This window comes from Hirundo rustica, chromosome 6, assembly GCF_015227805.2.
Source record: "Hirundo rustica isolate bHirRus1 chromosome 6, bHirRus1.pri.v3, whole genome shotgun sequence".
NCBI lineage: Eukaryota > Metazoa > Chordata > Aves > Passeriformes > Hirundinidae > Hirundo > Hirundo rustica.
Genome location: NC_053455.1, coordinates 37916441 through 38180614, shown reverse-complemented (window position 1 = coordinate 38180614; position 264174 = coordinate 37916441). Strand labels below are relative to the sequence as shown.

At 41.2% G+C, this 264174-nt stretch overlaps 4 protein-coding genes across 11 annotated transcripts in view; 2 read left to right on the top strand and 2 right to left on the bottom strand.

Moving 5' to 3' along the window:
• The first annotated feature begins 26615 nt into the window (after window positions 1–26615).
• Window positions 26616–42459, top strand: LOC120754712 (carbohydrate sulfotransferase 9-like). Of its 7 annotated transcripts, none has more exons than XM_040068617.2 (6): window positions 26616–26685; window positions 31093–31137; window positions 36346–36409; window positions 38468–38578; window positions 40809–40956; window positions 41391–42459. In XM_040068617.2, the coding sequence occupies exons 5-6, from the start codon at window positions 40863–40865 to the stop codon at window positions 42239–42241; spliced, it is 945 nt and encodes a 314-aa protein (XP_039924551.1). In that variant the 5' UTR covers window positions 26616–26685; window positions 31093–31137; window positions 36346–36409; window positions 38468–38578; window positions 40809–40862; the 3' UTR covers window positions 42242–42459. The 7 variants fall into 7 exon arrangements, with proteins under 7 accessions (XP_039924551.1, XP_039924554.1, XP_039924550.1 ...); XM_040068616.1 differs by lacking the exon at window positions 36346–36409 and adding an exon at window positions 30338–30438 and having other exon boundaries at window positions 26628–26685; XM_040068619.1 differs by lacking the exon at window positions 36346–36409 and having other exon boundaries at window positions 26629–26685.
• A 16501-nt stretch (window positions 42460–58960) lies between these two features.
• Window positions 58961–96118, top strand: ITPKA (inositol-trisphosphate 3-kinase A). Of its 2 annotated transcripts, XM_040068188.2 has the most exons (8): window positions 58961–59464; window positions 59831–59881; window positions 82939–83035; window positions 85165–85378; window positions 86961–87165; window positions 92160–92261; window positions 93334–93405; window positions 94277–96118. In XM_040068188.2, exons 1-8 carry the CDS (start codon window positions 58961–58963, stop codon window positions 94478–94480), a joined length of 1449 nt encoding a protein of 482 aa, XP_039924122.1. In that variant the 3' UTR covers window positions 94481–96118. The 2 variants fall into 2 exon arrangements, with proteins under 2 accessions (XP_039924122.1, XP_039924123.1); XM_040068189.2 differs by lacking the exon at window positions 59831–59881.
• A 9851-nt stretch (window positions 96119–105969) lies between these two features.
• Window positions 105970–200141, bottom strand: LTK (leukocyte receptor tyrosine kinase). The gene is made up of 29 exons (XM_040068605.1): window positions 200034–200141; window positions 160132–160245; window positions 155991–156146; window positions 155127–155349; window positions 148078–148217; window positions 146218–146355; window positions 145145–145297; window positions 144007–144107; window positions 142245–142411; window positions 137095–137189; window positions 132198–132299; window positions 129908–130085; window positions 129227–129377; window positions 126936–127067; window positions 126266–126422; window positions 124995–125177; window positions 124356–124454; window positions 123695–123847; window positions 122853–122963; window positions 122017–122203; window positions 121251–121341; window positions 119961–120025; window positions 117861–117990; window positions 116498–116595; window positions 114051–114143; window positions 113345–113446; window positions 111287–111421; window positions 110854–110944; window positions 105970–110234 (listed from the first exon to the last, which is right to left on the bottom strand). The coding sequence occupies exons 1-29, from the start codon at window positions 200074–200076 to the stop codon at window positions 109461–109463; spliced, it is 4362 nt and encodes a 1453-aa protein (XP_039924539.1). The 5' UTR covers window positions 200077–200141; the 3' UTR covers window positions 105970–109460.
• A 62683-nt stretch (window positions 200142–262824) lies between these two features.
• Window positions 262825–264174, bottom strand: part of RPAP1 (RNA polymerase II associated protein 1) — a 30635-nt gene continuing 29285 nt past the window's right edge. The window contains 1 exon segment of the mRNA XM_058421055.1: window positions 262825–262951. Coding sequence (XP_058277038.1) covers window positions 262825–262951 — 127 coding nt within the window.

Genomic DNA, 264174 nt, shown 5'->3' with positions numbered 1-264174 from the left:
AGTAAAAATTTTGTATTTCCTCAGTCTTCCTGAGGCAGTTTTTTTTTGTTATTAAATCTCTGTCAGCTTGTCCTGCAGAAAATACAAGGGTGGATAGGGTAATAAATTACACTGCAGATGAGCAATTTTCTGAACTTGTTAAAGACCACATTAGGCAAGATTCATAAATGCAGCTTAATGCTAAGTGAGCATTGGAATGGAAGCAAAGAATTATTTTCTGGCATGAGTATGATGACCAGAAGGCATCAAGTCTTTGGGGAGATTGAATTTATGATTCAGTGGGTTGAAGGAAGGGGCAGTAGAGTAGAACATTAGAGGCTGGGAGTGATCTGCCTTTGTAAAAGGCATAAACAAGACCACAATGCCTTGTTTCACTATGCCTGCTTCAGGAAAGAAATTCAAAATATCTTTACTTTAGGGCAGAAAGGGGGATATTTCAACAGCTGTAAAATGTGCCCCTAAATCAAACAGATAACATTTTATCTGAAACTCAAGATAATTTGGACTTTGGTCTTTATTGAAAGACTTCTTGAATAATTTGTTGGCTCTCCTTCAAGACTACAGACAAATGTGCAATTGTCAGATACTCTACCTGGCACGCAAGAATATTTGCCTTGAGTGCAACAGTGTAAATGGTGTCTACTTTATCCCTTTGTAATTGTTCCTGGTGATCTATCTGCCAACAGGTAACTTGCTTCTATTACTTCTCAAAATGAAATTGCTGTGTAAAATCTCAACTCCTGAAAGTAGCCACGTGGCAATCAGGTTTTAGGCCATTTGCTGGAAGCAGTATTGGAGGAGTTCAAGATGTGTGGAAGCAATTTGAATACAGGTGGCTTGGCAGCTGTTGTGTGGCTGTTTTCAGATAGGGCAGTTCTAGGGAAGCCGTTGCTGCCCAACTGACTCTTTGTACTGATTAACATATGGCAATCAGAGCAAAATTATTGCTCACATCCCACATGTGCTTTAAAAGGTTACTATGACAAATTACAGCTTCTCCCAAGAATGGTGCTGATGCGATGTTTTTTTCTGGCTGCAGTTAGCACAAGCACACACTCAAGTCAGTTTAATGTAGTCCTCTTTGGGGGAAAAAACTGATCTGTGACTAGAAAAAGCAGATCATATACAGCATATATAGTTTAAAGAAAAAACCCCGAACTTTTGTTTCATTTTGCCCTTTGCTCTTTCTTTGCCCTTGAAGACTTTCCAGTTGTGAAAAACTGAGAGTAGCTATTTTTCCTGTAATGAAGTTCTCCCCCTGGAAATATTATAATGGACTATGGAGGCAAACTAGTTTTCCGTTATTGAAGTTAACTTACACGTTTGAATAAATGCTGTCTTCATCTGAGAAAGACTAGATGAATTTCAAACACAAAGCAATTACTTTCAATTTTGAATCAGGTTCAGCTAATTATTAAATTGATATTTGATTTTTATTTCCATTGAAAACTTCTGCAATATTTTCTCAAATAATCGAAGATAGGAAGTTGAAGTTAGTGAGGTGAAACACAAGCTGAGTACCATTTTAGCATTTTGTAAAATCCTCTTCTAGCTCTAGTCCTGGTAAAGGATTTTCTATGAAGAGTTCTGCAGTTTAGCTTAGCAACCAAAGTCTGGAAGTGGGAATGAACTATTGTAACAGCATGGGTTATATGATCTTTAACAAAAACCTTTGCTTTAGGCTAACATTTCTTTACTGCTTAACAATGAGAAGTTTTTAATTTTAGAGCATTAATATTACAGAATGTACTCTTGAGTTTCCTGTCGCTGTGTTGCTTGTTTCAGCTAGCACAATCTGTTCACAGCAACTAGTGCTCTTCCAGATAAGAGTACAGAGGGGAAAAATGTGTTTACAAATTGTATCTTGAAATACTTGAATGCCCAGAAGCCTGAAGACATACAACCCCAAATATTATATTATGGTCTATTCAGACAGTGTTACAATGAAAAGGAAGACTGTGGGAGGCAGTGGGAACTGGATAGAATACTCATGAGGAGTATTTTCACTCATGGGTGACCCAAATTGCAAAGTCACAGGGCAAGACCGTTTCTGTGGCAATTATTTTGTATTATTTACTAAAAGTGAAGGCAAAGCTTGTTGTGGAGTGCCACATGCTAAAGGTTTGACTTCTGGGCAGAGACAGCCTGGGTAGTTCCTCAGGTCCTGCTCTCTTCAAAAGGTGATGCATAAAGAGATCCACTGTAATTACCATAATGTTACTCATCGCTCATGACAAATTTGTTGATGCCTGGTTAATAGTAATAACCATTAGTTGTTATTATAAAATTAGAAAGCATTTAAATTTTGAAGGATAATTGCCTCTGTTTTTCTCTGTTCCTGCTCATGAACTTCCACCTTGAATAAATTCTTCATTTTATCACACCTTGTGTATTTATATGGTGTATTAGATCTGTTTGCTGCAGTCCCTTTTCAAAGGGAATAATGATGCTAACTTACCCTTGGAGGTAGAAACTAAGTTGCATTCATTCCTGTAAGTTTTTAGGATAACCCATTTGCTGGGCTGTCTTAACATAAATATATCTCAGCTAACACTGTTCTTCAAAGTCCCTGGGTATTTTTGGCCTGGCTTCTTGGGGATGGAAGCAGATGGGAGCAGAACAACAGATGTTTTTTCAGATGTTAATCTAGGGCTGAACTGAAGTGGGAGTTTGACAAAAATAAAACAAATGTGATCTGAACCCCAGCCTCGAGGGGAGGGCTGGCAGAGTGGGCTGTCACAGAGCGAGTGGTCCAGGCTGCATGAAAGTATTTCTGACTCTTGGCCTCTCAGCATGGCCTTTCTCAAACATCAAAGATGTGATGGTGGAGGTGCAGTGCCTGGGAAGCAAAGAGAATGAAAGGCAGTGCCTCAAAGGCTGGCCCATTCAAACCTGAGAACTGTGCTTTTGAAGCAGGGCCTGGCTCCGTTTGTGGTCTCTTGGCTTGTCTTTCCAGTCCCCTGAGCTCATGGGAGCAGGGAGGTATGGTGGCTCCTGAGCATGCTGAACAACTGCCACAGCTCAGCAGCATCTCCTAAGCACTCTTCTCCTAACGCACTGGCTTTTTGCAACAAGCTTGTAATAACACAGCTGTACCTGATTTGCTTGTGGAAAAAATATGTCTGTAGTTTACTATTGCTTTTGCTTTCTTTATAAAACAATATACATATTTATGCATACTTCTATTCTTAACTTATTACTGAGACTGAAAATTAATCAACATATGGAAAAAACAACATGGTATTGTAGAAAGTCATTCAGTACTAACAAGAACTGATTTGTCAAGTTCAGGGAGGCAAAGCACCATGGCAGGGAACTATGGTAACAATCTTGGCAGGCACTTGTGTGGGCACATTCAGAAATTATACTTTTTGCAAGTGACAGTATTTGACCAATTTCCTTTTAATGGGTCAGGAGCCAGGTTATTGTTACAATTCTAGGTGCTTTTTTAGCTTTAGCATTGAACAAGCACAGCAATAGGCGAACTCCTGAGGGGTTTCTCTTGGTGTGGGAGAATTAAGACTGTAGTCTTTGGATGTGAATAAAATTGTTTGGGTTTTGTGCCTGTTTGTGGAAGGAGCTAGTGGCTCACTGGCTGAACAGGCTGAGATGGTGCTCCAGCTTACACCTGTCAAAATGTTTACATGCTGTTTGTAGTCTCATTTATCCCAGACTTTATCTTCAGACATGAACAAAGCAAAGAGAAAATGCAACTTGTTCAAAAAGTGGTACTTGCATTATAAAGAAAAAAGAGGAGTACTTACTTGTCATGATAGAATACTTAAGGTGAAATGTCTTATTCCAGACAATAGCAGACCATGAGGCTACAGAGCTAATTTGCATCAGATGTGAACACTGCATTCAGTTTGCAAGAATTAAACAAACACTCCTGAAGCTGGTAATCAGGCTGGAGAGACAAGGGAAAAACAAGCAGAATATTTTCTAGTCTCTTTGTGGTCTTGAAATTGGTTTGGGATTAATTTCAAACAGCAGAAACAGAATCACAGAATATGCTGAGTTGGAAGGGACCCAGGAGAATCATTGAATCTGACTCCTGGCCCTGCACTGGACCATACCTGGATCTCTGAAAAAGTAAAGGCATCCTGCACGGGACAGATGTACAACTATAATAAGTTTTCCTTCCTTACTTACTTTTCTGACCAGGCTGTAGAAGATTGATTTCTCATTCTTCTGTCAGGACACTGAAAGTTTCACAATAAAATTGTGTGGTGAAGGAGAAGTATAGTAGGTTTTCTGACAGATTCCCAACAGAACCGTCTTATAAATACTGCAAACCTGTCCAGTGGAGAAACAAAGATGTGCTGGGTGGGGAAGGGCTCCCACAAGAAGACAGTTAGACTGTCAGAAGCTTTGCCAGGGAGTGCTCTATTGCTTCTTTAGAGGGAGAAGCAACATTCCTCTTCTAGGCTAGGAAGGGCTTCCATCAGAGCTGCCAGGCTGAGACTGATCAAATATCCCTTTAAGCCATTATCCTGTCTCAGACAACAGCCAGTGTGGGATGATTACGGCACGAACATAAGAAATAACCCACAAAGAAACTGTTCTTTGAGAACTTCTTAACATCCACAGTTCAGAGACATCCTGAGCCAGAGGTGGTTTCAAAATTGTTACACTTGCTTGGTAACCGTCAGCAGACCTAGCCTCTTTCTGTTTGTCCACAATCTCTCTTGGAAGCAAGAGAAGACTAAAGTGGCAGAAAACATGACATTTTTTTACAGCCAATAGAAGCTAAGAAACATGGAGAGTAGCCTCTGAGATTCACTGGTCAAGAGATCCCTGGAGGAGGAACAAGGGTCAAGGAGAAACTATGATGGTTTTGATAGACCCAAAATTTGCAGAGGAGTTGTGTACTGTGGGTGTGATTGTAGACTTTAAAAGTAGCTGCCTTGTTGCTAAAGATCTTGGGATTTTTTCTTATTTCAAGAAATGAATAGGTGAAGAGGAGCTAAAAGAAAGTGTGGTGCTCGAGGAAACAGTATTGTGGTGAGCAGGTGTCAGTGACATTTTTCAAAGCCTCCGCTGTTCATTTGGATCCAGACAACAAAGTGCAACCGGAGCAGTGTTAGGAGCAGAGTTCCTGCCCAGCCATCACGCTTTTTAGCTGGCTAGCTTGCTTGCTCCTTGCTGAGGTGTAAGCAGAACCAATACAAGAGTTTTGCTGGTGTGGAGCAAAAAGCATCATTCCTCTGGCAGGTACCTGTATTCACAGTCTCCTCTGCTGTAAGGATTCAGCTGTCTGAGCTCTGCTGCCCTGAGAAAAGACTGGGAGAAATTGCTATAGTGTCTGTCACATGCTGTCTACACGACTTTGCCATCTTTCTTAATTTGGTGGTCAGAGCACTCTGCTTGGGACTTGTCCTAAGGTCTTCTTTGGTTGACAATATATAACCCACTCTCTCTTTCTCTTTATATCCCATTTCTGGGATATACTTTTCTAATTACATCAGACATTGGCTGTATGACTTCATTTTTAAGGCTCTCTGCTATTTATCCCCACCCTACTAACTCTCTTTCATTGTTAATGAGGAACAGACTCCTGTCTGTGATCTCTATGGCTGACTTAAATATCTTTCAGACAAGTTCCTCCATGCTTCTTTACTATGCTGCCGCTCCAGTTTTGAGGCACGTTATATAAATACTCTCAAAGGTATCAATTAATCCTTCTGTTTTCTCTACAGAGCCCCAGTTCCCCAGCCTGGCACCCCCAGCCACACTACCTTCCTTTTGTGTACGCTTCTCAGCCTGTCAGGCTCAGACTTCTCTTCCCTGGGCAGTGCACCACAGCCATCCAGCAGGAGAGAGCAGCACAGATTATTTTTTTTTTTCCCCATTGTGTTTTTAAGCTCACATTTAGTGGCAGGTGCCAATGCAGCACCAGCTCCTGCAGTCTTATTTTGGGCTGCAAGTCACTGACAGAATTTTCCAACAGGCGGTTAAAAGGGAAATCACGTTCCAGGCTGAGGCCAGGCTACAGACTCACTGCCATTTGGATTTTCATCCTGCCAGTTGGCAAAGCACTGCTGCTGAGCTGCCACTTCTGTTTGTTAATACCTGGTGCAGCTTTCCTTTCCTTGGCTTTAGTTTTCTGTTTTAAGGTGAGGTCAGAAGAAAAGATTTTGCTAGGTGAATTTTGTGAATTTGCCAGGTGAACATTGCTCAAAAGCAGAAGAGAAGGTGTAATGGTTTTCATTCAATAAAACCGGGCAGAAACACCAATTAATGTAGGGGTTTTCGTGTTAATATTTTTGTGGGAGGGAGAGATTAGGAGAAAAATAAACAAAGCAGGCTTAAGCTTAAAAATGAACAAAAATAGTTTTATTAACATATATTAAAAGACTGAGAAAAGAAAAAAAAAAGTTGAGAAACAAGAAAACTTAAACTAGAACAGAATGATACCTTAAAACACGCTTCTTTCTTCTTACAAACTATTAACTTTCTTATTGAACAACATAGAAAGACACAACTTAGAATTTTCAGCCAGTTTCACCACTTAGACATAACTACTCATTACTCTAAGAGAAGAGTCCTTCTAAGACCTTTTTATGAAGACGTTTGCTACAAGACAAAATAGTCCAGTGCTCTCATTGTTACACATTCTGCTGCCGCCCGGAGTTTTCACAGACTGTGATGTTCTATCTGCAGAGCTTCTCAGTGTATCTGGGGTATGATTTATGAATACTTCTTATCTAAAATTATCTTTGTCTCAAAAGGCTGAGACCTCCTTTTGACCCAGGAGCGGGGGTTTCAAAGTTCCCAAATAAATCTCTATTACATCAGTCATTAATTTTGATTAGAATAGCATTCTACCCAAATAATACTAAGATGCTGCAAAGAATAGTTTATTTCTTCATAATTTACCTTAGAAAAGTCCGGTTAAAAATGTCCACTTCTTCAATGCTATTCCAATATTATTAGTTCTTTCACTTCTCATCTAACTGACTTCATGCAGTGTCTGTTCCATGTACCTTCTGGTTTTTTTTTCTTTCTTCTTTCTCTCGAGGAAGCATTGTGCTTTAAAAGTTCTGTGTTGCTAAGAAAGGGTTAAATTTGCCCGGGCTTGCAAAGGCCACATGCACTGCCTGGCTGCAGGGCTGAAGAAAAAATGCAAGGCCGTGCTGATGAAGGAAGCTGGTAAAGGTCCTTTTTTCCACCCCTCGGTCTCATCTGAGGCGGTCCAGCTCGGAGTTGTTATGGAGCTGCAGGCTTGCTTTCTCCCGGCCAGCGGTGATTAAGCTGGGCCATGTTTTGTCCCCTTGTGCCGTGGTCTGAGCACACGGCCCCGCAATGCCGAGCTGCAGCTGCCCCTCTGCCCTGCCCGCCAGCAAGGGAAAGGGGCTCAGCCGGCCCCGGCTCTCTCTGGGCCGGCAGCGGCCCCCAGACCCCCGGCCAGGCCCGGCCCGGCCGCCCAAAAGGGCAGCAAGGCCCGACCCGAGGCCGCCTGCCGCCTCCGACGTTACCTCATGGCTGATCCTAAAGTGAGAGAGTGGGCGGTCAGCAGCAGATCAGTTTTAAATGTTCCTTCCAAAGTCGCACTGACACTTCTCATTGGTCAACTTAGCTGTCAATATCCCAGCCTGCTTTCTGACAGGTCCTTGTCTCCTGCCCCCCTCAACCCGCACTATGGTCAGGGCAGGGAAAAACATTTTACATTTCTCTATATCTAGAAAACAAAATTGTGCCAACCCATGACAGAAGGTAACACAGCAAATAAAGCACAGACGTGCTTTAAGGAACAGATATGGGAGGAAAAGCAGAAAAATTAATCCTCTATGAAAAACTATGGTGAGTAAAGCAGAGAAGAAATTTTTTCAAACTTATCAATATTTTCTGATCCTTTAGAACCTATGGAGCCACCATCACAACTATATGTAAAGGGCTGAAAGCTGAAAGAAAGCAGTTTTGTCATCTCAAGAGTATGACTGTTTGCTAGAAGCTTATGTTCCCCTTCTGTGATCACCATAACATTCACTACGACATTAGAGGGCCTTGGGACAAGATGCCAAACGGGCCTTAGGCATGTGGAGTTTAAGGGGCACATTTCAAAGGAGAGAATATGGAATTATTGTTATCCATGACTGACAACTTACAGCAGGTAAGTTCTGTGCAAATGCAGCAGGGTAAGAAAATCACAGAATCACTTAGTTTGGAAAAGATCTCTAAGACAGAGTGCAACTCTTAACCCAGCACTGACATGGTGTGCCACATCCCTAAATGCCATATCCACATGTTTTTTGACTGCTTCCAGAGATGGTGATTTCACCACTTCCCTTGGTATCCTGTTCCAATGCTGACCACCCTCTCAGTGAAGAAAGTTCTGCTACTAGCCTGATCTCCCTTGGCACAACTTGAGGTCATTTCCACTCTTCTATCACTTTTACCTCCTTTCAGGACATTGTAGAGTGATAAGGTCACTCCTGATCCTCCTTTGCTCTAGGCTAAACACTCTCCACTTCCTCAGCCACTTCTCATAGGACCTACTCTCTAAACCCTTCCCCAGCTCTGTTGCCCTTCTCCGGATTGCATCCCCACATCTCGATATCCTTCTTGTAGCGAGAGGCCCCAAACTGGACACAGCCCTTGAGGTGTGGCCTCACCAGTGCTGAGTACAAGGAGACAATCCCTGTCCTGACCCTCCTGGCCGCACTATTGCTGATACAGGCTGGGATGCCACTGGCCTTGGCCACCTGGACACTGCTGGATCATGCTCAGCTGTTTTTCAGCCAGCACCCCCAGGCCCTTTTCTGGGCAGCTTTCCAGCCATTCCTTGCCCAGCCTGTAGTGTTGCACGGGATTGTTGTGACCCTCAGGCAGGACCTGACACTTCACCTTGTTGAACCTCGTGCAATTGGCCATAGCCCCTGATCCAGCCTGTCCAGATCCCTCTGCAGCACCTTCCTGCCCTCAATGAATCAACATTCCCACACAACTTAGTACGGCCTGCAAAGTGACTGGGAGGGCACATGATCACCTCATTCAGGTCATTGATAAAGATATTAAACAGGGCTGGCCTCCCCAAATGTTCACAAGTGAAATTTTTCAGTTTTACTATTCTTTTAATGTGTTTGAAAAGGAAACTAAACTATAAGTCTTAATGCTACTTAAGTGTGCCAGATAAAAAATTTCTATCCATACACTGGGTTTTCAGAATATTTATTTTCTAATCTACCATAAAGGTAGTAATTGTATTACATTTCACATATTTTCTCCTCCTTTTCTTCAAACCTAAGATTTTTGTAAGGATATTTGAAAAATTTTTTTTTTTTTTTTTTTTTTTGTTCTCAGGTATCTTTTAAGTAATCTTGTCCTCTCCCCTTATCACACATTTTCCCACTTCAAAACTATATGCAGCACACATTCTCTTTTCTTCTTAGGAGTAAATAAATACAGAGATGAAAAGGTTGAAATGTTCTCTTTTTTCCCCCCAAATCTCAGGATGTTTTTAAAGGGAATACAAGAAAATATAATCCCTAGATCTTCTAATGAGGAACCGATAGTGTAAACCAGGTGACTTCGTTTTTTAAATACCACTTCAATATGTAATGAACACACAGGTCAATTTCAAAGATAGTGATCTCTTGTCTGCTAGTGACAATCCAGTTTTGAAGCAAACAAATATTTCCAGTGTTGCTAACATTTTACCAGTACCACCCAACCCACAGAGGAACTCTTGTAAAAAGTGTGAGATCAATATCACAGAAAGGGCGCAATGACTTGATCCTTTTACTCTGTTCAACGCTTAAGAATTTTTACTGAGGTATTTACATCTGACTCAACAAAGCAAATGTCACGTAAATGTATTTTAGGTGACTCCAGTGTATGAGTTGTTTGCTCTCACTAAAAGTATTCATTCCAGTATTTCCTTGTATTAATAATAGGACTTGAATGACAATGTCTGTCTCAAAACATTGGTTCTTTGGTGTCTGTGCCCACTTCCAGCATTCCGAATAGGCATCTTTGTGTGGGCAGAGGACATTGTCTAGTACAGTAACTGTTGCATTCTGTGGCCTTGGAAGACAGTGCTGTCCATTCAAACTCCAGGTGCTATTTTTCATTATGAGAGAGTTAAGTCATCATGAAATGGTTGTGATTAGAGCTCAGAGATGGCTCTTGTAATGAAGAATGAGTTAATTGCCGATTGTATCTCCAGAGTTCATAGACTGGCGGTTTGAAAGGACTTATACCAACAGAATTTGTAATTGACCTATTTTTGACTGTTTTATTAAGCCAAAGCCAAGACTCCTTTTGGATTTGCCAGACAACACTTGTCTTCAGTCTTTGTATGATCACAAAATCATAGAATGGTTGAGGCTAGAAGAAATGTTCAACCCCCATGCCCGAGCAATGTCACTTGTTGCCCCAAGACCACATTCAGGTGGCTTTTTAATATATAATTTTTTGATATGGAGATTCTACAACCTCTCTTTGACAACCTCTTCCAGTGCTCAGTAAAACATTTCATGATGTTTTCTCCTGATTTCCTACACAGGACTATGGAGCACACGCTAGGCTTTCAGTTGGCTCATTATCCATCCCCAGGCACAGTTCCATGCACACAAGCTGTTCCGTCCCAAAGGGCAACTCCTTCTCCTTGTCTTCTAAGCCTGTCCTTCCTAAGAACTTGCATCCCTCTGTTGGAGCACTCCAGCCATGACAGCCATTTCACCATGTCTCTGTGATCTCAAAAAGATCATGGCCTGTGATGGCAGGCAGATCCCTAGCTCCTCATGGTTGTTTCCAATGCTGCATGCATGCATAGGCACTCCCAGGGGTCATATTGGTGTCCAGCTGGGTTTTCTCATCACAGTGCCCTGTAGCCACTCCTTGCTTCCATACAATTTCTTGTAAGCAATTAAGATGACTTTGTTTAACTCTGTCTTGCTGATTTTGTGTTCCTCCTCATACCCATTATCCTGGGTCCTTTGCTTGTAATGGTGTCTGTCATGTCCTCACAGGACTGCTGGTAACTCTCTTCTTTCTCCATCATAATACACATAACTTTCTGTTCCATCTAGATTAGTTCTGCAGAATTGCTTGTGCCTCCTGGAAAAATACGAACAAAACCAAGTCGGGCTTATTTTAAGAGTATGATAGGGACAGATAATTCCAATCTATCCTCAAATATTTATGCTCACTGGAGTTGCTGTTTCTTTTCATGCTCTACAGAAAAAACGTCACAATGTGTGCACTGGAGCTGAGTAAAGGTAGCTAGGAGGAATTGTCTTTTATCTTTGACAGAAACAAATGTTATAAAAATCTCTTCCAAAAACCTGAACACACAATAAGCTTTCAGAGAACAGAAATGGCTCACTATGTTCACATGTTTATTCGTCTTTCTCAGTAACTTCAAAGGTCATACAGTTCTCAAGTGATCAAACAATGGGTATACCACAATTGCTGTTTCATCATATCATTCCCTCTCTCTTTCCAAGCCTGAACATGCTTTCGCCTTTACTTCATGGCCTAAATGAAGACATTAAGTGCATTAGTGTTAGGACTGAATAGTTCTGATACACAGAATGGGACTTTCACAGAAAACTGAGGAATGAAGAAAACTATGACTGTCCTCCACAGAAACTCATGCTTTTGGATTAAAAAAAGTCAATTGTCCAGGCTCATGATAGTAGAATTAAACCAGTGCATTTGGTGCAGAATGAAGGAAAGCTATACTACAGGAAAGATTAAAATTTCACTCGAAAGAAGCTGAAATCTCATCATTATAATGCTCCAACAACCTTATTTGTTAATTTTTTGATCTGCAATACCTTAGCCTTTGTTTACTCTGGACAAACATGATGCTGGTGAGCAGTGTTCATCTTGCAACCCTGCAGAGGAAAGTGCTTTGTCTATTCAGGGTGGACATATGTGCTCACACATTTATTTCATCACCCTGCCACAATTGCACCACTACCAGGCCCTCCTGCCTGCCTTGCCAAGAGGAAACCTTGGGAAAAGAGGCACAGAGACACAGGACTGCCCAGATGGGGAAGCTGATGGTGTTTTAATAATGTCTCCTCCAGGTTCTAAGTCACCAGCTGACTTCATTCTAGCTACTGTGAAACAGTGCTCCTTGGAACCAGGAGCACCATCTTCATTAGCAGCCAAACACAGGGAGTTATGCCAGGAGCAGGGTAGAAAAAAGAGTATGCATATGCTTGTCAAGAAACTGCTTGTGTATATGAGAGGAGGAAACCAAACCCCCCGGTTGCCTGAAATGCTGCAGAAGTGTGGCAGGAAAATTGGGGGTGCACGTGCACGAGTCGTGTTTAACCCTGGGCGCCATGAGGAAGGGAAGTAAAGCAGCTGTTAAAAAAGGTTGCTGATCCAGAGGCTAGATATCTGTCAGAAAGAGAAGGTAAGTTAAGAAAAGTCATTTGGGTACCAAAGAACACAGGATTTCCAGAAAGAAATAAATAAAGTCCTTACAGTAAAAACTAGTAAGAAAAATGTTGGGGAAAGGCTATCTGGTCCAAGGCTATCTTGCATCAAGATGTCAATATCCATAACTGAGGAAAATATAATTAGAATTGCCCAATTTATACTTGGTAAACAACAATCAAATGCACCAGGAAGCAAAATAAAACCAATAAGGCTCCAAGTGTTGGAAGGCAAAAAGCCTTTTCTATTCTGGATGATATTAAATAAACACCTGAAATATCAACAATGCAAACAAGCATAGAAGAATGAAGGTAAAAAAATCCAAGGAGTCTGCGAAAGGCAGTCAGCACACACTGACAGGAAGCAGCACACAGGACTGCAAGGAAGCAACAGAGGCTGAAGTGTCTCCCAGCATTTCTAAAGTGACTGTACAACTGTCATAAGCAAAACTATTTCACAAAGCCCAAAAACAAGGACTGAAAATGCTTACCAAGAAAGTTAGTAAATGGATTTTATGAAGCACAAAATAAATATTTTGAAAACATTAAAAGAAGAGCTATGTCAAGAGACTGGAACATCTGCTTATAGTCTGAAATCTTAATACATTTTTATCAGGTAGTGAGGTATTAATGTACATTAAGAAAAAAAAGAGAAACTGTATTCTTGTTAAACATAACTCAGAATATATTGCACAGAAATAATTTCTCAGGCATAAATAATTTAGGTGTAAAGATAAAATCTTGGAAATAAATAGCTTACAATTGTTTTAGGAAAGAATTTATTCCATGCTTGCAAACGTTGTTTGGAGAATGTGTATGTTGGGTAGGCATATATTCACAGACAGGATGATCAATACAGAAATGTTTTAAAACATGTGAGCAGGAAATTGCTGTAATACAAGATGTAGCTGTACTGCCAAAAACCTACAACACACCTACAAATTCTTCTTTAGTGCTCCAGCAAAAATGTAGAGAGAAATTTGATAAACAAAACAGCAAAGAAATGTCCATCAAATTGCTTAATTCTGTAGTAATTATGGAAAACGAGGGCGCAAAAGTTTGCTTAGATGTAGCTCCGGGGACTAATGCAACAAAAAATGGCTAAATTTGTATACTGTTGGCCTCAAAGGAATGTAGATTTAGAAATATATCAAAGAATGGGAAATGTGAAAATAAAACAGAAATACTCAAGAAAAGTTTGCAAAGATAACTGCAGAAACTTTAGATCTGCAGTTGAAAAATGGTCTCTTGCTTGCACATGCTTGAAATTCCCTTCCAGTTTGCATCACTTTCTCAATTCACAGAAACAGTCCAATTCAAGTAGTAAATATCTAATGTAATTTTTAAAAAAGCTGTAAGTGATATCTGATATGTATGTGAAGCCATGCTAAATGTGATAATTGCTTAGAAATAGTGTCCAATGTGATTACCATAAATTCAAATGCTTTGCAAAAGGATAAAACAGTATCCATTTTCTATTGAGTGTAGAGTATCCACAATCCAATATTCCCATGAAAGAAAAAGTACAGACATTTTAAAACTAGAGAGTTAAGCCCAAACTCTTAATTGGCATAGCTAAAAATATTTGAAATCAGGTAGTTTACAATGAAAATTTGGGAACTGAACTTCCTGGCAATGTAATGGGCAATATTCAAAATGTGAATACTGTGATCTATTACTCACACAAGCAAAAAATAACCCTGAAAATGTTCTAGGAAACAAAAAGCAGATTGAGACAATGGCAAACAAGTTGGAAAGACTAAAGGCCTTTCTAAATTTTCATCAGGTAGGTGCAAAATTATTATTGAACAATATTAGCTATATAAAGGCAACAGTGAACATTTTAATTGTTGCCTAAAAAGGGGAAGAGGAAAAAAAGATGAGTTTTTAAGTTAAAATACAGAACAGGTTGTTAAAATTTGACATCTTTGAGGAACAGGAGTAAGCCAATCACTGTAGAGAGAAAATGCTAGGAGCCGTTTTGGAAATCATGAAATGACATTTGAAAACACCTTGTGTAATCCCTTTTCTTATGGAACAGAGGGTTGTAAAGATAATTGTTCCTTTCTGAAAGTGGCATGATCAGTCCAGATCAGCTGTTGATGTGTGGAAGTGCTATATGTACCAGATTTCTGTCAATACTTCATTCTGTCCTAAGCTCCATGTTTATCACCTACAGCCTTTTAACTCTGTTAAAAATATACCCTTCTTATAAGTTTTTGATTCAGAGCAGTTTTGGTGTGATAGATTAAAAAGTGTTTTATACAGAAAATAAATCAGGAAAACTAGAGTTTTAAATTGGTCTATATTAGTCTAGCTAGTGGATTAATTGTAACAGCTTGGTGCATGTGTTATTTCTGGCTTAGTTACTCACACTCGCCCATTTTTCAGCAGAACAGTGGGAGTGAGGCACTGAGCAAACAAGATGAGGAACAAAAAATAAAGATTTTAAACTTGAATTGCGAAGTGAACATTTCAGAGGGCTGAGGGTCTGTTACAAGCTGAATGTAAAGAAAATGCGCAGTTATGGCACAGCAGTTTGATTATTTCCATTCACTGTTTATCTTACTTTCTCCAGCAAATGAGATTAAAGCTCCAACAGCAGATATGGAATTTTGTGGGAAGGTTGCTTTTCAAAAATGATTAACTACAGGCACACAAGAGAACAAGGACTCATGGGCACTCCATGGGAAACCAGAGCCCTGTAAGCCTCATCCATGCAATTGTGGCTGCAGCGCTGCAAAGACAGGGGAAACTGGCACGGAGTGCATTGTGGAGACTGCTGCAGCCCCAGGGAGCTGGCGTTCACCAGGGCTTAGAGGGGATGAGCTGTTTGTCTGCAACACGAATGTGGAGACCTGGTGAGAATAGCCCAAGGAGATTTTTGAGCCATGGATTTAGGGAAGCTGTGGCACCCACAGGTGAACAAAATCCTCCTGATGACCAATCAGCTCAATCAAAGGAGTGAGTTTAAGGAAATCTGCTAAAAAGTGTTTTTCACAAAATGCAGCAAACAAATGAAAATAATGCAAAAAAAGGATTGCAAAAAAAAAAAAAAAAAAAAAAGGAGTACAAAAAGCATAAGTAGAAGAACCTTAGCACAGGTATTTTGTCAGGCTGTTGAGGAGCGCAGGCCCACAGCTCGCTGTAAGCACCAGTGTCAGCTTTAGGGCCCCCCAGACCAGCAGTGCCAGCTCTGGGTGTACCCCAGGCCCGGAGCTGCCTCAGCCGGAGCCTCCCCACAGCCACAGGCCCAGGGGCTCTCTGTAAGCCCAGCCCAGGGCCCTCGGCCTCTGCCTGCCCCGGCGGGTGCTGGTCTCCAGCTCAGCCGCGCCTGCGGAGCACCTCGGCCCTGGGCCTCCACCTGTGCTTGGGCCAATGCCCTGGCATGGCCTGTCCGCACGGCTGTGAGAGAGCTGAGCCCAGCCCTGCCCCAGGACCACGGGCCCGGTCCCGTCACTCAGACCCAGCTGTTGTCTCTGTCAGCAGGACAGGCCCTGCCACCCTGGGGATCCCCTTGCGCCCAGTCCTGCAGGAGCAGCCGCCGTCCTGGCTCTCCGTCTTGGATGCAGGAGCTTCTCCATGCACTCAGTCTTCATTCCAGGAATGCTGCCCTGAGGAAGGGTTGTGGCCTTAGTCTCTAGTCACTAGTGCAAAGCTGTGCTGTGACCAACATGCAGCAGGTGACTAGTGCATTTAATGTGACTGTTTCTATGCCAGCCAGGTCACACCTTTGCCTCGTGGTTCTATTTTGTGGCACTTGAACCCCCCAACTCCCTCATGCTCTCAGCTCTGTCTGTGGAAGGTAAAACCACAGAATCACAGAATATTCTAAGTTGAAGGGACCCACAAGGATCACTGAGTCCAACTCCTGGCCCTGAACAAGGTCATCCCCAAGAGTCACACCATACACTCAAGTGTGTTGTCCAAACAATACTCTTGAACTCTGTCAGGCTGGTGCTGTGACCACTTCCCTGGGAATCCTGTTCCAGTGCCCAATCACCCTCTAGGTGAAAAACCTTTTCTAATATCCAATTTAAACTTCCTGACACAACTTCAAGCCATTCCCTTGGAATTCCCTTAACCTGTCACTGGTCATCAGAGAAAAGATCAAAGTCTGTTCCTCCTCTTCCTCTCACAGGAAAGGTGCAGACTGCAATGAGATCTTCAGTCCTCTCTTCTCCAGGCTGAACAGACCAAGTGACCTCAGCCACTCCTCATACAGCTTCCCCTCATTGCCCTCCTTTGGATGCTAATAGTTTAATGTCTTTCTTATATTGTGGTACCCAAAGCTGCACACAGGACTGCAGGTGAGGCTGAACCAGTGCAGAGGAGAGCTCAAGCCTGTGCTGGTAGTGTGGCTGTCTCTTAACTCCTTCCCTTCCCTCAGCTCTCTTTTGGCCCAGCTTAGGTAAAAAGCCTTGACTGCTAAAATTAGTACATATACTGTATTTTAAAGATGTAGATTTTGTTCTCCTACTTATTTTTTAACTGATGGGTTACTGGTGGTTCCCAAGACACTACAGATAGATTGCTTTTCCTGAAATTCTTCTATTCCTTCTGTTAGCAAGAAATTTCTTGTTTTCTTCCTCAAAAAGTAGACAATATCCCCTAGATTAATCAGGGAAGCTTTAAATATAACCCTTTAGTGTCTGCAAAAAATTCTCAATCATTTGTCAGTCTTATACCAAAAGATCCAGCTCAGGTTATTTCTAGAAAACCATGATAAAATTACTGTCTGATAATAGTGATCAGCAAAATGAAGGTCCATTTGGAGTGTAACAACTGCTTTTCTGATTCACTCTCCTGAAAATACAGTGCCAAGTGCTACATGATCAGAAAAACAATAGTCACCATCCATTAGTCACTTCTTACCCATCTTTGTCCACCACTTCAAATGTTCTGTTTACAGAACAAAACCTTTTAAAATTATGTATCTGTTTTCTTTATTACACATAATATGGAATTTTTTGGAATAGCTAGACCAGGAGAAACTAAAAACCTGCACTTTCTGAACATGTATCACATTCAGAAGAGCAAGATGCCTGACATTCTCACTTTTTATCTCCAGGCAGATACCAGAGTTAAGAGTCATGTAGGAGGAAGGAAAACTGGCAGAAGATCTAGATATGAGGATTGCCTAGTTCTGTGAGTAAAGACAGAACTTGCATTCCTAAGTACAGGAGGACTCTGGTAACTTTCCACGGCTAATAGTAGGCACTTAAAGTGTTTTACTACTTTAGGATTTTCCCTGGAGTGTGAAGGTCCTATGTTTAGTGAAGTTTCTCCTCTCATTGTTTCTGTATTTTTCATCTGCCTTCCCAAATCAATATTCAGCCAAATCCCTGCAAAAAGTGTCTGAAATCTGAATCAGACTTCCTTAAATTTTTTCTGACTGGAAAATTTTTTAGTGTCTTAAAGAGGTAATCTTAAGGAGAGGGCTGGGACTAAAATCAGCAACATCTAGCCTGATTTACCTTTATAGTTACTTTTACAAAAATGTAAGCAAAAATAGGATACAGGAAGAAAGAATCAGCAGATCTTGAAGACAAGTCTCTCTAATGCTTTCTTGCAAGTTGTGGGCAAAAGCCCAGGCTATTCTGTTTTATTATGAGATACTCAATTATTGTGTTGGAAGATAACCTTAAAAAAAAATCACTAAAAAACCATTTCTTCTTCCCCAATTACCTGTTGCTTATGTATTGGACTACACAGTGCTTTCATACCTTTTCCAGTCTTCTGCAAAGACTGGGGTCTTTTGTGTGGCAGAGAAAAAAATACTACTTTTATGAAACATTTGCTCATTTGAAGAGGAAGTATTCTCTGCACTTCTTTGAAGGGATTCTTGCAGTCCCTTATCCCTAAAATATTCTGGATTCTAGGGAAGTTTTGAGATGATAGGCCAAAATATATTAGTCTGCATTTTCCTTAAGTTTGGTCTTCCCAGAGCCTTTCCATTCCTTCTCAGAAAGGGTACATTTTCAGTGCTGTTTAAGCGCTGCTTAGCATTATAAAATCATATCACTCTTGGCAGGAAGTAGTTAAGACAAATAACTTCATCCAAATTTCTTTCCAAGTTATCAAAAATCTGAGTAAATGTAAAAATCTGTAAATGTATAGTGGAATCTGAGAATAGGTTGCACAATGCCTATATTGTATGTCATTGTACTGAGATACCATCAGAAAGCCTGTGGTAAATTTACTCTTCCTACAAAGCAGAAGAAAGAAATCAAGACACACTCTATGAAAGCCAGTCAGCATAGCTGGCATTGCACAATGTAAATACAATTTTATTTAACCTGCCAGTTTGTTCTCAGCTGTAAAGCAAGAGGTTATGGAAAGGGTCTCCAGAGAGTTAGATGTGCAGATACTTTCCTGCCTCTGAAATAGACATAATGACCATGCTGATGCTAAGAAGATTGCACGGACCTTTCTCAGGAGGTGTCTCTGTCCTCTCATATGGGGACAGGTCAGGAGCCACGGCCTATACAACTGTTATCAGAGATGGTATGGTTGCACTACTTTCCTTGTGTATTAGGTTTATCAGAAAGACTTCATTTTGATCAGATTCTGACCAGTCTAGTTGAACCTGTTCTTGTTCACAGCATGATGCCTGGATCTGATGACTTTGAAAGATCCCTTCCAACCTAAACTATTTTATGATTCATTAGGCACGACTCCTTCCCGAACTTGTATGAATTTAGTGAGTATGCACTGATCCCTTCTCAATGGGACAGCTTACTCTGAGTGCTGGGGAAAACTTCCTCATAGCAGTTTCCAGACACTCTAGGTGACAGCCATAACTTTGACTTCACTCCCAAACCCACTATCCTATTTTCACAGCTAACATTCCTACTAGCAGGGAAACATCAGCTGTGGCTCTTCATGAGGCCTTAGCTCTTAATGTGGAGCAATTGTTTAGGTGAAAGCTTTACTGTGGAACAGAGAAAAAGACAGCTATTTTTTAGTGTTGCTTAACTTAATACACACTGTTGTTCATGTTACATTTGTGTTAAATGATTTACGTTGCTCCAGGATTTTGTCAAAGCGATCATAAACACACAGGTAATGGAAACTGTCATTCATTCTGCATTGCCAAAGATAAACAAAGAGATTATTTGCCTCAGCTGTCTTGAAACACCCTTATGTTGTATAGTAAGGACTAGAGCATAAAAGTGTGTGTGTTCAGAACAGTGTCCAAAAGCATTTTTCTCCTTACTGTGGCTACATCTCAGGGAAACATTCCTTGTGAGTGAACACTGACACAGTGCAAGCTGTAGTAGTACCCTCCTACAGGACCTTCTACCTTCTTGTGTTTCAGTTTTTCAAGTCTTGACAAGCCTGTGGGTCATATTGTTTGGTACTGGAGATTGTCGCACTTTGAGTGGAGGGTTGGACCAGGTGACTTTCAGAGGACCCTTCTGACATTTTTTTAATTAAGTAGTCTTTGACTTATTACCTGTCAGCATAAGGGCAACATTTGAGCAGAGAATGTGATATTCCAAATAAAGCATACAGACTATCATGAAACTTTGGTCTCTATTTAGGGGGAAAAAATGTGGATGGGGTTGAGGCAATGAGGAGACTAGTTTTTAAAGAAATGAACCAATTTTGGGGTAGATAAAGAATAGGGGTCTGAAGGCTAGGATCCAAGGACTGCTCACCTACACTATATCAGTACTCAATAAGTAAAATGAAGGAACAAAAGACTGCACTAACTACTGACAGCCCCATTCTTGATTAGTACACTTCTGTTACAGCTAGGGGAGCACTGTCAGAAGCTTTCTAGAATTATTATATTCACTGGTGCCAGCACTATTTTAATTATTGCAGTTGAGTCACAGATGATTGAATTTTAAGAATTGAACTGCATCCATACCTTTCTATGACAACTCTCCCTTTGCTCTGGTGGCTAGAAAATTTCAGAGTGGTCTGAGCTCTTAGAACAAGAGAAACCACATTATTCTGTTATATAACCTCACTGCAATAGGCTCAGAATTAAGCCTTCTGTGGAGTCTGAAGGCAATTACAGAATCTGTCCTTTTTTTTCCTTGGCATTCATAACCTGCTCACTCCAATTTTTCTGCCTAGCTGACAAATTCCTTTTCTTCACCTGTTGCATAATACACACCTGGAGGTATATCCACATCTGTAGAGGTACGTGGCAAGATAATCATCTTAGCATGCAAACAGGTGATCTTTGACAAAATCATGACCCTGACTTGACTGAGAAATGCTCCTAAAGCTGGGAAAAACTAAACCTTTCTTTTTCTGGGACCCTAATGTGTATGCTTTGGGCTTTTGGAAGCAGTCTTCTAGCCATTGTTTCCATCAAGGAAGAAAGTAATCGCTCTTGTCTGTCATGGCCACTGATATGCTCATTGTGTGGTACTCACCATCAAGCACGAAAAGGCAGCAGCCCCAGCATGTGTGTGGGGCTGTGTATAGACTGTCCACAACACAACAGTATTTTGCTCCCTGTTTTAGGTTACAGGGGCAGAACAAATCTTCTTTGTGAGAAAAGGTAATGATGGTGCTCCAGTTCTGCAGCTGCTGTACTGTGTGGCTGCACAGGCTGGGGCTGAGAACAGCATAAAACCCCTCTTTCTCCCTCATGAAAGTGAAAACCAGAGCTGACCCTCTCGTGCAGATGGCTGGGTCTCATTAACTCTGGTCTTTCAGGAGGGGAAGTATTGAGAACCAAGAAAACCACATCATGAGAGTGACAGAGAAGTAGGGAAGGGAGACATGCAGATCAGCCACAAAAGCCCAGCTGACAGAGAATCTGCAACCTACTTCACCTCTTGCTGGAGTTTAACAACATTATCACCAAATGTTTATTTCTAATATCCAACTGAAGTTTCTTGTTATAGCACACACACATCATTTCTCATTCCTTCCAAAGAAAAGAAATTACTTCCTTTTCTTTGCAAAGGTATCTTTTACTTGAAGACTGTTATGTTTCATATCAGTCTTCTCTTTTTTAAGCCTAAGAACTTCAGCTTTTGCATTTCTTCTTCGAGATCTTAAGGGAAGGAAGTAATTAAAGCAGGAAAATAAAACGGAATGTAAATTTTTCCGAAGGTAGATAGTTCTGTACTGATCTGATACCTCTGATAAAAGAAATTATCTAGTTAAGAGGAATACTATTGATTTAATTTTCTTCACCTCCAGAAGAACCAGTAATACATTACCAGTTTGGAAATCTTGCAGCTGAAAGAGTGCTTCTGATGAACACAGCAAAGACATACAGGATCTTCAGAACACAGACAAGAAATTGATGCATGGTGTGATCGAAATGAAGGATTGAAAGAGGATGTAGACAAGAGATGTAATGTCAGACTTCTGAATATAATGATTAAAGCAAGGTAAGACTGCAGTTATTAAGGTCTGAGAAGAGCATTGTGAAAAACTGGTGTGTGGAGGGTAACAGTCTAATTATGAGTTTTATTTTTCTGAGCCATATTAACTGGGACCATGGAGGTCTCTATATTCTATTTTTCTTTTTATGTTCTTGATTGAATATTGCTTTTTTCATGTGTAGCAAGTGTATGTTACTTTCCTTCCTTCCTCCCATCAGGAGTGAATATATTTCTCTTCCAAATTCAGATCACAGCATCAACAGTTTTGTTTTGAGGTCATGTGTGTGTGTGTGTGTGTGTGTGCGCGTGCACGTGTGTGTATATTTGGCTGCTTTGGTTTATTCAGGTTCTTTTCAAGATTTTTGAAGGAGTATGATCCTAAAATAATGAGACCAAACCTTATGACCTTTTGCATTGGTCATTTAAATAATTTAAAAATTTAAATAGCTTTGAGTTATGGAAAAGCCAGCTGGCATATCAACCATCCAATTATTAAGAGCTTATGCAGAGAATGCAGCCTGATTGCTATTCCTGCTATCTGCTTCCAGAGGTCTTGCTGGTCTTTTATTAGGAAACCCTGTCACTTCAGCTATTTGCCTCAACACTCAAATATATCAGTAACATATATGGGTATTATTGTAATTTTATTTTTACATGGAAAATCTTATCCCTAGATCAAGTGCTGAAGATCACCCTGTTTGACTGTGACCAAGATTTTTCCCGGCTATATGTTTGTTTGAGACACACCTGCACTTAGAAATTTATCTCCAGTAGATTTAAGTATGTATCACCCATTTTCATCAGTTTACTTGGGACAAATAATACAGTGGTTTGCATGTAACTGATATTATTATGTTTCTGAACAACCGTGTAAGTATGTTAATGTTTATCCACATATGGAGGTAAAGGATATACAGTTACTCCTACTTTAAACTTGTACAACTTCTTAGTGTTCTAAGAATTTATTTCTTATAATCTTTCCCAAATTTGGTTGTTCAGATTGAAAATGTTTGATTTTCACTTGTTACTTTTTTACAATTAAAACTAAGTTTATTTGATATTTTCAAACAAAAATCAAGTGTACTGTATTGCAGGTCACTGTGTTAGAAGATAAAGGATAAAAGAGTGTAATGACTAATGCCTGCTACAAGTCATCATATGACAAGAGAGCATGCATCCAGCTCTCTAGGTTCCAGTGTGTTATATTCTGGGAAAATACTGCATTTCAAATACTGAATGAAACTGAAACTTTTCCCTGTGATACTGATATATGCTTTTTCCTTCTTGTACTTCAGCTTTTGTACTTCTGTTTGTACTTTATGGATGATATTGAAGATTATCATTATGGATGATATGAAGATATCATAAAAATAACCAAAATAACTGAAATGTGTTTATGTAGAGTACATTTCAAAGTTACCATCTGCTCTTGATCTTCTTTTATTCCTGTCTGTGTTCTACTTCACAGAGCAAAATTTGATGGCAGAAGTTGGATCAATCTGTCTGGAGAAATGTTTAACAAGACTCCAAGTCTGGTGGTTGAGTTTTCACAAACTCAAGCTGGAAAAAAGGTGACAATTTTTATTAGGAAATACTCAAATGATGGTGAATTAAGGTAGAAGAACAGAGGATGGATTCCTTATAATTAAAAACATTTTAATGAGGGTTGGGTGCTTTTCGGAGAAGTGTGTTTTAGCCCAAACATATGTATCTCGTTTCAAGTGGTAATTTAATCAGATGCGAATTCTGCAAGAGACTAGCCTGGAAAATCAGATTGCCCCATTAGATCTAGGAATATTTTCCCCAAACCAAAGCTTTCAATAATTCTGCTAAGAAGCTCTCATAAATCTGAAATGTGAACCAGGAGGGTACAAATACTGTTCTGGCCATGGATCTTCATGATACTACATCTGAATTGGGTTGTTTTATATCTCTCTAAAAAGCCTCTTAAGTCAGTGAAAAGTTGGATTTTCCAAATTTGCAGAAGCTGTGGGACATTGTAACACAGAGCAACACAATTGAAAACAAGAGCACTTTTTCCCTTTGCTATACCTTCTTTTCCCACTATAGGTACAAAGAGAAGTAAATTTTAAAAAAAAAACTCCATCAGAGAGTTGTTTTAAAAGACTGAGGTAGAAGGATTCTCTTCAGTTTGCACCATATTTTTCTGTAAAAGATCAACATTTGCTTATTTCCCTCACATCTGCAACATGATCTTCTTATTCCTTTCCTGTACCACAAACAAGTTGCCCCATTCTTTTAATAAAAATATGAGAGTAAGGACATCCCCCTTATTTCTCTAATACCAAAGTCGCTCTTGCTGAAACGTTGGAAGCTTCTGCCTAGCCTCCCCAATAATGAGCACACTCTATCAAGGTTAGTTTGTTCAATCAGCAGTACTCCTTTGTAATTAAGGCCTCCTGGGTAGGGATTATGTTTCTGTTAGACAAACGAACAGGAAAAATTATATTCTGATTCTTCTCTAGGCATTGCACTCCTAAAAAGAGTCATAACTGAAAATTATTGTCTGTATATCATACTTCTGTCACAGTTGCTTTTGTTGGTAGTTTAACTTCCAAAGATAATGTATAACTGATGCACTTGTGATTTTATTTGATAAAGTGTTCGCCTCAAGCTACAGTACAAAGATCATCTGCAAATTAGTAAAACTTATAATCTTAGTAATTGTGATCGGATAATATAGTCAATATACTCCATGATTCACCAGAGGATTCATAAGTCAGTGTCAACAAACAAAACTGAGAGGCAAACTCCAGTGAGCTACTGTTGGTTTTCTTCCATTTTGTTTAAATGTACAGTAGGTAACACAATGCTATACCTGCAGAAAACATAAGATCAGCAAATTTAACAAGAAAGTCACTTGCGCTTTTGCAGTTTTTAATCCTAACCATACCACTCTTAGGCTTTACAGGAATTGAAGAAATCAGACTCATGCTGTGGACTTGGTTAGAATGTTGCTCCTCTCTTTGGATAGATGAGTATTAGTGATATATGTCTATATATAATGTGACATATATGTGTGATATTTGTCTTTAGGCAGTCACTGTGGTCTAGTGATGTGGTCTGATTTTCTTCCAAAATAGACACCAAACTCTATTGCAGACTGCAGAGTCTCACTTTTGAGGTACAAATGAGGGTGTGAAATGAACTAAAAGACAAGCCCGGGCAAAGCTGCTGATGCAGAACTGCAAGGCACTACTGTGACTCAAATTAAACTTTAAAATTTTATGAGCTCAAGGCTCAAAGTCCAGCTTACTTATTCTAATCTGCTTCCTGCCCATGACAGAGGTGCAGTCACGATGCACAACTTGCTGTGCATAGGATAAGCCCATCTTCTATTTGCATATGTGTTAGAGTTGAACAACTGTTTTCATAGAATCATAAAATTGTTTGGGTTGGAACAGACCTTAAAGATCATCTAGTTCCCATCACCCTGCTATGGGCAGGGACACCTTTCACTAGATCAGGTTGCTCAGAGCTGTGTCCAGCTTGGTCTTGAACACATCTGGGAACGGGGCATCCACGGTTTTCTGGGCGTCCTCTTCCAGTGTCTCACCAGCCTTATAATAAAAACAGCTTCCTTATATCTAGTCTAAATATACCCTCTTTCAGTTAAAAGACATTGCCCCTTGTCCTATCACTACAAGTCCTATTGAAAAGTTTGTCCTCATCTTTCTTATAAGCCCCCTTTAGAATACTGGAAGGTTGCAACTGAGTCTCTCCTGAGCCTTTCCTTCTCCCTGAATAATGCCAGCCCTCTCAACCTGTCTTCACAGGAGAGATGCTCCAGCCCTGTTCTGATCATGTTTGTGGCCCTCCTCTCGACTCAGTCCAATAGGTTCATGTCCTTTCTGTGTTGGGGTCTCCAGCACTGAATGCAGCACTGCAGGTGGAGTCTCACCAGAGCAGAGCAGAGGAGCAGAATCCCCTCCCTCGCCCCTCTGGCCACGCTGCTTTGGATGCAGCCCAGGATACAATTGGCTTTCTGGGCTGCAAACACACCTTGCTAGCTCATGCCCAGCTTCTCATCCACCAACATCTCCAAGTCCTCCTCATGGCTGTTATCAGTCATTCCATGCCCAGCCTGTCTTTGTACTTGGCATTGCCCCAAGCCAGGAGCAGAACCTTGAATTTGGCCTTAAAACTCCATGACATTTTCACAGCCCCACTTTTCAAGTCTGGCAAGTCCCTTTGGATGGCTGGGGCTCCAGGCATCCCCTCGAGAAGGGATATTTCATAGTATCATCAGTGAGCTGCGAGAGAGTTAAGGACAGATACTTTGAAAAGATTTCCAAATACATTCTATTCACGTATTTAATTCCTTTTTCTCCATTCTTCAATCCTTCTATTAGTGTCACTCTCAGGGTGAATCCAATGAATGCACTTTCATCTCTCTAAATACTTCACATATGTACTTTTGTCCATCCTTAGGTCACCAAACAGCTCTTGGCACCCAGACAGGCTAGAAGTGAAATGATTGCATACCATTCCAGGATAGGTAGGAATCAATGTATTTGACATCAGTGACTGAAATGTCTCAGACAGACTTCTGCGAACTTTGAGTCAGACATTTTTTGCAGTAGAAATTAAAAGGTTGCCTAGTGCAAGGACAGGGCATGGATGAAGGAAATTATTTAAAATCAAGGAAGTTTTAAAAATAAAGGTAAAGGTCACTCAGCCTAAATATTTTCTTCCGTTTTTTCAGAAGTCAAATATTGGTAAGGAAAAACTCAAACTTACTTGCTGAAGAGAGACCACAATGTGCCATGTTGTATGTATAGTAGTCAAGGATACACCTCCTTTTTATCTGAGCCAAGGCATTAAGTAATCAGAAAGCAGTAAACTCAGCCAGAGTTCCACAAAACTGTATCCAGCGGGAAGCTCCAGAGACAGAAAATGTTGTAGAGGTACTTATTTTCATCTATTCCTTTTAGAAGAGTAGGAAGATCATTTTTTTTTTCAATCTACTAGTTGTTTTGTTAGTAAATGAAAGCTTTTGTGTTTTGTGTTTGTGTTTTAAAAGATAACGAGTTCTGGTTTTAGATTTAGTGATGTCAAAGGCGATTGGCTTTTCAACTATCTCTTCACAGATACAGGTACAGAAATAATTTTGCAGTTAACACTTTCATATAGTTTGTTAGCTTTTTGTTATGTTACCTTAATTGTGGGGCTGTGGGGGGAGGGGGTGTGGGGGAGAGCACAGAATTTAAGCCAGTTATCCAGGATTAGTTCCTATTATCCAGGAAATAATATGTATAACTATCCATGTAAAGGAGATACACAAATCACAAAAAAACTGAATGCTTTTTAGAGAATAGATTTAAAGTAGTAGTTTAAAGAAGAAATGTGGATATTGATGTAGTCTGATTTGAACTTCATGGGTTATTACACTCTACATTTTCCAAATTTTTTTTCTGCCTGCCTTGAACAAAAACAGAACACAATCTTGTTTAACTTCTTCAGTTTCTTCACTGATATCTAAAAATCATGGCTTCAAAACCCTAGAAAAGCCTCTTAATGCAAGAGATTTTTCACCCTTTCAAATTTCTGAATCTTTTTAATCTATCAGTGTGATGTATGAACCTATTTTTTTACTAGTGCAAGGATTCTTATTCATGAAAACCTACAGAAAATACAAAAGGGCTCACGAGTTTCTTTTACTGTAATTTCATTTTTGAGATTAATTTTTGAGATTAGTTCTAGAATACTCTTTCCCTTTGGATTCTCACATGCCAAAACTTGAAGCTGCTTGGGAAATCTTTCCACAATAAAAATCCTAAACTTCTGAGCACTTCTACCTGTAGGATAAGTTCTACTGCATTATTTTAGAAGCAGTAAACTGAGTTTTTTTTTTTTTTCAGCTCTTGTAACATTTGCATGGGGGTTGTCAATTGACAATACAAATCAATTAATAGCTTCTTCTATTTCTTTTATTTCATACTCTGCTTTATTTAAAAAAAAAAATCGGCTTTTTGAAAAATACCAGTAGTTCTAAATTTGAAGCAAAGAAAACTGAAATTAAAGATCACCTTGTGGGTTTTTTCCCCTTTGGGCTTCATATACACTACAAGTGCTTCACCAGTTAGACATTCTAGTGAAGTATTGGCAGATTTTCTAAGTATGTAAATGTGTAACAGAGACAGGTTTTATACGTTTAGTCATGCCTGCATGGTCAAAACAAGAGACAGCTCTGGGTGTGGTACTGAATTGTGACTATGCAAAGCGCTTCTGCCATTTTCCTCGTTCCTGCAGAGCTTCCTCATTCTGCCCTCCTGTGATGAGTGAGCCCTGGTTAGTCACATTTGTACAGCCCATACTATGGTTACATAACATGATAGAAAGTCCTGTCTCTTACATAACTATTTGAAGGGTCATTAAAAGCCATATTTTATCTGTATTACTATATTCAGGCTGAAGTAGGATCTGAGGGGGAAGAAACAGCAGTGAAGAGTCAATAATTAAAAAAATTATGATCTTTCCAGAGAGTGTCATTGCAAGGCTTCATGCAGAACTGATTTTCCAAGGCTGCGTTAGTTATCTGAAATCCAGGTTAGTTATATGAAATCAGTCTGGGTTTTTATAATTTAGCATGAAAACTCCTTCATGAAAATAAATGTAATTTTGTAGAGAGGTAAGATGAGGCATCTAAATTATACAACAGGATGAACCACAGACTTAAAGAAAAGGAGACTGGAAAAGACCTCAATACTTCATCTTGTACATTCTGAAGCTCCAAAAGCGAATCAACAGTACCTCAGAAATGAAAAAGGATCTAGTTGTCTTTATTGTTAATAAGACTTTCTTAATATTTAGCATAACCTCCAGTGTCATAGTTTGAACCCATCACTTTACCCACTACAGATAAAAAAAAATATATAATCTCTCCTTACCTCTCTAGTGGTAACTTACATAGATGATAGTTTTTATGTGTTTAGTTGTCCTTCTGTTCTTTAAACTGAGTAACCCAAATTCTTTCAGTCTCTCTTTCTTGTGGCTTTTCTTTTTTTCCCAAGACAACTGACCATTTTCTTTGCTTTTCTCTGGATCCTTTCCAGTTGGTCTGCATTCTCTTGGAACAGTTTTGCTTGAACAGGACACGGTGCTACTGGTTGCTGTGCTATACAGAAATATAATAGGAGGTATTCCTTAATGTTAATAAAAACTAAAGAAGTTGATCTTTCTAATATGAAGTTTGCATTCTCCATACGATGAAACACTACTTATTTGTGAATAATCTGTGACTGACTAGTACTCCTCTTATCCCTTTTTTGCAGAATGGCTGCCACATTTTTATGAACCATTATTCCCCCTTAGAACCTGACACTTGTAAACACAAGTGCATTGCAATGTGTTTTCTCTTACAGATAATTTATCTTATTTGTCAAAAGCATTCTGATTTTAATGTATCATGCAGTGAGTTTACTGTTCACATTCACATGGGCTTATTGTTATCTGTGAGGTGGAAGGATTGTTTCTTTATCCAAATCATTAATGACCTGCACCATTGCTCAGCCCAGAATGGACCCAGGTAGAATCTTACTGATTATGTTTTTTGAGCCTGATAGTGAATGATCAAACACTAATCTTAGTCTGTGGTTTCGGTGTTGGGTTTTTCTGCTTGGTTTGTTTTCCTCGTTTGTTCCCTACGCCCAGGCAGTTTTTCATTCTTCCAGAAATAGTTCCCCTTAATATACTTTTGAAAATGTTATGAGTCAATGCTATAACGTAAATAGCATTATTAAAATTAAAAAATATTATGTGATATACTGCTTCTCTATTTTTAAGACTTCTTGCCATGTTACAGAAATTAATAGCCTGCATGACGAAAAATGTAGCTCAACTATCTCCAGCCTTTTATGAATAATCTATATTTTCATTTTTTTACTATTTTTCCAGAATTTATCTCTTCTTCATTTCTTGACTTTATAAAGATAAGTATTGTGTTCACCACTTCACACATTTCTCACACAACTTCTGAGAGTTTTCAGACAAAGCTAACAGATCTGACCTTGCTTCTCTCTGTTGCCAAGGTATCTTAAGATGCACTTCCTCAGGCTCAGGTGCCAGTATGTACTGCACTAATTTCACCTCTTTAGCAGCCTGTGAAGGAGCCATCTGTATCTGTGCAGGGGGGTAGGTTCCTACATCAGTCCAGGGCAACAACTAAAGAGGTCTCCTGGAGACATGCTGTAGTGATATACTTGAGGATAATGTGAACTGCAGTGTATTCACATTAATTTTGGTCCTGTTTTTTTCCTGTTCTAGACAGATTCTTTCTTATTGGGTTTAGTTATTACTCATGTAATTACAGTTCACCGTTTTACGAAGAATGATGGAACATGTACATCAGCCTTCCCCAAGTGAACTATCACTAGTTTGGTTCTTTTTTCCTTCCAGATTTGTTTTCTTGCTATCTCTTAATGTCCATTGCTTTTTGCAGTTAAATTTGTGCTTTATCCCTTATGACTTTGTTTCAGCATTTAGTGCTGCTCTTTCATACTTGTCCTTAGGAGTTTGACCTGGTTTCCACCTTCTGTACATTTCGTTCTTGTGTTTCAGGTCACTGAGGACCGTGCTGCTTAGCCAAGCAGCCAAGTTGATCTCAGACTACATTTCCTATCCTCCTACTGTCTAGGATTGTTTATGTTTGTACCCTAAAGGTAATTTCTTTAAGGAAGTGCCAACTCTACTGAATTCCTTCTGCTTTAGCCATATTTCCCGTGAGAACTTACCTTCCAGTTGCCAGAGTTTATGGGAGTCTTCTTGTATAGAGTTCATTAGGTTTGAATCGACCTTGCCTTTTGTTCTCCATCTAAAAAAAAATGCATATTATCACAAGACAATTACTCTCAACAAAATTACCTCTGCCCTCATATTCCTGGCCATCCCCTTTCTTGGTTGCTTAGCAGGCAGCCTCCTGGCAGGCTGCTCTTGAAGCACTTGGCAGGCTCTAACACCTGCTGTAGACCCTGCGTGGGGAGTGGTTAAATGCTGCTCCTTTTACCTAGAGACAGACACAGCACAGTGCTTTGTAATGTGCAACTGGAGATGCTCACCTAAACATCCTCAGGGAAACATTGGCAACTTTTAGCTGGGCATTTAATCAAAACAGACACAAATACTACATTTAGAGTGTTTCAAATGCTCTCCTATGAAAGCATCTTTGTGGATGCAGAAGCATCTTGCCCTGCCTTAGAGATCGGGTAAGGAGAACACAAAATCTTTCTCCTATTTCCTTTCTGTCCCTAGGCATAAAATTAAAATGACATGTCTCTCTGGACTGATCTTTCTTTGAATCTTTGTTGTTTGTTTAGCATCACTCAGAGGCATGGGAAATCTCCACTGAGGCTGTTTGATTGGTGAGTAAAATTGGATTGTTAGTGGCTTTTAATGTCACCAACCATGATTTTGTAAGTGCAGGGAAGTCTCTGGAAAGAGAGATTGGTTTTTTTCAGAGTTGGTTGGGGGTTTTATTTGTTTATATATTTAGCAGCTGACATCAAATATTTTAAGGCATAAACTGAGATGTTCAGCTTTTGAAATCACACTGTGATGAAATTTATATACAGAGGATTTTTTTGGCAGCCTATTATTCATTGCTATGGCTTTCCTCAGTTAAGAAGTTGATGTTACAGAGTGCCTGAAATGAAATTACAATGTCTTTCATTCACTTTCTCACTTTATTAAGGGTGGTATGCAGCTTGACTCTTCTAATTTCAATACTGTTTGCATCTACATAGGATTTTGTCAAATTTCGAGCATTTTAGCAGAAGTTTTTTAGGTTAGATACCTGCCTCAGGATCTTTTTTAAAATCCTTTGAGCAAAAATAGTTTATTGATTTTTACACAGGGAATCTGTGTTCTTTTTTCTTCTCTTAAATGATTCCAGCCACCTTTCCTCTAAGACATTCAGGTACATTGCAGATTTTGAAATAAGTATTTGAAAAATGAAGTTAAGAGGTTCCTCTTGTACATTCTCAGTGGAACCTCTTCTGCACAGGAGAGTAAACCATCCATTTTAAAGAACAAGGTGAGCAAGATTTCTAGGGAGAAATCGTTGAGGACTGCTGGCAAAATAGATTCAAGGGACAAAATCAGCAGGAAAATGTGCCTTGATGACTAGTGTGAAAATTGATGTGGGAGGGAAAGAAAAGGAAAATGTGTCAGTTTAGTTTGGGAGAAACTAAAATAACTATAGAAGCTGAAGTGTAGAGCCTGGAACTAGCTGAGAACAGAACAGAGAGTGAGAAGCAGTGGGGCTGCGTGGGAATCTTGGAAGTAGAAGGAGAAACAGTTCTGATGAGCTGGGCTCGGAAGTGTAGTTGTTGGAGGGGGGGCTGCGAGGCTGACTGAGGAGACAAAGGGAGGAGCCTGGCAGGGGGAGCCAGCAAAGAGCTGGCTTGTGCATGAGGAAGGCTGAACAGCAGGATCAGGGTGAGATCTGATGGGTGTTTGGGAAGCTGGAAAACAGGATTTGCTGGGCGAGCTGCTGGGGGACGATATGAGGAAGGCTTTTGGAGGTGAGAATTTGCTGGAGATTGGGTTAAAGTTTTGCTTGGGGAATAGAAGCAGAGACTGGGAAAGATGGGGTCACCCCTGGGATGGGGGCTAAGGGAAAAGCTCTGGTGTCCATGCAAGTATGTGTTGAGCAGGAGTGTTGGAATGCTGCTGGACAGTGGAATGCAAAGAGGTGGGGGTATCAGGAGAGGAAGGAAGACTCTGGGCAGGCCATGCTAATGGTGGGAGCAGGGGAAGCAGGGACAAGCTGTGCTATGGACCATTTTCCTTTAGTGCCAGGAATGGCATCCCACATGGCCAAGTCTCACTGTTTTGTTGCTGCCAGCAGGTAAGACTGGTGAGTTTGGGACTTGTCACATGTCACTTTGTTCATGCTGGGTTTATTCATAAGATAGCAATCTGCTGCCACTATTGGTTATTCCATTACAGTGAGTGTCAAGGGAGCTGATTCACCGCTGACAATGATTTTTATGCATGTTGTTATGATACTTCATTAATACATGTTTCAGTAGCTTTTCAACACACAGTTTTTAAAGAAACAAGATGCTCCACACAACTTGTTTGGTTCACAGGATGAACATGTTCTTGAGACATTCAAGGGCTGTCCAGTAGGATCCCCACTATCTATGGCAGGTGAAGGAAGGTGTGCAGTGAACCAGGCGGGAGTTTTTGGGAGGAGAGTTTGTGTTCTTTGTCTGCGATGATAAATTCCATGTGGTGTGGGGCAACCATCTTTTCAGAGACTCATTGACTGTCCATTCTCCATTTTCTGGATACTTGAGCAGGCTCTGGAAATCAGATTTGCAGATTTTTCAAGCATTTGTATCTGCAGCTGAATCCACAACACTATTTTGAACTTAGAGTTCAAATGCTCTGAAATGTCAAGTCTTTAGTTTCAAGACTATTCTGCCAAAAGCCAGCAGACACTTCATTTTATACTCTCTATGATTTAACCTATCTCTTTAGTCCTACTGTCTCCAAACTTCTTAATTTTTGATACTGCATGTGTCATAGTATGCTAGAAAACCATGTTTCATACAAACAGATTTTAAACATAACATTTCTGTTGAACAGCTTGCCCTGCAACACAGAGAGAGCAGAAGAGAGAGAAAGAATAGGCGTAGGTTCATGTAGGAAGAGAGAAAAAGGTATACACAGTTTGTCAGTAAATGTCAGGATATTTCAGGCAAAGAGGTTATTTCTGTAAAAGAGCAGACACCAAATCCCTGGTGTTAGGACTTGTACATGATTCCTGTAAAGGAGTCTTGAAAGGAGTATTAAAAAAAAAAAAAAAAAAAAAAAAAAAAAAAAAAAAAAAAAAAAAAAAAAAAAAAAAAAAAAAAAAAAAAAAAAAAGTGAGGGGGAATGAGAGTAGAGATACGATTTCAAATAAAATTTGTTTTGGATCCTGAAAATAAGGTTCAAAATGTAGACAAGAGTGACAGGAGAAGCTGGAGGAGATAGGAGCAAAAAGGAAAACCATTTAAGCAGAAATGCTTTGTATTCACTGGAGTGTAAAGAGGGAAAGACAGGTCATACCTGTCATCAATTATGGTTAAGGTATACTAGGGGTGGGGACACAAGGGTATAACAAGGTGAACAGCAAACAGGAGTTTGCCTGGGGGATGTATGCTAAGTAACCAGGATTTTTACAAAGTTTTGACTGTGATATTTGGTGTGCAATGGCAGGAATAAATGAATCAAACCTGCATGGGGAGTTGAAAAGCAGGACAGGACAAAGAGGATCTAGGTCTGAGACAAGGTTGGCAGACCTGAATAGTATGGAAAGCATTGCTATTACTGACGTTAACTGAGAAGAGAAACATGGGAGGGGACAGTAAGACATATGCAAAGGCAGAGAGTTAGTTACGCACATGACAAAGCAGATGGATTTTGTGATGCCCATCTCCTGTGAAACAAGCTGGGGAGGAGATCGTTCATTGCCACCCTGGCCAGGGTGCATTGTTTAAAACTGTTCTTGCGTACTTCCTTTTTTTCTCCTTTTTCCTTCTTTCCAAGTTTTGTGTCTTATCTAGATTCCCTAAAGGGAAGCAGTGAAGTTTGTTCTCCTGTGACTTTTTCTACAGTGATTTGAACAACAGTTGACAAGTGCATGGAATTTTGAACTAAGTGTCTAGATAAAAAGTCCCCACAGCCCATTATCAGATGCCAGGCACCAAAAGCAGTAACAGGGCACTGCCCAGTCCCCTGGGGCTGCCCCCTACTGCCCCCAGCCCGGGACCCCATGTCAGCCTCCTGAGGCCACCAGTCCCTGCCCCAGTGAGGCTGCAACAGAACTGGTCTCCAGCTTCCCAGGTTCCAGCCAAGCTGGGCCCACTCATGAGCTGGGTCTCCTCACTGAACCTATCTCTTCTTAGAAAATCAAAAATCTGTGGCCTTTCTGGCTGCAGTTCCAGGAAGGAAAAGAGATATAAGTTTGATCACATAGTAGAGGCTGGGTTCCAGTGCAAGAGTGACTCCAGTGCATGTAGTCTCATTCCTTTTTAAATATCTGTGGTAGTTTATTAGATAATTAGCATATTGCTTTCTATACTAATTTCTTTGCATTTGTTCTTCTTCACCTTCATGGAACTATACTTCATGTCTTTTTCAGATCAGTTCTCAACCTCCCTTTTCCACAACATTTTTAGAGCAGGCTACAGAACCTTTCTATTTCCCTTGGCCCCCAGCTCTGCCACTTTTCCTTGGGTTTCTGTCTCCTGCCTCTCTCTGGGAGTTTTCTGTCAGACTTGCTGCTGCCTTTCCCCATGTACTCTTTTTTTCTTTTCATTTTAGGTCCTTTTCATCCCCAAATTGGCTCTTCCTTTCATTTGCTCTTTTGTGGACTGGTTGGTAACAGTTTAGCACACTGGCATCGTAACTGGTCTTGGCATCCCTGAAAGGGAAGACTTCTAGGAGTGATTTTAGGTGAAAAATGTAATGGCTCTGTAGGTGCTGCATAAACTTCATCCAAAAGCAGGGGCAGCAGAGGAGAAAGCAGGAACTTTTTTTCTGTTATCATGGGTTGAAGGTAACAGGGGTTGATGGATCAGAAAGTAAAGCTGAGCTTTTAAAACTGCCTGAGAAATGGTAGATAATGAAAAACTTTGGAAGGTAAGATGAGGAGATGACATGGAATTAAGTAGAGAAGGAAAGGCTAAGAGGCAGGCATAAGAAGTGGTGTAATGAGATTAATAAGCAGATTAATGATGGCAACAAAGAAGGTATCACTACTGTTGCTGAGACCAGAAAAAGTCTGATGCAGTAATGGAGGGCTGAAGTGATGACAGAACAAGAGTTTTAGATTGTGCCTGTAATGGAAATTGTTGCTTTGCACCCACCTCAGTGCAGTGAAGTGTGTTGTTCTGTAGGACACCCTTGTCAGCCTTTTCCCCAGTAGCTCCCAGCCTAGCCCATACATTGTCTCCCCACTGAGCCTCTTCCCATTCCCACCTAACACCATTCAACCCTTGCTGCAAATGAGGTGATGTCAAATGCTGTCTCTTGTTGGCAAAATGACCCAGGTCAGACCCTTTTTCCAACCCTTGGCTGTCTGTAACTTGTGTGAGTTTCCTAAGCCATTACTGATTTTCCACTTCATGGACAGGCCAGACTGGCTGCTAAGGCTCCATTTTCTGGGGTCTTTCTCCCTCCTGTCCATCCATCGCAAACTGTACAGAAGCAAGGGTGCTGCAGATTTGGTCGAACAGGGCTCATGCTCTTGCAATTCACTCCAATAGAACAGCACATGCAGAACTGCATCCAGAGCTTGGTTTTCCTGTTCAGGCTGTTCTTGGGGGCTTTTTATCTGCCATCCCCTCCTCACCTTCTGTGTACCCATGCACATATCAGTATATATTTGCAGTTGTCCTTTTGAAGGGATTAACAGGGTTTAAGTACAGAATGAGGTTCAGCAACTGAGAATGTTATCTCTTTTCAGAGATTTTTCCCTACCGTCCACCGAGCTGCCATACTGGTGCTTTCTTTTACTTCTGGCTTCAAATGTATCAGGAACACAAATAACTATTGTTGTAATTTCATTCTTTTAGTCTGGAAAGTTCCACTTATCGAGTGGGTGCAGAGGATCCCCCCACATGCTCAGCTCTGCCCAAGGTTTGTCTGTGAAAACTAGCTTGAGACACACCTTTGTAAGTTTATTATCAGAGGACTTTAAATCATTATCAGCCTACTTAGTTATTTTACTTGGAGCAAATAATATGCCAGTGTAACTGATATTAATGCATTTTTGAACTATTTGTGTGTGTATATATGTACACACATGCGTGTACATGTTTTTCTGTGCTCGGGTAATAGGTGCCACACAAAAAGACTTAACATTATTCAGTATTTCCAGCTATAGTACTTCTTATTGCTTATGCAAGTATAAAAATATTTAAAGACTTTTTTGTTTGTGTGTTTATTTCTTTAAATTCTGAAAAATTTTTAATTACAATAGTTCAGAAGTTCCAGGAGAAGGATTAGGGAATACTCTATTATGAATCATTGTTCCAGCAGTTCAAGGACAGAACAGTGTACAAATGATACCTATGCAAGGCAATGCAACCTATTCCTTTGGTGCTTGTTCTAGAAATAAAACATGAACATTCTTCCTCCATGGCAGGAGGAAGAACTTCAGTCTGAGTGTGATGTCTTAGGTCGTGTACTCATGTGACTATCATTAAAATATCTTTGAGTATTTCCTAATTGAAAGAGTACTAAAGATTTTCTATCAGACCTTGTTTTGGTCAGGGGAAAGGAACTCATTATAAACCCAAAGCTGGTGGTTGGATAAGTGTGAGTATAAGTGGCTATCTGACATAGGGGAAGATCACAGAAAGTCTAGTATCACAAAACGTAAAGCAAGCATGAGACAAATGAACCAAGAAAATGCAATTTAACAGAAAAAAAATCCTATAAGTCCAGCATATGACAATTTTGTGACACCCCTGGAAAAGTACAATACAGAGATAGAGAGCTCTTCTGGGTCAAACAGTCCCTCCTACCATGCAGGGGATGTGCAAGTAGGTTGCCAGCAACCTCCATACCCAGCCTACCATGTAGAAAAGGGAGATGTTGAAAGTAATTAAAAGCAGACAAATGTCAGAAATTTCTTGAAGTAAACAGAAGGACAAGAAGAACTTTTTATGGTCAGCAAACATGACAACAAAGATATGAACAACACGATATAGTGCTTTTGGTTTTGTTACTTTCAGTGTGTTTATCATGAAGAAAAGAATTTTTAAAATGGAATTGTAGAGGACCATGGTAGAATTATCAGCAGTGCAAGGAGGGCTTGAATTCAGTAAATAATTTTAATTTTATGAGGGCTTCAGGACTTTTTGCCATTTTGCATGCACATGGTATGATTTGCATTGCTTTCTCCAGTAATCTATTCCCCATTTGTTACGCTATTAGCTTGAACAATTCTACTGGTTGTTATCATAGAGAAACTTTGGATTATGTTATAGGAAACAGATGTCACCAGACTGATTAATTCTTTTTGCTTAGCTTTGGTTGATTAAGGCAGTAGCATTGTGCATTTAGAACTGTACAAAGAATTTGACCTGACATGATAGCATGTTATGTCTAAGAAGCTAGAAAGACATCAAATCAGCTGGACACACACTGAAGATATTAAACACTAATTAACTGACAGGCCTCAACAAAATCTCATCACCTGATAGCAATCCGTCTGAAAGACTCCTGCAAGAAAGGATTCTACGAGAATAATTCTTGCTGCCTGGTTTACTCTTTAGCATTGACCATAAAAGAGTCATAAAATGATTTCTGATGTAACCTGTAGAATACAGTAAGACATGCAGAAATTGAAAATAACAAGCCATAGCTATGTATAGCTGATTTATAATGATGTGATCTGAAGAACAAGGGAAAACCAACCGTGCAGTGTAAGGCTGCTATCTGGAAATCACACTTAATTCAAGGTTGGATAAAAGCAAAGATGAGTATTAACTTGTTACATCCTAAATAGCAAACAAGTACATGGAAAAGCCATAATAAATATAAGGAAAAGTTCATCTAATTTACTGACACTGACACCTACTGACAAAGATGCTTTTCATTTTGGATTTTTGACCTCCCTTTTAATTTCCAGGTGCCTTGTCCCTCTTTGACAAAATGGCTCTCAGAATTTTCTTTCCTCCTCTTCCTCAGGTTTCCCTTAGGTGACTTTCATCACTGGAAACTTTGCATTACACAGAATTCCGTACTGGGGTCTCACATCTGAAAACACCTTCCAAAGAAGGCTTTGGACTTCACCTTAAGGTAGCTTCATGTCATGTTGACCTCATTTGTTGAGGGCAGTGATGACTCTTACTGCCAGTCTGCTCTGTGAAGTTTTCTAAGGAGTCCAGAAAGATTTCACCTGTCATCTTGGAGCTTGGTCTATCCCTCCTTATGGTCTGATTGTTCTCTGGAATTTAATTAAAGATTCTTTTGCTTCCACAATCATGCATAAGTCTTAGAAAAGGAGTGTTTAACTAGCTCCTAAACAGCTTCATTCTCCACAGGAAGGAAGCCCCTCTGTTTCCCTGTGGTGACTCATTGACATTTCCACATGAAATATGTCTTGTAGCAGGTCTTTTATTCTCTAGTGGTAGTGTAATTAGTAAATATGCATGATACAAGTATCTAAATAGGGTAAAATTCATCTAGTTTATTTTCTGATTCCTGAGACGTTTATGATAACACTACTTCTCTGAAGCGATAGCATTTAAAGTGAATGAAGCCCAGTAGCTTTCCCCTAAGTATACACTAACAAGGAGTCCTTGTGCAGGATTATTTAGAGTTATGTTCATTTTAATTGCTACACTGTGTGAAGTTGCATCGGCAAAGTGCTTCTGAAAAAGAATATAAAGGGAACACTCAATCTTGGCCCTCATGAGATTAATGAACAACCTGAGCGACTTTAGCTTTGGTCTTCTGATGCATTAGGACTCAAGGACAGTGAAGAAAAGGTTAAAGGCAGATCTTCCCATACCTTTCTTGTAGCCTTTACAACGATCTCATACAACCAAGAAAATGAAAAAGCATAGGCTAAATGCCATTGTGTCTAAAAATACTGCATTAATTTGAATGACTATTGTAACATTTTATTATAAATACAAGTAAAATGTTAGTACAGAGATAGTGAACAGTGTCCCTCCCCATTCCTCAGGTCAAACCTACACTAAGAGAGATTTAGTTGTCAGTAATGCTGCTAACTCTATAAGTCTGAAGATATTCTGGTAAAAGTGTGTGATATCAAAATCACATATCAGCCCTGAAAGGAGCAACCCTTGTGCTCAAGTGCAGTTTCAGCTATGTAACTGGTGCTGTTTCTACTGCTGTCTCAGAACACACCAGAAATAAGTTTCTACTATGGCAGTTGGAGTTTATGTATATCCACAAAATGGGTGGCACACTAACAACTCCCTAAGTGGTCCTATTGTATCTTATAAAAACAAAACAAAATAAAAAGAATTGAAACAGGAAAAAAAAAAAAAAAAAAAAAAGAGTTTACATCCTGAGGGAATCCAGGCAATGATGTGTTTATTGCCAGCAGGTTCAGGGTGAAAACCTGAGAAGTGGGAAGACAGTGCTGCTTGACTCCTTTGATTGCGCAGACTTTATGGAACAGAAAGAGAATGTCACGTTTGCCAATAGTTATTGTTTTGCAGTTAATTTTGCAACTTCCAATAAAAGCATACTGATGAAGAGTTCTCTGCTAAGGGAAACAGAGTAAGATTGCACAGAGAATTTAGATAAGTCTCTCTCCATGAAGTACAAGGAGACAAGAGAGATAATATGTTGTGTTGGGCTGCCTTCTATCCTTTTATCTGGGAACATGAAACAACTCCTCTTCTGTTGTTTCCTATACCACATCTATGCATTTCCTGTCTTACTGAACCATTTTGAGGCTCTTCTGCTGCAGCAGCGGTGGCAGCAAATATACATATCATGCAGTCTCTTTGGAGAGGGAAAATGGGAGAATTTAAGTTAGTAGTGTGGATTCTCTGCAGGAATACGGAAGAGTTTCTCTTGGAGTGATTTATTTGTCCAAAGTGGAAAGCTTCAGGGCAATAAATGGAAAGAAATTAATCTTGAATATGTCATGGTCTTTCTGGATATACCTGTTACAGGCTACAAAGATCTTTGTGTTCCCAGAGTCTAAAAGTTATAAAGAACCCACAATTTTGTAATCCTGAATGAAGTTAATGTTCCCCAGCAGCTTTAAAAGACAAGGGAGGAGTATTTGCTCATAAGAAGTTCATTGTTCTGAGGAAAGGAGGAATTTTGTAATACTTCTAAATGGACATATTATTTATCTATTTGGTTTATATATTATAAAAATATAATTGTGGTCTTTGTCATAAGAGAATTTTTACTTACTAGTAAAGCCTATTTTATAGGGCTTGAAAGGTCTTTCTGCTGTCCTAAATTCTGTAGGAGATTTACACGTTATCTTTGTTATATCATACAAAATCTAACCAGAATTATCTTTCCTTATTGACAGAAAGACAGATTTCCACTGTAGAGACCACGTCATTTTCCTTCCTGTGAGAATAACATGAACCAGAAGGTGTTAGCTTTCCTTGTCCCAAATTTTTTATTTGGGATATTTCTTTTTGGGTTTTTCTGTAACAGACAAAAAAACCTAACAGGTGAGTAAAGACATTACCAAAAAGATTTGATGTTTTATAGGAAGAGAGACACTTTTTCCAAATGTGTTAGAAAGTAACTATGGAGACCAAGATATCAACAATACTGTGAAAATATCCAAGGCCTTGTCACCGTGGTAGTTATCTCAGCAATATATGAGAGGAGAGAACTATAAAACCATGATATTGGAACATCAGACTTGCTTAGACAAATACTGCTAACATATTGAAAGTTTTCATTTCAATAAATGTTTCACTAGGTAGGGTAGTTTATTGCATATTTGCCATAGTCTAGTCTGGTTACAGTTAAAAAAAATTAGCATCTTCATTAGATTTTGTATGCAGGGTGATAGATCGAGTACTATGGTTGTCACAGATAAATAGATTTACACAAGCCTGTTTCACTGAAATGGTTTAAATTTCTTCCTTGGTTACAGGTGTTTTTCCTGATCCTACTAAAAATTGGCTGGCAATTCAAAATGATCGGAAAAACACACTGGCTTCTGTCTGCCTGAAGAATAACCTTAATAAACCAGGAAATGAATTGGATTCTCATGTTGCAAGCCAGCTCTTTGTGGAGCACAAGCATAAATTTATCTACTGTGAGGTGCCCAAGGTAGGCTGCTCCAACTGGAAAAGAACTATTTTTCTTCTTCAATCAGAACTGAATGCAAAAGCTGCTGAAATTGAACATGACCACATCCACCACACCTCACTGATCAAAAGGCTGGTGTCTTATCCTCCTGCCTCACAAAAGGAATTTCTAAGCAATTACACCAAAGTGATGTTCACCAGACATCCCTTGGAACGCCTGGTTTCAGCTTACAGAGACAAACTCCTGCACTCTGAACCATTCTACAGTACCACTATTGCTAATGAGATTAGAGCAATGTTCAGGAAAAATAAAAATTCTTCTGAAAAAGTGAGTTTCCAGGAGTTTGTCAACTTTGTTCTATCAAAACCACCAGAAATTCTTGACATTCACTGGAAACCAATGTTTCTGCTCTGTGATCCTTGCAACATTCACTATGATATTATGGGTAAGTATGAAACTCTTGGGTTGGACTCTGAGCATGTTCTGAAGATCATTGGTGCACCAGAGAGCATGCAATACCCCACCTTGAAGAGATATGGCTCAGAGAAACGAACTGATGGTGGTATCACCTTGGAGTACCTCAGACAATTGACCTCAGAACAAATTGAGAAGATTAAAAAATTGTATGAAATGGATTTTTTTTTGTTCAACTATACTATGAAATATGAGGATTATTCTTCCCTGAATGACTAATGCAGGTTAAACAAAGAACAGCTTCCTTGGTACAAAACAGGCGGAACTTGTCCTCACAGGTGCTTGATAGGCAGGTTGGTGACTGCTGCTGAGATAACCCTGGAGTTCGTAGATATGGTTAATCAATCTAGGCACTCTGATATAAAATCCCTGCCATGACCTCTTGTACCATGCAGACTGTTACCTATTAAAATTATTGTCTTCCTGTTGATCTTTAACAACTTATGTTTGTTTCATGAAAATTGTTCATAAATTATAGATTTTGGCCCATTGGTAAGAGATGTGGGAAAGATGAATTATGCTGTTTTTCACAATTAATATTTCAGAGCACTCTTTTTATGTATTTTTTTTTTAGTTAGAAAAAGATTCAAGGAGCAACAAGTAATCTGCTTGAGAGTTAAACCACTCTGTCTGCAAGAGCCTTGATAGTGAATACTGTAGGAAAGGAGCAAATAACTTCAGATGCTTGAAGCTGCATTATATAGCACCTGATGCCAGAATATCTTCCTCTCTAGCAGTGCTCCCGTCGCAGCTCATCAGTCTCATCATCCCTCAAGCAGCACAGCTGTCAGCAATTCAGACAAAGTTTCCATTATAGCTCTTAAAAATCTTCTGATCAGCACATCTGGTATTCATGGTGACTTTACAAACTCTTTCCATCACTTTTGTAAGCATTAGGGTCTGATTTTAGCAGAAGGTGTGGAAAATGCATTGGTTCTTTTTAAGAGAAGTAGTTAGAGGTACCTTCTTAACTGTACAACTAGGGTGGTGCATGATCTAAAATCTCTGTGGAAAAGTGACTCATATTTATTCTCCAAAAGCACTTAACACACAGTCAATGAGCAGGTCAGTCAGTGGGGACAATATTTGGGCTTTCCCACTTGTTCTGTTGGAATCCACAATCCCCTGGACTTACCTGAGCATGGTGCTTGGGAGGAGCTGGGCACCAACCTTAGATAATACATTTGTTCTACCTGTTGCTTTCTCACCTTACAGGAGAATGAGTGCAAATAAATTGTGGAGTTATGGTGAAGGAAACAATGAAATGTGGGAGACTATTGCTCCCTTCTTATATTCCTGGGTGATTTTGGTTTTAGATCACTGAGGGGTCTATAACTGCTATTATATTAAGCATGAGATTTGTCCTCTTTTAAAAAAACCTCTATTGTCTAGTCACATTCAAATATTAATTTGTGATGGCATTAATTGTAACAAGTTTTTGCAACTAATTGTGACTGTTAGCACCACCTCTAGGAGATGTCAGTCTCTCAGCAGCCAACTTGAAAATCTCCCAAATGCACTAAGTTCCTCTGAGCTAAATCTGCAAATATATAAAGGCTGGCAGGCTACTCTTGGACCCGAAGTTGGTTCTCAGCCTCTCATGGCACAGAGAAGGACAGATTCAAATTAAGTTAATCACAGAGTAGCCACCAATTTGTACAGCCCTTTCTTCCAGCAGCACGGCCTAGGGAGAGGGAAGAGGAGACTGGAAAATTGTCACAATGGAGTTTAAGATATGAGGGTTTGGAGGACGCCTCCCAGTGCAGGAAGTGGGTTGCAGGAATTATCTGCTCCAGTGGGAAGGTGCAGTGATATATGACATCAGCTGGAGAAAGTGATCAGGCCACAGTGACAGGAGAAGGTCCAGAAGGAAGTGCTCTCTATCCCCCTTGACAGCAGATTGTACACAAGCCAGGACTAGCATTCCATACATCTGTCAGGTCTTCCCTGGCTGACTATTTCATAAATGGGGCAGCTTTAGCACAAGGTGAGATACAAAGTGAGAAGACCAAGCAAAACAATTTGGGGGAAGAAAAAAAAAAAAGTTATGATTTTATGCAGAATGATTCATATTTCTGGATCTTACCCTTTCCACCACCATATTTGGTGTCCTCATAACCCTACCAGCCCCCAATAGTGGATTGTTCATGCTGCCCTGGCAACCCTGTAGTTCATGTAGGTTTTTCTTTTTCTTTACTTGTTAGTTTTCTTTAGTCAGAGGAAGCTGGAAATTACTCCCATCAATGTTAAGGCTATGCAGAAGGATGCAGTCACTCTCTTTTTCCTGAATCAGAGCTACATACATCTCCTACGTTCTTTGGCAGATCATGCAGCGGTACAGGGGAATAAGATTTGCTTCATAACTCACTTCTACATGAGCAGATCCCTCCAGAGCTATGTCTGAAACTGTAAGTATATCTAAAAATACATGAGTATGCTGGCACCCTCATCCAGCCTAGGAGAGCTCCGAAGAAATGGTACTGACAGAGTTTGATAGGTGTCGTTGCTATCAGCATGCAGTGTTAACGCCCCCCTCCAGTTTCTTGCTATTAGATGTGAGTGGCTTTCTATTCTTATTTCTTCTTTCACAGAGGTTCACATATTGTTCCTACAGTGGTGGCAGGAAATTGATGACTAAATCATTCATCACAAGCATTAGTCAGTAGCAGAAGGGTATCTATTAAAGCAGAAAAATCTCTGTAACTATTCACAGCAGACGTCGAGTTTTGCCATTTGCTTGTAGGGAACTGTAAATAGGATGTCACTTCAGATCACTGGCTGCTGTAATGCTGTTTAGCTGGTGTGGGCCTGAACAAAAAAAGGCTGCAGAGGACCTGTGTGGGCATGTGTACCCATATAACACCAGGTTTGGACACAGCATCATACAAGAATGGCATAAACTGTGGATTACCAACAGTAATGAGATGAGAATAATGGGGTGGAAAAGAGAATAACCTGTTGGAAAACAGGAAAAAATCATTCTCGATATTGTAATATTATGAAGGCTCTGGACATTGTCTTAACCAGCCCACAAGAACTGCAAGACACCTGTAAACTTTATGATGAAAATTAAAACAACTGTCTCTTCATAGCGTGGAAGAGAGGCTTCCTGTACTGTCTTCCCTACTAGTGCAAAGTCCAGAACAGGGCTCTAAGCTGAGCTGTGCTCCCTCCTGACTTTTGCCCAGAGAATTACCCTCAGTGGGGCTTCTTTCCTTTGAATGCTAACCCTTAGTGATGTGCTCTGGGAGGAAAATGGACTCTTGCTATTGGGAGCAAGGGTGGAGGCAGCGTGGCAAGGCTCAGGCCCTGGGGAGGATTTGAATGGGGAGGGAGTGCCATAATTCATCCCCTGATTTATTGTCATATGCCTGTGATATGATCATTGAAATGATAATTTGTGATTACCTTAATAAAATGTAGTGTGTTAACACATTAACCTATTTGCTTATCCTTCTCAATACCATCTGTTTAAAAAACAAACCCGCCTCAAAGTTGTTCTAGCAAGTCAAAACAAAGGCCACACCGTTAGACAACAATCAATACGAAGCTGCTTGCCTCTGCTTCGCTACATTAATATAAGCCTGCCTCACAGAAATTTTTAAGAATTGAAAGAATTAGCAAAACTGTGTTCCAGTTTGGAGAAAAAATGCAAAAAAGTGGAAAAAAGGAAGAGAAAGAAAAAATCTTGCAAAGTCAAGCTTGCAACTTTCGCACACATCTATCTATCAGTGTGAGAAAATAAGAGAATTTTCCCACTCTCATGGAAATCCTCATACACATTTTCAGGATAGGTATCCACAAACCTGACATCATACTTTCTTCATGGAATTATAACAGATCAAACAGATGATCAGTGTATGTCAGCAATGGAGACCATGTCACCAGCTGTTCTTTGAAGAAGATATTTCCTCTACTTTAAAAACAATTATTTCTGCCTGCAAGCAGTCCTAATTTTTCACACAGTTTTGAACATGGGTCGTAACAGGTGAAGTGTGATTGGTGGTTTCTTGCTCAGAGAACTCCAAAGGGAAGGAGAGCTGTGAACAGAATAAAGGGTGTGAGCCATGAAACTTCAAGTGTTGGCTGCTCCACAGAAGTGTCTCTAATGAGGAGAAGAGGAAACACCGCCTATGCAAGTCATTGCACATCAGACAAACTGCAGTGCTCGCTGCTCACAGCTACAAGGTGATTCCATTCCAGGTGTTTAGAGTGTTAATAAGCCAAAAGCTTTTAGCTTGATGATAATCTTTTTTTTTTTTTTTTTTTTGGCTTGTCTGCCATAGAAGTAGAAAAAGAAGCAGGAAAAGAAAAAGGCACCAAAACTCCATGATCCTGCCTTTGTCCTGACACGATTTCTCTCTGTCACGGCAGTTCTTACCTCCCTTCTTTCCAGAATTATAATTTAGGACATGCTTTAATATTAAAAACCCAAAAAAAGTTATTGAATTGGGTGACATACATAAATCAATATAAAGCAAATAAAATCAAAACAGGCAGAAAATTTACTTGATAGAAATGTCTGAAATTTCAGGAATTTCCTCTTGGAAGTTCTGAACAGGTATCAAATGTACACAGGGGGGCAGTTAGAATGCTGCTTCTAATAAGAACTCTTCTAATAGAAAAAGCTCAAGTGATTATGTATCTCAGTCAGTATACTGAGACTGAAATTCCAAATGAATCAGCAGAGCAAAAATGAGTGATTTGTAACAGGATCAGGTCTGTGAAAAGGAAATGGCTCCACATTGTTTCAGCACTACCCATGTACACCTCACCTTTTCTCACCACTACAGGAACACATCCTTTACATCTTCAGGACCCTGATTATGGCTTCTTTTGGAGATGTACCAAAGCTTAGCAAGATTAAAGGGTTTTCTCAAAAGTCCCATTCCACCCCGTAAAGCCACTGTTATAAAGATTATGCAGCATTTGTAGAGTCCCACCAAAGGGGCAACAATCCAGCCACAAGTGGGGCTCAGAGCTGGACTTAGCATGAGCACCCAAATCCAGGCAGACATACTCCAGCTTATATTTCTATTATGTAGCAGAACTAGGGGGAAAGCCTTTTATGTACACACCTATGACTAATATCCCGACTCTTACATTACTTGATTGCATTGTCCTCCATTTTGTTCCCAGATCCCTTCTTCAGTATCCACCTGAACTGCACATATGGACTCCTGCTGAGTTCCCACAGTTGGGGGCCTCCAAACAGGTGCTGCAGAGGCTGACTTACTCAGGCACAGGTTGTCGCCAGGTGAATGTTGCTGGATGTATTGCAACTATTTTCAGAAGTTTTTTTCTGTGGGAAAGTTCTTCAAGCACCAGCTCCACCAGTGAGATATTACCTACTACAAGCTGAGATGTAAATATAAAGTGAAGGATGTTTCGAAGGCATTCCCCCACTTAAAAATAAACTCATCTTCTATTCAGATAGGTTCAGTGGTTAAGGAAGAAAGCTCTTTTTGGGATTTATGTCAGGTCTCAGAGGCCTCTGTTAATCATACACCAAAAGAACCAGGAGACCTCTCTCATGAGGGGCCATCATTCTCTGCAGGGTAAATTTTTATTTAAGATTGGTCCTCAGGGATGCCTGCATGAAAAAAGAGCCTCTCAAGATTTTTAGCTTGTAATCAGCATTGAAAAGTAAAGTGATAAATTTAAGAGAGAATCCACCTGACACCTTGTTGTTGACACGAAAGAAAGACGAGAGACTCTAAATACTTCAGAAGGCAAAGGGCATAGAAAAAAGGCTTTATTGTCTAATTCTTACCTCCTTTTATAAGGTGTTCCGATACAGACTTAACATGATCGGAGAATAGGAACGACACCTCTCTAATCCCATTGGTGAAACTAGAGAAACAGCAAAACACCACCTGGAGAAAGATTGTTTTGGGAAAGGATAGTTGTTTGCCAAGATTGTTTCGAGAAGAAGCATTCTTGAGAAATTTTCCCTTAGGAAAAAGTTAGCAGCTGCTAGCAGGCTAAAATCTCTCAGACACAGAAATATCAGGCCCACACACCTGAACATTAAACAATTGATTTTAGGTCCATCCTACCTCAGAAAGACAGCACAGGTAAGAAACAAACACAGAGAAAAAGCAATCAAATTAATAAAGCAGACTATTATCCTGAAAATAGCTTCTGGCTAGGAACTTTAACTCAGGACCCTGCCCACCATGCCAGCTGCTGCCTGAAACTGGACAACAAAGCTCCTTGTCAAACAGCTTAGCCAGCCAATTTTTCAGGTTTTGCATGCTGGTAATGTTTAATTTCTGTTCATCTGTGCTGTTGTTCTTTGAATTCTCTACAGTTCCAGGTGGTTTCCAGCTCTCCTGGAGCATCCAAAGCTGGATGCAAAGCTGTGACTTTACAAATGCCAAAGTATGAACCCAAATATGTCACATATTAGTAACTTCCCATTTGTACTGTCAGTTCATTGTTAATTCAATGCCAGCCCTCGTAGGAACAAGTCACGTATTGTGATTGAAAAACTGAACCATGATACTCCAGGAAAAACATCCCAGGGCTTGAGACGTATATTCTCATCCAAGCTCTTGAACCTGGACTGTTCAAACTCTCCAGCCTCATGAGACCAGACTTTTGGACGTCTGGGTTTGTTTCTGTTTCGTTTTGTTTCTCTGTTGGCAGATAAGATCCTTGGAAAACATTGAAAGGCCCGAAATCTTTGGAGCGAGTAACCGGTTATCATCCGCGTCCATATGGGGCCATCTGGTGGCGAAAGGGGCTCGGCAAGGGACGCTGGCCCGGAGAGAGCTCCTTGATGGGTGGTGGTTTCAAATATACATATATATATATATATTTATATATATATTTTTTTTTTCCCCCTGAAGTCTTGTACGTCAAGACTCTCATGCCTGTTCTTTCTCTCCCTCTTCTTTTCTCCCCTTCTCCCTCTGCTTATCTTCCTCTTTCCCTGGAACAAGAATTCAGTTTCAACTTAGCCACTAGTGGCTTTCTTGTCCCAGGAGTTCTTTTACAGGTTCATCACAAGCTTTCCTATCTCACTTGCTCGGTGGTGAGGACTGACCAGCTGCTGACACTGGGAGTAACACTGTGCTGTTCTAGCAAGAGCTTCTTGCTTCTGTACTGCACTCAGCTTCTTCCATAGTGAAAGTCTGCCTTTGTAAAGGTAGGCTTATTTTACCTATCTAAAAGTAGGTTTCTCTTCTTTTGACAACCTGAAAAATGGGTGTGGTATATGGTTATATATGAATATGCAACCTGTCATTAGACATTTTCTGTGTAAAGTGCAACTCAGTACCTCTATTATTCATTTCAGCCTAAGTTCTGCTGAACATGATGAAAGCCGAAATAACATTGTTTTCCAGGAATCCACGTGCATGTGTTTCAAACTGAAAATGTTTTCATGACAATTACAGAAAACTGCCTATGAGAGGAATGCAATTCCTAGAATGAAAATGAAATTCAGCAAACAAAGTGCAGTGTCCCTGCATCATCTCAGCTCAGTTTTTCCATTCCTGAAGGTGCTTATGCTCTCAGAGGCAATTTCTCAAACTCTTTGGCAAGAAATTTAATAACATTATAAGAGAGATAGGATTCATTATTACTCCATTATTATTGATATACAGAAAAAAAAAACCCAAAACAAACAAATGACAACAACAAAAAAACCACCAAACCCCCAACCCCCCAAAAAAAACCCCACAAAAATATTAGTTAGTAAATATCATAACTAACTAATAGCCACACTTATGAGCTTTGTAAAACAAAACCCAAAAAACGTTTTTTTCAGGTTGATAACAACCCCATTAGGGAAGCAGAGGTCTTCTCCTTGCTTTTCAGAGAGGATGTGTGTTTTCCTTTGCTTCCTGTCTAGCCATCAGGCAGTTCGGCAAAATTGTACTAACCTGAGGCAATGATGCATTGAATGCATGAATAAAATGACTCTGACATTTTTTCTTCATATTGCTGTATTTTTTCCTTGATATTAAAGGCTATGTTAATATATTTTTGTGCCAGTGAAAGCGTGGAATATTTTTTCCCTGGTACTTTTGCAGGGGTACTTTATTTATCACTGTTGGGAAATTGTGCTACTAGTCCGATGGAAAAGACAAAACAGTGGAAAACACTTAGAGTTCAGGAGGTTGGAGGAATTCTTGGTCAGGCAAATGAGAAGAATTTGCTGAAAGATTGGCTACCCCTGACTCATAGTAGTGTAGTTCCTTACAAGGAAGAGTGGTTGGTTTATCTGTCTTGTTTTCGGTGTCTTTTTCTAGCAATCTGCTCTCTTGGAAAGAGAAACAGATGGAAACCCAATCTAATGATCTACAATCCCAGTTTAGTTACTGAAGAGAACTCTGTGTGCTCTTAGCAATGGTGGAAACAGCAGAGACAGACACCTCCTGGCCAACTCCCCCTGGTTTATATACTGGGTATGATGTTCTGTGGTATGGAGTATCCCTTTGGCCAGTTCAGGTCAGCTGTCCTGGCTGTGCTTCCCCTCTGCGCGGCTGCTCCTGCACCTCCTCAGTGGCAAAGCCTGGGAAACTGAGAAGGCTCTGGTTTAGGGTAAGTACGACTTAGTAATAGCCAAAACAACAGTGTGTTGTCAACCTTATTCTCATACTAAATCCGAAACTCTGCACTGGACCAGTTACTAGGAAAAAACCTAACTCCATCCCAGCCCAAACCAGGACACAGTTTAAGAACCTTATCAGACATTTTGTAAAGGCATTACTAGTGGCAGTAGTGTTGGGGATTTCAAAATTATGACAAAATATGTGTTCCCTGTTTTGAAGACGGAACTACAAACGTAACAACAGAGTACACACATTAGGTTCTGGGTTGTTTTTAAACTCCGCTCCGGTCCCGGCGGTGCGCAGCGGCGGCGTCCCGGGGCCCTGAGCTGTCCGCGGTGCTGAACGGGCCCGCACGGCGCCGCGCCTGGCGGCCAGGCTGGCGTCTGCCCCAGCCCGTACTCCATCTCTTCTGCTTTGGGGGAATTCCATGGGCCACTCTTTTCCCTGACACGTTTATGACCGACTGGAGGAAGCCAATATGGAGTGCACGCCTTTGCAACACTCTCTGCCTGAAAATTTTCCGACACTCGTAGTGAAAAACCCCTTGAAGACAGCGACAACACGGACACGCTTCTATTACTGCAAAATCCGTTCCTATGACTTCAAGTGAAGAAGGTATTTCTCACAGGCAAATAAACGTAAGGCATGAAATATTTTATTTTATGAAACAGCAATGTCAAAAACCCCAGAGAAAAAGTTTCCTGGGTATTTTTTTCTTTTTTTTTTTTTTTTTTTTTACTTTTTATTCTCTCTTGTATTACAGTTTTATTCTGTATTTGTGCTGATTCCAGAGATAAACAGTCAAGTCTTGTGAATAAAAATCTCTGCCAAGTTCTGTGCTATACTGTGGTCTAGTCCACAAATGTGTGTGCCAACAAATGCTGGGAATACAGAGGAAAAACTGATCTTTGAAGGAGACACATTGGCATTAAATTGGCATTAGGTCATGTCAAAGATCACCTGTATATCATGAAAAAACCCCCCCTACGAAACATTTGGAGTCATTTTGCACAAGCACAAACCAGACCCTTATATTAAAACAAAGCTGCTTGCTTGTTGCTTAGTAGTTACTCCTGCTTAGCTTTTTTTCTTAAATATAAACTCATGTGGCATCATTATTCTCACTAGGGTGTGTCTATGACTTTTCAGGATGTGTTTGATTCTTAATGCGGCACTGTCAAATGAACCTGCAAAGCAAACTGTGTGGATGAAGAAATATTAGTGTACAAAGTTCCCCTACCTCCAGCATCCAGGTAGTCAGTTGTTCAGTAAGTTTTAAGAGTTTTCCAGAGACTTCCCTCTTGCAAAGTGCAATAGAAGCCTGTGACTGTTGAGATATAAATTTTTGGTCACATTTGTGTAGTAACACGATTAAAAAGGCTATTTCAACGTAGCTACCCTGCCAGATTGTTGTAATGAATTATAATAGTGATGGTTTCTGTGGGAATGATTATATTTAGCTTTAATCTTCATTTAAATCTACTTATTTCAGACTTTCAGATTTTGTTGTTTCTTTTTTTTTTCACCACAATCAACTGAAGTTTTAACAATTGTATTGGGTTTGCATATATGGGGGCTGCAGCAGTGGCTTCTTTGAGAAGCTGCCAGAAGCTTTTCCTGTGTCTGACAGAGCCAACACCACCGAGCTCCAAGACAGATCTGCTGATGGCTGAGGCTGGGCCAGGCAGTGGTGGTAGAAGTGCTTCTGGGATAACACATTTGAGAAGGAAGAAAATGTTATTGTGCTAAAGTACATGCAGACACAGAAGGGAGGAGAATACATGAGAGAAACAACTGCACAGACACCAAGGCCAGCGCCGAAGGAGGGGCAGGAGGTGCTCCAGGAACTGAAGTTGGGATTCCCCTGCAGCCCATAGTGCAGACCGTGCTGGGGCAGCTGTGTCCCTGCAGTCCATGGAGGTCAAGGGGGGTGCAGAGATCCTCCTGCAGCCCTGGGGAACCCCAAGATGTAGCAGGTGGATGCCCAAAGGAGGCTGTGACCTGCTGGGAAGCCCAGGCTGAAGCAGGCTCCTGGCAGAACTTGTGGAGCCCATGCTGGAGCAGGTTTGCTGGTTGAACCTGTGACTCTGTGTCAGATCCAGGTTGGACGCTGCTCTTGAAGGACTGCAACTCATGGAAAGGGACCCACTCTGGAGCAGTTTGTGAAGAACTGTGGTCTGTGGGAAGGATTCATGCTGAAGAAGTTTGTGGAGGACTGTCTCCTATGGGTGAGACCTCACACTGGAGCAGGGGAAGGAGTCTTTCCCTTGAGGAGGAAACAGTGGCAGAAACCATGTGATGGACTGACCATAACCCCCATTCCTGTCTTCTTGTGTCTCTGAGGGGGAGAAGGTAGAGAATTGAGAATAAAACAAAACCCAGGAAGAAGGAAGGGGTGGGGAGAGGTGACTTTTAAGTTTTGTTTTACTTCTTATTGTCTTAGTCCAATATTGATTAATAATAAATTCAATTAATTTCTCCAAGTTGAGTCTGTTTTGCTGGTGATGGTAGTCAGTGAGTGATCTCTCCCTGGCCTTATCTCAGCCCATGAATTTTCATTCTTATTTTCTCTCCCCTGTCCTGTTGAGGAGGGGAGTGATAGAGCGCCTTTGGTGGGCACCAGGTATCCAGTCAGGGCCAAGCCACAACAATAGTTTATTCTTTTAAATGTCTCGGAAGTGGAATAGTCTTTTACTGAATATGTCTTTTAAAGATAGGGAAGAACCATGATTTATTCTTTAAGCACACCCACAGACTGCAGGATGAACAGGTGAAATTAAACAGGTGAAACTGTCTGTCTGTATTCACAATGAGACATATCCATCTCTTCTTTACAGCATTATAAACCAGGAGTAAGCCTGTTAAATTTGATGTGTCACCATAAATACAGGCAAATCTGTCCCAGTGTTCTGAGGGGTTACAAATGGCTCATCAAAAATAACAAATATAACAACTATGCTTACTTGAAGTGTAAAGCTAAGAAGAGGCTTCACTGGAGTAATTATGTTTAAATCAAACTTCATTTTGAAGTTCTCACAATCAGCTCACAGGGAACTAAGAGGAACATGTTTGCTAGGGAGTGTTACCTGCAATCAGCTCAAACACATGACATTTTTGTGTAGAATTTCTGCTGAAATGACAGCTGTGGAAGATAAATCCTTTATTTAAGGCAAAAACAGGGAAAACATAAGCAGAAGCCATGAGAGTATCTCAGATGCTCTTCCATGGAGCTACGGCAACTTTGAGGAGGGAGCACACAATTCACATGCCAAACCAACAACCTGCAGCCAGTGATGCTGCTACCTGGTTGTCCGTTTCAGCATATGCTTCTTGTCATGTAATACTATACCTGAGGCCCTTTCTCCTCCCCTGTTTTACTTTATTCCTTGAATATGTTGGCCCCTAGGCCAGCAGGAAGAATATGAGGGATAAAAGTAGTGAGAGGGAAGTGAGAAGAAAAGGCATTCTCTTCCTCTTTCATGATGGAGAACAGCAACTGCCTGCAGCATGAGGTGGTGCAGATGTAGGAGAAAAATTGGGTTTTTTCGCCCAGGTTTTTCCCTCTCTGTGGTGATCTTCACCTCCTGTGTAGTTTTTTCTTTCCAGAGTACTTCCCTACCCTTTCTCACAGAGTAACCCTATGCTCTATACCCCAGCACACCCTTTGTTAGCAGGGGCGCTGTGCACACTCCTTCCTCCCCTTTGGCTTTATCCTTTGTGTTCTTTCTCACTGTCATAGCTATCGTCTCATGATCTCAAACACTTGCACCCATTTTTCCAAGGGGGCAGTGGCATCCGAATGTGCCTGAGGCGTGTTGTCTCCCTCTCCCCAGTTTAAGTATGTGAGGTAGCTGAATAGTCGGAGGTATTTTGTGCAGGCGTGACTCGGATATGTAATTTTAATTCCAGCCACGAGGGGACCGTTACAGTTTACGGTCTCCTTGTAGGTTCGTCTGATCCATACACTTAGATCAGTTACAGTTTTGCTTCTCCTTAGGTAAAAAGACATACCCCGGCCCACCCCCCCTTTTTTTTTTCTTTTTCCTGTGGCTTTCATTTATTAAGTGTCCAGAGTTTATATCAAAAATATATAAATGTCTTGCATAGAGGGCTTTGGCAAACAGCCTACAAAAATTAATCCCCAAAATAAAGATCTCCTACTTATTGCAGCAATGGTTTTCACATCATACAACCCGTGTTTGGAGCCTCATTCTCCTCTTGCACGCAGCAGCTGTGTACTTGCATAACTTGATCTGGTTGTGTTTGTATGATCAAAAAAGTATGTGACTGTAACATGCACTAACTTGCTCACTTTGTCTAATGAGCAGCAAAGGCAGATCAACTAAAACATGCAGCCAGGGTCCCCAGCCCCTTTGGAGCTGATGATGAGCCACAGAGGCTGACTGCTGTCCCTGCTGCTGCTCCTCTGCTGGCTCCACCAGGCTGGCCACGCCATCACCTGCTCTGCTCCCACCTCCTTTGCACAGAGAAGCATCATCCCCTGTCACAGCTGCTCCTGACGCCACTCCTGAGAGGCAGGCAGCCCACCCACAGCTTCCCCCCTTGGCTTCCCAGGAAGAGATGTGCTCCTTATCTCAGCCAGAGAGGGGAAACTCTGCCTCAGGCATGAATGGCTGTGGGTCAGTTGGGATCTTCCCTTAGGCATGACCAGCACTTGGGCCATGTGCCTTTCTTCCAGTTCTGAAAAAAGGGCCTTTCTGGATAAAAACACACCCAACTCCTTTTTCTCCCCACCCATGTCCTAAAAGAGATACGGTAACTACTAATAAATGCTTGTGTTTGCTGCATCCAAGAGAGACTTGCAAATCACAGCTCTCAAGTACTTCTCGGGCATTCTGAGGTCATGCTCAGCATGGAATTGAAGAAGGTGGTGTTTCTCAGCTGTCACGCTCTAAGGTCTCTGAGAAATCTCATGTGGGCAGTGACAAATTATGTATGTACTACACAGGCCAAGCTAAACCCAAGGCTTCCCTCTAGATCATATTTAAACTGTTGTCTTCATGAAATCTTTCTAACCTATTTAGAAATGAACGTCGCATCTTTGCCTCTGTATCGTCAAGGCTTCGACACCCCATGGGAACACAAACTGAAAGGAAGTAGAAATAAGCACCATGTTAATGATAACAATGTTTAGAAAGGGATTTCATGGGAATGAAATAGACTTTTAATTTTGCCAATATAAATAAAGGCAGAAAGCTGTTTTTGTAGCAGGCGTGTGTGAAATGTGAAACCCTGGCAGGGTGCAGCAGTACCGACATGAGCCAGAACGACTGCGATAAGCAAAACGCTTCACCCCTGGAGGTGGGAACATGCTCTGGCAGTCACAGTAGCACAGAGCAAATTTGAAGCTCCCTGTTCCTGTCCCTAACTCCATGTCTGCAGTCAACTCATGTACTGTCTATCAGTTCACCCATCTGTACAACAGGGACATTTTTATCTGTATCTTATCAGAGCCAGCTCTTGGCAAGCATCACCAGTGGACGGAGGCAGCCCTGTCCTGTCAGGAGTGCAGGATTTCACAAGAGAAAAGTAGAAGTCACCAGCACTTTGTCAGGACACAGAGTACCATTCCATTTGTTAAAACAGCTGTACACTTACAAGGAAATGTGGTGGTACTGACTGAGGAATCTCTTTATTTTCCAGGCAACTTTGAAAGATTTTGAGTTAAATCTTATGCAAAGTTCAGAGACCAGAAGCTCTCTAGAGCAGATACGCTATAAACGAAGTCAATTAAACCCGTCTAACCTTATTCAAGCAATTAGCACTAATCAATATTATGACAGGTTTTTACATGTATTTATTAAAATGATAATGTATTACATGTTTTTGTTTCTATCTTTGTTAGTTGAAAGTAAAATCTTTTAAATTATATTTTATAGCTGAACTGAGTTGGTAGTCCCAGAACTGTTGCCAAGGTTAAGGTTTCCTAAATAAAGTTTCCTAATCATAGGCCACACATAATCTTGTAATTGCAGAATCAGCAGAGAGAGCAACGGCTGAAAGAGACTGTAAACTGAAATGTCCTTCCACAGGCAGCAGGGCTCTCCTGAAGGGTTCCTGTTTGCCCTGTGAAAGCTCACATGTAACCCCACTCCTGTGAATAAATATATTTTTCCAGCTTGCTTATCTGCAGACAGAAGCTGCCACAGTGACATAAAAGAGTTACATGGGTCCAGACTGTGTGTGTGTGTACAATCTTGAATACCCATTTAAAACTGCCCTCTGCATTTTCTGCTCTATCTACAAATTTATTACTGTGAATATTCTTATAAAACTATAAATTATAGAATCATGCTTTTTATTAAACTATTATGACTTTAGGTATATATTAGGTATAATCAATTTTTGTGTTTTGAGACTGCCTTTCTGCTATATGAAATTTGAAACTAACTGCAAAATTAATAATAAAAGCAGTGATTATCTTCTTTCAGAAAGAAGGTAAATCCATTACAGTCTACCATGTAGGAATACCCTCCTACAGGTGCTTCGGTGTTCTCCCTGCCTGTTGGAGAAAAGTGGCGCATTTTACAGTGCGCATTTTACTGTGCACATTTTACTGTGCACTTTACTGGTTGTGCTTTCACATAATTTGGCTGCAGCTGTCAGCCCTGCCTCCCCCATCACATACACCTTGGGAGAACTCCCACAACGGCCTCTACACAAAACTGAGTCCACGACAAGGTTTGGCCATTTAAGCTGAAAATCCAGGGTGCACAAATTCCTGTCTAGGGTCCACCCAGTTACAGAAATGTATCCAAAGATGACTGATTATTTATGAAGTTTCCCAGCTGCCTTTTTGTCTGCTCCTGAGCATTCACAAGCTGTGGGCCCTGTGAGAAGGACAGCAGCCACCTCAGGAGAATGCGAATTGTGTGGTGCCTTTTGGAACGGGCTTTTCCAAAGGTAACCTGCAAGATCAGGCTATAAAATAACCCCAACTGCAGCCAAATAACCTGACCGAACCACAAAACAGGTTAACAAATAATTTATAGCACCGCCGGAGAGAGGAGTTCCAGCCGTGGTCCGGGGCTGTGCGGAGCTCCACGGCTCCCTCAGCAAGGAGCTCCCAGCCCAAGCACCAGGCAAGAGAGAGCAGATGGTGAGAGACAGATGGGAGAGTACAAGGAAACAATGAGATAAATGAGCAAAAACTCAGCTGAAGACTTTAGCATTTGGTTCCAAAATTATTAATTTTAGTAATCGTTTCAGCTGATGTAACCCTACGGTAGAACGCCTTTCCCGTTCCAAAGGTCTTAATAGCTACAATTACAACACACGCCGCAGCCCAGCACGGGTTACATTTTAGGTAAAGAGTGGGAGTTCAGCAGGCGAGAAGTACCGAGACAGGGGGTGTCAAACGCCGAAATTCGTTCGTAAAGGGGTTGCTGGGGTATCGCAGCAACCGGCGGATTAAAGCAACCGGAGTGCTGCCCAGTGGGTAACGCGCTGACCGACGGGCAATTCGGCCTCCCCGGGAGGCGGGCGCTGCCCCAAGCCCCCGTCCCACGCCCGCCGGGGATGCTACAGCGAGGCGTGGGGACCCGCGGCGCGCCCGGGGGAGCTGTGCCCTCAGCTGCCGGCACCGCGAGCCACTCGCGCACCGCCACCCGGTCCCCGCGGGCTGGCGACAGCCCGGTCGCGCCCCCGCCCCGCGGGGCGCCCCGAGCCACCCCAGGATGCCGCGGTCCCGCCGCGGGGGCCGGGAGGTGCCCCCCGGTGCCAGCGCGCACCGAGGGGACGGTCAGGCACGCCGCGCCACGCGCAGCCCCGGGAGGGTGGAAATGCCCAGGGCGGGTCAAAGGCCGCCTCCCCCGCGTCCCGAGGCGGGGCAGGGCCGTGGGGCCGCGCCGCCCCTCCGGCCCGCGGGCGGCCGGGGCGCGCCGCGCTGCGCAGCCGCCGTGCCCGGGGAGCCGCGGCCCGGCGGGCGGCGGCGCGGAGGTAAGGCGGGCGCGGGGCGCGACACCCGGGCAGGCACCGGGACAGCCCCAGGCCGCTCCCCGGGGGCCGCAGCAGGGAAAGCGAAACCAAACGGGCGGCGGCGGGAAGGGGCGGGCAGGGGCTCCCGCGGCGCGGCTCCGCTCGACTCGACGCGATTCGACTCGCTCCTCCCCTCAGCGCCGAGGCGGAGCGGGGCGGTGGCGGCGGGCGGGCGGTCGGGCGGGCTCGGCGCGCCCCCATGGCCCTGGCGCCGGGTCAGCGGGCAGGGTAGCAGGCTCCGGCTGTCGCCGCGGGTGACTCAGAGCTGCCCGGGCAGGGCGGGCTGGAGATGCGCCTCTCCGCCGGGCTCCGGGCGGCCGCGGGAGACTGACTGAGCCACAAAGAAGTTTCCCCGGCGGCGGCGCGGCGCTCCCCCATGCGCGCCTCCGGCCGCCGGTCCTGGAGCGCTGCTCGGCAGGCGCCCGGCACCGAGCCCGCCATGGAGCCCCGCGCGGGGCTGCACAGCAGCCCGGAGCTCAGCCGGGCCAAGCGGCTGACCGTCGGGGAGCTCTGCTCCCTCTTCGAGGCGCGCTGCGCCGCCGTCGCCGCCGCCGCCGCCCGTCAGCTGCCCGACCGGCCGAAGAGGGGCTGCCGGCCCCCGAACGGGGTTCTGCCGCCCGTCATCCCCCGGCTCACCGTCACCGCCGAGGAGAGCGAGGAGGCGCAGGGCGGCCCCCAGGCGCGGTCGCCGCGGCCGGAGGGCGGCGGGCTGAGGACGGGCAGCTCGCTGCACCTGCAGTCCCGCAGGCTGTCCAACTCCTCGGTCTCCTCCACCGGCTCCTCGTCCCTCCTGGAGGACTCGGAGGACGACGTGCTGAGCGACACGGAGTGTAGGAGCCAGGGCATCGTGCACTTGGAGCACGGCGAGGACACCAGCCAGGTAGGGGCGCGGGGTGAGCGGTTCGCCCGGGACGCGCTGCCCCCTCCCCGGGCCAGCTTGGCCGGGCGGCCGGGCGCCTCCCGGGCTCCTCGGGGGCCGCCAGATGCTCCTCCCGCTTGGAGTGAGGTTTCCGTGACCCAGATCCACGCGAACTCCGGGAAACTCCTGTCCTGGGCCGGCAGCGGTGCGCGGGTTGCTGCGCCTGCTGGAAAAGCGCTTCTGCACGTGGGCTCCTCAAAAAGCCGGCCAGGTGTGCGCTGTTTCTTTCTGCTGTGCGTTTGTACTTTATGGCCCGAGAATATGGGGAGATGTTTTTTGATCATAAGTGGGTTGTTTTGTTGTTTTTTTTTTTTTTCTTTTTTCCAGTCTCCTGTGTCAGATGCTCAAAATAAAATTTTTCCAGGCATTTCCCAGCAGGTATTTTTTGTCTCTTTCAGTCCTGGAGTCTGTGGTTGTCAATTTTTGAGCTGCTTCTTGCTGTGAGCATGACAGGAGATGGGGAGGAGCTTGGAATGGATAGAATGCATGCTTTTGTCCGTTCTGGCAGCAACACATTTTTCTCAGTAAATCCCCTCTGTAATTTGGCAGCTTTCATCTGTGAAGTGCGCTTTTAAAGGCATGTAGTTAGTTGCTTTTTCATGATCTTTGATGTATATTTGCCTGGCTCCACATAGGCTTTTGTACCTGAAAAATGTAGCTTTAGTGAATTCCCCCTCCCACCTTCATTGACACCGCTGCTTAAATTGTTGTTCTACTGCCAGCTCATTGGTGCTGAATTGTTTTCGAGCAGAACATATGCTTTGATTAAAAAGGTGTAAGGAAGAAGTAATGCAACTTGTAGGTGATACCTCCAGCTGGACTTTTCTCATGGTAATTGTGGGTTTACTACTTTAGAGGACACAGAGTACAGGAACCAAAATGCTGTGCACAATATTGGTTTTGTTTGCATCAACTTGTGGCCTGATTTTGGAAGAGAAAAAAAAGGGTTTTGTACTTTGTCATTTTGAGTATCAAGAAACCTGTAATAATAATACTTAGTTTGTACTTTTTATTCTGAGATAGAATCTGGTTTGCCGGGGGGAAAATTACTGTTGTTTTGCTTTCTTTTCTAAAATACATGCTGTGTGATTTTTGTGAAAGTAGCACATAGCAGGAGAACAGAAATTAAAGATAATAAAGGGCCATAGGATCATTTGACTCAATATCCCTGCTGTGACGGTATGTGTGGTTAATGGGGAGCAAGAATTAAGTGATGACGCTTCAGCAGTAAGGGAACTCTGAGATGGCATCGTGGCAGCTGGTTAAACTGTCTGAGTATAGACTGAAGCAAAACTGATTCTTCAGATGAGAAGCTGTACTACCTCAACGGTTATGCTTCTGCATCTCTGTAGTCATTGGTACTGAATGCAGCATTGAGACCTAAAGGATTAGGAGTGTATCCTTCCCTGTAGTTTGACATGCATGTATCATGTGAGTGGTACTACTTTCTTTTAGGAAGTCTTTATAGTTGCCTTTTAATCAGAAGAAACTGAAATATTAAAAGAAGAAGATCTCTAACATGTATTTATAGACAGACTAAAAATATCCATATTATAAATGTTTCAGACTCTTGAGAGACTGTCCTGTTCATTTAGGTGTGTGGGAAAATGAGAACTTTGATAGTATTATCATAATTCAGGTTTTTTGAAACAGTTTTTGCAGTTTCCAAAGTTTAGTGCAGCTGCAGGACTGTTTAATGCCTCCTTGGTGAAGAAAGTATTCCCTTAACTCAAGTAAAATACTTGATGTTTTAAAAGGCTGAGTTCCATACCTGCAGTGTAGGGGAAGGTGGGGCAAACTGTGCACCAGGATTGCATTCTGGCTGATGTTCTTTATTTCCTTATCCCTTCTGTGACAGGTTGTCCAACCAGAGCAGGGACTGGTACCTAGGGCTCTAAACCAGCAGAACTTCATGGCACTACCTTATAAATTAGCAGGCTCACCTGCTCAGTGACTGCTTACACAGTTCATCCCTCCCTTCCTTGCTGCGTTACCCACCAGGAGCTCGAATCCCAGGAATCTGCTGTTTCTCCTGTGGTCAGGTGAACTGTTTGCTCACCAATACCTGGAGGCGTTCAGGGCAGTTCTTGTGCTGGATGTCTTCTGGTACTGGACAATGCTGTCCAGTCCTGTTTCTTCAGCAAAGCAGTGACTTCATACCATGCCAAAGTTGGAGTCTATGCTTTGAACCCCTGGGGCTTCAGCTTTACAGGATGTGTCCTTTCGACCTGTAAATCTTGAGACAGGATGAACGTTTGTTTTAGAATGGAAGGCTTTGGGTTGAAGGCAAGCACATGCAAGTAAAAATAACTACAAATTTTAGGATAACCTATGGAATAGTTTTATATTTTGAAGATTTTATTTAGAGGAATTTGGAACATTTTGTTTATATTTATTGTTTTCAGTGTATTTTAATAGGTGAAGGCTTGTTCTAAGAGTGTAACGCAAAGCATAGAGACTTTTCTGAAGGAAACTGAAACCAGAAGTGGGCCAAAGTTACTGTTAACTAATTCATGTGAAATTTTTACATTTTAAAATTTCTCCTGTATTGGGAAATTCCCTGATACTTTTCTCTGGAAATGTTAGAAGTTAATTTGAAGCCTGCCACCTTATGATTAAGCTCAGACCAGTGCTCAGAGAACTGCTGGGTTGTCAAGCCTACCAGGCTCCCCAGTGCCTACCAGGGACCTTGGAAACTTGCCCAGGTCTTCAACTGTGGGAGCAGAAGTTCTGATAATATTCCTGTTATCAGAGCTTCAAGGCTTCCATCTGGAGACCCAGGAGCCTGAGAAGAAGGCCCTCCCGGGCCTCCCTACTGTTGACTTGGAGATCAAGACCTAGCTGCGTCTGAAATATTGTGAGCCCTCAAGCTACCTGTGCAGGCCTGTATGTGAGATGTGAAGCTCAGGAGCCTCTGTGTCCAGGGCTTGCTGCCCTGGAGTTCTCAGGCCTTGAATCCCAGGATGATATGCCTGGGAGCGCTGTCTCTGACTGTATTCCTTGGAGGACAGTTCTCCTTGGTAGATCACTTGGAAGACAACTTTCCTAGAGGATGAGTGATTCAGTTAAGTATTTCACAGAGCATTTGGGGTTGGATGGATTGACACATCATGACGATGTTAAATTTTTGTTTCTTCTTGAGAACAGTACGTGGGCATGTCCCTGGAGTGTTAGGGCCCGTGTGGGGGCAGTGAACACCTTGGGGCCGATGGATGACGATGATGGTGCAGTCCCAACCTGGTTCCGCTGGGACAAAGTGCTGCTGGCATCTGGGCAGGCCCACCTTTGAGAGAAGCTCAGTGGGTGGTGTTCCAGTTTCTCTGCGTAAGTTATTCGTGCCATTTTGCAGTAATTAGCAGAGGCTTTGAGATTGGGCTGTCCTGGCTTTCCTGGAGGAAGACCCTTCTAACAGTGAAGGAATGGAAGTATGAGAGAAACCTCTTCTGCTGCTGTCCTGTTTGTTCAACTTGGGGTTCAGTGAAAGCCAGTTGTGCAAAGCTCTTCTAATGGAAACTGCATAATGCCATATTTGGAGCTTTGTAACTCTTGGCGGTTAACTTAAGAGAAGAAATATTGGTTATTTTTTAAATACCCTATGGCAAAAGCTAACATTCCTGCATTTAAATGGGAAGCATGCTTTTGTAGCCTTGCTTCATGCCATCTGGGAGGTGTATATACACAGCTGAATCTTGCAGTGAAAACACCAGTGGTGCCTTTATGGTAATGGAGAAGATACAAGAGTTATATATTTTTGTCTTCATTCTGTGAATGAGCAGTTTTAAGAAGTACGAAGTCTGGTTAGCACCTTCTTTGTTGGGACAGAAACTTTAAAGAGAGGTTTTCACAGAGAATAAACACCATGATAATGTACAGCAGCCTCTTGTCCTCTTTATAGGAGAATGTTATTTACTAGATAGAAACATGCCAAATAAATTTACTCATTTTCATAACTGTGACCTGTCATTCCAAATTCCAGGAACCGTAACCATGAGAACAGCTGACAGTTTGCTAGAGAAAAAGCTTCAGTTCTTGCCTGCAATGATACCAATCCAGATACTTTGGGGGATATTCATTAGTGAAGTGCATTTGGTTTGGTTTCACCGATATTCTTGATGTTATTTTTCATAACATCAAATACCTTAAAATGGACTAGTGTATAGAAAGGCACACACACTTAATAGCTAGCTAACTAAATAATTAATAAATACATAATGCAAGTTTCAACTACTTTGGCTCAGGGGTGGGTTACATAAGCTAATGCAGTAGAATAAAATTGTTATTTTTAAATGAAGAATAGGAATGATGGGATGACATAAGTAAGACTGTTAATGGGATTTTAGCCTACTCTCCAAAGGAAAGAAAGCTTGTGTAATCACTCTGTCAATTCAATTTGAACTGCTTTAGTAGGTTTCAGCCAAATTTGGCAGTGGCATAGACATCTCAAAGTTTCTTCAAGAGCTCTTTAAAGTTTCACAAAGGTCAGACTGGGTGAAAGAGAGGAAACCATAATAAGTGCATACTTTTTCTTCTCGGGGGGAGAAGGTGCCAGGGGAGATAACAGCTGTCTTCTGTTTCACTTGTTGACTGGCAAATTGGCATCTGCATACTGGCTAATCCATAGGTGCTTTCATGCTGAATCCAGCTGCAACAGGTAGTGTCTCCTCTCCTGAAGGTAATTTGGAAGAAGTAGGGAAGGGATCATACAGTGCTGTGGGATGGTGAGGTTAGGGAATGTGGAAGGCGCTAGTTGAGGCACAGGGCTGAAAGGGAGGAAGTTAGGAGGAGGTGTGGAAATATTAGGGAGGTTAGAGGGCTTTTGGAACAAGTTTATAGAGGACAGTGACAAGCTGTAGATAAGGGTGCTGATAATGGTGCAGGACAGTAGACAGCAGTAAAGGAGAAATTAAGCTTCTCTAGTGTTCTGCTCATGAAACAGTTGCTTTTAATGGAATACATTTCATGCTGCTAAAAATGTGCAGATTTATAATGACAGTCCCAAATATTAAAATCTTCCTGTTGTATACTAAACAAATTTGAGGTGAACAGCAGTAATGTTCCATATTACTTGGAACAAAACTCTGAGAGCCATCTCTCAGTTTGAGGATGAATTCTTCACCACTGTACATTGCAGTGTATATCAATGTATATCAAAACATCAGCAGGATCAGGTCTAATGGTGACTTTTTATTAGTAATGTGGATTCTTGTCTATAAGGAAATGACTTAGCTCCTCCCAAATTAGTTGAGAGGCAATTAAATGCCTTATCAGATAAGAGTTTCTAATCCTGGATATATCTGAAATGGTGACTTAGAGATGACAAGATTCTTCTCTTCTGAATCAATTTCACTCTGATAGTTTTCATTTTTCACATGTTAAAGGACAGGTTGTTTGGACATACAGTCTAAAGTTGAAAGAACTCTGTGATAACTTTTTCCCTGTGTACCTGCTGTGTTGGGTGTGTTGTAGGAGCTTCTCTGTATGTCCACTTTTATAGTTCAAACGTCCTTATAATGCTTGTTACAACTGGAAAGGTGGGAAAAAATAACAGCAGCTCCTCATCACTGAATGATACATATTTAAAGAGGTCGTACCTAAGTATATTCTTCTCAAGCTGCCATTGACTCAGCAGATTTATTTGTGAAAACCCACACCAGTCTTAAAAGGAATAAGGGTAGTGGCTGGACCAACAGTTTGGAAATTTTGCATGTCTGTATATTTTTGGGTTCTGACACAATTACCCTGTTATACTGGTTTGATTAGAGTGAATATTTTTTAGCTGGTTAATTTGATTACCACGTGTAATTAGTGTGGTAGTTAACATATTCAAAAATCACCTCCACTCACATCTAAGGTTTATTATAAGTGGAATGTGTTAAAGTGGATTGGTTTTATTAAATGCTCACAATGTGATGCAATTTAAGGTTGGAAGCTGAGAATGCATGTTGTATTTATGTGGTAAATATAAAAATCTGTTTTGTTTAGCAGTGGCTGAGAAAAACTAAGGATCATCATATGGCATTTTGTAGTGATTATCTATAAAATGTGGTGGCAGAAAAAGTAATGTTAACCTTACATATCTTGGAAGGAAAAGGTGATGTTATGTACAGGAGCAGTCGGGTCTGTCTCTCTTCTTCCCTCACAGTCAGGGTAGTTCATGCGGCGAAAGGGTGCTGAGGCAGAGAAAATTGGCTTGTCAGTCCATGTTAATTTGGATCTTGCATAGCATAGATTTAAATTGAATTTTTAAGTGCTCTTCTCTACCAAGAGAGCTTCATCTCAAAAGATCAAAAATTGGGTAAGGTGGCGTTGTCTGTCCAAAGCGTAGTGTACCTGGGGGAAAATACCATAAAAAAAAAAAGAGGGGAGTGGGAGGGGAGTTAGTCTCAATCAACTCCTGAACAAAAGCATAGGGAATGGGGAGAGTCTACCTGTTCATCCAGTGTCAGGCTAGCAAATACTTTGGTGGTTTTTTCCCAATGCTTAACTGATTAATTCCTGTCAGTAATGGAGAATGCTTTCTGGGGTAACACATAACCAGCAGCATTTGAGTGGATTTTTGTGCTGATGAATGCTGAGCTTCTCACAAGGGATGAAATCTTTTACATTCCAAAACATGGAGGTGTGAGACTGATGCTATAGAAACCTACCCTGAACCCATCAGGCCTGGCTATTGTTGCATGTTAGCAAATCTTCTATTCCTTGGCAAGCTTGGGAAGAAGTTAGCCAAAGACAAATCGACAGCTCATTTGAAGCAGTGATCATAGACTTGGCGTGATCCAGATTTAGAGCTTGGGACAGACTCTCCAAGCCAGTTGGTGACTATAGCAAGCGTGACACAGACACTGCTTTGTGGGAGCTTGGCATAAACCCAGAATCCAGGAGCACTCCATATTTACAGGCTGAAATATCCAAGTAAGGTGACGCAGTGATGCAAACACTTTAAACTGTTTACCTGAGCCCATTAATACCATGTTTATTTTACTCACGTTCAACTTCAGTCTGCTGTTCTTATTCAGCCTTCTGACCTCATCTGTACATGAGCCACATTCTAACAGAGGTGTGGTTACAAGTGATAAAGAATATGAAGAGAAATGTGTTATGTCTGGGTGTCACTGGTACTGAAATGTGTCTGATTCATCCAGAGGATTAACAGGAAGCTGGGATATTGTAGAACCGTATAAGTTAGTTAGTACGAATGGCACAGTTCACTTGAGATCTATCAGCAGAAACTGCTTCATACAGCTTCATACATATTTCATACAACTTTCATGTGGTAGGAATAATGTCGCTTGATAAATTACATTGAACATTGTGTAGAGAGAGAGGTGGTCTTTGTTTTCAGTGACAGCAGAAAATCATCTTTCATTATCTATATAACAGATTTTGTCTCCTGGTCTCTGCCACATCGCAACAGAAAGTGATCCAGTCTTAGTTATAGCTGCATTCACTACTCTGAGCTGCTACAGAGAACACAGCTTTCTTTGTGTCTCAGTTTCTTTCAAGCAGCTCCATGTAGCTGGGAACACTGCAGTGGTTCTTTCTAGTGATGCTCACTCAAGACAGCACTACTTTTCTGTGCTCTAGTTAGTTTGCTTCCTGTGGTGGAATGCTGCATCAAATGCAGGCTTCTGGTTCTCACCTTAGAGGTGCTGGTGCTGGTTGAAGCCTGTGTGTTGTGGGTGCACAAGAGATCAGTGGAGCTCAGCTCTGAGGGATGTGTTCAGCCATCCCACTCCAGGTGCAGGAGGTGAGCTTGAGGAGGCTCAGCTGTACACCAGGCAGCTGTAAATTGGGTTTTCCCATACAAGAAGGCATTTCTCACCAGCACCAGCCAGTGCTGGCTCGCTCTGCAGCACATACTTTGGAAATGGAGGAAGCATTTGTGCCATGTGTCAACACCTTCCACTACTGGAACCTCTTCAGATGCTCTGAAATCACCACCTCTGCTGAAAATCTTCAAAGATCCTCTGAGCGTGTGGCACAGGTCGTGGTACTGTCTTGTGCTTTCAAATGACCCATCTTACAAGTGCAGACATTGCAAAGGGTAGCTGAAAGGTTCTAATGCAGGCTCCTCAAGAGCAGAACTTCGGAGATGAGGGAGGTAAGAGGGTTGTTATATGTTCAGGTTATGTACAACCAGACAGAAGGGGAGTGAATGACGGGTTAGGAAGGCTACTGGAAATGCGAGAGGAAGGACTAGAGAGAAGAGCAAAACTTAATAGGCAAGCAGATTATTGCTTTAAAATTCAAGGAAAATACATTCTCAGAAAAAAGCAGGAGAACATGTGACAACTATATTAAGAAATCATCAGTCAAACATTGAAAGTGTATGTAATGAAAGAACTCATGTGCCTGCAGTGTGGGTATGTTAATGTTCTACTGTCTTTCATTACAAGCAGGCGTAGCACTTGATGCACAGAATTCATGACTTTCAACTGTTCTGTATTTTTAGTCAACTCAAAGGGTGAGTTACAGTTCCACAGTGACTGATGACACGTGTTGCAGAACTTCTGTTTATTCACAGATAGCTCTGCAGCAGATCACAGGGAGGGAAAGGCTGACTTCCCAATTTAAGGCTGCTGAATGCTGATGTGGAGACCTGCTGTCTTTCACGATATCACAGTCCCTCTTTGCCTGGGAAGAGACTAGAGAAGTTATTTATGGAGACTTTTACCGTGGCCAATAACTGTATCTTTTTCATTCTCCTTTTGACTAGCTTGAGAGTGAGCCTTAGTAGCAGAAACACTGAACATTTGTACATGCAGCCAAAGTTAATGGGAGCTGTTCTACAGCATTATTCTACAGTACTGTGTAACACTGGGTATTAGGAAAAGCAAAAGTTGACACCTCAGTTTAAGCTTTCAAAATTAGTGTATACTTTTCATGTTTACCTATTTTTCCCTATGAAACACTTCACTTAACAGGTTGTGAAAAAAAATTCACTAAAATTTGGAAAACAGTCTGCTGCTGCAGTAACAGTTGTCTTTAAGTTTGTACTGAAAACTTCAATTCTGAAAATTTCTAGTTTCTGAGTACTCAGTTTTGCATTTAAGGCATTATTAAAGTTCCAGCACAAATGTAATTCTGGATTGGAATGTGTTCCAGGAGTGGAAGGTGCTGACATCCTGCAGTGATGTTTCGTCTTTCCTCCACTCCCAAAGTGTGTGCTGGGGAGCGAGGCGGTGCTGCCTGGCCCAGGTAACGTGCCTGTGCTAGAGAGGGCACTCACAGCAGGGCTGCGCTTGGAGAGGCTCTCCAAGCACCGTGACAGGTGCCCTCTGGTGTGGGGAGCACCTAGTTCACAGCTGCCTGCTGCACAGCTGAGCCTCTTCAAGCTCACCTCCTGTGTATGGCTAAACACGTCCCTCACAAGCTGAGCTACACTGATCCCTTGTGTGTGCTGCGCCCAGCAGTCTCCACAGAAGGTAATTAAATACTAATGAGAGTCTACTTCAAATTAATTTGAGGTTCTTATAATTTGCCAGGCTTTGTCAGGTTAACTTCTGCTCCTCCCCCTCCTTACTCCTACATTGAAAACACTCCTCTTCCTAGATTTCAGGTTCCTTCCTCAAAATTCAAGGTTAGAAAGCTTTTCAGAGGATTCAATAGAAATTTTGTAGTGGGGTCAGTATGAATCTTTTTCCAGCCTTGGAAATGGCTCAAGTTTTTGTTAGAGTTGTTCAATCTGAAGCAAACGAAACAGTTTTAGCTCTTTTTTTTTGAGGTGGGTAACTTAGAGCAAAATCACCAGAGAATTAAACACATATAAAGAATTCTTGTGTATTGGTGCTTTGGTGGTTGTGCAGGAAATCTGGGTTTTGAGACCCCGATCTTCTCAAAGAGGCAGAGCTAGAGAAGTCTGTATGGCCTTTGTACTCTTCTCCATCATTGTATGCTTATGTGATGCAGCAGAAAGGATAAAAATCTGTGTGAACAGTGTTTTTGCATGCAGATCAGCTGTTATCTTCTGCAGGGTTTGAGTGGGTTGTTGGCTAAGTGCACTTGACCTGAATATTCTAATCATGATAAGCTCTGCTTGGTGTGGGCTCTCTCCTTTACCACCCGTGTACGGTCTGTAGGAATGGCGTCGCTGACCCCACAAAGGGTTAGCTTTGTTCAGAGGATAATGTAATCTGAAGAAACTAAGAAACCTTCCTACGCTTCAGCTCTCACTTTTCATGGCGCAAAATGCTGAGTATCAGAATTTTGAGCTGATAATTTGATACAGTTTGTATTGTCTTCCTCTGTGGCATTTAAATAATGAACTTTTTTGCCTCTTTTGTGTCAATCCAGAAGGAGTAAGCAATTAAATCCTGAGGTACTCATTTCAGGACAGATCCTGCCATTCTGTTGAAAAACTTACAAAAGTATTTTAAAGTGGAGACTCCTGACTTTCAGGCGCTTTTGCCTATCACTTGCTCATGATGCCACCAGATTTTCCAAAAGCAGTCAGTAGAAAAAATAATGAAGCCATATTTTATATGTCAGGAAGAAGTAAGCATCTAGAGTTCTCTCTGGCCTAATGGTCTGCCTGGATTTGGGTACTTATCAGGCCCCTATAACAGTTTCATGAGTTGTTTTCCCAAAATTTATAGCAAGAGCAAAGGAAATTACTTGCTGTCAGCAAAGACACCAAGAAAGGGAGCAAGTCCTGAGCTCTCTAACAGTCCAGTGATTATTAATCACTGTGCCAACAGTCTCCAAGTCTTCTTCCAGCAGTAGGACTGGCTGATGTCCTGATTATGATTTCCCGTTCCAATATTAAAACTGGAGTGACAGATAACTAATCGTCTGTCTTCTGTCCCTATTTATCCATTGGGATTTTCTACATCATCTCTCGAAATATGTCCTCTTCCATTGCTATAGTCCTGTGTCTTCATCCTGATCTTGCCTTTTCAGTCCTCTGATTTTACAGGCAGCACTCCTGTCTGGGACTATAGGATAAATGTAGCCAAGTCACCGATATTCTTTTTACATTGCATTCTTCAAGAAAAAGAATAGCTGGGCGGCAAAATCAGTCTTGGCTTGTGAAGTAACTTCTCTGTGTGGCCTGTTCCCCTGTGTCCAGTGTAGGTCACCACCCATCTGCAAATGACATTTCAAATGTCTGTCTTCTCCTTGTTGAGCCCTGGACAATTGATACTGGTCGCTCTTGGGTTTTGTGACCTATGTCCAATGTGGCACAGAAGCTGCTGCTTGCTCCATATTTCAGGAGGCTGGTGTAGGTGGTTGTGCAAGATACAGCACTGTGGCTTGCAGTCCTGTTGCTAGGAGCCAACAGTATGAAGTTCTTTGAAGTTTTATGGGGGTTTTTTAGTCTCTGTTACGATGAAATAAAAATTTTGGTAGATAAATTGTCTTTATAAGCTACACCCTGGTTTGTTTTTTTTTTTACTTTATTTTTAGGTGGGTTTGCATCTTAATAATTGGCAATTGATGTTTATGCTTCTGTAAAGGTTGGATCTCCAGTATCCTGATGGTGAACGCACGTTTTCCTTCCGGGCAGAGGAAACATGCTCCGTAAAACACATTTGCTATTGTTCAAACACCCACAACTCTTCAGGAAGACAGATGCCTTGTTTCAGTTTCAGTCTTTAGTTGAGTCACTTGTGCTTATGTAAGGTTTGAATTTGATTCTCTTTCTAAAGGCTACATTATGGAAATTAAAATCTCAAATAACCCCTTGTCTGTGGAGCTAGCTGCTACTGATACAGAGGAGGAATTCAACTCACCTCTCATGTTGTTCTGTTAACAGAAAGTTATCCTTTGATCCTGTAATTCTGCTCAAGGGAGAAGTCGCGTTTTCTCTGTATTCCTTACACAGTTCTTAGGGCTGACTTGGGGAAGGAGGAATTTCTCTAATCTTAGGCTTGCTTCAAAAACAAACAACTACTTGTAAGCCTCTCGCTCCAATGGGATAAGGTGAATTGTCCTCATTTCCATAGAATTACAGGTTTCTCAATCATCGCTGCATGCCATTAATAGGAGTGTGGGGTTTTGTCCCGTTGGGGTTGTTATTTTTTTGTTTGTTTGCTTCAAAATCCTTTCAGCAGAGTGGTTTGGGATAATCTCAGAGTTACACTGTGTTGAAGCTCGGAGTTATTAAAGTGGTTGGAGGATGTGGCTTTCCCCTAGGTAAACACCACGCCCTGCTCAGTGGCAGTGCCTATTGCATGTTGACACTTGCATTCCATTGCAAGGGGTGGGCCCTGTTTGAACAGTGCAGTGCACCACAGGTGAAGCAGTAACTCCTTATGTTTCTTTGAGGGATAATGGATAGAGCAGTTCAGAGGAGACAGGGAAGGGGAGGTGGAGTACTGGACTTTGTCTTGTGATAGATGGAAGTCCAGTTGGTAAACTGCTGCCAGTGCATGTGTGGTTTTTTACATTACACATTTTTAGGCTCTAATAATCCTTTTCACTTAACACTATATTACTGCTCATTTGAGTGCCTCTAATTTAGTTTACAAGCATTAATTACTTAAATTATTCAACAGTGTTCTGAAGTGGAGGTGTTATAACCTGCAGTTGTGGGAACTGGAAGAGAGAAAGGGCACATATTTGGACCTAGGTTGAAGCAATGAAATTTGCTCAGATCTTTTGCAAGTGAGTGTCTGACAGTTTAGGATGTTAGAAGCTGAATTACCTTGGTAGGAAAGAAAAGTTATGTAAAAACATTTTAAAAATCAATACTGTTCAGTAACCTCTCTATACGTATGTAGATACATACATGCAGCAGCCTTAATTCTGTCCTTGTTATCCTTTCCAATAGAAAAAATTAATTACAGTACAATAATTAATAACCCTTCTTCCACTGTTACATTTCTTTCAGGCAGAATCTCAAAGTTGAGTGGGATGCTGCTTCTGGGGCCGTTACATGAGGATGTGTTGAAAGCAGAGTCAGCTTTCAACATGTGTCTACTAACTCAAACTGCTGGGGATAGTAAGAGAGGCATCTTTGACCAATTAGTAGAAAACAGTTTTGCAATTCCTGTTGGATGGTTTCTGTGCAAATACGAAAGTGAAAAAAAGGGCAAGCATTAGAATTTTCTTTTTTTCTCTTTGTTCAGTCTGGAGATTCTGCTGTGGCCTCTGAGTCACTGGGTGTTAAAGTGATGGTGAGCCTAGCCTGAGCTGCTGGGCTAGGCAGGCTAGAGCTGTGTCTCCAGGTTACAGACTGCACCACCATTGCAAATAAGATGAAGCACATGCTCAGCTTCCTTCCCAAGTTCACTCAGGGGAGATTAACTTCTTGAAGTTATTTCCTGGCTTCTTGCCAGAACACAGTCTCTCTTGATGTTACGCAGAAACCGCACCTGATGTAAACGGATTGGCACTTGTAGTTCATTTGGATTTGAGGTCGTGCGCAGTTCACAAATGACACATTTGCCCTTAACAAGCTGTAATCATGTTTTAGACTAAACCCATTTATTGATCTGTGAACAGAGAAATGTGGCTCTGTTTGGGTTTAAGTGTTGCCAAATATACATCCTGTTTGGAACTAATAATTGTGTCTTACCTGATAGGATGTTGGGCTTATTTTATCATGTAAACAGTGTTGTCTTTCTAGATGTCCCCTTCTCACGACTGGAGATGTCAGTCAGTGACCCATGAGACGTGGAAGCCGGGCAGAGAATTGTCAAATTGCTAGACTGTTTCTGAAGATTTAAACTGCAGTTGTTTTGGAGGTTAAGAAAGATTTCTTTCCTTCTGCCACACCATCTGCTGAAGTGATGTTTGATTTACCACATATCTGTTCTGGGTGATGGACAGCCTGAATAAATCTTGCATGTTTGGGCTCTGAGTCAACTTTCCTATAGTGAGAAACTTTCCATTTACTTCTTGGATAATAACATTTCAGTTTCCAGCAAGACTGATGTTCTGGCAGAACCCTCATAGGGGCAGAATGTTGTTGGTTCAGCTTTCCAGTGCTCAGTAGGGACAGGTGGCAGAACTCCATCCTGTTGAAGAGCCAGTGTCTTTCTGAGCAGACCACAAGCTGTGAAAGTAGGGATAATGGCTATGTTTAATGCCTGCTATGGAAGACAGTTTAGCATCCCTTAGAACAGAAAATGTTTACTCTTGCTTAAGTAAAACCTATCTTTCAGTCAACAGTATCAGCTTTTACAGCATATCTGTGAGATAAATGAAGGAAACCCTTGTGACAATGCACCTTTGAAGCTATCTAATTACTTTATTATTTTGTCTTTTGGCCCAGGAATAATGTAGAGGTTGTAGGTATTTCAATTGGGAATAACCAGAAACAAAATGCCGACATAGTTTCCTGCAGAATAGGCAGCAGACTGTGACTCTTGATGCTGTTTGCAGGAAGGCAAGTGAGGCTTTTGCCTCCTTGTAGCTCATTTTCCTCTGATCTGGAGGGGAACTGCTCCTTGGTGTACAAATAGAATCCAGCTATGGAGTGGGACATGGGATTTTGTGTTCCTAATAATTGAGTCTGATACTCACCATCCATTCCTCTTACCTTGATTTCTTCCTTTAGTCCAGACATAATGAACACTCATCAAGCTTACCAAGTATCCTAAAGAGTAGCAAAACCAAATTATGTGTGCATCTCACTGCCTAGTGAGGCACCACAGGGGAGAAAACACAGGAACCTGAGGCTTCTGACTTGCCGTGTTATTTCTGCTTATTGCATTAAGTGTTTCTCATGACTCTGAAGATTTAGCCCAGCCCATCGTGAGTGCAGCACAAACAGGAAATGGAAACCCTGCAGTCAGAGGATACACCTGCCAAACGCTGGTTGAGCAGCTGTGGCCCTCACCCATGGCTGAGTGCAAAGCCAGAAGCATCAAGGGCTAAGAACAGGCTGAGCACTGTTTCTCCTCTAAGGTTTGGAGGCTGGAGGGTGAAAGAGAAGGAGGGAGAGAAGAAGGTGTGTTCACAGTTTGCCTGGCAGTCTGATGAGAGGTGCTGATCAGGAGGCTGCTTGTGTAGCATTGCAAACTGCTGCTCTTTAGGAGTGCATGTTCTCCCTTGCTGTTGATTATCAGTCTTACAGCTCCAGCTGGCACTTGTACATCACAGGAAGATCAACTGTGTGACAAAGCAGGGAGTGTTAAGTTCCTTTGGGGACTTAGATACGGGGATGGCCAAGTCTGACAAGGCATCCAGCACCTGGAGATGGCTGAGAGATATCCTTGACCAGGGATGTGGTTACACTGAATTCCTTGAGCAACAGCTGACAGCATTTGGAGTAACACAGCTGCCCTGGCAGAAGGCCCTTTGCTGTGATTTGGCCAAGTTGCCAGTTGGCATTGATTGGCATAGACCTCAGTGTGAAGAATGATGCTGTTGCATGTCAGGGCACAGACTCTCTAGAGCCGATGCTCGCGGCTCCGGACTCGGGACCAGGCTGTCCAGGTATCAGTTATCACAGCACAACATTCTGGCCCCAAACAGCTTTTTGTCTAGTCGTAAACATCGACTCCTGTGTGGATTAGTGCTTGATGCTTCAGGAGCCTGTTTCCTGCCCAGGGCCAAGAGAAGGTGAGATGTGGTAATAATGGGGCTGAGTTGCTGTAGGAGCCTTACCCTACCTTGGAAGCTGAATTAAGTGTTGCACTCAGAGGCTCAGTGATGGAGGTTTGTGTGAGGGTTCACTCACATATGTTTGGGGAGCATTCTCCTTCTTAACTTGCTCTTTCACCTCCCACCCATTGAGATCTTTGTCTCGATTTGTGATTCACGTCTGATTCAGCCAAGTGGGTAGTATACTTGGCAGCAAGAATCTCCTGAGCTGGAGGATTCCAGGAACCTTTAATAAGGGGGCAAGAGCAGAAACTGGCTGCTGAAAGTATAAAGTGCCTTCTATGACAAATTCAGGGATTTGTTGTCATTATTTGGGGCATTTTTGTTTTAGCTATGGGAAAATATTACACCTTCCTTCCCTACACAGAACCTTTTTGGATATTTAAGTTATTTCTCCTAACAAATATGGTTAAAATGTCACGTATGCCTCACTTGCTCCATGTCTTGTTAGGTGTTCTAAGTTTCTTCAAATACCAGATGATCCCAAGCCTAGAACTTGTTATAGTCTGGATAATTGCTTAAAAAGTAATGAAATTTTGATAATCTGCAATCAAAGGCTTTTACTGTCTGCTTTAGGTATTCTAAAAGCATGCATGAATGTGTATGTATATATCTGTATATAATACTAGAAGAAACACTGAGGATAATTATGATTTGCTTACATTTAGCATAAAAATGTTAGCTGGTTCAAGGTCCGGATCTGACCAAGATGACTACCTGCCTGTTTCAGATCTGCAAAGACAACTACACTAAGCCTCAAACTGAAAGAACTCAAAACCAGAATCCCTTGATAGGCAAATTTTGTGACTGTAACCGGAAAGATACTGTGTTGCTCAGCAACTCTCACTATCTTTTAATTTTTTTTTTTTTCCTTATATAACATCACTCAAATCCTCAGTTCTCTCCATGAGGTGAAACCATATGGTGAACTGTCCCAGAGCTGTACTCCTTGAAAAAATGAAATCTCTAATAAACACTGAAGCTGGTTATTTCCATGGTGCTGGGAAGCTGCACCCATGGAAAAGTCTTTGGGGGGAAATTGTGCCGATAACAACTTGTCTTGGTAGAGTATTGTGATTTTGACAAAGCAGTAGATACTTTGCTTAATTGTTGTGTGATTATTTTTCCAGCCGGTTGTAATTATAGTACTGTTGTTGTTGACTACATTCACACAGAGAAAGAAGCAACTGTAATTACACAGTAATTAAATTAGGCCAGTAATTTTCTTGGTTTTGATTTGCTCAAAATTATTTCTTATGGAAGGTTTTTATAGTAGTGGCAGGTATTGACTGCATTGAAACAGATGAAAACAAAGTTTTGTTTTTGTTTAAAATAATATTTTTAATAGCTTTAGACCTACATTTAAGTTCTTGACCTGTGTAGGTTCAATATGTCAGGTCAAAGCCAATTCAAATAAAATGGCAAACACTAATGAAAGCAGAGAAAAAAAATATTAATTTCATTTTCTAAAATAATTGAATAAATGGCATAAATAATTAGGGAAACAAATCAGTTTTCAAACTGATTTCAGTTTTAATTGACTATGGTAAATAAAGGAGTCAAGAATTTTTGTAGATAAAATTAACTGAGAGGTTTAAAAAAAACACTTTAAGCATATATACTCTAACAAGTGAAGCTGGAGGCCAGGAAGGCCAATGGTTTCCTGGAATGCATTAGGAAGAGCATTGCTGGCAGGTCTAGGGAAGTGATTTGACCCTTCTACTTAGCCCTTGTGAGGCTGCATCTGTGCTCCTCAGTACCAGAGAGCCATGGAGCTCCTGGAGCGGGTCCAGAGAAGGGCTTTGAAGAGGGTTAGGAGACTGGAGCATCTCTTAGGAGGAAAGGCTGAGGGAGTTGGGCCTGTTCAGCCTTGAGAAGAGACAACTGAGAGGGACCTCATCAGTGTCTGTCAGTACCTGAAGGGAGGGTGTCAGAGGATGGAGCCAGGCTCTGTGCAGTGGTGTCAAGCCAGAGGACAAGAGACAAAGGGCAGAAACTGATGCATAGGAAGTTCCAACTGAATATGAGGTAGAACTTCTGCAGGTCATCAAGCACTGGAACGGGTCACCCAGAGAGGTTGTGGAGTCTTCATCACTGGAGATAATCCAGAAATCACCTGGATGCAATCCTGTGCCCTGTGCTCTAGGATGACCCTGCTTGAGCAGGGAGGTTGGACCAAATGACCCACTGTGGTCCCTTCCAACCTGACCCATTCTGTGAAGCGGTAATGAAACTGTAAAAGACACAGAGTTTAAAAGAAACCATTATGAACAGAAAGTGACCACTTGCTCACACTGATACTTAAGACACCTGTGTGAGTAATACTTTGTACCTCATGAGGACTTGTTGTGTCACTCAGAGTCATATGGATGCTAATGTGTGACCAGGAAAGAAGAGAAGAGGGGCAGAAAAGCAACCCAGCAGAAAGGTGAGCCACTGGAGAATGACTAATACTGTGCCTGGATAAGTCATAACTGATTCCCAGTTTAGTAATTCTTAGTGTTATTTTTGGGCCTGCTTACAGAAGGCAGTTCCCACTATTGACTTGTCTGATGAGTTCCCAGACCTTTTACTTTTCCAGATGCTATTGCTGTGGTTCCTGTGCCCCCAGAGACCAACTCTCATCGCCTTCTTATGTGCCCGCTGCTCACGGCGTTCGCCAAGATCCCTGGGCAAGGGGTTGCTCAGTGCTCCTGCAGTTTGGGCTTGTGGCTCTTACAGGATTGTCTCAAAATGCACATAATAACTTTTTGATAATTACAGTTTTCTGTACTTCTTACGAGTCCCTGTGGAGGAACTTTGCTCATTCTAGGAGTTGGTGAGACACTGAGTAGGCAGTGGCAACCAGCATTACAGATTAGATTTCAGCCCCCATGTCCCAGAGTGGCAGAATTTAGTCTAAATGATGTAAAGGCTTTAAGAGAACAGTAGATAATGATGACTGACAATTAAGTACTCTCTCTTAAAGCCTTTTAGGGAAAGGAAAAAAAAAAGCTTACTAAAAAAAATTCTTGTTATCCTTTTGTTTCTTGCTGTCATAATAGCTTTCTTGTGTAGGCTTTGTACTAGTGCACAAAAAAAAAAAAAAAAAAAAAACCAACCAAGATAACAGAATCTTGGATAAAGAAATGGCTGAAATTTACCTGATAAAAGGATTCAAGGGTCATTGTTTACAATAGCTTAGCAGAATTTCCATGATGATTTACCAGCTCAGGCAAGAAACTGTGCCTTCACTCTGCTGCTACTATGCCTCCACTCTGCTGCTGATGGAATTGTGGATGTTTTTAAAGACCCTGTTGTTTTATATTGAATTTTAGTGTTATTTTTTTCTTTAACTCATGGTTTCAAGTAATATACTAGAATTATGAAAGCTGAATTACTTCATTTTTCTGATGGAAAGGTTTTTCTTACTCTCCCTACCCCCAACGCTTCCTCATTTAGATGTGACTGATGTTTTTAATTATCGTAATTACTGAAAAGTCCTAAGTGAAACAAATTCTTGTGTATGTTACTAGTTTGTTATTTCTCACTTGAGGGTAGTTACATGTGTTTCAGACATTCACAGAACTGAGATATTATTGTTTTCTTTTTACCCTTAAATAAGTGAGGGATTTTATTTATTTTTTCACAGAACATCAGAGGAAGGTTTAGGTCCCTATCTGCTGTTGCCTTTAGGAATTAGAGTGGCTCTCCTGTTCCTGAGGGATTCAGCATATGCTCAGGGAAATGCTAGTTGCTCTGTACTGCCTGTAAAATAACAACAGCAACTGAAAAAACCCTGTCCAAATCAGGGAGTTTGCACTAATTTCTTCAGTGGGCTTGCCTGTTAGGATGTTACAGCTCTTGTCCCGAAATGATGGGAGGGTTTCAGGAAAGCCTGGTAGTTCCTGGAGATCTGTTCATGGGGACAGTGGGGTCTGGGCCCAAAGTCATTGAAGTGGATGAAACACCTCCCAGAGAGTTCAGTGGATTTTCATCAGGCGAGTCTTGGGTGTATTTGTGCAGGCTCATCATGGCTGTGCCTCTGCACACAGGTGATGTGCGCAGTTACATGCTGACCATGAGAAAAGGCCTGGAGAAAGCTGTGCTCCCACAAACCAGTGGTGCTCAGTAACTGCTGCTCTTTGCTCTTCCTTAATGGATAGACATGATGGCAGCAGCCACCTTTATCCAGGGTTGGGAATACTTCGCCTGGCCAGCATCTTGTGTGCATATGCACCAAGCAGGTCTCCACATCTGCTGCATGCATGTGTGCTTCTCTTCAGAGCTGTGCTTCAAATTGAGGAAAGTGAGTCAAGAGAGTAATCCAGGCAGCAGATCGGGTACCAAACCACAGTTCCTTTGCATGCACTGTGGGTGCATTGTGTGAATTGCTTCTTCCAGTCTTTTCACTGAAATTTCGTCCATTTGCTGCCAGGGACACATGGCACAGACTGTCACATGGCCTGCCCCATTGGCAGAAAACTTGCTTTTCCCTCTTTAGTGCCCCACACCTTTTATTGCTCAGGGGGGTTTATATCAGTGTCAGTTAAAGTTCACATCAACTAACTTACATGCTGAGTTCTAAGAATGTTAATATTTTTCATGTTTGCTTCTTGACTCTTTTGGAATGTCTTTGTTCTTACTGTTGGAAAACTCTCGAGCATATTGAGGCATGTAAAATAGCATCAGTGATATGAAGAGGACCTGATTCAGACAATCCTCTATGCAAATACAATACAGAGATGCCTGAGTTTCCCCTGGGAATCTGGAAGGGGGGTCTTGGAGAAACCCAGGCAGAGCAAAAAATCAAGAAAGACTGAAGAAACAGGGATCTAGAAGAAATAGGGACAGAGAGAGATGAGGCTGCAAATACAGATGGGCAGTGGTAGAATCCCTCTTTGCCATTGCAGCATAAAGCAGTGATTTGAAAAGCACATAATGCCATTGCTAACAAAGAAGAAGAGATCTTGCTTTAGAAATAGAAGTGAGAATGATTCCTCCTACAGCAAGCACACAAAGTTTTCATCTTCCCACTCACACCACTGCTCTACCAGCACGCAGCCCCGCTTGCATCCTGGCAATTTGTACCCTGGGTTGAGTGAGCTGGGAGACTGGAAATTGAGGTGGAAGAAAGCGAAACTGCTTCACCTCTGCTGGCAACACTCCCCACAAGATGGGTCTGAAGGCAGTCCTTTCTCTCCTCACTTGAGCCTTCTGCTTTCCCTCTTTTGAGGGGGAGGAGAGGTTTGTGAAGAGATTATTTAAAATTAGATAAGGTAAATAAAAATTGTCAGTGTCTATTTATTGGATGAGTAACTTAACTTAAACATACTTATCCAAGGCAGCCGTAACCTAAGCAGCCAAAGTCCACTTGAGCTAGGGCTGAATTTGGCCCATTGTCTCTCCTTCACGCCCACAGTACAAATAAAAGCTTCAGCTTCTCAGCGTTAGGTGGGAGGGAGGAGGCAGGAGAGCCACTGGAGTGTGATGTTGCATTGACAGTTGATGTGCAGTCGTTGAGAATCTGTGCTTCTCGTTACGGGTGCATACAGCAGTATGACGAGTCATTGGGAGGCAGGATGCAGTTTGTTAGGAGTGCAACGTTAGGATGTGTATGGGGTCTTCATGGCAGAGTTATGGAGCTATGTTGACTTTTGATTAAGGGAGAGGGGAACAAGCAGAGCTGTCCTGAAAACTGATCTGGAGCCTTAAAACACTAAATCTTTGGCAGGAGCTACATTCAAAGAGGTCATTTTACTTCGTAATGATGGTTTTTTTCAACTATTGTTTAAATAACTTGGGGCTCCGTCCTGAAGTAGAAACAGCAGAGTAGACTGAAGAGCTTCAGCTATTAGTGAAATCTGACAAATAAGCTATAAAAAAATAATTTCTTTGCTACTTGAAAAATGATATTTACATTGCACTTTCCTCCAGAAGGAGACTATGGACGTGTTTAAGTGGTGTACAAGAGTCTTTCTCATCTTCACAGAATAGCAGCTGGGTCTGCAATAGACACAAGTGACTGTTCAGCACTGCAGGGCTGCAGTTCGGAACAGATGAAGACAGATTATAAGAAATACAAAATCCAAGTAACTAACTTCTGCAGGTTCATATACTATATTATGTAATTGGAGATAAGCTAGAGCTAGTAACATCTGTGGAGTTTTAGTAAGTGCAACTGAGTCTTCATAATTCTCAAATATCCAGGTTTTCCCTGGATGCTTCTTCTCAGTGGCATAGTATGTTTTCAAAAGTATCATTGCTGCATGGGGCACATATGTGACAAAAGGTGACTTAATTTCAGCTTGAACTCCATTAAAAATCAAAGTTAAATACGTAGAACAATTTCATTTCAGAGTAAGTATGCTCTTATGGCAATTATATTGTTATGTCAGTTTAATTTGAAGCAAAACTTAAAACTTTTTTGTGAAGGTAAATGCTAAAAAATAAAATCACTTGTGTCTGTGGGTTCAGGTATCCTCTTGATACATTCTGAGATAACTGCAGGTTTTTGCCCTCAACAGGTGACCAGTGTTGCTGGGGGGTACCTTATAAGAAATGTAGTGTAAGTTAATAAGTGGGGAAATGTGGCCAAGTCAGAGGGTGATCTGGAGAGCAACATTTTGCCTGTGTACCATTTCCTGCAATTTCACATTTTCTGTTATTCACTTAGAGTGTAGAAGACATTAAAAATTAGGTATCCTAAGCACCTAAATTAGGATCAATATCCCTGCTAGAGAAGACAAAGTTGTTTTGAGTGTGTATTTTTCAGTTTATGAGCAAGCACCTAAACTTGCTTTCAGTGACGTTAATGCCTCCAATTGATTTTGGTGATTTCCAATTGGGTCATTGATAAACACTTCTGTAAATGCAGCTTAATCCCCAGATATACTTGATTTGAGCAAAACCCTCTCATCACTAAACTGTCATGCCGTAAGTATACTGCAACTCCATTTTTCTTCTCCAGCAGTGTGTTGTGTTCTAGTGATAGAGGAACTGAGCCTTCTCTCCTTCTTTGTAAAGCACTTTGGGATCCCTCCAAGTGTAACATGAGCACTGGTGGGCTGTGGTTCTCTCCCACCTGGGTTTCAGTTCCAGAGCATGAGACTTTTTCACTTTCTACTTTTTTTTTTTTTTTTTTTCTTTTTTTTTTTTTCCCCCTGCCTCTGCGACAGAGCACTCAGCTGCTTTTTGTGAGCAGCTGTTCTGTTTCCCTGTCTGCCTGCAGTGGTACCCAGACAGCTGCAGCCAAAGGTTGCCAGAGCAATGCCTGGCTTTGTTAAAAAGTAACAGAATTGGGAAAGAGGGGAGGGAGTAGGAAAAGTCATGACCTGGAGCAGATTCCACAGCACGCGGTCAGTGGGTGCCGAGGGACCTGGCTGAGCTCCGTGTCCAGCTAGAGACGTGCCTTCTATGCATGTGTCACAGTAAGATTTACCTGCTGACTCGGGGAAAGCTGTTAATCATGAGGTGATGTTGAAGTTCTCTGGGAAAGGAAGTGTTGCTGACAGTGACAAGCAGCTTATGTGCATGTCTCATGGAAACTTAAACGTGCGTATGTGTGCATGTGTGTGTTCATTCAGCATCTGCTGTCCACATACTGTGTGACTCACACAGAGGGTGAGGTGTGGCCAAGAGCAGGACTGTGACGTGCAGTCTGACTTTTTTTTTTTCTCTCCTTATAGGCAGCTTTCTTTTGCATGGCAGGGCATTATCTTTATTTGTCCATTCTTGGGTTTGTGTGCATATTTTTCCAACAATGACGATAGTGTTTGTTTTGTGGTTCCACCTTTGAGCACTTACACATTAGTGAGGAACAATTCAATGTGCACGAAGCTATGTTTGCGATGTGTCAGGATTTCAGCTTTTTGCCCAACTTTAAGATTTCTTTTCTTTTCCAGAAAAAGGCATGGCATACAATTAAAACCATGGTTAACTTACCTGTCATCAGCCCCTTCAAGAAACGCTACTCATGGGTGCAGCTGGCTGGACATACAGGTGAGAGGAGTACCTTTAATGTGTTTGTTTCTGGAGCGAGGATGACTGCAACAAGGAGAACAGTCTTTCTCTGTTTCCTTCCTTCAGAAAGCAGGCAATATCACACAAATCTGTGACTTAAAACAGATTTCAGTTGCAGTGTGGATAGGGAAGTGTGAGTGATATACCTGAATAATGAGATGAACAGGGAAGCAATGATCAGACTCTGCAGAAGGGCCAGGCTCATAAGGTGATATGTGTAAAATACTTGGTAGAGGGAACCAAGACGTTGGGGAGCTAAAGCCCTAATCTGTCTGATGCTGTTGCTTGTGGTGTGGGATCATTTTTCCTGGTGAGTAGCCAGTAGTTAGTTTTCCAGGGGGAGGGATTACAGTCCATGCCTTTTTGTGCTTCAGCCCTGGAAAGGACAGTGTTTTTAATGCCACTCCAAACCACTCATCTGAATGTAGGTCCTTGGGTGGAAAACAAATGGGACAATTGCCTTGCTGACCAGGTGTTTGCATTGTGAGTCTTTCATTGTTCACTGTACGAGTGCAGCTCGGTTGGTTCTAGTTCTGTGTCTGTAAAAATTTGTAGGTGTGCTCCTGACGTAGGGCTTAGTTTCATTTATAAGGCAAAAAATAGCAACAAAGAGGAGTCATCAGGTTTGTGTCTCTCGTGCTTCATATAATTCCTGTGCAGTGTTAGTGGGGGTTTATTAGTACACATGTGGGCAGGCACCTACGCTGCATCGTGCTGTCATGCAGTATGTGAACCACCTCTGTGTATGCTAATGCCCTAATATGGTGCACTTCAAAGCTGTGCTGAGAAATTTACTGAGCCCTAGAAACTGAGTTGCTGCATTTTGCACAGTGTTGTTCTTGGGTCTGATTTGTATCACACAAAGTGCCAAGGTGGCCCAGTCTTAGTGCAGCTTTTGTCACAGATGTGTGGAGTTGGCTTCATCTGTGAGGAGTGATACACTGGTCGTGTAATCATGACCCTTCTGGAGACTCACATAGTAGGGTGGAAGAGGAGGGAAAAGAGTTTACTAGAAGCTGATTAGGAGAGATACTGTTCCAGTTTCCTTTTAGCAGAGTTCTGTGGTTGGGTTTACTCCATCCTTTCTGCAGCTGTTCTTCTCTGATATGACAGTTTTTTCCTGAGCTAGAACCTGGGCTGTTACCAGCCTTGCCCTTTTGCTAAGGCAGTGCCTGTTCTAGGATTTGTCAGAGAAGAACCAGTTTGCAATGGCTGAAGGATCCTGCTGTGGTAAAGGTGGAGTGTTATCTTGAGGATCAATGAGCCTCCTACTTTGGTGCCCAATTTATTTTGTGTAGATTAAAGGGTGCCTCTGAATGAAACGTGTACTTTCCACAGATGCTGTCGGCAGGTTGCAGGACAGGAGAGCGTTTGGAAACTCCGGACAGGTGGAGGCTGATTACTGCTAATTGTGGCCTCTGCAGATGTCATTTGTCCTGGATACCATTCAGCCCCAGGGCTGTAAAAAGCGCTGTTGCCCTCCAGACTGTACCTGCAGGGCATTAGCAGATTAGCAGGTTTGCAGAGGAGAGGCAGTACCTGCAGGCAGACGCAGGCGCAGTCACAGCACGTGTGTGTGTCTGTGTATGTGTGGAAAGGGCAGTTCTTGGCCTCTGGCTGTTTAACTATCACTGATTGACTGCGCTGTCTCTGTCTGGACACGCTTAGCAGGTGTATATACCCTGTTTGAGGATTAGGGACAAAGCCAGCACTGGCAGTGTTATGCAGCTTTAAAATAGCCTGTCAGAGGATTAATGAATTCTGGCTCATGGCTTCTTCCTGTGCATTTTAGTAAGTATAGTACTGTTTAATAACCTAGCAAAGACTAGCATGGAAAAAAACCTGAACGGCCCAATGGCCTGAAGCCACTGCACTCCTTAAAGCTACGAATGCTGACATGGGAATGTATCCAAACGGACTTTTACTGCTAACAACTGTTTGTCCTGTGCGTTTGATTTTTTATGAAAAGCATCTTATCTCTTCTCTTCAGGGGAAATCTTTAACTGCTGCCACGAGACTCAGATAGATGAAGTTGGAATGGTGGGGGAAGGGGTTTTTCTTCTTTGCTTGTCAGTCTTGTCAGCAAGTGTTTGATTTTCTTTTTGTAGGGAGTTTCAAGGCAGCTGATAGTGGGAAGATTCTCAAGCGCTTTTCAGAGAATGAAAAGGAGTGTTTTGAGCGATTGATGAAAGACCCACTACGCTCCTGCGTCCCTTGCTTCCATGGTGTGGTGGAGAGAGATGGCGAGAGCTACATCCAGCTGGATGACTTGCTTACTGATTTTGAAGGGCCAAGTGTGATGGACTGCAAGATGGGGATCAGGTAGGGCGAATGAAAGAGAATGTGTTTTCTCTGCATTTGAAAAGGAAGAGGGAGATGTGGTCCTGCTCACAGTCACCTTGGACAACCTGAGGACAATATGTCCCATTATTGCCAGTTTGTACATGGATTCTGGAAACTAATTGATCTATAGCCTCAAAAACTACCCACTATCCAGAGATTTTCAGGGGTGATTTAAGACAAAATTTCTCTCTCTACAGTGGCCTAATAATACATGTGAAAAAATGATGTGATTTATTCACTGCCAGTTCATTGAATCTTTGTGTATGCAGTGATTCAGAAAGCCTTACAAAGTAAAATTTCCATCTCCCAGTGCAGATGACTGAATTAGATGCAGTGTGAAAGCCCATTTCCAATGCTTGAATGTGTGTTTGCTGGTATGGATCTTTTCTTTAGAGAGCTGACCATTTGCTCAGGATTGACGTGTGTTTTTTCCTACTCTGACATCTTGAGGTGTTGCCATCTCTTTCTTCTCCAGTTTCTTGCTTTCTTTTCCATTCATTGTCTGTGATTAAGATGAAAGCATAAAAAATACTATCTAAGCATAACAAAGATTTTTTTTGAGATCCTGGAGTAAGGTAACAGTACAGAGAAGTATGAGCTGTCATAGTAATCTTTTGTGTGTCAGCTCAGATGCTCAAGAGTTATTGTCATAAGTTAGTTACTCTACTTACAGGAATACAGATATGCCTTTTTAAATAGAAGCAAAATTTTAAATCAATCAGGAAAATGTATGTTCAGAAGAAAGAGGAGAAGGATTTGCAACAGTACAGATTTTGTTGAAAGTGGGTGACATTCTTGCAGTGAATGACATCATCTCCTAAATGCCATCCTGGTTTGTTATGCTGCGATGAAGAAAGTTAACTTCAGGCACTTGACAAAGCGCAAGCATTAGGAATCCAGTGGAATGTAGAGAACATGGATAGCACCTTTCTAATGGCTACTGGATTAACAGATTGAGTGATAAGAGCAAAATGTGGAAGTTTTGTGTCCCTTCACCTTCCTGTTCTTAGTTACCTCTTCTGGTTTGGAACTACTCTGATAATCTGCTTTACTCTTCATTTTTTTCTATATGAAGAGTGATTCTGTCTTTCACTGAGATGCATTAAGTAAAACTTAAACTTTCTGAGGCCTAAAAAAATTACACGACTGATGTTTTTGAGGAGAGAGAACACAGAAAATCTTCAATAGGCCTTTTTGTTTTTGTTTTTATTTCCTTTTAAGTGATCTCTCCTAACTGTCCTCTGAAAATGTGATTCTTTTTTATGGCACAGTGGGAATTCAGCTTCCTCCTATTCTGTAACCAGGAGATGATCATAACTTGTAACAGTCAGTAAAGGTGTAGTTAGAACAAGAAGTGAATTACAATTCCTGATTCCTGGGGCTGTTTCACTAAATATGCCTGCACAGTCATTGCTCTGTGTACTTTGGTTTCCATGTATGCAAAACTGGGGCAATGATAAGGCTTACTTTCCTGGCTGATGTTTCTTGAGGCCGGTTTGTAAGCTGTCAAAAGGAATGTCAAGGGAGTCCTTAAGGCTGTGTTGGGATGTGATGTTTGCAGAACATACCTGGAGGAGGAGCTGGCTAAGGCGCGAGAGAAACCAAAGCTGCGTAAGGACATGTACAAGAAAATGATTGAAGTGGATCCTCTTGCTCCCACGGCTGAGGAGAACGCTCAGCATGCTGTCACCAAACCCCGGTACATGCAGTGGAGAGAAACCATCAGCTCTAGTGCCAACCTGGGCTTCAGGATTGAAGGAATTAAGGTAATTCTTTCACCTCTGCCTGTTCCTGGAGACTGATCTTTGTTTGATGTGTTGATTAATCAAAAACCTTGTGCACATTGATAGCCAGCTTTTCCAAAGGATTATGTGAAAATGCACTAACTGAAACCACAGAGTTCACTCTATTGCAGTTTTAAAGCATTTATTGTAACAAAGAGTGTCGATGAATTTAAGCTTCAAATACACATCAGCCATCCTTGAATCAGCTACAGAGACCTCACAGGAAGGACTCTAGCGGTACGCAGTGCAGATAGAATGAAAATGAGATGCTTGTAAGGAGGAATTCAGAACAGAAGTATTAACTCCCTCTGCATGCAATTACTTTTTCTATCCAGGAACTATACATATTTATTCCAAGTGAATCACAGTAAAGTGGTTTTGCTGCAGTTATGTTTATTGGCAAGGCATGTTAAAAGTGTTTGGTTTAGATACTCTTGAGATCAAGGAAACCACTTTTCCTTTTAAATACATTGTGAGATCCAGTATAGATGGAACTGGAATAAAGCCAGAACAATCCAAAATGAAATTTCTCCATCAGCCAAGTCCATCTGCTGTTCTTGATGGATAAATTTGTGTTCCTGTACCATTCCTAGGATATTACCTTATAGCCACAGTAGAATCTTGGGCAATTTTCTTTCCTACCCGTTACTTACTTATCCTTTATAGAATCATAGAATGGCCCGGGTTGGAAGGGACCTTAAAGGTCATGTAGTTCCAACCCATGTGTTGTGGGCAGGGGCACCTTCCACTAGACCAGCTCTCAGAGCTTCATACAACCTGACTTGGAGCACTTCCAGGCATCCACAGCTTCTCCGGGCAACCTGTTCTAATGCCTCACGCCATTTGCAGTGAAGAATCTTTTTCTAATACCTATTCTAAACCTACTCCCACTTTTAAAGGATCCCTTTTCCTGTTGCTGCCTGCTCTTTGAAAAAAACCCTCCCCATCTTTCTTGTAGGCTCTTCAGGTACTGGAAAACCACAATTAGGTCACACCAAAGCTTTTTCTTTTCCAGGCTGAAAAAAACCCCAGTTCACTCAGTCTTTCCTCATGGGAGAGGTTTTCCATACCTCTAATCAATTTGGTGGCCTCCTCTGGACTTGCTCCAACAGGTTCATGTCCATCCTGTGCTGAGGACCCCAGAGCTGGATGCAGCACTGCAGGTGGGATCCCATGAGAGAGCAATAGAGGGGCAGAATCGCTCCCTTACCCTGTTGCCGCGTTGCTTTGGGTACAGCCCAGGACACAGTTGCCTTTCTGGGCTGTGGGTGCACATTGCTCGGTCATGTCCAGTCTCTCATCCACCAACATGCCCAAGTCCTTAGCAGGGCTGCTCTTGGTCTGATCATCCTCCAGCTTGGACTGATATGGGGGCTGCCCTGACCCAGGTGCAGCAGCTTGCGCTTAAACTGCATGGGGTTCCCATGGACCTACCTTCAAGCCTGCCTATGTCCCTGTGGATGGCATCCCATCCATCCTTCAGGTGTGTCAAGTGGACCGCTCCGGAATCTGGATTAGTTTTGTTTTCATTTCACAATTCAAGGACATAGAAATAAGGTATAAGACAGTGATGCTGATGAACGGAGGCTCTTTAAATACCTTTCCTCTCTCCTTTGCTTTGTGTCTCCTCCTTTCCTTATTCACAGATTGTCCTGCTGTGATACAGGAACTGGGGCTTCCAGCTCAGGCAGCGTTGGCCCCCTGTATGCTGTGCCACCCACTCCTGGCTGTTAGACACAGGCATCCTCATGCAGGAACTGTCTGGGTGGTAGATGAGTAGATGATCTGGCTTCAGTCCAGCCAAAACATGGGATCCTGTCTTGCCCTTTAGCCGTGTAATGATGTCATCAAGATACCTGTTTTATTCCTATACAACTTAGGTCTTTGTGTACTCCTCTGTGTAATGGAATCAGAAACCCAGATGATCTTGAGGGCTTTCATGTATGTTCTTGGAAAGATAGTTGGTGAGTGAGGATGTATGGATTTGAGTCGGGGAGAGTGACTGAGCTAAGGGAGAACAGAGGAGCTTCAGAAAAACCTCTTGGCTTGTTCTTTGTGAATTTGTTGGTTGTCAGAGGCAGGAGCAGTATGACACACAGACTGTGTAGTGTTTCCCTGTTAGAACACTGCTGTAACTGTGCACAACATGAATACCTAATCCTTGACTAAGCACAGGAAGTACTTTGGAACACATTCCCTTTTTCTCCCTGTGCTGTTATGAGGAATGTAGGTATCATTTTAAAAAAAAATTTAGATGGAGATAAGGTGGCAGAAATGGAATTATTCTGGCAATACAGGTAGTCAGTACTCCCTACACTGTTCCACTGAAAGTGAACTGTACATCCAGTTCTGAATTTTTGCAGAAAAGCAAAGCCATTCTGCAGGGATCCCCATTTTGGTAGGGAAGCCTGTAAGAGTCAGTGGTGCCAGCTAGTGGTTGATGGGAGTAAGGGGATGTTCTCCCTGACTGGACTGAACTCCTGGAGTTAACTGATAAGGTATGTTGGGTTTGGTCATTCCTGCTCTGTGGCTGCTTGAATAAGAAGCAAGAGCAAAGAAAGTGAAATCATATAAGCTCTTCTGTGAACTGGCTGCTGATAAATGAGATCTGATTCACCATATGCACTCCTGAAGTACTGGGGTACCTTTTCTCTTTGGGTTGATCCATTTCTTTTCCTTGCCTTGCTTCTGGATCTCTGAAATCAAGTCAAGTTCATTTATGGGATTTGTCACTCTTCCTCCTATCAAAAATATTTTGACATTTGGTTTCCCTACAGTTGGAACCTGTTGCTCAATATCTTGCACCTGCCTGATTCTAAATGCACATTTCCTCTCTGGCAGAGGCTGTCTGAAGGCCAGGCATCACAAACATTTTCTCTACAATACTAAGCTAATGCCTGGGGCTGAGATTGGGATTTCTGTCTTCCCATTCTGTCAGTGAACATGCAGTAACTGAAAAGTTACTTTTTCCTTTGGTGCCATTCCTTTAGCTGTAGATCAGGGATAGCCATTTTCCCAGGAGGACATCAGATTTGATTCACAAATCTTTGTGAATCCATGAAGTTAACCCAGAGCCCTGCAGGGAAGTCTGCAGAGGGCTCTGAGCAAGACCCCGTGGTTTAAAATGGGTACCACTATTTTATGGAGCTGTGACAGCTGCCCTCCAGTGAGCCATGTCACTGTCACATCTAATGAGAAGTGTTGCAACTGGCCCATGAGCTGCACTGTGTGACAGACTACTCTGCTGTGCAGGAGTGTATGGGGAGTCCTTAGCAAAGGTGTGACTTCAGGGAGTGAGTCAGGCAAGTGCCTCCTGAGGATCAAGTGCATCCAGAGCTGTTGAAGAGCTCTGGTTTAGAATACTGGGGTGGGGCCATTCAAACTCTAGTTGTTGTTTACAACAAGTAAAGACAGGCAGTAATTATGTTTCCTGCCAACCACTGGAAAGGAGCAAAATCATAAAAGTGCTTGTCAGCCACAGCCAGCAACTAGTTTGTCCAGACACAAACAGTTAGGAAGGGAGCACCAAGCAGCTGTTCCAGACATTGCTCTGTAATCTGCAGCACAGGGAGAAATTATTTTTAAAACAACCTTACTCCAGTGAAGAGGTATGAGATGAAAATTCCAGATTTCTGTGTGCTGTTGAGTATTATCACACATCAGATCAGATGGCTTCTAACTTTCACTGCCTGCTGGCTGAACTGCTCTGGCATAACTTGCACGTCTCATCAGGCTGGCGTGCCACACTTGTATCTGTCCAACAGCCTTGCAATAAAATTCTCTTGCATGAGAGGTCTGGAGTTTTAGCATTACTGAATTTTTTTTCATGTATCCATTAGAAGCCAAGTTCGGCTGTGGATTAAATAGTGTTTCACGTGCTGGGACTGGACCTGAATTTGTCATTTTGGTGCAGTGATTTAACATGTCGGAGACAGCATATTTTATTGACTTGCTGATTTACTCACAATGAAAATGAGGGACTGGACTTCAACAATGGAGAGGAAAACGGTTTGATAATCCTGCAGGCTTTTAGTGGATTTTTGTTACCACCTGTAGTAACTGCTGTATTTTACATGCATATCCTAAAATCTCCTATTCGTGTCTCTTGAAGCAACAGGGGTGCTCTTGGAGGCATGGATATTCATATAGTCTATGTTTACAGATACCTCCAATTCATGTACTGCTCTTATGTACTTGCAGCTCCAGAGGCACATAAAAATACTATTTTTTTAAGCAGAAGGACGCTTCTGTACTGAATCTTACCACTAGCACAAAAATACTCTGAATTTCTCCAGGACACACTTGGAACAAGTATACCTGCACTGTCCTTTACCGAAATTCACTCACCTGCTTTGTCACTGCTAGTATTGCGAATCCCAGGTTGTTCCTGTCTGCAAAAGATTTCTGTTCTGTGACTTCTGGGTGCCATTATATGTTCAAAGTATATTTGGAACTGAATCCTAACTGTGATTCTTTAATTTCCCACTGAAAAACAGAAACAACAACAAAAACCAACAACAACAGAGAACCCAAATAACAACAAAAAATCCTCACCGAAACCCAACAGGAACCCTCAGACTAAAAGGACTAGTAGAATTGGGTTTGGAAATGTTTCCTCACACCCTCAGCCAGGGTTTCACTTGCTAGACAAGAGTACAACCAAAGAGGTCTCTGTGGTTTGCCCCACTGAACTTTGCAGTGCTAGTGCTGATGTGAGAAAACCCTCTTACAAGCTGGTAATATCACAAATTCTTTTTTTTTAATATAATTTATACTCAACATGAAATTACCTGCCAGTGCCATTTAAAGCTACCCAATGACCTTTTTTATCTCTTCAGTTCTCTTCCTGTTCAGCTACTTACTTTCATCTGGTTAGCAGGGGCTGATGTGTTGCTGGTTCAAGAGGATTGAGTGATGAGGGGAATGATATGTGTGCAGTATAAATAATCTCTCTCTGTGTGTGCGGTTTTGTGCAGAAGGCGGATGGAACATGTAATACAAACTTCAAAACTACGAAGACACAGGAGCAAGTTCTGCAGGTTTTTGTGGAATTCATTGAGGGCAACACAACTATTCTGGTGAGTCTGAGCTCTTCAGGTGCACTCATCTTGGACCAGGGCTCTTGCTTTAGGGCCGTGCTTTCTTTGGTACAGGAAATAGGAACTAGAATACCAAGTGGCTTTGACTTCTACTTGCTCTCGGAAGAGAGGATGGACATGGGGCCTTGGTGGGTTGTGACAAGTTGACTGAGGCCAGTTTTGTCAGCTCTTGCCATGAGTTGACCCCAAATGCCTCACGCTATCAAAATGTCATTCAAACTAAGCAGCATGGCTTGCCATCAGCTTCAACCATAGGTGTTAGATGCATTAGATGGGTGATGTCTAAGCAAGGATTGTGTTGGCAGGAAAACCTGTGATTTGGGAATTCAGTCTGGAGAGGATAAAACCAGAGTGTGGAGGCAGGAAGTGAGATTGGTGACTAGCTGTGCTCCCATGTGTGAAACTCATCTCAAAGAGTAATTCCTGTGTGCTAATTCATGGGTAGCACAGCAGGCATGTGGTTGATGGCATAACACATCTCTTTGGAACTTCCAAGGATGATGTAATGTTTTGCTGCAGTGTGGAAGCCCTTATGAAGGCAGATTAGCCCTTCAGGAGGAGTGTGCTTGGCAGCTCCAGGCAGCATTAAAAATCTGCCCTAGAGCTTTATAGAGTAGGCCTTGATGCTTTCTATCCCCCATCTGCCTCCACCATGGTTGGAGCTCCTTCTTTCTCTAACACAAATTCTTTCTCTTCACTTTGGGGGACTGGAAGGTTTTTAATTGCTTGAAATTTTTTTTTCTTTATTAAAAAGAAAAAAAACAAAAACAAAACAGTTGCAGAAAGCTTCATGACATCCAGATCAAGACAGATAAATATGCTTGGTGTAACACATGCAGCAGATGAACTCTAGTCTGTTAAGTCACTATGAAAGCTTGAAATGTATTTTCAGATTGACTTTCAAATGGTGAAACTGTTGTTTTGAAGAACCTCTAGCCTAAAATGAATATGGTCTCTTAATTATAATGACTCTTGTAAATAGATTATCTTTATTCAGTTTTCAATAAAATGCTTATGGGTTGTTTTGGGTTTTTTTCTCTTCTTCCACCAGAAAAAATACCTCAAACGTCTGCAGGAAATTAATGTCATTCTTGAATCCTCAGACTTCTTCAAGCGACATGAGGTGAGCAAGGAGTGTAGAGCTGTGGAGGTGCATTGCTTCTTTGTTTGGTCATTCAGGTGTACTTCAGAACAGCCTGCTGTATGAGTAGAGGGGGCTTTGTAGAAGAAAGCTAATGCATGTTGACAACACAGATACCACAATGATACAGAAGATTAAACTACTTGAGGAATAATAAATCTTCCTGTCTTTATGACATCCCAGCACTTATAGCTCTGGGCCACTGCATGGAATAGTTTGTTAGTACCAGTTTCCTATGATTTCTCTAACCTTGATGTGCTCCAGTGGGAATATCTACAAGGGAAAGGCAACATGGAAGTTTGCATTTGAAGCAGTAGCATTGAACTGTAGTTCGACAATGAAGGCTCTATTAGTTATAATGGATTTATGTTGAAATACCATTTAATTCTGCTGTCTGTGTTCTCTGTGTGCTTTGCTGTGCAAAAGGCATCATTAGCATTGTAATTTCTGCTTGTTAACAGCTCGATTTTGATATTAGACATTTTATCTTGTTGATGTTCTCTTATCAGTAGAGAGTTTTTTGTTGATCATGGGCCCTGATCTGTTTTTGAAAGGAGTTACTGGCCTTTGCTGAATTGCTCAAATTGAGACCTGATGCTAAGTAAGATGAAGAGATGCTTTTCTTCCTGTTTTCTGCTGTGTCCCATTTCTTTTCTACCCTCCCATTTGTACCTTACTGATTGATATGGTTATGCAAATGGGGCATCTAAATCATCAATATATAAGTGCAGCCTAAAAGTCTGTTGAGTCACAAGTGAGCTGAGGAGATCATCTTCTTAGCAGGAAGTGTTAATTGGTTAGGGAGGGAGATGAAGGTGTATTTTTAACTACATTGTGTCATTCTGTCTTCCAGGTCGTAGGAAGTTCACTACTTTTTGTGCATGATGGCAGTGGAAATGCCAATGTGTGGCTGATCGATTTTGGAAAGACCACCCTTCTTCCGGATGGGCAGACACTGGATCACAGGATCCCCTGGCAAGAAGGCAACAGGGAGGATGGGTACTTGTTGGGATTGGACAATTTGATTGGCATCTTGGAAAGCATCACTGAAAGATGAGTTGAGAAAGGCACCAAACTTGCAGGGCTTCTCTGTAACTTTCTGCTTTACTGAAGTAGAAGGAAACTCAGTTAGAAGGAAACCTTTAACTCCAAACTCCTGAGGTCGTCAGTGCAGAGGGAGCTGCATCTAGAACCCAGCAGTCAGTGATCTAAGCTACTTTGCATCAGCCCTCTGTGAACCTAAATGAATCACTCCAGATTGGTCTGTATTGCACCAGATGAACTTGAGACTGGTCCTCAGAGAATGAAGATCTCCATACTTGGGAATCACACCAGCATGAGTCAAGAGGTTTGTGTGGTAAACCAGAATGATTATGATTTCTGGCAGAATGGGACTCCAAATTACTTCTTAGAGAACCAGGACAAATGCTTGGGAACTCAGGGCAGGAAAAATGATTTTTCAGGGAACTGCATAGTTTGGAAACCAGATTGGTTTTTTTTTTTCCTCTCTAATTCCAAGTCCTCTTGCTACTGTGTACACTGTAGGTTGGACCAATAACTTCTGCTGCATTATGTTACAGTGTGAGCAAGGTGCAAATGGGTGATAATCACAAGAAACTGGGAGCAAAGAGAAACAGCAGTTTGTAGTGGCTTGATGTGGCTAACTGCTGTTGACGATTTCTCCCCTTCCCTACCTTAGCCTTGCTTCCATCCAAGAACGGCCTTGCCTTTTCTGTAGCCGCTCAGGAGATTACAAAGACTCTAGGGAGAAAATAGCAACCTATTGTCTCCAACAACATTTGACTTTCCGAGTGGGTGGGCTGCTGGATTGTTACTAAGTTGGAGAGTTAGGCCTCTTGCAGCTGAACTGCTCTGAAAATCACTAATGATCTTTCACAAACTGGTCAGGGAACTAAGTTTTTTTCCCAAGGCTTGTTTCTTTTTGAAGATAAATCCCCTATACATATGCACACTAGTAGTCAGCAACCAGTGTGATCTCTTAAGATCATGGTTTGACTGTCTCCTAATGCACGTGACTTCTTGGCCGTGTTCCTGTTCTCAGATATGACGCTGCCACTTACACAAATAAAGTGGCACAGCAATCAGGGAGGTCATGTTTCTGCATTCACAGCATTACACAATGATGAGATAATTCCCAGGCATCCTTCCTCCAAGGTATCAGCTGTTAACTCCAGGCAGTTTGGGTGAAGGAATGTCAATATATTACATCCTATAATCCCCATCTGGAATCACAGGGTGATCTGTGCTTCATTCTTATGCTATGGTCCAGGCATTGCCACAGAAAATTCAGGTTTTAGGTTTAAATCAAGAAAGATTGAATTGTTTTCTTGCAATGGCTTCACATACCTTCTCCGTTGGTTGCCTCAAGTCACTGGAACAGTTTTTTACATACTGGCAGTAGAAATACTATCATTAGTCACATATTGACTCACATTCCCAGTTTTACTGTCAATGGTGTGGTGATGCAGTTTTCACAATGCAGGAAGGAGTTCCGTTACCAGTTGATGGTTAAAGCCCCTTCAACATCTAAAGGTAGTAATGCACGTTGATCAGAAATTCCTGTCTTTTGCTGGTGTCCTGTGTTCAGGAGAGATTCTGAGAACTTTCGATATATGAAGGTGACTCCACTTTGGGGAAACTGCTGTTTCAATCAATAGTTGATATCATAAGCAAATAAACCCCTATAGAGTCCAGATCTAGAATGAAATCTGTAATATTTGTAATTTGAGTTGGACAGCCTAAAATAATTTCTAAAAGGAGTTAGTTTGGTAAACTACTACTGTAGTACAGTACTACTGTACTAAAAGATAAGTCAGATTTAATTACTTTTCCATCCCCTCTCAACAAACAGGAGTATTGAAACTTGAAGCTCAGTTATGATGTAAAAGTTAGATGACATAGAGTGAGTATTCTGTAGCAAGTAATGACATGCGGAAATATTTAATCTTAAACCAGAAGTTGTCTGAAATTGGTGATTATTTTTGCAGTTCGCTGTAAATTCAGGTGACTTCTGTGGCTTCCCAGAGTTTCTCTGTTCCATATTTATGGTAGTATGTTAACGAATTTTTCACTTAGAAATTTCAGTGTTTACATCAGTTTTTTTTTTTTAAACTACAGTGAGCATAGATTATATCACTGCAGATGCCTCCTAACTTTTGAACTGCTATGAGATGACAAATGAGTCTGTAGTGAATTCCACACAGTTTTAAAAAGAAATAAGTATTTCTCCTTTTCTGTAACCAGCAGGTAAGCCACTGGATAGCAGTGCTTAAGGACAATAGCAAGTAAAAAGATCTCACAGGCAGGACTTCAATGACATTGCCTTTTTTATGAGACTGCAATTGCAAGCTGTCCTACCACAATTAAAAAGAAGTAAAAAAGTTAGAAATAAGATTAAGATAGAACTTAATTAGTTGTTTGCCTGATTAATCTTCAGAGTTGAATTTCTTTCTTCCGTTACCACGTATATGAATTGTTGCCATCAATGTAACCTATTCCCCGGAGGAGAGGAGATCTAAACAGTAGAGACTGGTGCTCAAACGTCAGTTGAGAGTTTAAGACAAACTTTCAGAATTAGCGTCCAGTTCTAAAGAAGAACTGGAATAATGTGGTGTCAGTAGCTTCAAAGAAAATGACTCCTGGTAGCACGTGGCTGGTTTTGCAGTACATAGTCCTGGGAGAAAACATGGACAAGGTTTTTTCCACTGCAGTAGCTGGAAAGGTCAGAAAAAAGGAAAAATCTCTGCTATAGCAGACACTGATCTAGAAACTCATTCTAGATGATGTATAGTTCTAGGAAGTTAGTTTTGAAATTGCTATTTTTCTTGCTAAGGGATTAGGAAAAAAGAAATCACAATCATCTGTTGATGTTAAGGGAAAAGAGAGGAGGCAGCTTTTCACAGCACTGTAAGTTTAGGACTTCAGCTGAGCACTGGAGCTCTAAGGAGCTGAGGCTGTGAGCTCAGAAGCAAACTGCCCCAGGGTAAATTTTAGGTTCCTTATTTCTCATCAGGTGGCCCAGAGCACCTGTCTATGGACGAGCACTTGCTAGTGTGAGGGAGCAGCATGGCCTTCTTTCACTATGGGGTAAGTGGTGTTGAATAAGCCTGTATTTACCAGAGGGTCAACATGGTGCATGTGCACAGGCATGGAACACAGGGGAAGCTGATGCATGGTAACCAAGGAATTTGTTCACATGCAAGTCCAGAATGTCATTCATTAATGCATCTCCTGAGATAGTGCCTCACTCTGGAGACACAGAGCACATGTGATTCCACAGCAGGAACAGAGATGCTGGCCTTAGAGGCACTTTGGTGCTGAACAGATGTCCTCTGACTTAGGCTCCAACGTCTTTAAACTCACTAGTTAGATGCAGCAGTGCTGTAGCTGCTGCATTCCTGTGTGAATCGAGAAGTAGGACTAGGATTTCTCTCCCTCAGCTTCATAATTGACTTTCTTGGTTTTGGCCTTGGACAACAAATAGGCATTGTTTTGTTCCAGTTTTACAGATGGGAATAGACCTGTTTACCTCATGGGAATGGTGTGAGGCTGTCCTTCATTAGTGCCTGCAAACTGCTGTGAGATTCTTTGGAGGAAGGTGCAATATAGAAAGAAATGCACAGAGATAGATCAAATAAGTTTAAAAAATATGGGTGTTGAGGCCCCACAGAGATATAAATTTGGCTGAAATTTAACCAAAGTGGTAAAACTTAAATCCCTCTAAATTTTGTACAGGGAGGTATTCACTTAATGTCTGATCCAGGTCCTGTTTAAGGGAAAGATTTCAGTGGGAGTTGGACCAAACCCTTATATATCTCAGAGGGCTTTTGCTACTTTTTTATTGCTGTTGTTATTATTTGTTATTCTTAAGGTACTGAGATCAAATGGCCTGTATCATCCACATGCATCTGTTCTGAACACTACAATGCAATGCTGACCTTGACTGTATTGGATGAGTGTTTGTTACTCTGAAGTGTGTATGCTACTAAATAAATGAGACTGAAGGAAAAAAAGACATCTGCTGTGATTTGGTCACGTGAAAATAATACCTTTTCTTCAAAAATTTCCTTAGGGAAGGGAGAAAACCAATATATTTCAGCGTTTATTTTGCTTTTAGTCTTTAGCATCTGGTACTTCCTGAAGCAAAACCAGTTCTAAGATATATAGAAGCCAAATGGTGGAGCTTGGTTCCAAAACCTATTGTATAGATTACCTTTAGAACCTGATTCACACAAAGCTTGTCAGCTTCCTTCAAGGTAACTTCTGTCTCAGAAATCTCAGTGAATAGCCTACAGCATATTAAAAAAAATGTGCATCAAGAGGCACTTGTCAGACTCAGAGCATTTTTGATTGTTGCTGTTCTCCTGGGCAGTTTTGTGTGGACATGAAGAAGAAGCACTCAACACTCTAGGACTGGCAGCACTCCTCAGCAAGAGAGAGTGTATTCTTAGCACAGAGATTGTGCAAAGAGTACTTATAAGAGAGGAAAACAAATAACCGTGATTAGCGTCTCTTTATTTTGTGTTGCAAATATAGAAGTATACACTTGTCTAGCTTTAAATTGCATAGATGCAGGCATGTCATCTACTTATGTACAGTAATCACCCAGAAAGGTAAGTTGGCAGGCTGCCATGGTCAGAGGTAATGACAAATCAAAACCTCTTCACGTGATTTTTCCATTAGTGTGATGTGATGGGAAGATGTTAGGCATGGTATCACTAAGGTCTCTGCCTGGGATTGAGAAGGGTGGACAGCCAGGAGGAGAGAGCACAGCCAGAGAGCTACAGGAGAAACTGTTTCACACAGCTCGAGGGACTAAGGAAGTGTGGTCCCTTTCTGACACATCTGGGGAGATGCTAATACAGTGGGGGAAAAAGTATTCTCAGCAGCAGCATTTTCTTCTCTTTCAGGAAAGTAGGGAGGAGAGTGTTTTGAAGGTGAAGTTACCCTTGCGAAAGCCCATACCTATTCTATCAGCCTTGGAAAGAGTTCTTAGTGCACACCAGCCCATCGACAAATTAACTGAGAACTTACTTCAGGACAAGGGTTGGATGCGCGGGGGGACACCTTAAATCTGTGCAATTAAAAATTCTGTTTGTTTAAAGGAACAAATGAAGATGCAAAGCATTTATATTGAGGGGAGCAAGGATCACAAAGAAATGAGAAGTGGGAATATCAACAAATGTGAAAAAGCAGAGAAAGACAAATTGAAATTTCCATTATTGTTTCATCTTTTGTTAATCAGTCCCTTTTTCAAAATGTAAGTATGTGGTTGTATGAAGCAACATAAAGTATTAATGCTAAACACAGTCAAAAACAAACTATATATATACAATTACAAAATGAACTTGGCAGTGTTAAAAGACAGATACCTATCACAAAGAGTAATTTATAACAACCCTATAAATGGCTGATTCTGCGGTAGGGAAGTGGTGGAAGACTTTTCACATGGATTGTAGGACCGAATTAATCCCAGATATCCAGCTCATGTCATTCCTCTAGGAAACAAAATTGGGTTTTGGCTTCCAGTTGCCAAAGTAATCTAATTTTGATGCTATGGGTTTATCTCATTGGTAATGCACTAAAAATGTCTCCTTAAAAAACAGTTTCATACAAGTTATATTTTGCAATCCTAGCAGTTGAGCACTATGAAATCTGATTGTACAAACAGTCTCAGAATTGAAGGACTGAAGGTTGTAGTGTGTATCAATGCAGTCGTTATTTTTTTCTTTTGAGATAAAATGGTTTGTACAGCATGTTGTTTGTACAACATTCAACATCACAACAGTAGCAATATTAACATAATTTCCTCCAGGATATTAATTAAAAGTTCACTATCTGTGAAGGTTTTTAAACAGCATCTAAAAAAAGATGGTTACAGTTCAAAGATGCACGGCAATACGCTGACAGATCATTCCAGTTGAGAGAGTTAAGAGTTTGTACAAAATTGAAGTTGCTAATGCAAATTCTTTTAAAATTCCCAGTTCTTTCTTTTAATGCCCATTTGATACCTGCATCTCTATGTCTTGTCTTGTTAAAAGAGACTGCACCTGGCTCACCAAAGCCCCGAGCTAAATGCTGTTGTAAACCATCAGAGTCTGTCACAGGAATAAATAATCACCACATGTTTACTCTACTCTTACAGTTGCTCTTCAACACCTCACTCTTGATCAGTCTTAGGGATAAGATCCTTTTCAGGATAGAATTCTGTTCAGCCTCAGCTTTGTCTATGTGCTTCCTGTAAATGAGTACCTTGATGCAGCCATTCAGTAAAAACAGGTATGTGTCCAATGTGCTGGACTTGCAGTTTGTTTATAAAGTGAAGGCATAGCTGCGGCCAAGACTGCCTGTGGTGCTGTGCTCTCCTCCCACTTCACTTTTCAATTGCTTCCCTGGTGTTTCACTGCTGGCCTTTCTAAATTCGTGAATTATGTTGAGGCAAGTGCTACACAGGGGGATACCAAGTCACAACTGCTGGAAAGTTTGATAGGTCATCTTTGGGGGGAAAAAACCCTACTAATGCATGAACCATAAAAGTAATACAGTCTGAAAGGTAAGGACAAACTGATGACATTCCAGTTAGCTAAAACTAAATGCATTTATTTTTGACTAGCATAGTCCACAGGTGGCCAGTTTGAAATATGACCAAAAATGTTAGCCTTTACAAGAGGAAAGAACTGTTGTGACAGGTAGAAGAACTATAAAAGAAAGACCTCATAAAAGCAAGCTTGCTCTATTAAATTAATAGCTAGCCTGTCATCTCTTCTAAGTGTAGTTAAGCAATTTGCAAGTTCCCATGCAAAAACAGTCTTGTATGAAAGGTTCCTTAACACAAGAACCTATTCTGGGGCTGAAAAATAAGTGCATCTGTGTAAACAGTAATATCTGCTCCATGAGAACCCATAAAGGAAAAATGTAAACAGCCTGAATCTTAGCACATACACACAAATGACCATTTTTCTGACCAAAAAATGAAGTAGTAAGAAAACTCTCAGCCAATAGGTGTTGCACAGGAGGTGTGTGAAAACTGTACAAAATAAGTGATGTGAATAAAAAATGGGCTTTTCCCGCATGAAGAAAACGGAGTCTCGGCTAACTTCACAATATCTGATGGCCCGACGCGACCGCGGGAGGCGACGACGCGAACAAAGACCCGGGACTCGAGAGACAGAATACACAAAGCAGAGGACGAACAGCCCTCAGCGGGACGGAATTCAAGCAGCGAATACACAAAGTAGCGAAAAGCTCCGGCTACAGCTCCAGCCACAGCTCCAGCCCCAGCTACAGCCGCAGCTGCAGCCGGCCACGGGACGGAACTAAACACACAAAGACAAGAACCGGCCGGCGGAGCGGGACCCGAGCGGGGAGAGCACAGAAACAAACACAGAAACAAACAGAGAAAAATGCAGTGCGGCCACTGAGACGGGGGGAGACAGCGGTCTCAGGAACCGTGGTGAGTGTACGGCCAAGAACCGAAGATGCAGCAGACACCAACTCGAATCGTGGGAGACCACGGCCTTGAGTCGGGAAATATGTTGTCCGCTCGCGTGAGGAAGCGCGGCCGCGGGGTAACGTCCGGACTGAGAGTTTAAAAAAGGAATAAAATACGGGAAATCTTAGATCACGAATTTCAGCTGACGAAAAAGCGGTAATAGGTGTGTGGGCACTCATACGGAGCAAATGGGATAAAACAGCATAAACGGAAATTGCCAACTTCATTGCTACGGCGTAGAAAACAACGTGAGAGTAGATGGACAAAACGCCTTTTCTAGAGAAAGGTGGGACGAGTTGGGGCAGTTTTTGTGGGCAGCGGCCATAGGGTAGGCCATATGGTAGCCACAAATTCGTTACCTACATGGTATTTTATTAGAAATTCGTTTTAAAAAGTTACAATCTGCTGAAGGGACCGCAGCTGCTGCCGCAACCGCCCCCCCGGGCGCTCCAGAGACCTCTCGGTCAGTATCTCCTGTGTCTGCAGGTCTGTTTCTGTTCCGTCTACCCGCGAACGATGGAAAAGATACCTTTTAATTCCATTATTCATGTTGAAAAGACTTAAAAGTGTTATATCCGCTTTGAAACTGCTTTCAATCTAAGCCACGTGAAGACGCCGGCCGCACAAACAGCCAGGAGGCGGGGTGTGTGTGCAGGCGCCTCTGTAAAATGGTTCCGGCGGGACACCGGGACACAGGGACACGGGGATACAGGGACACCGGGACACGGGGTCCCCGGGCGGCGCGGGGTGGCGGCTCCCGCTCCCCGGGAAGCCGCGGTGGCCGCAGCAGCTCCCGCGGGTGGGTTTTATCCTCCAGAAACCCCCGGGCCCCGCTCGGTTCGCAGCTCCGTACGGAACGCGGGAGCTCTGCAGACGGCAGGGACCGGAGCACATTCCCTGCTCCCGGCTCCGCCCGGAGCTGATGTTCCAGTGCCATTCCCTCATTCCCTGCCGGGCTCTGCGCGGGATTTCCGACAGCCCCGGCGGCTCTGCCGGCCCGGCCCTGCACCGGCGGCCTCGCTCCGCGGGCTCCGGGCCGGAGGTGGGAGCCGCAAGCGCTGTGTTCCTTTTTAACCTTTTCTGTGTTTGTTTTCGGTGTTTCCCCCTTTCGCTACATGCGGGTTTCAGATGGTTTTTCGTGTTGCTTTTCCCCCTCCGCGGGTGTTTGGGGCAGACAGGGATGCAGCAGCCCCGAGAGGGCCGCGCCGGGCTCCCACCGCCAGCGCTGCCCGGGCACTGCAGAGCCACGAATCCAGCGCCTGCGGCTGTGAGCGCTGCACGGCGGCGTTCGCTGTTTCCTCTCCCCGCAGCACCTGCAAGGTGGCAGGGCCGGAGTTTCCTTTCTCTTCCCCCGCCTCTCCTTTTTCCCTGCGGCCAACAGAGACCCCCGCTCCAGCGCGGAGTGGGTTCTGACTACCTCTGTTTAATAAAGCTTTACGTGCTGTGTTTGTAATGCCTTGAAAACGTGTTTTTTTAAAGTTAATTTTGTTTTCTGACTGTATTCTTTTTTTTTTTTTTTTTTTTTTTTACAGTTTTACGGTGGCTGAAGAGATAGAAAGCAGTAAATGCAGCGCCTTATTACCTGTCAAAGATTTCAACATAGTCTGATTTCTTTAACAAGAGTGTTAACGAAGTTGCCAGATGAAATGACACGAAATACAATCGCGAGAAGCTACTCAGCTGTTCAGCAGTCTGCCAAATTACACGTTATTATATTTTTTTCAGTAACCCTGCACTCTAAGAAGTCTTACTAAATTTCTGTTTCCTTGAAATTTGCAGTTGCCGTGGGTTTTTCTCATAACTAAATTGCTTATAAGTTTAATATGCTTGTTGCGACTTTTATCCCTCCAGTTCACCTCCATGCTGTTATTTCTCTTATGGATTGTTCACTTTTTCATTTTCTTTTTGTGTTAATAACAGTAGAATAAACTACATCTTTTCATACCTATAACTTTTAAAGGTACTGATTTGCAGTTATGTTTAGTTGAGGTACAATAATATAACTTAACCTTCCATTAAGATGAGCAAGGCTAAGTTCTATTAAGTTAATTTTGTAAATTTCATGTCTGCTAAGTTGCAGTATTATTGTTTAGACAATGTTTTATTCCAGTTTTATATAGATCACAGTTGTATTCAGTATTAATAATGATTAACTTTGAGGTTTTTTTAAGTGTACCTTCTGTTTTACTGAGGTAGTAACTGAGCCACATTTTATTAATATAAAGTCCTTTTAGGGCAGAGTTCTACTTAGTTCATTTTGTTAAGCTTTATCGCTGCCAAAATGAGTTTATACCAGGTTTGAGTGTAATTAAATCTGAGTTATTATACCTTTTACCTGTAAGTTGTTCAGTGTTTTCTTTTGTTTCATTTTACTGTTATAGATACATTAATGTTTGGAATATATTATCTCAACTTTTTTAGGTAGTTATGACTGATACATTTTTAGGAGAAAAAGTTACAGATGGCCTCACCCCTGATAAGTCACAGCTGTGTTATGAGCATGATAAAAGAATGGGTTAGCTAATAAGGGGAAGGAAAAAGGAACTGAAAGTATTGAAGGAACGGCTTGGGAAGACAAGGCAGCTGACCAAATAGGAGAGACACTCACTGCTGTGAGGAATCTGCTGCGAGGTCAGTCTGGGTCTGCAGCTGGGCCCTGCAGTGAGAGTTTGCAGTCAAAGCCGAGCTAGGTGAGAGCCTAGAGCAAGAGCAGCAAGGAAATACTTCCAGTCATATTCTAGTAGGAAATAATCAGCAGTCAGTCTGCGAAAGGAACCTTACAGTGGGAGTTTGCTGTTATCAAAAGTCAGTGAGTAGTTAGAGTCAGGATGGCTGAATTATAAAGAATAAACCAGGACCTTTTCACGTTATTAGACAAGAGTCTGTGGCTTGACTCATCTCTATCTCAAACATGAGGTCTGCTGTAACAATATTAATTACATAGTGTGATATAATGTATCAGTTTACTGATGATAATAAGCATCATTCATAAGTTGATACTATTTTCTTATAGCTGGCTTTTCATGTATTTAACCATCTCTTTGTGTGTAATTATCTACAAGATGTGTTATTCCAAGTTTTGTTCTCTAGCTGCTTGTGCATCTCTTAGACCAGGCTACCTCTCTAGCCAGTCTCTGCATTGGCTCAGTGGTTTGACCCAGTGGTGTCTCATGATTTTTAAGTATTTTTCAGAGTTCCAAGAAACAATATCTGAGCTTTGTCAAAAGCCACCTCTGAGCTGATGGTATTGTGACCTTTACTCTTAGTAAGCAGATGCAGTCCCAGGTCTTGTTGCAGAAACACTCCCAACAGTTTGCTGTGTTTAAAGCATCCCTCTCCTGAGGGAATTTCGGAGGAGACCAGCTATTAGATGGCTCAATTAGTCTTTCAGCCCAAGATTCTTAAAAGCTTTGTTTTAAAATATATCTAGGGAATTCTCTCCCAGTTAGAGCTTAGGCAGTGGCCAGGCCTTAGTTCAACTGGATGAGAAATTTGCCAGCAGACCCAGGTGTTTTCTGCATCAAAACAATACTCAAGTTACTTCAGCTTGGCAATTTGAATCAATTGATATGATAGCTGGACCTGTTTTTGAAGTGAGCCCGGGAATAATTTTCTATATATGATCATCCTGTTCTTCACTGATTTGAGGTTTATCAGCTCTTTGCAGACTCTGGGATGATGGTATACTATTTCAGAAATTGCTAATTACCTAATTTCATATTAATTATGTTATTAATTATGTTTGTTATCTGAAATATTCCTGATTGTTGTATTTGAATTATTCCTGATTGCCATAAGTTTCTGGTCTCACTACATATATTGTTCTGTTGTGATGTTCCCTTCATACTCATAACATAACACATGCATCTCATTAAAAAAAAAAAAGGGGGGGGGGAATTTAACGCCTTAAGAACATTTAAATAATACAATAGAATGCAATAGGTACATTAAAGATTAAGACAACAAATCATTTTGAATAATGCAATATTGACATTAAAAATTTGGAAAAAAGATCATTAAATCTAAATCCCAATTCAGTGTACAATTAGCAAAGCCTAATTGAGTCATTAACTTAGAGAAGATACGCATGTGTTTTTATCATCAACAGGTTAAAAGTAGTCATTTATTCATTTGATCAGACACCAATTGCCTCTGAGAAAATGAGGCACAGTGAGAAGAGAAATGACTTCACCACCACCCAGCCTTCATAACCAGAACAGGAGCAAAAGTAGGGCTGCCAGAATATGGCTGTGTCTAGGGAGTTACAGAGGAAACTTATCAAAAAAAGCCTTATGTCATCACCATGGTATAGTGTTCCTACTAACCTTCCTCAGCTATTCCCTCTTCCAGGCTCCCAAAAAGGCATTCAGTGATGTCAAAGATCAACACTTCCAGCTAATGGAGTTTCTCCTGAGTCTCAGTTATTTGGACTTTAAAATAAAGGTAATTTGTATCAATATCCCCTAGAGACATTGGACATTATTTTTATTTTTCTCATGCTGTGACAGTGACATGATTGGATTTAATAAATTTTGTTGATTGTAAACATTTTTTTAATGTATCTTGTACTGTATTTAATAGATAACCGGTAATAGACTTAATAAGATGCAAATTGTTTTAACGCCAGAACATATGAGCTTTTTTTAATTAATAAAAAAGGGGGAAATGTTGTGACAGGTAGAAGAATTATAAAAGAAACACTCATAAAAGCAGGCCTGCTCTATTAAATTAATAGCTAGCCTGTCATCTCTTCTAAGTGTAGTTAAACAATTTGCAAGTTCCCATGCAAAAACAGTCTTGTATGAAAGGTTCCTTAACACAACAACCTATTCTGGGGTTGAAAAATAAATGCGTCTGTGTAACCAGTAAGATCTGTTCCATGAGAACCCATAAAGAAAAAATGTAAACAGCCTGAATCTGAGCACATACACACAAATGACCATTTTTCTGACCAAAAAATGAAGTAGTAAAAAAACTCTCAGCCAATAGGTGTTGTACAGGAGGTGTGTGAAAACTGTACAGAATAAGTGATGGGAATAAAGAATTGGCTTTTCCCGCATGAAGAAAATGGAGTCTCAGCTAACTTATCACAATGAAGAAGGATAAAGTTTCCTGCTTAAATGGGCTTTTCTGCCTCATCTCACTGAGGTGTAGCAACTCCTGGATGTAAGACAGGACAGAACACAATGTGAGAGAAGCTAGAGAGCTAAAGCAAAGGTGGAATGGGAAGAAGGGCATGAGGCAAGGTCATCCATTTCCCTTGGTCACTAAACGCATCAGTCCCCACACTTCTACTGAAATTTGCCCCACACAGAGGGACCCCTCTCTTCTGACCATCTGTCATTTTACAACATGATGGATTTGGAATTATTTCTACACCATATGGGTCTTTGCTGAAAGGTGACCATCATCACCCTTTGTATCTGGAAATCATAGAAGGATTGGTGTGAAAAGGGACCTCCAAAGATCATCTAGTCCAACTCCCTGCTCAAGTAGGTTCACCTACAGCAGGTTGCACAGCATCATGTCTGGGTGGGCTTTGAGTGTCTCTGGAGCAGAGACACAAGCTCTCTGGGATACCTGTTCCAGTGCTCTGTCACCCTCAAAGTAAACAAGTTTTTTCTTCTCATACTCAGGTGGAATGTCCTATGTTTCAGTTTGTGTCTGTTGTCTCTAGTCCTGTTGCTGGGTACCACTGAAATGAGTCTGCTCACATCCTCTTGACACCTGCTCTTAAGATATTTGTATGCTCTGAAATGTCATTGTATAAAACTGTCCATTCTAAAGTCAAAGGCCTAAAACTATATAACGCATGGAACAGATAAAAAGTCAGATTAAAAAAGCATAAACCTGTGCCGAAGATGCCTCTCACTGAGGATGGATTCAGACTTCACTCTGTGCTTTTCTTTAGCTTGGCTCGGTACTGTCCACCCTGACTGATGTAAAGGACAGGAAACCTGTGTGGTCAAAGCAAACCCTCCCCTGCTAGCCCACACCTTCAGGTTGTACATGCAGCTGATCCCTAAGCATAAAGCATATACCAGAGAGCCTCTTGCCTCAGGAAGGAACCAGAGAAGTCTGCAACTGGCATCTCACTATACAACTTGATTACACACAAAGACAGCATGTAATTTGCCACTCTAGGTGAGCAGTGTGACATTTGGGAGGGGTATAAGGACAGAATCATTCCTAGACAGTTTAGACTTAATCCAAATTATTTCCCTTTTCAGTCTCCTTATTTTGCAGTTTTAATCTGTAAATATCTGTTTAGATCTTAAAGAACTGAAGAAAGCCTTAGAAATGAGCTGTCATGGAAACCAATGACTACCTTTATGAGCAAGTCTGCACTTGCAAGGCAAGGAGCAATTACTACCTGCTCAGCTGTGTGAAGCCAGGTCATGGTTTTAGCTTTCTCAAATGGTTAAGCTATTCTACCTTCCTCTAAAAAAATCCCTAAGGGGGGGTTTGCATTAGATTTCCCTTCACTAGTCCCCTCCCTTTCATTACTTTCTACCTCAGAGTATTAAAACCAAGAACTCCAGCATACTAAATGCTAGATTGTCACCCAAGAACCTCAGCTTAGTGCTTACCAACACAGCACAGAGAATTAATGCTGAATATCAAAGTACTTACAAAAATGAAGTTCATTTTAAGTAAAGTCTATTAAAAGATAAAGACAGTCCATTTCTCATCACTCCATGCAGCTCACCCTTCCTTGAAAAACCACCTGCCCCATCGATGCCAGGAGCTGTGAGGAAAGCAATGCCATGAGGCAAGAAGCACATTTCCTTCACTATTCAAAGGAATGCTACGAGCTCCACCAGCTACTGCTTTTTTTAATGGTAAATGTTTTCCTCTTCATTGCTTGTTTAAAAAGCACATGCTCAGAGGAGCTTGATTTTTTTTTTTTTTTCATTCTTTCTACTTCTTCCAATTTGAGCAATAGCTTCCACAAGGTCTACTAATAAAACAGATGCAAATGTGGGTGCTTTTTTTTTTTTTTTTTTTTACTTCCCTTATGTTGCATAAGTATTAGTAATTCACCAGGACTGTAAAATGCTCTCAGGAATGTAGCAGCCTTTTCAAGTTGGTTACTGCTGGTACAGCACAGGTTTTTGGATTCTTGGTTCAGAAAGAAGCACAGCCTGTGCTGGTCATTATTTCCATCCCAATACTGCAGCTGGATAGTAGGTCCATTTCTTTTCACCTGAGCAGATTGAAAACAAATTCTTTCCTTAAGGAATTGTATTCTGCATTAGACAAACAATGCCGGTGTTCTCCACTTCTAAGCTGACTCAGTGGAACAAATTTGAAGAACAGAGATAGAAACGCAAGTGTCTTTAACAATCTGGGATCCAGCAGGTAGACAGAGGAAGCAGAACATTGCTGATGTTTAAACTTCACCCATCTGACAGAACTAAAGTGGAGGAAGGAAGTGGAGTGAAGGAAAGATGGAACTACAGTGAAACAGGAAGCAGTCCTTCCAGACACACACGTTCCCTGATCTTTGGAATAACCATTTCTACTATACTGGAGTAACACTCAGGTCATCTGACAAAGACAGACCAGAGTCTCTCTCTCTTGATGTTTTCTCTGTTTTACTAAAAGGCTTTTCATCTCTGTGCAGACTGGAGCTCCTTAGCACAGCTGCTCTCACCTCTGCCAAGGCTGAAGGCTGGTGCTCAGCGCTATAGCATAGGTCATCATAAGCATAATTTACGTTGCCACAGGGGAAAGTCTGGAGTTTCACCAGTTCAATCCCACTGATATCCAGGTGAGGGCATTTACTTCGACTTGGAGATGCTGGAGATGCCCGAGAGCTAGGAGAACTGCAATTCCCATCAAAGCCTGAATCTTCCCGTTCTGGATTTGCTTTGACCTTGGGGCTGGGGCTGAAGTGACAGATATTCTCTAGCACCCATGATCCGTAAGTTGGGTTCCAAAGATTTTTTGTTTTGTTTTTAAGTCTGTGGGCCGATGGGTTGCTGAGCTCCAGCTTCTGGTTGGAGGTCTGCTGGAACCAGGACCCACTGTTGAAATCACTGAGGCATGGCAGGCTGGGCCCTCGGGCAGTCCGGTTGCTCAGGTTCTCCACCAGTAGCTCTTGTGGACATTGTACAAGTTTGTGCCCAGCATGGTGGGATTCCAGCGTCTTAGGTGTTGTCTGAGGTGTGAGAGAGGGGCTTACCAGCAGTGGCACTATCCCACTGGAAATGTTTGGGCGCATGACCGTACTCCCTTCATCCTCTGGTGCGGGGCTACACTCCATGGGCAGTTCAGTGTTAATCACATCAGGGTCCTGAAAAAGAGAGACAAGAATCGGTTACACCTTCGGGGTGACTGTCACAGGTTGGGCAATACTCCTGCACACCACACAAGGTGCTATGTTCCACCTGGATATCACATGCTGTTGAGACTTACACGCTTCTTTGAGAAGAGACTGCACTTCATTGAAATCAGTGACTAAGCTGGGGGTCTGCGGTATAAAATTCCTCTTTTGAGAGGTTGGATTCAGACCTGCAGCTGTTAAATGCTACTGGATGGTGAACTCACTGTGCCATTTCATTCCCCATCTCCACTCCATAACTATTCAGCTGTGGCTTTTGAGCAACATTAGGCAAGGTTAGAATATGGACCTTGAGGGAGATCTAAGTACCTTTCCACCACAAAATGAAGGACAATTTGCAATTGAACAAGCTGAGAGCTAAAAGCATCCATTTGCACAGGAACAATGTATGCTCATTTTGTCTGGGCAGAAGATGGGAGAGCGAGGGTGGACACCGCAAAAGATCCAACAGCACTACCACACTAGTAACGTAATTATATCAGTCTGTCAGGACCCTTCACTTGCTTTAGGGACTAAAGCTAAGGTCTGGATTCACTGGATTATCATCCACCTGGATACCAAAGGCCAGTACCTGTGTGCAATACTTGATCCTTTCCAGGATGGTAGAGAAGTTTGGCCGATACTCTGGGCTGTGCTGCCAGCATTGTGTCATGATCCGATACCTTAAAGGTAAAAAAAAAAATAAAAAAATCAAGATTATTCTGTAAAAAGTGTTTCAGTAAGAAGTAGTCAGGGGTCCAAGGGACCGTGCTTGGTACATGGCTTAAAGGAGGAGTGCAAAAGTGGATATACCATTTCTATCCCCTGGATCCTGTCTGATTGAGGAGCCACTGTTTAAAGCAAATCCTGTGGTGCTCTAAAGCTGTACACAAGAGGCAGTAGCTCAAGAGACATTCAGCGATACCCACCTACCAGAGGGCAATCACCATTCCTTGAAGAGAGGTGTCTTTGACCACATTTTTGACACCTACTACGTTGACTTGTGAGAGTAAGGAAATACTTACACTGGTCCTGGACAGTTTTTTGGTGGATCCATTCTTCCTCCGCTGGTGACAAATTCCAGCACTTCCTGATTGGTTTTGCAAGGGTAGGGCATGTAGCCTAGAGAGAAAATCTCCCAAAGCAGCACTCCAAAGGACCTGTATCAGAAACCAACCAACAATACCAATCAGGTTTAATTTGTGCTCCACAAACCTAGCTTGCAGCTGTGTTGGCAATACCACAGCAAGGACCTTTCCAAGCTGCAGTCCAATGATAGTAATGTGCAATTATTGTGATGATGAGTCAATGTTTCAATTTTCTTTCCAAAAAGACACCTCAATCAATCAAAGCCTTTGCTCAAGCTCCAAAACAAGTTTTGCAGAGGTTTCAAACTATTTAGTAACTCTGAAGGTGTTCTTTCTGCTGCATTCATTATTAATAGAGCAGGAAATCCAGAGCTTCCTTGGCCATGTATGGTCTAATTGAAAGGAACTGTTAGATCTGGCATGGATGTTTTCTGCCTTACTTGTGAAAACTTGAGATGTTTGTGTTGAGGAATACTTTTGGTGCTGGTAACTTGGCTGCAGGTTGAGCTCTGGGTGGCAAAAGCCCAAGGCAAGGGGCTGTGACCTGGCACTGACTCGCTGCAAACAAATGAAACAAGGGCTTGTGGCTCAGCCAAGTGACCGGACGCTCAGACACACAGCGGGAGCCAATGACTCCAGACTTGGCACGCTTACACTGTGAGGGCTTCCTTCATTTGGGGAGTGAGGTCCGTCCTCAGAGGAAGAAGCTCAAGTTGTTATTTTGTTGTTGCATCTTGATTAAATTATTTGAATGATCCCGAAGTCTGAGATGCTGCTATGGGAAACCTGGGGCTGAGCTGGTAAGGAAACTGGGTCTGAGTGTGAGTGTGGGGTGTAGCTGTGAGGGGGCCTCTACCCAGCTCAGGCGGTACAAGTGGGACTTCTGGAGGAGCTCCTGGATCATCACACAGCGACCTGCAAATGTTTCCTTAACTTTTGTATCAGTGTTTGTGAACAAGACACTCAAGTATAAAATCAAGGAAGAGACATCCAGTGAAACAGAAAGGCAGCGGCATTTCTGATATGGTTGTGCCTTTTTTACATCCACAGGTCAGCTAGTCAGTGCCACTAGAAATTATGCATGACTTAGACAAAAGAAAGTCGAGAGAGTTCTGCCAGGACACGAGCAAGGTCAGAATATTCAGCCACTTTTTGCTACAAAGGTCAAAGTAATTTCAATGTTACTTATAATAGCCTATTACAGGAACTGTAACATTTTCCTTCAAAATATTTAGTGCTGGCTGCTCACAGTTAGGCAATGATAAGCAATCCCTTGCCTTCCGGCATCGCTAACAGCTTCAGGAAACTGGGTCAGTGTGGCATTTGAGGGAATGCCTCAGTACAGCATATTGAAGGATGTACTGTGCAGAGAAAGAAGCGTTCTTAAGCAACTGGAAAGCTTCCATTCCCCAGCACCTGTGCATGAATGTGCTACTGTTGAGGGGGTGCTTATTTTGAAGAAAGCTCAAGTTGCATGAGAAGTCAGTATATAAATATTGTTTCCTCAGCAACCAGCAAGGACTTCTGATTAATCTGCTGTCATTTTATACGCAGCAAGAAAAAAATATACAAAAGAGTAACCCTGGGTGGTACAGAGAGAGTCATTTACAAGGTATATAAGCAGACCCTGTCACTGATGGAAACTGGAAGATTGTGAAGGCTGGGGGAAGTATTTGATGATATTTGTCTGGATTTTTAACTGAGACTTCCTGAGAATCTAATCTGCTTTTGCTTTTTACTTCTTGATTGGCTTTATGTGATACTCCACATTTATGAACAGCAAAATTTTATTACATCTATTTACATCCAAATTTTAAATTCTTATTTTGGATTCTTTAGCCATACTTCTACCAAATGCATTGGGAAGGCTTCTCGTATTTTTCTGGGAAATACTGACTTTTTTAAGGTTCTGCTGAGTGCACATTTTTTTCTTGAGCAGTACATTTCTTGATGCATTTCAGTGAGTAGCAGAAGGGATTAAAAGACATTTATTACCAGGTATCAGTCTTGGAGGTGAAAATGCCTTCTAGAAAAGCTTCTGGTGGCATCCACTTGACAGGAAGCATGGCTCTTCCTCCCTTGCGGTAGTAACTTGCTCTGGGAAAGATGAAATGCACAGAGAACGTCACACAGCCTGAAAAGGCTTTGGTACAGAAAAGATCTTATCACCACAGTAACAGCAGCTGGGGATTGCAGTAACAGTGGGGGCCAAGTGAGAAAAAGGAAAAGTCATTGACACAAATAGTGCATTGGAACAGGATTTTATAGGCTCTTTGCAGCTCAGATGGAAACCAAGGACATTATTGGTCAGCTAAAGACATCAAACTTCCCAAGGCTTTGCACAGGGTGTTGATGGAGCAAGTCTTCTTGGCAAAAGAAGTGACAATTTTGATTGCCTGGGGTTTTTAATTTTAATTTCAATTTAAGATTTTTTATGATCAAGTAGCTAATAAATTTGCCTGTGCTTGGTTTAGTGTCCACAAGTGTTTGTTGTTTCCTGGGACCACAGTTGAAGTGGATTGGTTCATAAGCATAGATGTGTTAATTAACAGGCTGTTAATACAAGTTAGTTCACTGCCCATCAAATTCAGGCACCTAATGGATGGTTCCACTGCTTCACATATCATGAAACCGTTCAAACCTGTCAAAGTTTATACAGATTATTGAGTTACTCACAGAATTGAAATTACCTTTCGCTTACCTGTAAATATCCCTGGCCATTCCAAAGTCACCAATTTTGGCTATTCGTCCTGCTCCAGCACAGGTCAAAAGGCAATTCCTTGCAGCTATATCTCTTAAAAAAAAAAAAAAAAAAAAAAAAAAAAAATTAATTCTAATTCTAAACTCTTAATAGTTAAAGGAATAAAAAAAAAATATTAGACCCAGTCCTGCAAGTCTTACTTGAGTAATCTTTACAAAAATGAGAAGAGCTCTGTTAAAATAAGAAAAAATTCCACTCACATTAATATTTTTGTTAACCACAATCCTTAAACTGCATTTGAATTATATCTCCTACCCAACATTGGCCAAGCTTTTCCATTCACACCTTCTTTCACTAAGGCAGAAAACAGCACCAGTATGAGAAGAGGAACAGACCCAACCCCTTTTGCTTCAACCACATTATGACAGATTTTTTTCTTGCTCTGCTTTTTTTAAAGGGGGACATCTCAGTGGTGTCCACATCAGTTACAGATGTGATACTGTTGGACAGTTTTAGAAGGCTGCTTGAAAAGCTTTGTAGAACCAGATTTGGTAATCTGTTGCCTTGTTACTTCTGGATATCTCCCATGGAATCAATCAAAGCTCCATATGGAAGCAGCTGTTTGCCGGGTGCAAGTTTAGCTTGTGAGAAATGGAAACAATGTCTTTGTGGCCAAGGCTAAAACATTTCTGTTCATTTTAAATATGCATCCTGAAAAGAAGCTCATTAAAATCACAGCACTGTGGGGGTCCTGCTAACCGCCAAGAAAAATAAGCCCCTTGAACATCTTGTATGTTTCTTCCCATTGCCAGCCTTGAAAAAACTCAGAGCATTTGGCAGTCAGGTTCGACTTTCTCTTCTGTTAACAGCTGTGACTCCTAGATGACAATTCCTGCCCTGTAGAGGTCTCTGTACAACCCCACTACACCACCCTTTACCCCTAGGATTCCTGATATCTGTAAGGAAAGCCCTCTTCATTTTCCAACCTCACTCTAAGTATTGTTAACATCACTAACAAATACTAATACAAAACCTGAGGGAAGTTCTTTGTGTTCAGATTCACTGAATTGTTGAATGAATCCATTCCCTGGTTGCTTATATTAGAGATGTAACACTGCCAAGATTGACCCAGGGATATTTTTTTTCTTAAGCCATATGCTGCTATTACTATTACAGTAAGGATTCTAAAAAATAATGCTGCAGTGATTAACTCAGAAGTTTCCAATTAGAATACTGATCCGATCCTCTCATGTATTAAGTTATTAAGAGATAATCATGTAGTTAGTTATTAAGAGATCCAAGAGCCAAAACTTGCTTGCACATTTTTACTGGTCCTTGTTAATGACAGAAATCTCTACCCTTTTTCACCGGAAGTCCCTATTGCAATATAAAGGAGTCTGAAAACTGTTTCAGATGTTCTAATCATAAAACCAGATAACATATGGCTGTATGCCATATCTCAGCCTCCTGGCTTTTCGCTCCAACTGCTGCTTGCCATTCTTTCCCTGGATTTCTCCAGCCCCTGCCCAGTGTTTCCCATCTCTGTGCTGTGTAGCCCCACACGTAGGTACACGAGCAGTCAGCTGCGTGCCTGCGCATCTCCAGGCTGCACCTTGGTTTGGTTAGAGCCTGTGTGACCCTCTGGTGTGCGAGGGCTCTCCTCTCCTCTGCACACAAGCACTGAACACTGCACGCACTTCGCAGTAAGGAATCCAGCTGCCCGCTCTGCCTAGGAACATTAGGAGCTGAAACAATTCTTAATCAAAAACGAAGGACTTCAATACCCAGCCAGGAATTTTAAAAGGATAACTACAAACTTTATCCCTTCTATAATATTTTGTTCTTATTTGAAGCATGCTATATCAACATTTTTTATTTTGCTCAACAAATGAACAAAAAGGAATTTGAAGAGGCAAATATGGGCTTCCCAAGACCATGCAAACAGGTCAGCCATTGAGCTGGGAAGGAAGCCTGAGATGTGTTATCTCCTGTCATCCTTGCTTTGCCCTTCTCTAGTCTTTGGCTCAAATATTATGCACTGTCCTGTGCTGGTGGGATAGGGGAAGCATTTAAGTCAAGATAGGGAGACCAGAAAGGAAAGGAATGCCTGCCTGTCGTATCAGCCAACACAGAGTGACACTACCATCTAGTGGACTACAGGGCTAATCTCAACTGTCTTTACATGCAGGCACCCGAAAATTAGCACTTAAACCCTCTCGCTTGGATCAGAACATTGCTCTCCCTCCAGGACTGCAAAAAACAGCGCGGAACCTAACTCCTAAAAAACCCCAGGGAGTTCCACCTGGTCATCCAAGCACAAGCTTGTATTGATAGAGGAAATAATCTGTCTTGCCTGTGGAGATTAGTCCTGTCTAATCCACTGCAAATAAAAGGTGTATGAGCCTCGTGCACCTTGAGACACATCAGAAGAGACTGTTTCTCCTCACCTGTGGATGAAATGATTCTCTTCCAGATATTTACAGCCGCAGGCAATATCCCTCGCTATATTCAGCAGGTCCTGCATTGTTAGCGTGGATGGTTGATTCTGCAAAAGGACATTAAATGGTAAGGGAAGGATAGTGAAGTAGAAGAATATAATTCAGGTGGGGGACAATCAGAGAAGGACAGAAGGAAGGAAAGGGAGAGACATACATACAGGATGGGGGAAGGGCTAAATGAGTCAGGAGCAAAGAGGAACATGAAGCAGATCAAAGCAAAGAATTAGAATATTAGTAGACTCTTATTTAATCCCAAAAACTTTCAGGGGATTTCACCTCTCTTGAGCACTGTACATGAGTGTAAACTGACAAGAGATTCATGGCCTGGTGTGAACAGCCTGTCAAAGCAGCTGGGAGAGAGCTATTCTCTGCTGTGTTATGTGAAATCAAAAGACAAGCAGGTTTAACAGGTGAGATAGAAGAGGAAAAAAAACCAAAACAAACAAACAAACAAAAAACAAATAATAAAAAACCCCCAAAACCACCTACTTTTAAGGAGTGAGTCAATAAACTATCAACAAAAATTAGCCAATGAACAAGAGGGAGTAAAGATGCACAAGTTCCAATCTTTACACCAACATCAGCATTCATCCGTTTATCTGTCCTGGTAGAAGAACAGCGATTACCCTCAGGAGCAGTATGCAAAGAAGGTATGCTTTACTACAGGACCCCAGGGCTGCTACTAACACTTCATCATCTGCACTTCCCTAAGATCAATAAAGAAGACTTTTTCCAGGAGCCCTGCTTATTTTCAGCCCCTTTACAATTTTCTCCATTGGGAAATTATTGTCAGTTTTTCTCTAGGAACTTCTTTATTGCTCTCAGGACAAGTGAGGAGAAGTTACTACACTGCTAATCAAAGCCTGAGATATATCAAATAAATTAGGCTCAGCTCTTCAGCTGGTGTAAATTTGTGCCTCTCCATATTGTGCTGATGCACACCTGCTGAGGACGTAGTGCCACGAGTTCTGATTGTAACTTTAGCTCCTCACGTGCCATCACTGTACACTGAAAACAAAGCAGGTCTTGAAAAAACAAAGACCAATTATTTATAGTCTAATTTCCAGAGAAGTCTAGAATGGCAGGACAGGATTTTACCTCCTCAGTTACTAACAGACTGGAGTTTCTGGCCCTGTTTTGATTTTGCCTCACTGACACCTGCTTGCATCAAGCAGACACAGGTATCTGGAAGTCTGTGGGAGCTGGGACACACACAGAGCCCAGCTTGGCTTCAATGTCTTTATCCAATTGATAAAAACATGAAAGTAGTCCTATAAAATCAACCACAAGCCTCGCAGGGAATTTCTCTCACCATCCTGGGTCGGTTCTGCCGAAGAAAGCTCTTCATGTCTCCCCCAGCCATGAGCTCCAGCAGAATGAAGCGAGGCAGCGTCTGTAGGCTGACACCGATGCACTGCACGATATTTTGGTGGTTGAACTTACTGAAAGCCAAGGTCACAGCACATGGAAGAGAAACACAGCTTTAGTAAGTACCTGGCCAGCATCTATCCATTCTCATTGTGCCTTGAGATTTGACAATCTGGACTGAAGAAAATCGTGATGTGATCACAAAAAGTTCTTCAGCCATGTCAAAATGCCTCTCTGGTTATGAGAGCCCCAAGAACAGGGTTATACCTGGCTTTGCCCATGAGAAGCCTTCAACAGAAGGTAGGAAAAGCTAAAATCAAAGCAGAGCCTTCTACCTGTGAAGACAGCATGTAATGGACACACTGACTGAAAGATGAGGGTGACATGGGAGGGATAAGAAAGTTAAGCACGTAAATTTCTTTGGCATTTGTGATACAAAGTCCTGGCTGGTAGAGATTTTAATTCAGCATTGGTTATTTTAGACATAGTGCTATCTAGTCTAGGGAACTCAGTTCTGTGTTTAATCTGCCAGAGGGACTCAGCTGATACCCGCTGCAGCAGCTGCTTATGTGATTCTGCTTTTTACAAAAGGAAGCTGAGGTTGTCACAAAGCACAGTAAGACTCAGTCATTAGACAGCAGCGTCTTCCCTTAGATAATGATTACCTGGATAATAAAGGAACTAAAAATAGAAAGGAAGTCAGGGAAGAGAAAGAGTCGTGCTACTAAGTGAATCAAGGCACTCCTTAATTGATTAAAATTGCTCTTTAAAAAAAACATTTATCAGCGCTACCTCCTGTTCAGCTACCAAAGTTCTTGCAGACTGTGGGGACTGGCACTGTCATGAGATTCATGCTTTAATAGCAGAAAACCGGCATCTAAGTATGAGCTGGGCCAGACAACGTGAAGAGGAACTTCACATCGCACAAATTCAGAATACTAACAATTAACCTCAACTATGCTACTATTTTAAAGTCACCCTTGATCCTACTATTGTTTTAAGATTATGGATTTCTGTTAATGAAGTAAATTCTAAGGCTGGAACACCTAAAGTACAGGTGATAATAGGAGAGGCTGTCTGTTATCTTTTCCAAGAAGGTTTTATAGATCTTATAATTCACTGTCAGAGGGTGGACACATAGGACCTTATAAAGGTTCTGTCAAGCTTGCAAAGACATCAAATCAAATGCAGAACGTGTTTGTGCAAGAACATTGTACGTTTTCACTCCTTTAAACAGGACCAGCAGAACCAAGCAACAGAAGATTTTGTTACATTGTAATGATTTTTGGGTGGGATAGAGTTAATTTTCCTCACAGTAGCTCATATGGTGCTATATTTTGTATTTGTGATCAAAACAGCGTTGGTAACGCATTGATATTTTAGCTCCTGCTGAGCAGTGCTGACACAGCATTAGGGTTTTTCGCACACACACACCTCCCCCGCAGCGAGAAGGCTGCGAGGACAAGAGGTTGTGAGGGGACACAGCCAGCACAGCTGGCTCCATCTGACCAAAGGACATCCCATACTCTGTGGTGTCATGCTCAGCTATAAAAACTGGGGAAAGAAGGAGGAGGAGGGGAAAGGGTCAACCAGAGTTTGGCATTTGTCCTCCCAAGCAGCTGCTCTGCATGATGGAGTCCTGCTTTCCTGGGATGGCTGAACACATGCCTGCTCGTGGGAAATAGGGAATGAATCCTTCGATGTTACTTGGCTTGCTCACATAGATTTTGCTTTACCTATTCCACTGTTCTTATCTCAGCCATGAGCCTTCTTGTCCTTCTGATTCGATTCTCCATCCCTCTGCTGTGCGCAGCCAGGTTGCCTACTGGTGTTAAAGCACCAGAGACAGGCAACAAAAGAACCTCAGTTATCTTGTTTGAGATAAACAAGTGGTACTTTATCTGCTACTAAAATGCCATCTGGTGAAAAATAAGACCGAACTTCTTTTCTGAACACAGGCAAGGGAAGAAATGTTTTTATTATTACCTGCAGTACTTTTTTTTTCCCCTGCTCACCATCAGAAAAACGACCCCTTAAACTATACCTGATAATCAATGCTTCCATCAGGAAATCCATCTCATCCTGCTCAGAGCAAACTTCTGGTAGGGTCTGTTGAGAGGTAAAGGCAGTGAGGGCCATCCCACCAAAGAATTGAGAATATATGTGTGATCACCAGAGAAAAAAAGGAAAAAAAGAAATGAGTATGTAACAGGTAAATCACCTCAGGAACCTAAGATCAGGGGCTCCTCCTTTCAGAGCCCAATTTATTGCACTGCATATGACCCATTTGCTAGTTAAAGTCAGAAGAGGAAACCAGTGACCTACTTAAAGAATTTTTTTGTGTGAATTGAACCCTATGCACAATTCTGGAGTAAAAATACCTTCGGGTACACAGCAAGAAAAAATATGAAGTGGCATTTATGCATTTAAAGACCTAGAAAGGTCTTTAAAATTACAATTGTTATTTATTCTCCCCTTTCTTTGTGTCAACATTGCAGGACGTGCTTGCATGTCATGTGACACATACAGCCGCTTGATTTAAATACTTGTGTGACACACCCAGTAGTTTTCCTTCCTTCCAGCAGATTTGGACAGCACCTTCTGCTGATACAATGAGCTGGATTGCCAGGAATGAACAACGTGCTAATCTCCTTCTGTTTGCCCCTGTGCTCTGGTGCTTCTTCCAGTTTGGATAGTGAAACTGAGCTGGTTTATTATTGCCCTGGGTTTTCAATCCACGGTTGTGCAGTGGCACAGGGAAGTTCATGACATGAAAGACTGGATGAGTAACAGTAGGACTTCTTTTTATTAATGAAGGCTATGTTCTGGAGCTGAGCTCATAGAAACAGATTTGGTTCTCTGAGTCACAAGCTTAAAAAATAACAGAAGCAGACTCTGAGCATCCTTAACTTCCGAGATGAGTAACTGACAAAACCTGGGGCAATGGCAGTAATTTCAGAGAAAATCATCCTGTCATCTCTTGCCATTAATGACATGGGAAATTAGCATGATATCGCAATATATATTCACAGCAGCATCTTTAACACTGTGCAATGTCGAGACTACCTGAAAAGTTCACATACAGCAGAAAAACACTACTCTCAGCATAAAGGGAAGTCACTGAGAAATAACATAGATTTTTATTTATATCATGTGAAAAACTTAGGAGAAAGCACTCAATCAAAACTGATAATGCCTGCATGCAGCAATGTGTCCAAGCCTGCATTACACATATGGATATGCCATTATACATACGATCAACATGAATTACCAGCTGGAATAGTGATAAAATAATGAGTAATTATTGCTGTATAAGATATTTGTGGGTACTGACCTTGATAGCCACTTGTAGAGGGTTGGGATCCCCTGCAATTCCTACCACAGTTCCCTCATAAACCTCACCAAATGCACCATGTCCTAGTGCTCTGCAAGGAAAAAAGAGAGGGAACAGATGTTATATGTCCTTGGATCCAGTGTTGGCCAAGCTCTTCTCTTCATCCAGTCCAAGACACATCAAAAACAAAGTTTTGTTTTCATCTCAAAGCTTCTGAAAATAGCTTATCAGTATTTTCTGTCACTGTCACTAAAAAAGGGAGGTTGGATCCTTGATGGCTGTGGGCAAAACGCAGGCCTGTTCAATCCTAGGGTCTACCACCAAGTATGGCAAAAGCAAGGTGAGAAAAATGGAGAACAATAGAATAAGGTGGCTGCAGATGGATGTCTTCAGGAGATTGTTCTTTCTAAAGTTTATATAACTTTGATCGGTATCATCTGGGTAGTATGGAGTTGAGGAGCAAGCTAGCAGGTATGTCCTTGTGAAAGGAAATTTCCTTGTGATAGGGAATGCTGAAACAGACATACTGCTATAGATTTGGGAGGGAGCTACTGCCAGGAGGTCAGTGCAACAAAAACACAATCACGGTAAAGGTGAAATACCTATGCATGGGAACATGGAACAGGAGACTCGTGATCTTACACTTCTGCTTGAGAATTTTATGGAATCAAATTTTCTTAGAGAACATAGCAACATCTGTTGTATTTCGGCTGACTTGGACCGGGTGCTTTGCAGTTAGTCAGAGAGGTGGCCCTTGTTTTCTCACCGAAGCAGAGAGATGTTCTTCCGTGGGATCTCCTTCAGCTCACTCAGAGTGGCGGCCTTCCCTGCAAAGCAGTAGTTGGGGTTGTAATCAGTCATGATGACAGAGGTACGGATTTTGCTCAGTTTATATTCTGGGCTCTGCAGTCGCGCTCTGGATCCTTCCAGCTGCTGCTTCTTCAGGTGATAAACTGCAGGTGGAGAGATGAATAAAAATGGACAAACAAGATCTATGACTGGACAGACAAGATAATGCTGGCCACACAGAACACGATGACACCAATCCCATAATTATAAATGGTCCAGAAACATCTCTGGCTTGTCAGTATCGTGCTCCTCTTCACACTCTTTACTGATTTAGCACTGGATATGCAAACAGACCTATTCCTGCAGGCACCTAATCTCCTGGGAACAGCTTAGGTTTCCTATGCTGCTCTGTGCATTGACTGAGGAAGAGCGCTCCACAAGACATCTTACTGGCATCAAGTCCCAAAAATCAAACCATCTCCCTGAATGAATTATGTATTTAACTACAGGTTGTGATTTCATCCAGTATTGCAGTGGCTGCTACACCTGCTAAGAAGGCTTTCCTAGCTCTTTTTTTCTGTGGAAGATACCAGGGAAGAGCAGTCCTTGCCCTTTGGGACTATGCTTGTGCCTAACTGTGCCCGGTGATGTTTTCTCTCAGTTCTTTTTCCCTGTTCCTCCAATCTGCTTGGGAGACCACAACACTTTGCCTCCAAGTATTGAAAGCAGTGGCATATGGCCAGGTGGTTTCCTTTTGTCTAATTTAACTGGAAAAACCCAGGTCAAAGGAAGATAAGAAGTAATGTATCTTACTGATAGACAGGCTGCCACAAGTGAGGGTCATTCCAAGCACCACAATCACAGAAACCACAGCTAAGAGGAGGGGGAGAGGCAGCTGTCCCTCTGTTATAGGACCCTGGGGCACTGGAAGAATAAAAATAGAGGTGCATTAATCAGAAAACAACAAGAGCTACTGTAAAGCATCCCTCTGAATCTTGCTTATATTTCAGAAAACAGTAAAAGAGATCATGGTCAGAGCATCTTCTATAAAAATTACAGCAAATCCCTCTATAACCTTGAAAGTTGAAAAAGTACCTAAATAATTTCAAAATCATTGTGAAGATAGAGCACAAACCAAAAAACCACAGATTTCTTATCCATTGTTCAGTTTTCTATAAATGGGTAACATCATTACTCATAAATTGAAAATTTTTATTCTTGATGTTTTGAAGCTCCAAGAGGAAATAACTGTGAGTACAAGGCATCAGCTGACAGGCACAGTGGGAAACTGCTGTGGAAGGAAGCAATTTGTGGCTTAAATAACTCAGCAGTAGGTGGTACGTTATCCTGGAGAGGTATTTATGCTTAAATATCTGATACACTGAGCCCATTCAGGAAATTCGCACCACGTCTCTTTACAGGTATTTTACCTCCTGCCTAATCCAAATGTGAACGTTGGAGATGGTGGCAGAGAGGCAGCTCAGCATGCAAACAAACTCAGCAGGAATTTTCAGTCCTATGTTTGCCTGACGTTTCTCACAACACCTTGTCCACTGAAGCCAAAAGCTGTAACTTGGGAATTGAACACCAAAAAAGCCAGAAAGAGATATTATATAAAAAAAGAGGTGCTATGAGGCTGAAACTTTTTAACTTACCAGTGCAGGTGACATTGTCATTGGCCAGCACAGCCCCCATCTCACACTGGCAGACTGGCAGGTTGGTGTCAGGGTCCCGCTTGCAGTTGTCTGAGTGGCAGTGGCTGCAGTTGAGATAGATCTGAACCTCCACCTCACCATGACTCTCCATGGCTGAACAAGGAATCAGACACAACAGGTGGGCTTAGTTCAGTTTTTCCTCTGTTGTTCCAGTAAGGTAGAAAAACCAACAAAACAAAACCCAGCAGGTACCTACAACTGCTCTCCTTCACTGCAGGAGAGCAGATAGTCCAACACATGGACACGTGGACATGTCAGAAACATGATGGGGATCAGTAGGGAAGAAGATATTTGGTTCCTTAAGCAAACAGAGAGGCCTTGAAGTGAATTGACCTGGAAAAGTCGGGGACTGAGGAGGTGTGGTTGAACCTGATGACTGGTGTCTCTCCTGGTTTAGAGATTGAGGGAAAAAAAGGTCCCAGAGCACTACGGAAATAATTAAAGAAATGACCACAGCTAAAGATCTGACCTGCAGCATGAAATACGTTTTAATGAAATGAATAGAAAACAAAGACAAGAGAAGAAGGAGGAGGAAAAAGGAAATAGAGAGGAAGAAGGAAAAAGAGGAAGAAAAGAAATGAGAATAAGAACCATATTGTACCTGCCAAGGGATGCAAGAAGATCTCTCCTATGGGGTTCACAAAAGAGATGCCATCCTGCCCGCCAGCTGTGATATCATCACTATCAGAGGCATGTCCCCCTGGGAGAGAAGAGTATGGCTAGCTGATCAGTGCTGCATGCTGCAAAAAATGTCATGTCTCCGGAGGGTTGCATTCGTTCCATCATTACCTGGGTTCGCTCTGCAACCTTCCAGTGATATTGGATCAGAAAATGTCAACCCCCTACTTGACCCAGCGAGTACCATTATTAGTGAAATGACTTTATCTAATGTAAGTTTCTCAGTTCAGCAAGGTAAAAATGTATTTGTTTCAAACAGAAAAAAGAAATGGAACATTTTCCATGGGTAACTTGGGAATTGGTGAAGGGGTGATTCATCCCCCCTTCCAAATAACGTATCATCACCTTCCAAATATTAAATCACATAGGAAGACCTTAATATCCTTGATTTCCCCAGTTATAGAGAGATGGTGGAGTGCAGGGTGGGTTTCATACGGTTCAGCTTGAAGCATCTGTGCCTCACCTCCTGCAGCCATGCACTTCTGCACTAAGAGCACTACCCCTGACCTGCTCTGAAGGGCACAAAATGAATCACCGTGACTTATTGCCCCAGCAGGCTTACCTCTGTACCCTCCACCTCCTCCCCCAGAGGTACAAGCTCCTCCTCCTCCACCAAAACCACCAGAGGTAGTCCACTGGAACTTGGCTAGTGCTTGGGGACAAGCTTGACCTCCTTCTCCACCTTCCAGAAGGGATTTCCCAGCCTGAGGAAGCAGACTCTCATCTTGCCAGCCGCCACCTCCACCTTCAGTCAGAGAGTGAGAAAAGAAAACGGAAACAGGTGAGAGAAGCACAAGCAGAGATGCTTTGCAGAGAGACAGAGATGAACCTTTATTAATTTCTTAAGTGCCTAGATCAAGGTAAACCTTTCTTTAAGTTTAAAAGAATATACAGAGAAGCTCCTTGCTGCATGGGCAATAACAAACAGGAAATCTAATGCACAGCCTGTGGTGTGTGCTGCATAAACCAACACCTCAGCACCAATTCAGGGACATATAAGTTGGATATTTGAAATAAGTTTTTTACAGAAAGGGTGATAAAGTACTGGAATGGTCTCCTTGGGGAGGTGGTGGAGTCACCATCCCTGGATGTGCTTAAAAAAAAGACTGGATGTGGCCCTTGGTGCCGTGGTTTAGTTGAGGTGTTAGGGAATGTGTTGGACTTGATGATCTTGAGGGTCTCTTCCAACCTAGTGATTCTGTGATTCTGTAATTTCTTGTGGTGTTAAGAAAATAAGGAGCCTACCACTCCCCTTCAGGATAACTGGTTAGGGCAGATAGCCATGTAAGATGCTGAGTTCCCCAAGGAAATAAAAATAAATTGTATATCTACGTCTCATTTTAGTGGCTTCTCTGTAAGCCTACTACGGCAGGAGATGGACAACCACCAGATTATTTTTTTTTATCTCTTAAGAATGGATTCTAGGCCCAGCCATCACAAGATTATAATAAGCTTCCATTTCTGGTATAATTCCATAATACAATTGTTGTTTTTAGGGTTTAAGCGGAGTAAGAGGAAAAAGTCTTCTCTTCAAAGGCCATTGTTACAGTGTGAAGGAGCAGGCTGCATCCCCCAAACATCAATTTCCCTGGTTCATTTCATAGAAGAGAGGAGTCCTCCTACACAATTGCCTCTACTGGAGCACTCATCACCTGTCCTCTGCATTCTCTTTTTATCTGGTGACACAATATATAAGAAGACATCCCTTACAGACTACCAGCATATTTCTAAAAGCTACTGCCACAGAAAAATTCCAGAAGACTGAAAAAGAAGCCCTTCACTTCATGCCTACAAGACAATGAGTTCATACCTCATGTGGTTTTAGTGTCTCACCTGCTGCCCCAGTCCTCCCATTGACTCCAGGTACTGCAGTGCTGTTCTCAAATTGCTCCAGTGGCACATCATCCAGGGAGTTGTCCTGAGCCTTCAGGTAGGCTTTTCCTCCTCCTCCTGCTGCGATGAGCAAAGGTTCGAAAATCCCATCCTTCTGCTGGAAAACCCCCCATCAAACATCAGAAAAACTTCACATCCCTTGGATTTGTGAACTCACACAAACTTATCAAAGATCACAAAAGCATCCCAAAGAAGAGTGTCTTAAGGACAGGGCAATGTTACTGCTTGTCTCATAGAACCATTACAAAAATATTTCACATCGTGTTCCTGAGTGCAAAAGTAACTGTTTCACTGAATATCAAGGTTTTGTGATTCATTTTTTTTTAGGACTCCTGCCAGCATTAAAGTAGGATTCTGGTATAATTCCCATATCTGAGCTGTTAAGGACTGAGGAACCAGTTCAGCTAGCCTAGTGACAGGGATAAACAACTAAAAAAAGACAAAACCCAAAGAGAAAGAGAAAGAGGAGAGGGAGAGAGAGGCAGAAGAAGAAGATTAATTTTTCATAATCTTTTTTAAAAGAACTATTTATCATACGCCTTGATTAACAGTGAGAGCTAGTTGCTCTGCTGGACACTGCTCAGGCAGGATGTAGAGAGGAAATACTTACTCTGAAGATGTAGGTTGCTCCTCCTCCACCCCCGCCTCCTCCAGCCCATTCCTTCAGGTCCCTTTTTTTTTTGTAATCTTCTTCAATGAGAGATGACTCCCCTAAGCAGATCTTCTGGGTTTCAGGATTGCCCTGGAAGGAGACAAGAAATGGACTCAGATATCAGCAAAGTCCAACTCGTGAGACTTGTCTGTCTATTTAAGTGTAATAATGTCACAATGCTTGTCATGCATATTGGGCATATATAAACCAGTATGTAGATTATCTCTGTAGAAAGTAACCTTTTCTACTAGGACTGTCGGCTGAGGGATTGATCTGTCTGTAACTTCTGATTTGCAAACTCACACATGCAAATGAAAATAAAGATGAGTACAGGAAAAAATGTGATAACTCATTGTTAAATTCACATAATTAATATTTTGTATATTTAGAACATCTTATAACCAAAAGAATTTAAATATTTTGGGTTAATTCTGAGAACTTTCTTACTGACATATTTACTGTTTATTTCTTAAGGAGATAAATGCATAAAGCAAAGGTGACCCACACATAGTTGAGAATAATCTATTGATACATCTTAGAAGAGTAATTTGGAGACCCAGTTTCATGTTCCTGCACCAGTCTTACTGCCTGTGTCCTCTCATGCATGCAGAATCACAGAATGGGGAAGGCTGGAAGTGACCATTGGAGGTCAGCTAGTCAGTCCAACCTCCCTGCTCTGGGAAGCAGACTTCCCTGGAGTGTATAACGCAGGATAGTGTCCAGACAGCTTTTGACTACCTCCAGAGAAGAACACTATCTCCAGAGAAGAACCTCTCCGGGAAACCTGTTCCGGTTCTCAATCACCCTCACAGCAAAGAAGTTCTTCATCACATTCAGGTGGAACATATTCCATTTTCTGCCAATTGCATCTCATTCCAATAGTGAGACTGAGATTGAAAACTGGCAGAGGGAGAGCTCTTTCTCAGTTCTGTTAGTGATGGTGCATGGCCTTGCTTAGCTGCTGGAGCAATTTGTCTGGTTAATTCACACAGGAGAACAAAAGATGGCAAGGTAGATGAAGACCAGGGAAAAGCAACAGGGATAAATCTGAGGAGAGAGAATCAAAGTTTGGAACTGCAGAACTTCTCCAGAGAAAGAAAAACAAACATTAGTCACCCGATATACAGACTCATCACAATTTCCAAAGCCAAAGGAAGTTGGGCTTTGGAAGTGGGAAAAATTAAGTGTAACTTTTTCCAGTAGCACCTGCCAAAGGGAGATAGTGCTGGGTTATAATTTGCAATTTGGAGAACAAATGTTGAAATGCAAGGGATTAATGGATATCTTTTCGGATTATGACCTAAAACTAGAGAGTGCACTGAAAAGGCATCTGCAAACGCACAAATGTATTTTTTATTTAAATAAATATGATTCTTGTACTATATAAAATGAAGAAAAGGTGGGTTTAGAGTCTATTGCAGTATCTAGGTAAGACATCATATCCTGTGGGAAAGTAAACAAGTATTTTAAATGCCTACAGGAAGAGTTTATGCATCCCCAAACACACCAGTCTGTGAGGAAAAAGCAGCTTCATTCCTGGGCAGGGGTTAACAGCACCTCTGGAACAAGGCAGTATCAAAAGCTGATGCTGAAAAGAGGTAGTTTTTAAGCCTAGGTTACAAAAGGACTTTCAGATAATTTGGTCTAGCCTTTGGAGGACACATATATAAGTGTTCATGTCACCAATTTCCATTTCTCATTCGTGGTTTTTTATCATCACAAAAAACCTAATCCAGGGGCCCCTGGCGTTAGCAGGAAGATTCTCACTGGTTTTGGAAGGCTTTGGATTCAGGCTTTAGTCTCTCAGCTTAGAGAGTATGTAAGACAGTGCAGCCACAACACTGCTGGATGCTTCCATAAATAATAGTAAATTTTCTGAAAATCCTGGCAGACAGAAAATAACTTAGACTGTGGAAAAACAAGAGAGGGAGCACATCACTTGCCTATGAGCTTTCTGCTTAAAATAAGCACAAGAGAGCTGACGAAGAACTTATTTCAAACACCAGGAGCTTAAAGCAAAGTTTTCTGTGGGCTTCATATTTGTTTGTACATTTTGGGATTGTTTTTCTTTTCAGTGTACTTTATATCTGTTTTGAGATTCTTTCTAACTTCTTTTATTGTTCTTTCCTGTCTCCTGACTGGATTTTATTCCTGGATTCTGGGATTTCTATCTTTTATCACCAAACCCCAAGCCACCCACTGAATAGTATCTGCAAGGTCTCTGCCCACTTGTGTTTCATGGCCCTCACCCCAGGGCAGGCATCCTCCCCCTGCTGCCCCACTAAGATGTACAGCAGCTCATCTTTCTCCAGGTGGAAGGTGGCTGAGATGAAGACCCCGTGGGACCTCTTATTGTGGTTTTTGGCTCCCTTCCCCCCGGCTGCTCCATAGGCAGAAATCCTGCAAGACAAAGTAAATAATTGAAGAAACAACTCTCACACTTCTCATCCCCAAAGTAAATCCATCTGCAAGGTCTCCCCAGCCTTCACTTCCAAACAGACATTTCTCCAGAGCAGGCTCCCCTGCTGTAGCAGCTTGTGGCTATTCTGTGTCTGAGACCCATGCAGGTAGGTTGCACAAGAGGACAGACCAACCCTCACCGGAGCTCTGGAAACAGAGACTGCAGGGGCAAATAGCATGAGCTGGTACAGCCCACTCCAGAAGTCTAAGACTACAGGACTGAGATGATGGCAGCACTTGTACTTGGCCGCATGCCCACACTCCCTCCTCCTCTGATCTCTTCTACGTAGCTGCTCACCCTTCCATGCTCCGCAGTAGCTCAGATAGATATCTTCATAGCTATCGCTCCTATTTCTTCACCGTCCCCTCCACCCATCCAGTTCAGGTGGCCCCACACTTGTGCTTGTTGAAACTTCACAAACAAAAAGCGCTTAGAGATGGGTGTCCCCCCAGCACACACTGATCCTCACCTGTATCTGTTTGTGGCTGGCACTCTCCAGACTTGCACTCCCCGGAGCCTGCCCTCCTTCTCCACAGTCACCGACACATTGCTGTTCTTGTAGGCACTGTCACACTGAGCTTGAGTTGGCCCATGGGGACCACTGGCACCGCAGGTTGAGAACCACCACAGAACAACAGCTTTGTCCCCTGTGACCAGAACAGCAAGAGCTGAGTCAGATGTGACCTCCCCTGTATTTCTCAGTACTTCTACCCACTTCCTTCTTGTCACAACACATCTACTGCTTTGTTATGGTCACTGATTGCTTTTCTCCTCTCTTACCTTATTTCCTGCACACTATTTGATAAATCATGGGCTGAAGATAAACTTTATCAATTGGGTGTGAGGGAGGAAAGGAAAAGAGAGGAGGGACTGAATTTCAAATGAGGGTCTAGCCAAGTGTCTCACAGACGTGATCAAATTCCCCTTCCCAGTGCCAGTCTGAAGCAAGAAGATATTCAACTTTCCAAATGAGAACTAAACCATGTACGCAGAGACAAGGGTTGAAAACATCTGTCATCACAACTAGTGAGAATGAAACACAATGAAGGTTTTAAGGGACTTGTCTCAGGCTTGCACAAGAAGTCTGTGGCAGCAGAAATAGCCAGGGGACAGCCTCTTGCTACCATCTGTAGGGACCCTTCTTCCCCAAGCAATTTATTTCCTGGTTCTCATTAGGCATTATTCTTCTCTTTCTACAAGAGTGCAGCAGATAATGTTCTCCATTTCACAACCATTTTCTAAGACCCAAACAAGTCCATCTTCTCCACTGAATTAGATGAGGCCTAAGAATAAAACTTCTCAGAAATGTGTCTAAAAACTGTGATGCAGTTTGTGCACAAAAGCCAGGGTCAAAAGTAGAACTGTTTAAGAGCTGAATGATTAAAATGTAGGTTACAAACTTTTTAAAGAAAAATTCCGAACTTCTTTAAAGGAAAAGGCAGGAAAAACTATCCCCAGCAGACATCATCCTGTGTTGTTGTGCATTATTTGGGTTTATATTGTATTTCATTTTTATATTGGGTTTTGTAATGGTTTCTTCTGTATCCCCCCCGTTCCCCTGGAAAATTATCATCCTGAAATTTGTCCCTGCTCCTTTTCCCCGTCCATTCTCCCACACTGGAATGTAATCCAACTCTGTTCCACTCCCACCTTGTCCCTGATTGGGTAGTGGCTTGTCATCGCCTCTAGCCCCTTCCCCCTGGGTAAAAGCCCGGAAACGACACTGAAAACTCCTCTTGGCTTGGGGATGAGGACTGAGCTCCTGAACCTGCAGGGGCAGGACCACAGGAGAAAGACTGACTAAAGCCCAGATTCTTCCCGGATCGAGTGCAGGCTCTTTCCTTTGCCATCGACAGGGACCTGCTTTCTCTAAAGGAAAAGGTCCACAGCCACTCTGGGATCTTTAGGGCCCTGGGAAAAATCCTTCCAACTGTGGTTTGTCTCTCAAGCTAGCCAACCCAAAAACGGAGCCGGGGCTCCGACAGAGAGAGAGAGAGAGACGCTGCAATCTTGTGAGCATGCAGATGGATCAATGCAATATGAGTTTCAGCGGCATTACAGCATTCCCCTGAGCTCATGGGAACAGACAGCAGTACAGGTTGTCCCATTCCAGGTGGACACAGCCTTCAGGAGCTGGTACAGTCACACACTGGTATTTGTTGGCCGCGAAACAGCCTCAGGAAAACCTCTCCTCCTCACCTTTTCCTTTAGACAGCTCTTCTCACCCACACAATTCTTATCTGTCCTCCAGAGTGGCAATCTCTACCACTATCAGTAAATTAGCTCCTAGTGTTCCCTGTTCTCCTACTTTTTCATCCAATTTTTCTCTTCAATGGATTTCCTCATCCTCACTTACTTCTCCCTGGATTTTCATCTTTACACCACTATTCTGCACTCCTTTTATTCAACTTCAGTGCTCAGCACTCTTTCTATTCCCAACTTTCTGTACAGGGCTGTACCTTTTGTTCTTAAGACGCCTTTCCATACACTCTGAATCTGAGTCGTGCAGCTTCTGTTTTCACTTGAAGAAGTTCTGTTTTTCTTTAAAGAGGACCTGCCATTTCAGGGCTGGTGAGCTGGGCTCCCGCAAACTGCTTCCCTATAGCCAAACAGAGACCACCTGGTGCAGTCCCCACAACTTTGGCATGGATTATATACAGTTGCCTCATTGCTGTAGAGCAGGCAGATCACACAGAGGAGATGGGAAGGGAGCCACCTTTTATAGCGAAGAGACAGGTTTTCAGTACTGAATCACATACCTGGGAGGGAGGGCTCTTCCAGGGGGTTCAGAAGATGCTCATCCAGGATAGTAATCTCACGTGGGTACTGACGTTTCCCACCAAAATGACTCTGTTGTCTTCCTGTAATCGTTTGTAGAATAGAGGAAAGGGGTGGGAGAATGGTAGAAAAGAGGGATGGGAAATGTAAAGATTACACAAATTAATTAAGTACAACTATTTGGTTAAATAAGTAAATATTACCTTGGGTAGAAAAGGTGCTTTGAGCAATCATAATTTTGTATTACTTTTTCGAGCCCATGTCTTAGGTTAGCTGCCTGTATCAGTGCTGAAGGCAGTGGGTCTTCATGTGAACACAGACCCTCCATGTTATCCCATGCAGGATAAGCTCCTTGGTCTGTAATTCCCTCTAGCTGTCATTACAAGAGATTTTAGGAAAAATGTAGTGTGGGAGAACGATACCAGGTATCGATGTTCTGCTGGTCAAAGAGGCTGGTGACAATTCTGGATGGTCAAATGACTGGAGGTGTGAAGGAGAGCAGTGACAAAAATCATTGACTTTGGTTCTGAGTAGTTTCATAGCAATTAACCCAGCTTAACTGATCACCGCCCCCCCCTCAGCAACCAAATCTGAGCACCTGAGAGCTCACTTAGAGAATAAATAAATAAAATTGCATGCCTCACTAACATACACAGCTACGAAACAGGAACATAGCTGTAATTCTTGACACAAGCTGTAAATCTTTGGACAAACTTTTTTTGAAAACCACAGAGCAAAACCGTACATATCTGACCACTGAGATAAGAAAACAGTCCTTTCTCAGAGAGCAGGAATTTCAAATCAATTGCTGATCCAAAACATCTGAATGCATTGAGAACACCATAACACCAATGCTGCTTTCCAACAGGAAAAAGTAATAATGAACCCTTGCCTCATAATCTGCAAGCATCCTGTTTCAATAGTTAAATTACCCATTTTTATACAGATTTTTGATTGGAAAATCTCTAAGAAAAAAGACAGGCTTCTTTCCATTTTGTGAGCCCTCAGCTAATTTAATACTGAACATTTTTCATCAGTTGAAAAACATTACAAATATTTCAATTTGTTCCAGTTGTGAGAATCTAACAGCTGTCTGATGCTCTGCTGAAAAGAGATTCACTCAGTTCCAGATGGATAATTATCTCTGCCACAAAGCCACTGCCCTAAATAGCAATAATTAACACCCTTGTTAGCTGTGTCAGAAAGGCCAAATAACTAATTGAAGCATGGAGACCTTGCTGAGCTTTTACCCCTGAGAATATTCCCCCCAGGTCTGACTGAAAGCACATCGATGCACGCAAATAAAGAAAGCTTTGTACTGACACACCCTGTTCATACTGAGATGGAGAACTTCAATGGATGAAGTTGTTAAGCCAGTGAAAAATGAAATTAACCCAAAGCAAATGAAATTAATCAAATGCAAAGAGGAAAACAGAATGAAAAATACAATGCATGGCCAGAAAAGATGCTCCCTGAGGCCTGCCCTGAATTACGAATTCCAAAGGTCACAACAGTTTCAGATACTTAGCGATGCACAAGAAGTCTGGTTATGTTTGCCAGAGCAAAGGAATGTAAATCACTCTCTGAAACAAAGTTGATCTGTGCGTCTGCATGGATTTTTTTGTGGCATCCCAACTGAGTATCCTAAGGCAATGCCTCATTTCCAAACAAACAGTCTTTCCTCCTTCTCCAAACACTCAAACTCTTACTCTCCAGAAGAAACTTTCTGTCTCCTGTGTACTAAGCAGCAGACTAGCTGCAACACAGGCTGAGCATCGCCCTGCCCACAGGAGCTGTTACCACCTTAAAGGCTGATGTTTTATGCACTGCAAGACATGAACTTGTAAGGTGGCATTTTCTACAAATTTAGTGTAGTTTGTAGAAAATGCTATCTAGTGTAGTTTGGGACCCAGGGACTGGTGCTCCATTCTATTTTAGTTTCCATTTCCTCTTCTAACAGCAAGCATGTTGATTGTAGAGTGAATGGAAGGGAACAAGAACTAACTCATATTAAGATGTATCTATATCAAAAAAATGCAAAGAGCACAGGCTTCCTTTATTCAGGTTTTAGCTAACACTGATTTCCCCATTGAAAACAGACAGAAGGAAGCGGAAAGGAGAAAGAGAGGGCACCTCCTGCAGGTAGAAAGCTAAAGTAATTCAGTCCTTCACTACTTCAATGTCTCTGTGACTAATGAAAATAGAGAACTGGTGGCTGGGGTTAATCAGAGTAAGATGCCTCACAGGATCCCCAAGGTGTGAATGGTCTCCTCAGAGATCCCACCTTACTCATGCTGGTTGCAGGACTCCTGAAAATCAGAATTTCCTGGTCAGGGACTCTAAAATCAAGAAGTAGAGATAATCTATACAAAAGCTCTCTTTGGACAGTCTTGCCATTTATAAAGCAATCTTCTGGGAAATTGCAAATGATGCACAGACTGAAATGCAATTTCTAGGCCAGGGCGGTAGAGTTTGACAGACCACAGACCTGTGATCTTAATTGGAACAATACAATGCTTAGAGCACCAAAAGATAATAGTAAAGGCAGTGAGAAGGGCAACTCAACTATCGGCACTCTATTTGCTGTGCCAGTTCGCATTTTCATGTTAAGACACTCAAAATTCAGATCTCTTCCTATATGAGCACTAGTTCACTGAAACTATGAGGTATCTTTATGCCTGTCTGCCTGAAGTTCTCACAGTGAGCCAGACATGCCATCCAGTCTGTGACACTGTCTTACACAAGGTGATCGTGTAAGCCAAAATGTGGCTTTGCCTCAGCTTTTTCATGGGGAAAAACATCTGTCAATGCCCAGGAGCTGCCATCCAAAGAATGGTCTGTTTGGGTTTTGTCCTTATTGATGGCTCTTGAGCTGCCCTTACTACTCAGTTGTTCTCTTAAATCTTACTGAACCTTTCCTCTCAATTTTGAGGTATATGGAAAACCTCACCTTCTGTCCCGTCTTGAATACAAAAACAGTGCTTTCGTTCAGCACTGGGTTTCATAGAGAGTTGAACTACAAGATTGTAATAGATGGAGAAAATAATATTTACATCCTAGCAAGCAGCAAATCCTTCCTTCCTGCCATACATCCTTCCTGCTGCCCTCATGAAAAGAATTCACCGCTTGGATTTTAATTGGCTCTGTCTCTGACATCTGAAACCTGTCCTTGCCAGGGAGAAGTAATTTCATTACTGAAAAAACAGCAGAGCTGCTGGGCTTCTCTGCAACCTAACTGAATTAGAGTCATGAGAAGACAAATACAAGGGGGTTGCTTTCAGAGGCGAGAAAACATCAATTTGCAAAGAGGATTCAAGGAACTGTGGCAAGTGCAAGGCTTCCGAGAAACCTTTCCTTCGTGATGTGTTTCTTCTGCGTGACTCACGCCTCTCTGGGTCATGCCTTCAGATGGGGTAAGTGCCAGTTGCTCCTGGACATCAGTGCAATTTATCCCAACTGAAAATAAGGGGTAACTTGGGCAGTCTAATGGACAAGTTCTGATCACATTGCTGCAGGGGCATTTACATCCCACCTGTTTACCAAAGAGAAATGTGTACCTACACCACTCCCAGGGAAGTGCCTGTGAGTAAACTGGAGGATCACTCTGCTGCCATGAGGGCAGTAAACTCCAGCAGCTGGGTGCACATCAGCTGGCCCAAGTACATCTGGAGTCACCCCCTTCAGTTTCCTCAAGATTTCAAAACAAACTGTTAGCATGGAGGCCCCAAAGTGTTTGGGAGAGAGGGCTGTTAAGGAGCTGGAGTGAAAGAGTGGAATTACCATAATGGATCAGCTTTTCCTCTTAATTTCGAGGGAAACTGTGCATACTCAGCATTTTATACATTTTATAGAAGAGTGGTTTCAGTGCCCACAGAGCAAAGGGACAGAGAATAGGATGCTGAACTAGAAGAGGATGGGAAGGAACAGTGGCTCCTGTTTGCTGAGCTTTTAACACATTTGTTTCGAATAAGCCTTCCCATATGTTATGTTCTGCTACAGCTAACCACTGCAGGGACATGCTACTACCCTAAATGCTGACATACTGGGTGTGGTGACATGTAGAGTGGCACAGTATCACCAATCCACATTTTGTCTGCAACAGAAGTCACCATTCAAGTGTTGCATATCTTCCATTGCCTTTGCAACAGTGCATGTCTTTTCCACAGGGACAAAAGAAGGCAGTTTCTAATATTTGCAAGTAGTTCAAGTAACTAACTTCTTTCCCCTTGTCTGCTAAGAAAATCCACTGCAACTCTTGCTAATGTTTCAAAGGGGAGCACTGGCTCTTTTTTTCTCTGGAATAGTTGCCAGTCACGTTCACAGTAATGAAGCAAATGAAAGCTGTTATATATCTGGCAGTGATAGCTGATGTACCTCCTTACAGACAAAAACAAACTTGTTGGAGTAATCTAAATTTGATTGTCAGAGAGTCAATTTACTCCGTCCTTTTCTTCCTTTTCTCCACAAAAATATGGTGACTTTCCCCTTTGATTTCAACAAATTTGTTTCAGTTATCAATTACCAGAGTGCATAGATCAGCAGGGGCTATGGAAAAACAGTGTGATGTAATCCTTCCATTTACAGCTAAGGAATAAGTCTAGTGTTTCTTACCAAGACACACAGACAGGTCTCAACTACGTGATACAGAATATCCCACCTTAGAGAAAAAAAAAAAGAGCACTGGGAGACTGACACAAAGTAAAATTGTCTCTACTTGCAATGTTCAGTATGTCTGAGATAAAATGGCATTGTGCTGAAAAAGCTGACAGAAGTATCCATGCACACTCTGTGGGGAGAACAGAATGTTGTTCTGGATCTGTGGGATGCTGATTACACTACCCAAATTTTGGGAGGGATTCTGCAACATTTGTGGCTCACCATCATTGAAGCAGTCCAGGCCAAATGTAATGTTGTCGATAGCAATGTCAGCTTGGGAATTCCATCCCCAGGTTGCCAGGAGTTCCAGTTGAAACCTTTGCAATAAAATAGATGTTTTAGACAAGACCAATAAAGGACTAAGGAGGGGGAACAACAAAACAAAACAGAACAAACAAATAACCTCCCTAAAAATACAATGTTCCCTTATCATGGAAAAAAGATCATCACTACAATTTTTCCTCCAGACAAGTCCAGCTCAGCAGCCAAAATGGCTTGCTCTAAGTCTTAGACACATATCAACCCCTCAGAAGCACTACAACATTCATACAATTTCACAATTCGTGGGGAGCAAGAATGAGAGCCTTACTTCCCCTGCTATATGCACTTATATACAAGCAACTGTCCCCCGCTAATGGTTATACACAAACAACCATCCGTATTCAATTAACAGAAACAGTCAGGAAATCAGACTGGGGAAAAATATCTCCTTCTTTCCTCCCCCAAAGACACAGAGTAAAAACTGAACAGAATATCCAAATGTCTTGGGCCTGATCCTCAGCCAGTGTAACTCAGAAGGTGAAATGAGTTTATTTCAGAAGGGTAGGACATCATAAATTTCAGCCACAATTCCTTGATTAGTTAGCTCCCTGGGCTGTCTCATCTTTTTCCACTATGACCAGGTGTTGCTTATCTAGGAGCTCTGTCACGTCCCATGTGTATTGCTACCTTCTGAATTCACAAGGAAGAAAGAAAATGAGCTGAAGGATCTCCTGCTAATGGATAGGACTGGATTGGTTTTCATTACATTTCAGAAATAAACAGATGTCTGATGTCCAGTCCATTTAGAGCTTATTAAAAGCATATGGACAGGACCTCTATTGCTGTCTCTGTTAAAGCTCAATGATGATTTATGAGAGATTAAGCACTGACCTGTGGAACATATTAATCATTCAGCCTAGAAACACACTTGTCCCAAATTAGTGGCAATAAAATATGTGTGCGCATTCCACCCACCAGCCAAATGTTGGTTGATATCCACAGTCAGCTGCATACAAACCTTTAGGGGAAAACGGCTTTTACCCCAACTCAAGAATGACCCCTTGTGCTTAAATGAAAGCATCCACACCTTCAGGAACTGAGCACTCTGGGAGTAAGTGCAGTAAATGCAAATCAAGGGTCTCTTGAATGATCTCTTAACTGTAGTGTTAGTGGGGGAATTTTTCAATAGATCCACTTCCTACAGGAACCTTCCTCTTCGACAGCAGGCTTAGCAGGATCATTTTCAAACCTTGTATATAAGTCCACTGACAAGTGACAGTAATTCCCCCATTTCGCTGATGGAGGAGAGTCAGAGCACCCTGAGCCCAGAACCAGGGCACTTACAGGACCCATAGGTATAAATATAGAACCACATTACTTAGAGGCACTCACATGGCATTATAGCCCCAGTCAGGTCAATCTGCTGTGTCTGGTGCATGGAGACAGAGCAGACAAGGGTCCCTGGAACTGCACCAGCAGGTAGGTTTCTGCTCCAGCTGAGTACAAGGAGGACCTTGAGGAATGACCTCCCCTGTGCATGGAAATTGATGTTTCCTAACCTCTAGGCTCTGTATGCTTCCCCTTCCTCTTAACTTCAGGAAAAGGGGAGGAATTTGCCTTTTGAATTCAGTGCTGTGTTAGCCAGAGGGGTTTCCAGCACTCCTGTTCGTTGATCTCATTTTGCTGACTCCAACAAATTATGTTCTCCAGCTCTTTGTTGTCTGATCTTCTGCCTGTTTGGTTTTCTCCTGATAGCATTATTTTTCCTTGTGTGTGTGAACCAAGTAAGTGAATTTGCCAGCCCATCACCTGAAGCAGTTTTTCCAAGTAGCTAGATGCCCAGCTGGGAGGCTGATCAGCAAACTGCATCTTCCTTCTCTCCTAAGAAATAAATTCATTGGATGAAGGTCTTGCTAAAATCTACCTAAATAGAGCCTTCATGTCCTCCTTGGTCTTTTTGCTGAGGTTCCTCTGGCCCCATCAAGCAGTTCATGGCCTGTAACTTCTTGTGTTTCTATTCACGCCTACTCTTCTCCCTGTGCGATCTGTACCCTTCCTACCCACTCTACTACTGCCTACCATCCCCTTAAGGAACCAGGGGAAAGTACTGCAGTTTCCTATAGTAAGAGAAGGACAGGAGTTTCCCAAAGATTTGGGATACAGAAAAACAACATGCCAGCTCAAAATCTGCACTAAAAATTATCCTAAGCACAACATTGCTAGAGCTTGCATTACCAAGGAAAGCTGACAATATCCATAAATACACAGAACAGTTACTCATGAAATACCAGACTGTAGTAAAATTGTCCAGCAACGTTCATCACACACTTTTGTTTACAACTGTTTTCAACTTCACCAACATCAAAGCGATTTAGGCTGAACTTTTCTGTTTTGGATGATTTGGTATGACTTCTCTAGCAGTCAAAACATTCTGTGAGTGTTGAGGATGAGGCAATGTAGGGATTCATGACTCTGACCATGATCAAAAATGCTGGTGTCTTTTTAAGCACTCTGTGCTACTAGGTATTGGAAGTGGGATCTGAAAGTTGTGAGGAAGAGAGTCACATGGCAGACATGAGGTTGTTTGTTTTTTTTTTTTCATGTGAATGAGAATCAATTAAAATTTTAAGAAAATATCTTTGACATTTTTAAATCCCTGACTTTTCCATACCTGGTATTTTTTTTTTAATCCTGCTGTTTACCCTTTTCTGGATATTTGAAAGTCTCAGGCAACATGGTACTTTCCAAGCAGTGCTATTATGAACCATGTCAGATCCTGCTTCAGCTACATGAGATGAGAACTGTCCTTCCAAATTAATAGATAAACATTTTCTTCCACAGCCTTTCTTTTCTGCTGCTGATTCTGGTCAAGCAGGAGTAAAAAAGCTGCCTGAACTGAGTCCAGAGTGAAAAAAATATCATCCTGGAGAGAGGCTGGGAGCTCACAGGGAATTTTACAGCAGAGGGGCATGGACTTGGTGTGCAGGGAGTTTGGGCCCATGATCTACAGAGAGAATTAAATAGCCAGTCAAACAGGAATACTGGGAATAAACCTTTTCACTGGGTCTGGGATCATTGAAATGAAAGCACACAAGAGATAGCTGGGAGGAGAAGGGAAGTGCAGGGAAGGGATTCAGACTTAATAATAAAAAACAAAACAACACACAGAGACAGCAGCTGCTGGAAGAGAGATGGAAACAAGAAGCAGGGAGGAGTTCAGAAAGGGAAATTACAACCAGAGGCATAAGACAGATAAAATGGGATTCCAAATGGGAGGCTGAAGCAAAAGAGAGACCAAGTATATGAAAACAAGGAAGAAAGGCACCAAGTGCCCACAGAAGCAGGTAAGACAGGGCAAAAGGAGTAGAGCATGGAAAGAAAAAGACAAGAGGACTGGGATGGAGCCTGTGTCCTGGGAGCACAAAGACCAGGGTTTCCTTGGGGAAATAGCTGTAGCGTCTTCCAGCAAAGCAAATGCTCGTTCTGTGTCTGCTATAGATGAGTGTAGCAAATGGTAACTCATTACTTCTGTCAGTCACCTGGCTAGCACAGGGGGTACAGATTTGCCTTCTAGTCTGAACAGTTCCATCCCTACCCACAGTGATTGTCACTGTTGTGCCACTCAGTTTTAAATTTGAAAATGCCCTACAAAAAGGTTACATGGAGAAAACAAAATAGAACTTCTTGAAACAGACTGTGACAATAAATGCATGCATGACCTACCTACATCGTTCATTTTGCCTCAGTGCTCAACTTTTTCAAACATTACAGTATTTGAACATTTTAATGTCAATTTTTTTTTCATGCCATTCTGGCTAGTGCTCAAAAGAAGTGTCTTGCTGTCCATTCCCTTCTGCCACGTAAGATCCATTTTGCTTCAGAATTAAGGGCCAATATGGAAATCGGGGCTTCAGGGGACAAAGCGTAAGGGAGTGTATATCATCAGAGGAGGCAGAAGGTCTTAAATATCTGAAGAGCCCCTTGGTTTCTGCTGCAGACAGATCCACAGCAGAGTGCCCAGAGAAAAGAGCTATTCTGCCCTAATTCACTGGCCATATTTTACATCTGCATAATTAAACAAATGCTAATCCACAGGGCTTCAGATTGTGTCAGACAAGACTATTAAATACAGTGCTAGCAGGCAGACCAATCCTACCCTAAAGGAATCATTCATGGCAAAGGTGTGTATGGTGAACAAATGACAATACTGAGATGAAAGGTAATCAGCAAATTAAAATAGAAAGAGGGTAGAGCAACATTTATAATATTCACTGGATAGACTCAAAGGGGTTTTTATCTTAAATTTCATGTGAAACAGGCCTTCCTCAGGAACATGCAAAAACAAACAAACAAGGAAAAAACCCCACCCAGGTTGAAGAAATTGAAAAAAAGTTTATGTTGTGCAAAATAACCAGCTACCAACACCAGCTACGTGTCTTGAGAGGGAGTGACACTAGGTGAGGGAGGAGAAATGCCTGAATAAAATTTGATTGCACTGAAATTCTTTAAATCTTCAGTATTTCACTTCATTTGAAAACCCAGTGCATTTCCGTATCTAAATCCATGAAAACTTTAGCACAAGGCTCATTTGGGCAACAGTCTTTTTCTGAAATCACTGCAATGTGATGCAGCAAGGAAGGATCTCCAGCTGCCCAGGCTGCTCTGATGTGGATCCTAAACTGGACAGCTGTATTGGCTACTGTGGGATTACCCCTTTGACTCGTGTGAGTGTTTTTTACCGTGGGAGTACGAAGTGCAGCTATGCTAATGCAGCTGTTTTCCTGCTGGGAGCACTTTGCCCCTGGGACTGCTCTGGCTTGCTCACATTGCTAAAAGGTTTTTAGTGCAGATGCTCGCTGTTCCCAAAACCTAGGTACTGTTTGAGGCTGCACAGAAGTGCAGACACCGGGTGTGTGGGCTTGTGTGGAGCTAAACTGTGCATGTGCACAAAGAGGTGCACTCATGGCAGAATACTTCCTGAGCAAGCAGCATCACTTCAAAACAGCCCTGACAGAAGGCAGGAATAAAAGTGACACTGCACAATTGTTACAACAGTAACAATATACTAAATCTATAGGGGTAAGCCTGGCTGCTGACAGGGAAGCTCTTACCGGTTCTGAAGCGCTGGCATCGGTAAGGTGATGAGAAACCAGTGGTCACTCCAGCTCCCTGCCCTCTCCCACATTGGCAAGGTGATTGGAGCTCCCTTTATCTCTTCCCTGAGAGAGAAGGAGACTGTACCATTGTAGCTACCAAAAACATGCACTGAAAATTGAACCTGTAACAGAGGAAGAGGAGGAAAAAATCGTAATCTGTGACAAAAGGGAAAGGTAGCAACTTCTCCCCTCCCTGGGAATTTGAGACACCAAACCTCCGAGTCTGGGTCAAACTCTTTAATGACAGAAATCACTAAGTCCTCACTCACTGACTGTATTTGACTCAGCAGCATTATTAGCACAGAATTTTCTCGAGGAAGACCCAAACTGACGCTCCTGTTGGGTAGCTGTTCTTCAACCACTGATGACAATATCCACAGCCTCTGACACTATCTGGGTGAGAGGACTGGTTTCCTTGTGATTAGATTAGATTTATATTCCTTCTCTGCCCCAAATACCTTTGAAACAAGGACTGTCTCTAGAGGCAGGAAACCTCGATCCATCTACCTGCTCCAGCTCATAGGCACCACCTGAACTGTAGCACCCTTAGGACAAGTGAACAGCAAAATCTCTAGGCCAAAGCATGTTTTGAAGGACGACTTGTTCCCTTTTCTTTGGAGCAACCACTTCCAGTTTGCCACAGAGCAAGAGAATGCTGCCACTTCTACCTCTGCTTGGAATACTCAGCTGCCCTTTATGCTACAGAGAGCTCCAGTACTGGCAGGAAAGGGAGCACATACGAGACCTACAAAATACAGCCACAGAAGATCCTTGGTTCTGCAATGTGGCCTCAAATCCTTGCCAGTGGAGGAGAGAATGGATCCAGATCTCCTCTGGCCTCTACACAATAACCAACAGCTACTGCTTCTCCTCTCCTGGTTTTTTGAACCTACCTCCAATCACATTTTATTTAGTTGTTTATTTTGTACCCAGCATATTTTACCTGGATTTATAAATAAGTATAAATGCCAAAGTTGTATTTCTGGCACCTGCACTGTATTTACTTTCCCAGGTCTAATTAGGAGGCATCAAAGCTTTCTTTTTTTCCCTTAGCAAGACTGGATTCCAGCTCAAACTTGCAGCTTAATTTTCCTTATTGTAATGACCATAATATTATTTAATATTTTTAATTCCAGCATCTTAGAGCTGCAAGGCAAGTTGTGTGATTTTATCAAGGCCAGGTTGCATTAACCTTTTGAAATTCCTGAAGAATGTGATCAGAAGTTTATTATATTCATCTATTTCTGAAAAATCTAATGCCTTCTAAATTCACACTCCTGTTCTCAGTGAAACTATCAAGTTTATTAAGTCCTGCACAAGTATTGCCGAATTTATGAAGAAAAATCTCAGCCGCAGATATACTAAAAGAATAATGGCCCATCCAGGCAGCTCCCTTTTCTACAAACCCTGGCTGCTCCAGACAGTTTAGCTGTTGGGCACCTCTCGGAGGAGTAACTCTTCCTAACTGGTGCAGTTAGGCTGGGGAGCTTTCCACAGCGAGTAGCTGATTTGGGGCTTCTGCTTTCACTTACGGGGGATGCACCTCACATCTCCTTTCCAGCTGAGAGCAAGTGGGCAGCTGGGCAGCACAGCCAGCTCTTCTGCTTGCCAGTGCTGTGTAGGGCGTGCAGAGGGACAGGAGAGCAGGCTAATTGTGCAAATAGTGCCTACAGCCTGATGACTTACTCCACAAAGATGCTAAGACAGAGTGACACACCTGGTAGTCCTCAGTGGCAAGACTGTCTGGCAAGCTGGTACTGTAAGCCTTAGCCATACCACTTGTGTGAGTGCTCTCTGCTCGCAGGTAGAGGAAGTGTCCTGTGAACACAGAAGTGAATCAGAAAAGACAGAATGACCTTTCACCCTTCTGTGTAATCTCTTGAAATAACTTGACATCATTAATGTTACTGTAGGTAAGTAAGCATTTGTAGGTGAGAGCAGGGCTTGAGAGCAAATCTATTAGTGAGGTTGTAGTAAACACTCTGGTAGATTTCAGCAGCACAAAAGTCAACATCCCAAACCCTTTCTTGGAATGTGAGTGGATAAAATTCAGATACCACTCAAGATCTTCCCATACAGAGGTGCACACCAATCTACACTCCTAATTCCTACACCATTAGCATCAATGACTCTTGCTAAGACAAGCACTGGGCTGGAAGAGTTTATTTTGAAAATTTTGTTTCCAGGGAGAGCTCACACAAGCTCTCAGGAGACAAACAGGACATTTGTATGGAAACTTTCATTTTAGCAGGGAACTGTGAGGCAAGATTCATGTGTGCTAACACTGCTTTCAGCCTGAACAAGTGAGGGTCTGGCCTCCCCTCTTATTTAGCAAGTTGACAGTTCTGCAGTTGTGGGAATTATTTGACTCTTTTTATTGTGGTATTTCATGGCAGAGAATGTGTATGGTCACCTGCGATATTCTTATATGTGATGCTCTTCCTAACCCACCAGTGGAGTCTGTCAAGGGTCTTCAAAGGGTTTGTTTTTACAAGGTGCCTTGTTCTGTTGGGCAATTTTTCTCCTGCGATGCAGCATTTATCATATTCTGCAACTGCATAGCTCATAAGAGGAAGGGGGAGGGAAGAAGTATACATCACATGACTTTTTAAAGGTGAAGGAAAATCCTTGTTTCTGAGAGATCTGTGTTAACTTTTTTGCAGAACTTGTTTAATATAAAGTTTTGAGGCATGTTCAAAAGTAAATTTTAGCTACATGTGATCAGTATAGATAATACTGATGCTTCATTTGGCAACAATGCCAAAATTTTTAAACCAATTTAAATAAACTTAAGTTCAAGGCTATTGTGTACATGCATACACAGAGAGTGGGAGAGAGAGCAATGAAGAACCCACCACCAGTGGCTTGCAAAGTAGATCCTACAAATGAGTCCTCTTGAATCATTTCGGAAAAGCCCCGAACAGACCAAGGAGATGCTGCAGTTTCATTCAGTGTCCAGCCACACAGACCTTCCTCAAAAGAGCAGTGTGAACCCTCTGGGAGACTTTCTACAATTGAGAACAAGAACGAGGGAAAGAGGAGCAACTTGATTATGGAAGAACACGAACAATAACAAAAATGAAAATCCATTGTGGTTGTCCAAGTTACCCAACCTATGCTACACTGTCAAAATAGTTTAGTTTCAAAAATATTTTGAAAATATTTTCAAAACCATTTCAAAATAGTTTGTCTCATTTGTTTATTTCCAGAGTCACCATTAGAAAGCGGACGTTTTGGGGTTGTCCATTTGAGACTTTTTTTGTGCTATCCTACTCCAAATACTGGGCAAAACTGCAGCCCCTGTAATCTCAGGACTGGCAAATCACTGCCACATATTTGTAAAGGTCTTGCTACATATGAAATTGCAGGCACCACAAAGGTTTGTGTCCACTTAAAGTAAGGCAGATCAATAGATTATTTTAAATCTGCATCACTGTACTTGGAACAAAGATAAACATTTATTATCAGCACCACATGTACTGTTAGGGGATTTCTCTGTCCTGATGTGCAAGAACTCTGAACTGGGGTCTTGGAAGGACAGATTTATGACACTGTAGGTAACTAAGAGCAGAAAGATTATTAACACCTTTCCCTGAAGGGAAGGTTTAGCTAGGGTCCAGACAGAAATTGTTACCCAGCAGCAGACATGGAAATAAGGTTTTGCTCTGAAGCAGCAGTAATTGTGAAGGGAAGGGCATTGAGCTCCTTACTGCAATACTTAAGAAACTAAACCAATTTTTAAAAAAATCCATATAGGGTGACTTTTCAAAGAGAATCTTGGTATCCAATTAATGTAAATGGGCCAAATTAATTCAGGAGACAAAATACTGAATTAATCTAAAGATAGAATCAATTTAACTTATTTTTTATTCTAAATTATTTCTTCTAACTGAATGAAGGTTCCCACAGTGTCATGCCACATACTCACCACACCTCACTCCTTCTTCTTCTTTGGTAGGACAGTCACTGATGAACTCACAGATCTGTAGGTGGCTGACACAACCTCCATGAATGCAGGGGAAGGTTGAGCCTTTGTCATATATAAAAAGATCTTGGTTTTCTTTATCTAATGGGAAAAAAAAGAGAGAGAATTAAATCCAGAAATGAGCTGACAGAATGTGTATGACCCTTCATGTGTATTCGTTTTCACACAGAGAACCTTGTCCTTGTACGACAAAACTCTGCTTTTTTCATGTAGGTTTCTACCCAGCATGAGATTCATGGACCAAATTTATTGCTCTTTTCTTTCTCACAAGCTACTTTTGCTGTGTTTGTGCTATGTTTAGATAATTTTGGGGGTTTTTTTTATAATGAAGGGCCTTGCTGTTTCCTGTTGCGATGTACTCCTCAGTTCTGCACACAGGACAGTGCACCTGCCAGGCAGCTGTGACATGCTGCATGGCACCCTGCTGCTGCAGGCAGGGACACCCATTTATCTCCAGCCCTGATAGACATGTTGCTATGCCCTGTTGAGGCTTAACCAGCACTTGGGCTGCTGACTCCTTTCTGTGCCAGATTCCAGCTGCAGCATCCAGCCCAAGAGGTAGCTGCTTCTCCAGCTGGCTTGCTGTACATGAATTTTGTTCATGCACCCTAACTAGTCTAGTCAGTTCTAGTCTGGGAGCATTTGACTGACTGCACAAGTACCCATCAGCCAGGCTAAACATGATTTTTAAGTCTGATATTTCCCAAAAGTATGACTCTTAATGCACCCAGCCTGTCCTGTGGATGCATTTGTGCCCAGGCCTGTTATGGATCTCCTGCCCTTTAGCAGAACTCTGCACGGAAGTTCCATTGGGATTGTGTACTACTCTGAAAAAATGGAAAATTAGGGAACCTATTGCAGGAGAAAAAAAAACAAAACACCTCTGCAGCAATCCAGGTACACACTCTGAAACTGTATTTTCTCATGACACTGTTTTGTGCCAGATACATGCACCAGGTTATTTAGAGACTACAGTGCTTCAGGCTGTATGCATCACCTAAAGACTCTAGGACTGTCAAAAAATATTCCATTAAAATATGACATGCTAAATTAAAAGAATAATGACTACAATCAAATCTCTAATATGATCATAACCATGCTGACAATAGTGTGTTCCTTTTACATTACATTCCAAGCTATTTCTACGGAGTCTGCAAAATGGAAACAATAACATTATATTAATTCATGAAATTCAGGAACTGCAGATGATTATGTCCCCAACCTGAAGACTGCCTGTGCTGAGAGACTCTTGCAGTTCCAAGAAGCCTAAATGATATTAGCAAGGTTCTGTACTGCCGCTGAGGATCATTTGCATGACATTCAGAACAAAACCGTAAGCTCCAGGTAAAGATGAGGTCTCAGCTGAGCACTCAGTACTTCTATGAAAATAATTACATTCTGATATTAGAGAGAAAAAGCAGACCCCATCAGGGGCAGATAAATATTTATTTTCTTCATAGAATTGTTAGATAAAGCCCAAATATGGAAAAGGCTTGGTTACACAGGGTAGATTGTTGTTCTTGATTATTTAAGAGAGAAAAATACTAAATGATAAATAATAATAGATAAAGACATTTTTCATCCTTGTTGTTGGATTCAGCATAAGTAGAGGTGTTTTGGGTTTTTTTTCCCATACAAAGATCAAGCCAAGCAAAGCTGAAAAGCAGAGAGGATCACTTAAAGTAGTTCTATAATTCTGAGCTACTAATCGTTCTTCTAAGTCCTAACCTATCCCTTATCACCCTTATCCATTTTGGTGAGGATGCCTTTGGTTATTCCAAACCTGTCTGTGTTGCAGCATACCATGAAAGCAGTTCCTGAGTTGCAAGGAGCTCACTGCCAGTAGTCCAACCTCCTGTGCTCCACAGTTCGAATACACCAGGGTGATTTTGAAAGGTCTTTCTATTCGTCCAATCTGGGCCACCAGGTATTTCCACTTCATCCTAGAGGACAACAGAATGTTATCAGACATACACACACAGCACATTGGAATCCATGGAGTTTCTAGCATAAGGATTCTGCACCGTACTGAAGAGAAGTAATAGTATCCATATGGGAAATGGATCAGTGAATGCAAATAGCATGATAAAAAATGGATGTTAATATAAAACAAGTGACATTTGGCCTACCAAGCTCATGTAAGATTGTCTTTGCTGCAGAGCATATTGCTAAGGATGAAGAGATCCAGCCATTCCCAATGATTCTTAAGTGGGTCTTAAATTACCACCAGTTTTGGACACGCTACCCCAATATGTGCTTTCCACAGACATGGTTGTGTTCTGTTAGCTCTTGAAAGCACCGCTCAACCAAGCAGCTGCACAAGTCTCCATACCTCCTCGAGCCAACACAGACATTGTGTGTTCTGGAAGTAAATGTCTGACCCTGAAAGTTTCTTGGTTGTGTTAAGAGTGAAAACCTTTATCTGTGTGTTGTCTATCTGATTTTCCACCTTAGCAAACTACAGGGCACCCACAAAGCAAGGGAGAGAGAAGAGAGGCGCTGTTCCAGGAAATGCAGATTACTCGTGCCATTTACATTTCTTTACAGAACGGATGCCATAACCTGCAAATCTAGGCTGGAGAGGTTTCTCAATTGTGCAGCACTTGTGGCAGTTTGGAGAAAGACAAATGGTCCCATGCACCCTGATTTTAAAGACGGCTGTCAGACATCAAAAACTAGAGAGGCATACCAAAAGGGAATTTTTGAAGTACCTCACTTAATTAAGTCTGATGGAAGTCAAGGTATCCAGGTGTCATTTAAAAACTACAGTAGAATTCTCAAAAATATTTTTACTTTATTTTTGTTTCCAAAAATGTTCTTGTATCTTATTTTAACAAGAGAGCAAAAAACAGTTGAATGTATGTGTTATTATTTTGTAAATGGGCTGGAGCAAGGCTAGTGAGAAAGGAATCCTTGCTCTAAGCTCTGTTCTGAAAATAATATCAGACAGAGATAATTTTACCCACATTCTACACACTGCTGATGACACTGGGGCCACCCTGGACAAGTGACCTAAGTCAGTGCCAATGGAGTAATAAGAAGGCCAGGCCACAGTGTTAAGACATGTTGATCAGCTCTGCTCCTAGTATAATTTTTCATTTAGGAAATACCTTCAGCTGCCGTGAAGTGGTCATGTAGCCCTTGTCCTGCATCAGAAACACCTTAGAAGGCAAGACCCAGATTACAAACACGTCTCTTCTGGACTCAATGTAAAAATCACAGAACCGTATTTGCAACTTACAAAAATCCAAAGCAGCTTTAATTTTTTGTGTCTTCTCTTGCATTCTTCCCTCTACAAGGCAATTATATAACTTTGAATAATTTTTTACTATCCCTTCTATGGCATCCACCCACCTTTCACTTTCACAGTTGTACACATGCATAAATACCCACAGACACCCATAACTCATACGAAACTAAGCTCCTCTAACAAAGAGGACACTATTTCCTCTATTTCCTGTCCCATCATAATATATTCAGTAGTTCATTATAATTTTCAGAATTATAATTTCATTATAATTTCAGAATTTCATTTATAATCTGCAGAAAGGTACAGCCCTGAATTGCCACAGCAGCATGTCTTCTTCCCAACCTGGGAGAACAACTGCTTTGCTTTCATTTTGTATTACAGTGCAGCTTCGGGAACATCCAGCACCTATAAATATATCTCATAAATATTCTTATAAATATATCCCCCTCGACACACTATGGGACAACATCTAAGACCATCCAGCACTGACCCAGAACTGAGTCACTTCTGCTACATGACACAGCTTTGTTCATCACTCCATTGCATCCTGTTGACCACGAGAATGAATGGGCCATAATCAGATTGGTTCAATGAGCCAATAAGGGTAAGGACAACCTTTAAATCTTCCGAATTTATCTATTAGGCGTACTAGACCTGTCAAGCACTGCGGCATAGTTCTAGTACCTCTACCAAGTTACAACCCAGCCTGCAGCTGAGACATCACGGTATTGCCAGTGTTAACACAACCCTGAGTGCAGGAACCTGTGGCTCACAGCCTCTGATTCACAGCCAGTGGTACATTTAACAGTAGCAACTAAAGAACCCCACAGCTGAAAACAATGACTAGTTCAGCTTCTGCACCTTAATCCTATATGCTTTATGAGCCAGACACTTTGGAGCTTGCTGTTTATAGGCTGGTGTATCAAAATGAAACTACTAGTCATCTAAGTCAACAAACCAAGATCTGAAACGCCATAACTTAGGAAGACATTTTGCCATCTCTGCTGGGAGAGCTGTGGTATCTGGTAGAAGAACAAGGCCATCATATTAAGCCACTACTTCTGTGAATTGGCAGCTCTTCTGAGTCAGGACACTAAGGTCCCAGGAAACATCCCAATTCTGCACTGAAATATCTCTGGTACTGAAATTTTCTGCGTTTATAACACTGCAGAAAAAGCTGTCTAGCATCCAATGACTGCAAAAATGACAAGTGGCTTTGCATCACACAGAGTGCTTTTGTGTATGAAATCTCTTCATCATCAAGGTATTCCCTTTCAGAGAAAGCCTGCCCCCCTAGATCCAGCTGCAGCAGGATTTCTAATGCTGTAAATAATTACACCTCCTTTGCTTGGTCCCACTACCGAAGCAGAAACTAGTCAGAGCCAATGTAATTTTCCTAATGGAATCAGGAACGAAGCCCAGCGTTGATCCAGCAGAAGATGGATCATTGCAGCAGGCTTCCAGGTAAGCCAAGCTTGGCAACAACTTTACTATTGATTTTATGTCAAACCAGATCTCAAGTACCAAGGCATTACTCTTCTACTAAAAAAAAAAAGTTAAAATTCATCCATATGCATGGAAGAACTATCAGGGTCTGACATAATTTTGAGAAATTTGCATGGATAGAAAGTCTGGAATTGCAAGTTATCTAATGCTTAAGGCAAGAGCATGCAAGATTCACCCTGAAAACTTTTAATTCTGAATTTTCTTTTGTAGCATTCACTTTGGGTTTTCATTAACCTCTCTATCTTCTCTGCTGAGTAGATGTTTTCCACCCTCTTCTTGCCAATCCTTTCTATGATGTGATTTTTCATATCCAACAAAGGTAACTGAGGATTAATTTTAGGAAGGATTTTATGTAAAGAATATCCATTTCTTCATTAGGACCAAAAAAATGCAATAAAGCAGAACATGAAAGCTGAAACATTTTCTAAATTGGGGGACCCACTGCATCAGTTTTTGCACAAAGCTGTGTATGCTAGATGCTTCTAGACTCAATCAGTGAACATAAAATTTAGAAGTTTAATATTATTTTTGTATTCACAGGAAGCTCTTGTCTGCAAGTCCTCACAAACATCCAGTGCTAACCACTGGACTTCTAAGGAAACAGAGAGAGCAAAATACATGCCTACCACTCCTGCCTTCACCGAACTCTTAGAGTGTTATTCTTTGACACAGTATATTTTTGGGTGCAAGTTCAAGAGAGGCACAAGAGGCATTTACTGAATCCTACTCCCAGCTTAGTGTCCAAAATTCATAGTCTTATATAGCAGCTGGAGAGCCTCACCTTTTCTAGATAAATTGTTTAATCAAAATGGCTCTGCTCTTTGTTGTCAGCATGAATTTAGACATTTTCTGAGAACACTTACCAGGCTACTCCCTTGTCATCGGTACAGTAGGAGAAGTTAAATAACATTTGTGGATAAAACTAACCACATTAGTAGAAGTGTCAAAGACAGCAAGTTTTTTCAAGTCAGAAAGATGGTGGAGCATTTTATCACCACCACCCCTCCAAAAAAAGGGGAAAGACACAAAAAATTAAGCAATAAACAGTTTTGTGAGGTTGGCTAACTGAAAACCCATGTGTGCACATGGCCATGAACTTTTTGTTTTCTGATCTACCAAGACTACCGTGGCCATTCCAGAATGAAAACAGAACAAAATCAGCTAGGCTTATTGACTACAGAAAGTGAAAATATTATCCCTCCCCCAAATGATGCTTCTTTATTTTCAATGACATGTGAGTACTTAGAGTTGAAAGAAACAAGCTTCTTACTGAAACAGTTTTGGCTGAGAGCATTGAAATAATTGTGGTCCACAAAAAACACAAGCATGTGAAAACACTCAGAACCACACAGGACTCGAGAATTTTCAACTGTGGCTGATTCTGGGTCTGTGTGGTAAAGATGAAAAGATGGGATAAGCAAAATAGTAAAAACATTTAAGAAAAAAAAGTTTAAAAATAAGTAAAAAATATGTTTGATGTAACCTGAATAAACACCATAACCATAACCCGGAGAAAGTGAAAACAGTTTTCTGAGTTAAGTGCCAGACAAAGAAGGCTTGACCCTGCAAACAAGACTACAGGCTCCTGATGTTTGAGCTTTACTGACATAAAGAGAAATAAAATTTTATATATTTTTGTAAATACATAGAGTCTCATACACCTCACTTCCTCAGCACTTCTCCTTCTGATGGTAATAACTCAAAATACCCATGATCTGTAGGTGTGGTATTTAAAAATAAACATCGTGACTTTATGACTTTGCTCTACTTGTTCAGAGAACATGGTACCGAAAGTCCATCTGCTTCTTTTTTTCTTTCATTAAGTCTTACATGTGAAAAAGTAGTGGCAGCTTCAATACTACCAATTTAATGATCAATCCTACTAGTTAGTGAGGTGAACAGGACAGAAACTTTCTCTTACATGTGACGTATATCAAAGCTTTTGGGAACTGTGTAGCTGACGGATCCTGAAGGAGTAAACACCATCTGGAGAATATTTCTAGGTCCAGAACGAGGAGAGTTCACTGAAGTAGTCTGGTGAAGCTGGAGTTTATGATGAAGTATAGCTTGGTCATGGAATTGAGAAGCACCAAAAGGGACTGAAGCAGGATTTCCTGGAGAGTCCGATTATCTGAAAAAAGTGCCACCCAGCCTTTTTTCTATGTCCAATTTTCTACTCTGATCTGAAGTCAATTCCTTGGTAGTAATTTTCACTGGTTACATTAGGTACTATACACAGGCATCTGTCTCAAGGTCATCTGCTCATTGTCCTCCTTCTTCTACTCTAAATTGTGCGGCAGTGTTTTGTTAAGACAGAAAAGCTTGTAGAACTCCTACTCCCTGTGGAAAGTCCCTGTAAAGTGGGAACACCTCAGGGTGGTCTCTCCTTAACAACCAATGTTGTTGAAAACTTAATAATGGAGAGAATGTTCTTTTCAGGCTACCTGCCCAGCAAAAAGGTGGTCAATCATTGTGTTAGAATAAATTCTGTTCTGCCTGCATGTTTTTTTTTAATTGTACTGAGATTTTAAAGTTTCCCTGTAATGAGGGGGAAAAGGAAGGGTGTTTGATGGTTCCTGACTTTGTTTTATCACTTTTCTATCCTCCTTTCTATCTTGATTTCAGACAAGACTTGGTCTCCTCCCCTGCTTAAAATCTTAAGAGTAAACTCTCTGAGCTTACCAGTGCTTCATGTCATTCAGCAAAGAAAAAAGTAAAACCAGTGTCTGTGCCAACTTCCAGAGAAGCTAACTTCATTCTAATAAATCTAAATGCCATCGCTTTTAGAGAGATGATCATCTTGACTTCAGAACAGAATTGTTTTGCAGTGGTCAAATAAGCTGCTAAACAACATCTATGATCTTTTCCAGAGATGTTGCAGTGATTACCAGCAAAGCCTTTGCTGAGCAGTAAGGTGTAGTGAAAGGGTGTTTCATGAGTTTACATAGCAGAATGGAGCTGCAGCTGCAGATGCCTGTCCAATATTCAAACAGCAGCAAGAACAGCTTTGAGTAGGTAAAAAAGGATATTAGAAATTAATCCCAGAACATGCAACAGATTCTCAGTGAAATTGGCAAGAGGATGGGGAAGGAATAGCCAGGAAGGAACTGAGCAACAGCTGAAAATGAGAGAGAAAGAGAGAGAGATCTGAAAGAAAAGAAAATAAGTTTTTTTAGTCAAACTCTGCTGTCTTTGGCTGACGGGGACTCTTCACTACAGATCTCCATAGCAGCCTGGGGAGTGCGGAAGAATTCAAAGAAAACAAGAACTGGGACCTATTGCTTAAGTTCTCCCTGGGAGTCAGTCAGGTGATGGAAATAAAAAACACTGTTATGTGTCTGACCCAGGTTCTCACAAGTTGGACTGCAGCAAAGGAAAAACAAGCACACGGAAAATGGCAAAATTAGATGACACGTGGACTTTTCTCTTTCTTTTTCTGTTGTGATTTTTTCCCTTTACCCATTTCTCTTCCTTACTGCTTTCTACTACACACAGGAATGAAAAAGTAAAGTGTTGTCAGGATCAAAGGCAATACAGGACAAGACCTGGGGTTGTTACGCCTTCTTTTGTTTTCCTTCACCTCTTCTTACCTCAGTTTTTTCCTACCCTGAACTCTAGAAATGGAGTAGAAGTGGATGCTCCTGAACCTACTAGAAAGGAGGAAATTATTAAAGAGGCAAATTTAACCCCACCTCAAAATGATAATTGTGACCCTTGTAGCATTGATAGGACTCACTGCACCCATAGAGACATCAGTAGGGTTACCAAGGCAGTTTTTGAACTGAATGCATTTTACAGCTGCAGTCCTAGAATCAATGAATAAATTAATCACTCTTCACACTTCTAAACGTGAGAGAAGAGCAGTGAGATCTAAGCTAGTGTGTTCTTTGCAAAGGGGACACACAAAACCTGTGTCTGTTACAGACATCCTGTCAGGAGGCCGTGTGCTTCCGTCCTGACAGTCATACCTTTATTTTCTGCTCTAATAGCAGCAAAGAGCTCAAGAAAGCAAAAGACACTGATAAACAGCAGCCTGGAGGAACTCCACTCTGCCTTGCAGTTCAAAGGCTCAATGGTTGAAAGTGGATTGTCTTACCTGGCATTCTCCTCATGGCCAGCTCTCAGAGAAGTTACTGCATTTTTGTTTGTATCCACATATTTGATTTCAACTCTGAATCTCTGGAGGAGAGGAACAGCATCCTGTGAACAAATGGCCAGTTCCAGCAAGCAAGAATCCAAGCTCCCAGGCAGGATGGGGCTTTGCAGGCTGAATTCGCATCTCTCTGGGGGTCTACTGGTGTTCAGTACTAAAATGTCCCCTGCGAAGAGAAAAAAACCACAACAAAACAAGAGACACACAGCATGGATGGAAGGGAGATAATAAGAGGAAAATGGATACGGAGTTCGAAAAAAGGAGTCATAAGAATAAAGGAAGAACTATGCACAAAACCAAAAGAAAAAGAATAAAGTAAAAATTAAGGGTTTAAGTAAAGGAAGTAAAGAAGTTATAGAAAAAAAATGAGAAGAGAAGAAACCAAAAAAAGCATGAAGACATGTCCAACAAAACAAAAGCCAAAGGTTTTTCCAGTCAGACAGCAAATAACTGGAGCCAGTTCTGGCTTGTATAGGATTGAGTTTCCTAAGAAAATCCAGTCTCTGTTAAGTAAAAGTAGCTTAACCCAAAATGGGGAGATAGAAAATGGGTATAATTTCTATATACTCTATAAACAGGTCCAGCTGTTTAGGGGGTACATCCATACATAACTGAGGCAGCACACATGAATTACATGGCTTACTGGCTCTTGGGCACTGGCTGTGCCTTTGGGAGCTCTGCACCAGAACCAGCACATGGTGGAACTTTTAGTGACCTGGGCCTGAGGTCTCAGCCTGCTGACTCCTGCTGCTGCCAGAGCAGCATGAAAACAGGCGTCCATTCGAGGGGAACTGTAGCTCTGCCTACCTTCAACATTTTCACAGGAGGAATTGTTTTCCAGAGGCATCTGCTGCCTCTCCTGGGATGCCAGGACGCCAATGGAAGATAACACCCAGTCTGGTTTTCCAAAACTGTCTGTGGACGTCACCCATGAACAGCTTGAGCCGATGACACAAGAGACTTCTGTTGTGAGAAACCAAAGGTTTTAGTGAGGCCTATCGCAGCCCAAGTGGCACACGAGTGACTAGATGTACAGCGTATGGGGGCCCTATCCCCCAATAAATGGAAGAGTTGAAGAGAAAAAAAGAAATTTCGTCTTGGGCAATAACAACAGAATCTCTCCCAGAGCAGGCCAAGGTGCATGTAAGAATGAAAAACTGACCTGCAAATTCTTGGCAGAATGTAAGTCAAATTCCTCCCACTGGTATCAACAATGAATTTATATCAGTGGAAGGTCTAGACCACACGTATTCGAAGACCCAAATGAGAATAATACCAACAATATCAACAAGGATATTGAAACTGTATGGATTTAGCATTTTGGCAGAAAGGAAGAACTGATACTCTAAGGACAATCATCTCTTAGTAATAGAAAGAGCTTGACAGGGTCTCCAGCAAAATAGGTGAGCAATTCAAGCTTTATATAATTTTTTTGTTTTTATCTTTTTTTAGACAGTTTTGCTTTCCTCTAGCGAGATGGATAAGAATACCTTCTTAACAAACTCCAGAGTCTGCTTGCAGTACTAAAAACACTAGATCATTTTGGCCAGAATTTTTCATAATCAGCATATTATAAACCAGACAAGAAGTAATTCACTGTTCTCTCATCAATCTAATATAAACTCCCTGAAGGGATGTTAGCTGCACAAAAATCTCCCACACAGAGTGGAGCTGAATAGAGCTGATATTAATTTGCATGATATTTATTTTCAGTAGTAATAATAATATTACAGTAATAACTGGAGTGTCCCCAGGCCAAGTAAGAAATATTAAGAGATTAAACATTCATATTTAGCATCCTGATGTTCAAAGGGTATTCAAACTCGTAAACATAAATGACACAGTTATCCCTTCTGTAGCCCAATTCCTGAGGAGAACAGGCAGGTAGGAAGGAGAGAACTAAGGTTAGAGAGATATAACAGGAAAGTGTGGCTGCGCAGGTGGGGCAAAAATAAAAACATAAGAATCTCCAGATTACCTAAACTTCCAACTAAACTTTCATAAAAAGAAAAAAATGGTAGCATGTTTTGCGAAAGCAGACAAATTTTCTCCTCATTTTAGGCAATTCTAACTTCATTTTTGTGAAACGACGTCCAGTGAGCAGGGAAACACAGATGTTACAGAGTTGCACATAACTTTGGGTTGGCACAGGCTGAGGTCTCCCACCCAAACACTTCTCCTCCATTCCTTTGGACGCTCCCCAGCCCTTTCTGGCCCTGGCAATTTGCTGTTTCTCTCAAACTGACACCTGGGCCAACCATCCAAATATCTTCTTAGCCCAATTCATCAAATGCATGCAGCTTAGGAAAGGCCTGGGCAGGGCTCAGCCCATCATTTCTACATGGAAGCCGCAAGCAAATGAACTGGCAAATTGTGTACATGTTTGTGTATGCAATGCCACATTCCAGCAGCACACAGGAATGAGGACACCAGCCACCACCTGGCTCTGTTGGATCTAGGGAAAAATGTCTGTGCGCAGCTCCAAGCCATGGTTTGATGATCCAGCAAAACAGCTTTAGGGATCTCAATAGCTCAGAAACCCCACAGCTGTGAGACAAAGCAGTCCTGATCCAGACCTGTTGTGCTGTTTCAAATTTATTGAGGTTTGACAGGTTAACTCAGTATCCATAGATTTATTGTCAGCAGAAGTAATATTTTTATCGGATAATTTTTTGAGTTGGTCGTAAAACCAAGAAAGCAATTTCTCTCCCAACAACATAACAGCAAAAGTGAAAGCTCAGGAAAGAAAAAAATTCCTGTTTCAAATAGACAATTACTTGAAAATATTGTTTATCACCAAGTCATTTCATTAAACCTTACTAATACCTCAGCTTGCAGTGGCAAGGACTCTACCAGTACAGACTTAATCCTTTGAGTATGTCTCACGTGACAAGGTGGCTCACAGCTGAGATAGGTGAACACAGCTTTCCCCTTGAAAAGCACCTAATTCCCTACTCTCTGGGCTTTATAAAGCCTGTCTGCCACAACCTGAGGCCAAAGAAATCTGAATACCTGGAAGAGTCTGAAACAGATCAGGAACGTTTTTGACAGTACAAAAAAGACTGTTTTCTCATGTGTTGCATTGTGATGGAAAGACTGATCAACGATAAGCTGGGTTTTAGCACAACTCACAGAGTACAAGAACTGGGTACGCTCGTGATCACGGTGAGAGAGAACGTTGAAAGGTGAAAACTCTAGTGCCACTATGTAGCACCTCACAGGGGTTTCATATCCATATCTCTTATGAACTTGGAGAACCTCAAGTACAAGTCAGCAAAAAGGAAAAACATGACAAAAGGAAAAAAGGGTATAATTGAGAAAGAGATCTGTATCACTACAATCAACAAAGAACATATTTTAAGATATCACAAAAATGCTCCAAAGAAGATTGGATTGAAAAAAGCTCATGGACAGTCCAGGCTATATCAGGAAAGACTTTAAAGAATTAGATACCCTCTTGAAGATGTTACTATAAGGAACATTCCTCTGGCGAGGCTACATCACCTTGCCACCTCCTGGAAGGAATGTGTGGCTTTTCTAACACCCAGAGGCCCTTCTTTATTGTTCAGCATCTTCTCTAACAACCTGAACAAGGAGTCAGGGTGCACCCCCCGCAAGTGCACAGAAGAGAGGAGCAGCTGACATATCACAGGGCTGTGCTGCCACGCAGAGTGGACTCGACAGGCTGGGGACTGGGCTGATAGGAACCTCTTGAAGGAAAAGCCAAGTCCTGCACCTCAGGGAGTATAACCCCATGCACCAGTATGTGCTGGGGGCTAACTGACTGCAAAACAGCTGAAGAGAAAGACTTTGGGAGCATGGTGAACAACAAGCTCTCTGTGAGCAAGCAGTGCACCCTTACAACAAAGACAGCCAACAGCTTTTGGAGCAGCATTAGGAAGAGCATTGCCAGTAGACCAAGAGAGGTGATCCTGTGATCCTTCCTCTCTCTTCAGCAGTGGTGAGACCACAGCTGGAGCACTGCGCTCAGCTCCGGGCTCCTTAATGCAGGAGACATGCAGACCTAGAGGAGCAACTCCAGCACAGCACCACAAAGATAACTGAGGGACTGGAGCATCTTCCATCGAGAGGAGAGGCTGGCACAGCTGGACTGTTCAGTCTGTAGAAGAGTACAGCCAGGGGCATTTCATCAATGTGTACAAACACTTGGGTGAGAGGGAATGAGGAGGAAGCTAGGCATTCTCAGTGTCCACTGACAGGACAAGAGGCAGTGAACTTGTTAAGAAATATCACCACTCACTCAGTTTTCACAATGCCTTGAAAATAAAATTCCACTTGGAAAAAAGCTTAATTCAATATCAAAAAAGGTAATTTGTTCTATAGCAGTGGGAAAGCAGCTTCACAAATTAGCTTTTATTTCCAGAACTCTCAACCCCAAACCTGGTGGACTTTAGTGTGCAGATGGAAATTATTTTATTTTTCTTTCCTTTTTATTTCTTTTCCCTTTTCCTGCTGAGGTTTTTTTGTGGGTTGTGGTTTTTTGGGTTTTTTTGGTTTTTTGTTTTTGTTTTTTTGTTTGTTTGTTTGTTTGGTTTTTGTTTTTGTTTTTTGTTTTTTAAATTTGTTTGGTTTGGTTGGGTGTTTTTTTTGTTTGTTTTTTGTTGTTGTTTTGGTTTGGTTTGGTTTGTTTTTTTGTTTGTTTATTGAGGAGGGAGGCAGTAAATTTCTTTTGTGGATGGTTGTTTGGGGGTCTTTGTGGTTTGGTTTGCTTGCTATGTTTTGAGTTTGGGCTTTTTGGTTTTGTTTAAGACAGAAATAAGGAATTCCTTTAAGTCTATGCTGGGCTTTCTGAGTCATTGCTCTGGTTCCAGTCAGAAACAGAGTGTCACAGCTTTCTGGTAAGAGGTGCTTGTGACTGCCAGCATCTATCCTACACCTAGATTCTGAGGGAGAATAAGGAGAATGTAAGGAAGAGGACTTGTGGTACCTGGTTTAGAAGGCTGATGCAATGAAACCATCCTATTTTTTATCAGGGAGAGCTTCTGAGTTGGATTTGGTGAAGAAGAATTTTCTTCATGGGACTCAGAGCAGGAGACAACAGCTACAACAAAATAAAAAGAAGGGATGTGTTTGATGTTGTTATACAAAACTCTGCTCCCACAGTATGAAGTGTGAGCACATACATAAAGCCCTGCTACATCACTCTCACCTTCATTGCAATGCATCAGTGCAGTACCATCCTGATATCTCCATAACAATTCATACCAGCAACAGCCATTTTATTTTCTTATCCTGTGCATGTTAAAATACGCAAGTCTTGAACTAAGCATGCAGTAGTTTGTATCTATTATCCCTGGTCTTTTCTAGAAGCCATAAACACATTGGCAAAACCAAACATATTTGTCTTCAAAAGGTCTTTACAGGCAGCAAGATGCAAAATTAATTGCTTTCACACCTCGGCCATTTGGATTATGAGTTCAGCAATGTAAAAATGTCAAATCATGTCAGAGGGGACAGGAATCTTATTCATATGCATTGCAGTTGAGACAAGGATGTACAGACATGCCATTGATAACCTTTAAGATATTTCCAGCAGAACTAATTTTAGCAATAATATTATGAAAACTTGGATCAGTATCTATAAAAAGAAAAACAACTTGAACATATGTTCATATGTTTCACTCACTATTGCATATAGTTTTTCAACAATATCTGGTCTGATTTTGAATTGCTATAACAATTTTCATTTTAGTATATATGACAACACTTCACAAAGTGAGTAAAATACTGTGAAAAGTTTCATTGCACAAAAATTCTGCATCCTTCCGTCTTTTACTATGTTTGTAAAGACAGTCATTTGAGGGGATCCAAGGGAGGGTAATTTTAGAACAGAACAGCATTATGCTGCAGCAGACACATGCTGTACTGATGACAGATTTGGGGGCTCCACAGAACAATTGTCAAACACTATATTTTTCCCTGCCTCTGTTTCCAAATATTTTGGGACATTATTGCTGGGAAAGTTGATTTTGCACTGCATATAAGACACAGGGACGGCCCAGATAATCAATGTATCTTCAATAACAGGATCCTCAAAAGGATTGGGAATTATGTGGCCAGAGTTTAGCCTGCCGTATGAAAGTGTTGCCTTATGGAAAATTCATGCTAATAAACAATCATATATTGCAAACGAACCTATTTCATTATTTTAAAAGAAATTCTGCTCTATAAAGGTCTTTTGACACCTGAGGTCTGCTCCTCCCAACTTATGTTCTGTGTCTTCTGAGATATTGCTCAGTTTTCTATCTCCTGATCTTCACTCAGCACTGCTGCAGCTTCAGTATTTGCTTCCCTCAGGGCTTTCTGTAAAGTCTGTTCCACCCACTCGTCTCCTCACACACTCCAAGCTGCTTGTATACTTTGGAAATAGCCTGAGTATCATGGGACCCACAAACATTGTACAGTCATAGCAGAAGTTCTGCTAGAGACGTTTTTCCTGATACAACTAAAACTTAAAATATTTTACGCAGTCACACCCCACTCCCCTCCCCTACAAACACCTTGTTCCTCTTGTTTTCCATTAATAAGCACAAGATCCAGTGGCAGATTACCAGCAATGAAGCCCTAAGCTACTTGAAACTTGCGTTTATTCCCTCAGTGTGGAAAATACCTCCATTGCCATTAGTGATGGCTGAGACAAATAAGATACAAAACAATAACACCCTGCTCAATTTTCACAAAAAAACGCAAGAGTTCATTCTAATGTGTGTTATAGCCATATTCACCTATCCTGGGAAGATGCCACTTTCCTTACTGGACATCTGAGAGGAAGGAAGGGCAGTCATCAAAGCTAAGTTCACTGATAAACTATACTTGGAGAGAAGACCCTAGACCCAGTGATAGACAACAAATTTGTTCATATGCACCCACAGAAGTAGGTCCCCATTCATTCATTTCATCAGTACAAAGGATTTCTGGCTGTGGATGAGCAGAAGAGGACTCATAGTAGCAGTTTAGCAGCCTCTAGTCCAGCTTATGCTCTTACTTTTTATCTCAATTATTTTTCTTTCTCATTTATTCAACTTCTTTAATTGAATTGAAAATCGAGTGCTCATAGTCACTAAGATGCTTCTGATAATCCACAGGCACTTCTGATAACCCTCTCACACATATTTGCATGTACTTTTTGTATGACATAACTTTCAGCATGAAAAAAAATTATGAGTATTACTTTTCACCTCCATGGTTTCTCTGTCTTGATCAGCAAAAGTCAATTGTTTAAATGAAAAAAATATAAGATAGAGAGGAAGGAGATTCATGATTTTAAGCTAAGTCTATAATTAAGGGACATAAAATGATCAGGAAGAAACAGTGTAACATATTCAACTGTCACAGGAAAAAGATGGGATCTTTTAACAGCACAGCACAAATCCATCTCTTTTTCAGTAAAATAAGAAAACTGCAGCACTCAGAAGGTAATTCCATTTCTTTCACTGTCTTACAGGGAAAAAAAGCATTAAGATACCTGCAGGGGTGATTTTTCTCCTGAATCCTGTTGTTACCTTGCAGAAGAGAAGAAAATTACAGAAAATACTTTAGAACTCCGTGTGGGAAATCAGTTCCAGATCAGCCAAGATATCTTTCTGACAAAACAGTAATTTCCTTTAGAGCACTTTCTAGTGGTATTCTCCATCTAATATCAAGATAGCAACTCAATATTTCTCACTGTTTCTCTGACAAGATAAACAAATGCACAGACTTATAGCTCTGTCAGGAAGTCACACCAAGCCTAAGGAAGACTCTTTGTCTGCTACCTATTCGAGTATTTTTCAATGATTCTAAAACTTCCACTTTCAGCTCAATAAATAATCTCCCTCATTCATGAGTATTTACAGCCTTAAGTTGCTCTTTGAAAATATCACTGGGATCTCCCTGCTGCTTGCTATCAAACTCTCTTATTCATTGCTCATTTGTTGGTTCAACCCCAAGTCCCTTGCTTACTTCATCACTCTCGTCGTACTCTGCCTGGGCAGATTGCAGGTAATGGTCAAAAGGGGAGCAACAACAAAATGCAGTTTTTCCAAGGCTTACAAGGTGCTGCTTCAGGATCTTCTAGAGCCCTCTCCAGTTTTTCAGGGGAAAAAAGCAAAAAGCAGACATCAGTACACACTAATGTCATGCTATGCAGAATGGCTATTCTCTCTCTCCTGAGACCTCCCTGTGAATCCATACAACAATCTCATGGGACATTTTGGCCAAAATAAATTATTTTAGTCGGTTGTCTGCCATGACATGAAGTGTCTCTGTGACATATTTCCTTTCAGAATATGTATTCCCACCGTCCACTGTATTTATCTCCCTTTGAGATACCCAGTTCCATTGGTGAGTTGAACTTTGCTTCTTTTTTCCCTACCTTAATCTGTAAATGGTCATCAGATCATCACTACAGTTTTAATGCTGTCTTCTGACCTATTCCCAAACTCCTAAATAAAATATAACCCAGAACTTACATTTACAGGAAACTTACAGGTAGAATTAATTGACAATGATTCCTGTTTATACTTGTGTTTTAAAAAAAAACATGACACAGCAATTTGCACCAGGCACTCACTTAACTACACATGTAGAGTTATCAATTTAAGAATGTGACTGAAGGTAGAATGTCCTACAGGGCTTTTGTTACACTGGTAAACTCATTTGACAAACTGACACTGCAACGAGATGTATTTTCAAATAAGCCTTTTAGATTGACAAGCTATTATAAACCCTTTCCCAGCTCTTTGATCATATATATAATATTCTGGTATTTTTACTCAGACTGATGTCAAGGCAGCAATCTTTGTATTACCAAGCAGTCCTACTTTGCAGGAGTGGAGCAGATGTAACTAAGAATTGTCATCCAGCTTACTCCATTTACCCTTTTTAACTGCTGATGTAGCATTAACTTTCTTCCAGTTCTGCAAAATTTCCTCAGTATCCTGGCACATTTACTGAAAATATCAACACGTGGATGTCTTTCAATGTTCCTAAACTGGTTCTTTCAAAATTCTTGAACACAAGCTGTCTCAACCAGTTGTTTTGTAAAGTGGGCATTTTAATAAGAGGTTTTTTCACAATATTTTTTTTGTTGTTAAGAAAGCCATTCCAATATTTCTATGTGACAATGAAAAATCAATTGCTTTCTTTTTTTCCTAGAATACTAATATTTACTGAATAATTTTTTTCATCTCTATTATTGACAAGTTACCACACACATTTATGACAGATTCATATACTTGCTAAAATATTTTTGCTACTAATTCACTTGGAAAATTTCCTTAGATTTCCTGCTGATTTCTTCCTAATTTCTTTTGCTTTTTTCATCTATAGCCAAACTTTCAACCTTTCAACTTCCTTTTAGTGTAAACAATGTAGGATTTTCCTTATTTTTTTATAACAGCATAGCCTCCCCTGTCAGCTATAGGCTTGTAGCTTTCTAGCTGTTTACACAAGCAACTCAATTATTATCTGAATATTTCTGTCTATGAACTTTCTTTCAGCTGAGGTCCTTTGGCACTGTTTTAAATTCTGAGAGATTTACCTCTTCTGGAGCTACCAAGATGTAGCACTTTCAGATTTTGTTTAGGCACAAAAGTCCATTTATTTTAATATCTCAGCTGAAGTATGTATCAGACCACTTAAGATTTTTATTGTATTTCCAAGAAAAGTGTACTCAGGCTACAACCACTTCCACTGGCTGAACATCTGAGTCTAGTTCTGAACTCAATTCTTATCTCAATTCTTTATCTGCTGAGAATGGATCCAAGATATTACCCTAACAAGTGACAGGGAATTTTCATTCCGGTACTGTTGTCTATTCAACATCTGCAAATGTGCTCCTGTGTTAGCAGAATGAAACCACCAATATGCCACTTTTGTTGAAAGCTTCACATACACATACACACACGAAGAAAAAAAGACATTTTTCCCTCCCCTGACACACACCAGGCTAGTCATTATCTCATCCAGATCTTCAGCTGGGTTTGACAGTGTATAGAAATCATCAGCAATCCCATTGACATTTATTTATGGTATTAATTGACCTTCAAGATCATTTTGTTCAATGTCTGGGAACAGCGGTAATGTCATTTTAGCCATACAATGCTGTTCCATACTTACTTTGTCCTTTGATTTCAATCACAGAAATTCTTCCTCCTAGTCTGAGAAATTCCAGTTTATCAGCACTGTAGGTTTAGAGGCTAATAATTGCATTTCTCTGCCACTTGCTTGTTAGCCAGCCTCACGTTGGTGGCAGGCAGCTGGAGAACTCCTCTTTCAGTCCTTGGGGCCTTGTTTAATTTTATTCTCAATACCTTGCCTCTCTACTAAGCAAGTTTTTATTTCTTGCTTTTCTGTCATTTCCCTTGGCTGCTAATTTAACACCATGTGAAAAAGTCTGTCCTAACAAGTCTGGAAGACTGCTTCCTCTCCAGTGAGCTGGAGGCCAGTCAAACTGCACAGTCTCTTCTTGCTGGAGAATATAGACATGCATTTCATTGTCCCAAGTCTTATACAACTTTTCTGACTAAAAGAATATTTACAGACTTCTATTTGGTTGCTTTTTAACTTCCTTCCTGCATTATATGCAGAATATGAATGGTATCTAAGAACATACCTTGTTTATGCTTCTTTGGCACCATTACAAAATTTCTAAGAGTTAGTTCTACTCTGCAAAACTAAACTCAGTCATTTGTGCTATGGATTATATTTGGTAGCTTATTTACTTAAGAGAACCTTCTCAGATGTTGCAATCCACAAGAGACAGAATGCCACCCCATTGCCCATCTGCTGACTGCTGACAAGGATCTCCCTTGAAGGGTGGTAAGTGGATCAATCCAAAGGGATTTTCACAACCAGTAAGGCCCCATTACAATATTCACTTGGATTGCCAAAGATCATCTGCAGTTTCCATGACATACCGAATGACTAGACATTCACGGTCGTACAAAATTGCTACAGTCCCCTCTCCTGCTGCTCACAGCAAGCTACTTCCTGGCTGTTCCTAGATACACAAAATGCTGCTTTGTCTCACATTTCCTCGCTTTCTTTATTCAGTCACTCAGTGGCCAGTTCCTTCCCTGGATAGTGGTGTTTCCTGAACCATTTTTTGCAACCGCTCTTTTTTCTACCCAATGCTTTGTAGAGTGCATCCTCATCCCTTCATGCCTCAAATACTTGTTTCTAATAAAATCACTACATGTCCCTTCGAAAACAAAGACTTGTGAAGCTCTGGCACTAAGCACAGTACATTGCAGGTTTCCACCCCTGTGTACAACTATTAGACAGAACTCACCCAGAAAAAGTTTTGCCCATGCCATCTATTATTTTTCTCACAAACCTCATCTATTGAATAGGGCACAAAGTGAAATTCCTGGGTCCTCCTCTCCATACTACTACCTTAACTTGGCATATTGCCTTTGAATAACGACTTGCTAATCATGATTTCTTATTCAGTTTTCAGTGTAAATCTGCACCTACTGAAATAGATCTGAATTACTATTTTAATTACTATTGAGAAATAGGATGCCAAAACCACTTCTTGGAATCCAAAAATACGGCATCTACTTCATCCTGCTGGTTGTGTGTTGTACACAAGCATATACTTGTGTGTGCACACATTGCCACATTAATTTGGAAGGATTTCTCTTTTTATAGCTAAGCTGCTCAATACTCATATATCTATTTTTATAGTACTAACTGTTCATTACTGACAGGTAATGAGGGCTGGTTTTGCACTGTGCACCTCTTTTGCACCTCTTTTTAGTCTGTCCAGAGTCAATCCTATGCTGCACAACAGCACAAAGGCTTTCCAAGGACATTTGAGATGCAGTGTTTGGAAGTACTCCATTCTGCTCTACTTCTTACTTTCTTTCCTTTGTTCGGGCTGGTGTGAGTGGTAGAAGAGGCACCTACTGCACTCCTGCAACCTGTGTACAGACTTGATCCTGACAGCTGTCACAGGCTGCATCAATATCAGTTCTGAAAAAGAAACATTTTTCTATATAACCTACAGCTTCACTGGCAATCAACTTTTGTTCTTCTTGGTAGGATTCCATTGGCCTGACTACAGACGTGCATCTGAAAGTTGGACATTGCTGGGATGATATCATGTAAAAGGCACACCTGTGTCAGAGACAGCAGAATTCCACATCCTGAACTCTTACTCTGTTACCTTTTCCTCCCTTCCTCCTCCACTCATATTAATGGGGGAAAAAAATTAAAATAATTTAAGAGATGCATAACTGTTTTCTCTACAAGGAATATGAATCTTCTTGGGTTCTTGAAAACTGACCAAAAACAGAAGTGGGAAAAAGAAGAAAAGTAAAAAGGAAAAAATCAAAAGTGTTAAATGAACCAAAAAGTGAAAATATTTGATTCTTCAAGAACTTTTCTTTCCTTTTAAATACTCAAAATACTTTTTCATTTTTTTGCAATAAAAATACCATCCATTCTTAAGGGAAATTTTCCTTTCTCATTGATTAAATGTTTTAGATTAACCTTTCAATATTTTCAGTCTTGTTCACATCAGGCCACCCTGTCTGTTGCCAAAATCAGAAGGACGACAAGCCGGGGAGAGAGGAAGGATTCAAGCCTTTCAATTTGACTTAGTCATTTGAGAAAAGAGATATGAAATTGCACTCTAAGACACCTGTTTTACAGCAAATTCCAAAGAACCATCCTCCCAGCGGGAATGTAACTTGGATGACTGATTTACCTTAGATGTATTACTTTGAAAGGAATAAAATTGAGGGGAATGTGTCCAAATCTTAACGAAGGATTTCAGGCAGCTACAAAGAACCAAAAATACTTGAATACTTGAAAACTGGAATTTCTCAGACTAGGAGGAAGAATTTCTGTGATTGAAATCAAAGGACAGAAGTAAGTATGGAACAGCATTGTATGGCTAAATACATTTTGCCTTCCAAGGGAACAGCACTTCCGAACTGATGTGCTCTTGCACGTAAATGTAGAGGAAGAAGTATAATTGGTTTATTCCTTTAGAACAGCACTCACAGTGTTTTTCAATTGCAGCTTAAAAGCAGGTATGTGTGAATTCACACGAGCAGGTGTGACAGGCATAGTCACTAGGGAAGGTGAAGGAAGATATGAAGCCTCTGGATGCAGACATGAAAGTGGAAGGGATGGGATCCCTCGGGAAAGCCTGAAGCTTCACTCTCTGCTGATGACAGTAAAATGCTGAGTGACCATTTTCTCAAGGAATGTTTTTGTATGGAAATGCCAGTTCTGTTAATTAATAGGAAGTACAAGTATCTTCCAAATAATAACGTGGAAAATATTACATCCTCTTGTTAAGGTTAAAACTTGTCATCTTCACTCCACAATCTGCTCTGAGTTCAGAGTTTTTAACATTAATACAGTAAGATGATGTAATACCTAGCTAAAGGAAACTCAAAACAGACTCTTTGCCATATTGAATGACTAATTTTGATAAAGTCAAAGCATGAATTTGGAACAATTTGTTTTTTGAAAAATGTTATGATTTTGAGTCTTCATCATGATTAGAAATGAAAAATATTTCTAAAATCATTTTCCCATGAAAGAGAATACCTAGCTTTTAAAAAAACTCCCATCCTAAGATGAAAAAAAAAAAAAAAAAATATATATATATATCTGAAAGTTGTTCAGAGCAACCAGTGAAATTAGGCGAGAGAGAAATGGGATACTTAATTGCCAGACATCTGTCCTTCAGGAGATGCTCAGCTGCCAGCCTCAGGATGCCTCTGTGTTTTGTAGCCTGTGGCAGGAGCTCTGTCTCCCCACACTTCAACTTCCATGTAACACCATTGCAACATTTCACAGAAAAAGAGGAACTGTGTGCCAGCAAGAAAGTGAAAAAAATATGATTTTCAGATCCAGGTCTTGATTAAATTATTACAATGAATATGAAATTGATCATGTAGAATTAAATTTAGTAAAAATAAAAGTATTTTCAGTTGCTTGATTTCACACAACGTAAGTGGAGAGGACAAAAGTGACTTTAATCCATCCTTGAGCTCCATTGATCTTTGAGGTTACTTAATGTCACTTTCCATCCTTGTTTTACTAGTAAGAGCCTTAGGAATGCTGGAAATGTATGCACTGCTTTAAGAATCCCTCAGGGGCTGCTTTGCCCACAGAGGTATCCAAGCACAAAGGCGCATTTCCTGCACTACTTTTTCCTTGATCTGCTTTTGACACAAGGATGACTGTCAAGAGCTCTTCATCATCTAAGGATTCCCCTTTGAGTACTTAACCCTTGTGCAGCAGCGCAGGACAGCTATAAGGATGCCCATATATCATTAAAAGCAGATTTTTTTTTATACACTCCTTTGTCTGTGAACTCTTTCCAGATGGGAACAGAGGCTCAGCATTGTCAAGCAGACACTACTCAAAGAAGGGTCCTCATTCCCATCCTGCTATTAATGCACTGAGCCACTGTGTGCAATAATACAGATGACGGGATCAACCTCTTAATCTCTTGGGAAAGGTGCTTTTAGCAAAACAAAGGAAAAGTGTGATGCAAAGACTTGGTTACTGTTACATTATCAGTTCTCTTGGTTCACCTGGGCAAGGAAGAACTATCACAGCCAACACTGATTTCCTTCTCAAGGTCTTTTGGTCAATAAAACCTACAAGCTTTTCTCCAACATTCAACTTCTGATGAAACTGTTTGGATGTTATTGAAGGATCAGAAATGAATTCGTACATAGCAGACAATTCCATCCACTTTGTATCAGAAACGTCCCATTAAAACTTACTGAAATCCACCCACTGCTGAAGAGCACATGGCTACCAGTGAATTCTGCAGCACTGAGAGGATACTGGTAACAGAAGAGGAATTCCTAAAAACCTGCACTCTCCCGGCTGATTCCCATGTTAATATTCAAAGCCCCATGCAGAAACTGCATGCCAAGTGCTTCTCAATTGTTTTACCTTGAAGAAGTGATGCACAGTTGTGTACTCCGCCTTCACACAGAAATGTAATATTCATATGCACAAATTCATTTGGACAAGTCTGCTCAGCAGTGAAAAAAGAAAAATAATTCACCACAATTTTTTTTATCAATGAGAATACACTGAGATATTAAATTAAATACAGGACATATAAGCTAACAAGCTCAACATATACTGTTGTTTCCCAAATGTGGTGGTAAAAAATGTAGCCATTTGGAAAAGCATCAAATGACATATTTTAAGCTGAAAAAAGTCAAGTTTAAGGAAAAAATAAAAAAAAAAGATCACACTAACCCACAATGACATTTGTAAATGCTAAGTACGCATTTCATTTGACCATACCAATACTTAAGAATATTGTACTTTCCTGCTATTTGGCATACTGTATTTTCTCTTCTAAATTACAAAATTCTCCTTATGGAATCATATAACACTTAACTTTCTCTATCTCCTTTTCTTTCAGCACCCTTCATAATGATTGATTGCTTTATTAAAAAGACTAGAGCCTGCTAATTAGTTGCTTCTACTCGTCTTTATTTAATCACTCCAGAGACTGCCCCAGAGATGATGTTAATCTCTATCCAAGGAAGAGTAAGGGAATAAGAAAGATCTAAACAAACCTAGCAGAAGTATAACTCATAGGTATTGCAATTCAATAGTAAATAAATAAATTTATCAAAACCAAGAAACCCCCTCTGTCTCCAAAAGCAACTTTAAAACAAAGAGGCCAACAATCCACTCACCCACAAACAACTTGAGCCGAGTGGCTCATAAATGGGGAGGAGATACAGAGGTACCAGATATTATATTTTTTATTTCTTAGGAGACTGTGGAAAATGCTGTTAATCTATCAATTCTATAAGGACGCTTATATGGGTACACCTAATGTTGTGCTGGTACATTAAGAACTTCTGTAAAGAAGGCAGAAATACTTGCAACAGGAAAGCTCCCAGCTACAATCCTCCTGACAGTACTGAAATACAGCCTGGTATCAGAAGCACAATGTGTGATTTAAAGTACTGATGTGAGTATGAGAGTGTAAGAATGAGGCTCAAAGCTCTTATTATAACATAACACAAATTCTCTTGATGAGAAAAAAGCATCCACAGGAGGAGTCAGCAGTAGGTACAGACCATAGATTGTAGAATGAGAGACGTGCTGGAACCATGACATTATTGGTTGTTTTTGGTCTAATTCTAATAGAAATCTGTTTGGAAATGGTACCAATTATTACTGAGCTAGTCCTAAAAAATTTTTGCTGCAGCAAAGTTTCACATTATTTAGAGAGCCAAACACTGTAAACTGCATTTTGAGTACTGTAGTTATGTCTATGGTCTCATTTTGGTTAATTAATTTGAACAAGAATTTCAAGCATACCAAGGTTAGTTGAACAAATAACAGGTATTTTGACGTGATAGTTATTGGAATGTTTTATTCATTACTTACCAATTCAGACTCACAAAAGAAAGGAGAATGCACTTGATGCCTTTACCCCTGAAGAAAAATGAACTGGGAGGTAGTTAAAATATTAACATGCTGGGAAACCAGGACAACAAGATTTCACTAAGAATGTCACTCAGTTCCCCAGCTAGCTGAAGTGAATATCAGAATTCTCAAGACACAGTTTATACCAAACTTTAAAGTTTAGCAGCCGTAGAATTCTGATTAAAAGCAGGTGTCCAGAATTTAAGAGATCATTCAGCACAAAAAAAAGCCAAAATAAACTCAAGGACAAACATTTCTTTTTCTTGTAGCATCTAGAATGCTAAATATGTTGTGATACTTGGTGATCCAGACATCAGTCAATCAGTAGCTGCCAACAAAAACCCTTGTCAGCCCCAGAAATAACCCCCAGCTGAGCTGGAAGGGGTCAGGGGACAAGAAACTGTGTGAAACAAAAGTCCAAACAAGTTATTGGTGCAAATAGAGAATGAGACAGATTCTCACACTGCTTTGCCAGGTCACTTTCCTGACTTTTCTGTATTTTACAAAGTACTGGTGTGCTATAAGTGAGAAGTTTTATTTGCATTGTTTGAAAAAAAAAAAAAAAAAGAAAAGCAGCAATAGTCAGTAGGATTATCATCAGTTGTTAGTCATGTCTTTCGTCTAAAAGCTTCTACCTAGCACCAGGACAAAATTGGCCTTTCATCAACTCTTCCATGAATTTTCTCCTGTATCTTAGGTAGATTCATTGTCAAGGTTCCTGCTCTTTCCCACAACAGAATCAATGGGAGTTTGGACAAAATACATGACTACAAAATATTTCACCAAGATACAGCTGCAATGGTAAACTTTGTCTGTCAATATAGACAAGCATACCAGAAAGGTAACATATCCTAGATAACAAATAAAGAATATAGGGCATTAAAGTTCAGGGAAGATGTGGGTAACAAGAAACTTGTTATCCAAACACATGTGTTTCTATAACCAGGAGAGGAATTTGAAAAGCAACCAGTGTTACAGTTTTATTTATTTTTTCCCCTCTTTCCTATTTGGTCACCCTCATGTTAAAATCACTCTGGGCTCTGTGACTTCAAAGGATAATATCTTGTACACAAGGAAAGATACCTTCACCATTTGACATGGAATTTAATATTATGATAATGTTTTCTTTTAATGAAAGAACAGAGATTGTTTATTTGAAAGTTGGCTGCTGGCCACCTCTTTTTAAACTATATGAGACTGTGGTTTCCTAGAGCTGTATGAAACATCTGTTATGAAATTCAGGATGGGAAGAGAAACCCTTAAGACCTGGAGAACTGGGTCCCATTCTCAGCTCTTTCATTGATTATTAGCAGTCTAGGCATAGGCAGAAGCTCTGATCAATAATACATTCCACAGAGATAACACAGATAATTAGAATCAGGCTCTGTCTAAGTAGAGGAAACCAAATTCCCAGCCCACACCTCAAATTCTCAGACAAGTAACAATGAAGAAATAGCACTGCAAATAAAGTTGCACAAAGAGAAAAAGAATGAACTTACATGAGAAAAGAGGCATACACAACTGAATTGTGCTCAAATATATATTAAAAAAAAATTGTTTGTCTTTTGGTTTTTGGGGATTTTTTTTTGTTTTGCTGGGGGTTTTTTTGTGGTTTGTTTTGTTTTGGGGGTTTTTGTGTTTGTTTAGTTTGGGGTTTTTTTTGTGGGTTTTGCTGTTATTGTTGTGGTTTTTTGGGGTTGTTTTGGTTTTATTTTAAGAACCTGGAGAAGTGAGCCTCAGGTAATGCCCATTGTTTTAAGAATACATCACTGGAGTCCCAAAGTGAATAGTCTCCAGCTGTCACAAGTTGTGCCATCAATTCCTGTTTTACCAAACAGAAGATATGGTTCTTGCTGAAAATTACAGAATGTAACAGGAGTGTTAGGGGTAAAGTGTACTTAATAAAACTGACTGCTATATGGTAGCAAAGCCACGTTCTCATTCACAAGCAGCCACTCACCAGGTTCTCATTTTTGGGCAGCCAAAGTCTGTAGCTGCTAGACCTTGGGGAACCATGTAAAGGAGTACAAGACCTCTGGCATTTTAGAACAGCAGTATTTGCATTTTCCTACCAGTTCTGACTTCCTCAGAATTATTTTGCTCAGAAGCCCCACCCACCACTCTTTATTAAATCCACTGATGAGGAAAAAAAAGACACCACACTCTAATTATGGTGGGCTTCCACACAAGAAGGCAATATCTGAGTATGTATTGCTACTGGCAGTTCACAAATTTCTACAGCCTTTACCTAGAGGTATAGCTGAGCACACAGATAAATACACGTATGTGGGTGCCTGCTTGTATCAGTGACTGAGATCCTGTCACTTCTGCTTTTTGCCAAAGAGAAATTAATGAAAACCTGTGGTCAGGCAGGGGTTAATTTTATCCATGTGATCAGTTTTCTCTGACCTGTCTTGATGGTTTTTGCATTCAACACATAAACCAAGATTGAATAAAGGTTCTTCTGCCCCTGCTGCTTCTGCCATTTCCTGTAATATGGCTATTTGACACTGGGAAGGAAAGAGGCAGATCGGTGAACATCCAACACATAGGATGGGGATCAGCAAAAAACCACATCTTTTTCATTGTATTATGCCATTAGCAGAGACATTCATGGAAAATATTGGTATTAGGTCCTAAGCCTGTTAATTCTTTAGAAATCAGTCTAATAACTGAATTACGGAAGAGCAAAGAAGGATTACTCTGATTTCTTTATTATCTTAAAAATCAGGGCGGCAGGCATGCTGCACAGTTAGTACTTTCTTTCCTTGCTGGTAGGACTGGTATATAGAACAATTTGCTGGAAAGTTTTAAACCAGCATTTTAGAAATTAAGCAAAATAATCTCCTTTCAGCATATTCCATTTAACAGGAAAAATCTTAGCTTGTGGGATATTCTTACTTAAGCTGCCCAAAATTGATTTCAGATGTCCAGAAAAGTCAAGCTAGTGAAAAGAACTCACACTATTACCGTTACTTTTTGTCATTCCCACAATCGGAGCACGTCATGCTATCTATTTTGACATTCCTGCAATACTACTGCAGTTTTTGTGACACAATTCAAACCAAATCACCATTTAATAAAGCTTCTTTTTCAGGTGGAATGCTGCAATTGGCATATGAAAATGAAATCAGATTTAATCTTTGGCTCTGACACTTGTCCTGGGTCAGAAAACCCGTCAGGCAGCTCTGCTCCATTGCCTCAGATTTGAGAATTTACTGTCAAAGCCAGGCCTTGCCTTTTTTTTTTGTTTGTTTGTTTGTTTTGGTTTTTTGTTTGTCTGTGTTTTTTGCTTTTGTTGTTTTTGTTGTTGTTGTGGGGTTTTTTGGTGGTTTTTTTTTTGGTGTTGGTTTTTTTTTGGTTGGTTGGTTGATTGGTTTTTGTTTCCATTTCCAGCACTCCTGGCATAAGTTGGATGTTTTGCGGTCCTTTTTCATCTAAATTCTTACAACAAGGCTGCCTGGATCTGTGTCACTTTCTACTCAGTAACCCAAGGGATTCAATGGGTCCTGCATTCCTCTGGGTTTTTTGCAGCAGGCTTGGCTGCTCAAGTAACTCTGCTGTAAGTCACACACTTGTGTGTGTCACACAAGCCCTTGCCTTGGCAGCCTACACCACCACTACATAAGTCCATGTAGTCTGGCATGAGCACCAAACCAGGGAGAGGCATGAAGAAATCAGGCTGTAAGGCAGCTTCAGCACTGGTGACACAGCAACACGTCGCAGTGCTCTGCGTATTCTCAAGCGACAGACACTCAAAGTGGCCTCCTAGACATATGACATATTCCCACCTCCTGCAGAACCAGCCCTCATCTTTCACCTCTCTACTGAAATCCAGTCTCCATTCCCACCCACAGATGACATTTTTGTAGCTTTCTCTCTGTTTTGGCTCCTTTGCACACTGCATTTACTCACAACCATCTCAGGATTAATTGACTTTCACTGAAGAAGCCTGTTAAATTACAAAAGCTTTTGACCTCCAACCAGGTTTCCAAATAAGTGAATTTGATGATTCATTTTGAACATCATTATGATATTTCAGTGGAACTAAATGCTGGGATTTTAGATGCTGTTCTATTTAGCTAATTATATTTCTGTTAACTCAATTCGCAATACAGTAAGGACTGGGGTTTATGCATATGAACTGATGTATTTAAGAGATTTACTGAAATGAGTGACTGACAGTTTGTGGATAATTACCTGCTATTAGTTAATTTTTGATTTTATAATGAGCAAACTGCAACTTACAGGGTATTACTTCCCTGCTGCTTGAAATATTGTGCAATATGTGGGAACAAAGGATTTAATTTAAAGAGAGCGATATCTTTCAAACCCCAGAACTAAATTACATTTTTTTCCCTGAAGGCTTTTGGGTTTTAAAGAAAAAATAATACTCAAAACATTGATCTGTGCACTCTGTGGAGATTTTCTCTCTAAAAATTAGTAAGGTAATATTAAGAACAAACCAAGATATTACTAGGCCAAAACTAGTTTAAATTCTCTAAATTAAAATCTAACTATAGCCAGGTCACAAAAAATATGGATCAATAAATCAAATAGGTTAATGGTGGTGTCTTAGATAATCAAATTCTGAAATCACCGAACGAATGCATCAGCTAATCAAATCACATCACAAAGTTAACACACAGAATTGCTTTTCATCAATCCTCTGCCAGGAGATTGAAAGCGATGGCTGTTTTCCTTTGATCTGAAGCTGCACCTTGGTTCCCTTCTAGCACAGTGGTCACGGTGCAGCTGCTGTGGAACACAACATTCCAGGATGAATTTAAACCTGTAAACAAGTTTTAAGAGAGAGCAGCAAGCCTTTTCTTGTATCATATTGTTGTTACACAGACTCATACTCTGCTAGTCCTACTTCTGATGCTGTATAAAAGCCCCATAACATTTAATGAAAGTCGTTATCATAACAGGCTGTTCGCTGAGGAACAGTTCTTCACCCCCTCACACGTTTCCAAAAGTCCTATCCATGGAACTCTTAACAGCATTGGTTCCCACCACTTTAACCATACTGATATTCCACATATTTCTGTAGGGCAATGAACAAGGAAGTTTCTATCCTTCAAGGTTAAAGAAAGAGAGAAGGAGACTGAGGTTTGGAGGGTTTTTCTTTGCCATCTTCAAAGCTTTGATGCAGATGATTGCAGTTACTGGTACCAAACAGTGCAGTAACTTGCCATGAAAACAAAAACTAGAAGTAAAATGAGATTACTTTTCTCACTTCTGGAGAAGTGTCCAAATCACCTGATCTGTCTAAGGGCTCCCTGTACCCACACTGGGCAGAGAACGGTACCTCTAAAAAGGAGTTCATTTCATGTCTTCCAGCTGTGGGTTAGTGACAGAGTGGAATCCTCTCTGGACAGGCTAGGTGGGATGAATCTCAGCGTTTCAGAACTGAACTGTTTGACTGGCGCAGCCAAGGACTAATGTCTTAACTTCCCAACAGAAGTGAACTGGAGATATTTTTCTGCTGATACCACTGGTGAATCATGAGAAAGAGTCCCTCTCCTTAATAAGCTGTTTTGATTTTTTTGTGTTTTCTTTTTTTTTTTCCTTTGAAGAATAAAAATAAGTAAAAATTATCATTATTATGGAATGGACTTCCACTTGCTAAAGGATTTAGGAACCTTGTTATGTCAAGTCCAAGGACAGCTTAGTGCATCCTAGAAATAGCTGGTGTGATTTAATTCTCTTATAAGATACCTGCTTTTGGCAACCTTAGCCAGTGTTAAAACACATCTAAAACAAACAAACCCATGGTAGCTTGGCACTTGCCTGTCAAATCTTGGCCTGTCTCTCCACAGAGAACCCCAGTGACACTGTCAAAAGAGCCCACAGTGCTGTGAACGTGACAAAAGCATTATTCAGCTGGGGTGAACAGAAAACCATGTTGAGTTTGCTCCTTTCTTTTCCTCTTTGAAGTAACAGTTGGACAGTACAGACAGCATGAACTTGATTTTAAAGGATCCCAGAATGTTCATGGCTGTAACTCACAGTTGAACTATTGTTTTCCATTCCTCACCCAAATTCATATAGCCTACTAGCAGCTCTGAAAATAAATAAAACAACCTTCCCAAAATCTCATATGCATGTTCACACACCTCTTAACAACCACCCCATCACTGCACCTGAGAAAATAAGGGAAGTAGAAAAAGCTTCATCTGAATTAAGAGAGAATAAATTTTGTTCTCAATTTTTTCTGTGTGTCATTTAATTTATGTAAATTAAAGTTTATCCAGATGCATTTGGATAGGAATTATTCCAGCTCAATTGCAAATAGACTGGAGTAACAGCTAATAAAAGGAAACTTTTCCTGTTTCTTTCGAGTAGACTAACACCAGCCATGGACTAACACTGCTAGGAATTTAATGTAGCTTCCTGAATTGGCTACATATTTCTTAACCTTGGTATTTACTTGTAACATCAACAGAACTGACACTGACAAAATTTAGAAGTTTCTGTCTTTTTCTCAGGTAAATTGTATGCTGAAGCTAAGAGACGAGATTTCTGACTGCATGCTATATTATGTTTTCACATAATCATTTATATATGGCCATTAAATATTCAGCAATTTTATACTGTTAGGCAAAGTACATTTTTATGCTTGGAAGTATGGACAGTTGCATAAAATACTCTCTTAAATGCACATATTAGATCATTTTGGTTTCTTAATGCTGCCATTTTTTCCAGGAATGGGTACTGCTGGAAATAACCTCCTTTCCAATTCTTCTATTTAAACTTGTTCCCATCATTCAGACACAGATTTATTTCGGGAGGGAGAGGCAGGCCTAAGGGTTGAGAAGGACAGGATGGGGAAACTCCTCATTGCATGATGCTCCTGGAACTAAACATCAGCCTAATCAAACCCAAACTTCAAATTCATGTTAACCCTTCCATTATGTAACAGCTTGCCTTTTTTCAAGCGTGCTTCTAAGACAGCCTGTGATCTCTATTCTCGGCAAATACTTTTGCAACATTATGTTTGTTTTCTGAAATGTAGGTGCTGTTAGAGTATCTGTAACACAGGCTTTGAGTGTTTAGTGATTTCTACCCATAAATAAATGCAAATCACTTAGTCTCTGAAGCTTTCCTTCCTCAGTCTGGTCACAATTCTATTTTGCTATTGTCAATGGTAATTAATCTATCCTCATGAAGTCAGCAATTAATAGTCTATGCACCACTCAATGCTTTCTATTAATTTGAAAATTACCCGAATTCCACAGGTTTTGTGAAAAATAATAAAAATCTTTCTTAATTTATTCTTTTATCTGGCACATGAAAGCCCTGTTGTGCTACCAGAACTTCTTTTTATGTAATTTTGATTATGGTAACCTAAAAATGAATATGCTTAGATGTTAACATGTTCTGTGTCATTGTCTTTTGCATTTGAGATCTTACTGCTGACTCACCTGCTTCCACGACAACTGTGTATTTTTGCAATATTCTGCCACAAAGGGTAGCACAGGCTCTCTGACCATTCCTGGTCACTTTTAAGCATTTTTGGTGGCAAGTTGCAGCACTGAATTCCACATTCATCCTCTTCCCATCCTTCTTCCCAGCCAAGAATTAACATTCATTTCTGTGTTGCAGTTTGTAGTGATCGGACACTTGGTGTTTTGATGCACCTTAGTGACTGACACAATTCCAATATCTATGTGATCACATATACAACAGCTGTAAATGCTATCTGACAAATCTACTAACATTTTTCTAAACCCTTCACCCTTTTCTTTGCTGATGCATGCACAAAACTTCCTTGGCTGACTTTAAGAAGTCATGGTTGATGCTTTTATTCTCATATGACAGTGATATATATCAGATAACCACAAGGAAAGAGATGAGCAATAAAATAACCACAGTACAGAAATAAAAGAAGTGAATACATGTTCTCTAATACAGGGGAGAAAGAGAATCTGAGGTCATTCGACAAGGTTAAAAGTATCGAATTATTAACAGATATCCAGTGAACCAGGAACTGGTGTATCTGCCTCTGTAATTAGCTGCTGGGTACACACCTTTCCAGAACCTTCTCTTAGGGAAGCTGCTGTGAGATTCTAAACCTGCATAGGAAGGAAAGGTTCTATTAGAGAAGAGATGAATCAGTGACATGCTGTGTAACATCACTGGTGCCTCAGATCTGGGACATTTGAATGGGCTTGGCTTAGTATTACGTAGCACAGAGAGCAAGAGGGAGTAAAGACATGAATATTTATTAAACAGAAATCATAAAATTCTCAATAATCATGCTGAAAAGACAAATTGTTCCATTAACAGAAGATTCCGTATTTATGAGGGGATAAAAAGCCACAGTACATAAATGCCATATAAGAATGTAAGAGCACTACTTCCTCAGGAAGAAACAACTTAAAAATCCAGAGCTTGAACTCAAAAGTTCTTAACAAACTGACTGATGGTGCTTCTGCCATAAAAGTCATTGTAGGAAGTCTCAAAATGCTGAAAGTATCTCAGTATGCAAAGAAAATTAATGACATTTAAAAAAGGGTAAAAGAAGAGCCAAATGATATGCTGGATCCTGATTAAAATCTTGAAGAAAATAATGGAAATATTGTTAATTAATGTTTGATTAATTCACAATAGAAATACACATAAATACACAATGTTTCATGGAATAAAAATTTGTTTTAAACCCACCTTAATCTTTGGAGACTATAATGGTATTGTCCACATGAACATTTCTTACAGATCCTTGTGGTCTTCCCATACCCTAAAGTTGCAGCAAACCCAACAATTTAAAACCACATCTACAGTCAGTGATCTTAGGGACATACTCCACCAGCTTTACAAAACATGGCAAAGAAATTGCTTCTCAAATCTTTCGGGCTAAACCTGTATGAAAACACATTCTTGATTGCTTTGTGACTTTTCTTTTTAACAGCATTTATTAGTTCACTTGTCGGTATTGCATTCTTTATGACCCACTGTCTGGTACAAATATGAAAGAACATATAGGTCTCCAGGGAACAGACCAGGAAGAGTTAAGGTAGCAAGCTCCTGCCTTCCACAGTGATATTCAGAAACTTTTCATGTAATAGAAACAAATAATAAACTGATATCCTTCTGTAGGGACCTTCCAGCTCTGTTTATGGACAGCAGGTTTCAGAAGCATACAAACTTGGCATTTTTGTTTCCCACTTTTTTAAGAGAATTCTTTGTCATTATCATAGAAATTATTTTATCTGATCACTGATATTTATGTACTCTTTTTGTACTAGGCCAGACACGGCTTACTTATAGGTGTGCAATTGATTCTAAGGGAATGCTGCTCATACAACCTTACAAAAAACTAGTGCCCAATATATTTTCCCCAGTAACTTGCTTCATCCTACTTTTCCCTTACAACACAAGTATTTCAACTTTTAGCTTAACTTTCCAGTTAACCTATCAGATTTATGCAGCTGTATGAGAGCTTGTAGTTTTGTGGTTTTCCTTTGTCAGAAAGCACTGTATTTCTCAAATTATATTTTTATATGAGACTATGAATACAGTTTTTTTTTCTCTAAATTTCATCTAGCAGTATGCCTACCACCAGTACTCTGGCAGCAGCTATGTGGAGTGGCACGGAAGATTCCATCCTCTATAATTCCTCTGCAATACTGCCAGGAAAATATGGAAGTACTGCCACAAGCCTCCTCTCAGTATCTGCCAAATTCCTTTCCAGAAGGAGAGGTTCCAATTGCTCCATGCCAAAATTTAGTTTTCATAGGCATAAGCTGTTAAAATGTAGGATGCACAAGAATACTGGTAAGAGACTAAACTGTTTTACCATAAACTGTCCAGCAAATATATGAGTGGGATTTATAACTTCAGGCACCTAGTACTTGGGTGTTAACTCTAAGCTAGTTCACAGAGAAGATTAGCTTAAACTATTCACTTCTGAATGGCTCAAGTTGGCCCAAAAGATCTCAACGGCCAGCGCTGTGCAGGGAATCGATTTGTCACGCATACACTGCGTACTTCTTAACGTGTGTTAAGAGCCTCTGACGTGACAGTAAAAGACTGATGTCTCAAACAGCCCTTCAGTGGCTAAAATAGGTTGCAGGAAAGTACAAGACTAAAAACTGCATCTTCTGTCAATATCCCTCGCATTCTTCGTGATCAAGACCCCAGACTAAATTCCCCAACCGTCCTTGTTACCTGGGGTTTTTTCCATTAGTGCCCAGACTACCATCCTCAAGAAGAGGGCAGAAGAGTTTTTAATCCTGCTCCTCCTTTGATGTCTCCTGTAAGTTCTTCAGGGTCACATCCTCTTCTTTTACTCCTTGCATTCTCCTCCCCCACAAGAAGGAGTCAGGACGTTGAAAAGGGAGAGGATGTTTATATTACGCTATGAAGAAATTTGGCATCAACTAGCAACTTTGAAGAATAATCCTGGAGATAAAAGATATAGATGAAGGACCGGACCCTGTCCAGCAGTCACATGGCATTAAAAAAAAAAAAAAAAATGGTTTACAAGGAAATGGATCTCTAGGGAGTAATTTGAACTTAAAAAAAGATTTCTACATGTAGCCCAGGGAAATGCAGAGTTTTATCAGCATTGGCACAGTCCCCAGCAAAGGAATTAGCAATTGTGGAAGAAAAAGAGCTCACATAACGTCCACTCAACTGTGACTAGGCCAACTGCAGTGAAAAGTGTTTCCACTTAATCTGCACTGACCCCTAACCACTCAATGCCTAGGACATTCCTGCTTATTGAATGGAGCTAAGTGGACAGAAATCATGTCAAGGAGGAGACAAACCAGTATCATGAAACCCAGCCACGACAATTAACACAGAGACATAAAGAAGTAAATGTTAAGCACATGAGCATAAGTTGAAAATCAAAATAGAGTCAGAATAAAGACTACATCAATCAGACATCTATTGATTTCTGAAGGAACACTGCAAGGTAGGCTCTGACTAAACCAAAATATGTGAATTGAGAAGAAGGATGTAAAGACACGATGAAAGAAGAATGAGAGGAGCTGTTTGAAGTTTAATAAGAATTACTAATCTTCCAATTTTATTTGTAGATAAAAGCATGTATTTAACTAGAGGTGCAAATGAAACAATGCATGAGACATGCAAATAATATACTTGTCAAACAAGAGGACGGTTCACAATTTTTGAAATCCCAACCCAGCGCTTGGCAAAGTAAGCATGGATATGTTTTTTTTAATGAGAGGAATTATCTTAGCACCATGGCCTGCTACTTCAGCCGTTCTCCAGAAGTGGATATGTTTACATGAATTATAATTAAGAAATTGGGGGAATAGTCTAGCACAACTAATGAAAAAAGCACCACGGATAAATTACAGACTGTGTCACATTAGTCTTAGGTGCCACGGATTTGACTGCAAGGTAGAACTAGAAAAAGATACTTGAAAGGAAACAAATAAGTAAAAACACCAGAAAGCAAAGACCATAAGGCAAAAACAGATACGAGGATGAACTACTAGTTGGCAGTTTAGTATCGTCACCATGTACGCTTTCAGAAGTAGAGAGCAGAAATCAGCGCACCCGAAGTATTTAGACAGCCCCACGTGGTCATGGTGTGCTACAGCCCAGAGGGGAAAAGATGAGCTGAGCAGAGTGTAAAAAAGGGAAGAGCCAGGGCACACAAGCTGCCTGAGGCCACACTGCTGTGCCCTTGGACACAAATGCACTGAATGCAGAGGAGCAGGTCCATGCACAGCTACCAAAATGAGTGGCAAAAGGTGGCAACTACAGGAACACTGAGTTACAGATAACCTCTGTTATCTTCAGCAGGCAAAGCTGAAGACAATGACAGTGCTGGGGCAGGCAGACACCAGTTCCAGCCCAAGGAGGTCAGAAATCAATAGGGTAAAGGAAAGGTCTCAGACAGAAGGAAGGATATTTCAAGGAAGAACATCAGAGACCAAGAAGGCCCTCCTCAACAGCAGCAGGACAAGAAGCACAAAAATGGGTTAGATGTCCTTTGTCAATGAGAGGCCTGACAGGCCACGGTGGCATGGCTAGAAAGCCACTTTTTAGGGTGTAGTATATATGAGCTTGGTGAAACATCTGTTGGAAAGAAAAATTGTGAACTACCAGGGATCTTTAGAAAAAAGGTAAGACTTGGAGTAGTCATCAGGAAATCGATCTGTGCAGGCAGGGCTGGGATGCTAACGTGAATCTCACCACCAATATAGACAGTCTTCTTAATAGTGAGACAGTTTAATAAGCGTGGAGTCCTGATGGTATGGAACGTTAAAAGAGTGATGGTTTCATTGTCCACTGCTCCAGAGTAACATGAAAGCCAAGCCTTCTGAGGAAGGGGAGCCTGGGCAGTCTCCTAAGATCTGTACAGTTCTCTTATGAAAAATATTAGGACTAAGCTCATTCACACCATTCAAAGCATTTAACATCTGAAAGACGACTCTCCAGTATGAATATCTTCACTCACAGCTGGTACAATGAAAGAGGTGCAGATCTTTTTTCGAACTGCTATTGCAATTACGGTTGTGAGCAATGAACGTCGTGTAACAGAATTCGAGTGGGTGGGACAGCCCTGGGATTCAGAACTTCTGGAAAGGACTAAAAGTCAGGGATGACTTAAACTACCTTATTGTTTTTTGGCAAACCGTTTCCTTATTTTTAAAGGCATTTCTGTCATTTGTGCCAAGACCTGAACTCTGGTTTTTAATCCAAAAAAATCACCCTTGTGTTGAAAAAATAAGACAGCTTTTGCTCATGGCCTAAAACAACAAAACCAAGATGCGTGAATTGTACCACCCTGTTTTTGGTAGGAAACTGATTTTGGAAACAGAAAATCAATCACCTACATTTCCGTTTTATCAATTGTTTTCCCCTAGTAATGAAATGTAGAAGGCAGTGGGGATGATAAGTCAGATGCTTCCACTGCTCTCAGAACATATAAAACAGAAGACAGACAGTTGTGCTGTAAAGAATGACTAGGACTAAAAGGATCCTTGTTTATTTTTACATTTAATTTTATTTTATTTTTGGCTTCCAAGAGAGTAAGGTGTGGTTTAGAGAATGAAAGTGTGGTTTAGAGATGAAATCTTCGGGCTCCAATATCAGACTTCTGACTGAAAAACATATTTCCTATGAAGACTTTTATTTTACTTCTGACACAGAGGCCTTGAATGTAATGAGCTCCTCCTTTCCTTTAAAGGACCCCTTCAGAATCAGTCCCAAGACAGAAACAGTGAAGCTGGGAACATCTATCCTGCCAGGGAAGAGAACCTCAGATTACTGTCTCTCATTACTGCAAGGGTGAGCTTAAGGGTTTGACAATTTTAGGAATTACTCAAGAGGCTGGCACAGCCAATATCTCATACTTTTAACACCCATGAACTGCTTTGAAAATATCCCCCAGTTTTTACATTTAGATGGCTTCATGGAAGGGAATGAGGAGTAGAAAATCCAAATGGCTGGCAGGTCACAGACCACGCCAGCACCAATCTGATCTGTTTTAAGACAAGGGTGTCTCTGACATTCATTCCTTTTAGAGATGTTTCAGTCTATCTCAAGCTTCATGACAGAGATGAGAATGCCCCCAAAAAATCACCACCCTAGTGAGAAATCAGTGCAAGAATATCAAAACACGAGAAACCAGAATGGGTGTCTGCAAAGAAACAAAGATTCTTGGAAAAATTTCTGACTTCCTTTCAGACCATGGGTAATTTGATTAAACACTAATGAAAAAAGTAGTGCCTGAAAGAAAATGACTGGGGACAGTCCTGAGCTATTTAATTTACAGGCAGTAAAGAAACTTAATTGGATGCATTTCTGGATATATCTGGAAAGTTCTTATTGGCATAAGAAACAAGCACATAAAAACCACTGGATACAAACAGAACACCTAAATATTGAATTCTCTGGACATGCCAAGCTCTTAGGTTTGTGCAAGAGAAAATAAAACTATCTTCTATTCGAGTGAATCTGTGAAACACTGTGGCTGCTGGAGACCAGACCTCTTTCACCACCACTTACCTTGTGATGTACTAAGTTCTTTTTGAATCACGAGAAGAGCACTCAGTCTCTGGAGGTGATAGGAGAGGAAATGGTAGGAGATCATCAGCTCCTTTCAGTTTTAGCCAGGCTTTTATCAGAGAATTATGAACGATATTACATATTTCAGTAGAGTGTCTCTAAAGATCAGTGTCTGACTACTGCTGGCATGGGGTTACAGTTTCTTCACTGGCAAAGGGTTAGTCCAGGCCTGTCCACACAAGGGAGAAAAATGGGATTCCTATTCTTCAGTCCTCAAATGAACAACCTAAGGACAGAGGAGAGCCTTTGCTCTCTCATACTTTGCTCCCAGGACACCAGCCAGCACAACGAGGAAAACAAACAACATGAGGTCAAGAGTTTGTGCAGTTTTCTCCTCTGTTCATCCTCACTAAAAGCCTGAATCACAAGTCCTAAAGCTAATTTGCCCCCAGTGCAGTATATCAACATGGAGTCCTTAATAAAAGACTTAAGTCCCTCACTCACAGTGGCGCGTAGTTTTATAACAGTTAACACAGACATTGCCTGAAAGGCTCTTTAATTCCACACAATTCCTACATTTCCAGTGCTCACTCTTCTGATACCCAGAAAGGCACCCCCAGAGCAAGGATGGGTTTTCTGACTTGTCATGCCCACGAAATGCAGTACACCTGCCAGTTTCTGTACATTCAAGCAATGCGTGGACTACTCATCCAGCACATAATTTTACCTTTTCAGTTCTAAACATCCTAGCTATAATTGGCAGATTATCATCCACAGGAAAATACCAAATTCATGTTTGAGTAGTACTGGTTTTTTCTGTGTATGTTTGTCAAGTGTTCTCATTGCCCACTTGGTAGTCAACTAGATATCATCCCAACAGAGGAGAGAGTGTTCAGCAGAACTTCTAACAGATCTCTCACAGATTCACACACTTCAAAACATCCTTTCTGTACCAGATTTCCCTGAAAAAGCCTCAACATGTCTGGGTCAGGAAGTTGCAAATGACACTGTAAATACCAGAAAAGTCCCAAGAACTTCCAAGAATACCTGTTGCCACAACAGCCAACTACCTGGTGAATAAAAGCCACTGCTTCTTTGTAAAAAGAGATGAACCTCACTTAACTTACAGTAATGAGAAGGTGTGACAGAGCACAACACACACTCTCAGGGAACTGCACAGGCAATAGTAGAGAGTACACTCTTTTGGAAGCATATGTTGAAGCATCTCAATGCAAGAGAGACATTGAGGAGCTGGAGCAAGTCCAGAGAAGGGCAATGGAGCTGGTGAAGGCTCTGGAGCACGAGTCTTACAAGGGGAGGCTGAAGTTTTAGCCCAGAGGATGCTGAGGGGGGACCTTACCTCTGTCTACAACTACCTGAAAAGGGATCCTAGCCAGGTGGGGGTCATCCTCTTCTGACAGATAACAAATGACAGGATGAGAAAAAAGGTAACCAGGCTGTGCCAGAGTAAGTTTAGATTGAACATTATGAAAAGTTTCTTCACTGAAAGGGTGGTCAGGCACTGGAACAGGCTGTCCAGGAGAGTGATGAAATCACCATCCCTGAAAGCGTTCAAAAGATGGGTAGATTTGGCACTTGGGGACATGGTTTAGTGGTGGATTTAGCAGTGCTAGATTAGCAGGTGGACTCAAAGGTATTTTCCAATCTAAATAGTTCTATGATTCTCTTTGCATTGCCTTCTGTTGCAAAAGAGTGGTTTGTGCTATTTAAAGAATCAGAGTTAAATATTTTGGCAATTCAAAAAGTTCAGTGGCAAGTTTCACTCTATTACTTACCAAACGAGCGAAACTAAAAAAGGAAAATCAAATCAGAATCAAAGGATATAAGCACAAAAGATAAGGGTGCAAAAGTGTTTAGCAGCACTTAATCGTTAACTGATTTAACAATTATAAAGTAAACAATTCAATTGGATTTACAATAATTGTAACAGTGACAATTATAGATTTACATTAACAACACTCATACCTAAAGAAGTCACACACATGCACACAGGCAAAGAAATGTATACATCTATACCTATGTGTGTTCCTCCACACAGGAAGTAATTTCATATTGTGTTAAAAAAAACTTCCACAAACCCTGCCATCGTGTCATTACCACATCTGAAAAATCCAAGAATCTGTTACTGTATCCTCCTATATCTCAATATTTCTGGATGCCTGGGTAGAGGTAGTTTTTGTTGGGACACTGAATATCTACTTCACTGTCTTCTATGCTCAGAGCTTTCTCAGAGGAGACCAGCTTTTGAAGTTCCTCTCAGGGATGATGGGAAGCCATCTCTGTTCCCAGGACACTACTAAGGCAGGTACAACCTTGTGAAGCAGCAGGCTGCAGCACGCAGGGCACAGGGAGCCCTGCACCTGGCTGTGGAGGCAGTCATGGACACTGCTGTATCTGCACAGGTTTAGGGCACACAGTGCAGTGCCCAGGCTTGTGTGTCTGAACAAAGTGCAGTTGCTGTGAAGGTGGACAAACACCCACCCCTCCTATTACCTCCTCAGAACATCCTTGCAGCTGCAGAGTCAAACACCTCTCAGACATCTTCCTCCCAGCCCCAGCTAGAAATTGTTGCCAGTTTCCAGGGTGGGGACCACAGCTTTGCCAGCAAGTGCTCCAGCAGTGTGTGGAGTCTGCCAGTGCCAGCTGAGCCTCCCAAATGTGCTTCCTAACAGCTGAGCCTCTCAATGCCAGCTGGATTCCAGAAGAGGAAAGCAGTCAAACAAACACTTGGAAGAGGTTAAGAAGGTGCAGTGTGAAACTGAGCAGAAGTTTAAGCCGTGTATTAAACAGTCTGTCAGACAAGATTTCAAATGTCTTCCCTGCATCACGGCTAACATCTTCTGCTCCTGTAAGTAACTCCTGGCTCCAAAGCACACATAGCCAGAGTAATGTGTGCTTTATTTTTTGCATATACTTATTCCTTCCTCTTTATGCATCTGGGCTTTGAAAGTAAAGGGATAGTGTCATGAGGTGATTGTTTTGCATACTTTTAAAGCTCATGCCAGGTGCAAGTAAGAAAAGGATATAAATAAGCTGTGTACTTCTTAACAAGACCTAAAGACTCCAGAGCATCCTTCACTGAGCTCAGCATGCCAGGTACTCATATCCACTGTGTGTAAGAGTTGCCAAGACACACACAAAAGAGCAAGACAGGCAGCAGGGATGATAAAGTGCAAGGAGTTGGGAATGGCCTTGCACAGCACACAAAATAGCCAGAAGGGTTCCAAAACCCATAAAACTGAATTTGGCTTTGGAAAGCTGATAATAGAGCACGGCTCTGTCAAAATGATAAGGCAGACTGAGAAAGAGAAACTGGTCTAGTGTATTTTAGTGGCATTTGCAAAATGCACTTCCTTCAAATAGCACAAGCACTTGGTTGCACCTAGAAAACAAACACCAGCAATTACAGGCATCTTCTCTCTTCTCTTTCTTCCATAAGATGAAACTATAGTCTGAAAATTGACTCAGTGTCACAAATGACTGAGCTGGCATGAAGAATAGCAATCAGGTCACCAGAGAAAAAACAGAGAATTTTACATCTATGCATCAGTTCTCTGCCTTCTCAGGACAGATGGGGATACTTTATGGAAGAGTAATACAAATGTACACCTTTAAAGAAAACACTTTTGTGCTCTTTACCAATGGAAAAGCCAATGCTGTTAGAAAACTTAATTTGTAACCCAACATTCAATGTGAAAGAGTAATTTTTTTTTCAAAGCAAATTTCTATTGAGATGGAGTTATAGATTCTCCTTCATTATATTTTATTATAAAAAATTCTATGTGCTGAATCTATTGGAAGGCACTAGAACATATACTGTTTTGTATCTTACCACACCTGAATAAGGGAGATAAAATAGGTATATTAGGACAAGGATTATGGCATCAAGGCTAAGGAATCTTCCTCAAACCATAGGGAACACTTGTGGCTGAAAACCAGCTCTAGGAAATCTGACTATTCTTACCATATTGTAAGAAAGGTAGGCATAAGTACACATTAAAAGAAAAAAATGGATTTATTTTGTACATTTACTTTTAGTAGCATGCTAGGTTGACTGAAAGAATGACAAATGTCTCCAGTGCTGCCAGTGCTTATAATTCTGCTCTGAATTCAGTTCTCTACAGTGTTTTTCTTAAACATGCACTTTCTGGAGCCATGTAATGACATGAAAATTACAGCAACAAAAATGACTTAATAGTTACCCAGGATAGAAAACACAAACTGGAAAGACTCAGAAACCAGATGGCTCATAAATATGTTTAATTTGATGATTTTTAACCCTATCTGTGAAACCTGAGCTTGGAGAATTTAAAAACCAGGAAAACAGTGTTCACTATACTTTTTCCCTTTGCAAATCTCTGAAATACTAAGCAAAGGTACTTTAGTCAGCTTTATTTCTTACCCCTTCACGTATTTGTGTCACAAAGAATGAAAAGACATGCTGAAGAATGTTCTTGTATGTAGCTGATGTTTCTTTAAAAGCTCGTGGGAGCTCTTCTGTGTGTGTTACAGCGTTTGAAACATTCTGTGTACAAAATTTAAGCCCAGGTTCAAAACTTTTTTTACTGTCTGCATTTAAGAGGATAAATGCAAACCCCAACTCTCCACCTTCAGAACACATTCAGTCCTATCTGTAAAAGTTTAGGAGCACCTCCTCTTAACACTGTGTACAAGGTATGGGTCAAAGTTGAAAACAGACTATTTTGTCTGAAGGGCTAAAGGGGGGACTTGAACACCACACAGCATCATGGTATATTTCTTATTCCTCAGCACCACACCATCAATGACAGGATTCAGATTATCAGACCAAATTTGTCCTCTAAAACTGTTACAAGTTCTGTTAACTGTATGTAAAAAAACCCAACACATTCCGAAAAAAAGAAACTGTCAAAAAACAGGACTAAATTACAGCTAAACCAAATATTTTTCTAGTTAGTAAAATGGGATTGTAGGTGCTTTCACAGTAGTACAAATTGGTAAGGCAGTTGCCAGCTCCCTGGCACCAAGCTGACAAGGCTGGTGTTGAGCACTCGCTCCCTTGCAGAGGTTGGAAAGCAGGCTAAGCTAGATCAGGGTGTATTCACAAAGTCTGAGCTCAGGTGTCTAATCCTACAGGCTGCTTTCATAAGATACTTGTTTAGTGACTGTTGGGAGAGATGTAGAAAAAAACCCCAGCGGACTATGAGTGTCCCAGAACAATTCCTTCTGCCCCAGCTGTCCTTCCTTTTGACCCCACTATGAGACTGATTCCCCTTCTTGTCCATGTGCAGCAATCACCCTATCCTCAGCTGTACCTAACACAAGCTGTAAAGGGTCACACCGTAACTGAAACATTAAAATGATGTATAAACCAAGAAAGCTAGCTTTTATTCTTGATCATTTTGAAGCACCTCTGCAATACGACTGACACGGCTGAGATGAGACCCTGCCACCACTTGGGGGTTGCCTAGGGAGGTTGAGATGGGCTTGCAAGCTGGAGACACAAGCTAAACATCACCCAAATGTTGACCTCCATGTTCTCTCAGTCTCAAGAGCCCTAAGAAACCAGAATAAGGATCAGCACTTCTGTCTCTGAAGTTCTGCATTCACTGGTGGCTGGTTTTGGCTGCGGCAGAGTTAATTTTCTTCACAGCAGCTGGTACGGGGCTGTATTTTGGATTGGTGCTGAACACAGGGTGGATAATACAGAGGTGTTTTTGGTTTTTGCTGAGCAGAGCCATGGCCTTTTCTGTTTTCCATGCTGCCATGGTGGTGAGGAAGCTGGGGGTGCCTGGGAAACTGGGAGGAGACACAGCCAGGACAGGTGATCCCAGCTGAGCAAAGGGATATTCCAGACCATATGGCAGCAATCTCAGCATATAAAGTGGGAGGAATTAAAAGTAAGTTGGGGACATTTGGAGTGATGATGTTTGTCTTCCCAAGTAAGCCTTACATGTGATGGGGCCCTGCTGTCCTGGAGATGGGTGAACACCTGTCTGCTTATGGGGAGCGGCACACAAATTCCTTGGTTTGTTTGTGTGCACAGCTTTTGCTTCCCTTGTCAAGCAGTCTATCCCAAACCATGAGTTTTCTGACTTTCACCCTTCTGATTCTCCCCCCACTTCAGCTGGCGGGGGAGTGAGTGAATGGCTGCATGGGGCTTTTTTTGCTGGGTGGGATTAAATGACAACTTGATATAAATTACTCCTCACCTTTCTCAGTGGAAGAATATCAATAACAGTATTAATCAGGATGTTGTTTCACGTCAATCCTTTTTGCAGACACAGAGCAATTCCTACCAGTAATAAAATAACTTCTCCAGCTTACTCTACATATACCTTAGTACAAAAGCGATTGTAATTTCTTCTGAAACTTAATTGAAAAATAACAAAGCTGATAACCTGTGCAACCACGTGCAGCACAAATCCCTGAATAATGGTAATCTCTATATAAAATAGGTAATTAAAATATTATCACACAGAATCACAAACAACCCCTGAGTAGTGTATAGTTTTGGATAACTGCATCCACTGAGGGAAGACAACATGTTTTCCATATATTTTTCCTTTTATTAATTTTCACACACACATATATATATATGTGCAGGAAGGCACACAGGGGAAAAAAAGTTGTGTGGGAATCAAAATATGAAGGTAAGTAATAAGAAAAACTATGCCTACTCCAAAATATAGCAAATAAAAAATAAAAATAGCTTTTGGAAGGGAAGCTAAATGCTTGTGTCTCATCAGAACAATCCAGCCCAGCCCTAAATGAGGTGAAAAGAGCTAGATCTGCATACATCTCCCCATTTTCTATCCCTCTGGATAGCTGGAACATGAGCCCTTTTAACACAGCTAAATAAAAGCTTGCTTCGCTCACCTTGTTTTTCTTATAATTAATTCACAAGTTTATTTTTTGCTAATTTTACTGACTTTTTTCTCTAGGACTGCAACAGACTGACAAAAACAATGTCAAACTCTGGGAAAATTTTAACTCTTCTAAGAACTTGATCTTAGATCTTGAAGGGGGCCAGGAGGCATGAGGGACTTCAGAAAAGTTGAAAAAAAAAAAGTGATAGCAATGACTGTGTTATCAGGGCTTAAATGATTCACAAAGTCCAGTGTCTCACTAAGCTCTAGGCTGAACTGTTTGCCTTCATGGGGTTAAAGAAAGAAAGCTTCCTTCAGAGTTTTTAAATTCTATTTGTGTTCCTGCAGTGACTATAAACACAGAAAATGTTCCTGTTGTGAACTACATACTTTAAAAGTGTTACTCATGTAAAGAGATCTGAACTCCAGAGCAGTACACATCAAAATGCCACAGAGAAAACTCTAAAAACATGTTAAAAACCATGGAAATTTGAAGCAGTCATGCTTTTTCTCTATTTGAGGAAGTCAAAGTAATAAATAAGTCTTTAATCACTCAGAGCTCAGTAGGAAAAAAAAATAAACAGAAATACTTGGAAAATTTAAACTGCAGTTAAATATAACAACAGAAACAGATTTTTTTTTTTTTTTTTTTTAAATCAAGACATCCAAGGTATTAGAAATGTTTAAGCATAATCATCCATGCTCCTCATAGTGTATAATATATTCGTAAAGGCACATGGGTCTGCAAAACCACCAAGTGAATTATCCAGTGAAGAAAAGCCATTTTTCAGTTCTGCTCCAGGGTGAATTCAGCTTTGCCTGAGGTTGCCCGAGTTCAGGCTGACAGCTGCTAACCCTTCTTTTGGTAATCCAAAACCACGCTGGCTGGGCTCCTCATCTCCATTGGAACAGAATTCCTCCATCCTGCTTCATCATCCAGTCTTGGCCTCCTCCTATCCTCTCTGTCTATCCCTACAATTTCCTCCTGCCTCTCTCAGGCCAGGAAAGCAGAGCAGATATTGTAAGGCAGAGCTACCAGGGAAAGTGCACAAGCAGAGTTCACCCTCAGCATATAGAAAAAGGTCTTGGTCACAGCTGCAGAGTCACCCAAAACAGCATCACTGCAGGGAAGCTGGTGCTCCCAGCAGCACTTTGGATGTGAAAATTGTGATGCCAGCAAACTGTGACTCTGAGGCAGTAACCTGTCTGGTTCCGTTCTCATTGGAGATCCAACATGATGGTCAGTTCTGCATCAAGGCAGGAAAAACAGAGTTCGGGTTTGTACCAGGTCCTGAATAAAAACTCTTCACCAGAACAATGTAGGAATAGATAACTTCTCACCTCCTGTACTTAATCCTGTGCAACAGAACATCATCACATCCTTCAATGTCACTTACTACTGTCACTCTCAGTTTCTTTATCACTGCTATATTTTTAATATATAAATATGTATCACCACAAACATAGACACAAAGGAGAGGTGTGGATGCTCTAACTCCAGAAAGTTTGGCTCCTTATGCCCTCAAACACATGCTGTGCTACAAACTGGGGGGGGGGGGGGGGGGGGGGGGGAACCAACAAAAAAACCCTAACTGAGCAACAGAAATACATGAATAAATGCATCATTCTTGGCTGATAACCCAAAGCTTATGGGATTTCAGATACCAATTAGTTGAAAATCTGTGATGTCTTATTAAAAGACACGGTTCTCCCATTAGACAGGGCAAAAGTTCATGTGAATTGCAAGGATAAATCTGTGGTTTTTGAAAAGATTTCAGCATTTACTTCTATAATTCTATGTTATAATTTTATATTTCACTCTCATTCTTTACTAACTCTGATGAGGCTGCTGTACAATAGGTTTTAAACTCAATCAGTGCTGATGTTAGGGATATTTATAACTTCACAGAGAATAGAATAGTTCAGTTGGAAGGGATCTACAGCAATCATATAGTCAAAATGCCTAAAATAAATATAAAGCCAGCTGGAAATCTTAAGATGTTTTTCACTTACAAGTGCAGAATTGTGCAAAGTTTCGGGTTCTTACAGGCAGCTTTGTGTTAAGGAGAACATATAGAAAACCAACCTGAAATTCTCTTTATTTACTCAGTACATGGCAGAGTTGTTTTTTCTAGGTGAGGAACACTGGACTATCACCTCCGATTCTTTTTTTGTCATTTCCCTCTGTTTCCATTTCTCCTTATGCTCCAGTTGTGTGGGCATGGCACAACTGGGAGAAGCCACAACAAGGAGGCACACCACCTCGAGGAAAGCTCTTAGGAACAGCACACCTGAGGGAAGTGGAGGGCTTCAGTGATACCCAGTGACACTTGTCTGGAAGCTGCAATCCTTTCAGCACTGCAGAGGTCTGGAGAGACCCTGACACCACATTTGCTGAATTGTAAAAGTTCTACACCTCGACTTCCCTCTTGTGCACGCAGCACAAAAAGGCAGGAGCCTGGCACTCCCCAGGCATTCCCTCCATAACCTATGGGTACTGAACAAGTCACAGTCTGAAACAAAGGCTCTATGTTCCTCCTGCAACACATGGCACACCAATGTGATCTGTCACTATTCTCATAAGGGAGCTGCTCTCCCCACGCACTCGGAGCACATCTGTCAGCTACAAGTCACCTCTCACCAAACACTACAATTCACCCATTTTCCAAGCTGGTCTGCTCTCCTACCTGCCACGGGTTTCATCTTTGTGCACGTTGCTAGCAGGCTACATCAAAGCGCTGGGTTTGTTACATGCCAGTAGAGGAGAGAAGCAGACAAGCAATTATAATGGAATGGGAGGAAAAGGAATTGTAAGAGGAAGGACTGATGCTGAGAGGCAGGAAAAGACTATAAGCCTGATCCAATTAATTAACATAATTACTGTCATTATTTTCCTCCTCTGATTTAAGGATTCAATATAGGAATCATGCTTACTCGTAGGAGTCTCAGATAAAAGTCTCCAGATACAGGAGGCAAGATGTTGCATGGCTGTAACTGTATTCCCATAGACATCCATCATTTTATGTTATCTACGAACCCTGTAAATTCCATCTTCTCCATTTATTTCTTGAAGAAGCTCACCTGCTTCTCCTCTCAGCAGCTGCTGTGTGTTTCTGCTTTTACTAAAGGTTTGCAAAAAGTTATTTTTGTTTCAATTATTTCTGAGGAGTTTGATCCAATACCAAGCTACAAACAGTACCAGTCACTGTCTGCATGTAGAGTAATGAGCATCAGCCTAAGGACAACCACCAGCATGCACAACTCTAAGTACAAACTGGAATGTGGCATTATAAAATAACTGAGCAATTTTAATACAGCATTTTCCAAGTTATTGGCAAGCCCAAAGAAATTTTTAAAAATCAAAACAAACAAAAAACCTGTCACAGGCCAACCTAAAAATCTTCTGGATCAAAAGTTTCATAAAATTGTGAAGGCCAACACATTTCAGGGGGTGTTGGACTAGAACGGTTCATGTCAAAACAAAACATTTGCTATTAAATTATGTTTTACGCTTTTAAAACATATATTTCATATTTCTAAATGCAAGGCTTTTCTGAGCAAAAGTTTGAAATAAAAAAAAATTTAAACATGCAGATTTGTTTGAATGTCTCAGTATGAACTAACTGGTGTACACACAAAGCAAATGAACAAATGTAACAGCTGAAAGCTTAGACCACTTTACGAAGCATCTTAGCATCACACATCTGCAGTTTTCACTAAAATTCATTCAAGATGAAAATTTCTCTCCACTCTTGTCGCAGACATCACAGATGCACTTGCACACACCAGCACAGGCAGCATGCACTCCTTTACATGCACAAGCAGGCTGAAGACAGGGACCCCTCCTGTGGATCTGTTTGGGACTCCAGGCAGTAGGAGAGGAATGCTTTTGAAACTTCACTGGAGTGAGGCATCCTTTTCTCCAACTTTGATCTTATGGACTAATTAGAAACTGTGCAGCTATGTAGCATGGATAGAAAGATGGATTTCTTCTATGGCTGCTCATAAGACATTGACTTCAGCTCTAAAGTATCAGTACACATGGCTCACTACCTGATTTCTACCTCCTCCAACTTACTCCTCCTTCTTGATGAAGTTTAGAAATCCCTGGTGTTTTGTCTGCATGTGCTCCCTTACTGTGGGATTCCCATAAACTTATCATATCCTTTTCCATTGGATTTCAAAGAGTTCTCAACTCTGTAATGCCTATGACTTAAAAAAAAAACCTGCTTTGTTTTCATTTCAAGGCATCCACCCCATATCTGACTTGCAGTGGCTGCCATAGTGCCTTGAATGGGATATTCGGACTAGGCACAGTATATGGAGACATTTGCACACAAAGGACTGTGGATACAACTCCCAAGACAAATTTCAAGGATCATTCAATGTTCTTCTGGTTGAAACCATTTAGGTGAATTCACCTCTGTACCTCTGGGTTACTTTAACTGAGCATATATAGGCGCAAGAAGAAGAAAATAAGAGAGAAGTTCTCCAATGAAGAGACAAAAGAGAACACAGGGTCCCATCACTTCCATGCTTGCCTCCAACAAAGGGATGCACAAAGCACTAAAGGTTTGTCTAAGTGATGCACTGGCTTATTTTAAGTCAGCTTACAACAAAATAAAGTACTCCTATATCTTCTTGCACAGTGGATTGACTAAACTTAACCCAGTTTGTACACATTCTACAAAAGAGGCCAACTCAGTCCTGAGAGGCAGATAAATCCAGGGAGAGAAACAAAATGTTTGGGGTTTCTGAAAACTGTTAGGCAAAAGCAAGCATCCAGGAATGGGGCATTCATCATTGCCATGCTGATTTACCATTCCACAAACAAAAAAAATCTGTCTGTCTTACTCCTAAACCTGCTATCAACCTTCTTATGCTTCTCTGCCTCAGAAAAGATTCAACAAAACCCAAACCCATAACTATTCACTAGGCTGAAATTAAATGTAAATTACCCTACTCTGTGATGGCTGCACTGCAAGCATTGGAAGGGACTTGTAAAGAAATCCTGACAAAATGCCTCTACTAATATTATCCCATGGACTGCGGTTGTATTCAACAGCTAAACTCTGAGCAATGACATAAACATGACCACACATTTGGAAAGGTGTTTGAGGTTTGCTCAAGATGTATGCTATGCTGTAATTTTGCAGATAGTTGGCCCTCCACATTCAAAGGCAAGAATATAACACAAGAATATGACATCCAGCCAAGCACAGCCTGGTTTCTCACAGAAGAGAAAAGGTCTGACCTACCCACTCCTTACCAAGCTCAAGTAATCAAAATAAAATAATACAATATGAAGGCTCAAAGTAATATTGGTGCTAAAAAAAAAAATAAAAAATAAAAAAAATAAAAAAATTCTCCCAGACTTTCATCTAATGTTTTTTTTTTTCACCTTCTTCCTAGCCATCTCCTGAGACCTGAGGCTAGACTTCAGCCTCCAAAAGACTGCAAAGTTGCTTTGACACTGAACAACACATATCTATAGACTGAGTCCTTTCCTATTTTTGTTGCCTTTGGTCTGGTGGTTCTTTTTCTGAAGGTTTTTTGGCCCGTCAGTCTCTACAACTTTCTGAATTTTCTCATCATGTCTTAATTTTTGCACCAAAGGAAGTTGCAACATCCTCCAGTGTTTCAATGTGCCAAAAATTATCAGTGGATGGGAACTCTGACATCATCCTTTTATCATAGAGCTCATTAGAAACAAGTATCCCAGCCAGGGAAATAAAAGAGAGAGAAGAAGACCTGCAAATTCCTTCATCCCCTGGACCTTGGGCTTTCCAAATAAAGAAAGAAATGTAAAGCCACTCCAAGAATATGCTCCAGTGAAAATTGTACAGTGGAAATACAAGTGGTTTTTAAACTAATTGACTACAGAGTGTGGGAGCTGACCACAGTAGCCCCCATAGTGAGGCAATCAACACCCACATGAAGATTGTGACGGCAGCTACATAGTTAAATGCTCATGCATTGAAGTCTGCCCTGGGTGATTGAGATTATTTTTGGCAGAAGATTGGACAGAGGTTGTAAAATGTACGTTTATTTTCACTTAGCTCTTTACTTACTCTCTCTGAAACACACCCTTTTTAAAATCTCTTTCCTAATACAGACATGCTTCATATCACAGACCAGGATATGCAGCAAATATAACTGTTATTCTCTGCATTAACCTTACTTGCATGTTGAAAGCCAGTCCCCTATGAAAACTGGAAAGATACTCAGCAGTTCTTGATGAGACCACATGCCATGAAAGCTGAGGCTTTAGGGACATACAGCCCTGCTTGCACAAGGTACGCTTGTCCTGGGACTCCTGAACAGTAAAACAACCACCTTCCTCCCAAAAGAAAGAGGCCAGAAAAAGCCTGAAATCAAAACCTCTGTGCTATGCCTTGGCATACAATTGTAAATGAAATAAATTATAAAACCTGCTCAGAAACTGATGTCCCAGTGTGTCTTCATATAAAGGTAAATATACGCAAGTTCATCATTTAGCCAGAGAGAGGACGCGCACTACACTAGCGAGAGCTGGCTGTAGCACCCAACGGCGTTTGCCTTTCCTCCCTCCCTGCCTGGAAGTTACATGATCTGATACACTGAGAAATACAAAGTGTCTCCTGATCCCGGCTAAGGGTCACGTGGTAGTCGCTGTATCGACACTGGGGGTACGATTGCAACTGCAGCTGTCCGAGAAGTTCAGCGTGTCCTGATAGAGGCTTTTTTCCCCTAATATTCATAACAAATTTGCTTGCCACTGTGCACATATAGCAAGTGTGTCCCACTCCTACCTTTTTCTCCCATCATTGGTTGGATGCATGCTGCCACCTCCCAACTTCTCTCCTATTCCTGCAGCTCCCCACCTCACATCCCTTTTCTTCTCTCCTCCTGTCGCTTCTTTTCTTTTGCTGTACTTCAGAACCAAAGCTGACAGTGACAAACAGAACAGCACAAAGATTCCTTTCAAAACTTAGCCTGAGAGCCACTTTCTAGGTGGGAGCTCATAAGTCCATCTTTCACAGTCCCAATACTTCTCTTTATCTCTGTCCCTCATCTCCCTGCTCAGATAAAGCATCCTCTCCAAACTACACCTTTTCCTGTAAGCAACCTTCACTACTCCTGGAGCATTACTCTTACTCCCTCTCCAAAATAACCCCAAAGAAAACAATCCAGCAGCCAGAGAAGCGAAGAGGTCCTAGGGTGTAGCTGCTAGTTTCATGCCAAACCCTTGTACAACGACTGCCTGCATCCAGCCTCAGCCTCGACAGCAGCAGCTTTTCTAAAACTACAGATCTATTCATTTCAGTGAGCAAAATTTACTCACAATCAAGATTTGTTTTCCTGCATGTCACCTGCTTTACCTATGTTTCATGCCAGTACTTTCAATCCCTATTTCCCCCCTTTCCCCCTACTGCTCTGAAAATAATGTTTTTTCTGGTTTTAAAGGTAAAAGGGAAGGGGCAATGAAATAAGTCTGAGCCTCTGGGTAGAAGAGGGACTTTGCAAAATAAGGAGATGAAAGGGAAGAAAAATAGAAGTTCCTTACCCACTGTGGTGACCCACAGCACCAGCTGCGGCAGCCGGTTCATGGCTCTGCGGGGTGCGGGCTGGTCCCACCCGGGAGCGCGGCTGTGGAGGGGATGTGCCGGGCTCTTCCTGCGGGCTCCGCTGGAGCTCTGAGACCGGGCTCGGGCTCCTGCTGCCTTGGAGGAAAACTCCCACCTCCTGCTCGGGAAGGCTCGTATGGGTCCTAGAGCCACCCTCCCTTCCTTGCCTCCTCCTCCTCCCGTTTTGCATACCGCTCCGGCACGACCAGCAAATTCACAAGGCAGTTGCTTCAGACATGAACACATCCACCTATAAATTTTCCGGCATTAGCATTCACTAGGACAAGATGAATTCCTAATCTTACTGGGTTGTTCCCCTCTCTGTCTTCCCTTGCAGCTGGCCCGATGACACACACGAGACTCATGCACCCCCTGGACTAAACTCAGCTCGTATTTAAGGTGATAGAGAGGATCCCCACGGCATGGAAGTTGTGTTTGCTGACTGCCCTTAAAGAGAAATTGGACCTATCAACACAACCTGGATTCCCACCTTTCTTCCCTTAGCGTCACTTATAACCCCTTAACTCCCGAGCAAGACAGTCTCTGTTGGGGACACACAGTGAGGACCTGCGGCACAGCAAAGTGAAGGTTTTCCACCCGCGAGCTTGGGCATTCGCTCTTTAAACACTTAACTCTAAACTCCCTTTTCCTCTGGACCATCAGCACTTCAATTGCCCTAGTTCACCCCACCTTCAGATTCTTTGCAGGTGTGTCTTTCCTTCATGCAGAGTTTATTCTAAAATTAATTTCCTTTTTATAATCAGAACCCATTCTTTATGACTAATTCTCCCAGTGGATACTCTTGCTCTGAACTAAGGGTGTTTTAGTCCAAATTAGCGTAATTCATTGTGACTGTTGTGAATTTAACAGGCAGTACCTGAGTCTTGAGTAAAATGCAATTTGAAATGTAGGAACTGGAGAGATTTGGAACTGACATGAATTAAAGCCCTTATATGTCTGATGGGCCTGGCACTTTCAAGGCAGAAGCCTGCATTCCATGCTTAATTGTGGTTCATGGAATAGACTAAAAGTTTATTAATTTACTTAGCCTTCTCTGAGTCTTCCACCAATATCTATGCAGCACTCAAGGGCAGACTTTATTTTTGTATCTTAATCATTTATTTGGATCTGCAAAATTGTTTTGGTTTTTTTTTCAGCAACACATTGCTACTTTCAGCAGATTTAGAGAGGCATATTTTTAACACAACCTAGAGGACTTAGAAGTAAACATCATTCTGAGGCTTTCCTCTATGGCCACCTCAATTACAAAAGTATGCTAGCAAGAAAGACAGACATTATTAGTTACTTACCAGTTAAATCTACATAAACTGTCTCCCCAGCAAAGTAATAGACCAGGACCAGGACCAGGACCAGGACCAGGACCAGGACCAGGACCAGGACCAGAAATTAAAATAAAATAAAATAAAATAAAATAAAATAAAATAAAATAAAATAAAATAAAATAAAATAAAATATGTAAAATGAGAGAGAGGAAAAAAAAGCTGCCAGCTTTCCATCTCTTCATAAATAGTATCTTGGCTGAGGCTCTGGGACTGCAAAGCAGGTAATTTTTTACTCCAATTTGGTAAAAAGTAGAGGCATCTCAGGAAATCTCCATACTTATCTAACCCTCCCTTGAATCTCTATCTTCAAGGAACTGGTAGCAGCAGCAGACACTGTTTCTGTTAATATTCATTTTTAAGGAAATTTGTATTTTCCATGGTTATGGAACTGGTTTTCATTTAGTTTGGCAAAGACAGATGAATTCTGAGGCTCATTACAGAAATGTGAGGCATTCTATAAGAAAGAAATAGATGCACGTGATGCTTTTAAGCAGAGGGCAAAATAAGAAGATACAGGGACTAATCTCTGACCAACTGCCTCATTAGACACTTTTGAGAGTTTGAGTCCTGGCTAAGCAAAGTAGACCTTGGTCTACTGGAAGGTCCATAATTAATCCTCAACAAGATAATCCACATCTGTCAAGCAGAGGGTTCACCCAGACCAGACAAAAATTGTTATTTTAGGAAATCAAATATTTTTACAGATAAAGGACAGGGCACAGAACAACAAATGTTTCACAATGAAGAACACAAGATATACAGAGTATGGCAACAATAGAAATCAGAACAATGCCCGGCATTTGGAAGTAGGATAGGAATTACAAGCAAGTGCCACTCATCAACAGTGTGCAAGTGATACAAGAGCATGCATAGAAAGGGAAAAAGCCCAACAACAACAACAAGAAAATGGCAGCAACACAACTAATGCAGGGGAAACCTCTGTAGCAGTGATTAGGAGCAGTGGACAATGCTGCATCATCAGAAAGCTGAACTGCCAGTCTGGAAGCAACTGGGACAATTACAAGCTTTTAAATTGGGCACTTATACACCAGAGCACTGCCAGAATCTGGACACTAGCAACTGAAAAAACACTCTGGTCTTAAATAATGATACCATCTTTGGCTCAGCAACACAGGAGCAGCCTACTGGAGCCCAGGAGAGGGAAGCAGACATGCTTATATTATTCTTGCATTCATCTGAGGGCATCCACTATTGCAAACACAACACAGAAACGTAACCCATCTCAAAAACATTGGAACAAGTTTGCAAAACAAGTTCCTACCATGCTACCAAGAAATGCCTCAGAACTGAAGGGAGATGAGGCACTTAGCTGTTAAGCAAGCAGGGCTTCAGCAATGAAGGTCTAGTCAGTGACATAAAAAAGGAGTTTTCACTTACATGGACACTCAGAGGACAAAAATTATAAACAGTGGGAGATATTTCCCGTGTAAAAGAAGAAATCATTGATTGGTGATTGATCCAAAATGCATTTCTACTTGGGACACCAAGCAAGGAAAATGTTCATGTCGTTCCAACAACACCTTTGAGAGATACTGTTCCCTCTTGGGATGCATGGTGCATAGAAATATACAGCACATTTTTATAGCATGTCCAGTACAAAAGACTGTATCATGGCATTATGATCTAAGAAAAATATGAGAAACATGCAGAGATTTCATAAACCTTACATGAGAATCAAGCTGCAGGGCAAAAGCTAAAAAATAATCCTTATGGTGGAAAAAATATCCAGCAGAGCAAAGTGAGTGGGGTGAGACGATACAGATGGGCACACTAAGATGAAGGAGTGCAGAACTGTTTGAAACAAACACAAAGTATGTAAAGAGATTTGTACTCAGTCAGCTCACATTAGCATCCTGAATAGTGGTCTACAAAACTCTTTAACAGACCTAGGATTTGACTACTACGAAAACATCTGGAAATCTGAAAGCAAAAACCAAAGATGTCGTAGTGACAGAGACGGTATCTAAGCACAAAACTACTTGTTCTTGGATTCTTCTGCTGAGAATATTGATAATGATATTTTTTTAAAGTTGTAGTCAGACTTTGAGAGCAGATACTTATCCATAGAACAAACTTGGTCTTAGTGTACATAAATAAAGATGATTTGGCTTTACTCCACAGCCATTAAATCTTCATGTCTTCATGCATGGAAGAACTTTGTGAGCTGAAACTGATCATAAAACTCTTTACAGCCTAAGGGACCTAGAAATTCTCAGCCTAACCTTTCCCACCAGCAAAAAAGCTACAAAAGTATTTTGGTTTCAAATATATGATTTCGATGTTCCATGAAAACTAAACAAGGTCTGATGACAGTTAGACACATGAAAAGAAACTATGGAGAAAATATATCCAGAATCAGATTTTATATCTGTTGCACACACAAGCTCTTAAAGAAAAAATATCTATCTGGTGTTAGACAAAATGTGAACTTTGCTACAGACATTGCTGAGGCCACACCTCTACAAAAAGTGATTGGGGCCAGTGCCAAGATAACACCAGTTGCTCCAAGTGGTGCATAATAGCTAAAAGCCAGGCTTTACCCCTTAAAGTTATAATAGGTTGAAAAGGGTTAAATTTAATTGTTAAGTGTGATTTTGTTTCCATGCAAATTAAATCCTCAGACATCGGGGGGAAAAAAAAAAAAAAAAATGTTTAAAAGGACATGCACAGAACTATTTACAGATTAAAAATAGGAGCAATGATATTTTACACCAGCCTTAGATCAACAGCAAGTTTGAGGAAATTGTTGTTGTACTTGTTACCCAGGACAGAAAGAGAGGTAAAGATATAGGTGGTGAAAGGAGAGGCAAAACCCCTGATGCCCAAGAGCAAAAGCAGCATAGATTTTTCACTGCTGCGGGGAGAAAACAAACTTACTTTTGTCCTAAACTATCAAATTCATTCCTATGTAGAAGAAAGTCTAAGAAGTCATTTGTCCATGACAGTAGTATCCTTGCTGCATTTTAGAATACCTGTGTTAGTAATGTCTGACAACAAGGCACCTTTAATGAACATGAGATTTAGCAGTTTGCAGTGAAGTACGTACGAGGCATGTCACTCACTGTAAGTCCCCGTTATTTCCAGCACAACAGGTCAATAGAAAACAGTGTCAAAATAATAAAGCACCTACAAATGAAAGATGATAGGGGCCATATTCAGCCCTGTTAAATCAGAGCATGGCACCAGCAAAGCATGGGTTGTCATTTGCTGACCTTTCATTCACTGGAAAATTGGAAACAAGAGTGCCTGTGCTGCTCGGAATGGATGTCAAGATCCCCCGGGGACACGTAGCTCTCTAAGGAGACAGATGAGGAGAAACAGCAATCCAAAAAATTACTTACAGTACCTGGAGGCCATGCCATTTGTCCAAGACAGAAAACTCATACCTGAGAAAGCAAAACAGGCAAAACAACAGAATGGGTGCCAAGAGTTCAAAAGTCACAGGCGTGTGTCACACAAGGAAGGCCACCCTGTGGGTCAGTTGCTATGTAACATTCCCAGGAAACTGTGTTTTCTGAAGAGCCTGCTACATACATTTAGAATTACAGATGTCATCTGGCAACATATATGACCAGAACTTCCTAAGAGCCTATGGATTCAAAAGCATTCTTCTTTCAATAGCACCTTAAACTCATAGATACCTGATTTATTCACAATTTCTTACTGAGATCCTGAGTTTAAATCACAAGCATCCCCCAGAGCGATGGCTAAACCATCTGCTCTTGCAGTAACATCACAAAAAGGCACTTAGTGTTTCCTATAAGAACCTGATGTTATCTAGCACAGAAGCCAGGAGTGAGGGGTAGCTGGATCTCAGTAAAGCACCACAGCCCAGCCACAGAGCAACTCTTCATTGATCTGTAAGAGTGGTGTGGGAATCAATACGCAACATTTTCTTAAACCAAAAGACCACTTCACCTGATGTTTTCACTACCTGCCTTGGTCTTTTTTAAAGAAACTGTCAAGACGTGCTGTAAGAACTTTTAAATAAGAAGACAGTGACTATAAACAAGTGTTTTAATAGCAACATTAGTCAAGTGGTCTTGTTGATTGATGGTGTGGATTAGGCAGGTTAGATGAGTTTAAAGAGAATGTCGGGTTTTAATTTTTTTTCTATAATATAGTCACAAAATTTTTTTTCAAAGTCAGAGTCAGCCATTTCTATAACCAGCCATATTACTGTTCAAGTGATAAATTTTTGACAGTTTCAGATGATGTGGTGCCCCCATCCTTCTAAGGTAATAATTCATTAGTGTTTTGTGTATAATTCCAACATTCCAGCACGCTTATCTATTGTTCCAGCTTTGGGTACTCTTACTACTTATGCAGGTAAGTGAACCATAGAATACCAGTTGGAAGGGACCTCAAGGATCACCTGGCCCAAATTTTATTGGCAAATGCACTGTGTAGACAAGACGGCCCAACACCCTGTCCAGACAAATCTAAAAACTGTCCAGGTTTGGGGAATACACCACTTTCCTGGGAGATTATTTCAATGGCTGATCGTTCTTGTGAAATTTTTCCTTTAGTGTCTAATAAGACTCTCCCCTGGAGTAACTTGTACCAATTACCCCTCATCTTCTCTGTGTGATGTAAATTGAGAGTCTCTCTTGAAAAAAGAGAGTCTTCTTTTAGCCACCCTTTAAATACTGGAATATGGTGTTAAGGTCTCCCTTAAGCCTTCTTCTCTCAAGGCTGAACAAACCCATCTTTCTTAGCCTTCCCTCACACAGCAGGCTTCTCAGTCCTTTGATAATCTTTCTGGACCTTCTATGGACCCTCTCCAGTGCGTTCACATCTTTTTTTGCATGGCAGGGACCAAAACTGAGCACGGAACTCCATGTGTGGCCTCCCAGGGCCCTTTCATGTCATATTAAAGCCCACAGTTTTAATCTCAATATATTCCTTTAGGTGTAACAATCAATGCAAGATTCAGCTTCTATACTGAAAAGCCCACAAAATTCTGTATTACTAGTGGATAGCACTGAAGAAGTCCAGGCAGTTGATCAAACCAAACTTCACCAGTTCTGACTTTCTCAGTGAGAATATAAATAGCAAAGTATCAGAAGCAATGTACACATACAGTAGCTGTGCCTGAATTCAGAGTGCGATGGAGGACTGAATTGTACAAGCCCAGCTTGAAGACAGAAAACAAAGTCTTCGCCCTCTCCTCCTTTCAATTATGAGTCCACCTGTCTGTCTGCCTCTCCTGGCTGAAAAATACAGCTGTGATTGTGACTGATGTTTACACATTCTCACTAGCATCTGATGATTGGGGACCAAAAGACAGAAAAGGGCTTTCAAAAGACGGTGGGAAAAAGGGCAGGAAGCGAGAAAGGGTTTTATATATTTAGTGTTCTGAACTGATCATGCGGCTAAGTGGTGTGCAATTGTGCACTGTTCTAAGGAATCAAGACCAAAATTTTCTTGAAGAATCACTATGAATTTCTGTCATGTCTGGGTTCCTCCAGGAATATTTGATTTCTGGGCTATGAGGAGGCAACTAACTGCTTCATTCTTAGGTATGTGGCTCAATGTTTGTAGTTGAGTCATTAGCACTCAATCTGCTGCATCATCATCATGTGCATGATTGTGCCAAGAGACAGATGTGGCAGACGATCAGCATTCACAGTTTGCTTTGCTGAGGATCAACACAAAGCCCAGCAGAAAGCAGTGAGGATGAACATTAGTTATGCCCTTGCCTGCTCCTTGTCACTCCTACCTCTTGAGCTAGAGCAACTTGTCTAGCAGTGATGCCTGCCTGTTACTACTGAGACTTTCAAGGGTGCCTTTCAGGTGATCCTGGAGGTCTCTAGAACACCCTGCCTCAAACAAGTTCCTTCCCAGCTTTGATAATATACACATAAATATTTCAGCCCTTGCAAGCTTTTTTGTCTAGAGGCTGCTAATGCATCTATTATTCTATTAAGTTTCCATCATAACAATATTTTCTACTCAGACAGCTCATTAGTCACCTCCTAAAGATATCATAAACCTAGTGTCTGCATAGGGAGATAGTAAATATCTCTGCAGACTCCTTCAAAATTCTGTGTTTTCTCCTTTGTTCCTTTTCTTCCTCATTCCAGCAGGAGGAATGAGAGGAAATATTCATAGTCCTCAAGAACTTTGGTGTTCATATGTGTGATAGCAAAGTGCTTTTTGTTCTTTCTTCAAAGAAATAGGAACTTGAAGCACAAAGATATGAACAAGCAAGGCTTAAAGGCATTTAGATACCTAGGCAGACAGATACACAACTGGTCCCTTTCATATCAACAGGATTTAGGCCTTAGAAAAGGCAAGCAATGAAAAGGGTCCCTTCAGATGTTGCTATTGTCAGTTAATGGAAGGAATCCTAGATTTCTTCCAACTTCTGATAGATCTTGATCTGAAGGGTGTTGGATTAATAGACTGAGAGAGTAGCTCTGGAAATCCTGAAAGAGGATTTATCCTCCTAGACATAGTTGGACAACACCGGCATCTTACAACTTTTGTGACATTTGTGACAAGGCATAACTGTTAAGAGTGACTGTCGTCTCTATGTCCATCCAACCAGTGGCCTTTCTCTCTGCCTGCTCTGTAAATCTGTTGTCTTTTGTATCATATTGAGTTGTTACTGTGGTTTTTAATCAGTCATACATATGCTTTATACTTTCCATCCGAAATGTAAGGCACATCTCTGCAACCTGAAAATATATACAGGGAAATATGCACATTTAGGAATGAGGAATAAACTCCTATCCAGCCATGCCATCACTTGACATGTCCAGCTCATCTTCTGGTTCAGAGTAAAAGATAGAAAAAAATGTGAGTCTATTTTGCTCTGAACAGACATCAGCTGTCAATAGAATTCAGTCAGTCCTCAAGTCAGTTCAAAGCCATCTTCTGCACTAATCCTTTGTGTTACCTCTGAGGGTCACAGAGCTACAGAGGATACTTCTCATCTCCTGCAGAGTTTCCATAAAATAGTATTCTAGACACAAGGCTATTTTTGCAGCCTGTGAGTGCAGCTGTACACTTGATCCTGGCAATGTTGCTTTTAAAGCTACTGACTTTAGCGTACGCTCTCATTTGCCTCTTGTAGCACTGAATCACTTTTTGGTTCCTAAAGCATCTGCTATAAGTACAACAATCACATGGGGGCTTAGAATGGGCTGTAGATGCTCCTAGTGAACTTCACAGCTTAGTTTAGTCAGGAAAATGCTCTCATCTACACCCAGAATTAAACCCTTGCAGAAATGGTCCTGGATCTTGCTGCCTGTGGTTTTGGCTTCACAATAAATCCTTGGGCCCAGATACATGTATAGGCTATGTGAGCAGGTAAACAACAATGAATAAAATGCATATGCAGTCCTCAAGAGCTGTTTTCTATTTTAGCATTTCTGATAGAAACATTAAGTCTCAAAATATCACTGAGCAAAATTAATCCAAATACCATGAACACAAGCACCATGATCATCATGAATGCAATCATAATGACTTACACAGAGCCTTTGATGATCCCATCCCAATACAGTGACACCTGCAACCCTGAATAGGATTCAAAAAGCAAACATGACAGAATATTTTTGGTTGAAGTGTGTTTTAGGAACTGCAGAAAGAAACATAACACAGAGACAAGCTCACTTTTAATACTGTGAGATACCAGCATAAAAGTGCATCTAGAAAAACAGACTAAAGGAAATTTCCACCGAATAAAATTACACAAAGCAGCATGATAAATTCAAGCTAAGGAAGGCATCCAAAAGCAGTAACAGCTGTCATTGTTCCCGCTGTCCATGTTCTATGAAACACACAGGCTGAAAAACTTTGGTTTATAGAGGTGCAAATAGGAAAGTCATCACCAAGCACTACTGTGATAAATCAGAATGGTGGAAGGGTAAGGAAGAAAAGGGCAAAAAAATCTAGGCAACCAAAACAAAGGCCTGAAAGTTATACCACAGCTTGCCATTTATCCCTCCACTACATTGAGTTGCACCAGATTTCTGCTGGTTGGTTGTTACAGAGCTGTCAATGCTTCATTAACATTACACTGAACCATGCAGAAATCCAGTCTGATGTACAATAGATGTTTTCATAGCTACTGAGGACACTGTTTGTCCCTTTGATGAGGAGCAACTTCATAGCAATACTCCCTGGATGAGTAGCTAGTGAAAACTATAGGCTGTATCACATGACTCCGTGCTAAATATGTTATTAAGAAAGCAAGATCATCTGTTTCAAGACTGAAGTTCTACATCTTTTCTCAGTTGATCCTTACTTCAGTGTTGTCAAAGCTCTCCCAAAGCTTTATGTTGTGTTAGAGATCTCCTCAAGGTCCTGTTATTCTGATTGGAAGAAATGACTGACCCTTTGTGAGCATACATTCCCTGTGGATTCCAATTCTTGAGTTCAAGTGTGCATAACACAATATAGACATTCTTGAAAACAAAAATAGATATTGAAATGCGTTATAAACGACTGACAGTTGATGTGTCTGTCACTATTTATACACACAAATAATTGAGTGGCAAGTTTCAGGGACCTAATTTTTTCTCCATGATTACTCTGTTCTGCAGCGACTTTCCAGTTTGTCAAAAGCTAATTATCACAATCCTTGAAGTGGGCTGCAAACACTGACTGTCTTGTCCTCCGTTGTAGGCCTCCAGTTTTCAGTGATAATGACATTGTCAGTATATCTCTCCTAAACCAGAGGAGAAACCAGGAAATGCATGGAAAATCAGCTATTAGTGTAGATCACTGTAACACATTCTTAAGGTAAGCCATTACAGCAGCCTGTCATCTCTCCTGAATTACAAGAGACACCAGTAATTACTCTTAGATTTCAAAAGCTTGGTGAACATAATGACATACATTTGTATTCTACATGCTTATTTTACCAAAATGAGATTCTCAAGCTCATTAAATAAATTCCAGAATTTTCTATCACACCGGGAAAAGACTTAAGTGTCAAAAAGAAAATGTAGCTGGCCATAAGGCCAACTTCTGTTATAGCGTCTGTTTTTTCATGCTTTTCTATTATACTTCATTTTCAGATATATTGTAGAAAGTGAGTGCTAAGGCTGGTTTGTACTTTGCACAGAATAATCAGCCAGAGTCTTTCCCAAAAGCTGTGAATATAAAGCAAGAAATCATTTGGCCAAGCATCAAATATTCAACAGGTCTTTCTCCTTAAAGAGCAAGATGCCTTGCATAAGAAATGCTTTGGCACAGATTCTGGCTATGGCAAACAAAAATTATTTTTCAAATTTGCATAACCCTGATTTTATAAGGTTACTGTGTATTCTCTTTTGAGGACCATACACACCCATCCCACTGCCTCCTTGGAATTCTCTCACAAAGCAAAGCCTGATCCAACTCCAACTTTTAAAAAGCAAGTTTCTGCATGCTCACAGCCATTGCAGGGGTCTGATATTGCAAGTGTGGTTACACTGGATTTAGGTGCACACTAATAACAGTTTTTAAAGGTGGCCATCTGATTAGTGGGAAGCCAGAGACCATCCATTCATGCAGAGCAACCACAAACAATAATTTTACCTCAAAAATTATCTGGTGTAGGTAGCCAGGTGGGGAAACGTGCGTTAATAAACAAGTACAGCAATGTCTCCTACATCCTCAAATGCTAGGAAAAATAACTGTAGTTGCAAAATGTCTTCACAACCTCTATCTGCTTAAATGATACTTGCTCTGGGTGCTATAATACTCTGGGTTAAGCATTCCCTTAAACCCATGTGATAGTATTTTCCTCACCATTGCAATCCAAAAGGCCATGCACTCAAACCCTGTAACCCCTCAACGACCTTGTCGTGCGCAGATGGCAGTGGTTTGATACCATGGAGGTACCAAAGTCAGAAGATACTAGAGTGCACCATATTACAGGCCATTTAAGAAAACAATTCAACCCCATTTAGGCAGTGTTATAAAGGCCAACCCCCCCTAAACTTTAGTTTGTCCAGAAGACCCTGCTCCACACTGAATGCAGCAGACATGGAAGACAGCACTGGAAAAGTGTTTTGTACAGAAGAGACATCTGTGGCCATGACACTTGACTATGAAGCAAATCCACACCTCTCAAGCAATGTCAAATGATCTCTCAAATGTCCAGATCCAAGTTAAAGCTACAACAGACTGAGGGGTCACGTCAGCTGCTGCTTGTGGTCATAAGCCATTGAAGAACATATCCCAAGTAATCTCTGAGGCAGAGAGCTGCAGGAACATTCTAAAGTGACATTTGCTTGGTCAGGTAACAAAGATGATCAGAAAACAGCGCAGAAACTCCCAGGGTCTTGATACAGCAAAGTATCCTTTGCTAACAGCTGCCTGAAATGAGATGGCTGATTTTCTGATGCTGCCTAATCCAGGACTAACTGAAGCAAGAGTGAAACTTCTCATCAGCTTCTCTGGAGGTTTTAGACTTCACTTCATAGGACAGTAGATACTTCTGCAATCCCTTAAAATTTACTGTGGAAGGATACCACGGTAGGTAACATTTAGATAACTACAAAAGTTAATTATCTGATTCATCATGCAAAACCAAGTGTCCTTGATACAGACAAACAATTCCTTTTAGCAAGGTGTTCAAATGCATGGTTAGGATGGATTGCATCTTGGTCTTTATGGATTACTCTTACTGTATGCATTTATTCATATCAAAGATCTCTATTCTGAAACTGAATAGCAGCTGAATTTGGTGTAAGGCTTCTGTGCCCATAAACTTAATTATTGCATGGTCCTAAAAAATTTACTTCAACAGCTGCCCATATTTTCAACCCAACTCCTACAGTTTCTACGTCTGTAAGCTTTCATTTTCTGTTCTCACATCTTTTGCAACAGCTCTTTCAGTAACACATTCAAATCTCACCACTTAGAATGAAGCTCCAGAACTTTGAAATCGTGGTACCCACTTTAGCCTCAGACTGATGGTAAATGTAGCACATGTCTGCATCTGCAAGTAAGTATATAAAAGAAGGCAAAGAAAGGTCATACCACAGGTTTGTACAAACTCACATCGTAGCTTTTACTCGTCATGCCCCTGAGTTTCATAAGGCCAGATTTCTTTCTGATGCAATTTCTGTACAGCTGACAAAAACATCCCACTGGAGTTGTATCAGAGCTGCCTTCTTTTTCCTCTTGTGAGCAGGCTTTGTGTTAAGTAAGGGAAAGGAACTGTGAGGTGTTGTCTTTCACACAGGAGGGATAGAAGCAGAAAAGTTCTCTTGCAGGAGTACCCCCAATGACTCATGAAATTACAACGCACAAAAATTATTAAACTTCACATTTCATGGAAGTTTTACACTATTAGAAAAATTGGGTGGGTAGATAGTTTTAATACACTTATATAGGCAGAAACAAACCCACACTGATATCTTAAGAATTTTTTACCAGCTTAAATAACAGGTGACAAGAGGACAGTGAAGAGAACAAGAAACAGAGACCTCTCAAATCTATCTCTGATTTGGTTTAGGCATGAGGCTTCAGCCCATTACTGACATGGATCCCATGCAAAACCAGCCATAACAGGGATGATAGGAAAGACAGCTCCTGTCATATTTTCAGTCTGTCATGATTTTCTAATAGGGAGTAAAATTTATGCCTAAGAAAATATTTTGGGGGTTGAAATTTACATTAGGAGTGTAAAGTTTATAAGGTGATCTGGTCATTCATATCTTGGTCCTTCTCCATCTAATATTCAAAATTATAAACTCATGTTCTGAATGTTTAGCATTGGACAGATGGTTCTACTTGAGCTGGACCCAATTAAGTATTATGCAGGAACTAAGAAAAAAAAAAAACCAAAAAACTGGTGGGGCTTTTTACTTCTTCATTGTCTCCAGATTTCTCTCAGTTTCTCATTGTTGAACAAGAAGAGTACATTAACTTTCCCAAATCATTAAGCTCACTATTTAAGGAATGCTTGGCAGTAGTAGGCTGTTTATTGACTCAAAACCTAAATAAACAGTTTGTAGCAGTTTTGATTACTTCCATTAATCTCTGCAAATAAGTTAATTTTATTTCTACATACTTTAGCATTAAGAAGAGAAAAATGTCAAAATTCTATCAGAAATGTTCTACTCCTGATTTTTCCTGCACCAAGAAGTAGTGGCTAGCTTTCTGGAAAACTTGGTCTTATGATCAGGTTTGTCAACTTTACATGAAAGAAGTTCACCTGTGACAGATTTGTTTCCAATACCGCTGGGTAGTAACATGCCAGCAGCGTGTGAGACACCTTTCTTGGCAAATATTGCTTCTCTTGCAGCTGGATTCTCAGATGTAACAAGTCCACAAATGCACCCTTCTGGCACACCAGGTCTCTTTTCATTGCTACAGCATTCAGATGCAGCTATCTGCATTTTCCCAGACTGCAGAAATATCTGGGTTTGATGCCTAGGGCTAGTCATCCAGAGGAAATGACCACAGCTTTGAGGTTCCAGTCTAGCGTCAGGCTTCTCCAGACATCACTGAGAGACAAACCAGAGTACCACCATGGTCCCAGAAGTTAGTGGGGTGCAGCAATATAGAAATACACAGGATGGTGTTTATAAGAGTGGACCTTTCTGAAAAACCTTTATTTGAAAGAATATCCCCCCACTGCTCACTATCAAAGAAAACATCAGTGCTGGAGAGCAGTGAACTTAAACATTTTTGGTTTATGAAGAATAAAACATTTTGTACAACTAGCTCCAGAAGCATTTTGTTCTTATTTTAGGCCTCTCTTAACTCTGAGTGTGTTTTGTATTATCTTCCATAATAGCCACAGAATGTCTGAGGAGGCAACATCTTCTGTCCTCCTACTAGCAGTGTCAGAGAAACCATGAGAGAAACAAAGCCAAATATTATGTAGTCTGGCTGTCAAAATAATCCTGTGGGAAAGAGTCACATTTTCAGAGGGAAATACAGGATTTGAACTTGCTCTCCAATGTCTCAAATGGGAGAGGCAATACTACCACCTCTACCACCTATTTCTTCCTCCAGACTATTTGACTTAATTTTTTTATGACTAGTGGAACCTTTGGTTTTTAATCTCTCTTTATAGACTAAAGATAATTAGGGAGCTAAGGTGTTATTTAAGGAAACCTAACACATATTCCCTTGTTGAATAAAGTACTTGCTAAAAATAAAATCACTCTAGCTAATGAAAAGAGAGAAAAATAACCATAGCCAATTAAAAAAGAATGGGAGTGGGAAACAGGCCTGAGAATGAATATGGAAAGCTTTCATCATTCAATACATTATTAATCAACATAATTAAAAAGTTGTTAACTTTTTAGTGCCTGGTTTTGTATGGTTTTGTTAGACCACAGAGAAAGTAGAAAATGATAGTGCAGACACTCTCAAGAAATTCAAATTAAAACACAGCTTTTAAATTCTTCACATCAGGCATACAGTGTTCTTCTCAAGGAGGGTAAAGACATCCTGAAAATGTTGGCTGGGAAGGGTCCCTTGACAACATCTCCCTTCTCCACTCAAGATTCCCCCTCTGGAAAGTTCAAGGCACTGAGAAGTGTGCTTGTGCCAGAGCTTCACAGAAAAAAATATCACTTTTAATCTCTCTCAAAATAGGCACCAAAAAATAATAGCATAATGGAAAGGACTGGGGAAATCTCTCTAAAGAACCTTGTTTGTTTTCTCAGGTCTCGGATTTGTAAACACTCCTGTTTGCAAAGAGAGCTGCACTGACAGCTTTAACTCCATGACACACAGGCACTGGAGCCTGTAACCTTTCCTGACACCCACAGTGCAGTCCCCAGCACATAGAATCAAGTTTAGAAACGTATCTTTTAATGAAGTTCTGTAGCAAACACAGGGTGAGACACTAGAACCATCAAACACTACCCTGAAATTACGTATGACAACAATCTCAAAGACAAACCTGGAAAAGGGGACCATGGTTAGTACAGGTGGTGAAGGATTTAACAGATCACTTTAGCATCAATACACACTGAAAAACATACTAGAAACACAAAACTATCTTCCATCTTTGTGGACTTAAAATGCATCATTTTATAGAAGTGAAAAACATTACCAACACTACAGCTGTTTTCCTAACTCCTTTCTTAATGTCAGATCACATTTGGAGCTATGACCTCAGTTACAGCCCTGGAACCCAAAGCTAGAGCAGAATCGGCAAAAGCTTTGAGTTTGGGCTCACATAACCATGTCCAAAAAGGAAGATCCTGAATCCTTGGGGCCCAGAAACCTACAGAGAATGATTTTCATCATTGAACATAGCAAGTTTTTACAGTTATAAAAAGTCTGTTAAATTGCAAAGAATTTGTGTGATTTTTTTTTTTGTTATTGCTATCCCACAAGTCTCCCTTTTACTTGAAATTCATCTCTAAAGCAGAAATTAAGTTGTTTCAGTTGTGTCATTGCTCTGAAAAAAACATAATGGAGCTATACTGACACAATTTCTCAAGCAAATGAATTCTCATTTTTCACCCAAATATCAGTCTGCATTAAGTGGTAGCTCCGAAAACTTAATCCATGATTCATTTAAGTTATTAACACATTTGTGTAACAAATCTCTCAGGGGAACACATTGCAGAAAGTTTGCGCTCCAGAGACACGCAGACAGTTTTTGGGAGGGTTCAGAGACTATGGATGCTCAACACCAAACTAAGATGCAAACTAAGTTTGTGAGCTGAAAACAATGTTTCTACCCGAGGACACATTTTTCAGCCACAGGTATTAGACACAATTGTAAATCCTCACCGACAAAAGCAGTCCTAACGAAATCAGATGCTTTCATTGGAACAACTGTAGGGAATTAGGACTTAAAATCTCTTTAATTTAAAATCTATTGTTATCTTCAGGACAACTGTTAATAGTGGCTAACACATTCACTTGGTGAAGCTCGAAAAATCAATACAACCTTACTGCTAGCATTTAAAAATCCAGTTAACCACAATTAATCAAAGTTAGATAAATATTGTCCTTTCTTTACAACAATAACAACAAAGACCATCCAATTTTGAAATTATGGCATTGTTTCTGTTTTCTCAGTAAACATTTTTGACCAGGTCTAATTAATTTTTAAGGTTTTTTTGTATCAACATTTTCAATGATACACAAAATCTCAGACTTTCCACAAACTTCCAATGTCAGCTAAAGAAGTTATCAAAAAATAATTCTCTGATAGACAACAGAGTGGTGAGCACAGTGCTGCTATTCCAGTGCCAGAAACCAGTCATAGTTCTAAATACATACAACAGAAGAGGGAGTTCCACTAAATTATTTTCTGGTAGCAGGTGTGTCTGTAGAAGAGGCTGAAACTCCAGACAGCTCAATAGCTTGCAGACATCAAATAAAGCACACCACACAAATTGAACAAATACAATAACCAGTCCTTAAAAACCCCAAACCTCTTAAGCAATGGGAGGCTCTCTGCAGAAAGTTACACTTCAACTCTGATATTTCCCCTGTGCTCAGTAATATCAGTTTCTGAATTGGAAATGTTTTAGCCAGTACAAAGCGAAGTTCGGCTCAGAGCAATGGGCACATTCAGGCAACACAGTTTGACATTTGTCCCAAAGGCACATGGAAAATTGGTGTCCAGAACACAAATAAATTAGATCTTCCATCTTCTAAGCTGCTGCACGACCTAACCTGTTGATATTTACCCTTGGATGCCCATAACCTCACAATCAATCACAGGATTCTCATCTGCTCATCTAAAGCATGGATTTTCCAGATAGCTACTTTTTAAGCTTCTTCTCCTTCTGACTACTGCATCTTTTGTACAGTTTAAGTACAGGGTAGTTTGGTGGACCTTCGGGGGAAAAAAAAAACAAACAAAAAACAACCAGACAAAAAAACCCCACCCAAACAACTCTGATGAAAGTATTTGTTAAATATAGCAGAGATTTGCCGTGAATGTATATCTCAAATGCACTCCCAGGAAGGAAAATTCTTCCACCCCTACATTCATTGAAGAAGAATCTTTCTATCTCTGACTTGTTTATCATTTTGAGACTAAACCGGTAAGCCGTGTGTATTTCTGCTGCAGTACTGCTTAAACAGATATATTTTCTTGTGCATTAAGTGCTCTGTCTGGTTTTACAGTGGAGCTGCACACATAAAGACAAAAGCTATAATGAAAGGTTTCAAAAAAACCTTTTCCTTAAAAAAGTGTTTTCCCTAAAAAATGTATATCTGAGCTGATGATGTGCTCAATTACCTTGTAACCTGAAAGGATATGCATGCTGTTACTTTAGCTCTTAATCATAAGATACTATCTTCTGTGGGTTTGAAATGTCAACTCTTTCTAGCAAATATTAAATTATTATTTGTTTTATATACTCATTTAAAAGTTACTCTTTAGCAAGGTTTAAAATTAACCAGTTACTCTACACTGCAGTTAAAATTGCCTTCTGAGGGGCACATTCTCATTGGCATGTGTATGACTTCACCCTTTAGAAGACATTTCTGCTATTTGTCAAAATCCCTAGAGGCATCTTCATGACAAATAGAAGTGAGCAGTGACATTTCTCAGTGATTTTATTCAATTATAAGTAATGGAGCTTTCTTCAAACACGGGGTTTATTTAATACCAGCTATATCAATTGTTAAATCCTTCATGGAGATCTTTAACTCATTAAATAAGAGCCCAAACCACACATCAATTACTAAATATTTTTTTCATTCAGTCACAACCCAGTTTCCTTTGTTTTCTTTGCAACTGAATAATATTTGGAAACTGAAATCTGGAAAATTTAAGAACTGAGGCAAGCCTCAATTCACACTACATACTTACCCTCTTTCTGTCCACATAGACACCTCCTACAAAGAACCATTAAGCTAAAATCAGTCTTGAAATCTCACAAAGAATCACAGTTGAGCTTAGTGAATTAAAAAGAAATCAAATCATCTAATGAGCTTCAGAAAATCAAATTAAACCAAAATTAAAATTTATGTGACCTCTATGAAACTTTGTGATCTTTTTTATCAAGGAATATTTCTGATGATCACATTACAGAGGTGTTGATTCTAAAGTCAATGTTTGTATCATTTACAGATTTTAGCTTTAAGCATATACATAATTTTGAGAAGATTGGCGTTTGATGCAATTGTCTGATTGCATGCAATCAAAGTAATTAAGGCAGGAATACTTTCCAAATATCTATCCAGCGTTACCAGTTACAAAGTAAAGCATGACAATCAGTGGCAAGAACTTTTAAGCAGCAGTGCATTAGGCAAGACAGAAGGTGCTTCTGGCATGGAAGGCACAAATTTCTCTCTCAGCCCAAACCTGGCCTCGGTGCTGGCAGGGCAGACCCTTCTCCCGTCTGCGAGCTGAAGAGGGAGTGCAGAGGACACGACCACTCCGCTGATACGAGAGGTCCAAGGCAGGACCTCTGAAAGCACACCACTGCAATCAGCGGACCATTTTCTACACAGATGCAGAAACAACTGTTCTCTTGATTCCTTTCCCTGAGATTAATGCATCCAGGAAATATAGAAGAGAATGGTTTCCATGCTCCCTTCCACTACTTCTGAATTTCCTGTGTTGTTGGAATCATATCTTGTAAAGAGCAATTCTTTCACTGGCCTTGAATCATATAAGCACCACAAGCACCGCTTGCTGCTCATTCTCAGGAGTGAGAGGCTCAGTGAATGAAGAAGGACAGACAGGCTGTCAAGGTAAATCTTTACACCAAGCCAAGCTGTAATAAGAACTGAGAAGACAAGAAGAAGAACAAGAACTGACAGAGAAGCTGGAGCCAGCAGCTGAGGTATAGGGCTGTGCCTTCCATATGCTGCATCATTTCTCACAATCTCGATTTGAAATATTAGCCCAAACTGGATATTGATGAGCATGTAATTTAGCAAAGCTAATAGCTAATATCTTCTTGATATTTTCTTTTTTACACAGTACTGTCCTGTTTTGTCCTGTTTTCACTACCATGCAAGTGAAAACATCTCTGAGAAATCTTGCTCATAATAAGTGTTTTGAAAAAAAGTTTTCACGATCAATAGTGCCGGTCTTTGAATATAATGAAAGAGAACTTCTCAGCCTAAACTGAGATGGACAGTCACATACTCCCTCATATACTTATAATGACTCTAATCTTTCCTAATTAGCTTTTGTTATCAACATCAATGCAAGTTAGACCCCGTTTATCGATGGACTTTTTGTGCAGAATTGTCCACACGACAGCCTATGGGAAGGAAAGATGCATGTCCTGAATACATCACCATAGAAATATGGCCTGGACAGGACCAAAAATCCCATGAATTGGTGGACTCTGATAATCTGGATGGTCCTTCTTGTGCCCAGGAAGTACAGAAATGCTCAGGCATGCAGTTTGTCCATTATCCGGAAATCCTACACCACCACCTCAACACCAGAAGTACCTCAGCCATAGCTGGCACAGCCTCATGGTCTCAATTAGTTTACACCAGGGTTAGAGCTGAATTTCTGAAGCTGTTTGTCCATAAGCAGCCCAAGGCCTAGCTGTGTAGCAAGAGACAGAAGTGTTGAAATGCTTAAATACAGGTGCCAGCTTCCACAGGGGCTGAATGGAATTACCTTTTTGCCAACTTCTGGGTGACGGTAGTGGTACAGCTAAAGACATTACTATATATATATATGTATGTATGTATGTATGTATGTATGTATATGTATGTTTGGGTTTGGGTTTTTTTTCCCCTTCTTAATTTTATGGTGCTAAAACTGATCTGTCATTTTCCAGTGAGATCTGAAACCACGGCTGCACATTTTCCTGCACTCAGGAATAGATATGCCAAGCATTTAGCTTTCAGGATAGATACTTTAGGAAGCTGAGGAAGACTATAGGTAAATATAAACCTCATTGTCAGCTAAAGGTTTCTATCTCTGTTCCCATCAGAATTTTATCTTTTTACCACAGAAAGAAACCAAGACTGATGAAAACTTTGTGACTTCTCAACCTCATACTCCACAGAGAGTGGCTATAAAAGGAGAGGTCCTCTAAAAATTCAGTAGCATATTTCAAGATGCTTATTTATCCTTAACATCTCAATTAAAAGAATAAGCAATAAACAACACAGAGTTAAAGGATTTGGGGTTAAATCAACCATTTTCCCTGCTTTAGAGATGACATTTAACAACAGGGACATTTTCAACACGTTAATGCTCCAAAGGACTCCACAGCTCAAAATAATGTCCTTCATGAACAGATGAGGATACCAAAACAAGGAGAGGTAAATCCTACAAAACACTTTGTGTTGCAATGGTCAGGTGGTTCCCCCAAGTCTTCAGCTACACCACTTGTTTCATTCTCTCTTGGCTGTCCACAGACAGGAGGGACAATAAGGAGTACACAGAACAGCCAGCTTGACTCTCTCACTTTCTGTGTCACATTTCTGCTGCTTCCATTCTATTTGTCATTCTTTCTTCCTTGTCTGTGTGTGCACATATGTGAGTGCTAAAAGCTCTCTCTTCTGCATTCTAAGAAACAGATATTTTATATCCACATTTCAGGATGATTGGCGCATTCACTGCTAATCACAGTGCGAGACCAATCTCTTCTATTCCTAACCTCTTCTTTTATTATTCGAAGCATTTATCTAAATCTGAAACTGCTACTGATTTAAATAATACCATTGACATAAATGAAACAACCTGAGTACAGTCAACTCCTGAAAATTGGAGGACATTTCCTTATCGTCTAATACTTACATTAGCAAATTCTATGACTTTCCTCTCTTTTGACAGTGAATCAGATAGAAAGAAGTTACAAAGACAGTCAAAAGTCCTCTAATATACCCTCTAAGTTATAATCAACTTCAAGCTTTTGGAGAAGAATCTAGAAGCAATTAAGGTAAGTTACCCCATTTCACAAGTATCTCTAGGATTCAAGTTTTTCCTCACCTTAGTTCACCAGCAGCTGAGGACACAAAATAAGAATAACCTGATCTAAGGAAAAGAATGTCTCTAAATTTCAGGCCATTGTCAGAATCCTGAAGAGAATTTTGCTTTAGGATATAGCACGGTTTCTTCTACAGCTGGGATAAAACTTAACAATAAGTTGGAGTGGCCAAAATAACATCTGAGGGACCTACACCAGCTCCAACTCAGCCTAAAGCCATGTTCCACTCAACACCAGTGCTAGTCCACAGCATCCAGGCAGTCCTGGCATGCTCTTTTAGGTTATCGGAATTAATTAGGGAATTTTATTCCAAGATAATGGAAAGATATATGAATTCTGTTATTAGCAAAAAAAAATAGTATAGGTAAAATACCTCAACAAAAAGCCACGTGCTTTGCCTTTGAATAAATAACTTTTAGGTTATCCTATGCTAAACATGCAAAGCCCCCCCGGCCCAGCTAATGGTAATAATAGAAGAGCTATTTAAGACTTTATGCATGCCTGCCCTGAAGGAAAGCAGGCTTTAGAAAAAGCCTTCTTTTTCTTACTTTAATGTCATGAAAATATTTTCCTGACATTCCTGACCACTCATTTAGGAGAACGAGAGACTTATTTGTTATTAGGAATATAAACCAGAAAATGTTTTAATTCATTCCAAGCTGATCACAACAATGTGTATTAAATAATTTTCAACTCTTTACTATCAGTTCTTAATTAAATACTTCTGGCTGTAACAGTGTATTTTGCAGGATGAATGCCTTACATTTTTGTCGGTATAAATTGAACAGCATCATTGAGTTAAGTTGCTGTATTTGGTGGATGTAATGATGGGTCAGACTGGATGATGAGGGCCCAAACTGCAGATGCCATCTCCATTAAAATGATTCATGTTATCACAGGACTGGGTCGCAATAGCAAGGCTGCAAATGCCACAGTACTTGTCAGAATCATCTCTTGCTACATCCTCTCTGAGTGGTGCCAGTGACACATTCAAGACTTGTTCTGTGATACTCCAAGTGTTTAAGGACTAGAAAATGACACACGGAATAAATGGACATCCCGGGGGACCATTAACAGGCTATCAGGCTTTCACTTTTCATTTCGAGCTGACATCCAGGATAGGTTAATGACAATCAAAAGCCCTTTCTATCTGGCCTTGGGGGAACAGCACTGATGGGTTACCCTAAGTACAAAAAGTCACAACACAAAAAAGACACTTTAAATGGGAACTACAGTAGAATCTAAATCCTAAATAAGCCGCTTCATGCTCCGGACTTTCAGCTATGAAAACTTGTGTCATGAGTTGTTTACTGCCAGCTGTAGGAGATTCTGAGGGAGTCTAGGGACTACAGGAGTATCAGTCACCAAATGAGAAACTGCAGGAGTATCAGTCGCCAAAATGAGATCAAGTGGTCTGATCCTGTGATGGTCTCTCATTCGTCCCTTGCACGTGCTCTCCTCAGTACTCTTCAGCTCTGACAGGAAGAAAGTTCTGCTTGCTAACAAAGCACAGGTCTGTCTCTAGCATTATCCAATGCACAGGGCAGATGTGTAGGGTCATAGCTACCATCTACAGGGTGCTACATGATAAATTAGTAAAGGTAAGAAGACAGCTGAAGAAATCTCCAAGGACCACCTTTTGCTCTTCTACCAACAATATTAATATCATCTGAATCCTTGCCTTCCCCAGCTGTACCATGAATCTGAACAACTTTTAAAAAACATAAATGAAAATTAGAAAGAAGCACAGAGATACTGAGTTTTGTCCCTTTGCTAGGCCCATATACCTTGGAAGCAGAGTACTTCTTTTGCAACCTTTACAGCACTGGTTGGGCTGCCTTCCTTTATTGAATCTATGGATTATTTTGTGTAACTCTTGAAGTCTGATATATATTGCACCATGGATTTACACAGCAGGTTTAAATGCAGACATATTTTCTGCCTTGAATACGATTACAGACTGAGAATAAACACTCCACACAGACACAACATAAATCCAAAGTAAAGTCCTAAAAAATACTAATCAAGAAATTAAGACAAAATTATTGGCAGAGGGGGAAGAGTAATTTTAATTTAAAATCAGTGGACAAGAGCAAACGGGTGAGCAGAAATTAGATCTTTCAAGAGTAGGGGAACCTGTGATGGGAGATGAAACTGAAAAGAGGTTGCGCAAAGCAGACATAGGCATGGAAGGATACAAAGTGACATGAGCGGTCAAGGGAAAGACTGCTCCAGAAGTTACATGAAAAAGATAAAACTGAAAAAAAGCTCAATAAAAGAAATTTTAAAGCCAAACAGCAGTGTAGTTGTATGATATACAAGGTAACACATGTATGCTCTGGAAAACCAACCCAGGAAAACCCACAACTGCAAAGCCACAACTCTCATCCACACACCCTCATATGTGCCTTTAAAAAATAAAATAAAAATAATAATAAAAAATAATAATCAGGTAAAGATAGCCCTCAATATCAGACACAGAATCACAGGGACACAACAGTCTTCCGCATTAATTGAACAATCTATACATAACCTGGAAAAGAAAGAAGTAGTAAAGTAATCTCTCAAGGATGAAGTTACTTGATCTCTGTGACCTACAGCAGAAGCTGTTATTACATCTCCATAACACAAGCTGCTGGAGACAAGGTGAAACATCAATAATTCAGGCAGTTTGCCCACAGAAAGAAATTTAAAATAATTACATGACAGCTTTCTTCTGCTGCTGTCTCTGGTGAGAAACATGGGAATGTGCTCTTACCCATACACCAGCACTTCACCTGGCCTAAGGAAGATGTTTCTTCTCTCATTCAAATACTCTGCAATTACATATACTTACATATTACATATCTAGTTATGCATCCTATGCATGATTTTCTATGAATTTCAGCCTCCATAATGTCTAAAGGTTTAATTCTCTACTCATGGTTTCTTTCTGGAAATCACCTGTTATTCTGTCCATGCTTTGAAGCCCTTGCAGAGCTCTCCTCCAAAGACAGGAAAAGTTCATTGTTTCTCATTCGAGTAGTTTTAACGACTTGATATTTGGTATCAGGCTACCTTTCAGGATAAGCTGCCCCCTGACAAGGTCTACTGGGATGGTATCAAGCCAAGCAGCAACAGGAGGTGGCAAGGTATGAATAAATGATGTAAAAAAGAATACACACCTCCCAGGGTATTTTCTTTGAATTTAGGTGCTCCTAAAGTCCAGGAGAATAAGAAGCAGACAGAACTAAAGCAAGGAACTGCAGAGAAATTGTGACAAGTAGATGTTGGTGTAGCTGCAGTGGGGCTGTTTGGGAGGACTCCTCGCCTTTTAAAGTAGTATGATGCATCACTCAATCACTTTACATTGTCATTCCTCTGATTTTACCTTCACTGAAGTCACAAGGGAGAATGTTCCTGACTGACTAATCTATAAGAAAGAAGAACAGCAGCACACAAGCAAGGCAGAGTACTGTGGCTTTAGCCAGCCATTAGGAAGGGCTCAGCAAGCGTCTTCACAGAGCAGATCACATTTGAATGAAGATGAGACTTACAAACAAAATACCGCAATAGTAATTCAAGCAAACCTTTAAAAAACAGTACTGGTGACAGAGACAGAAAATGTCATTTAGAGTCCAGGTCTTGATCCAGAAGAACAAGCTGAACTCTTTTTCTCATATTCTGACAAAGTATCTGAACAATTCAGATACCGAATATGAAATAAGTGTCTATCAGGCAATACTCTGACATATTAAGTTTACTTTTCATTGGTTTTTACTGCAGTTATGTGGAAATAAAATTACTTTGTTCTAAATGAAACATTAAATGGAAGTCAAATTAAAATATTTCCAGATTTAGTTTGGAGGAGGGGGAGAACCAAAAATAAAAATTACTTCAATCCAGTATTTTGCTTGATGAGGCCTAGGATTTGGAGAAAGTGTAAATCAGTAGGCCAGTTTCTATACACTCCTTCTTAAAAACTACAAGTTTACGTAGGTTTATCATTGAAGCACCACATACAGCCCACTGCACTACAGAAATGACGAGCATGCTACACTACTTCGGCCTCTTGTGATCCTTGTAACACACAAGTTATGCCGGCACCTCCGAAAAGAAGCTAACTAAGCGACCAGAAGTAACACAGGGGAAAAAAAAGATGCTCAGTCTAGTATTTCTTCTGCTGCTGTTGTAACCAAACATTTTTTTGGGCAGGGGTTACATTTCAGTCAGTGTCTAATGCAGTGCTCCACACATGTATTACAGAATCACACAGAATCACTAGGTTGGAAGAGACCTCCAAGATCATTGAGTCCAACCCAAGCCCTAACACCTCAACTAAACCACGGCACCAAGTGCCACATCCAGTCTTTCTTTAAACGCAGCCAGGGGTGGTGACTCCACCACCTCTCCAGGCAGACCTTTCCAGTACTTTATCACCCTTTCTGTAAAAACCTTTTTCTTAATATCCAACCTATATTTCCCTTGGCAAAGGGGAAATTATTTAAGTGCACTATTTATTATTTATGGACTAGTTGACAGCTGGATGAGTAGTTAGCGTTGCCCACCACATCTGCACTCTTAGTTGCCAAGAAGCAAATACTACTGGCTGCTAACTTCTACTTGCTACCCACTGGGGACATAATTAGTAATCAGTCTTGGTTTCTGATAGCAGAAGCACTACACTTTTTAAAAACCTCTGACTGACAATTACAAAACACCAGAAGACGCTGGGAGTGACACTGTGTCATTGGTGTGTACAGTTGCCAAAAGCACTACCATAACAGCAGAGATGTGATGGAAGCATCCTGCTGTGGCACAGACAAGGGCACAATCTGCCTGCATACAGGCAGGTGTCCCCTGTCACCCCAGGCTCCACAAAAGGCAGTGAAATTCAAAATGCTGTAAAAGAGCCCATAGGCCATCCTCAGTAATTCCAACAAAAACAACCCACCAAGGTGGTGGGGTTTGGTCCTGGGGAAAAAAAAAAAAAAAAAAAAAAAGAAGCACGAAGGCTCAGGAATGCACTGCTCTTTGGCATCAACAGGATTTGGCTTCCATTCTGCTGCCACCTGGAATGAAGAGAAATTGCTTCCACTTCACCTCAGGATTTTCTATAAACAAGATAAAATTATATAGGAAACAGGCTAGAAAAAACAAAGACAGCGCTAATGGGGCTCTAAAAGGGTTTTTTTAAAGCAGAGAGCATGAGCTTAGCTGTTAATGGCAAAGCCACTGGAAACAAAATGTCAGCAGATTCACACCTGTCATTTGCTCTCCCGTTCCATGTCTCCCCAGCCTCGATCCCGTGGAGGCACAGAGTCAGCACAACTCACACAGGCTCCGTGCTTAATTCACCCAGGCAGCTGGGACCATACACTTCCCAAGTCCTTCCCTCTCTATCCCATTTTCTCCACTAAGCAGTGATCCTGCTGGTGAATGGTACATGCTTCCGCAGGAGAAAAGCTCTTCTTTACTTGCTCTCCCAGTGTGAAGGGGAGAGCCTGAACAGTGAGAGCTGTCAGCTCCTATCTTTCTTTGCCACTCAGCTTATTTCCTGATTCCTAAAATGAAGCTGCAGCTGCACTGGATGGATGTGCTTAAGTGCAAGCCTCCGGAGATAGGAAAGCGCTGACTGCTGAATTGCCCTCTTTCACCTTATTCTCATGCCATTCTCTGCTCTCTCAACTTTTCTCCCTGTCTCCACCCTGTCATGTTCAAAGAGGAGCCAGCAACCTGTCTCCTTGGAAATTTTTGTACAAGTTGTCCTTGATGAATGTTCTCTTATATGCTCCTCCAAAACGATATCTACTTTAACGTCCTCAAGCTTAAGGGATTTGAAAGTCCAAGAATTAGAGCCTTGTATGTAAGCAGTTGGTTATTCCCATCACTCCTACCCCACACCAAAGAAATACATAGGTGGATTTTATTCATGTTCTAATTATTTCATGTTAGCCAAAGAAAGCCTTTGTACCGCAGCCTGCAAGGCACCAGCCTTGAGACAAACTGAGGTTCCTGGCTGTATCCAAAGCACTAGAGAATTCCAGTCTGACGTCAATCCTCACAAGTGATACCACTTAGATCTTTGTCTGTAGTTTTGTAATCATGTAGCAAAGTGAAAATATTAGGCAACTATTTTTAAACAAAACCTAAACATTTTTTCAAATCTTGCTGGAAAGCCATTATAAAATTAGCTATGAAAAGGAAGCAAAAATATTTTTTTGGAACATAAGAGAAAAAGAACAAAGAGAAACCTGGTCAAATCTACAATCTTTAAATGAAGCCACATGAAAGTCAGGGGTTTTACAAAACCTCCTCTTCTGCCACTTTTCTACATGATTAAAATCATACATTGAAAAAATCTGTTCTTCCTTCTTCCCTCCCCTCTGCCAGAAGATATAATTTAAAGATTTTGACTCCTGGCTGTCCAAACAAAATGTTGCACAGCAACAGCCACTAGTGCTATCACTGGAGCAAAATAGATTTGAGCCCTCAAATATCAAATTTGAATGTTTCCCTGCTTTCACACTGTGTGGGTGAGAAATTCAGAGTTCACAAGTCAGACACAGTTTATGACTGCATTTTGGATAGACACAGTATCAATTTGGTAAGAGTGAGCCCAGTGATTTCTTGCATTCAAATGAGATCAACTCAGGCTGTTACGTATGTTATGTTTACGTATCTGAAAGGTCTGTAGGTACTACAATAAGAGGTAATCTACCATCACTCTCAAATAATCAGACCCCTGTCCTTATCAAATACACACACCAAAATAAAATTTGCAGTTCCCTGTCCTAGAAATCAGGTCAGATTCCAAAAAGCAAACACTGTTCTTGTTCCAGCACCAAATTATCCTAACCCAAAGATACAGTGAGTGCACTCGCTACCAAATGCAGCAGCCAACAAAATGGCTGAAGTAGCCAAAGAGCACAGCCTGGACATCCCATGTTCCCTCCCAAGCACCAGCCAAAGAGCACAGCCTGGACATCCCACGTTCCCTCCCAAGCGTGAGCCAAAGGCTTCCCTGAACCAGCCCCCTCCCCAGTCTGTCATGTGCTGGGCCATCACCAGAGTGGGTTGGTCACAATGTCCTGTCAAACCATGAAGTCATGTCCCACTGGACTTTTGCCTTGCAGCTGGGGGGTGCCAGTCTCTTTTCCCTAGAGCACTGAGAAGGACATTAATTAATTCTGTGAGTCACACTGGTAAATTTATGGCATCCTAAGCTCAAGAAAGAGAGGTCAATTCACGCAAAAAAGAGGAAATAAGTGGGTGAGAGAAAGAAAGATGACAGTAAAACTGAGCCTTGTGATCATGAAGCAGTACTGGGACAGAAGGGTGCTTTTGGCGTTACACATTGTGAACCATTCAGCTACAGAAGGCACAATTCCACGTCCTTCCTTGAGGATTTGGAGTGCGCAGGCCTCCTGAGAAACATCCCAGAACTCATCTCTTTTCTAAACCATAGTTAAGATATCCCATCCTGCTTGTAGCTAATTCAGCCCCGTGCCTCATACTCTCACAGGTACACACATGCACACGCCATGGCTACCACACAGCTTTGCTCTCTTTTATGAGTTGAAGTTTAGCACCAACCTGTAATGTTAACTACACAGTGGAAGAGCAACATTATCTGGTTTTCTTCTTTTCCTACTAATCTTTTCGACTGTATGATTATATTAGGATTTTAAATATAGCTAAAGTTACATTTTCACTCTCAGTAGAAGTTTGAATATCTGAAAAAAGTTAGTTTACACATAAAAAAACCTATGATGAAGAAACAAAAATCCATACTCATTCAAATTTTCTTCAGCTTTGGTTCACTTTATAATGAAACTGAAGAGCCTGGCTTGGCAAAAATAACACAGGTTGAAGCACTAAAGTATAAAAAAGAAAAAAGCCTTACACTTCAAAATTCTTGTATAAGGCTTATATAAGAGGTACAGCAGTTGACAGGTAATATGTCCTAAATAGCCTTCTAGAAAGGAGAGTACCGTACCAGGTCTTAGATACATGTATCCAACAGAGCAAAACAAAATGGAAGGGGCTTGCCTTGGGAACCAAGTCTCTATTAAGACTTGATTAAATTAACTGAATCCAAATTCTTAGAAAGCCAAATTGACGTCACTGTAACTGCTGGTGACACTAGAAAAATCACATGATTGTGCCTTCTAATCAAAATTCAGAGACCTTTTTTTCCTCCAACTCTTATGCAAGCCAATACTAATCCCGCTGTAGCAACACCAAAGGAGTACCTGACAAAAGCATTACGTAGATGACTACACAACTACTTTTAAGAAAATTACTGGGAAAATATATTCAATTGCTACCAGTATGAACTGAACTTCTCTGAACTTCCAGTCACCTTACAAAGAGATTGATAGAAAGTACTGATGCATCAAACCCTCATAACTGTGACCAGATTTCTCAAAAAACAGACAGCCCATATTCATATACTCCACCATCAACACACAAGTACAGTTGGCAGCCTAAGTTAGGTTAAAGCCTAAAAATCTTATAGAATATACATTAAAAAACACAATGCATTAATATTTAGGGAGGAAAACCCGCTCTCAATGCTTGCAGAACTCACATTTTAGTTCTGCTAAGAGAATGGGAGTTTCAAAGTTTAACTAATGGAAAATGAACACTGGATTTAATATCTAGGGAAAAAAAAAAAAAAAAAAAAGAGGCAGTGTTACCTTTAAAAAGAAAAATAAATAAAGGATCTTTGTACAGTCAGATCCAACTTCAGATAAAGCAAAAATTTATAGAAACCACAATTCCAGGAACCTGGGACTGAAAAGAGTTTTGGGTGTAAACAGAGTTGTAAACAGAACCATGCCAGTATCAGCAGAGTTTAGAAGTCATTTAATGCACAAAGACCTAAAATGGCTTCAGAAGGAGGAGAATCTGTCATTCTACATGGAATAGATTTTGTGTTTTATATGGCAGTGGCAGAAAAAAAAGGTAGATCCTGTAAACAGAAGCACAGACTATTTGACTTAAAAGACCTCAGAGTCTGACCAAGGCAAGCCAACCTGGTACTTACACCACACATTATCAGTAGGAAATTCTCTGAATCTCATTTCCGAGGCCTTTCTCTAAGAAAGTCGTTAGGCTCTAATTAATGGCTCTGTGAGGTGGAGGGATCCGCTTTGGCATCCATTAGGATGGAAGCTCAAATGTCAGACCAGCAAAGGCATCAGGCAGAGCCTGGCATTCTGCCCAGTGCAGGATTAGCATTGACGCATTCAGCATCCTTTGAAATCTTCAGCCCTGTAAGAAAATCTGCAGTTTTTCTCTGTGTGATGGATAACATCCCTAAGTAATCTGTTGGTCCATTACCAGAAAAGACATCTCCACCCCAGGTGAGCAGGAAGGAAAGATTAGTGTGGTCCAGTTGCAGAGTCCCTCTCCAAAACAAAACTAAAAACAGCCGGAACCTGAACCCTCAAGATGCCACAGGACTCAAAGAGCAAGATCTTTACAGGAAGCACTGCCTGCAGTTTGGGAGCTAGCTAAGGAAGGAACAGAGGAGGAAAAGGGAGCAAGAAATGGCTTAAAGAGCTTTGACTGAAGTACTGCAGTGTCAGTGGGCATCAGCAGTGAGAAGTTATGAAACAGCTGACTGCAAGCAAGGTAGGGAAGCATGGAAGAACCACAACTCTCCTTGTACTCCATCTGGAAGCAAGCAGGCTGTTTTAAAGGCACTGGCTATGAATCACAAATGTGATGTTCATTTTCACTGAAACCTGACAGGGTGCCAGAAATCACTGTTAGGCAGTACTAAGGTACTAAGGTAGTAAGCCAGACACCAGGATGCTGACAGCTTGCCCTTTTCCACACCAGTCATGCTCCCTCACTTCCTAGCAGCCTTGGCCTCCAGCTCCTGTGATCCATCCTTCTTCCCAACTTCCAGAATGTCATTACTAAGTCACTCACTTCTAATGAGAGATCCCATTCAGAGCTGCATATTGGACTAACCTAAATGAAAGGTTCTCTTCTGCTCTCTTGAATAGCAAGCCATAGTGGTGTGGAGTGCATTTTCCCCTACAACCAAAACACATCACTAAGAGTTGTTCAAAAAAAAAAAAAAAAAAAAAAAAAAAAAAAAAAAAATTGTACAAAATTTTGTAACCTCTGTCCAGCCATGTTTTGCTCCTGGGTCTGTCCCATTCCCCTGGCGGTACAAGCACAGGTGTACTGAATTTAGTAGCACATCCAGGTTCTGAAGGCAGAGGAAGGCAAGATGATGAAACATCATACTACTAATCTAGCTGGATGGTTATTAACTAAATACAGCAGGAGTTCTATCCAATCACCCCCAGAGAGTGATAAAACAAAAACTAGCCCTTGTGAAAATTGAAATGCACCATTTTGCATCTTTCTCCCTTTGGTGTCTCTCTCCTTCCAATGATCTCAAAATACTCCCCAAAGACAATCACAAAGCAATGCTGGAAAACCACAGAAACACATAGTCACATGTAAGGCTTCTGCATGGAATTGAGGCATGGCTAGTTCTTTTCTCCAGATAAAGAATGCATGTAGTATTTCTAAAGCAAATTCTAGAGTTGTATAAGAACAATTTTTTCAATGATGACCAAAACAGGAGCAGAACTCCTACCTCCTGTCTGCAAGTTGTAGCTTTTAAGTACTAAAATCCCCTCAGAGGTTAAAAAATAAATAAATAAATAAATAAAAAATCATTAACGTGAATGGAAACTTTTGGGAGTTTTGGAGTTTTATTCACTTTCAGGTTTCTGATTTATTAAAAGAGCATACCACTCTCATTTCATGATTATCATGTGATCTTTGAAAGAAAACTCCCTTTGTTCTTTTGTTTTCTTACCTGTAAAATGTACCCTCACCTGTGCTTCAAAGGAAAAAGCACTTTTATTCACATTTGAGACATGACTGAGGGGGATGTCTATGGCAACTCTGGTCTCTTCTATGGCAACTATGGTCTCTTCTAATCTAGTTTCTTCCTTGGAGAAGCTGAGTATCCAGCTTGTCTATCCATGTTACAGTATTTGGCAAATTGAAGGACTTGTTGTCAGGAGGAAAGAAAAAAATCTTTTCACCATCAGTAGAAAATATCAGAGTAACTGCATGGACATTTTGAAATTCGGTTTGCTTTGTGAAGCATAATAGAAGCAGGGATGCACAAAAAACCTGTTACCTAGCTGTATATTTTGAAAAATATTTGCTATTACCTTGAGCAGCCACTCCTCTTGTGATAGTATGTACATATTGGCATGCAGAGAAGGAAAGCAGATGAGTAACCAACGGCAGCGAGATGCAAAGCCAGAAGGAGCGCAATAAGTTGGACTGTGTTTCAGTTGAACTGAAAGAATCAGCTTAAAAGGCAACAGCTAAACAAGTGGAACAAGCACAGACAGGCATGGAAAGAGTAACGTTGTTGCACAGCTTTACAAAGCAGACGCAGAGTTTGCATGACACGTCAGAGACTGCACAGGCAGCAGCAAGCCTGGGGAATTCACATATCTGCACCGTCCCAGCATTCTGACAGCATATCACCTCAGCATTCAGCACTTTTTACCTTTCCCAAAGACAATGGGTTTCAGACCTGAAGTAGCAAATGCAAGTGAAGCCATATTGGGAACCTGTGCTCTCAAATTCTGTTACATGGGGGCAGGGTTACAACATCTCACCTTCAGTAGGAGTGAAAAGAATTAGAAAGAAACCAACCCACCAAACCTAACCTGGCTGATTTTCAGAGCTGTTAACAATGCATGTCTTTACCTAGAGCCTTGGAGAGAGTCATGTTTTCTTATTACAGCAATGCAAACTGGTGAATGAGATCAGCAATACCACTGGAAGCTGAGGCATAATGGGCTCTGAATAGAGTGGACAGACGGTTCATGAGCTGAAGTTTCCCACAGGCTTGAGGCTGTGTAGTAAAGACTGATTTAGGCTGGATTGACTGACGTGTAAATAGCACTGAATTAGCAAATCCAAGAGTGGATTCAGTTTTCTGCAATGAACTTCTTCCACTTAAAGCTGTCACGAATGTGCCTTTAAGTGAGCACAGAATCCTACAGATTCTGCTATACCAGAAAATTGAACTGCCTTTAAGTTAGCACAGGGCTTTGATTCACAAACCTTCACCGATTTAGAGATAAGGGGATAAGGACAGCAGTTCTTGGGTTCCTATCCATGATTATTTTTCCCACAGGAGATTCCACAAAGTGTTTAGTGTATCCCTCTCTTCTCAGTCATGAGTAGATCAAGGGCAGCCCCATCAAGAAATACTTGGGGGTGCTGGTGAATGAGGAGCTGAACATTTTACCTTGCAATGACCTGGTAACTTACACTTGCAACCCAGAAAGCCAAACATGTTCTGGGCTGCATCAAAGGCAGAGTGGCCAGCAGGGTGAGGAAGGGGATTCTACCTCTCTGTTTCTCTTCCATGAGACCCCATCTGCAGGGCTGCATCCATCTCTGGGGTCCTCAGCACAGGAAGGACAAGGACCTGTTGGAGTGAGTCCAAAGGAGAGTCACTAAGGTGTTTAGAAGGCTGGAGCACCTCTCCTACAAGAAAAAGCTGAATTTGGATTGTTCAGCCTGGAGTAGGCTTCAAGCTATCCTCATTGCAGTCTTCCAGTACCTGAAAGGAGTCTACAAGAAAGATGGTGAGAGACTTTTACAAGAGCATATAGTGACAGGAAGAGGGGGACTGGCTTTCAACTGAGGGGTATGTTTAGATTAGATATTAGAATGGAATTTTTTACTGTAAAGGGTTGTGAGGCACTGGAACAGGTTGCCCAGAGAAGCTGTGTATGCCCCAAACCTGGAGGTGTTCAAGGCCAAGCTGGAAGGGGCTCTGAACAATCTGGTCTAATGAAAGGTGTCCCTGCCCAGGGTAGGGCAGTTGGAACTAGATGATCTATATCAGGTCCCTTTCCATCCAGGCCATTCTACATTTCTATGATTCTAATAATTTCAGTTCACAGGTCAGCCATGGAAATCACCAACACAGCCAAATAGTAGCAGTGGTAACTGGGACACAGAGATTTGGCAAGCTTACCAGCAGGCAGTAGACCACAGCATGGGTAGGACAGACCACAAAGGAAATGTCCTTCTCATAACTTTGAGCTCTTAAGCTGGGGCAAATCCCTCGCAGATTTATTCTTGTCTTTATGTTGGATACTGCACGCAACATTTGTGAAATCAATAAAAGATGTTCGCTACTGCCTTCAAAAACAATACAAAGAGGCTGTCTCTAATTTCAGAAAGTCAGTTTGGATTGATTAGCAGTGCTAATGCTCATGTGAAATGCATGAGTGTGTTAGGATGAAGGAAGCTCTGCAAGTTTTTGGAAGTGGACCAGCAGACTAAATAAATACACAGTCCCCTTACCTTTTTAATAAATGTTTATCTTCAATGTACATTTTACATGCCTCCTCCACATTTAAAAGACATTTGGAGCAGCATAGCTAAAGGACGGTGAAGACTGTCTCAGAGGCCAGCCATTTGTTCAAGAAAATAAAGGACCCATGTGTTGTCCCACTTGCTACAGCTTAATTAAAGCTCATATAGAGGACTAGAGCAGGAAATATCACACAGAGGAAGACAAATCTGCAACCAGCCAGAGAAAAGTATTGCTTGAACAAAAGTCATGTAGGGAGGTTACCATCAGTTTCCCTTCTCACAGTGCACAATAAAAAGATTTGAAATTCAGTCATATCCTGCTTAAAAAGGTCTTCAAGAATCTATAATTTGCCTCGATGGAAAAAAAGATGGGTGTGGGGGGAGGAGACTAGCGTGTGGTTGCATGCGATAAGGCAAACAGATTTCAGTGCTCCTGTGGGCCATATTCTCTCTGCCTCACAGTCTGCCTTGCATTTCCAGCTCCACTGTTCTTTCAGGCTGTGCTGTCTACCAGCGTGCAAACGCTGGGAGACAACACAGCAGAGTTCATGAAGAGACTCCTTGCCAAGCCTATGCACCTGGGTGTGTAGTCCACTAATTGATGTGTTCATTCCAGTCTTCATAAGGATCATACTTTTATCCACTATCTGAACTTCCCCAGGAAACTGCAGTGGAGCTTCCCCAATGGAAGCTGCAGTGGTGGGAATAAGAAGTCAACCATACTGCACTGCAGGACAATCACTCAATTGGCCATTGTGCAGAACTTCAAAATCTTAAGCAACTGGATCAACAGGCTGGTAAACCTCCAGTGGCTGTACTTTGGTAAGAAGGAACCAAACTATCACAGAAGTCATGGGGCTGTGCAGGAAATCAGCCAGTTGCCACACCAGACACAGGCCAGGAGACACGGAGAGAATGCACAATGCACAGGTCACCGGGCAACTCAATTTTCTTTCTGAAGCAACAAGCAAAGATAAGGTACTACTGGTTCAACCAGCTCCATGAAACAGCTTTTTAGAAACAAAAGCCATTTTCACAAATGTTTCAAGCTTCTCTATCTATAAGCTAAACACGAAGATCAGCCCATCACACATTTTGTCTCTTGACCTTGAAGCTATTCATACATTATCTCACTCTGACTCATGACACAGTCTACTGTGCCATATCCTGCTATAAATTTAATCTCTGTATTTACATTTGAATGGGAGACACTTAGCTGTCCACCAACACAGCAATATACATCCTCTTGTTCTGGGATCAGCTTCAAGTAATTAAATGGAAAAAGTTGCTGCAAAGTCCAATGATTATTACAGAGTTGACCTGCTGCAGATACAAGCAAATGAATGCCATCACATTTCTTATACCTGCAAGTAGACATGCTTTTTTCATAGTTTCCACTGCCATGCCCTCCAGCAAAGTTACCAAATCTTTAAAAAATTTTTGAATTAATTTGAACCTGTCCATTTTATTGCAAATATTGTATACAGCTTCCTGATCATGATATTTATAGAATGCTTGTTATAATTTCCTAACGGAGTTAGTTATATATTTTTAAATGTATTGTTTTAGCATATAATACAAAGGAGACAAACACTCAGCATCTATTTATCTGTCTTTTGCTGTTCTATAAACTCCAAGCAAGATCAACATTTTCAGAAGTTCCCATCTATTTGGCAATAGAAATTGTCAAACCTTCTTCCTTAAATTTTTTTGCAGAAAGAGCTTTGATCATTTTAGGCCATATAAAACAGATTCACAGATTAACGGAAGGCGAAAGACAATTCTGGAGTCAACTCTTCCAGTCCTCTCAAAGCAGAAATAACTCTGAAGATAAATAAAATTGCACAGGGCCTTGCCCATATTATTTGAAGACCACAAACACAAGACAGCCTCCCATAAGGAGCAGTGAGAATGCAAAGGTGAAGCCATACTACAGAACAAGAATGACAGATATTTCAATTTTTCACACATTCATTCCTACACGCTATTCCCCTTTACATCCCTGTCTAGCACAGATTCATTAGAGAACTTTCACCTAACGTGTCCCCTCACATGAGGTAGGATTGGTAGCCAAAAATCACCATAAACAGATTTTCATCTCACCAATACTTAAAAACTCTAAATATCATAACCTCTCAAGGTAGCTCTTCTTACAGCACTATCTTCCTAAGGGTACAAACAGCTTTCCCTTAAAATCTAATCCTAAACTCTCCTTGCAAATAAAAATCAGCATATTGTTACATAGTTATATACTGAGAATAACTTCACAGCAACTACCTGGAATACATTAACAGCCATAGTCACATATATTTCTTAATTATACTTATTACTATCCCATTAATACGTTATAATATGTTATTTATTATATTAAATATTTTAAATGTTATATTTATCATATTCTTTTCTTTTCCACACAGTTCCTTTCATCTTTCTACTCAAGCTATATTTTCTAGAACTCTGATCTTTCTCACATTTGTCTATCACTTTAAAAGCCAAAACTGGATACTTGAGTATTTGTATATTTGATTTGATTTTTCCTTCTTCTAACCACTTATCTTTACTGAATTTCATCTCATTGGATTTTACGTAGTTCCTTCAGTATACAAAGATCATTATGAATTTTAATTCTGTCCTCCAAAAGCCTGACAATCTTTTTTGGCTTGGCATTATGTGTGAATCCCATAGCATGCTTGTCCTCCCATTGTCAAAATAACGAATTAAAATATTGAATAGTCCTGGACCTAGGACAGATTTCTGATGACCACACTTGAATGTTCTCTCAGCTTGACAAGGAACTATTGATAGATTACTCAGTCTAGTTTTTCCACTGGTTGTGCCAATCTTATGTGGGTTTTGCTTCCTGAGTTTGCGTACAAGAGTGCTATGCAGCACCGTGCCAAGCCTTACTTAAAATCAAGACATAACAGCTGCCACGTCTACTTGTCCTTTAGGCTGATAGCATGAACACTGCTGGTTCAAGCTTTGGTACTAATTAAGTTGTAACAGAAATCAATTTGAATATCAAGTTGATCAGAAATAGTCACACAGGTACCTATGGGTTCAGCTGCTCAGCATAACGCACTGCAACATTTCTGCCAGAATTTCAGCCTGTGCCCAGCTGGGAGGAATCCTGCCTCAGACCTGTTTGCCTCCTCCCTATGCTGGACACTCACTAGTTGTTGCATCCCACATCTTTCAATTTGGTAGTAATGGGCAAACTCTAGGCTTCCACTTTGAAACATGGGAATTTGGAGTCAGGTGTCCCTGAAGCTTGTTTGCTCTAGTGTCACTGAACACCATCTGCCTTGCAGATGTAATTTCAACAAATACTCACAACGTTCCACAAAGAGGAGCAGCTGAAATCAAAGATATTTAGGGGGCTAATGAACAAGTCTCCACAAATATATATATTCCTTCGGGGGGGGGGGGGGGGGGGGGGGGGGGGGGAGGAAAAAAAAAAAGAAAAAAAAAAAGGAAATTAATTGCATTGTACACCTTGTACTTCACTGTGGAATAACCTTAAAATCATAACCATAAGAAACACTTTAACACTTTTACATATACATTTGTATTTACCTGCTTCACAGTCATATGAGGACCAAGCACAGCTAAATGAAACTTCAATGATTTCTAAATACAAGCCATATGCTCAACCTTTCTGACCTCTACCAGATTCTCCCTGGGTTTTGCTTCAAAATAGTATGCGGATACTATTTGCATGTAAATTATGGCACAATACCCTAAAATAGGACAGCATTGAAAACTGGGTCTAGGACTCTCCAGAGATTACTGAAATTTAAGTGAACATTCAGGTGCACTTTACAGATGGCTTAAAAAAATGTCAAGTGTCTTAAATATATCAAGTAATGTTTGCAGTTACACACCCTCAGTATTCTCTCCATTTGTGCTATTTCCTATTGCAATTCTGCAAACATGGCTGTAACCTGACATTTTTGTACTGGCAAGTTTAACCTGGTAATTTAAATTGTAATGGAATACAAAGCCAGCTGAACTGGTTCAGGGTTCAGATTTCTCTGCAAATATTGCGTGTGTCCGGTTATATCTTAAATCACGATGTGAGGAGAGTCACGTGGCATCACCTGCACACTGTCACCTGCACAGGTTCCCTGGGCAGAGCTGGTGAGTGAGCCACGTGCCCAGCCCTTGTATCTCATACTTTGTTCCCATGGAAACTGCTACAAAGCCACAAATTTTGCACCAAAATTTTTTTCCCCACTAAAAGTAATGGTGCGGTGCATCTCAACCAAGTGAGAGATTTTGCTCAGGCCATTAAATATTTGAACACTTTTTTAACCTTAAGTGTGGAAAACAGTAGTGATGGCATAGTTTTGAAAGAAATCAAAGATCTGAAATAAAAAAATGGCTTAACTTAGCTAGATCTCAACTGACAATTGTTGCCCCAGGTTATACTTTAGAACAGCAATTTGCCAGCACTGTGAAGTGACTAATTCTTGGAAGAGCAAGTTGTGAAGATCCTGTATTTACACCCTTGTCTAAATGTTTAGGTACTAAAGGACAGATAGAAACCAGTTAAGACTGCAACAGGTGTTGATGCACTAATTAACATCAAACTTGAAAATCACATCTGTGACCAAATCTGACTGTACTGAAATTGTGCTTTTTTTTATACAAGTATTTATCAGGGGTGAGAAAGCCTTTCAAAAGAAAATTGTTAGTACATCAAAAGGCCTGGAAAAAGCATCCAAGACTGAAATAAAGAAGCACATTGATGCCAGTGAATAGAACTACTGTATTTCTCCAGAAAATGTGTTCAGATTCCTACCCTGTTCAGGAAACACCTTGGTTTCCACGCACTAGACTGCCCCATGCAAGAGCGTTCCCTGTCCTGACTCTCCCCAAGTTTCTTTCCTTAAACACCTTTTCACTTGTCTCTCTGTCTCACTCTTGTGCTTTCCAAGCCAGCCTCCTTGAAAACCTCCACACCTTTAGCTGTCTTACTCAGAAATTGCTCCTCCTTTCCACCACTTTGAACTTTCCAATGCATTCAAGTAGATGACTCTAAAAACTGGCTCATACCTGAGTGTTTCTTTATGTTGTCTCCCACTAGACTCTAGAGTATTTTCCAGTCTGCATAGGCAAGACCTTCTCTCTGGATTAAACCCTTCCTTCTGCCAAGCTTCTACCTGCCACTGGCAGTCAGTGTTGTTTTCAACAGCTGGCTGTTGCAGCAGCCAGTCAAGCTCTCCTCATCCCTGTCTCTCCTGCAGGCTCCTACCTGGAAAAGGTTTCACTTTCCCATATGGGTTACACACCTTGAAAAAAATCACACACACACACACCTGACCACCTCAAAACCCAGGAAAATTGAAATTAATGGACAGATAAAGGAAATACTAAAAAGAAGCCTTGAAAAGCTTTGCAGTATATGTAAGTAACAAAGCATTTATTAACTAAGGAGAAGGAGGGAAAGAAGGGATCCTCCAGCCCGGCTTGAGATGGAAGGTGGGCAAACATTTGCGGCTTTTAAACTTTCTACTGATCACCAGCAGCTCTGCTGGAGCTGCTTCCATAGGTCTTCCCAACCCCTTCTCTCTAGGCTTCCACAGGACAGAGTACAATAAAGGGTACATTACTGCCAAGCAAGCATCTGAAACACAACTTAAGGGATTGTTGCAAGTCAGCACATCTCACAAAATAAGGGGTCTTCATTTCTACCAGCCTTACCTCCTCCTGGCAGGCACAGGTAGGAAGGCGGGTGAAGCTTTGTAAAACAGCTGGGAAGGACTCAGGGAAGAACAGTAGAATTTATGCTCATTAATGCTCTAAGTTTCCTTTTGCAGCTCCAGAGAGACTCCTTGGGAAATTACTTCATGGACATGACTGTGTTTGTTTGAAAACTCTCCCAGTGAGAGATAATTATTTCTGCAGCCTGATAAAGGCAATGAAAATTAATCAGATATATTACTACTTAAATCCTTAATAGATGCTAGTGCAGGGGAAAGAGAAAAAAACCCAAACTATAAAAACCTCTTAACTCACAGTAGTCAGTATACAAGATTACAGAAGTGCCCTACACTGCACCTAATTAAATATGGCATTGGATCTGTGCTAATGAATTTAATTTCTTTCTCCTTCCAAATGAAAATGTGAAGTAAAAACAAGGAGGCAGGGGAAGGGAAAGAAGAGCGGGCTGGCAGGGAAGAAAATGAATTTACAGCTGCTATTTACTCCTGCGGTGTATTCCTCCAAACACCAGGATAAAATTATTTACTACTCTTACTTACAATACTTTTCAGCAATGTCTTTAAATGCTTCTAAATTCTTAAAGAAATGGGCACGTGGCAAGTTCAACTTGAGGACATTGCAACTGAGTCAATCGTTATTTCAAGTCCCAAATCTCAGCTGTCCACACTGAAGAGTAGGGCCTACGTGGATCTGAAGTGACAGACACATGGTCCTAAGTGAAATTCCTCTACAAAGAGCTAACACAACTTGCATTCATCACACTGGCAATTCTCACTGGAATTCTGATAGGACACCTTATGAACGTGACCAGGATAGTGATAAGATTTTTGATGAGGCCCTTCCTGTGCTGTGCAGATGCTCTTGAATGACCCATATAAATGGAGTGGGTCCAATAACAGAAGACAGAAGTGAACACCGAGAACACACTCAATATTTTCTGTATGCTGTTCATTCAGATGGAGAACACCATACCAAAAGCAGATAGGTAATCCTGAATCATAGGCAGACCAAAAGCTTCCCTCACAATTAAAAGAGAAATGGAGTTTCTTTTCATTAAGCCAGACATTGCACTGATCAACATGAACTTATAATTTACACATCCCCTTTTGTTCAATAATTATTAAGCAAATTAGGAGACAAGAAAAGTTGCTACCTGGATAGACAATCACATTTTAGCAAATGATCTATGCTTAGGATTCACCTTTTCCAGTTTTTCTTCACCAAGATGCCATACTTACTGCTGACCATCTGAGTTCCTAATGAGGAACAGCAGCATTCCATCTTCTGGAAGAAAAAATTTGAACTATAGCCCTGAAGAGGAGTGTCATTCACAGCCATGTGATAATCAAGCCTGGAGAAAAAGTGAAAGTGAGTAAGAGGGTAAAGTTAAAAACTCTTTAGGATTCTTCACTTAGGTTACTTGGACACTAATGATAATCATTCAAAATTTATGTTCCCTTTCTGCCTTTCTTTAATTCCATAGTACTGACCTAGCCTAATGACGCTTCCCAAGACCTGGGTGTATCATCTCAATCCCTTTCTTGCTCCATTTTTCACTGGGGTAGTTTCAGTTCAAACATCACAAAGATAACTGATGTGTCAGAGCCTCATGAAGATAAGTGCCAGGAAATCGTGTTTTCCCCAGAGAAAGCAGGGCTTTGGTCAGCATCTGCATATGCCTTCAAATTGTGCTGTATAGGAAAACATAAGGTTTATGTTTGTGCGATCTTCATTTTCAGTCTACCAACACCAGTTTGGAACCAGGGCTTTTGGGGTTTTTTTGTTGTCTTTCCCCTGCTTTTAGCACAAATAGGTCAGTGAACTTAACAGCTTGAAACCTTGACTGGACCATCTGTTCTTCATTAAAAGCCATTAATGACAATGATAATGGTGCTAATTAGGCTGCATGCAAACATACACACACTTCAAGGGCTCCAGGGCTACAGGCAATCAAAGATCCAAATTGAACCAGCTGCTGTATGCTATTGACGAGCACTAGGAACCCCCACCCCACCTCGTCCCAAAGTACAGCCACAAGCAGTCAGCATCCCAATGGCCACATGGAGAGGGTTACTCTGATACGCACATGGGTCAGGGTCTTTTGCCTTTGTTCCCATTGTCCTTCCATCATTTCCTCTTCACTGTGTGTTAAGAACAATTGGGAAACACCCTCATAGCCTGGAAGCATGTGTTCTTCTTCACCATCTGCCAGTTTTAGTTCTCTGGTGCATAGAGATGTGTGTATATACAGGGCTTGAAGAGGCATATCATCGTGATACACCTGTAAACAATTCCCAACAAATCCACTGACTTTCTACTTCCTCCACACCTGACTTCTGGAAGTCACTTTGTTGTTCCCTGCCTTAGTTTCTTAGTCTCTCAAAGTAGAGACAGAACCACTGCACAGGCACATGTCACAGCTGCATCAGAAAGGTTAGAGCTATGAAATCCTCCATGTGAACATCTAGAACTTGGAGCTACCCTAATAAGAGTTTCCTTTTCATGTAACAGCTCCATCACAACAATCAAATGATCCCCAAAAAACCTGACCCATAGAAACACTATCCATTGCAGCAAGGATCAAGTGGCATCCTTGCATGTGGAAAACTGAAATCTAGGGCTGCTTCTGCTCCCAGTTTCTTCTGTAACCGTAGGTAGGTCTTTTTCCTGCTCCTACCTTTAGGAATTGACATCTGTAAAAGAGGAATGATGAGACTGACCTTCTCTGTAAAATGCTTTGAATTACATTCAAAACCACTATTTCATAATAAAAGACCAATGACAGTACTCCTGGGAAATACATCCAGGCACAGTCTCCTGACAGATGCACAGTGTTGTTCATGTGTGTATACTAAAGGAGTAAGGCAGGTAGAGTGATCAGGCATGCACAGCAGCAAACAAGGGATGCACAGAAGCTGCATCCACCCAGCACATCATACATTCAGAACCAGTGCAGGTGCTGAGACCTTTCAGACAGCAGTTACTATGGATGCAGAGCTGGCAGTGGGAATACACCACAGCAGTGCTGCTATGCAACTGGGGGGAATCCTGGTACTTTAAACAGGGCTAAGCCCAGGCAATCACTGCCAGGTTTTAAAATGAGCTCAGAATGTGAAACAATCAAGTGTCTTGATGAGGTTTTGAGCCAGAATTGAGAGGAGACCCACTCACTCTCCTGTAGCTTGTCTTGCTCAGAGGTGACCATTTCAGCCTTGTGTCACTAATCTTTGCTAATATCAAAAGCCTGAGCAATGTCCCAATACTTCCAGGCTTCTGAGACAAACCAGGCTCCACTTTCTTGTCTGCCAGGGGAACAGCAGCACATTGTTCATAATGAACTAACCACCCCAAAGACGGGAATGGAAAACAATGGCCAGGACTTCCGAACTCCAGTGAACCTTTAGCATAAGGGACAGGGGCTTTTTGGGAAAAAATGAAGATTCTGAGAATAAATCTGATAATGTCCCAGCTATGAAAAAAAAAAAAAAAAAAAAAAAAAAAAAAAAAAAAAAAAAAAAAAAAGCAACACCTAGTCCCCTGTTTTAAAATATTAGAAAGGTTCTTCCACTTCCTGTATTACCATATTTATCTTACAGTCTGGGGATTAACATTTCACCTGTATTATCTTTCTGAGAGAGGCCATTTCTTCAGCTCTTTTACTTCTCAGTCTGCAGTTTCACGGCCTTGCAACAGAAAGTCTTAAGTAGACTGATCCATTCCTACCACTCTTGTGTGATCACATCATCTCAGCCAGGCTTAAAAACACCTCTTTTCAATTTCAGAGAATTCATTATTGCATACAAATTTGTTTCTTAATATTGCAGTATTTGATGAGCAATGTTCAAAGCTGTAAAACACCACCAAGGTGGTTTGCAGAAATATCCAGTAATGACATGCCTCTCCTGTAATAACAGGCTGTTGTACAAAACCCACCAACTGTGGAAAACCTCTATTAGTGCAGCTATATATAAAAAAAAAGTAACTATTCCATTTCAAAAGCAATACACAGGTATATTATTGCTGCTTCATGGAAAGTAAAGCTTTGTTTTTATATTAGTCTTTTTTTTTTTAACATGAACTGCATCGTAAACCACCTGAAAACTCAGCATGCACTGACAAGTGGTCTTAGAGGACAATATTGTATGCATTTTTCTCACAGCTGAGTGCAATATGTTGGCTAGAATCATTCTTGGTTAAATATGAAGCTCAAATAAAACTGATAACTCAGTTTGAAAATCTTAATGTTCTGACCTCTGGGCAATGCAAAATATAATAGAAAAAACAGAAAATTTTTCTAAACCAATTTGTCTAGAAAGCAAAAGGCAGGCAGTGTTTTAACAGCTTGGGGTTCCCAAAATGTATCCGTATAGTTTATTCCAGTGGTAATTTTGTATGCCTTGTCCTTTAAAGATACATCCATAAGCCTCCAGAATCTGTTTTCACCATCCACCATTGCCCCTGCTCCCTCTCAGCCTTGCCCCAACCCCCAGCAATATTTCTTTATAGCTGGATGTTAATAAAAAGGTGTCCCTCTCTAGAAGCAGCCCATTACCCAAGCAGGTTGAAGGAGGTTGTCAGGAATTTAGGTATTACTGCACAGTGACCTGTGAAGGTTATTAATGCAAGAAGAGCAATCATGAGGAGCGAGTGCATGAGGGGTTGCCTGTGGCAGAGCAGAGCCCTGTCACTCTGCAGCCTATATCAGCTTTTGTACACTTTTGTTCCCCAATTCCCCTCCTTCCCTGAGGGTCAGGGTGCAGCTACCCCCTGGCCTGTGACAGGCGTCTCCCAGCACACAGCAGCAGGGTACAAAAGGCAGGGTGCATGGCCAGGAAGACTGACAGCCCTTGCTGACAATATCAAGGGTGCAGGAGCAGTAGGGAGCACCTGTGTACCAGGTGAGAGGGGCTAAGCAAAGAGAGCTCTGAGCAGAACACAAACCACCGTGATACTTGTGCTGAAAGTACTAACCTCAGCTCTGTCCCCGTGGGGCTGGGGTCCCAGATGTGAAGGAGCTGGGCTGGTTTAGGAGGATGCTGGTGAGCTGGTGTGTCGAAGGATGGTGATTCTGGGCCTGGGGGCTGTTACAGGGCAGGCACACACAGATTGTAGTGATGAGTTTTCCTCTGGGTCGTGAGCTCTGGTATTCAGAGCACAAACACAGACAGCTGGGGAACAGAACTTATTGCTGTCATAGGACAACCAACAACCAGGCTACCTGACAGGAGAATGCTGAGGAACAAGCTCTCCATCTCATCACTGTAAGTTATTTGTGAATTTAGGGCTTTCAAACAACAAATCTAGTCAAAACATACCAGAAGATTCAAACTGATTAATGAAGGTATTACAAAAATTTCTTGCCTTTTTTTTTTTTTTTTTTTTTTTTAATTGACTCATTATTTACAAAAAAGCTTCCACACAGTTGAACTCAGGGCTTGGTTTCTCCCATTCCATTTCTTTTTTGTTTGCCTAGACCACGAGAACTTCAGAACAGTTTCTTTTTTCCAGCCTTCTCTGTAGTACTACATGCGTTCAACACAGTCTGGAGAATCACTGATTCTGACAAAAGTCCCCAGCCACCTCTGTAACTAAAGTGTCTTTATCAAGCAGCAGAAATTAAATAGAAGCAAAATCATACCCATTAATCTTGAAGAGATTTGAACACACTGAAAATACAGACCAGAAGGATCAGAAGGTGGAAAAATTCCTGTGGCAGAACAGACTCAGTGGTAGCCTCCTACAATTTGTGGGTGAATTTAATATTTAACAGGAAAAGTATGGATAGGAATCACTGCATAAGCATCGTATTCCTTTCAAGTGTGTAGGAAAGGGACTACCTTGCAACACTGGCCAGGGTTGTCACAAGCTCAGGTGGCGCTTGGAAACAGCTCACCCAGGGGATGCCGCCACTGAGTACAGCTGTCAGACATCGAGCTCATTTTCACCTGTACTCTGAGACATTCCAACAATCTGGCAACTACATTGGCATAGCACTGAGCTTGAGTTAATTACCATCATTATGGCTTTTAATTCAGATTTTGGCTGGCAATACAGGAAACCTGAATTTTGGGTCCCTCATAGCAGGTTAGCAGTGGCACAACAGAAAAATGCAAAATACTGAAGTGGTGTGATATCACTCTGCTGGTTCACGTTGTATACTGCTGAAACTGCAAGGTAAGAGACATAAACCACTCGAAGGAGAACCACAGATTCAGGCTCAGTACTGGCTAAGAGAGACATAATTCATTCAGCTTAGAGTACAGATAGTGTGTACTCATTTTAGTCTGAACACTGTACAGGTATCCCCCAAAGTAGCAAAATGCCTAACCTGCTTGCACTGGAAAACTTTCCTCCTCCTGGCGGGACAGTGCGACCACCTACACAGAGTCTGATGAAACTAAGAAGGGAAGGCTCCTGGCAGGAGGAAGGATTCCAAAGTCTAATCTGCTGTAATGGATTAATGCTGTCCTAAAAAAACTCACTGGGCTGAGCTTTCAAACTCTTTCCCTTCAAATATCTAGGGCAGTGTTGAAAAATGCATGTGCCACCATTACTGAGAAATGGACAGCTTCTTTCCATTCCTCTTCCTTTTGCTGGGTAAACAGGCCAATCGCAAAGTCAGCAGCCGTGGCAATTTCTAAATCAATATTTATCAAGCCATTCTCCAACTGCTATTTCATGCCTCATTGGTCAAAGAGCATCCTCTCCAAGTGAGCCAGAAAATCCTGACCTTGCAAATGACAGAGGAGCTGCTGGAGGATTACAAAGTAGAGCAACTCCTCTAGCTAAAAAAAAAAATAAAAAATTTAAAAAAAAAAAAAAAATCACATGAATATCCTCATGGCATTACACATTCTTCTGCCCTTTTCCTTTCTCCCTTCTTTCAGCAGCAGCCCTTGAAGCTGAAGGTTCATTTAAGAGCCCTAAACAAACAGTTTGTTCATTAGCAAAAATGAAGCTACATGTAAATGACATTAAAAGCCGCAGATACCCTCAAGGGAATCTGGTTTGGATTGTTTTGGTTTTTTGTCTACTTTTAATGACATAAAAGATGGATTTCTTCCTGCTCTCCCCCAGGCATAGTAGGCGAGTTTACAATTATTCCGTCCAACAAAACCAGTGGCACCAATGGGGTGGAATAGACTGACAGAAAGGTGTTTGGGGCACAAGGATACAATCCCTCCACCCTAGCCCTCCACAGAGGGGGCTACAGAGAGCAGAGGAACCTGGAAGAGACCAAGTGCTGTAAGATTACTTCTGGAAAAACAGACTGCAAAAAATCAACCAAAAGCTCAGGGACATTTGAAAGGAAAGAAAGCATTGCCCTTCCTAGTCAGAGAAAATAACTCGTTAAGAAAACCAATACATTCATGATCCTTTGAAGAGATGAAGTGGTGTTCTTTACCAGCAGAGCCTCTGAAGTGTATGGACTGCCTCCAGGACCCACTCAGGCAAATCAGCACGAACGGTGCACTCCAGTGCAGAGAGGATTTGCAGTGCCACACAATCTGGTACCACAACATGTCCCTTTGCTGTAGCTTGACGAGCCTGAGGTTTTCTGGGAAAATACTTTTGCACCTGAACACCCCATCAAAATATACATTGAAGGGGAGGCATCATTCCAGCTAGAAAAGGATGAAAACAAACACAATCAAAGTGCAAATGGGAAGGATCCAAGAGGAGTCACTGTTCTTTAAGGTTTTTTATTCTCAAGCAGAAGAGGAGAATGCTTCCAAGCACATTCCACACAAGGAAATTGCATCTTCAAGCTTACTCCTAGTCTCAAGCTAATCAGAGAATTTCTGGAACTTTGACTACTGTAGTGTAAGTCGCCTTAGACCTTCTGTGTACAAGTCCTTCATTCAAAACCTAACAACGAACTATAGGGATGATTTCTGTGCACATTTTCCTCCCAGTAACCCCAACTACTCTTCTGGGAACACTTATTCCTAAACAGTTTCTGTCTTTACTATTTGTGCTCTCCTTTTGGTTACAAGCTATTATAAAATTACTAATTTTGTTTTCATTTTTTTGTGTGCAGTCTAGCAATGACCTACTTTGTTCTTTTCAGCATTCCCAAACTGGTCCTTACAGTTCTTCAGTCTCTCTGCCTCTTTTCTGAACTCTACCCAAAAGTTCAGACAGGTCACCACATTCGAAATATTGCACTGGACTCTGTATTTAAAATACTCTCTACTCATTCAGAGAACAATTTTGTTCAGGGGAGTTTTGTCACGGAATGTCACTTGGATGACAGCTCCAAATTGCATAAAATAACACATCTTCCTGGCTCCTCCTTCCCTGGGAAGAGGCCACTGTGCACACCCAAGCCCAATGACTTCAACCAACACTTTGCTCCTAAGGAGGCCAAGCTGATCACTCTCAACCTCTTTTTGTACAGGTTTATTTTTTTAGTTAAACCATGTTTCATATGATCTCCCCTGTTTGAATCCTGTTGTATTGACTTCTGTCCAGACCTCAACATTTTAGCTGCCTTTGTATTTATGTGGTATTCAACACCACTTTCCACATTAGCAGCATCAGTGAACTAATGGGCTATTTGTTGTTTCCCCAGTCATTAGTCAAGGCCTTGCACTGAACAAGCCCTTCAGCAATATCTGTGCCTGCCCAGGACTCTACTCCTCGGCCTCATTGCTGCTATTTACCATTTCTCTATATAGACAACCCTGACTTGCAATTTCAGGCTCCCTTGCCTTTCCCTGTTTTGTGGAGGGGCACACCAGAATAGCAGGATGCTCCGTGGCCAGTAGGGATGTGTAACTGGCCAGCTGGCTTCAACCAGACTGAGCAGATATGGCAGAAATAGCAGAGCTGTCCTCTCAGCAGAGACACAGGGAGATGCCCACTTCTCTTCTACTCACTCCCCAGTTTCCATGGAACACATAGGCACTCCATACATTTACTCTCTGCTCTGTCACATGGTTTCAAATTGGCTGGATTGAAGGATTCCCCAGAACTCCTTCCTGAAGGAGTTAGTCTATCAACATACTTGAGCTGGAATGCGCCCGTGTGCACTTGCAGCGACTTGCAGCAAAAGCAACTTGGTGGCAGATGCACCTCATCAGGATCTCAAAGGCTGAGCAAAAGAAGTCCCTGCAGTCAAGCTCTGTGCAAGGCCAGGGACTTACACTTGAAAATACAGAAAATATGTTTGAAAAAGTGAATTTCTGTTGAGGTGAGTATCAAAAGAGCTTATTCGGGTGTCCCAGCCTGAGTCACCAGAAAGTTCAAAATCTGTGAAGTCCGAACTTCCACAAGAGCAATGATGAGACATTAGATTAAGGGGGAAAAATGAGAGAAAGGCTGGCACAGGGATTATTATCCCTCTGTCAGTTGCTTCACTGAGACCTTAAGCAGTTACCTTAGCAGTTTGTTACTGTATTTTCTCATCTGTCAAACAAGAGAAAGAGGCAAACCATTACGAACAGGCAACAAGTTACTCATTGCATTCATGTTTATGGACTGCCTCGAGATATACTGGACATGGGCAGAAACAAAACTCAGGGAGGGTGGGCAAGCCAAGGATCAAATTTTGAGGCATCAACTTTAAAGGTGTTCCTCAGGGTTCAATTCCAGGCCCCCTTCTGTTCAATACATTTATCAAGAATATGAATGAAGGAGTTGAATGCGCCATTAGCAAGTCTGCTTATTGTACCAGACTTGCAGGGGCTGTTGACTCCTGAAGGACGAGAGCCCTTGAGGGGAATAAACACAGATACCCTGCTGTATTTAGCACTGGTGCAGCCTCACCTAGAACATTGTGCATAGTCCTGGGCTTCATGATTTAAGGAGATGAATGTCCTTGAATGGGTCCAGGGCACGGCAGCAAAGTTGGTGAAGGGTCTGGAATGTCCTGAGGAGCAGATGAGGAGTTTGGGCTCATCTAGTTTGCAGAAGAAGAGGCTGAAGGGTGATTCCATTGCTCTCTAGAGCTTCCTGAGGAGGGGACACAGAGGGAGGTGCTGAGCGCTTCTCCCTGTGATTCAGAGACAGGAACATGTGGGAATGGCTCAAAGCTGCAACAGAGGGGGTCTACACTGGACATTAGAAAGCACTGATTTACCAAGAGAGTTTGGTCAAACCCTGGCACAGGCTTCCTAGAGAGGTGTTCAATTCCACAGCCTGACAGTATTCAAAAGGCCTTTGGGCAATGCCCTTAATAACTTGCTTTACTTTCGTCAGCCCTGAATTGGTCAGGAAGTTGGATTATTCAGTTCTGTTCTAAAGATAAAAATGCACAGGTCACAAAAGCTTGAAGCAAGCCTTTCAAGTTTGCTGTGCCACCTCAGCTCTGAGGCAAGAAGTTTCCCCTAGACAAGAAGGGCTGGCTGGCATAATTTCCCCAGATGATTCAGAAACTCTGACTAATGTACAATACCACCAGTGATATTTTCATTTTGTGTACTTGGCTTCCTTCTCCACCCACCTCTTCAGAAAGGACTGATTTGCTGATACATTTCACTACAAACTCCTGTATCCCTTTTCACTGCTGGTGCCAACCAAGTTCCTCAAACAAGGCTGTTGCCTTTGACCTTCAGAATCCGTGAGTTAAACAGCACGGTGTGACCAGCTCATAGTCTGCCTTTCATGGGAACGTCAGTGATGAGGTTACCCAGACTACCAGCAGCCATATAAACACAGCATCCTAAACAGCTCCCAAATCAAATCAAGAGTTGTAATATATTGGTGACTCAAGAGAGAAAAGCCTTTTGTTTCTGAACAAATTTATTTCTCTTTGAAATTAAGACCTCCTGATTTTAATTTCACCTCCTCTGCTGCTGCTAAATGAAACTGCTAAAAGCAAAGATGATGCAAAGTAATGTCCTTTTTGGCCTCGGCAAAACTTTATAATATATGAATGGAAAAACTTGGCACAGCTCATTCGCTGGACTCTGAAATAATAGAGCATTTTCTTCTGTCCATTTTCTCCCATCTCAGATAACATCTGGCACAGACATGTTTCCTTGCTGCAGGCCAAACAGGCTCTTGACAGGAAGGACAGGAATACACACTTCTGTGCTATCAAGCAGCACCACAGCAACTGTGCTTTTGAGGGCAATGTGGAAATCGTACATGTAAAGGTGTATGGAAGAGGGTGGGAATCAGATGGCCACACCACATGAACCATGAAGTTATGAGCTGCGTCCTGACTCTGCTATAAAGGAAAAAACTGGCTAAGTTACATATAATATGCTGAGAATAGTTGGGAAGGAGAGCGTCTTTAACTTCCTCACACATGCCTTTTCAGAGTGCAGCTACTGTGCAGAAGGATTTTGCTTATGTGATTACTAGAGGGTTTTTTTAGCATGGGTACACGAGCACACACAAACTAGTTACCTGTGACATGTTTAAAGCAGAACTGGCACAGTCTACGTATTCCTGCTACATTTACGGTTTGCTGTGGCTGGAGTTTTACAGTAAGGGGGCATGAGGGGTCTCACAGAGAGGTGGCCATGTAGGCAGAAAGATGACCTTGCCCAGAAAAAGTATTGAGAACTGGATACCCTCCTGAACAACCCAGAAATTAACTAATTTTCAGGCACAGATCAGTAAGCAGTTCTGTGCAGCACAGCAAAAGACAGATATACAAACTGCAAAATATTATTTGCAGGCTCATTTTGGTCTGCCACAAAAAGGGAAAAACAAACTAAGACAATATTTCATAACAAAAACTTGTTAGAAACCTCCTCAGGCAAAGAACAGAGCAAGGACTAAAAGCTTTGATGGCATATAGACTCCTGGCTACACAAATCTCTTCTAAAATAAAGCAGTCTCTGGAACAGATAGTCAGATCAGACAGTGACTGATCAGTAGTTTTAAGTTCATGGTCTTTCAGATAAGACATAAAACTGGGTCCTGACCTTGTATGATCATTAAAGATCTCATAACGCTTTCTGCAAAAAGCGGGTTCTTAATCCCACTGGCCTGGAGACAATCCAATTTAGGTAACTACCTAAATCAATCTTACAGATTTATCTAAATACAGCACTCTGTTTTCCAGGCTGAAATATTTTGTGGCATTTCTGTGTGCTGTAATATACTAAAAGAGTCCTCCCTGTCTCAGCATTAGGTGATCTTTTTATATGCACTAACTGCCCCTCTTACAAGGGGGTCATGAACCTTAGTATGTGTTAAGGAACCTGGAAAAGCAAAATGCAGTGGTGTCCTAGTTTCAGCCAGAGCAGGGTTAATTTTTTTACAGTAGCCATGAGTATGGTGTGGCCAGATCCTAATGTCATTTGATACCACCTCGCATCATTAGCAGGGTGGAGAAAGGGACTCTTGGGTAGCATGGAAGAGCCAGTTGGTATTTGTCATTTCTTTGTCCTATACCTTTTGTTATTAATATTGCTTCTGATCCTGTTTGTTTTCTTATCTCATGGCTGTTTCCAGAATTGTTCTTACGTCAAACTATGTCTTTGCCTTTTGTGCTTTCAGTCAGGAAGGGGAACAAGCAGCATTAGGTTTGGGAGAGTCTCAGAGGGAGCAATAAATGTTGGAGTACCTTTCCTAAACCACAAGAAATGGAAAAGGCATTTATTACCATGTTCAGCATGATTCAGTTTCCATGAAAACCTTTTCACACTAGAGTAGCTAGAAATTAGATGTTCCCAAATTTTGAGAGCTAACAAATAAATGAAAAAACAAAACAAAACAAAACTAACAACAACTACAACAACAACAACAAAAAACCAGAATAGAACATTTATCCTTGTGCCACTGAATAGTCTATGGAACAGGATTCAAAGAGAGATGGGGCAAGACTGGGGCAGCTGGATATTGCTTGAATTATGGCCACTGAACACATCATGATGAGGAGGTTAAACTACAGGAGATCCAAACCACTAAATTTTCAAAACGTCAGGATAGGGTTCTTTGATAGGCATTTAAAGGAATCACAAGTCCTTCCCAAGCAGAGCTTTCATCCAGAAGGATTCATAACATGTCCTGTTTTCAAAAGTTCTTTACAAGTATCACCACAAGATGTCCCAAAATTCCTTGGAGTGTATTCCATTTAGAAATCCATAAGAGAGGATGAGAGAGCAGAAAAAAACAAACACATGTGCATCAACTGTGCTATTCAGTAAGTAGTTAGCCACCCAAAACCATCAATAATTATCTCTTAGAGGAATAAAGCTGCAATAAAATCCTGATGCCAAATAGCTCAAGCTACAGAAACTTGAAATATGGATGTAGTAAAACAGTGTGGATTTTTACTGTAATAAAAATATAAGAGGACAATCACATATGTCACCAGAAAGATTAAGCTTTGAGAGACATAATGTCTTAAGATGAGCACACAAGAGTGTGCTTGTGTCAGGCCTCTGGCCACTAATGGTCAAGGTTCATTTTGAATTGAGCTCTCTGTTCACATCTGTCAAGGCAGCTATGTTATTATTTTGCAAACGAACAGGAAAGCTTGTTATCAAAGCATCACTAAATTACAGTTACTTACAGCAGGTACCTCTCACCATCCTTTGGTTTACTAAACAGAGGCTGTGATTCTGCTCCCACTAAGATCTAAGACTGGATTCTCTGGGAAAAAGATCAAGGCTTATATGCAGATGATTACAGAGATGCTCACACCTGCATCTTGGGAAAAAAAAAATAATAATAATCCAGTTTTCTTCACCAGAAAAGCCTAGGTAACCATTTTCCTCATCTTCACTATCTATTTTCCTCAGCAGTCTGACTACGCAACCAGAAGCCAAATACAACTTCTGCAAAAGGATCCAGGAACAAGTCATTTCTCATGGTGGCACCTGTTTCTTTGATGAGCCTACAGAACAGGAGCACACAACAGCTTTTTTAATGCTTGCAATGTTTTTCTGGTTAAAACATTGTGCACTGAAGGCAAGAGAACACAACCCCAATAGGACTCTCATGCTCACTCTCTCTTGTTCCTCTCACATTGGGGAAAAGCTCACAAGCCAAAAAGGCACTAGTAAGCTTTAGCTTATAGCATGCAGTAATGAGACTGTGGGAATATTCTCCAGTTACTGATTTAGTACAGTCTGTGGGAAGAGTATGTGGTTAACAAAAAAGAAGCCTGAACTAAGCCACAAAATAAGTTTATCACACTCTGAGAACATTTTTCCTGTAACAAATAATTTTTCATAAACAATCTGTTGAGGATGAACCAGAAAATAAGAATTCCATTTTGGATACAATTTTGTCAGTGACATGAAAGGTGGAAACCTCAGAAAATCTGTAAAAACTTTTACATTAGAAGAGCTGTTAACACAGTAATTGGGGTCTCCCGCATAAAGAAAAATTACCTTAACCACAGGTTATTTGTCTTTCTGGAGTGTATAATTTCTCCATGACCATCCAGACAATTCCTTATCCACCAAATGGTCCATCCATCAAATCCATGTCTCTCCAGTTTAGAGACAAGGATGTCATGTGGGGCAGTGTCAAATGCTTTGCACAAGTCCCAGTGGGTGATGTCAACGCTCTCCCCTTAAACCACCAATGCTGCAACCACATCTTAGACCCCCAAATTCATCAGGCACCATCTACCTTTAGTGAAGACATGTTGGCAGTCACTGATCACCTACTTATATCCCATGTACCTTAACATTGTTCCCAGGAGGATCTGTCCGTGGCAAGGGTTTAGTCTGACTATAAAATTAACTCTTCTGTTTAAGTAGGGACCAAGAGTCCCTTACTAGCTGTAGACTTATTGCTTCTTTCTTCCATTTGCAGCTAGTATAGGAATCACCAAAAATAAGTAACTACAGAAAGCAGTAAGCAAATTTGCTTGTTCAAAGGGAAAGTTAAGTTGCAAAATTGAGGAGTTTTGTTATCACACGAGCATCTTGGTAGCAGAAGAGACTCATACAAGAAGAAAATTTATTGTCCCTAAAATAATATACTAACTAGAGGAGCTCTGCAAAACGCAGGTGAGCACCTGCTAACTTTTCCAACAATGAAATGGTTGGGCTTCACAGCACAAGTGCACACTGAGCATGAAAACCTCTGACTTTCATCACACACAAGCAGTTCTATTAACTGCTGAATACAAGTATCTAAAGTTCTGTGTTCTAGTTTTAACTTGCAAATTGTACTGCTACAAAAAAATATAAGCCCAGAGAAGGCTATAAATATAAAACTTGCTGTAAGAGCTCACTGCAAGGAAGCATGGTCAGCAAGCACACACTCTCGTCCATAAATATTTTAAGTGTTAATAAAACAGTAACAAAGAGAGAAAGACACTAAAAAGTATATTTTACATTCGCTTTCCTCCCACTTCTTTTAACAGTGGACAGACAGGACGAGAGCAATGGCAGCTCCCTGCCCAAATAATTTCATCAATCCAAACATGATCAATCTTACAGCAGACAAGAGGAACAAAAACGAGCCACCATCTGTGATGTCTTCTGGGTGGCAGCAAACTAGTATTTTCTGAGTGAGCTGACACTCATGTCAGAGACAAGAGATGCATGCTGGTTTTAAGAAACTTTTGTATCATTCTAAATTTGTTTCTTATAATCTATATTGAAGGATACATTGATGCCAGGAGTAGCAAGCTGCTTTTTTGGTGAAAGATGCTAATAACATACACAGTGGCTGTCATTGTATCATCATGGCATGTTAAACCCCTCTGAAACTACAATTCACTGCCAGCAATGTGATACCTGAATTTAATTCAGAGCTCTTTGCACTTCCTGCTGCTTGGAAGATATTAGAGACCCTCCCTGAACATGCATTGTGCTGAAAGCTGCTAAGAAAAGTCCACATGCACTGAGGAAACCTGGAATACTGTTTTGGAGAGATTAATTTTTGAGGCAAAAGTTTACCTTGGTTGAAGCAGTAGCAGTAAATAGTCACTTGATACACAGGCATCACTCTCCCTTTCAGAAGACAGATCCAATACATTAATTGCTAAAGTGTCATCTAATATCTGACAGATCAGACCCAAATGGTGTGGTGTGCTTACACCAGACGGCAATCTGAGTCTTAAAAGTAAAGTTACAGACTTCTTTGCTGTAAGTTTCCAAATGGGCATGTTGTGCATGTTATTTATGGACATCTGCCCAGACCTTCAGATGAACAACTCCAGAGATGTGAGCTTCCACCTCAAACTCAGTGACAACATCTCAGTTCACCAGTTTAACTGTTGAAATACTGATGGCTTCTGCAAACAGCCAAAAGAGCGAGAAAGCCAACAGGGAGCTAGAAGTTACTATAATGGTGAAAAATTGAAAATAAAAAGGCGAACAGAAGGAAGGAGAGTATAGTGAAGGACAAGAAAGACACAGAACACATAAAGTACTAAAGGAAAGGGACACTGAAGAGAGAAGAGGAACTGCAAAACTCCTCTCAACCTGGAGAGACCCAGAAGCAAAAGCTGTGCCACCATCCAAGACCATTGGCTCACTCAATCCCTCCCTTCCCAAAGATTCAGACCAGTCACTATGGCCAGGGAAAGAGGTTGTGCTGTGGCGGGACCTCCAGCACCTGCGCTCCTGCTCTGCTGTCCCCGCAGTTACCACAAGGATTGGGCTTCTCTAGCCTCCTGTTTCCATAGTAAACAATCCTGCCAGAGCCCCCCTCCTTGCACCCCAGGGCCCCACACACCACCCCAAAGAGAGCCCTTGCTGAGGGCAGGTTGGCCATGAGGCTCAAGGACTCGGGCAGCTCTCCCTCCTTCCTAGGAGGAAACGTGAGGCAGTGCTTTCGGCATAGACCCAAAAAGACAACAGTGACATTAGCCCCAGCACGAGACACAAATAGTTTAACTTGACTAACCTGATCTGCGTCCTCCACAGCCCTTAGCCAGACACCCACGCTCCAGAGAAGGAGATAAAGGCATGAATCAAGGTATTTACCTCCTGTCGATTCTGCTTGACAAATACCTCCGATTTCAGCATACACTGTCATGTATGTTGTGATATATGACCTAAAGTTAATTCATGTTAGGTAATGTGATATGTAATTAATTCACGGTGAAATGTAGTGGTATGCAATATAAAACTGATCTGTGTTCGGTCTGATTAAATCTGTAAACCTAAAGGTGTTTAAGGTTAACTAAGACTAAAAGCTGCACAGAGGGACATGAGGGTTGGGGGAAAGAAACAATTTCTGCCAGGAACCGCTTCGGGATAACCAAAAAAAAACCCTAAAAGAATGGAAAATGGGAGATGGGCGCACTAACAATCGAAGGATTTGGATAAGATCGGTATCTTATCTGTTCCTTCAATTTAACATTTCCAAACCTTCTCCGGACCCGGCAATCATGGCATTGTTCCACTCTAAGAATCTAATCAACGGACCCGGACCTGAACATGAATACCTAATGAAGCTACCACGAGCAGAGTTCTACAGTCGCTGTCCACTCTCAGCAAAAAGACTGTATAAAAACCGGCAGTGCTGGACACAATTTGTGAACAGAGGGGGGTGGCGGATTGACAGAGTCCATTACCGCGTTCACCCAGTGCCGAAACCCCGGGGTTCAACGCTGCCCCTTTTAATTGTGGCTATTGGAGACTGAGTCTAAGTCTCAAAATAAAATTCTAAATTTTGATTTATTGGATTTGGCTTGTCGATTTATTACATATGTGGTTGTGCTTTGACATCAGTGATACTTCTACATCACACAACCCCCATTTTTGTTGTGGCCAGGACAAGCTGCTGCTTTGTAATGAGCAGTAACACCACTGTTCTGGTTTGTCATCCATGTTGGATTAGGGCAGGGCCAGACAGAGTGTGAGTGCATCGAGCCTTCCCCATACACCTCAGATTTGGTTCTAATGTCCATACACAGTCCTTCCTGGGAATATTCATCACTCTGACTGGGCTTATGAACTGTTTGTTCAACAGGCAACAACATACTTTAAAGGACATTCATCTCTGTCTGGAGCCATAGGTGTCTCTGGTATCTGCTGGTTACAGCCTGCCTACAAATAAAGAACTGGACCTGAAGATGGGCCAGGTGTCGCCCTGTCTGAAATGCCCTGTGTTCATTTAACCTGCTCAGAGCTATTGCTGTGGCCAGGAGGTTCACAACAGCTGGTTGTGTGCCTGCTCATTTAGCACAGATCTCAGGCTGTGCTGGAGCTCTTCATGCTGCAGCTGGACAGAAACCTAAACACAGCATTGCTGAGCTGTTTTGAGACTCAAGATTATCACAATAAAGGCAGGGAAGGGAGCACACTGTGGCAAACTTACCTCTGCTTACAACCACCACTTACCATGCAAAACACAGCAGTTCCGTGAGCAGGTCTTACCTTGCACATTCTCCATTCAAAGGGAGAGGGAAAGCCAGTTTTTAAAAACTAGGACAAAGGCCAGTAAATTACTGCAAAATTATTTACACAAGGAACACCAGAAAGACAGCTTTGTGAATGTAAAGCTTATACGGGCTTCTGTAAGCAAGGGGAATAAACATGTTTTGTCTCCCAAATACAATCATCAGCTGGAGGCAGCACCACATCATCAGTGAGAAATTTCCAAGAACTTTGCAGAACTAGGAAGAAGTAAAAAGCAATGATTAACAGGACTGTCTGCCTCTACTTTATGTCTGACACCAAAAGTAATGCGCTTGTCTGACCCACAGTGTATTTATACATCCACATCTTATAGCTGCCCTGTCCATGACTTCATCAGCAAAAGGTGTTTAGAGTTTGCCTGGCATTAAGTTGGCCAGACAGAATGCATTAGTCTAGAAATGGATTATTAAATTCCACCGTCAAACTGAAGTAGTCAATAAATCCAGAGGAACAGAAGACCTTCAACTACATAATGCTTTATGTGTACTGTTAAAAAGTTCCCGTACAGTTTGGTTTCAGTCCTGTTTTGATTTCTTTCTTGCCTAACCCTTTACTTTCTTCTGTCAGGCCTTGTCCTGCCTCAGTGTGTAGTACTGCCAGCTACTGAGCTGCTTACATCTTTTTGGGAACCGTCCCTACTCAGAAAAGTGAGCCAAGTCACCACATATGGATTCTAAACTCCAGGACTTCAAACCGCTCATGCAGTTGAAGGATCACAAATCAACTCTTTTTCTTCTAGGCAGAAAAGAACATGCTTCCAAGCTGATGGGAGAACTCTCTCTTCCCTTTCAAAATGCAAAGGAAGATTCAGTAGAATGCCATTGAAGTCATAGGCTGCATAACTGGACAGCCCCACCCTCTCACCTGCCTACTCAATAGCAACACTGAAAGGATTATCTTCAACTCATCTTCATCATTGTTTTAAAACCACAAATATTTGTGGGGATTTTATTTTTTTTGTTGCTGCTGCCTTCCAGAACAGCCCACGCAAAATTTGTACCAATGGAGATCCCACTGTTATCCACATGGGACATCAGCAGCAGCTTGGATGAAACCAAACATAGGACACAAAGGACCAGAAAATGGGTGCCCCTTTTAAGAATTAAAAGACAGACAGGAATTTTTATAGCTGTTGTTGCTAGTTTTGTTGACTTCTGATGAGAGTTACCAGATAACGTATATTCCTCTGAGATAGAACCACTTCAGCACCAGACACCTATCTGTGGGTCCTATTTCAGCGAATTATTTTCTTCTCAAAGAAATCTTAAGCCTTCGATAAGGAGTCAAGAAATCACATCCATTTTTTCAGACAGTTTTTTCATTTTCTTCATCTCCTCACTTACCCTGACCAGGATTAAACTGAATTAAAAGAATAGGTAAGCTTTGGTCCTGTCTCAGACTGCATGTAACTTAAGTTTAAATTTTACATTCAAAGTATAATGATTTTTCAAAGATGCTCCTGCTGGAAAAGCACTGTATGATTCTTAGCAACCTATCACATAAAATATTTAATCCTCCACACTTGCTCCAAAAGCATATGCAAAAATAAAAAATGCAAAATATTCAAAACAATGTATAAGGGTAGTTGTTTTTACTTCATGTCCCAGTAGCACTGAGGCTGAGAAATCTTGCATTCAAACTAGATAAAGCAATGCCCTCTAGTGTTCTGTGGAGAAATCCCAGACAAGATTGCCGAAAGCCTTAAAAAATTCATGCACCATCTCAAGTGACAGTCAATGTTTGAAAACTTACAGCTTTCATATGCAACATCCTTGGAATTTTCTGCATATGACTGTGGCCTGCAGAACTATTAGGGATCAGTTCTCTTCCTTCTCTCCACCGCTGATATTTGCATCATAATTTCAAATACCATCTGTGGACAGTCTTCCCACCTGAGGCATGTGTCAAATCACATCATACCACCCTGCACCTTCCCCAGGTACACACAGCATTTGGTACCCTGTGTTACTGACTCATCACACAAGCAGGATGTAATTTTTGGCTTGCGGCACTTTCTTACAGAGCTCAAAAGTTTAGTAGAATTCTTTTGTCATCAGCTGTCCCATGATACTGATAAACTGTAAATTCAAGAAAGACTCAAAGCATTCTATGGTTCAAAAAAACTCCTGCAGAGCTATCAAAATATTTATTTACATCCTATACACATTACAAAATTCAGCTTTGCATTCCACAAAGGACTGGAAGAGACTTTATAACTGGAAGTCTGAAAAGCAAAAGGTAAAGTCTTTGATGCAGGCTGCTCTTAAATGGGAAGCTGAGAGTCCTTAATTTTTACCATCCATTGCTCTAAAAGACAACTGCTGGGCTCTCATCATCTAGACAGATTAACTTGAATGACTTTGATTAAACTTTTAATCATATCAATACTTTAAAAATAATTAAAAGCAATTTAAAAATCCTGTTAGAGCCCTGTGCTTTTGTATTTTACATGATATTGATCTGCTGCAGATAGAAACCACAGATCAAAAGGGAAGCAAAGAAAAAAAAAAAAAGAGATTGTAGGAAACACCAGTTCTGCCCATTTTCTCTCTGAAATAAGGGAAAAAAGATGAAACTATTTTCTGGCAATCTGAAGGGAACTGTTACACTTTGAAAACTGCCAATACAAAGACAGCATCAGCCACAAATGCCCTAAGCCCTATGTGATTATGCAGGCATTTGAGGGGGCAGCAACACTTGACTGTCAGGTGAAAGAAAGATACTGTATATGGTTGCACACAAGCACTTTTCCAAATGAAATGATTCTTTGGTTCTATTAAGTTGCTGTCTGGAATTTGTTTTCTTGTATGAACAATTGCAATCATTACAAGTGTACCTATTAACAGTGATTCACACTCCTGTTGGGCCATTCACTGGAGCGAGGTTAATTACAGGCATGGTTTCTTCAGAGGAAAGCTAGCCTGGGCCTCTTTGATAGGTAAAAACAGAGGCTGAGCTCTTCAAAACCAGGCATCACCCTGCACATTCTAGAGGAATTTATTCATAAAAAACAAAACACCGGAAATCTCTTTAAAGTTTTGTTCATATAACTCAAGTTCTCCAAACAAAAGCCTGCCAGAGTGACCATGAAAAGTATAAGAAAACATCCAGTGAGATCATATACCTAGAGTAAATTCTGGACTTATGTGGCACTTGTGGTGTGCCTTTTAGGATTCTATATTTGCAGTCCTTGTGTCTAAGGCTGCAATTCAGAATTGGAGGGTAGAAGTGGGATCAAATTAGACATTTTTAAAATTAGGTTTGAGTTAGGAAACCCCACTTCAAAATTTAAATTGCATTCTCCTCAGAGGGCAACCAATACATATCCTAATTAAACAAGCAGATAATTTTTTTTCTTTAATGAGGGGTGGTTACTGCCAAGCATTCTGGCCTGCAAATAAATTATTTTTGATCTTGTTATACATGTAACCAAATTAAGGGAGAAAAGAAAGCAATTTAGAGATCATCCAAAAGACAACCAAGGGAGGGTATTCGGTGTTCATACCACTGCACTAGGAACTCACATTTCTTACAGGTCTAACACAATACATCTGTGTTACTGAGTGTATGCACAGAACACTGTCTTGGAGAAACTGCTTGCATGTATATGTTAAAAAAACCCTCTCAGGATCAGATTCCTCCCTGTCACACTGTCATTCCGTTTGCAGGGTATAGTGTGTGGAAAGGACCATTCAAAATCCAAGGTACAAAAAAAACCAATGGAAGGATCAGGAGGAAAACAGACATTATCTGAGAAACCCAGCTCCCAGCCTGACTAAACAAAACAGCTTTCCAGTTCCTTCAGTTTATCCAACAGTCCAGTGCCTTTCAGACATTTTCTCGCCTCCTCTGGGAAGAAGCAGAACAACTTGAAGGAGAATGGAGGAAAACGCTCCAACATCCATCACAGAGAGGCCACACGCATACATGCTGTCTTTCCTTGACAACATGTATGTTGTTCTGCAGGGCTGGGAGCATTCTACTAGTGCTCCACTAGGCAAAGATGCCAAGAGTGTCCAGGTAAGACACTAAAACAATCTGAACTGCAAGTAGTTTCATCAGTGAAGTATAAACTGAGCTTTTCCATTCTTCACCTTGGCCCTCTCTCACACAAGTGCTTTGCTATGAGTCTATTGCTGGTGTATTCTCTGTAATTTCTTTCTGTGTCACCACCTGCAGGTACTTCAGTCGCATGGGAGGGAGCTGCTCATAAAGGTCAAATCCCAAAGGACTCTCTGCATTCAGCAGTCTGTAGTACAGCAGGTTGCTTTTTCAAGTCCTGAGGAAAGAAAGAAAAGGGTATCTAATCTTTCCCACTGTCTCCTATACAACACAGTAAATCTGCAAATAGTACAATTCCATCATGTCCAAGATATTTAATTACATCATCTTCAATAGAAGAGCTATAAAAGGCAAATTTCTTCCAATAAAATTCACTTCTTTTTGCATGAGAATTCCTCTTCTAAACACAAGTCCTTTGTCTCCTCAACAACCCCTCACAATGACTTCTTGCCAGAAACCCATGTGGATTTTTGAGTGTGATCTTATCATTTACCCTGGACGCTATTCATAGAGGGCCAAATCTGAAGGCCCGCAAAGGAAAGATTTGGCAAGCTCCTTGAAAAAAAGAGAAAACCTTACATCTATCTTTTTCTTTTCAGGGGAAGCATCCAACTAAGAAATAAGACAGATTACTGCTGGCCACCTATTCATAACGGTACTACAATCATTCCTCTAGCATCTCTTAGTATCCGCATATAATGCTGCTTGGACAAGAGGCAAGGAAATACAGTACAGGAGATTCATCTAGGTTCCAACAGGGCTCAGTGTTTGAGGTCAATTACTGTAAGAATAAGTTAAGCATATTTACAAATATTGCAGGCCAAAATCTGGCAAGATCTAATCTCTCTCGTTCTCAAATTAGCAACATAATTAAACACAAATTTCAAAAGCCAAACACAAGTCTGTAAGAGTTTCCATGTATGAAAAACTTAATTCCCAGCAGCACAAGCTGAATTACAAATCCTACCTCATCCACCAACAGCCACGTCTTCCGCAGCATGCTTTTCGAGCAGCATCTGTCTCCTGGGAACAAACACATACTTTCCTTAATACAGTGCAGTAATACCTTTGCCCAGGGGCATACAGCACTCCAGGATGATTTGCTCATTATAATGATGAGCAGCTTGTTCCAGCAGAAAGTGCTTGAGATGTCTTATCACCTAAATCCTGCCTCTCTGCTCCTTTCCCTGATCTGAATCTCAGCTGACTTCTCAACCTTCAGTAGAACTGCAGAATCAGAGGTGAAGTGTTGTTAGCACAGCTATTCACTGAGAGAGGCCTCAAGGCCATAGGAGGGCTTCTGCTTGGTTACTCAAGCAAAGTCAAAGAGCGCTTCGCACCTTAAGATTGTTAAGGGCAGAGGGCAAATCTATTACAAGCTCTCTCTGCCTGATCACCTTCCTTATTCAT

Coding starts and splice junctions, on each gene's coding strand:
- LOC120754712 (XM_040068620.1), top strand. CDS start 40,863: ATGAACCAGAAGGTGTTAGCTTTCCTTGTCCCAAATTTTTTATTTGGG. Junction 40,957..41,390: donor CAGACAAAAAAACCTAACAG/GTGAGTAAAGAC, acceptor CCTTGGTTACAG/GTGTTTTTCCTGATCCTACT.
- ITPKA (XM_040068188.2), top strand. CDS start 58,961: ATGCGCGCCTCCGGCCGCCGGTCCTGGAGCGCTGCTCGGCAGGCGCCC. Junction 59,882..82,938: donor TTCCAGGCATTTCCCAGCAG/GTATTTTTTGTC, acceptor TTTCTTTTCCAG/AAAAAGGCATGGCATACAAT. Junction 87,166..92,159: donor TCAGGATTGAAGGAATTAAG/GTAATTCTTTCA, acceptor GGTTTTGTGCAG/AAGGCGGATGGAACATGTAA.
- LTK (XM_040068605.1), bottom strand. CDS start 200,076: ATGAACCGGCTGCCGCAGCTGGTGCTGTGGGTCACCACAGTGG. Junction 127,068..129,226: donor GGGAGGATGCCTGCCCTGGG/GTGAGGGCCATG, acceptor GTCTCCTTCCAG/GGCAATCCTGAAACCCAGAA. Junction 125,178..126,265: donor TGGGAGGACTGGGGCAGCAG/GTGAGACACTAA, acceptor CTCTGACTGAAG/GTGGAGGTGGCGGCTGGCAA.